This window comes from Erythranthe guttata, chromosome 2 (genome assembly GCF_056151865.1).
Source record: "Erythranthe guttata isolate IM_541 chromosome 2, IM_541, whole genome shotgun sequence".
NCBI classification, from domain to species: Eukaryota; Viridiplantae; Streptophyta; class Magnoliopsida; order Lamiales; family Phrymaceae; genus Erythranthe; species Erythranthe guttata.
This window is the reverse complement of record NC_142534.1, coordinates 13,411,867-13,678,958: the sequence shown is the minus strand read 5'-3', so window position 1 is coordinate 13,678,958 and position 267,092 is coordinate 13,411,867. Positions and strand designations below refer to the sequence as shown.

The following is a 267,092-nucleotide window of genomic DNA, read 5'->3' as shown; positions in this document are numbered from 1 at the left end:
TAAAGGAGGATGCTAATGCGATGCATGATACAAAATATGATATGATCTAAAAAGTATAAAAATAATATCAATTCCATTTGATTTAAGTACCGATGTAAACAAAATAAACGATAAAAAGAAAATATAAAATACATAAATTGTTATATGAAAAATAAGATACATTATATGACTCAAATGATACGACTATCTTGTCCAATACCTCGGATCGTTAACATCAACTTAATTATTAAAATAATATTTTATAGCACATGCATTGACATCGCCTATAACACTTTTTGCGAGTAACATGCAAATTTTTCATTGTTTAAATGCAATCAGTGGTACACATTACTGAAACATAATCACCTAAAAGCGTACAAAATAAATACAATTTGTACAGAATCACCTTGTTTTTAAAAAAACAAATTCAATGGAGTAGACATAAAATTGGCATAAAGTGCAAATAAACTAACATGGTAAAATAATTATACATGTAAAAAATACAAACAACAAATGTATGTTTGAATGACAATATACAATTTTTACGTACATTTATATACCCTCAAAATCTTCCTAATAGACAATATTGAAAGTAATATTAGTCGTCATTTCCGACTTGATGAATATCTTTATGCCACTGTATGAATTTTGGTTATAATATTTTGTATTTTTATAAAATATTGATATATAATTTAGACATTACTATATAAGGGTAAATTACGGCCACTCCTAAGGGTGGTTAAATTACGAAAAAAAAACCATCATATTTTGGTAATTAGTACAAACACTCGTTAACTATGAATTTTTTTACACGTTTATCCTTACGGTATTAAAGTTAGTGGAATCTTTTAGATTACTGAAATGATTTACGCGGCAGCAAATTTACGAATGTCGTTCACAATAGTCTTTTCTTTCTCTCTCTAAAAATCCTCAAATCCACCCAAACCCCAAATTCCCCAAAAGCCCCAAAATTCACAAAAACCCTCAACCTCTCTCACAAATCCTCCCAAATCCGAAAATCTCGCCAATTTGAAAGGTAATTAATCATGTAAAGTAGTTATATATATTAAATTTGTGGTTAATCATGTGAAAATCCCATGAAAATCGCGATTTGGGGCTGTTTTTAGTGTTGGGTTTTCGAATTTTCCACGCCCAAAATGGGCGTGGGAAAGCAGTTTCCACGCCTGGTTTAGGCGTGGAAACTGCTTTCCCACGCCCATTTTGGGCGTGGAAAATTACTTCGGGCGTCTGATCCAGACGCCGGTTCTGGACCGGTCGTCCGGTTCAATTTTTTTTTGCCCGGTATAACAGAAATGAATGAGTACATGTAAATAAGCATTAGTTAACAAAACTTGGTGTAGCATAGTTGGTCAGGCATTTCGTCTATTGAATAATAGTTCCGTGTTCGAGTCTTGCTAGCAACGCGTATTTATTCATTTTTTAAAATGACTGTAACCTAGTTGGTTAGGCAAGTTGAAGTTGATACTTGTACATAATGTAGCGTGTTCGAATCCTTAGCATCACCAATATGTATGGTTTTTTTTTTTTTTTAAACTGTCAGCACGCCGCCCAAACCGGGAGCGGAAAGCTGTATTTCGCGCCCAAACCGGGCGCGGGAAGTACTTTTCCGCGCCCAAACCGAGCGTGAATCGAGCTTTTTTGCGCCTAGTTTGGTCGTGAATCGTATTTTTCGGCGTCCAAATTGGTTGTGAGTCGCGTTTTCGCGATTTAAAGAACAAAAACGAACAAATTTTACCTCATTGAGTTCCGTATTTCGATCCTCATTCGATGCACTCATTTTTCTTTGTAAATCGCTACAATAACATGGGTTTTGGAACAATTTCTAATATAAAAGCTATTAAAAATAAAATTGTAGAGAGAGAAAGATAAGTAGAGAGTGGATTTTTTAAACTCACATTCGTAATTTTGTTATCGCGAATATCACCTCCCTTTAGATTATGTGTAATATTCTCTATTTTAAATCTGTTTTATCCCATTCGAGCTTCACGTTTTGAAACAAGATGATCATAAGATGTATTTCTTGGCTTGTAAACATCAGATTGTGGTGCACCAGAAACTGTTTTTTTGCACAAAACAAATACAAACTAGAGAACATTTCACGGAATTTAGAAGATTTTGTTGGATTTAACATCGTAATGAGGGACATGTAAAAAAATTTATAGTTAAATAGTCGTTGTAATTACATAAACAGAAGGAGGTTTTTTGATAATTTGATTTTACCCGGTGACAGTGTCCGTAATTTACCCTAATTTATAAGATACAACTCTAAATCATTCCTTAAAACCAACAAAAAAACATGCCACACAATTTAAAACCCTTTGTAATAAGCCAATTAATGTTGACATTCCTTTTGGTTTCTGAATAATTGCAAAACCCTTTTTTTCTAAAATTGTAAATCGTTTTGTAAAACCCTCCTCTTCGGCAAACTCTTCACCATTTTCGTTTTACAATCAGATTCTCAATCCAGGTACTCATCTCTGCTCTTTCGTTCATCACTCCCGCTGTGATTTATGTTTTGATTTTTGGGTTTTGAATTTTGGGTTTTTATTTTGACGCTATTGAACCAAGCTTGAAGATCTTATGCTGATTTGACCCAATTCTTTCAATTTAAGTTTTGGGTTTTTGTGTGCTGATTTTGTAAACTTGACTCATGTGATTTTGATTCTTGATTTCATTTTTATGTTTATATGGGAAGCAATAGAGCTCAAAATTGAGCATAGGGTGATTGATTAATGTACAAGGAAGTTGAGCCCAATGTATGTTGTTTGATATTTTAGCTAAGTGCTAGAGACTCGGATCGCTCGTTTTTACGTACGCCATTATGATATAGTAATTCATTGGCCCCCGTTCTCCATTCGGGTGTGCATAATTTTCATTTTTATTTTGGGAAAATGGTGTTTTGAATTTTGATAGAAGATAATTTATACTGTATGTCGAAGTCGTAGCAGCCGTGGCAGTCGATTCTTTTCCAAATGTGATGGGAGAAAAGTACTTTGGAGAGAAGAAATTTGAAAATTAAATTGTTGTAGAGAGAGAGAGAGCCACTTTTGTTTTTGTTTTTCTATTTTGTTCGAAAGATTTCGTTTTGGAAGAATAATGGAAAGAATTTGAGAAAAGGGCCAAACGAAGCCTATATTTACCAGATTATCACAGCAAGTCCCCTTGATGAATTAATGAGCAATTGACGGAAATTTTCGGTATTAATATGTTTTAGTCAGTCGTGTTTCATTTTGTATTAGAACATAATTTATGCATGTGTGTGTGTGTGTGTGTGCGCGCGCGCGCGCGCGCACTGTAATATTTCGATGTTTTGAGATGGCTGTGATAAAGCTATTACGGTCATTGATGTGTGTACGCAAGAACTATAGTTTGTCGACAATTAGTTCATATTGTAGATATTTATTGCTGTTGTTATTTGATTATTTTTTCGTAAGTTTACATCTATATAAAATATACAAATAAAAAAAGTTTTTTTTTTTTTTTTAATATGACGGGACAAAAGAATGTCGAACGAGGGCAAAGCAGAAGATATCAGTCCTTTACAAAGTGGCGATGGGCAGCAAGAAAGAAGCCAGGTGGCGGCTGCCCATTGGGGAGGTCCAATAGGAGAGCAGTATAGGAAAATGAAAGAGCATGCAGAAACTTACCCTTACGTTTGGGGTTCATATATACTTGTGTACGGTGGATTTGGCCTTTGGTTGACCTACAGATGGAGAAAGCTCCGTAAAACTGAAGACAGAGTTCGAGGTCTACAAGAAAGACTACGTAGACTCGTCGAGGCTGAGAAATCGACTAGCTCTGCTACAGTTACAGAGCAGTCACCAAACTCTGCGTCACTGACAGACAAGCTGCCTTCTTCGTCTGCTGATAAAGCCACGAAATAGTTAACGGTTATATACTAATGCTAAAGATTATTACGTCACTTCGGGAGATTTTGTTTTGCAGAGGCTGTTTGCTCGAATGCTTTTTTGTAGTTGGCAGAAGCTTTAAGTTTAATGAAAATGAATTGTGTTATCTCACGGTCGAAATATTTCGACTTCGTTTTTTTTTCTGCTCTAATTGTCTTTCGTACGGTACACGTTGAAGACTAGCTTACGCAATTAAGGTTTATTGTTGACAAGAGTATTTTGTAGATGATTTGTTTTCAAATAGTAAATACTTTTGCTGAGGAGTTCATTTCTAATATTTTTTACTACATATTTTTTTTATAGGAATTCAAATTATTATTTTTTCGATTAACTAAAATTACAGAATCGTCGAATGATTAATATTATTGACCTCATAATGCACCACTAACTTTTCTTTCAATCTTGCGGAAATTATACCAAGTGTAATAAACATTTGGCGATTGACATTCAAACGACAATCGGAAATACTTTTTAGAAATTTGTGATCGAGTTTTTCACAATTTTGAGCACAAAACTATTTTGAGGTCAATACATATTGTTTTCTAATTCCGAATATCAGCTCTCGAAACAATAACAAAACCTTATATTAGGAGATCAGATTTCCAGGGAAATCATACTTAAATGATAACAATAAATCGCCCAACGAGAAACTTGAGAGGTTTAGGATATAGCACAATCCGCGTGTATCTACAACTCGATAACATCGTCCTCGTTTCCTTTTGTAATGTTCAACTGATCAAGCTGAACGTACAATGCAGCTATTTGCCTGTGTATTTTTTCTCCTTTATCAGGTAGCCTTGAGACTGCAACCTGTATAAGAATCATATAATGCATGAGCATCATCAAATCCCGACGTAAATTTATTAGGTACAGCGAAAATACATTGCCTCATATTAGTTTACATCTGTGTTATTCTCACATCAGTCGTATATTCTTTTTTTTTTTTTCTTATTTGACAACATATGAATATGAATATTTCCCGATTGATATTCACGAGCTACGAAAAATTATACGAACTTTCCAGATTAGTGTAACTCACATGAATAGCACAAATCATATGTTGAAAGGAGCAAAAAAAATCCAAACTTCAAACAGTAACTCAGCGGCTTTCATGAATACTAATTCAGTAAGTTTGAAAAATTCATCAATCTGAAAATGCTTACCGTATTAAAGATGTCGGATAAGCGATTAATTCTCTCTCGGATTTCCTCTGCTGATGGTTCTTTAACATCGGGACTTGAATTCCTCTGAAATCTCTTTACATCCTTGGGGTTGTATGCGTATTGCGCCCTGTATAAAGAAATTAAATTATTATCACATGAACAATCAATCATTAACAAATTATGGTCAAGAATGACGAATATATTTTTTCTTTATCAACAACAATACCCATCAACATTACGCTCCACATATGGTCGTGTAGATGCATTCCCTACGAATGTACTCCCTTTTAACCTGTAGACGGAACGAGGGGAGTAAGTATTTCTTTTTCTTACAAAGATATAGACAGACAATACATATAAACGCAGTGTTTACATTTTTCCAGAAATCAGTAGCAGGAGACACAAATTCAAGATTATAATTTCGGTGAAGGAGATAAGGGCCACCTATCCAGTTATTTATGCATTGTTGCAGAAAGAAAAAACCCATAAAAAAAGAGGAAGCTGAGATACGTTTCACTAAGAAAGATCCGTTTCTTTTACTTTCTGTCGTGGGAGAACAAAGGGAATTGAACACATGCGACTAATACAAGACTCACTTTTCTTGTTCGTCCTCTATTTCAATAGTTTGTACAGGCGCTGCCTTCGAAAATAGCAGACTATGCTGGCTAACTCCGGCAATGTTGAGAGTTTGAAGGAACTCTACATGTGCTTTGAGCGACGGTTCCCTGCGGATAAAATGGTAACTATTAGAATCTCTAAGTTAGAGTTACAAAACGAAAGTGTAAGAATTCAATCTTTAACAATAATGCACTAGCAAATCAATTAATATATGTTGGAAATACGGAAGTAAAACATAATTATGCACGCCACGCTTGTTTAATGAATGAAATACGTTTGTAACAAACTCATACATTATATGCTGTTCATCATGCTCTTCAAGCAACTGTTGTTGAGTGAGAGAAATATCAAATCCTTGTTTGGGCAAATTGAAAAGATCCTTGAGGTCCTGAAAAGTTGAACACGAAAACACAACAATGGCCTCAATAAAGTGATAACAAGAATATACTTTATATCACCAGCCAAATATGAATGTCTTATTAATTTGGATTGGGGGTGGGCATTCACTACCCTCAGATAAAATATGATTGGAAATGGGTATTCGGGTGGTATTGTGATTACCCGGTTACATAGCTTCAGTTCGGTTATTGGAAAGCAACTTTCCTATCAAATAAGCTTTCAGGCAACCAACTACTTTAATTAAAAAAAAAAATCCTATTTTCTTCCTAAACCCCTAATATGTGCATCAGACTACAACTACAACAAGTTTCTCCCCTAAGCCCCTGACTGAAAAAGCGCATAAACATTTAATTTTAAAGAATACCTGTTGGCTGAAATAACGAATCTGTTCTTTATGTTCAGTTGCACTTCTGAATAATCCTCCTTTGAATACCTGGAACAAAGGTATAAAAAAAATTGCATATACAGCTAAAAGTAAGAACTCCCTTCAAAATAAATAAAAACCCGAATGCAAAAAAAAAATGTGCCAAAAGATGAAAATGTGTGATAATGAATGTTAGAATTTGCCAACCTGCTTTCTATAAATTTTCTCCTCCACGGTGCCACATGTCATCAGTCTGTAAACGACAACATCCTTCTTTTGTCCAATCCGGTATGCACGATCTACACTCTGACTGTCAGTGCTGCAAAAGTTGTAAACAAACTTAACAACGCAAAATAATTCAAAATAACTCTTGTGGTTGGAGCAAAGGCAACAAAATATCTTATCAATGACAAACATCGTATGGTGAAAAATCATGAGAAAAACAATACAAAAATACTACAGATGTAAGTTCAAGAGAATAATTATCCAAAAAGAAAACTGGAATGAAGAATAATTGGTTCCATGTTTTATTTGAAGAAATTAATATTTTCAATAAATGAATCACAAATAAAAATGTAAAAAAAATTAAGAAAACAAACCTCGGATTCCAAGCAGGGTCAACCACAATTACACGATCGGCGTTGGTTAGTGTAAGGCCCAATCCACCAACTTGGGAAGTCAAGAGAAAAATTGGCGCTCCACGGCCCTCTTGGAAATCCTTAAGAAAAATGAAATAAATGTATCAAAAATATTGTTTCTTTACATGATTTCTTTCATTTATATTAAATAAGAAGAAGAAATAAAACCTTGACGATTTTAGCTCTATCAGCAATTTTGGTAGTCCCATCTATACGCATGTACTTGTATTGATTGGCCATCAATGATTCCTGAGTAACAAGATATAGTTTGAATAATGAGTTTCCACTAAATCAAAAGAAAAGTCGTGATGCGTGTTCTGATGGCAAATGTGGGAGAAGAAAATACAAGAGAGTAAGAACTCAAGTGTTAAATGAAAATTATGATAAATCCTAGTTAAGTGAATAACCTGCATAAAAGGAAAGGCTTCATAAAATTCTCATTCTATCTAAGCATCAAATTTCTCTTGAACACCACAGTAACTTAAATATTAACCTGCTACTAGAAAGTGAACCTCAGATTTCCGCAGAATATATTAGGGTAGAAAATTGATTTTTCAAACCCTGTTTTGGATTAAATTGTGATTTTGACAAGATAGCTATAATATCATGTTATGTGTTTAACGATAAAAGATGTGTCTAGTTTCCACATATCAGCACCTGCTTTGATGAATTTCTTGCAGTAACATTATATCATTATGACGAGAAACGCAAACTGCAAATTATAGATGAGCTTGCTTTAATGAAGCACATAATGAACAGAATGTCAAACATCTAATACTAGACTAACCTGAATTATATTAAGCATCTTCCGAGTTTGTGAAAATATAAGCACGTTGTGTCCCTTTGGAACTAAATCAGCCTGTAACAAAAAGATTGACATATGGTGTGAATTTTACCATGCAAAAATAGAAATACATTACGCATAGTTGTTCAATGAAGGGCCTTACCAGTAAAGATAATATAAACGATAATTTGCAAGAGATATCATGATTATCAACAATGTCAAATCTCTCAGCAACATCTGCCAAATGCATTGCCAATTTTTCGGCGACACGTTGATCGTCCTGGTTCACACTTGAATCCAACCCTTCTAGAACATCTTCAGCAGCTCTTTTTGTCAATAGAAGTGGATGATCACATATTTTTTTCAAGATCTGTTAACAAAAGAAGAATCAGTCTTTCTAGATAACAGGTTGCGCATAGAGTGCCAAATGCTGAAAAGAGGGATTACGTTTTCGAGCACAATCTAATTAAATAGATTAATTGTTTGTCAACATTCACTAGATAGATAGCTTTAAGACGTTATTAATTGTTTGTCAACATTCCATCAGGATAAAATATAGGTGTATTCATTCATATCTGGACTGCATGAAGATATTAACTACCCTGTTCTTTCTTGAGCCAAGAAATTGTCAAATATAGACAGATACAACAGAAACGCAGATGAAACTTCAAGAAGATAAATAGCATGCTCTATTATGGAACACTCTTGTGGATAGCATGATGACAAAGACGACAGTCTAGAAATCAACGAATACAAATAGTTTGTTGGTTAAGACGGACTTGATAACATGGCAGATAAAGCACATATTAAATAGATAGTTAAACAACCATTTCATAAACTTATGTTATGTCAAAAAAACTTTCGACAGAGGTTAATGGATATAAACTAAAATCGCAAAGAAAATAATAGTTTATGCATATTACCGTAATTGCAGCAAGAGGCGAACCATCACAAGCTGAGATCACAATCTCACTGTTTAAAAAAGCTGCGTAAAGTTGACGCTGGATTCATGACGAAAAAAAATATACACTCTTTAAGTTAATTCTTCTAAAAAATAAAAAGGTTATGGTAATTGAAAATATGAGGGAATAGAATGTATTGAACATATACCTGGCATTGAGTTAATCGTAGCCATACAATAATCTCATTCTTCTTGGACAGTGAGGTACTATCCTGAAATACTTCGCTTTTCATTCGTCTCAAAAAATATGGTTGAATGCAGTCTCTCAGGTTCTATCAACATAAGAGTCAATTAGATATAGTTGACATGCCAAATAAAGGATATATTCAATCAAGTTGACAAGACATTTAACAGGTTAAAAACTAAAATTGTGAACAATCACCTTTGCAACAGATGAACCAATACGCTTTTCCCTATCAGAGGCATTTTTCTCGTTTCCTCTATTAATGAAGTGCTCATATTTTTCCTTAAACCTAAAATGAATAATAGGATAAAAGCATCAACTTATGCCACAGTAACTTGACAAATATATGGAATTTGAGCTTGGTGGATAGATTACTCTTTCTTGTCGCCTAGCAGCTCAGGACAACAGAAACTAAACAAGGCCCAAAGTTCCTACAGAGAGAGAGAGAAGCAGTGCCATTAATATTCAATTTTTCCACTGATTCTTGTATGCAAAAAATAAATACATAGGAAAATAAACATTGTAAATAAAAATACAAAGTGGCAAACCATTATTACCTTTAAATTGTTCTGGAGTGGAGTGCCACTGATAATGATGCGATGAGCACAAGGTATCTGAAGCAACGACTTTGCCCTTTGTGTACTTGGATTTTTTATAAGATGGCCCTAAAAATTTAATTAATTTTAAACCTTAAAAGTTAATAAAATCGAGCAAGTCAGTGCATGGAGGAGACATATTGCATAGAGAGAACTAAAGAAAAAATATAATTGTTAGTCTTGAATGTATAATTAAGAAATATAGATTTACTTCATCAAGAATCATATAATCCCATCTCATTTCATCTTCTCCATCATCGCAGTAACGATGATCTCCACACAAGGCTTTTGTATTGTTCCGCACAATATCGTATGTTGTTAGAAGAATACCTTTGTCCTGTGAGAAGAGAAAATATTCAGTACAAAAAAAGTGAGAAACGATGTTACAGGACGAAAAAAGGCAATCTAGAGTCATTGCACTAATCTTCACTCGAGTATTTGCACTGCAAAAATACAGCAATTGATGTGCAATGGGAATATACAGCAGAGACAAGGAAGTTAAGAAACCATGTCGAATAAAAAATGGGTCTACCTTTTGCATTTCTTGATCTTCCTGCATGAAGATATACTTAAACATAGGACCATACTTTTTTCCTAAAGTCATTTCACATAATAAGAGTGACGCAACAGCTACAGACTACGAGCTCGGTTTATGTTAAACGTCTACTAAGTGCAAGAGTTGATAAGTTATTAGATCTTATTTTAGAGATTAGATGTTGAAGTGTTGGATATGGAGTTGAAAACCTGTATTTAGATTTTATAAGTTTTTAAATAGTTATTTCTTATATTTTTCTTATATAAAGTATATTAAAATATTTTCATAAATATTGTAAACTCATCTAGCTTGAAATAAAAAATTTAGTATGTAATTTATAAACAAAAGTAAAAATGAAAATACCTGAAGTACATACTGCAGCTCATAGTGTCGTAATTTTGCGCAAGTTGAAAAATACCTGAAAATAGAAAGAAAACGTTAAGACTCTGATAAGCATCATATCATAAGTTCACATTTACAGAAATTCAGAGAGTAAAATCAATAGAATGACATACTCTCTCGTCTTATCGGAGAGCCCAACTGTTGACAGCTCATTTGTCCAATGGGTTAATAGTGTTTTTGGGGCAACAATCAACACCCTCCGAGTCAAATTGGAATGGAACAGTCCAGCTAAAAAGCTACAAATCTGAGAAGAAAAAAATCATAGAGGTCAATCGTATACAAGGTCATTATAGAAACTATTAAAACAATTAACAATAAAATTTATTTACTTTTTTTACCTGCATTGTCTTGCCAAGGCCCATATCATCACCCAAAATTCCACCTTTACCCATACAATGAAGAGACCAAAGCCACTTTAAGCCTTCGCGCTGATGTGGATACAACATTTTTGCCATTTTAGCAGATAACCTGTATATTCCCTTCAGACCACTCAACGTGAAATCCTCTACATCACCATCCACTATGCTGACATCATCAGCTTCGTCATCGTCAGACACTTCAATGAACTTCCCTTGCTTCCCGTCCACTCGTTCACTCAAAAATGCATAATTGTCAGAATTGCAATCTTTCTCTTGTCTTTTATAATTGTAAGCTTTAGATTCTTTTGCAGGCTCTGGCTTTACATGTGCCTTCATAAATTTATTATCTTTAAACCCTCGAGAGTTATCCATGGTTCTGTTGGCCTTACCAAAAAAACCATCATCCTTTACATCAGCATTGCGATTCTTTTTCTGTGGCAGTTCATTGGTAACCGCACCTCCAAATTTCGACTTTGTTGTCTCTGTTAAAGAATCGGACGAAAGCAGAAATGAAGTAGCGGAAGCAGCTTGATATTCAGGCGATCCCTCGTTTATGGTCACGTCATACAGTTTACTTCTTACTGGCTCCTGCAACTCGACTTTCTTGGGTAGCTTTTTCTTCTCAATGGACAGAATCTCAAACCTCGAGCTCAAATCATTCAGTATGTCTCTGATTTCATTTCCTTTACTCTCGCATGATTTGTTCGCTTGAAAAGGCGAATCGAAATCCGAAATGCCATCTGGTTTTGGCTCTTCCTCTCTTGTCAAATTCTTTCCTGCCTCAGCATCACTGTCTGCTATTTTGCAGAGGCGACGTCTGCCTTTAATTCTCACCTTTGTTTGCCTTTCTTCTCCTGCAATTGTTTCTACATTGACAAAGTCCATGAATATTAAATATATTAAAGATTCGTGCATCTTATAATGATAGATATGCGGGATAACAGGAAGAGTCAGCAAATACCTGGGAAACTAGAACCAAATTCAGTAATACTAGATACTGAAGATGTTTCCTTGGCAGTATTAACTTCTTCAGGTATTTTTCCACTCTCTTGCTCAATATGCTCATGTTCGAAACCAACTGATCAATTCATTGACATATTAAACCATCTTAGAAAAAGTAAGAATAGATAGTTCTGAAAACAATACAAGGGAAAGAGAGACGTAAGGACCGGAGTATGTCTGTTCAATAGAATAGAAAATTGCAGGTTCTATACCTGGGAGATTGGCATCATATTCAGATGAGTCATAAATAGTTGGATTTATCTCAGAATAATTGTCATCTTCTTTAGCAGTATTTCCTCTTTCATGCGGTTCAGAGGCTTTCAATACATTTGTCAGAAAAAAAATTATTAGTTTATCTTAAACAAATGTAAGGAACAGGATATGCCTGTTCAACTAAATTAGAAAATCGCAGATTCTATACCTGGAAAATTGATATTATATTCATATGAGCCAGAAGTAGTTGGATTTGTCTCAGACGAACTGCCGCCTTCTTTAGCAGTCTTTCCACTTTCATGTGGTTCAGCGGCTTTCAGTACATTTGTGAAAAACCAAAAAATTATTAGCTTATATTAAACAATAAATAAATAAATTATGTAGCAGATATCAGAGTAAGGGATTAAAGTAATTAAACACTGACACAGGAGGAATACAGAGAGTACAATTAAATGTATAAGAATATCATTTTCTCGAATATTGACAGAAGTTTCAGTAGTGAACCTCGATAAATACGCAATAATCCACAGAGCAGATACACACTGAATACCCTCAAGACTACAATTTCATGTATGTTTATGTTCGTAATTTTATCCTCAGAAAAAATGGCTTCTACAGATAACTATGGTCAACCCATATTTTGTAAGTAAGTCTACTTTGTAGAACAAGATTACTAATCTATAAAAAGGTGTGTAACAAAAGATAGAAATAAAAGTCACTACACTCAAGTTTCTTTACACGCAATTACGCAGGGCCAAAGAAAACTACAGAGAGGTCAGAATACATACCAAGAACGGAAGAAGGGGAATCAAAGTCGGAAAAGCCACCATACAAGCACGGAGATGATTCCTTAAGCTTTGACACAGGCTCTTCATCATTCACTTGCCATGCATCAATTTTAATACAAAAAAAGATATCTCATTTTCCTCAAACAAAAACGAAATTATTAATTTAAATATATACAAGGAAACAAAAATACCTTGAACAGGCGGAGAAGGAGTACCGAAGTCAAATCGGGGAACATCGTCAAATCTCTCATTGGGCTTTACCGTTGATTGGATTACATCATCGACTAAGGTTTCCAAAAATCAAACCACAAAAAATAAAAATAAAAATTAGGGCAAGGATAAACTCACGTGTATAACTACAGATATGCATATTTAAACATGTGAAATTATAAAAATTTACCTGGTTTTGGTTTGGGTTGATTAGGTTGAGAAGCAGAGAGGTCGACAAGATATCGGCTGTGAAGCTGATTGAGGCTCATCGCCGGCTTCCTATGGCCGTCCGCCATTGACGATCTTCTGGTATTGTCAGAGTGGATTTTGGACGAGGGTTTGTTCTTCACTTCCCGCTTTAGAGTGGAAATTTGAAATTTGGTAAATGAGAGAGAGAGAGAGAGAAGAAATCAGAGTTCTTATTGGGGTCTGTGTATTGAGGGGGTGTTTGGTTTCGAGGGTGAAGATAAACGGAGTTTTGGAAATAATTGGAATGGAAGAGGAAATAATTAAGATTTGTTGTTCCTCAAAATCTGAAAATAATTAAGATTTTAATTTTAATGACCGTTGGGAAAAAAGTTTAAGCTTTTTCAAAAACTTTCCCTAAAATAATTCAAACATTTTATTCAACTTCTACGGTAAAAAAAATATATATATCATTTTTCTCAACATTTTTGTTAGGGTAAATTACGGCCAAGGTCAAATTAAAAAAAAAAAATTCCTCATGTTTGGATAATTACAACCACCCCTCAATTATGAATCTTCTTACACGTTCATCATTGCGGTGTCAAATTCAGTTGAATCTTCTACATTACGTGGAATATTTTCCAATTTGTACTCGTTTTACCCCATTCGAGCTCTAAATTTTAAAACAAGATGATTATAAGATGTGTCTCTTGGTTTGTAAATATCAGATTGTGGTGCATCAGAAACTGCGTTTTTTACACAAAATGAGTACAAACTAGAGAACATTCCACGGAATTTAGAATATTATGTTGAATTTGACACTATAAGGGTGAACGTATAAGAAGACTTATTAGTTGAGAGATGTGATTGTAATTATCCAAACGAGGGGGGTTTCTTAATTTAACCTTACCTCGTGGATGGCCGTAATTTATCCTTAAAAGAAACTACATACACTTGAAGTGCATTGCCTAAACTCTGTCCCGGTGCAAATAGTCCGTAAACTGAAAAAATTTTGTGATAAAAAAATATTAATTAATTCGTCTCAATTCAATCCCACTAGTCCGTTAAGCAGATCTGACCCAATAAAAGCCCATAAATGGACACAAAGCTCGCATAAAGGGGCCGCCGACGAGAATCTTCCAACGAAGTACTTGCGAGCAACTCTTACGAACAAGTCAAGAGAGGGATAACCTCCTTAGTCAGCTACAATTAACCGAGACACTTGCTCGCCTGGGCGATGTGACATCATTTAATGCACGTCCCATTGGCTGACAGGTTCAGAGAATGTTTGCTACTTTCGGCAAGTGCGGCTATTCAAATATTCACCTAACACGACAAAGTAAATACAATTGAAAGATAATTTTGCATTCATATATTTTTTTGTCCAGAAGTGATTGGATAGGGTTTAACTGAATTGAGGAAGAAATTGATGTCCGAACATTTTCCTATAAATACCAGATATCATGGGCCATACGAGGTAAGAAACCTACAACTCAAGAACTTATAATTAAACGGGAGAATTTTGTTAAGAAAATTACTGACTTGGGCGTCGGAGTGCTAACGGCATGTTAAGTAAATAACAGGTTAAATATGTATATTAGTAATTTCTCGACCAACCCACTTCTAGTATTTCACCCGTGCGTTGCACGGAGGTGAGTTTCAAAATGAGAAAAATAAACTTATGTAAACGACTATCTCTTTATCACAATACCAATTCAAGTAAAACAAAATGGAAGGAAATAAAAAACATAAACTTTATCTCTTAATTTAGAGTTGTAACATATGAAATTAAGTTAAATATTACAAATAAGAAAACATGAGGCGCGCAAAGCACGATATTAAGATTAAGTAAATCATTTAAAACATATGGTATAACTCTATTTCTTGGATTGCAATCTACTACACTATGTGAGTCTTCTGCAAAATAACTAAGGTAACAACAAACACGGTAGCGGAGAAGTAACACAATAGATATTCAAATAACCAGCAAGTTTATCACTAATGGCGTTCAATTAGTGATGCACATTACTCAAACAACAATAAAACTTATAAATATTGCAAAAGAGATATGATGTATACGCCACTACCAGTACTGATACCAATATTGATACCAATACGGATACCAATACTAATACCAATATTGTTACCAATAGTGATATTAATTCAATTAATACTGGTACTCATACTAATACTGATACTGATATTAATACTAATACTAATACTAATACTAATACTAATACTCATACTAATACTAATACTAATACTAATACTAATACTAATACTAATACTAATACTAATACTAATACTAATACTAATACTAATACTAATACTAATACTAATACTAATATTAATACTAATGTTAATACTAATAGTGGTACTAATACTAATATTGGTTCTAATACTGGTACTAATATATACTAATACTAATACTAATAATAATACTGATACTAATGCTAATACTAATACTAATACTAATACTAATACTAATACTAATACTAATACTAATACTAATACTAATACTAATGCTAATACTAATACTAATACTAATACTAATATTAATATTGGTACTAATATTGATACTAATACAAATATTAATACTAATACTGGTAATAATAATAATACACATACACGTACCAATACTAATACTAATACTAATAATAAAACTAATACTAATACTAATATTGATATTGATAATAATACTAATACTAAGAATAAGAATAATATTGATAGTAATACTAATAATAATATTGATACTTACATTGATATTAATACTAATATTAATACTAATACTAATACTAATACTAATACTAATACTAATACTAATACTAATACTAATACTAATACTAATACTAATACTAAGACTGCTATTGATACTAATACTAATAATGATATTGATACTTATAGTGATACGAATAGTGATATTGATACCAATAGTAATACTCATACTAATTATTAAGACTAATACTGATACTAATAACAATAATAATTTTGATACTGATACTAATACTTATACTCATACTGATACTCATAGTAATATTATATTAATACTAATATTAATACTGATACTGATATTGACACTAATATTGATACTCATAGCAATATTAATATTAATACTAATACTTATACTAATACTAATACTAATATTGATATTGATACTGATACTAATATCGATACTCATACTGATACTCATAGTAATATTAATACTAATATTGATACTCATATTAATACTCATACTCATACTCACAATCATACTGATACTCATACTAATACTGATACTAATATTGATATTGATATTGATACTGATACTGATAATGATACTAATATCGATACTAATATCGATACTGATACTGATATTTACTTGATACTGATACTCATACTGATATTGATACTGATATTGATACAAATGATGATACTCATACTGATACTCATACTCATACTGATATTGATACAAATGTTGATACTGATACTGATGCTAATACTGATACTGATACGGATACGAATACTGAGACTGATACTGATACTGATACTGATACTGATATTGATACTGATAATGATACTGATATTGATATTGATATTGATATTGATATTGATATTGATACCGATACCGATACCAATACTGATGCCGATACTAATGCCGATACTGATAATGATACCGATACTGATAGAATGTAATAATAGAATGTAATTATAGATTAATTTAATAAATGATGATGATAGCATTTAAAAAATGATGTAGAAGAACAATAATAGCGAGAAAAAGATGTTATCATAATTTACAATAGTGTGTTTTTGTTGATGTTCAAAACTATACAATAGCACATAATCAACGCTATAGTTGGCAAACATACTATAGCGTTTGCAAAACGCTATAATAGGACTAGGACCTATTATAGCTCCGGCGGACATAGCGTTTGTAAAAGCGCTATGTTAGCCTATAATAGCGTTTCTGAAACGCTATGAATGACGATATGTGTTGTAGTGGACCCTACACCCGGTGATAAATACTGGGTGAGTCTTCTGCTGCCACATGTTCCTTTTTTTACTTTTCTAAAACCCCTAAAGGTAAACCCTAGCGAAAATCTATTATAAAATACAAAAAAAAAAGACACGTGGTAGCAGAAGACCCACCCGGTGTTTATCACCGGGTGTAGGGTCGAACAAATCCCTTAATACTAATTTAAACAAAATTTAAAATACACAATCATCAAAGCTTCAAGTGACGTCATCGCTTTATAAAGCGCGCGCGCACACCGTCGCTTTTGGTGCCATTGAATTGGGTCAGCCGACATTGAATAATCATTCTCAGATCTTCTTCGTCTACACTGCCACGTTGCTTCTCCATAATCTCTCTCGCCAGCGAGATTTCACTTCTCTCTCCTCCTTCAAAATATCTCCCCCAATTAAATCATTTCTCCTCTAAAATATCTCGAAGATTTCGACAATTCCTTCACAATACCCTTGGATCGAAATCGTGATTTTTTTTTTTTTTTAGGGATCTGTTCCAATACCTAATCGTGTGTTGAATTTCGACAATGGTGTCAATTGAGAGCGATAGTGCGAGAAATCGGAAGGTGCTGCTGGGAATCGGATTTTGGGTGCAGGGATTGAGGTGTTTTCCATGGATGGGTGTGAATTTCTTCCTGAAAGATGGGTTGAGAGTGGAACCTTCTACGCTTCAGATCCTTCTGAACTCGGCCAATTTGCCTATGGTTGCTAAACCCTTTTACGGCATTATCTCCGATTCCTTCTACATCTTTGGCCAGCATCGCGTTCCTTACATAGCCATTGGAGGTACAAAAAATTCCTTCTTTTTTTTTTTTTAATTAAAACATTGAATGTGTAATATTCTATACAGATTAAAAAATTAATTGAAATTAGTATGTGATGATTTGTTGCTCTGTAATACGAGAGAAGGGGAAGAAGATAATCGAAAGCTTAGGAAATGTGGAGTTTGGGATCTTGTGTGATTATCGAAAATGTTTAGTTTGATCTTTGAAGTGCGGTCTTGATGAAGTTTTTTCGGTCATTATCGGAATAGAATGTAGGGTTATTGACTGCGAACTCGTTCTTTGTAGGAATACTCGTTTATGGTGACTAGTCGAATGTAGTAATGCTTGTTATATATATTTATAGTAACATAATACGATGAGCTGCCAGTAAACGCTTAGGTTGCAATTAGATGGGAGGATTTAGATTTGGGGAAGGGATTTTACTAAACGAGATGGATTTGAAATCCACCACAATGACTCGGAAAAAAAAAACGACTAATGGGTTAGAGGTCCATTGCTAAGTAGATTCATCTAAACTAGTTCGATGGATTTGTAATTCTCCCTTCAAATCCTTCAAATCCACCATATTAACGATAAGTTATCTATTTATTTATGAATTTGGTGTCACGGGAGTTATTTGGAAAACATTCGAGTATCAAGAACTAAGTGAATATATATATATATATATATATATATATATATATATATATATATATTTTGCTGGTCGATTCATACATATATTTTTCTGCAGCATTTTTGCAAGCAATTTCCTGGATGGCTATTGCAATCTTTGCTACATCCGGCATGTCAATTACCTCAATCACGTTCTATCTCCTCCTCGGAAATCTCGGCGCTTCTATAGTTGAAGTCGCGAATGACGCAATGGTAGCAGAAACCGCAAAACAACCTAATTCATCCGGCGAGCTTCAGTCATTCGTTTTGATGGCCTCCTCGATCGGGGGCGTTTTCGGTAATCTTGTAGGGGGAATCGCCATAAACCAATACTCCCCTCGAATGATGTTCTTCGTCTACGCCATTCTTCTCTCTCTTCAACTCCTCACAACACTCTCAATCCGCGAGAGCTCTTTAAACCTTCCAAAAACGCCCTCCAACATAGGTTTAAAGAAGCAAATATCGGAACTAGTATGCGCACTAAAAAAACCCGAGATTATTTATTCCATACTATGGTTCGCTTTTTCCTATGCCGTAATCCCAACGCTAACCGGTACAATGTTTTTCTACCAAACCCAACATTTAAAAATTGAATCTTCACTCCTTGGAATTTCAAAAGTCTTTGGTCAAGGAGCTATGCTAGTGTGGGCCATGGTCTACGAACGGTACCTAAAGTCGATCTCTTCGAGGAAATTAATCGCGGCCGTTCAAATTGCAATGGTGGTTTTCATGGCGTCGGATTTTCTATTTGTGAATGGGGTTTACAAGAGTATTGGGATTTCGGATTCTTTCTACGTGGTGGTTATTTCGGGTTTGCTCGAGGTTCTTTATTTCTTTAAAGTTTTGCCCTTCAGTGTTTTGATGGCGAAGCATTGTCCAAGGGGGTGCGAGGGTTCGGTTATGGCTTTTGTTATGTCGGCTATTGCACTTGCTATGATTGTCAGTGGGTACTTTGGTGTTGCACTCGCGGCTTATTTGGGGGTGAACGGGGACGATTTTTCGGGTTTGTCGAGTGCTTTGTTAGTGCAGTCGGTCTGTACTCTGATTCCCGTTTTTTGGGTGAAATGTGTCGCGGAAGATGTGAAATCGGAGAAGAAGTCGAAGGAGAATTGAGTGCTGCCGTTTTCTCTTGCATTTATATTATTTTTTGCTGTAAAATAGATGATTTATGGGATATTTGTGGTGTTAGTATGTATTCATAATATATAATTCATTACAATATATTTATTATGTTTAGGGAGAAAATTTTGTATCGAAGTTTGTTGATGTAATTGTTAACTGAAAACAGAGGGATTTTACATATATGTATAGGATAATTTTCCTTAATTAAAAAAATAAAAGAAGCACTGATTTTTTTATATGCATTTAGTTTTTATTGTTAATGTATATATATATATATATATATATATATTAAAAATAATAAGTAACAACTAAAAAACTCACGATTCGGCCGTTGAACTAACAAACGGCTAAATGGAGCTCGAGTTCAAACTTTTGTTGATTCAGCTCATTTACTCCCCTAGCGAACACGTTATGATTTTGCTCGATTTTTTCAATTAAATTGACGAAATCAAAATTTCGAACAATAAAAATGTACTACAATTTCCTATCCCCCTTAGGTCTAGCTCACAAATGAGAATTAGCACAAAAATTGAAAATGCCAACAACTAAATCACTTGAATCCAAACAAGGAATAATGAATAATCATTATTTAAGAAGAAACCCTAACATCCAACGGCTCTCTACCGCCGGTGACATTGAACACCGTCTTAATCGTACGAGGAATCGAAGGATGAGAATACGTAAGAGAGTAGTCCCCAAGAAACACCTCATGCTCAAAAACTCCTTCCTTGTCCGTAAATCCAGTCACATTTACGGTCTTCCATTCTTTCACGAGCTTATCGAGCGCGTCGCCCGTCGGCAAATTCTTGAAGTTGATGTCGGTGAGGCACATCATCGAACACCCCTCGGGCAAAACATCGTAGTTTTTGTCCGACAGGCATTTGTTGCTACACGACGTCGGCTTCCACCCCGCCCACACTATGATCCCTTCCACGGCCGGATGTGAGAATACTTCTCTCATCACTTCTTCGAACTCGACATGCTGTTCACATTTATAATAATAATAATAAAAAAAAATCAATAAGAATTGCTATATATATTCTACACAGATACTTCAACTTGTTAACGTATCCGCCTGTCAGACACCTGTCGAACACTTGGCGGGTCCTTTTTGTAATTTTCAATAAATTAGAAACATGCTTCGATAACAATTCGATATAACATAATGAAATTTGCAAATAAAAGATGTGATCATTATTTACCTGAGTCGGCCCCCTTTTGAAATCCATTTCCGTGAGCCAAATCGACAAATTAGTGGCGCCAAGAACATCTAAGCTCGCCCGAATATGAGATACATTAGGTTTAAAAAAGAAATGCCCCTGCAATCCAATCCTCAACACCAAGTCCTCGTTACCCGGAAACGCCCTAATCTCCCTAATCTTCTCGACGTACTTTGACGGAATCACCTTCATATCCGTAGGGTGAGCAAGAATATTATACTCGTTCAAAAACAGGGGAGTCTGCGGATCCAACGCCCGCACGATCTGGTAAAACATGGCCGAAGCGTCCGGCCGGCCGATTTTATCCTCGTAGAACGAGTTGTGCATGTTCTCGTTCACCACGTCCCACCCGATGATGTCGCCCGAGTACCTCGAGACGACGGACCCCACGCGCCGGACCGCGGCCTTGAGGACGTCGCTCGGGGCCAGCGCCTTGACCCACTGTTGGTTCATGTTCGCGCTGGCCCACATGATCGTGTGGCCCCGTACCGCGATCCCGTTCTGCTTGAAGAACGAGACCATGGCGTCCGGGACGGTGTAGTTCTCCAGGCCTTGGTGAGCCTCCGTGTAGTACCACTTCATCTCGTTGTCGAAGGTGGCCGCGGTGAACCGCTTGACGAAGTAGTCCTGGTAGGCCTTGTTGTCTATGATGCTCGATGTCGTGCCGCCGCCAATGTGGAATCGGGGCCTCGTTTGATCGAGTGTCACTTTTGCTCCTTCGAGTTTTAGACCATCTTGGCTTGTGACGTGGATTCGTACTTTTTGTTTTCGGACCTGGAGTTATTAAACATGTCGAAAGACATTGTAAATGGTTATTAGTTATTTCTAAGCTACACCCAGTGAACGCTACACCAGGTGAATTTTTTTACCGTTGATCTACACATACTAATTCAGTACTACAGGTTTTCTTATTTATTTATTTATTTTTTTTTATTATTTTTTTTTTATTTAGGTCAAATTTGTGTAAATTAATTGGGTTAAATTTACAAGTTTGGACCAATAAAAAAATAATAAAACTATAGTTCGGCTTCATGGAACGCATAATATTTAAAGAAAAATAAAAACATATATTTATTTGTGTTAGCCTAATTACAAAATTTGGATTAACAATAAACAAATAATACTATTGGGACTTTTTTATTTTGCAAATTTTCGAATCAACAATGAGTCAATGACATACTTATAAGGGTTTAAATGGGTACCTATACCGGATAAGTTTAGATTTGATGAGATTGAATTAATTTTCTAGTGACTAATTAATTATTTATGATATGTAAGGTTAGATTTTCTATTAAATCTGTTAAATGCTGATATTACATATGATTTGTCGAAAAAATCTTTGATTTAATATCAGGGGAAAGATTCTACTAATTTAATCAAATAGTAGCATTTAATAGCGGACTTTGATTTTAGTAGCTAATTTGAAAAAAATGTGAATTTTGCCAACCGAACGTGGTACTAGCCCCTACTATTTAGTCGGTAGAACCTTAAAACAATAACCAAACGAGTCCTAATACTATTGAGCCTTTTTAGAGGCTCTCTTATATATTGTACGCAATAAATTTACCTTGTTGATGCTTTCGTACTGCTGGTCTCGCCATTCGGCTTTGGTGAACGCCTCAAGGGAGGCGTTGTCGATCCAAAGTTCGACCTCCGTGTTATTGCTCTGCATCGATCGATACGAGAAACAAAATTGAAGAGGAAATTAAAATTTCGTTACGAAAAAGAAAAAAAACAGGATAATATATATTTTGTAGGTTTAATTACCATGAAATAAAGTTGAGCATTCATATCTTCTTGCATTTGAAACCCTCCTTTAAGCATAGACCAGCACCCAAATTTTGCTATTACAGAACCAACAATTGTACTTGTCCCATCACCATGTTTTAAGTATGCTGATATTATTTCTTTTCCTTTATTCAGCTGAAACCATGCTGTAAAAATAAAAAAAATAAAAAAAAATTATTAATATATATATATATATATATATATAAATATAAATACAAATAAATATCTACGATCATTTTTTTTTTAAATACCTGAAAAGGTGTACAAGGATTCTTTCTCAACATATAAAATGTAAGAGAAACTATCATTAGGCATTTTCCTGTCATATGCAGCCATATAATTGTTGCCGGATTTCGATTTTCTTAATTCGATTTTTCCGTTTCCAAATTTGCTCCATTCGTTTAGGCCCAAATCGAATTCCGAGTTTCCGACGAGCCCGCCGTTGTACTGAGGAGTCCAAGGCTTTTCCAGGCACTGAAAAAAAAATGAAATAATTACTTTTGTCACAAATTAAATATAAGAAAAAATGAAATATTAAAACAAAATGTTTTTTCCTTACATCAATGCTGGCTGAGTAGTCATAGGATGAAGCCCAGGTTGCAATAACACAACCTAAATCATTACAAAAAAAAAATTAAAAGTTGAATTCATGATTATTATAATAATTATGATTAAGACATGATTAAGAACTAACATGTGAGAAGTAGAGAGAACAGAGTAACAAGCATCTGAAAGATTTTCATTCTTCCAATATGAAAAATAAATATCATTGTGATGAGAAATTAAATAGAAGAGATCATTAATTGGGAATTTATTAATTTTAAGTAAGCACAATTATTATTATTATTGGGAAACAATTGTCTTATGTAGCATGAAGTCAATTGACATATGCAAGAGGCGTGTCTAATGCAGAAATAGGAAAATTAAATTAATTACATCGGCATCTAAATTAATTTACATAAAAGGAAAACAAAAAAGCAACCAAATTTATTGATGCCAAGTGTGAATTATTCATCCCAATAATGTTTTAAAAATTTAATACAAAGAACAATTGGGATCAATGTTTTGAAACCCGGACCGAATCGGTTAAACTGCGAACCGGTCTGATTTGGTCGGTTGAACCGGAAAATCGAAACCCGATGGAAAATCAGGTTTTTTTCCTCCCCAAAATAGTGTTTTTTTTTACATTTAAAACGAAAATAACAACTTAAATGGCCAAAACGACGTTGTTTTGCTGTTCAGTTGAAAAAGACTAAATCGAAAAAAATAACTTTGAAATTTATTTTAGATTATAATTTCTATAATATTTGAAGTGATCGGGTGGTGATATGTGCGTGTCGATATATGTGTGTAAAAGAAAGGTACACTTGATTTACGTTTGAATTGGAGGGGAGTAAGAGTAATGAGTTAATTAATGCTTGTAAAAGAAAATATGTTTTATTTACTATAAAAAATAAATATAAATGATCATAAAATAAAAAAATAAAAAAATTTGGTTGAACCTGTCCAACTGTCCCAATAGCTTGTCCGGTTCATTATGCGGTCCCATTTATAAAACATTAGCTCGGATCGACCCAACCCGGATTATTGGGGCCTAAAAAAAGCCTTTTTATTATCATATATATTATACATGTAAAAAAAATTAAAAAAAATATATTATTATTTTTAATTTTGTAAAAATATTAATATAATTTGAATCTTCCTATTAAACATTTTTTATACAATTCAAATTATATAAAATATGCACATATTCAATATTATTTATAGACAAATTCTTTTTTCCTTCATTGTTTTTTCACTGCAATATATTTGTTATGATTAGGAAAGAAAACATTGTGCGAAACTTGATGTAGTTATTGCAAACGAGTACTTAGTTTAATGGTTTTTGTTAAATAAAATTTTCTTAAATCGACAAAAAAAATTGATTGATAAATACATTCACAATAGAGCATGATTAATTTAGGATTCACTCAAAAAATGAAACTTATCCATAGAAAGAATAAATACACAAGATAAGTGGTTCTTAATTAAATCATATGAAATAGACGTGTAACATAAATTTATGCCTCGTTTGGTTGACAAGATGAAATTAGCTAAAATAAAATTAAATAATTAAGGAGAATTCAATTATTTTATTGAACTCTGGGATGTCCAACAAAAAATTGCCTAAGAAACAAGATTAACCATGATAACATAATATTTGTAGGTCGATCCGACAAATTATTGAGATACCAAAAATCAAACAAAGTCCAATTATTTAGTTAATTACGATTAATCTCTCTAACTAAACGAGGCCTTAAGAGACAATTGGATGGAGCCTCCTACCTAACTTACATAATTATAATTTATAACTAACTTAATCAAAATTATTGTATTAAACAATTTGTGTTGTTCCTTTTTAAAGAAACTTTTTGGTAGTGCGCGCCCACAATTTCTTTTAGAGATGTTCATAAACAAAAAAGTTGCAAAATTAAGTAAATATTTTATCGACTTTATTTAAAATAATATAAGTTTTAATTGCAATATTTTATATTGTAATGACAAATAGAAAAAATATATAAATTACATAAGACTAGGGAGAAAAAAATGAAGGGGCCAAAATCCATATTTACAAACAAAAAAAAAATAACGAGGGATCAAATCACATATTTACAAAAGATTATTACAAGCTAATCAAAAAAAAAAAAAAAGAAGAAGAGATTTATGGTTAAAATTATAAAATTGGAAATGTGTGCTTCAAGTATGCTAGCTACTTGTTTAGTTACTTCTTATATATGATATGGCTACGATGCTATGTTGTACGACACGTATACGCGGACACTGCGATACGCGGATACGGACACAGTGATATGGATTTTTCAAAAAATTAGGATGGGGACACGTGGGGATACGCGTAAATATAAAAATATAGGGTTATATATATATAAATTAAAAAATACAGGGGTACATTTATAAATTGTAAAAATATATTATAATTTGCCAAATCGCATAAGAAAACCGCTCGCCCTTGTTGCTTGTGTTCTTGGTCGCCGTTGCCGCTAGAGTTTTGGACTTTAGGGTGGACTCTCGAAGAAGACAGAGGAAATGTGTATAACAAAGAAAAGAAAAGACGAATTTTTTATTAGGGTTTCTCTTACAATATAAGAGCCGTGCCCCTACTTTTTTAAAATTGCGGACACTGCCCGACACGATTGTCCTACTTTTAGCGAAATTACGACATGGGCCGACACGGGTGTCCGAGCCTTGTCCGCGTGTGTTCGAGTGTCCAACAGTCCAAGTGTCGAATACGGAGACTCTTCATATTCTAGAAGTGTTCGTGCAGCATAGCTACGAAGTGCATCAAGTTATTTTATTAGCCTAACCCTAAATTACATATATATCTACATAAAATCATATATAAAAATTAAAAACGTTGTGGGACATTAGGTTATTGGAGAATGATCTATCGCATCATGTTCTTCGATCTCAAATAATGATTAAAGTTCGATCGATTTCAAAAAAAAAATTAAATTAAACCTAGAATATCTTGTTATACTGACTTTTTCGATTTTGTATTATAAACGTGCTTTCATCCCCTTTAGTGTTGTCATTTCCTCTAGGCAAATGTTGCTATATATTGCAAAAATAACCTATGTGAAATCTCTAATTGTCAAAAACACCAGTGCCTTAAAAATATTAGCAAATACCCACCTATGAAAATTAGTCAAAGTTAATAAGGCCCCTGACAGCCTATTGTGTGTTGCACGCGCGGCTTGTGGTGTGTTTTTTCAGACGAAAAGATGCAAATACCCTTTATCAGAACTTCCAAAAACTACAGAATCACCCTAGAAATTTCATAAGCACCAAAATGAAGCTTTAAATTTTTTTAATTCGGTCCAAGGCATTTTGAGAAAAGCCCTCTTCTCGACTACACCTGAAGCCTACGAAAAGGGTCTTAAACTAAATAAAATACAACATAGTGGGGTATGTGCTAATATTTTTAACACAACTTTTTTAGCAATTAGAAATAACACATGAGAGGTTTGTGCCATTAGCTCAATACTAATATAATGCCACATATATATGGATAACTTCCACTAAGTTGCAACTTGGTTTTGTCACATCATTAGTTTATAAGCTATGATAACTTTCACTACGTTGCAATGATTATATTTCCTTTTTATTTGTTAAAAAAAAATCAAATATTTAAGTGCAAGCAAATACTTTATCTACGCATGAGCTAAAGTATTATTATATATATATATATATATATATATATATATATATATATATATATATATATATATATATATATATATATATATATATGTATATATATATATGTATTTATTACACACTACTCCAAAACTTATTAAATAAAAAATATATGTAGAAAAATATTAGGTTTAATAATTTGGCGACCATTGATGAATGCATGAAGCTACTACAAAAATATATAACATCAAAGAACAACCATATTAGAAGAAAACAATCCTTTATTAGATAGAGTTGGATGCCTCAAACAAAACAAGACTACAACTCAATGCCAAATTACAAGAAAACATATATATATATGATCTTAATATAATTTAAATAAACGTCATTAATAAGCTCGTAAAAAACCGACATTTTTTTCTTTTCGTTTTCAAAAGTGTTTAATAGACACATTGTACTCCACGGAAGCATCACCCGTCTTCGGATCGAACCAAACCGTGTGCGCTAATGCATACCCTCTCCCAAACCTAAAAAGCCCGCTCCCACCGACAATCGGCATTTCTCTTACATCATCAAACACATGGTTCCTCCCGAGCATGCTGATGGTGCTCCCGTTGTACTTCCCTTGCGTGAATTCAAACACGACCACCATCAACAAGGCCGTGTCCCTTTGAGCTGCCGACGAGTACATTCCTTGTGCCCGCCCGAGGATCCTGGAATCCCGGGCGGGTTTTTCGGTCAGCGCGTTGTCTATCATGAATGTCGCCCCGAATCCGAGCCCTTGCCCGATTATTTGAACCGATGTCGGATTTTTGCCGCTGACTATGTCTTGGAAGTAGAAGTGGAGGTTTGTGGTTTTCTCCATCAATCGAGTTGATATTATGGTTTCGAGTAAGTTTTCGGAGAAGTTGTCTTCATTGGAAGAGGTGATTGGGATTGAGAAGAGGATTAGGGTTAGGGTTAGGGTGTTGAAGATGATGAAGAGAGTGTAGGAAATTGAGGTCATTTTTTAGGGTGTGTGGTTTGATTTAATCTCAAGAATGTGTAGTGATTGACCAAGTGGCTTTATAATGAGGTAATGTGGTGTGCTTTTTAATTTTTGGGCCTTTTAAAAAAAAAAAAAAAAATTAGTTTTCATTTAATTTTAATTTAATTTTAGGGTTGTTTATAATGATGTGAGTTGTGCAGGAGATGAATTATTGCTTCACATCACAAGTGTTTATTATTCCCACATGTTGCATCTAAATAAGCTAAATTAAAGCTGCAAAGTTTGCTTCCATTTTAAGTATGCATAGCTTTTGTCACTTCTTTCCCACTCAACGTTTTAAAATGATAGGTAAAGCTAGATATGATAATATTCCACGATTCTGACGAGATCGAGCTCATCAAGTTAATTTTTTGAGCACAAGTTCGAGCAGAGTTTATCGATTTCGAACTCGAGTTCGAGCCTAAGCTTATTTGGTTTAATTTTATTAAAATTATTAATTTCTTAGCATTACAAATCATTTATATTAAGATGAAAAAAAATTACAAAATAAAGAATTAACTGTAATTATTTTTTTACACTTTTCATATGTATTCATTATATTTTATATTATTTATATTTAAAATTAAATATATGTTTGACCTGAATTCGTTTAATTTACTATAGGTTTAATAATTTAATAATTAAACCTATAGTACAATTCATCTGGTTGTTTAATTTTTATTTTTTTTAATAATTATTTAAACTGGGACGGGTTGCTTTTTTGTAATTTTCGAACTTAAAACAAACGGTGTTAATGTCAAATGTGTGAAAAATAAGGGCGAGGGTCACATTGATACAAATTTTCAAGGACATGGGACATATCGATGCAATTGAGAGTATAAGAGAGTGAAGTGATATCGAGCCAAAGTACAAGGAGACAAATCAATGCAATTGAGAGTAGAAGAGGGTAAAGGGATATCGAGCCAAAGTACAAGGGGCAATTTATCAATGCAATTGAGAGTATAGGGGTAAAGTGATATCGAACCAAAGTACAAGGGGACAAATCGATGCAATTGAGAGTAGAAGAGGGTAAAGTGATATCGAGCCAAAGTACTAGGGGCAGATCAATGCAATTGAGAGTAGAAGGGGGTAAAGTGATATAGAAACAAAGTACAAGGGGGCAAATCGATGCAATTGAGAGTAGAAAAGGGTAAAGTGATATCGAACCAAAGTACAAAGGAAGAAAGTGGAATTTACCCTAAATAAAACACCAGTTTTAAATAAAGGGCTAAATACACTTTACACCCCTAAAATATAGCCTACGTAACACTTACCCCCTTAAAATATTATTTGTAACACTTATCCCCTCAACATCAAATATTTTATATTTTAAATATAAAACATAATAAACATAACAATCTAATAATTATGGATCATAAAAATTGACAAGTAACTAAAATTAAATTATTGAAAAAAAATAAAATGAAAAGTAATATCTGTTGTATAACAATAAATGAGAATATATTTTAAGAAATTAATGAACTAAAATAAATTTAAATACTTAAGATTAGTTTTATTTATGTATTTATTTCTTAAAATTTATCGATATGAATATATTCGATTAATTGGTCAATAACAATTAGATGTTATTTATTAAATATGTACCCAACGCTACGAGATAATATATTTAAATTTTAAAACATTGCATTTTTCAACAGATATTTTTAATTGTATAATTTAATTATTATTTTAAATAAAAAAGAAAATTTTAAAGTGTTAGGATTTAAAAATACAAATTGAATTGAGATTAAGGAAGTAAGTGTTACAAATGATACTTTAGGGGTAAATATTACAGATGATATACATTAGGGATGTAAACTGTATTTAACTTTTAAATAAATAAATAAATGGAAAATTACAGTTTACACCCCTCAAGTTTGCACCAATTTCATATTTGGTCCCCAATATTCATAAAAAATACATTTGGTCCCTCATGTTACAATAATTTAACACTTTTGGTCATAATCCGTCAATTTACCGTTAATTCGTCAGTTAAGGAAGTGATGTGCACAAACTTGATTCGGTTAGTACTAGCTAACAATTGACAGCAGTGACTAAAAATGTTGAATTTTTGAAATATAAGAGACCAAATAAATTTTTCATTAACATTGAGGACCAAACGTGAAATCAGTTCAAACGTAAAGGATGAAAACTGTATTTTTCCAATAATAAAATAGTGCCTAAACTAAATCCCCAGCTCTCCCAATCAGGTTTTCATCCACCCTTAAATCCCTAATCCACTCCATCCTCAAATCTACTGCAAAATTTCTCAATCAATTTTCAGTCTAATTCATTATCTTTCTTCTTCTCCTTTTTCGGCCACCAATCCCGCCGCCACAGCTGCACCGCCACCGCCGGAAAAAAAACTGATTTTTGAAGGTATTTTTTTTTTTTGGCTGTTGTTGCAGTTGAGGAAAAGAGAATAAATGAAGAAAATTAAATTTTATGCGTTGTATTCTACTGCTGCTCAATTTTGTATTAGCTCTCATAAGCAATTTCTGGTGTTTAATTCTCATCCACAAATTTAATTTTTGTATTTGCTCTTGTTGATAAAATTCCCTTTTCATCTGACCAAAAAACAAAATAATAAAAAATAAAAATCATTCAGTCATGATCGCCTTCTTTGGTTTTGCTACCATGTATGCATAAGGTGGACCCGCTTTCTTGAATTGTTGGGACTGATCCAAATTTCATTTAGTCACTGATTTAAATTGCTGTTATGTAAGGAAGCATGTGTTTTATGCCGCGCTTTTTGCCTCTCGATATTGTCATCATGTTAACGTAGTCCTTTACGATGATGAGTTTGCACTGTTGGTATAAGTACGGACAATTTAACGGCTGAAAGAATGGTAGTTAAAATCGGTTCTCAAATCGCAGAATTTTACGAATTTAACTACCCTATAACTACAGTTAAACCTCTATAAATTAATACAGTCGGGACTGGCAAAATTCTATTAATTTAGCGAATTATTAAATTATCGAGCTAATAATTTAGTACGTTTTTACCGACTCGGGACCGTAAGAAATTATTATTTACAGGAGCTTATTAATTTATCGAATATTAATTTATCGAGGTTCTACTGTACCTTGGTTCGTTGGAAGAGATGCGTTCAGTACAAGCTAACCAAATTTGCAATCCATCAGGACATTTTTTTTTTTCTTCTTTCCGTTGGGCGATCTTGAAACTGATTCGCACTATTTTTGTCTTAAAGGTTCTGTATAACTGCTTGTTTCATCTTTTAATTTTTTGCTAGTCACGGAATGTCAAAATTTTCAATTTTCGGAAGTTCAACGTCCATTTTAAACTAGTTTTCGAAAATTCACTGACGTATATACTTTACTAAAATATGAAATTTCAGAAGTCCACTACCGATTTCAAGAAATCCCCGATTAGATTTTATTGACTAAGTAGTAAGACGTTCAGTTTAATTTTCGATTATTTCTTGAAATTGGTTTTGAAGTTGTTTAATTTAATGTATTTCTCGTTGATACACAGATGGACGGGACTATTGCCAATGAGCTCTATTCAGAAATCTTGCAGTCATCTAGTGTCGAGTTCGATAGAGGGTCAACTGCAGCACAAGCAAGTAACAATTTGAACGGTACGCAATTCAGTATTATTTATTTATATGTTTCAGCTTCAGACACTCGATTTTTTTTTTTTTTTTTTTTTTTTTTATTGTGTGTTTAATGTTTGTGCCATAACAGTCGAATTGTCTCGTATATATTTGTTAAAACTTAAAAGTTGTTCAAATTCTGCTAATGTATCAAGAAATATGTATTCTTCGATGATTCAGCTTTATGCCTGAAAATATTCTCAACGGTTCTGTCAACTTTCTTGTTTAAAATCATAAACTTGAATCCTTTTTTTTCTTGTTTAGTTTCAAAAAACGATGATGCGGGCGATTTGTGGTACGATGAAGAATCTTCAGAGAAAGATTCTACCGAGAAACTGAATGCAGCATCCGATATGGAGAGGGAGTGGCAAAAGAGGCGTAATCAGTTCCATACGGTATACTAATATATACATATATCGGAATATTCGTTTTTTAACCGCATCGAGCTAATGGTATCATCTGAAATTGAATGCATTTATTCCTTGTTTGTTTTCGTTTCCGATAATCTAGATCGGCTACCGTGACGGTGTCATTGCCGGAAAAGAGGCTGCCGCACAAGAGGGGTTCAATATCGGCTTTAAAGATTCCGTGCTAAATGGATACAACTGGGGTTTCGTCAGAGGTATTACAAGGTAAATAAATACCGAAAAATTTAATTAAACGCAAATTATGCTATTACTTACGGTGTTCTTGTAATTTACTAATATGTCCTTTTTATTTAGTGCTATAGCTTGCTTACCTGGCGGGCTAAAGGAGAAATTGGTCGAAACAGAGGAAATGAGAAATAAGTTTCAGAGCTTGCAACAATCTGTACAGTCTCTATCGACAATTGATGCTTTGAAGCTGTTTTATGAAGACGGAAAAAGGAAATCATCAAATGGTGAAAATAGTTCCGGTGTTCTCGAGAATTACCATGGACAACTTCAGTCACTTCTCGGAGAATCTCCTCTGCTCGACGGACATTCGGAAAGGAAATAGTCGTGTTCATTTTTCTTTTGCTTCATCAATTTATATTTAAAAAGTACCGAATAGACTTTGCATAGTTCGACTCAGTTCGAGTTCGGCAGAGATTTGATGTATTAGTACACAAATTGACATTTATGATATTTCATATTCTTAAAGAAATAGATAGATTCAGGACTGTTGTTAGAGAATATATATAACAAAGTGTATCCAAAGGTTCATTTGTTTGAATAATCAAGATTTTGGTTGTTTCAAGAAAATATAAATCTTGACATTATTATTGATTTTGGACCCTATTTACATTTGAAAAGAAAATGAAAAATAAAAAAAACTTATTTAATGCATCCTAGAAGCAGCAATTAGTAACACTAGAAAAATGGGAGAAGCTAGAAAAATAAATACATACGGGAGCGCTCGATTCGACCCGCCTTCATCCACTACTTCACTCTCTTTCATCGTATAACTCGTCTTGTTTTGTACCAACGCTTCGAAATAATTTTGATATTCGGTGCTGAGACGCTTACGATTCAAGCTCCTAACCTTCATCATTTCCATTGCCTGTCGAATATGAATGTTAATCAAGTGAAGAGTGACTGAAAAAACCATTTATTTAAGGGTAAATTACGAAAACCCCCCTAACTTAAGCGGAACTATGAAAACCCCCCCACTTATCCGTAATTACCAAAATTCCCGACGTTGGTTTCAGTCTTGCATCGACCATCTTACAGTGTGATATTTTACAGAATCTTTTTTATTCAAGGGAATATTTCGCAAAAGAATGCCAATTCTACCACTACAGACGTGGCATTTTTTAAGCTACTTTTTAAAAGATAAAAATTACCTTCATAGGGGTAATGGTACGACTAAAAAGTTGTGAAGGTGTTATTTAAGAAGAATAAATATTCCGAACTCCCCTCGAGGGTAATTTTTTCTTTAAAATGTAGCATAAAGTAATGCCACTGCAGAGGTAGAATTAACATTTTTTGCGAAATATTCCCTAGAATACGAAAGATTCCATGAAAAATCTTACCCCAAGGGGGTCGGTGTGAGACGAACACAAATATTGGGTGGATTTTGATAATACGGATAGATGAGAGTTTTTTTGCAATTTAGCCCAAGTTCAGGGGTTTATTCGTAATTCACCCTTTATTTAAAAATCATTCAAATTGGCCCTAAAATTAAATGATTAGTTACATTGAGTTTACCTGGAAGCCAAAGACAAATTGCCTAGCCTTCTTGCTCACTCTAGGATTCGGGTGGGATTGAAGCTTCTCATACATCACACGTGCTTCATCGGATCTATTACGCAATGAATTTTTGTATAAAATATCAAAAACTCGAGCCCGGAAAATCTAGAAAAACCAATTACATCAAGTTAAACGTATACCTATTTCTCGAGTCTTGACATATAGACCACTGAAGAGCAGCTAATCCATGAATTTCACTCTGCCAAAAAAAAAAAAAAAAACGTGTAGTAACTAACGATTAAAAATGTTTCCGAGGTAGGAGAAAATTGTTCGGTCCGTATATTTCGAACGCAAATTTTTAGTCGATTAACACATTTACCTGAAACGGCAACTTTTCCATGACCTCCTCGTAAAGCGGTAATGCTTTCTTGAGTTCACCGAGATCCATAAGCGCGTCGCCGTCGTTCAATGCCTAAGTACGATAGCACTATCACTAACAAGAGAGTTATAACGACACAACATGAATATTTCTTGTTTTATAACGAGTTCTAACATAAGTCGATAACACCATTTTTCTCAATTTCTCCGAAATTTTATTTATTCGAAATTCAAAATATACCTTTTCGCATTCGGATTTCAGTTTCGGATCAATATTTAGGCCATATTTCTTCTTGTAGTCAGCTAGTAACTGTTTTGTACGTGCTTCTTTGGCAGCCCTTTCTTCGGCTGTTTCAAGCGCCTGCCCGGGCCGTAAAGTTCTACCCCCACCATACTATTATACATCCCAAAAAAAATATAAAATATAAATAAATAAATTAGACTATATATATATAAATTATAAAAAAATCAAAAATAAAAAATCAAATACTTCTCAAGAAAACTTCAAATCCCAAATTTTGCTAGTTGGAACGGAATTTCCAATTTCTGCCGAATCCAATCTGAAATTTTCCGATTTTGGAACAATATTTTTCATTCTGAATCCCGAATATTTTTGATTCCGTTTTTTTTCTCATTTTTTTTTTTGCATCGGAATTGGAATATATATGAGATTCCGATTTCCGATTTGATTTTAGTTTCCGAATATAACTCCGAAAATTCCGATACTTTCCGGAAATTACTCTTATAATATCAATATTAATATGCATTTTATATTTTAGGTTAACAGAAAATCAAAATTTCTGAATCCCGCCGATTCCGATAAAAAAATTCCGATTTTCGGAACGATTTTTTTTTTAATTCAATTTCCAAAATCCCGATTTCCGTTTTTTCCGATATTTTTTGGGAACGGAATTCGAATTAGTTTTTCACTTCCGAAAAAATCGGGTTTCGCTCAAACAAAGAAAATACAGAATAACACCAAAAAAAAAAACATGTGATCAATCTTCCCAAATCCAACAATAAGGAAAACCGAGATTAATATATCTTACTGCTTTAGAAATGTCGTTTGGCCTCGGAAAAAGTCCCCAAGTGGAAACCTTTGGTTTATACAGTTGATCATCATCATCATCATTTTCTTGAAGTGAGGTTGGTTTTGGTTCGGCTAATGCGTCACCAAAATTGCTCGAATTCCCAACGAGTATTTCCACTTCGGGAATATCCCCTTGTGGATAAGGGTCCGAAAATGGAACCAAACCAGCAGGCAAACTTCTACCACTCTTCTTATCAGCAAAACCGAGCCCAACAAAATCGATATTCGAAATCGACAGTTTATCCTTCTTGCTACTACTCTTTATCGGTTTCTTAACCTCGGGAATATTCTCTTTTCCTTCTTTCAATCCTACAATTTAGTGCAAAATAAAAATAAAAATTTTATATCTCAAAATTGTTAATTGATTTTAGTGCAAACACGAAACGACACAACCCTATTCATAATGGACCATCAATTAGAGAACTCAAATACAAAATGTAAATTGTATGTGATATGCTATACTTAGCGGAATTTCCGATTTCGTCGATTCCGATCCATAATTTTCCGACTTTGAAACAGTGTCCAATATTTTTCATTCCGAAAATTCAGATTCCCGATTTTTCCAATTTGTTTTGGATAGGAATTGGAATGTGTATTAGATTCCAATTTCCAACCCGATTTTACTTTCTGAAATAATTTCGAAAATCCCGATTTTTTTTTTTCCGGACATGTACTCTTATAATATCAAAATTATTATGTATCTATATTTTTGTGTACAAAAAATCGGATTTTTCCGAATTACACCGATTCCGGTCCAAAAATTTTGATTTTGGAACAAGGATTTCATTCCAATTTCCGTAAATCCAATTTCCGATTTTTGGATAGGAATTGGAATACGTACGAGTTTCCAATTTCCAATCCGATTTTACTTTCCAAAATAATTTCGAAACTCCCAAATTTTTTATTTTTTTTTCCGGGCAGAAACTCTTATAAATATCAAAATTATTAATACGCCGATTCCGCTCCGAAAAATTCGATTTTGGTACAAGGACTTCATTCCAATTTCCAATTTTTTCAAATTTATTTGTAACGGAATTGGAATTAGTTTTTCACTTTCGAAAAAAAAAATGGGAAGTTTTCCCAAAGTGCTAATTACAGTCCGGTAATCCAATTTCTATCCATAGCCATAGGTATGCAAAACCAAAACCCCATTACCAAATTAATACATATCTTAAACTAATTATAAAAAATTATCAGACAAAACAAGAATCTAAATACCTGAAGCTAATTTTTCATCACCACTTTTGTTCTTCTTGTAATCATTTGCTTTCTCCAATGCAAGTTTAATCATATTCCCCTGCCCACCATCATCCTTACCAGATTCCACTTCTTCGCCATTCTTTTTAATTAATTCCATTTCAGCCCCTGAATTTTGCACAATCTTCGGAACAGACCCTTGAAGAATTCTGTTGTCCTTGTACTTTTTGGCCTTCTCCATTGCAAGTTTAAGAGCCAAAGGGACCTCTTTGTTGTCCTTAATTTCATCGTTCTTTGATGAATTTTTGTATGCTTTGGCTTTGGCGAATGCGAGTTTAACGGGATCTTGTTCCTGGGTTTTGGATTCTGGTGGGTTTTCTTGAGAAGATTCTTCTGTCTTGGAGGAAGAGATTCTTGATCTTGAGTTCTTGAAGGCGATGAAATTAGTGGGTTGTTGTACCTTGTTGTTGTTGTTCTTGATGGGTAAAAGTGAAGAGATGAATGTTGTTTGTGAAAATGAGGCCATTGAAATTTGAATGGAGATGAGAGTGTTTCTTCTTACAAGCACAGAACTAACACATTGAAAAAAATCAAAACCAAAAATAAAAAATAAAAAATAATAATGAATGGGAAAATTACAGTTTTCACCCCTCAAGTTTGCATTAATTCCATATTTGGTCTTTTGTGTTTAAAAAAAACACATTTGGTCCCTTCTGTTTGAATAATTTAACACTTTTTGTCACTTCCATCAATTTACCGTTAGTCCATCAGTTGAAGTAATGACGGGCACACACAGTGGCCGAATGTGAAGCTCACGCGGCCTTCTTTGCTTTGCAATGAATGGGCCACTTCAAAAGGTTGGAGATCGATTATAGACGAGGGGGATTGCCTACTTTTTATCAAGTCGGGATCTAACTTGGAATCGTCATTCGGAGAGTCTTTTCCCTAGCATCCTCGTTTATTTTTTTGCATCTTTTCCTTTGTCAAACGTTCTGATAATTTGCTGGCACATTCTATTGTCGCTCGTTTTTTTTTTTCTTGTGATGAAGGGGATTCTCTTCCTCTTGACTTGGCTTTTTATTCCTAAATAAAGTCTGTTTTTATCTAAAAAAAACCACTACTTAATTAAAATTCGCTCATCTTTTCATCAAATATAATGTTGACATGTTTACTACTTTCTTTAGCTTATTTGACTCAATTGATTCAATTTATTTCTATGTTTTGTTAAGACACTCAATTTTCACTACTAATTTCAAAAGTTCGCTGCTAATTGTCATATTTTATTGCAACCAATTTTCATGATTTCGTTGTCATTTTTCACCAAATTTTAGAAGTTGATTGCTTATTTCAATGCCAATTTTCGGAAGTTCAATGTCCATTTTCATATAGTTTTCAAAAATTCACATCTATATATACTTTGCTAAAATACTCAAATTTCATAAGTCCACTACCAATTTCAACGAATCCCCTATTAGGTATTATTGACTAAATAGTAAGGCCAGTAAAATGTTCAGTTTACAAGATTCATACGTGCAAAAACATTAGCTAAAGTCTACAAATAAATATTACTATTTAAATAAATTAGTAGCACCCCTCCTCCGAGATAAATTTTGTAGGGGTGACTAAAGGAGGAAAGAAAATACAATTTTATCCTCAAAAGTTACATAATAATTTTTTTATAGAAAATATTTTTATAAACAAATCATATATAAAGCTAGAATTTAATATATTATATACAACATCTAATATAAGGAACTTTATTTGGACAACTCGAGTAATAGATATGATTAATTACTAATAAAAGGAAATAATAAAGAAATTAAAATATATAATTTTTCTCGGAAAAATAAATATATAATGGGGTTGTAATACATGATTATTATTTGACAAAATAAAGTCTATAGTAATTATCTCTCTTGATTAAAATAAATTGCATAAAGCCCACGGCCCACGTGTATATATATTACCATAATAATTTAATTACCATACATGAACACCTACTTATCACATCTTGCGTGCAAATCAAGACTCCTTTTCCATATACAATCCTAATTAAGCAAATTAAGTCTCACAATAATTCAGATTTAATTATTTCAACGAATATAGATTTCTACACTATGGCTGCAACGAAGAAGAACACGTATGGAGACGGTGTTGATTGGATCAGAGGTTCGATTATCGGTAAAGGAGGATTCGGGTCCGTTTACGCGGCTACTCTCAAGAAGAATACGGAGAATAAATTACGTTTTCCACCCGTGATGGCCGTTAAATCGTCGGAGGTTTCGGTTTCGACTACGCTTCAAAAGGAGATGGAGATCATGTCAGATTTGAAGGGCTCTCCTTATTTGATCGAATGTTTCGGCCACGAGGCAACGATAAGCAGCGACGGTACTTTCTTGGCGTACAATCTCTTGTTGGAGTATTGTTCGGGCGGAACCCTAGGAGAGAGAATCAAGAAATCCGGCGACAAGGGTTTGCCTGAATCCGAGGTTAGGGTTTACGCGAGATGTATAGTTGGAGGTTTGTGTCATATGCATGGCGCCGGATACGTACACTGCGATATCAAGCCCGATAATATATTGCTTGTGCCGCAAGTTAATAATAGTGCTTCGTTTACGGCAAAGATATGCGACTTCGGATTGGCGAAGAGGGAGGTTAGGAATTTCAAGAAGAGGAGAATTACGAGAGGGCAAAATTGGCAGGGCACGCCGATGTACCTATCGCCGGAGGCTGTGAGGGATAATATACAGGAGGCGCCTTCCGATATTTGGGCGCTCGGTTGCGTTGTGCTGAAGATGCTGACGGGGAAGCCCGTGTGGGAAGGGGATACGGCTGGGGAAATAATTAACAAGATAGGGGCAGAAGAGGAATTCTTGCCTGATATTCCGGATTATTTATCGGACAAGGCGATGGATTTCATCAAGTGTTGTTTGTTGAGGAATCCTTCGTGTAGATTCACGGCTCAAATTTTGCTGGACCATCCGTTTCTTGACGGACTCACCGAAGATGGCGATTCGTGTGGACCCACGGCTCGAGTGATGATCGATCGTCCGTTTCTCGACGGCCTTAGCGAAGACGACGACGACGAAGACAGCGGCTCTGAAGATGATTCGTTTGGTGATTCTTATTGGTTTGCCAAAGCTATTGTTGATGATTCATCTTTGTATTCATATATGTAAATTAATAATTATGCAAAGAAAGATGAATTTTCATTATATTGTACTGTTGTTAAATATATATTAATGCTTATATTATTATAATTAGTTATTTTTTTACATTACATCTGCATGCTCTCTCTCTTTAATTTGTCTTCTTCATTGTTAATAATATTGTAATTAATTCTTTTAAGTTTTAACTCGAACTTCTGGTACTTAATGCAAGTCCCCTTGTAATTAACTTCTATTAATTTGCTTGCTCTGGGAAAATATCAATTAGTACTAAATAAATAAAAAAATAAAAAGAATCAAATATTTATAGTATTAGAAGTGCATAAAATGTTATTATAACTCAAAAAATAATATCAATCCTCAATAATAATAATAATAATAATAATAATAATAATAATAATAATAATAATAATAATAATAATAATAATAGTACAACAGCATCAATCCTGAAAAACTTCATGGCTGAACCAAAAAAAGAAGAAAAAAAAAATAATAATAAGTAGCAAATTGAAATCAAGAAAAAAAATCTAATTTCCAACAGTAGCAGTAGTAGCCCGATCCTCATCATCCCTCTTGCTACGTTGCCGTCGCGACATACCGACCATTCCGGCAATACTTGGAGTTGAATACGATGCACCGAACCCGATTCGCCCCGTGTCGCCGTCCTTTGTGCGCCGTGCGAGCTCATCCCCGATAGTGCAAAAGCTCGCCCCTCTCGATAATATCGATCCGCGCTTCCCATTCTCCTCTCCATCTCTTCCATTTCGGCTGCGAGCGACGCGCTCAAATCGTCCCCTGCTTGACCCGAAGCGGAACCGAGAATTTCCTTTGGACCCTTCGCCATTAAAGCCCGTGCACCGGCTAGGTAGCCCATTTCCGCTATCTTTTGAGCCTCCGTGATGCATTCCGCCGCTCGGAGCCGATTCCTCTGCCGGTCGACCTCCAAATCCTCCGTAATGTAAAATTTGTACTTTTGTTGTTTTTGTCCTAAAAATATTTGCATCAATAACAACAAAAGCATTAAGCTACTCAGGCCGATGCTCATGTCCGACTAGATTGAAGACCGCTCGAACTCGACTCGATTGCTAATATAATTAATCTCAGTTACAATTTTTATAGTTCGATAAAATTTATAACAAACTTGAACAATCATCCGTCCGTGTTAGCTCAATTATATTATTTTATAGTGATTTTTAAAGGTAATTTTAAAATAAGTTAATCATATTGAAAATTTTGCTAATTAAAATAACTCATGAACCTTTTCAGACATTATTGCATTATTGTTTATTTAGTTTGTAGTAGGGCTGGGACTTTGGGATCGGGATTCGGGATCCCGTCCCGTCCCGAGTAGAATTTTACTATTTGGGACTAAAACTTCGGGAATTCGGGATTACGGGATTCGGGATCGGGATTAGGATCAAATACGGGATTGGGATTCGGGAATTGGTTCAATCCCGATCGGGATATTTTAATCCCGAATTAGGAAAAAAGAAAAAAAAAACTAATAAACACACACACACACACACACACACACATATATATATATATATATATATATATATATATATATATATATATATATATATATATATATATATATATATATATATATCAAGGAGATGAGAAATACAATATAATATATCATTTCAACTTATTTTTAAATTTTTAAAATTTTATTTGTTCCAAGTTTTGTGGTAAAAATAAATAGTGCAAGAACAATAGTATGTATATAATATATTCAAGTTGGTTTAGTGTATAAATAATACTAATCGGAAAAAAAATATTTCTTAGTTTTTAAGCAAAATATGGGATTCCCGATCCCAATCCCGAATTCCCGAAATATTTAGGCACTACACCATAAAATGGATTTTCTAACACATATATCCGTTAGAAATATTTTTTACAACAGCGAAAAAGCATTAGAAATAGTGCGTGAGAAATTATGAGCCTTTCATTTCTAACGGATATATCCGTTAGAAAAATAAAGCATACCGTTAGTATAATAATATTTGCTAACGGATATATCCGTTAGCAATACTTTCGTAACGAATAGTTTTGTAACACTCTATCTAAAATAGTAACGGATATGCCCGTTAGACCCATAAAACAAACCGTTAGATCGAACAATATAGTTTGCTAACATATATATCCATTAGAAATACTACTGTAATCAATTAAAATAATTATATTGTGCATAAATTTAATATTTTTGTATAATTGAAATAAAATATAAAAGATTATAAAATCCATACATCAACATCCATAAGAATAAATTCTCTACCATTTTCCAACATTCATCAATATTAACCGAAATATAAAAAAAAATCCATATTTACCAATTACAATAATATTTGTAGGACTGATTCATATTAACTAAAGTATCAATTCTCAAACACATGAACTCAAACATATGCTAACCAATTCTCGAGCCAAATCACATAACCCCCTTGAACAAAGCCAGCCAAAGTATCATAACCTCCTTGAGGAGGATCCCACAATCGAGCATTGGGATCAATCACTTCTTCTATATATATTTTCTTTTCATCACTTCCAACAGTTTTGAAGTGACACGTCTTAGATGTACCATCTGTCACCACATGCCCCATTGCTATTTTTTTACCAAACTTATCACATAAATATACTCTAGGATTTTCAGCACGAGTATTTGTTGGAGGCACTTGTGTTACTCCAAGGGTGCCTATATTAGAATTTGATCCAAGCTCACTTGAAGATGTAGGTGTTCGACTTGTTTTTTCCATTTTTTCCAATTTTGAAAAAACGGAAAGAAGCAACCTTTCAAGACCATCGATTCTTGAGAGTACCTCATGTTTCCCTTCAGTTGCATCTTTAAGCGCTCTATCTTTCTGTTCAATCTTTGACTTTGCTACCGAAAGATGAGTAAGTTGTTTTTTAGATATGTAGGAACCTATTGCACGAACTCCTCCCTTTTTCTCTTTTCCAAATACTTCCGCTATCTCATCATTATCAATGTCTTCATATGCCTCTGTACATCCCTCTCCACCCAAGCTTCGACTTTTTCTTTTATTAGTTGCAGCCTTCACTTGGTCCTATCAAATTCAAATGTGAAATCGGTGAAAACTAAATGAAGATAACATAAGATGTTACAATCTATGGAATACTTCACTTACATATTTACTCTTAGCACGCTCAAGAACTGTTCCATCAACATGCTCATGTGCAGCCAACCATTTATCAGCACGAGAAATTTGTGCTGAAGGATTTTCTTGTAACTGAACAATAAAATTAGTAAGTTAGCTGAAAAAACAAGTAGCTGGAAATTTGTACTGAAGGATATTTGAAATAATACAAACCATTAAGTATTCCTTTTGTGCATAGCTGCGACGGCCAAGACAATGAGAAAACTCCAAGTTATCTCTGTTTTGCTTGTTTTGTTTATTTGTCTCTATCTTTTTTGGATCCATCTCATTTTCTACAAACTTCCTCCAAATAATTGGGTCAATACCTGTTGGCTCAGTTTGAGTAGGACCACCTTTCTTCAAAAGTGCCCTCATCGAATTTTTGTGTGTCCTAAATTTTTGGGACCACGTTTTCTCAGCTAACGGTCGAGCAACATGTGGTGGAACATCTGGTTCAAATTCACCCTGCAATAATTAGGTTTGATTAATAATATATGAGGAAACAACAAATAGAAATATACAAAAAGTACACAATCCAGATAATCACACAAGTCAACAACACCATACTTTCAACGAAAAGATAATCTGACCATGTGAAATTTTTAGAGGAAAAAAATGGCCCATACAGCTTACATTTTGTATAACACGACTGCATTTTACAAACACACTGGTCAAAATATCGAAAATCACTGAAAAGACAAATTATTTTAATGCCATAATTATATTCACTGGTAATGCTTCTATTAGTTTGATGACAAAGTTTACATATCTACATTATTATTTCAGCTCATCGAAGATCAGATCATACTTATATAAGATATCAATCACGCACAAATCATATTGAAAATTCAGACAAAAAATCTCATCGAAGATCACATCTTACTTATATAAGCTATCAATCACGCGTAAAACATATTGATAATTGAGACAAATCAGATTAAAAAAAAAAGACACATACACTTTATCTGTCGTGCATTGTTAATTTCCAAAAAAATAAGTAAAGCAGATGGAAATTTAAAATTTACCATCAAAGCATTCCAAACATCATCTTTGAAATTTCGTGGAACTTCTCTGAAATCTTTGTAACTAATTGGAATGTGAGCTCTCACAAAATCACCTGTACGGGAACTCCATTTCTTCGAGTGATCACCTACTACTCCCCCATCATATTCGATTGTAATCTTTTTTTTACTTTGCGGAGGAACTGAATGAGGTGGATTATAAGTATTATATTCAGGATTACCTGCACTAGATGACATGATTCTGAAAAATATAATGTTAGATAAAGACACAAAACAACACAGATGAGTGTGGATGAACTTTATCACAGAGAATTATAACGTCAAAGACAAGTTCTTATATTGTAAGAATATTCTTATCAATAGATCTACAATGCATAAAAAGTAAAACTAATAATAAAATAAAATATTCTGAACCCAAAAATAAGAATACTTTAATCCTCACAATAAAGTAACTAATTCTAAAATTGAATTTATGTAGAACCATGTTGTTTCAACAATTCTTCCAAATGAGGCTGGTTTTCAAGAGTAGATTGAAAGCTCGTTGGTGTCTCTAGCTCATCCACTTGACTTGTCAATCTTTTCGGTGAATACAATACAGCAGACCAACCTGGATTTCTAAGATCTTTTGAGTAGAATACCTGACTTGCCTCAGAAGCAAGAATAACAGGCTCATCTAACTCACTAGTACAACTCTTCAACTTACCCAAATTCACCATCACTAGATTGGAGTCTGGACAATGCTTACAGCCATTTGTTTTATCCTCAATCCTCACCCAGTCGCAGTAAAATACTACATCTTTGAAAATTGTATAATCTACCTCAATTATTTGCTTAATAACCCCATACCACATAGTCCAAGCATCCTTGAGCCTTTTATCGCCTTTTTTAGCCCTGAATGTAGTCCATGCCTTCATACAGACACCACTATCTTGCGTCACAACGACATCATCATGATACTTGGGTGAAAATATAAAACCATTGACACGGTACTTTTTGTATGTTATAACCTCATGCTTTGGCCCTTGAACTAAGCGCCACAACATTGCCTTTGTATCCGTCTCCTCAGACAATAACAACTGTGTTATTAAATAAATTTGAGTACAATATAATTATTGTTTAAATAAGATAATATATTAATATTATTACTAACAAAATACCTTTTCATATAACCAGGGGATGAAAGAGGTTTGAAGTTCTACTTCTGTTTTAATTATTCCTTTTCCTTTACCATAACAAGTAGAACTCAAAAAATCTTTATACTCGCTGCAATTCATATGTAAGTTGAGATATTATTAAGTATTTACAGCGCTAAGAACTCAACAAAACAAATATTATAAGAACACAAACCTGTAATATTCACTGAGTCCATCAACATTAAGCCGAAATAGTATCCACCGACGTATTTGTTGAAATTGTATAGGTTCCAACTTCATATTAACACCCTCAAGCAAAGGACCTTCATCAGAAAACTCTCCATTTTCTTCTAGAAAAGCTTCGCGACTATGTTTATGATTTCCATCGAGTGAATTTGGCATGTATTCCATGCAATACCTAACGGATTCTCCAACAATATAAGACTCCGCAATAGATCCTTCAACGTACCTCTTATTACTAGGTATGTCTTTGAACTCTTTCATTTGCCTATTTATATTAAAATAATAATAATAATATTAATTAGTTAATAAAATAAATTATATTACTTATTTAATAATAATAATAATAATAATAATAATAATTAGATCAGAATATTGGAATGTTTTAATTTACCGTTCAAAAGGGTACATCCAACGAGGTCCGACAGGTCCACAGATTAATGCTTCATCGGCGAGATGTACCATGAGGTGAATACTAATATCAAAAAAAGATGGTGGAAAGTACTTTTCCAGCACACACAATGCCTCCGCAATCATGTATTTGGCTCTTTGGATATCCTTTCGAATTAATACTTTTGAGCACAGCAGGTTAAAGAATAAACTTATTTGTTGAATTGCTCTACGCAAGTCTCGATATTTAGGGAAGGCATGCTGAAGCAATGTAGGTAACAAGTATTCCACAATAACATGATAATCATGTGACTTTAATGAATGCAGACCAGGAGGGTTAAGGGTCACAATATTACTCAAGTTAGATGAAAAGTTGGAAGGGAGTTTTAAGTCTTTCAAAATTTGGCAAAACTGTTGTTTCTCATCTTTATCCAGGAGAAATGGTGCTTTTGGTTTTATCATATTTCCCGTTTCATCGTCTGCTTGCATCCATTGACGACTGTGCATGCCAATATCTTTCATGTCAAGACGAGCATTTACAGTATCCTTAGATTTAAATTTATCATCTAAAATTGTGTATATTAAATGCTCAGCTACATTCTTCTCAATGTGCATCACATCAAGAACATGACGAACTTGATGAGAACTCCAATATTCCAAGTCAAAGAAGATAGATTTTTTATACCATGCTTCTTTACCTTCGCTTTCACCTCTTTCGTTTGAAATGACCGTCTTTCTTTTTCTTCCTGAAGCTTTTGGAATCTTGCCAGGTACATACCTTATATGACTTAACTTTTCCAAAAGAGCATTTCCGTTTAAACGTGGTGGAGGACATCTATACTCAGGTGACTTAAGCGACAAAAATCCACCCCTTCTGAACGGGTGATCCATATTAAGGAACATTCGATAATTTGTATACACTATCTTCCGACTATAATCTAAGTGGATGGATGGAGTATCGTCTCCACAAATAGGACACGCTTTGTAACCATGTGTTATGCACCCAGATAGATTTCCATAAGCAGGAAAATCATGAATTCCCCACATTAGCATCGCTTTTAAGGTGAAAGATTCCTTTTCATAACTGTCAAAAGCTAACACTCCTTTTTCCCACAACAGCTTCAACTCTTCTACTAGTGGTTGAAGGAAAACATCAATGTCTTGACCTGGTGCTTTTGGTCCTGGAATTAGTAACGACAACATTTGGAATTCTCGCTTCATGCACAATGAAGGAGGGAGATTATAAGGCACTGTGATCACAGGCCAACAACTGTAGCTTGAGGATTGGATGCCACGGGGATTGAATCCATCAGTTGCAATTCCAAGAAAAATATTCCGTCGCTCATTAGAAAATTCTGCCCATTTACTCTTAAACATTCCCCACTGGGGAGAATCAGATGGATGCCGCATGTATTCCCATGAAGAGGTTGATCTATCATGCCACGTCATCTCATGCGCTATCCATGGTATAGTGTAAAGTCTAATTAGTCTTGGAATTAATGGGAAATGTCTTAAAACTTTTAAAGGTTCTTTACGGACTCTACCCCCCCTTTTGGATCTCACAGTATATCTAGGTTCGCCACATTGAGGGCAATGCTCCTTATCTTCATTTGTTTTCCAGAATAGGACACAATTATTGACACATGCATGAATAAAGTTTGCATTCATCCCTAAATCTTTCATCATACTCTTCATACGTGGGTATGTATCTGGCAAGGTGTTGTCTTTTGGAAGCCATCTTTTCAGAATGATCAAAAGTGTTGTTACACTATTTCCTGACCAACCAAATTGCTTTTTAAGATTATGCAACTCCACAATCGCAGAAAGTGTTGTCTCTGATCCTTCACATGAAGAGTATAATTTCTCAGATGATAATCTTTTGTATTCATTATATTTTTCACTACTAAAATGTTGTTCTTCTGAAACTTTTTCCTGGCCAACACCACCGGTTTCTTCATATTCCCCATGCAACCCATGAATATTGTCCACCAAATTGCGCATCTCAAGCTCTCTAACCAATATTTGTTCTTCTCTAATGTTTTCTTGGTGAGCATCTTCAGCAATTGGATCAATAAAGGAATTCACAAATGGTTTTTCACCGTGCAAAGCCCATAACGTATATGATTTGTCTATGCCATTTCTGACGAGATGTTTTCTAACATTTATAGGAGTATGACGCATCCTATTTCGACATTTTACACATGGGCAAGGTATTGTGGCCAACTCAGTAACATTGGTTCTATCAGCAAATTCAAGAAAATCTTCAACCCCCTTTGTATAAACATGACCTCCTCTATCACTTTCGTTCATCCACTCTTTATTAATTAGACGAGACATGACCTTTGTACAAAAACAAAACGAGATTATCGAATGGATAGTCTAAGTATAGAACACTGACAAAACACTCATTTAAGTATTTTCGTTTACATTGAGCATATGTTAAGACCAATGTTTTATAGTTTCTTTTTCACGTGGAGTTGTCACTCTAAGACCAATGTTTATAGTTGTCTAGAGGATATCAAAAGTTGCAGCAGGATTTAGTGTATAGTAAAAATACTTTAGAAGAAATAGAAACATGTAATTTTGAATATACCTTTAAACTGCCACAAATTGTCGGAATTGTGAATTGTGAATTGTGCAGAAGAGTATATTGTAAAAGAAAGCTAGTCTGCAGGACATAAGTAAACCACCTGATACAAAAAACAACAAACAATTTAGAAAAGAAAAATAAACAACCTAATTGGCTAATAAAGTTACAGTAACATTTTTAGATATTCTTTAAATGATCCCTTACACGTACAATGACCACTTTACATCTTAAAAATCCTAGTTATCGTCACACATAAACACAGTCCAAGTCCAGCATAGCTAAAAACTCATGTTACGAGAAACAAAACGGGACCTTATATAATGGTAAATATCAAATTAAATGATATTAACTTAAAACAGGCACCAACCTCATATACTTATATTTCTTTACATTCTCATATAATGAGAATGTTAAAAAAAAATGATTATTACCTGAAGAATATGAAGAGAGATTTTCAAATTTTACATGCTTTGCACATATTTAAAAACTGCATGATACAATTATATATATAAAACTTTATTCACTGCATGATACAAGTATATATATATACTTAACTTAACTATTTTGTAATGTATAATTAACTTATCGAAAATCATAAGGTTGCACTTTGAAATTTTTGCTAGTGCATGCAATCTAAATTATCAATTCAAAACCAAGGCAGCATAGCAGAAGCACAAAACAGACATGAAAATTATTAATACATACTTTCAATCTAAAATAAATAAATAAATAAAGAGAGGCAATTGGTAAAAGCAAAAATTATACTAAAAATTGAAAAAAGGGGTCGAAGAATTGGCATACAGTAAGAATGGAATCAGGAGAATTAGAGAAGCCTTCTTCCGTCGATTGACCAATTTTTTCAGCTACCGCAGTAGTTCGAGCGAGAGATGAGTTTCAGCTAGGGCGGCGGTTCGAGAGAGAGAGAGGGGAGTTTTAGTAACGACGGCGATTCGAGAGAGAGAGAGATGAGAGTTTCAGCTACGGCGGCGATTCGAGAGAGAGGGGAGTTTCAGCTACAGCGACGATTCGAGAGAGAGAGGGGAGTTTCAGCTACGGCGGCGATGAGAGAGAGAGAATGGAGTTACAGCTACGGCGGCAATTCGAGAGAGAGGGGAGTTTCAGCTACGGCGGCGATCCGAGAGAGAGGGGAGTTTCAGCGAGGCCGGCGATTCGAGAGAGGGAGAGAGAGGGGAGTTTCTGGGGTTTCGGCGACAATTCGAGATAGGCGACATATTTTTTTGAGAAATTTTATTTTTTAGAAGAGGCAGATTGAAAAGGAAATAAGAGATTTTACGGAAAAACGAACAAGCAAAACAAAAAGTTATTTTAATTTATTTTACTTTTATTAATTAGAATATAATTTTATTTTAGAAAAAGTTGACTTTTTATTCTAATGGACAAAGGCCGTTAGCATAAATATTAAACTATTTAGAAACTTCAAAAAAATAACATATAATTAATTCTAACACATTAGCTATGATACTAACGAATATAATCCGTTAAAAAAATTCTAACAGCCATTAGCCATTAGAAATTGAAAATTTTGGCTGTTACAAAATCCCTTTTTTGGTGTAGTGAGGGATACCGATATTACCGGGATTTAATAGTATGGGACGGGATTGGGATTTAAAATTTCTATCCCGAATCCCGAAATCCCGATCCCGAAAATCCCGAATTCCCGAAATTCCGTCCCGAACTCACCCCTAGTTTGTAGATAGAAAATTCAAAATAGGGACAATATAAAATGGTGTAATTTCCAATAATATTATTTTGATTCAGCATGAGGATAATGTTATATCTTCAATCATTTTCTTAGCTTCTAAGAAAAATAAAAAATAAAATAAAAATCATTTCTTAGAACCAAGTAGCCTGAATGAGTTCTTCTACACTTCACGGGACAGTGTGACCTGCATTAGAAGAATTTAAACTCATAAAATTAATTTTAAGAGTTAATGGTAAAATTAGATAACTGAAAATATAAATACTAATAATTATTTACAATTATTCTTTTATAGAAATTCTTTGAAAGAAAAAAAGAATCAAATAATTTTTTCTGTCGAAACAAAAATCTTTTATTTCTCTATTCTGAAACACGGGTTTAAGAGGTACGGGACTTACTTCCACACTTTGTACCCTTTCGAAGCGGTTTCTTGCAATGTTTCGCCACATCAGCGACTTTAGCCGCGTTGTATATCTGCTCATTTTGCACAACATATTTATTGCAAAATTGGACAAAGTTAATCTTTTGAGCATATGCACAACATTGTTTACTAGGCATTTGAAATTTCTTCGTATGTCCCTCCATAGAAGAGTAACAATACGCAGCGAAATTGGCCGTGTCCCAACAAACCGAATCCTCCTCGGATTTCGAGGGTCCTTGACCGAAGACCGGGTCGATTTTCAAAGTGATAACTCCACTGAACAGAATAATTAGAAGCACAACATTGCGAGTACTAGGTATGCCCATCTTCTTTTTCGTGGCTTATTTTTTTTTTTTTAAATGTTAATTCATGTCGTTTTTCGAGGGATTGAGGTGGTAGTTATGTAGTGCAAGAAGGATGTTAAAAGATTTTGCAAGAAAATGTGAATTGGAAGGCGATATTAATGTAGAATTTATTGAAATTGGACTAAATTTGTTCATAGAAATGAAAATGGATAAGTACATAAACATGCAAAAGTTTTAAGAGGATTAGTTAAAGCCACATTTACAACTACTTTTAATTATAACAAGTATATCTTTTATTTTTATATATAGTTTATAACAAAAGTTCATTAGTTGATAAAATCTATTGACACAAGTACTTTTTGACAAAATTACTCATAGCACTTTAACAAAAAATTCAAACATTTGAAACCCTAATTAACCACAATTTTATCAATATTGGCAATTTGACTCTTGACTGTCGTTCATTCTTTTATTACTTTTTTTTGTTAGCTTTTATGTTGTGTTGACTAGTCAATTTTTTTCCCCGCATCATAATAGGTATCAATACAATATAGGGGAAATTGGCTAGACACCCCTTATTCTAGACTTATATAGGTGGAGATCCAATCTATTAGATGAATATTAGTGTAGGTCCTTGATCAATTAAATTAAATTAAATTATTAGTGTATAGACATAGATGCCCCCAATTAATATTTATTTGTAAATAGTTATTTTATAAATTAAGGGAACAAATCCCACAAATCTCTCATTCTCTCTCCTTTCTACACAGTCAAACATCTCTCCCATCCCATCACACCTACACACATCTCTCTCATCCCTTATCTCTCACACACGTATTTCACTCTCTCTCAAGGCAACTAATTTGAAAATTAATTCTTTATTACTTTATAAAAATATTTAATTTTTTTTACATAAGTATTTTATAGCAATCTTTCAATTATTAATTTTCTTGAGATCATATGTGTTGGATTTTAATTGTTATTTTGTATGTTCTCGACAATATTGCATTTTTTTGTTTGTATTTTCTAATTAGTTTTAATTGAACAAACAACAAAATAAAGAATTTGAACAACATAATAAATTTGCAACATAAAATAGAAAACTGCAAATTGCAACTTATAAGTGAAAATTAAATTATAAGATTATTATCACACATTGACATTGATTCCGCGCACGTCCGCATGCATTTAATGTTGCTTTTCTTTTCTTCGATCTTGTTGAACAATGACTTGATCCTTTTTTTTTTGCAGTGGATGTTGAATATGAAACAAAATGTGATAATGATTGTACGATATAAAACAACAAATGTAATAGTTGCTAACATTAACAACCACTAATTACAAACTGTAAATACAAACACTGAAGGCAAATTGTACACGAAAAATGATAAAGAATGAAGTGCAAACTGTACACTGTAAACTACCAAAGTTATTTAAAACGAAAAATATGTTTGCAATAAAAAATAAAAATACAAATTTCAATTTGAAATAGAAAAAATAAATTATAACAATATTACATGATGTGCAACAAAACTTTAAAAAGTGTAATATTTTCACAATAAATCATATTAATGCAAACAATAAATTAAACTTCAAAGAGAAAAATAAATGTAAATCATTAAACAATAATTTTTGACCACTGGCACTATCGAGGAACTTTTTCATGTCAGCGGCATTAACCAAAAATTGTCTTCATTCTTTTTTACCCAGGCATGTATGGGTTGAAACAATCTCACGATAGGATATAATGTACAATCTTGAACCTACAAAAAATAAATTGCAAACTTTAACCACGACTTACTAATTGCAAAGTTAAGGAAAATAACAAAAAAGAATTATGATTGCAAACAACAAACAACATACGCAAGTTCAAACAAGATTTGCAAAATAATCTGAAAAATGCAAATAGAAAATTGATTGCGAACATGTGTAAAAAGAGAAAAACTAATCTAAAGTCCAATTTATGAGAATTAGAGTACAATATAAACCTAATTGCTAGCAACATAATTCGCAACTCAAGAACGTCAACATACGACAAGCATTACATTACAAATTAGTTTCAAAGTGAAAATTAAAATTGCAAATAAATGTCTCTTGCAACAAACATGTTTCAAAGTGTAAACAAAGTAGCTTAATAAAAACTGCTTAAGTAAAATTTAAAAGAAATTAATAGCAATTATTAATTGGAGATGAAAACAACAGTTCATCTTACAAATGTAGACATGAACTGCAAACAATTAATACGAACTCCAATTAAGACCAAACATGAACTGCAAACAACCAATAACAACTTCAATTGCAATAGAGAATCGCAAAGTGCAAACTGCAATTTAAAAAAAAATATAACCAGACTACTAACTTCAACAAACCCTGCAATTTATATCTGATTTCTCGGGGATTCGAATTCATCATCCTCGTTCGCTGTCTCAAGAAAAAAAAAGGGTTTTTGAATGAGTATTGAAAAAATCGAACAATCATATGTACATGTAGTTAATAGGAGTATTGCTTACCGAGACTAAATTGTGTTTGAGCCATTGTAGAAATCACAAACAACAAATGAAGAAACAACAGACGATGTCTTCAAACAACAAACGATCTCCAAATAGCAAACGAGAAAAGAAAAAAAAAAACTGATTTCACAGCGTAGACAACAAACGAAATTTTGTGGATTGCAAACGGCAGACTCAATGCGATTTTTGGTTAGGTTTGGTATTGATGAAATCGATGTTTTGGAGCGGTGAAATTTGATGGAATCGATTCTTGGGAGTGGTTGAATTTGAGATTGAGATTTGAGAATACGTGAAATTTTGGAATGGGTTGATTAACTGCAAGGAGAAAATTATGGGATATTTATTTTGGAGATTTTTATTTCCATATATTGTTAGGGATATTTTTGACATATTAAAAATAATAAATTTACTAAAAATTGAGTTTTATTAGTTGGATTTATAGACATAAAATCTCTTATAGGAGGACCTATAGCAAATTGCCCCTACAATATAATAGTCGATGTTTAAAAAGAAAAGTTGACCGGTCAATACAACACTATAGAGGTCAACACAACATAATAGTTGATGTTAAAAAAATGATTGGTCAATACAACAGATTAGCGGTCAACACAGTATAATAGCGTGAACCAAAAAACTTCAACGACGGTCAACGAGTAAATTGATGAAGTTATAAGTAAATTTAGGGTTTCATAATTTAAATGGGACGGATGTGTAGAAAGGGTCATGGTATTATAGTCACTAGCATTTTTTCCCCGTGCGATGCAGGGGATATTATTTCAGAAGTGAAAAAAAATAATCAATTTAATACATAATAATAAAATATAGTATACTAACATAGTAAAATTTAATAATGCAGTATTATTCATATTTTATATCACATTAGTTTTTCTAAATCTGACATATTAAGATTTATAATCCAAATATATAGATTAATAACAAATCGAATTTATATCTTTATCTCTTAAGATTTGAGATATATTGATGAGAAATAGGAGATTGATAATGGTAGAAAATTATAATTGAAAAATTAGTAGACAAAAAATATTAAAAATAAATAATTACAAAAATACCATTAGATAAGATTCTTCGGGATTTAGTTTCAATTTTGATAATTGTTAAAAATTATAGTTAGAAATTAGCAGAGAAAAAAATATTGAAAATATTTAATTACAGAAATACCATTAGGTTTTTTAGGGTTGCCCAACGTTTCTTTCTTTTATATATAAGATTACTCATTAATAGACTTTTAGGTAAAAAAAATAATTTTTATCTGAACTTTACCCAAAGATAACTTTTTCTGCACATACTAACAAATATATTAGTTGATGGACTTAATGTGAGATTTTCCCAAATTTTAAATGAAGCAATTTGAATTAAATTAAATTTTGGCTCGTATTGCTTTGAGAAAAAAAGAAATGAGAAGGTTCTCATGACTAAAATTCTTTGAAATAATTTACGCGTTACATACATTAATACTATTAGGCCCCGTTTGGTTGACAAGATAAGATTAGTCAAGATAAGATTAAATAATCTAATGAAACCCCAATTATTTTATTGGAGCTTGAAACGTCCAACAAAAAAAACTCATTAGAAGGCAAGATAAGCCAATATAAGCCATGATTATATAATTTTGGCGGGTCGACCCGGCAATTTATTGAGGATACCAAACATCAAATTAAGTCCAACTATTTTAGTTAATCATGGCTTATCTTGGCAACCAAACGGGACCTTAATTTAGGGCTATTACCTATTTAATTAAACTAAACTGGATCCAAATTAATATTTCGTCGTCTAAGACCTTGTTTGGTTGTTATAAATCGAACTAGCCAAATAAATATTATGTATTTTTGTGAGAGACAAGTTTTATAGTTGCATTTTGACGAGTTCGATTACTAACTATGCAATAAACAAAAATTTATTTAAGAAAAAAATATTAACTACACTAATCAAACATCAACTAATTATAATATTTAATTAAATAATTTTAAGAATAAACTACGTTTGCCTTTATGAAATTAACTTTAATCATACTTTGACCCCTCGAATTTCAAAAAGTATAAAACCTTTCTTGCATTTTGATTATATCTAACATTCAACATCCTTTTAGGCCCCGTTTGGTTGGCAAGATAAGATTAGCCAATATAAGATTAAATAATCTAATGAGACCCAATTATTTTATTGGAGCTTGAAACGTCCAACAAAAAAAACTCATTAGAAGGCAAGCTAAGCCAAGATAAGGCAAGATAAGCCATGATTATATAATTTTTGCGGGTCGACCCGGCAATTTATTGAGGATACCAAACATCAAATTAAGTCCAACTATTTAGTTAATCATGGCTTATCTTGGCAACCAAACGGGGCCTTAATATATTCAAAACTCTACTACAAAATGTGTTATATATTTTAATATTTTATGTATATTCAGAAAATTAATAGTCGTATTGAAGTCTATATACTTGCCCACAAAATTTGTGGGGTTGAGGGAGTGATTATATATTCATATAAAAACTTAATTATGTCGGAATTTTGACGAAGAAAAAAACAATTATCTTCTTTATTTTTCCGTTGAAACATAACAATTGTATTAAATGCGATAAATACACAATTCTATTATTTATTTAATTTAATTCAATTTGTAGACGTAAAATAGGAACCGGTTGTGATTCATTATGCGGACAATGTTACACCCTCAACGAGTTACGTTCTTCGTACACTTCACTTCATGGGACAGTAATATCTGCATTAGAAGAAATCAATGTCATAAAATAATGTTTAGGAGTTAAAAGTAAAATATAACTAAAAAAATATATATAAATACGATTTTTTAAGAGATACGAGACTTACTTCCACACTTTGAACCACTTGGAAAAGGGTTTCGGCAATAGCGTGCCATACCAATGACTTTAGCCGCATCGTATATGTGCTCGTTTTCTCCAATGAATACGTTGCAGAATGACACAATGTCAGTCTTTTGAGCGTAGATGCAACATTTTTTACTAGGCATATTAAATTGCTTCGTAATTCCTTGCATAGACGAGGTACAATAAGCCGCGAAACTAGCCAGATCCCAACAAGTTGAATCACCCTCGGGTTTTTGGGGCGCTTGAGCGAAGACCGTGTCGATTTTCATAGTGGTAACCCCGCCGAGCAAAATAATTAGAAGCACAACATTGTGTGTACTAGGTAGGCCCATCTTCTTTGTGTCTTTTTTTTTTTTTTTTTTTTTTTTTTTTTAATTTAAGGTTTTATTTTATGTTAGTTTGTGTTTATTTTGGAGGGATTGGGGTGGTAGTTATGTAGTGCAATAGGGGATGCTGAAGGATTTTGCAGGGAAATATAAATTGGAAGATAATATTATTGTAGAATTTATTGAAATTGGACTGAATTTTTTTATGAGAAATGAAAGTGGATATACACCATAACATGCAAAACGTTTATAATTAATCAAGAAAATTATAATTAATTATAAATTACCGGTTGTTCAGGAGAATACGATGCTACACCCGGTGATTTTCACAGAGTAGCTTTTTTCTTGACAGGTGTCTTTTTTACTTTATTTTATAATTATATTTCTAAAACCCCATGAGAAGGTTGTTCATTGCTTTGAGAAAACAATGAGAAGGTTGTCATGACTAATTCTCGTCGAAATATCCATCTGTTCCACAATATTTATCACTTCTGAGAATTTCTTTTTATTTATATTATCTGTCACTTTAGAATTTCAATTCTGCATACTTACTAATTATCAATTTTACCCTTATTACTTCTCTCAAACACTCTCTGTTATTAATCAATTAATGTGGCAATGATATTGTGTACTCCATCCATGCCAAAAAAAACGACTATTGAAAAGGAACGGAGAGAGTGATATTTACGCGTCTCGTTTCTCACTACGAGTGTTAATATATGCAATTTGATTCAACTAAATTGGATGTCGAGTAATATTTCATTGAAGCCCTTGTTTTAAACATTTCTTACATTTAATTTTGATTTATCTAACATCCAACTTCCTCTCGTCATTAACTCACTAATTGTTTATACCTTTGTACTTTATTAAAACATAGATTTCAATATTGTACTCATAAATTTCCACACAACAAAAGGTACGTAAAGGAAATATTCGAACACGAATTTTCCAAACACACAAAAAAAGAAAAGATTATAACTTCAACCAAACAACCGAAACGAGTTGTTCACGGAAGTGAATCCACCATCGACCATCAAATTCTCTCCGCTAACGTACCTCGCCTCATCACTCGACAAGAATACGACGGCATTCGCGACATCCTCGACGGCCAACTCCACACCTTGCAACACCGCATTACTCGCATGGATACGACGGTACCGCGCGATCACATCCTCATCGCTAATTCCGCTGCCGCCGTGTCGAGCGATAAGAGGAGACAACGACATTTTCGTCGGAACACCATAAGGCGACACGCAGTTCACGCGCACCCCGTGACTTCCCAGCTCGGCCGCCACGCTCCTCGTGAGTCCCACCACCGCGTGCTTCGACCCGGTATACGCGTGGGACCCGACCCCCCCGACCACCCCCGACACACTGCAGATGGACACTATCACCCCCTTTTTGGCCGGGATCATCACGCGGGCCGCGTGCTTCATCCCGGCAAACACCCCCCTGACGTTCACGTCGAAGACTCCGTCGAACGACGAGAGATCTAACCCGCATATGTCGGTGCGTGCTCGGGGCGGGTCGGTTCGGCCCGCGTTGTTCACCATTATGTCGAGGGTTCCGAATTCTGCGACGGCGTGGTCCACTGCCCGTTTTACGTCGTCCTCGATCGTGACGTCGCAGTGGATGAACGAGGTGGACCCCACGTCGTCAAGGAGGGCCTCGCAGAGGTGTCGGCCGACGTCGTCTTGAATGTCGGCTACGCAAACTTTGGCGCCGTGTTTGACGAACGAGCGTACTATGCTCTCTCCGATGCCACTAGCGCCTCCCGTGACCAACGCAACTTTGCCTAGTAATCTGAAATCTCCCGTATATTGTTAAATTAGACAACAAAAACTTTTTTTTTTTTTTTTGTCTCATAAGAAGTGAGGCCTTGTTTTGTTGTTAAGATATGTTAATTAAATTAAGGAACTAAAATAAAAAATGAAAGTGCAGGTAAACATAAAATTTTGGTTGCAAAGAATATCACCTCTTGGAGAAAGAAGAATTTGTTGAGCTTGTTGATGCCATGATGCCAATGAAAAGGGTTACGCCCTTTCCAAATTATTCTATATGTATAAATAGTTCTATGTCTGTACAAAATATAGTATGGGCAAATTACGGTCAGCCCCTGAGGTATGGTCAAATTACGAAAAAATCCCTTTTGTTTGGGTAATTACAGCCACCCCTCCTCTTAAATATTTTTACATAAAATTTATGTAATTCGGTTATTTGCCTAACCAAATCGTATATTCAGTTTGGTAAACGGCATGAAATGTTGGCGTACCGAAACCTCGATTCGATTTTACCGATTTAACATCCCTGAATTTACATATGAAGGGATTTTTTCGTAAGATAATACATAGTTGAGGGGGACTGTAATTATATAGAAGTCAACCAAAATATTATGCATGCTAGAGTAGGAGAGTTCGGCCAATTTTTTAAGTTGATTAAAGAGACTGAGAAGGCTACATTGCATGCACATAAGTTGGGTAGGAATACCAAATTTTTTTATACCATTATCATTATGTATTGTAATTTTAACAATAAATATTTAAATTATTGAACGATAGGACAAGAAATTAAGCTTTTGTTTTAATTTATTTTAAAAGTAGTCCCACTAGGGGTTGGTCTAAATTCGTAGCTCTACCAGATTTCTAAAGTAGAGTAAGTTATACTCACTCCTATTAGGAAAGGGATGAGGAATGAATGAAATGGAATGACTAGGGGTGGAAATCGGAATTGAATTTCCGAATTCCTCCAATTCCAATTCGAAAATATTCGAATTTGTAATCATTTTTTTCATTTCAATTTCCGAAGTTTCGATTTTCGATTTTTCCAAATTTATTTGGAACGGAATTTGAATGATATATAAAATTACTGGAAATTTCGATTTCCGATCCTATTTTAGTTCCGAATATTTCTATGGTTTGTCGAAATATATAATATAATTTTATGATATATTTTGTAATTTCATAATATAACTTATGTTATTTTTTTTATTTTTTTTTGAGTAATAACTTATGTTATATTTCATATGAAAATTATAAAATACCAAGGGTCAAGTAAATTAAAACCTTATAAAATATTAATTGGTATAAAAAAGAAAAAAAAAATATTGTGAAAATTGTCATTCTATGTGAATTTGGAACAAGAGATTATAAACTAATGAATTTTTGCATTCCTACTTTTTTGGAACAGAAATCGGAACCCATTTTCTACTTTCGAAAAAAATTGAAAATTTTCCGAATAATGTTATTTCCGGTCAATTATCTGTCTGATTTCCACCAGCTAGGAACAACCTGTGGTCTATGAAGATGAATAAATATATTATATCATATTCTATGTTTCGTATCGACAAGGAATAAAAAAAGGAATAAAATTTCATTTATTACTTGATTTTCAAATTTAATTTATTTGTAACTCAAAATAAATGCTAGGAGTGGAATAAACATATTTTTATTATTGAGAAAATTATCATTTAAATAAAAAATTTAAGATAATAACAATTCATTTACTAATTTTGATTATTTCGTTCTTTTTATTAAACTAAGTAAAATAACTATTTTGTGTATGGGTCAAGAATTCATCAAGTCAAATTTTATTAAACTTGAGAATTTTCAGCAAAAAAAGAAAAAAACTACATTTTATAAAAATTCAATAGAGCATTCGTCAGCGATCTACAAAAAAATGTGGTGTAAAATATGAATACTGCTCATATAGTTGTTGGAAATTTGATCGTCACCATCGATCTTCAGCATTGACTTTTTTTTTTCCTAATTTTTTTTTTCTGCAATCTGATACGCGTAGAAATTGAAAACCTAAAATGAATTTATGCTTTTAGCTTAAAAACTTGTGTTTCTGATCTATAATATAGCCAAAAAAAATACAAATCGGGCTACTCAGGTTACTAAGGTCTTGTTTGATTGATAAGAGTTTAACCATAAATAATTAGATTTTATATGATGTTTGGTTAGTCAAATTAATAGTTTTTCCAGCCGACCCGCAATTGTTGGAAAATTGGTTATTTTATTAAAGAAGAAAATTGTAATTTCCCTCATTGATGTTGGTCTACTAATTACGAATTTTATTGGTGCAAATTTCGTATTTTTGATTCTATTTTGCTTGAATTTTTTTTGTGTTACGGCGCAACAAGTTAAACAAACCTGCCGGATAATACGATTATTTAAAGAGTATTTTATCATATTTTATATAAATTTAGTGGTGAATTAAGATAGTTTGGAGGTGGTATCACCACTCAACAAATATGATTAGACATTTGGCATTGTAAATTAATACCACTAAAAATATTAAATTACATTCATTAATTTTAAAAATACATTCGAGATAAATTATGCATGATTTATTCATTTATTGTGTTTAATTGGTGCAAAGTATTGGAATTAATTTTTCTCAAAAGTGCAAAGTGCCAAAAATTCTTTTTCAAGGGTGCAAAGCGGGATTACGCCAAAATAAAACATATATTTTCCCCTCATTGTCAATGCAAAATCCCCCAATAAAAAATAATGGCCAACATGATTTGAATTTCTCAAAAAAAAAATTAAAAAGCAATAATGGTCAACTAATAATATTACTAGCATTTCACATTTATTATTACAACCATTTACATAATAATCTCATTTCCTCCAAGCAAGATTTCCTCAATATAAAACTCTCAATATTAGTATATTACAATATATATTCACAAGATTGTAAATATATATCTATATATATAGAAACCCTTATAATATATTTCCTCAATCAAATCACTAATTCAAAGCATCATGTTAACTTAAACATAATCCCAATTCTTGTGCACTATATATAACCCTAAACCCTAAAACCATTTTCTCTATTCACAATCAATATAATCATGGCTTGCAGAAATTTCATCAATCCACCACTCATTTTCATTGCACTAACATTCATCTTGACCAACACCCTTGACCGGGTCAACGCAACGGACCCCGGTACGGGCCTGTGCAGGCAAACGACCCACAATGACCTCTGCCTCTCGATACTCAAAGCCGATCCGCGATCCGACCTAAAATTCAGCCCTAGCGGTGTGGCCACCATACTCAGGGACAGCGCCCTGTCCACGTCAGCAGATGCCGCCGCTAAAACTACCGACCTGTTAAAAAGCGCTAGTGACAAGCAGGAGATCGCGAGCCTGAAGAGTTGTTCCGGAGGGTACTCGAGCGCGATATCGAGTTTGAAATCGATCAAGTTTGACGTGATTGACCGTACGACTTATCCGTCAATGGTTGCGGCGGTTAACGCGGGCACCGTGGCGGGACGCGACTGCGAGGCTTCGTTTAAGAAAGGGGCGGGGGTTCCGTCGCCTTTGACGGCGGTTAATCGGAGGTTGGGTGACGTTTGTGATACTTTGTTGGAGATTATCAGTTATGCGGTTGGGGAAGCCCTAAATATTGAGTAGTAATTAATTAATATATTTATTTTGACATGTTAAAAGGAAATAGGGAAACGAATAAGTTGTACAATTTAGTTGATTATTATGTTTGAATAATGGAGTTTGGATTTACTTAATTACTATCTTTGGGTGCTCACAACATCTATAATTTATGACTACATGTTTGGCAAATTTGAAGTAAATTAAATTAAGTTGGGGACTGGTTTGGGTACTTAAGGTCGATTATCAGCATAAAAACCGACTCATTCGACAAACCAAATTTACTTGAAAAGGAGAACCATTATTGACCCAACCTTTGTCGATCGATCGGTTGATGATTGACAATCGAATATTTGGTTACGAAATGCGTCCGTTGAGGGATATGTCCGCACCACCTAATTCACTTAAAAAGTATACATATTATGCGTGTCTTTACACTATCATCAATTATTATTTGAGAATATTTAGTAGCAACTCGATAAAAAATACAATTATGAAATTGGTGGAATTTTTGTGAGTTTTTTCCTAAATGGCGGCTTACGCATAATGTAATTTGATGGAAGATTTATGCCAACTTGTTTTCTTTGTTGAATTTTTTTAAATGAAAATACTAACTATTGTGAAATTAATACCCACTTACAAAAATCACACACTTAATTTAGAAATTATTTAAAAAAAATAGAAATTAAAATAATATGTTAATGAAATTTTAATAATATAGTTAGTTGTTTGACTGATAATAAATAAAAGAAATGGCAAAAAAAAAGGTTAGTGGATATTACACCAAATATGGTAATATAGGGACTACTTTTTCTATTATCTGAAATGCATGGTCCGATTAGCAATTTAGGTGGAATATGGCGCTAAACTGAACGTTTTTAAGATAAATGGGCCTACTGATAAATAAAGAAAACTTTGGGCAATTAGACGAAACAAACAAGCCCGCGAAATGAGTCAATGATCGAAGCCCTCTCTCTCTCTAACTTTCTCCTCTGAAATTAACACACAAATTTATTTCTCTGGCTCGAAGCTGACGTAATCATCTTCGTCAATTGTGTCGGTAATACGGTATGCCGTAGATATAGTTTACTGATTATCTCCACTTTACTGGATGTCCCATTATATTTTTTATTCTTATTCATCAGCATTTTTGTTTATTTAGGAATTTCATTTTCACTGATGCAAATAATTGAAGCGTTAGTGTTTCAGGCTAATGGGGTTTATGAAACCCTAGTCATGATCAGTAGTAAAATCTATGTTAATTTGGTACTGTCGGTCTTTTAGAGAGGGATTATTGCAAGACATTTTATGGGGTTTTTTATGGAATAGCTCACCACCTGTTTGATAAAATGTTTGTGAGAGACTTCTTTGTGTTAAGTTTTTCGTACTTTTTCGTTACCATGTTTTGATTTCTGTGAATGCGTAATACCTTAGTATTGCTTTTAAATTACTGAAACGGATAAAAAATTATCCGTTTAGGATTGTCGGTATTGCAATCTAGACAGAAAGAACTAGCTAAAAAATATGTCTTAATTTGCAATTATGTGCCGTATATTGTGAATCGCGTAGCACTGGTCCACATTATATTGAATGAAGTCTCATTCTCGTCGATCCAAATTTGAACTCTTAACTGATATTAGCTGTTTAGTTACTTGTTTTCCGTCAAGCTTAATTCAGAGATGTTCGTTACGACTTGATTCAGAGATTTGCTGGATGTTGTTCTTGAATGGCTATAATTATATATAGATAAAGGTTCCGTATCTACAAATTAGTCTTGATTCTGTGTGCTCTTAATACGAAACAGAGATTTTTTTTTTATTTTTTTTAAATGAAAATTGGCGAGTTTCGGTTCAGGAGTTTGCTAAATTGAGAATTGCAAATTAAACAAATTTCCGATTTGCCTGTTTCCTCGAAGCACACATCTCTAACTCAATAGACTCTCGACAGTGATGAAATCAATTATAATCATATTCAAATGTAGTAACTTACCTCATTCTTCTTATCTTGAACTTTGTCCAATTAGCGCCATAATTAATATGAATCAACACTTTTACTCTGCAAAAGTCCGTGTCCATATTATTTATTTTTTTAATTTTTTTTTTCTTATATATACTCTAAAGAAGAACCTTTATTTCAGGTCCGAAAATGGGACAGGCACAGAGTAGTGAAGTTGTAGAGGATCAAACGAGCCAAGCAGCCACAACTCCCCCGCCAACCGAGACTTCTTCCGAAAAGCCTTCGCTCGATTCTTTAATAGCCGAAGCAGCTGCATACGGTGAAGATGACACCACTGAATTATCACCTGAAGCCAAGGCTCAAAAGGCACTAGATTGCCCCTGCATTGCTCACTTGCGGAGCGGTCCGTGTGGGTCCCAGTTCTCGGAAGCGTTCGTTTGCTTTCTCAAGAGCACCGCTGATGAAAAAGGGTCCGATTGCGTCAGCCCTTTTGTGGCTCTGCAGAATTGCATCAAGACGAAACCTGATGCCTTTTCGAGTGACGTTTTGGATGAAGACGAGGTCGAGAAAGTCGAGGAAGAGAAACCCAAATCGGACACGCAGTATAAGATTCGGCCTCCCCTTTGGTCGAACGAATCGAAATCTGCAAACAAGTGAAGATGAACGTCTCTTTCTTGATTTAGGGCTACTTTTTATTTGATCTGTTGAAATTGGTGAGTGAGGTTGGCTACTGAGCTAATATTAATAAGTTTTAGTTGAGATCAAATATGTTTTTTTTTTTTGCATGATTTATTTGAGTTCGAAAATTCAGGATATTGACAAGTCAATGGGTTCTTTGCAGTAAAAAGATTACTTGCAGTTCCACACTTTGGTGTAATTGAATTTGCTCTAGCTAATTATTTATCAACTGAGGCATTAATCCAATGGAGATGGGGGTGGGTAGGGGTGAGGAGGCAAAACCACCTCCAATGGAGGTGGGTAATGGGGGTGTGGGTATGGCTTGGGTATGGGTGGGGAGGAGGGGAGGGGGTGTTTAGCTTGAGCTGCCCCCTTCCAGCTCACTTGCTGGAAGGGGGCGTGTGCCCACTCTCCATTTACTTTTTTTTTTTTTTTTTTTTTTTGTTTTTTTTTTCTTTTTTCTTTGTTAACCGATTGTTTCTTTTTTTTTTTTTTTTTTTTTCTTCTTCTTTTTTTCTTTTCTTTTTTTGACATGTCAAATTTGTTGATTTTTATTTCTTTTTCTTTTGTATTTATTTTAGTATTATATCATTATTTTATTTTATTTCATTTATTTAGTTACATAATTTAATATCACATAATTTCAATAAAATCAACACTTTGTAAATAAATACTTTTATTTTTTTTCATTTCTTTCTTTTATTTTATTATTTTCTTTTAAATTATATTTTTATTCGTAATTTTATTATTATTTTATTTTGTTTCTTTATTTGGTTTTATTTTATTTTATTTTATTTTATTTTATCTTAATAAAACCAAACACTTAATTCGTAAATAAAAACTTAAGTAAAATTATTACACATTTCCATTGTGTCTTGCCCACACATGAGCTATTAAATCACGCTGAAGGTTACGATTTACTTCAACCGATCGCATTGTGTGACGACGCCTCATATAATCAATTATGGATATACCGCTTGTTCTTGGGTTTAAATCTAATTCCTCATTTCTATCATAACTGTTGGCACGAGCTCTGCGAGATGTGGCTGGGTTGTTGAATTAGTTGAAGATTATTTCTTTACTTATATTTGAATATTGTATTATTATAATTAAATTATTATTATTATTATTATTATTATTATTATTATTATAATAATTATTATTATTATTATTATTATTATTATTATTATTATTATTATTATTATTATTATTATTATTATGGTTGTTATTATTATTTTATTATTATTATAGTGGTGAGAGTGGGGATTGGAAAAAAAGTAATATAAGACCGAACGGTTGGAAACGACGTAGGTAGAGGGAGGGGGAGGGGGATGGGGAGGGGAGGGGGAGGGGAGGGGAAAACCCCCCCTCTCCATTGGAGATGCTCTAAGGCATCGTTTGGTTCTTAAGATATGATTTAAGATTATCCAATATAAAATTAAATAATCTTGTTATTAGATCATCGTTTCGTTCCTTCTCCTAAATTTGGCTAGTTTACCCGAATAAAATTTCCTTTTTTCCTCAAAAATAAAAATAAAAATATCTTACCAATCGAACGAGATTTTTGAATCCATCCATACGAACTTGATTCCATTTAATTAATATGAATTTGAATCCGCACATTGAAATCATCCAATCTCACATTTAAGCTTGTATTTGAATTAATAAATTTCGAAAAAGTGTAAATTACAAAAAATCTCTTCATTTTGAAAATTACATCCGACCCCCTATAGTTTGTAAATTTCTTATATCCATTCCCTTCAAAAGAGTGTTAATGCAACAGAAAATTCATGTAATTATAGAAACAATAAGGGTTTTTTCATAAATAACCCATTCGAAAAATCAATTCATCAAACACCTTGCCCGCATAATATTCAAATCCATTTACAGATGGATATAGATAGCTAAAATCCAAAACACCATGCAAAATTCATGCAATCACGTCCAGTCCAGTGTCCACCTTCAAACTCCGCCACGTCTAAACACACACTAACACACCGTTTTTTCACACGCACAGATTCATTATCTCCATTTTTTTTTGCAGAATTAAACAGCCGACGAACAAAAACCGAAAAGAAGGAATTGAATTTTGGTGATCGATCGGAATCGGGAATCAGAAAATCAGAAATTGAGATCGATCATGAACGCGGAGAGCTTGTTGACTTCAGCTTCGATAAACATAGGTTTCGCTCTTCTGATCCTCACCCTCTTCTCCATACTCAGAAACTCCCCTTCAAACGCCCCCATCTTCTACGCCCGCCGCCTCTCTCAGCACCGCCGCCTCTCCTTCCTCCGCCGCCGCTTTCTCCCCTCCGTCGAGTGGATCCGCCTCTCCCTCTCCGTCACCGACGACGAGATCCTCGACACCAGCGGTCTCGATGTATTGATCTTCATCCGCCTCTTCAAATTCGGGTCAGCCGAAATTCCCATTTACTTTTTATTATTATTTAGTTTGTTCGGAGTTTAATTAAATTATTTTCACAATTAATTGTATGTGGAATATGGGTTTTTGATTTCTATTGATTGGTTAATTTCATTCATTATATAAGGAATGAACTCCAATTGAAGAATTATTAATGGTGAAATTAAAATATTTAATTTTCAGGATAAATTTCTTCTTGGTTTGCTCTGTTACTGGATTATTACTACTGCTTCCACTTAACTATATCGCCGGTGAAGGCGGGCCGTATCGTCGTTCGCATTCGATGGATGCTTTCACAATATCCAACATTGCCAATGGCTCCCACTGGTAATTAAGGCTTGTTTGGAAAGGAAAAAAAATCGAGTATTATTTATTTCTTTTTCAAAACAATAGTCTAGTTTCAGCATTCTTGATTAACCTTAATACTAATTAACCCCACGGTTTACGTATCGGTTGTGATGTGTAGTAATTTTCACACTTATCGGAGTAATTGATTAATTGATGTTGAGCAGGCTTTGGGTGCACTTTGTGTGCTTGCATTTCGTGTCTTGTTACGGATTATACCTACTCTACAAGGTAGTCATCGTTGTTCTTATTATGTACTCACTCTCTCGTGTAATCTGCCGAATACGTCAAAAATGCTAAAGAGGCATAGATACTAATATATTATATATTAAAAAAAAAATGATGAATTTCTTATAGAATGTGAGAAATCTGAGGGGCTTAGAAATGGTGACTCGTGTTTTTTATTTGTCATTTGCAGGAATACAAAGATATTTTGGTGAAGAGAATTAATCAGCTGCATATTATGAGGCATCAGCCAAATCAATTCACCGTTTTAGTTCGAGAAATTCCGTTATGCGACGAACACAAGGCTCGTGATTGTGCTGTTGATCACTTCTTCTCGAAATATCATCCACACTCTTACAAGTCTTATCAAATACTATACGATGGAAAAGAGCTCGATAAATTATTGGTAACGTTTGCGAGTCTTTTATTTATTTTTTTATGTTTTTCATTTAATATAATATTCGTTTTTCAAATGGTGTATAGAACCAGGCGAAGTCTATTACAAGAAAAATCGAGGATTTGAGGCATCGTTCATTGACTAAACAAAACAGAGTTGCCCCTCATGCAGAAATCGAGCAACTGAAGGAAATACTTCAAGAACTTGGACGTAGAATAAGTAATACGCAGACCAAAGAACAGCTTCAATCAAAGGTAAAATTGTCGTTCATTATATTTATTAATTAATATTGAAAATATTAATTAGAGGTCATATTTTCGAGTACTTTTTAATATTTCATGTCTTGGTTTTTTGCAGGAATTGCCCGTTGCTTTCATCACATTCAAATCGAGATGGGGTGCTGCTTTAGCAGCACAATCTCAGCAAACATCGAACCCTCTGTTATGGATAACCGAAATAGCTCCAGAACCAAGAGATGTATTATGGAATAATTTATCAATTAAATATAAATACTTACCCCTTCACAAATTTGGTGTCTATGTGGCAGCTTCACTACTCACAATCTTCTTCGCCGTACCCGTAACAGCTGTCCAAGGAATCGCGAAGTTCGAACGGCTTACAAAATGGTTTCCTCCCGCAATGGCTGTGCAATTGATGTAAGTTGCATTTTATTAATTTATAGTTTTAATTAATTAATTGATTTATGGAAAAAAAAATTGTTTTTTTTTTTGTAGACCTGGATTGAGGTCGATTGTGACGGGGTATATTCCGAGTGTTATACTCAACAGTTTTGTGTACATCGTACCGTTTGCAATGATGGGAATGGCGAATTTAGGTGGTTATGTATCGAGGAGTCGAAAGGATATAAAAGCATGCAATTTGGTTTTCTATTTTCTCGTCGGAAATGTTTTTTTCCTAAGCCTTTTATCGGGATCTTTATTGGATCAAATCGGGGAATCTTTTAGCCATCCGAGAGATTTTCCTAGTCGACTCGCTAGTGCTGCTTCTGCTCAAGTAAGTTCACACTTTTTCTTATACTCATACTCATCTTTATAGAATTTTCTGAGTTCATAACATTTTTTTTTCATCTCATTTTCTCGTTTTATTGCAGGCGGATTTTTTCATGACGTACATTTTGACGAACGGGCTATCGGGATTTTCATTGGAGATTCTTCAGCCTGGATTGCTTTTATGGGATACGATAAAGTCACACACGTGGGACCGTGGGAAGAAAAAACGGCCTTATCTTTATTCCCTACCTTACTATCGAATTATTCCTTTCGTTGCTCTCTGCATTTTAATCGGCATGGTGTATGCAGTTGTCTCGCCTTTGCTTCTACCATTTCTAGTAGGCTATTTCTGCCTAGGCTATGTCGTCTTCGTAAACCAGGTCAACTCTAACATTCGGATATTACGTATTATTTTTTTTTCTTAATTTTAAATATTGTTTATTTCGATGATGTAGAACTTTGTTTGGGTCTTGCAGATTAGAGATGTGTATATAACGACATACGAAACGTGCGGTCAATATTGGCCTTATATTCATCACTACATTGTAGTTGCAATTGTGATCATGCAAGTTACGATGATTGGTCTTTTCGGATTGAAGTCGAAGCCTTCAGCTGCTTTTTCTACAATACCTCTCTTGGTTTTCACATTCCTCTTCAATGAGTACTGCAAGATTCGTTTCCTTCCTACATTTTACCAGTGCTCGGTTAAGGTAAAGTTATTTATTTAGATGGGCAAATTACGACCACCCCCTCAGGTACGGTCAAATTACGAAAAAAAAACTCCTTTTTTTTGGGTAATTACAACCACCCCCTGAATTATGTATTGTCTTACTCGTCCACCCTTAAGGTATTAAATTTACCTACTGAATGAGGGTTTTTTCCGTAAGACAATACATAGTTAATGGACGTAATTACTCAAACAAGAGGGTGTTTTCGTAATTTAACCATACCTCATTTAGATATAATTTGCCCTTATTTAGATATATTTTGGCTTTGTAATTTCACGAAGAAGCTACTTATTTAGATATATTTTGTTTTTAGTAATTATTGTCTAAATCTTTACAGGATAAAGAAACTAAGTAGTTTTCCAGAAACTAACTTCATTTTGAACTATTTTTTTTTCTAGTCATTGTGAAACTTAAGTGAGTTTATCTAATTAGCAGGATGCGAGGGAAAGAGACAATTTTGACGAAAAAACGGAATTAATGGAAGCTAATTTAGAGAACGCTATTGATGCCTATAGCCCACCTTGTTTGCGGGCTCCGGATATTGATGACGAGGAATCGAGTTCGTTGGAGCCATTAATATCTCCCACATGATAAATAAATATCTTTTCTCGTCTCGTTCTTGATTGGGTTTTTTTTTTTTCTTTTGATAACTAGTAATTTATTTAACATTGTTTTCTGCTTGTACATAATGTTTGTTGATGTCATTTTTTGGTGTTGAAGGTGAAATTTATAGTGTGATTGAGAAAATGTGTGTGTGTAATGTTATTCCCTTTAATCGTGTTATATACAGCGGGAAGCCGGTATAGGGCCAGGGGCGGATCCATCATTAGGTAAGGATGGACTCAACTCGACCCTCAATCGGAAAAAAATACATTGTATTACACCTATATAGTTATTAAGTCCACTCAATTTTTATTTAGTTCATTCAAAATTAAAATTAATGCCAAAAAAAAGAAGAATCCAGATTTTCTTTTGCGGGCGCTGCCCCCGAACCACTCGAAATAAGCCAATTATGTAACAAAAATCTAGTTTCGCATTCTTGGAACAATCATTAGTTCATTAGTTTTTTTACTTTATTCTTATTATATAAACGGCCTCCCTAATGGATAAAATTCTGGCTTCGCCACTAGTTATATCAAAGTCTTTCGGCAATTATGTTCTTATTCTGAAAATATATTCGCAAAAACAAATACAACGAACATTTTCACCGAATTCTTCATCAGTGACTTGAACTTTTTCGATTTTTCAATTATCACACATAGGATGCAAAGAAAAAAAAATTTAATTCTTACAAGAATTACACACCTGGAAAACCAATCTTCCAGTATAGAAAACCATGTACATAAAAATGTGATTTTATTTTCAATTTCCCAAACCCCAAACACCAAATCAAAACCCAAATAAATATTACACCAAAACATTCAGACAACATAAATAAATAAATAAATCAAATATTAGCTCCAAGCAAAGTCATGAGGAAGTCCTTGTAATCACCAGATGTATCTCCAATGACAGCATTATCCAAACTAGTTCTGTAGCAATTAAAATATTCTCCCCTGACTTTCATCATGTCGATTTCTGCTCGTGTTACGATAGCTCTCGTCAGCGAATTTTCATCCGTTCCTAGCCCGACTATCGCAGATTTTATAACCTGTAATTTCCCAAAAAACAAATAATAATTCATTAAATATTGGCTCTTTCGGTTTTCTAAAACATTTTTTTTTTAATTTACCTCAGCAAAGTGTTTCTCGGGGGAGTCTATGCACCAAATCACTACTTTCATAATCGACTCACGAGTTCCGTCTTTACAAGCCATAATATCCTGCAAATTTGATTTTCCAAGCAATGACAAAAAATTAAAACATTAAAAATGAAAAATAAAAAAATAAAAAAAAAAACGGATAATTAAAAAACCTTGTCTATGGATTTGCCGTAATTATCGTTGTAACACTGGAAAGTTTGTCTGAGTTGATACAGGTTTCTTGTACTCAATATCCATAAGAACTCGTCACTGTCTAATTTCTTCGCTTTAATGGCCTCGTGTAATTTAGTCGCCTCGATATTAGCTACATTACAATCCACCACTTCTTTATCGTATCTGTAAGAACTCACCAAACTAACCAAGATCTGTTTCATTACATTACACATATGTTACTACAATACTGTTCTTGTTTCCGCATATGATTATATATATATATATATATATATATATATATATATATATATATATGTTTACACACACACACACATATACACATATATACATGTATATATACCTTTTGAAAGGGTAGAGGGGCATGCTTTACGATATCTTCCTCAAGTGAAGATTCGAACAGAGAACAATACGCTTGCCTCACGGCAACAAGATGATGCGGCGAATTCGCACACGCTATCTCGACTATTACTTGTAATTTTCTTACGGTTTTCTTCTTCGATTTTAACGCCTCGTTAGCAAGCCTTGCATCTCTTTCAGCTGGATCGTATGCCCATAACATCACCGCTTTCTAAACACAAAAATCACAAAAAAACAAAAAAAAAAAAAAAAAAAAACTACTTTATGCCAAAATCATTAAAGATTTCTTTCTTTTTTTTTTTTTTTTGCAATTGAATAAAAATAAATAAATATACCTGGAAATCACCAGAGAGCTCAGAGAAGATGCAATCAATGAGGGATTTATTGTAGAGCTGTTGATAAGTATCTTTAATTTTTCGCCTCTGATTTGAATTTCTGCGACCTAGAATCCGAATTAGCGCCTTTTCGTCTGTGCCCAACCCTATAATCCAACAACACACATCTAAAAACATAATTAACTGCCCCCAATTCTTCATTACAAACAACAAATCAGCAAAAAATGTACAGAAATTCAATCAGAAAAAAAAAAATTGATCGTTGTGTGTGTGTAGAGAGAGAGAGAGATAGAGAGAGAAAGGAGAAGTGGGTGAGTACTGTACCCTGGAAGGATTTCTTCAGATTTTCACAGTCTTCCGCCGGAGATGGAACCACCGCCGGAATTCGAAGTGTCGCCATTTTTCTTCTTCCTCTTTTTTTTTTCGTCGTCGATTTCAAATGGTTGTGTTTGATCAGTTCTGTTGGTTTTTCACTTGTTTCCCTCGCTCCTCCCTTCGAAGGGTAGGATAGGGATAAAAAAATTACATTTTTTTGTTGGACGTTTATGCCCCTGTCTTAGTTTATTAATTACTTCTTCTAACCGATACTTTGCGTACGTTTTTTATTCTTGTGGAAATTACAAACATCGCCCTGTCGAATATAGCCTATGATTAATCATATGTAATATTATTATTTAAGAATAGAGATAATAAATTAATTACTATAATGTTAAAAATAAAAATAAAAATGTAGATTCTATTAGGTCTAACCCATTTTTTTTAAATCGTGTTCTCCTATAATATAACTCGTAAATTGTACGAAAAATGTAAACTACACTAGATAACGTATATTTAACAGGAGTTTGATCTAAAAAATATTAACATAAAAAATTGAATTTGAAGAATCATTAAATTATAAATATGTAAATTGACTCAATCATTAATCATTATACAATAAATCTTGATAAGCAGATAAAGTGGTTGGTCTGTCAAGAACACAATTTCCCCACACAACATTTGCCAGCTAATCTCTAATTATACTTCTGACAGATAAAGATCACAAGGTATGTTACCATGTGTTTCATGCATGTTTCCAATTATTTTTATTTTTTTATTATTTTTTGAGAAACAACTATCTTTTATTTTTTTTAGTCCACGTAAAACACCAAAAAATTTGAGGCGTACAATATTGGGTTTTTTTGCAAAAACTACTCATGTATAATATCGAATTGCCAAAAAATCCTCATATTAAAGAAATTAGCGAAACTCCCCCTATAAATTTTGTCGAAGTCAATAAGGTTCTTGGGAGCCGTCGACCGTGTTCTACACTCGCCATTTGTGCAAGTAGGGGGGTGTTTTTGACTTGAAAAGACACAAATACTCTTGAAATTAAAAAAATGCAAAGTTTCAGATTCACTCCAAAATTCTTATAAGCCCCAAAGTGAAGTTTTTAAGATTTTCAATTTCATCCTTTATAATATATACAAAAAACTGTGAAAACCCCCTATAAATTAAGTCAAAGTCAATAGGTTCCTACGAGCCGCTGATCCAGTGCTACACTCGCCATTTATGCAAGTATGAGTCTGTTTTTTGACTTGAAAAGACAAATACACCTAACATTAAAAAGTTAGAGGTACACCCTAAAAATTTTATAGGATCCAAAGTGAAGTTTTTAAAATTTTCAGTTACATCGTTCATATTTCCAGAAAACCCCTCTCTTCAAATCAACCCATCACCAAAACCGAGTTTACTCTAGCTTTCATATACACTTACACATTGTTTGATTGGTAGGATAGCATAATAATAATTAATTAATTAATTAATTAATTAATTAATTAGGTTTTTATATCATAAATTTAAAATTCAAGTCCTAAACTTCAAATAATACTATATAATTTTTATTTTAAAAAATAGAATCACACAGAGATATTTACAAAATCAGAGAATCCACACGTTCTCACACGTCGCAATAATTAAGAATAGGTTTAGCATAATTACAAACAAAACGTGCTTAGCATGTCTTAAAGCTGTCTGTCCGGATCGAGTTATGATCTTCAATGAAAAATCAAGAATCAAATATATTATATATTATTTTTTTTTAGTAGCGTACGTAGTAAGAAGTTCAATAAATATACATAAATTATAGCAAATTGATATTAAAAATACTATAATACCCTTGTTATTAAATTATTTTTCATCTAACTAATTAAGACTGATAAGGGGAACAATCGAGCAAAAATATAATTAATATTTTTATGAAACTCTAAGGCCTGGTTTGTTTCCCTATATTTGATTAGATCGGATTAGATTAGATTAGATTAATTCGTTAACTAATTAGAGGGTGTTTGGCTAAGCTTATAAGATGTTAAAAACAGCTTATAAGTTCTGCCAAAGTGTTTGGTAAATTTTCAGAAAAAGATCTTAATTTTTTTTTTTTTTAAATAAGTTGTTGGAGAGCAAATAAGATATTTTTAAATAAGTACCTCTACCCCACATTTTATTTAAGATCTTATAATGAATAAAAATAGGAAATAAGCTCATTATTCAAACACTCTAAAAATTAATCATAAAAATAAGATGTAACAACTTATCAGCTCTTAAAACAACTTATCAGACGTAAGAACTTATCAGCTGTTTAAAATAAGCTTAGCCAAACACCCTCTAAATAATTACTGCTCCAATATGTTTGATTCTTTAGATTACATCTTGTATTAAATTTATTAGATTATGTTACTATATGTGAATTGTCTATAAAGTCTTTTTTTTTTTAAATTGAGTTATTGTTTAAGGATAAAATTGTAAATTTTCATGTTAGTCACCCTACAAAATTAATCATGGGGTGTTAATCATGACGTAGTAACACTTAACTACGAGCATCAAAAAATGTAGCGGGTTTGGGTAATATTAAATCCTACCAACTAAATATTTTACTAACTCAACTATTATTTAGTCAATCTACCCTAACCGTAACAAGCAAACGAGACCTAAAATAACAAATACTTTGGGACAAAAAAATTCTCATAAAACAATAATATAGGACATATGGAGTAATTAAAAAAGAAAATCGCTTTGTCCCATAAATAGGTTTTACTTAGGGCTGAAAGTCGGAAGGATCGGATCGGAATTAGCCTTTTCGGAATATTTCCAAAAAAATTCGGAAGTACAAAATCAATTCCAATTCCAATTCCAAAATTTTCGGAATCTAAAAATTCATTCCAATTCCAAAAGGCCCGGAAATTTCGGAATTTCGGAAATTTTTCGGAAATGACATAAGTATTAAAATTTCGAAACTTCGCTGAAAATTTCATAATTTGCTAAAAATAAAAACATCCACGTCGATAAAAATAACTACTAAATTTCAATTCAAAATATAAACGACATCATAATATCCAATAAAACTTCTAGCAAAAATTAAATAAACTCTTTGGCTTTGCACAAGAAATAATAAACGTAAAACTAGGGTTTTACATAAAAATCGATTTTTTTCCAAAAAATACATCTTTGAGTAATATATATATATATATATATATATATATATATATATATATTACTCAAAGATGTATTTTTTGGAAAAAAATCGGAATTTTTTCGGAATTAATTTCGGAAATAATCGGATCGGAAATCGGAAATTCCAATTTTTTTTATATAATTCCAATTCCAATCCAAAAAAATCGGAAAAAATCGGAAATCGAAATTTCGGAAATCGGAATGAAAAAGGTTGTTCCAAAATCGGAACTTTTCGGATCGGAACCGGCGGAAATCGGAATTTCCGTTCCAACTTGCACCCCTAGTTTTACTAATTCATTTCCTTACCGGCCCTGTTTTTTTTTTTTTTTTTTTTTTTGTGTGTGTTTCTTTTCTAGTTAAACAAAAAATAATAAAGATTTTTTTTTGGATTTGAACAATTTGCAAATATTTCTTTGTTGGTATATGATTCAAATTCAAATCGGTTATATATGTTAGAAAATATTTTAATTTATTTTATGGTCTTCTATGGGGCACAAATTAAATAACATATATGAATTTTTAAATTGAACTTGTGACAAACTTGCTGTGTATTAATTATGTTGTTGTGTGGGCGTTGAATTGATAAAATTGGTTTGAAAAATACAGAAAATGATATAAATTAATAATGTAAGGTGTGTATTTTATTGTCAAGATAATATTAATGTAACATCATGCTTAGCTGTTATGGGTTTTGGACTTTGGATAATTATATTATATTATGTTTATTTATTATCCAAGTTCTACATATTTTTATTCAATCACATTTATCACACATTCACATTGGATGGACAGGTCTACCTAGCGTTCACATTTCGCTGTCCAATTCCAATTTAAAACACCTCACCCAATCTCCTATTTTATAAATTAATATATATATATATATATATATATATATATATATATATATATATATATATATATATATATATATATATATATATATATATATATATATATATATATATATATATATATAATATATATATGTACTCTCTAAAGTTACACATAATGTGCAAAATTATTACGATATATTCCCGTTTGTCCCATATTATTTATCTTTTTGAAAGAAAAAAAAAATTATCCTTAAATTATTTGTTACATTACAATTCTATTACAATTCTAATGAAGCATTAACTGCATTATTTTCACTTTTACTTTTTTTTTTGTCACTCTTAATTAAAGAAGTGAAAATAATTAATAATAAGGATATATTAGTAATTTTCTTTTTTTTTTTTTTTCCGCTATAAGCTATGCACATTTATTGATTCTCTTAATATGTTCGCAACGAAAAAAAATCGACATATAAAATGGGACGGGAGGGTATTAAAAAGACACTTATGAAGTGAATTATATAAATCGTGAATGCATCGAATTAAATTCTCAAAAAATTGATAATTACAGTCTAAGAGCAACTCCAATGAATAGACACTAAAATGACTATTGGACATTCAATTAATGCTTGACATTAGAAGATTAAAAGTCAAACTTTACATAAGTTGATTTATTCATTTTTTTCCTTTTTTTTTTTTAGAATTTTATCTCAATTTGTGGTTGAAACTTGAACAATCACCATCTATGATGAACTGGATTGAAACATAAATAATATACATTGTGCCCCATCACTTTATTATATTAAAAGAAGAATTAATATATATATATATAATCGGAAAAAAAATCATTACAGTTAAACCTCTATAAATTAATATAGTTGGGTCGAGAAAAATTCTATTAATTTAGCAAATTATTAAATTATCGAGTTATCAATTTAACACATTTTCACTAAGTCAGGACTGAAAAAAACTATTATTTAATCGATGTTATTAATTTATCGAGGTATCACTGTAGTTGGTTCAATAAATTCCAATTTAATATTTATTATGTGATAATTTAAATTGAATTGTCTTAGCTTGTCTTTTTTAACAGTTACATAGGCATAAATTGTGTTTCCCCCTTCATTTAATTAAATATTAAACAACACTAATATCATTAATAATATATTGTTTTCTACGTCTCTGCCTTGTTTGAACGAGTAACTGATGTAAAATGTAATAAATAAATGTATGACTCGAGTTTAAAATAATTAATAACCCAAATAAGGACTAGTATGCAATTACCCTATTTCCTCGGGGTATTTTTGTCTTTGCAGCCATTGAGAGATCCAACTAATAACTAAAATGACTAAAATAACCCCGCGCGGAGGATATAAAAAGGCGCCAATGCCAATCACATTCATCCTCCTTCAACGAAACAAAAATAAATATTCAGCAAAATTAATAATATATTCTCATCATCAATGGCAGCCTCAGACGACCATGGATCTCTCACCAGAGCTTTCTCAGGTTTGTTTTTTTCCCCAATTAAATCCTTTTTTTTTTCCTAATTTCCTTTTTCCTATAATTCAATGAATAATTAAAAAAAAAAAAAAAAGGAATTTTTGAAAAAAACTATTAATTTTGGCATTTTTGTTGTATTTATTTTCACCGTATATTCGTAAAAACCAAAAACCTCGCATGAAGAGTTTTAAAAATATTTTTCAAAGTATAGTCTTATTTATTTATAACAACCATTTGAAATATTATTAATTCTAATTAATAATAATTATTAACGTTAATAATTATTAAAAATTAAAAAAAAAATGAAGGTTTTGGAGTGGATGAGAAGGCATTCGTAACGATATTGGGGAAATGGCATCCGGAAGAGAGGCAGAGTTTCAGAAAAAAGAGCGGAGATTTCTTTGTTGAAGACGAACGTCAATTCGAAAGGTGGGACGATCGCCATATCTTGCAGCTGCGTAATGAGTTTTTACGTCTCAAGGTATATTTTTCATACTACTTGCTCTCTTATTTTTTTATTTTTTTATTTTTTTTAAAGAATATTATTTTAAACAAATTGGTTATATATGTCAGCATAATTGAGATTTAGATTTATTTTTGGGTTGGTTTTATTTTTATTTTTATTTTATTTATTTATTTATTATTTTTGGGTTGTTCAAATGTAACAATCATGAGTTTTGGACTTGGGTGCACGCTTAATATAAATAGTTTAGAGTAAGTAAAAGGTGTTTCTTGGAAATTTTTGTTTTAAAAAAACTTATGAATGCCACTCTTGCTTAGGGCCGATCATCGAAACAAGTTTTTTCTGATTTGCCAATTTCGATTCGAAAATTTATGATTTTAGAACTATATTTTGCATTCTAATTTTCAAAATAAAATGAAAATTTGTTGGAGTCGGATTATGTATAGGATTTCGAATTTTGATCAAATTTTGGTTTTCCAAAATATATTTTAAAATTTTAAAACAAAAAATAAAAATAAAAAATAAAATTCATTTTTTTTTGTCCCGAATTAACATTTATAACATCAATATTAATATGTATTTTATAATATATGTGAATAAAAAACAAAACCTAATTTCGAGTTTCGCCGATTCGTTCGAGTTTCTACGATTCTAATTACAAAAAATGATTTTGGAATTTTAATTCAGTTATTGACATTCCAACATTCGATTTTTTTGAATTATTTGGACCGGGATCTGAATTATTTTTTTAAGTTCAAAAAATTTTTTTTTTTCCTTCTAAAAATGCTAATTATGATCAGATACGTCTGATTTTTACACTTAGCCACACATTTTAGTTTACTTTCTATACTTTCTTACCTAATGTTTCACTATTAGCTATAAGGTTAAATTTATTAAAAATGAAAAGCGGGTTCGAAAATTAAAATTAATTACCGACTTCACAACGTTTTAAATCCATGAAATTATTAAATAATGAAAATCGTGGTTTCAGGACGCGATTGTGCTTTGGACTATGCATCCATGGGAGAGAGACGCAAGATTATTGAAAGAAGCGTTATACAAGGGACCTCAATATAACGTACTCATTGAAATCGCGTGCACAAGATCGTCTGAAGAGTTGTTGGGTGCACGCAGAGCTTATCACTCCCTCTTCGATCACTCGATCGAAGAAGACGTCGCTTCTCATATTCGTACTCCCGAGAAAAAGGTTAGCCACTTATCACCACTATTATCGACCCTTATTTATTTTTATTCAAACAACTAGACATATTAAAGCAAAATTGAATATAAGTTTGACATTATCAATCCTATGAAAACTCTGATTATCTACAGCAAGATGCTGGATGTTGAAACCGAATTTCTGATTTGGATTATTATATCTTGTTCTGAATTCCGAAAATTCTGATTTCAAAATTTTCTGAATTGGATTTGGAATACATATGAGATTCTAATTTTTTATCCGATTTTAATTTCGGAAATAATTTCAAAAAACTTCAACTTTGTTTTTCAAGAATTACATTTAAAATAATGCAATATTTCCGATTTTCGTCGATTCCGATCCCGATAATTTCAATTTTAGGACTAATCTCGAACCGATTCGTTCAATTCTCACCCTGTAGAGTGAATGCCGACGGCATGCTTTAGAATTTCAACACGAACCGCAATTAATCGAAGATATTATATCTTCATAATCAACAAAATTGTTGGTAGCATTTTTATATTTTCTTAATTAATAATGGCGTAATAATTTTTTTTTCTTTTTTTTTTATTTTGGGCAGCTTTTGGTTGCACTATTGAGTTCTTATAGGTATGAAGGGCCAAAAGTGAGTGATGAAATTGCAAAATTAGAGGCTGAGACAATATCAAATGTGACAAAGAAAGGGGATAATAGTGTTATTGAAGATGATGATATTGTAAGAATATTATCCACAAGAAGTAAGCTTCATCTTGTTGCACTTTACAAGCATTACAAGCAAATTACTGGCAACTACTTGGATGAGGTATTATATATAATCATTCACTTTTTTTTTTTTTTTAATTCAATTATGCTATTTTTTTTATTTAAATCATTACATATGTAGCACAAATGAATTTAATGAGTCCAAGAGTTATATTTTTCAACGAACAAATAAATCACGGTGAAAAACAGTTATCCGCAACTATCTTTCGACTTTGAAGATAGGGATATTTTGAAAGACTTCTATCGAGTGGTAAAGTTGTTATAGGACTGAGGTGGTGTTTGCTAAAAATATTAAAAATAAAACAGAAGTTGATGGTTCTGAGTTAAACTAATAATAAGTGTTTATTTTAAAAGGTTGGACTTGTTTACAAATTTCATGAAAACTAAACTTTAAACAACTTATTTTAAAAGAAGTTGCTCAAGGGGGGCATTTTTTTTTTTAATTTTTGCTGAAAACAACGATTTTAAGAGAAGTAGAAGCAAAAGCTATTGTGAATACTTCAATAGTGATTCTGAGACAAAAAAAGGTCGTAATCACTTTTCAAAGATTTTTACAAACACCACCTAAATATTAAATTTGGAGGAATTGTAAACTATTGCTACTCCAATTTTTATTTTATTTTTTGAAACACCACCTAAATATTAAAATTGGAGGGATTGTAAACTATTGCCCCTCCAATTTTTATTTTATTTTTTGAAATTTTCGTTACGCCTATTCACCATATAGTACAAATATCATAATAATCTCTAATAGAAAAAAAATAGCCCGTCAATTAAAATCTAGCTGGGTCTGCCCCGATCATCACTAAGTACACTCTTTGAGGGTTTATTTCATGCTATACTCGATAAAATACATCAAGTAATTAATATTCGTTGATCTGCACATAATCACACACACCCATGTGTTTGCCCCGTGCAGCATTTAAATGACTATGAATAACTATGAATAACATATCCTCATAAAATGCTTCTTTTATGTAAAAAATAAATGATTTTTTTATTTATTTTCTAATAATTCAATTTTATTTGTTTTGATATTTTGTGTAAAAGGATATCGCACTCGGTGGTAACTCGCATCTAAAAGCGACAACTCAGTGTTTATGCACACCTCCAACGTACTTTAGCCAGGTAAAATTTCATAAATTATTAGTTGTAAAAATATTTAAATGCTTTTTTTTTTTTTTGTAACATTAATTAATTCATTTGTTATAAATTTAATTTAATTTTTAGGTGTTGGACGCATCATTGAAATATGATGTGGATGAAATAACCAAAGAAGCCGTAACAAGAATCATAGTCACAAGAGCCGATGCGGACATGAAACAAATCAAAGAAGAATATAATAAAACATTTGGCGTCCATCTCTCCCACAAAATTGAAGATTTGGCCAATGGGAACTATAGAGATTTCTTGCTTACTTTAATTGCAAGAGGAGATTAATTAATTCCATTTCTTTGCATGTTTTTTTTTTTTTTTTTGTTTTTTGAATCTAAGTTTGGAATTTGGACCCCTAATAAGTATGTTTTTTATTTATTTTTTAATCCAATTTTCTTGATGATTTTTTAAGACTGTTCAAAATATTTTGTTTGAGGTGTTGAGTAGCATCTCTTTTGTTTGATGTTAATGTTTAATGCTATCAAATTATGATGATTTGTTTAATGTTTGATGTTTAAATTTGAATTTCTCTTCAACATTGGATTTCCCTTTCTCATTTTTTCTTCTTCTTATAATTACTAGGCTTCTAAATTATAGAACAACAAAGAGAGAGAGGAAGTGTTATGGTGAAAGTAATTCATGAGAATGAAGAAGAGGATGAAGGGTTTATCGATGGAGGTTCGGACTCAGGACAATCTCTAGTTTTTTTTTTTTGTGGCCCAAAGCGAGCAATAAATGTGGGCTTGTTTTATTTATTTTAGGGTAATTACAACCATCCCCTGAGGTATGGTTTATTTACGAAAAAACCCTTTTTGTTTGGATAATTACATCTACCCCTCAACTATAAATTTTTCTTATACCTCAACTCTTATGGTGTCAAATTCAACATAATCATCTAGATTTCGTGAAATGTGCTCTATTGTATACTCGTTATGTGTAAAAATACAGTTTCTGATGCACCACAATCTGATATATACAAGCGTAAAAACACATATTATGATCATCCTGCTTCAAAATGTGGAGTTCGAATAGGATAAAACGGGTACAAAAGTGATAATAATCCATATAATCTCGAAAATTCCACTAAATTTGAAACCGCAAGTGTAGACGTGTAGATTTATAGTTAAGGGGATGATTGTAATTATCCAAACATAAGGGATTTTTTTGTAATTTAACCATACCTCATGAGGTGATTGTAATTTACCCTTTATTTTATTGTTATAAAAAGATGGCCATGGGCTGGGTAGCGCAATCCCGCCCCGTCTCGTTTGCAAAATTAAGCGCACCATTTTACAATCCACATTTTTTTTTCTTTTTTCTTTGTTTTTTCCTTCTTATTTTTAGTGTAAAAATCAATCATAACCCTTGTTCCTTCCAGGAAAAAAAAAAGAGGACAATGTGTTCTTTTTTTTCCAATGCAAATAAATATATTCCTAGTGATTGTGAAGTGCAATTGAACTCCTAAGCATTTGAAATAAAAATGCAAATCAACAAAAGTTTTATAAACATACATATTAAAAAAACAAAATTTAAAGCAAGCATCGTTGTCTTGGAACAAGCCCCCAAGCACCGATGTTTGACAATACTTGAAACAAAATAAATAGAAACGTAAACTACTTTTTGCTATTAATCGTCAACAAGTACACTCCATCATCATGTAAGGGTATTATTATATGTAAATAAAAATTACGGGAGGTAAAAGGGGCGGGTAAGGGAAAATTTTACTACACATTCCATTCTTTAACGAGACGGGTATTATCCGGCAAAAATGGGGTCGGCCGGATACCCAATGGCAGGTGCGAGTCCACCCTTAGGCAAGGGTGGATTAAAGCCCACCTTCAATTTACAATTCCCCCCTATATTATACTATATATCTATTTAGCCTCCCAAATTTTATTAATTAGCCCACTCAAAATTTCAATTAGTGAAAAAGAAGTCCCATTTTTTTATTAATTATCCACTCAAAATCCAAATTAATGCAAAAAAAAACCCACCCAAATTCAAATTAATGAAAAAAAAACTAAAATTTGTTTTTTTTTATGTTTCTTCTTTTCCTATTTTCTGATTTTATCACAAAAAAATATTTAAAAAAAAATCAGAGACGCTGCCCCCAAATCCCGGAAAATTTAAACCCACACTGTACCAAATTCCTGGACTCGTCACTGCCCAATGAATTTGGAAATATTGTCATCTCTATAAATTGTATAGAATTATAAATCCTTGTAATTTTTAGAGATACAAAAATATGAATTAAATCATTGTGTTGTATTCTTTTTCCCGGTATAACTTATTCCATCGATAATGTTGCAAAATATAACACACTTGTTCTTCATCAAGAATATAATGACTCAGAAATTAAAAAGATCGATTTAATTCGACGAAAAGCTAAAACAAAAAATCAACAATTCTATTAGAGCAACTTCAGTGGAGGAACTAAATGAAGTATCAAACTAAAAAACTACCATTTTAATATTCCAAAATTAAAAAATATTCCCACTCCAATGAAGGCATTAAAGTGACAATTATTTTGATATTCAACCAACCCGAGATGCAAAATTACTCATTGGAAAATGAGGTATAAAAAATATTAACCACTTCATTGACCTATCACTATTTGACATGTGACATTTAAAAATATAATTAGTTATATATTTAAAATTTGATAATCTATTTGATATTTGTGGTTGAAGTGATTTTTTCTAGAAGTATCAAAGTTAAACCTCTATAAATTAATCGAGTCGGAACTAGCAAAATTCTATTAATTTAGCGAAATATTAAATTATAGAACTAATAATTTAGTAGGTTTTTACCCAACTGGGACCAGAAAAAACTATTATTTAACCAAAGTTATTAATTTATCGAGTATTAATTTATTGAGATTCTACTGTATTATATCAATTATCAAATGAATGATTACCGTATTAATTTATTAATTTAAACGTTTAAAATTAAAAACGGTAACATACTAGTTCCTGGGTGTAGCTCAACTGGTTCCGGAGGTGGTAAGTTGGTGCAAGGTCCTAGGATCGAATCCTGGCAGCCGCAGTGTGGGAATTTCAACTCCAATAAGGTTGGTTCCTTGTGGGCACCAGGTCCGGGTCCGCTACCTTAACGGGCCGTTGAGTTACCATGATTTACATTCCCTCATCAATCCTTGTCGGGCCAAGGGATGGGGGCCCTGGGGGCGAGGGATTTCGCCTTTTGGTGCAAGGTAACATACTAAGTAGGAGAGTAAAATATTACTGATATAATATTGAGTAAAGATGGAGAAATATGCATGATAAATTTTGAATATTGAAAGATACTTTAGCATAAATGAAATAGAAGAAAGATGTAACTTATTTATTGTTATAATAACTACTTTTATTTAATATTAGTAAATAATCAAATTTATTATAAAATTCCCCCAAAAAATAGGGCCCTATCATATTGGGAAACTCTCCCCGATACTTCTTTTGCAGGTTCGTTGAGCTTCGAATGGCAGGTACTAACTACTGGGTTCGTATCGCCACTAACCGTTCGTCTCCCTTGCTCATTTTCATCTCGCTGTTTCTGGTTTCTAAAAGAACAAGAAATTTCGATACGATTAAATTTGTCAATTTGAGGAAACTTTTTTTAAGGTATAGTTGAAAACTTTAGAATCGAGTTATCTTACAAGTAGTTGTTTGTGAAATTTTGTTTCTTGGTCGAATTTTAGAGATTGGTGGTTGTTGTTTTTATTGAATTGGTGTTCAGATTTTTTCAGAAAAAAAAAAAAACATCATGTTCTTAGTGAGTTGTCAAGATCTCTCTTTAAATTGTAGTTTACCCAATGATTAATACCTTACCATTTTTATAGAATTGAAATAAAATTCTAAATTGTCATACAAAATAGTTATCATAGAGAATTTGTAGAGCGATAATAGATGAATGAGAATTTGGTAACGATTGTAATTATAAAAAATGTAGTTGTACCCTTCACATGCTACACAAATGGATTGCAAATATACCCGAGTTTGTGTTTGGTGGGAAGGAGAGAGATAATCGGGTTAAGTTGTAGGGGTTTAGAAATAGGGAGCCCTCGATGCCTACACCCGGTGATAATAACCGGGTGTGCCTCCTCGTGACACCTGCAACGCAACTCAGACTCTGTCCCCGTGCCTAGAATTTTAATCAAATTAAACCATCCTTTCAGATTCTAATAAAATAAACTTTTTATTCAAATTACAAAATTTTATTTCTTACAGCTTATTTTTAACATATATAATTGAAAGTAGAGTAGATTCTGTTAAAAAAAACTTTTTATTCAAATTACAAAATTCTATTTTTTACAGATTATTTTTAACATGTATATATATTGAAAGTAGAAACTGAAAAAACTAATGTCCAAAACATTTATTTCGGTGGACTTCAAACATTTGTTTCGGTGTTCTCTTGAACAAATTTGCAGCTGGCTCTGATAAGGCTTCTCTCCTACCTTCTTCTTCTGTATGCTCTTCCTCTTCAAAGAAGTTTCAAATTTTTTGTTATATTTTTTCAATGCTTTCGGTGGCCGTATAGAAACTAGATATCCAATATTAGTCCAACATATCTATAAATAAATTCTTTCAATTAGATATATGATTTCACAAATAGTTTCACAAATGGTTTCAGAAAGGAAAAAGAACCAACCCATTTTTGTTGTAGAGAAACCAAGAGAGAGGGTTGGTGAAAGAAAATAGAAGGAAGAAAGGGTAAATTAAGGAGGTGGGGTTGGGGTCTTAATTCTATCGACTATGGGTTAGTAATTCAAATAATAAATATAATTAAATTTCAAATGAAAACCATAAAATATAAAAAAGATCAATTATATTATAAGCATGAGACACGTGTCCCGAGGAGGTACACCCGGTTGTTATCAGCGGATATCGCATCGAGGCTCCCTTAGAAATATAAATATAAGAGGAAAGACACTCGGTGATAATAGCCGAGTGTCGGGGGTCGAGGGAGCCCTAACTAGAGTGTAGCATTTTTATATCCATGATGGATGGAATGGACGATTAAGATCAAACAAATCCTATTTTGTATAATGATTCCCTCTAATGTTCCAAATAAAAGTCTAAAATGCATATAAACTAGAACTTCTTTAGAACGTCCATATAAATTTTCAATATTGTACGTATTAAAAGATGGTGTGCATCGAGTGTGTGCAGTAAGGAATTACTCAATTTTGATTTCACAATTATTTACATTTTATAAATGAAATGGTTTATACAATTGAAGATGATTAGTTTAATTTTTGAATAGCTATACAATCATGGGTAATTTGATTAATCATCGGTAGATTTAAAAAGAAAAGAAAAAAAGTATGATTAATCATTGGTTAAAATTTTAAAGGGTTTGACAGTAGCATCCCTGATATTTTCTTTAGGAGTCTTAGAGGTGTTCATTCGGTGAAATCGGTACGAATATAGTTTTTTACCAAATTAATTCGGTTCGGTACCAGTAAAGTAAAACTAAAAATATATTTTCTTATATTTAAAAAAAAATATTTGAACTAAAAATAAAAGTGATTATCAATAGAAGCTAATTTGTAAATATTGGAAAAAAAATATCAATCTACAAGTATTTTATAATTTGTTATAACATTATGATTTAAAATGAAAGAAAAAAAATAAGTATATATTAAATATTTTGGTATTCTTATGGTGCGGTATATCGAGCATCAATGAATAACGTAGACCGTACCAAATACCGGGATTAAATAAGGAGTATACTAACAAACATTAACTACAATAAATTGGAAATCAAGTAGAGAAATAAAATATTCAAAATCAATAGTTCCAATATCTTAAAACATAACTCAAATAAAAGTGATCCAAGGATCAATGCATAACAAATAAAGCACAAAGTCTCCAATTAACATGCATGTAATTAATAATAATTACTTATTTTCATAATTAATTAAGTAGATATATTTTTAATTACTATTCTTGGTTTAATTTCCCAGCAAAGTAAGGAGGAAGGCCTTATAATCTCCAGAAGTGTCTTTTGCAACTGCATGATCAAGAGTTACACTGTTCCTCTTATGATACACCTCTTTTATTTCCTTCAAATCTTTTTCGGCTCGAGTCACCACTACCCGAGTCAGCGACTCTTCGTCTGTGCCAGCTCGGTTCAGAGCTTGACGAATAACCTGCAAAATAACGAGTCGAACAATATGTCAATATTTCCAATTATATATAATTCAGGAAGCAATAAAAAAATATTTTGTCAATTAAATTATTTGTGAATTTTGTTATATTTTGGGAGAATATTTTCGTTCTTGAAAAATGAAATCGTATTTGTGTATATCTCGATAAGAAAATTGATTAAACCAATTTTCGTTCTTGAATAATAATTGATTAAACCATTTTTTGAAGTAAAAATGGGAAAAATACCGTTTCACGCCTCAAGTTTGCATTGATTTCATATTTAGCCCCCATGTTCAAAAAGACACATTTGGCCCCTCATGTTTAAAAAAATAAACACTTTTAGTCACTTTCCGTCAATTTTCCGTTAGTACTAACGGAATCAAGTGTGTGCCCGTCAGTGTCTTAACTGACGGACTGCCGGTAAATTGACGGAAATGACCAAATGTGTTAAATTATTGAAACATGAGGGACCAAATGTATTTTTCGTGAACACGGGGTCCAAATAGGAAATCAGTGCAAACTTGAGAAGTGAAAAACTATAAATTCCTCAAATAAAATCACTACCTTTGCATAATACTTTTTATGATCGTTGATGCATCGGATAGCGACGCGTAAGGCGGACACATAGTCGCAAGATTGCTCGTCTCTCAAATGCTGAAAGAAATCAACCAAAATGTAATCTTAGAAACATAAAGTTATAATTTACAATATTTCTAAAAATGGCCCAAATTTGGTGGGTAGAAATGCAATATTGAAAACTTTGAATTTCTATTACCTTAGTAATTGATGTGCCACGGTCATCTTTGTAGTGATTTAAAGTTGCAATAATTTGAGGTTTAGTCCTTGTAGTCAAAATTCTTATAATGTCTTCATGAGTAAATGCCTTTTCCTTACAAATAGCACCATGCAGAATATCAGCCTCAGAGTTTGCTAGCCTTGCATTAATCTCTTCACCTTGGTACCTAAATATGCTCACTAACCCAACCAGAAACTGCACAACAAATTAATTCATAAATGAATTAATTCACCAAAAAATAATATGTTTTTTTTTTTTTTTTGTAATAATTGATTTTAGGAAAATAAGTATTGATTAATTCAGAAACCGTGCGCATATGGCTTGTTGTACGTTGAGCCAAGTCTTCTTCTAGGGAATGCTTGTAGCGGATTTGGTAGGCGCGCTTTATAGCTAGAAGCTCGACGAACGAACTAGTGCACGAAATTTCGACTATTGCCCGATAGTCGATTGTTGGTGTTTTCTTGATTGCGGTGTGCAATATCACAGCGTCGCGGTCTTCTGGATCCAATGCCCAGCGGTAAACAGCTTTCTGTATTGACTCGAATAAGTACGTTATATACGAAGTCATGAAAAATAACGAAGATTTAAATGTAATTTGACTATGGATAATTCATATCGTATATATATAGCATGTTTTTTACAAAAAGTATACACGGTGTTTTGTATGTTTCTAGTTATAGAGTTATTTTTGCATTTTAAATATGATAAATTGTTAAAAAAAAAAATTATATATTTACATTAAATCATACAATTATTCGTAAAATTTGGACCTAATTAAAGAGTATAAACTTATTCCAAATCACTCATTATTAGGGAGTTAATAGCACATTACTCCCTGTATTGTTTCTAATTGTCGAAAAATCTCTTGTGTTTAAAAAATTAGTAAAACGCCCACATGTTGTGTTTTTTAAAAGCACACCGACCCTTATTTCGAAATTTATTGTTGACTTGTGTAAAATTACCTAAGTACCCTTACAGAAGATATATTAAACAATGAACAAAAACTAAATCAAAAAGAATTTTAGAGGGTAATTTTAACTTGATATACTCTTATAATTCGCGCGATAAACTATTAGGTTGTTTTTTGGCTTTGACTATTTTTCACAAGGGCCTTCTTGCTAATTTCGTTAACACACCGATTCTTTTAGCAATTAGAGATTTTATACACACACACACACACACACGGGGGCGAGTCCACCCTTGGGCAAGGGTGGACTCAATCCCTCCTTACTTTATATTTTTTACCATATATTATACCTATACATCTATTTAGCCCATCCAACTTTTCTTAATTAGCCAACCCAAAATTCAAACCTTTAGGAATTTCAGGTACTTTAAACTCAAATTAATGCAAGAAAAGCCCCAATTTTTATTAATTAGCCCATCCAAAATTCAAATTAATGCAAAAAAAAAAGCCCCAATTTTTATTAATTAGTCCACCCGAAATTCAAATTAATGCTAAAAAAACTCTAAATTTTTTTACTTTTCGTTTTTTTTCTTTTCCAATTATATGATTTTGTCACAAAAAAATCCTAAAAATATTTCGACCCTAAACAAATTCATGGACTCGCCACTATATATATGTACTAGTGTTTTTTTCCCCGTGCGATGCACGGGATATTATTTCGAAAGTGAAAAAAAAAATCAATTTAATAGATAATAAGAAAATTTAGCACACTAACATAGTAAAATTTAATAATGTGGTATTATTAAAATTTTATATAACATTAGTTTTTTTAAATCTTACATATTAAGAATTACAATCCAAATATATAGGTTAAGATTTTAAGAAATCGAATTTTTATCTTTATCTCTTAAGATTTGAGATATATTGATGAAAAATAGGAGATTGATAATTGTTCAAAATTAGTAGAAAAAAAAAAATATTAAAAATAAATAATTACAGAAGTACCATTAGGGTAGGATTCTTCACGGTTTAGTTTCAATGTTGATAATTGTTAAAAATGATAGTTAGAAATTAGTAGAGAAAAAAAAAATTAATTACTAAAATACCATTAGAGTTTTTTAGGGTTGCCCAGCGTTTCTAGCTTATATATATAAACATTTAATTACTAAAATACCATTAGGGTTTTTAAGGGTTGTCCAGCGTTTCTTTCTTTTATATATAAGATAAGATATGTATTTATTACCTCAAAATCGCCAGATAGCTCAGACTCAAGGCGTTTGATAAGATCTTCTTGATACAAGTCCTCGTAGGCTTGCCTTATCAGCTTTCTTTGAATTGCATTTCTCCTTCCAAGTATTCCAATTATACCCTTCTCATCCGTTCCCCATCCTACACAAATTATATAGCAAAAAATAATAATAATTGCATCTATCATATATATAACCGATAAATTAATATCGAAATGAAGCCAGATTTTTTTTTTATGGTATACTAAAATCTAAATTAAATGCACATTTGATTTGTGACAAGGGTTTTTGTAGCCGATCGATCGCATCGGTCACTAATCCATCATAAAAATGAGTAATTGTAACTAATTGTGATCGTTTTTTTTTTTTTTTTTCGGTTCGATTCCGTCAATAAAGATTAATTGCTCTATTTTTACGGAATGCGATTATCATTAATATAATAATTAATTAACAATTAACATATATAGGTAAGTTAATTAATTTACCTTGACAAGCCTTTCTTAGAGCTTCAGCATCTGCAGCTGCAGAATGGTGGTCGGGGAAAACAATGGTAGACATATTAATTACTATATTTTTTATTTTTATTTTTGTTCAGAAGAAAAATGTGTGTTTGTTTGTTGCAAACTTTGATGGTATTTTATAGTGCAAATCGATATCCACTGTAGTTATTGTTGTAAGTAACGTCAATAAATTTAGGTCAAATTTCAATAAATACAATATTTGATTTTCTGGTGAACATTAAATATTATTTATGAATGCGTTAGATTTTTGTTACCTGGTTTGAAATGTGAGGAAATTGTTGAGCTAAATTTGGTACCTAGATTATTTATGACGTGTTTGAGATTTTGTCAACTACTGACAAGGATTTTTAATCCTCAATTATTACATACAAGGTGACATAAATTGGAACAATCTAGGGTGTGTACAAGTTAGAGAATTGACTATAATTAAACCTCTATAAGTTAATGCGTTTCAGACTATTTAAAAAATTATTAATTTAGCGAAATATTAAATTATTGAATTAAATAATTTAATATGTTTTTGTCGAATTCTATTGTGGTAGGGTGCGCAATCTGGTACGCTTCCCCATTCTTGAATGAAACATTTATTGCAGGGTGGTGGCAGAATCGCTCTTCCTTGAGGCCCGACGTTGACACCTCACTTATGCCCCTATGTGGGTCCAGCTTAGGGGTGGTAAACGAGCCGAACTGGCTCGCGAACTCGACGAGCCGGCTCGACAAAGTCTCGAGCTCGAGCTTGGGTTTTTCGAACTCGAGCTCGAGCTCACGAGTTCGAGCTTCGGACGAGCTCGAGCCTAAATTTAGCTGTCTTTTTTTTTTTTTTAATATATACAAGTAATTGTACCCGTGCGATGCACGGGACAACAAATTGCATTGTTTTGATATTGTAAGAATATAAACAAACGTTTGATGTATCGTATGATTCAAATTATGTTATAATCATTCATTAATAATTCATCAGTGGAACATTACTAAGTATACTAAAAAAAAAAAAAATATTAACTTTACTGTTGAATAATTTTCCAAATGAATTGAATCAGCTAATACCAGTAGATTGAAAAATTGAACCAGGAACAAAATCATCACCTATTCTTTCATGTTGAGCTTAAAAGTAATTTGATTTAATAGTTTAGTTAACCTAATCAAAACTAAACTATCGACAACATATCAAAGTAAAAGGCCATCTATATATCTTGCATCGTAATTAAGTCCTTCTCCACTGCCTCGTTTTGGTCCTGTTTTGCCACTGGAATTAACAATTGAAAAATTAAGAAACAAAAATAATATAAACAATAAATTAAATATCGCATACAAACAATAAGTCTTGAAGGCCGACTTCTAATAGCTTGTGGCTCCGCCCATTTTTGCTTAGTTCTCTCCAACCATCCATTTCAATAACATCTAAAAAGGAAATAATTGTTATACACAAAATTTGGAATCTTTGGTATAAATTAATGAACACATAATTTAACAAAATGAAATTACCTATAAGCCATGATGGAAAAAGATTCAAACTAATAGGATGAAGAAGAAAATAAGACAAAAATTCTAAAATCGGGTTACCAAAAGAAGAAGCCTTAGGTAGGATGAAGAAATGAAATTCAAATGTTGCAGAAATTCTATAGAACGATATCAAAAAATCTGCTAGGGATGAAAACCATATTTATTTACCATTTTTTGTAAAAATCGAAAATCAGATTTATTATGAACTATGAAGAGAAAACAAATTGCAAAATAGCTAACCTTTTATGAAGCCACAACATTTGATAGAAACGGGGAGAGATAAAACTGGGGTGGAGAAGTTGAGAGGTGGAATCTTATATATAAAAGAAAGAAACGCTAGGGCAACCCTAAGAAACCCTAATGTTATATGTGTAATTTTTTTTCAATTTTTATCAATTTTTTCTCCTTAATATTATTTAAATATTATTTTCGAATTTTATCATGTTTGTTTCCCCTAAATATTATTTTTGATTTTTATCAGATTTTTGTCTCCTAAATATTATTTTTTATTTTTATCAAACTTTTTATCTCCTAAATATTATTATAAATAATATTTTTTAATTTTATCAAATTTATATCTCCTAAATATAATTTTAAATATAATTTTCAACTTTTAGCACATTTTTATCTCTTAAATATTATTTTTGAATTTTATCAAATTTATACCTCCTAAATAATATTTTAAATATTTTTTCGAGTTTTATCATGTTTCTATTAGTTTTTTATCTCCTAAATATTATTTTCGTTTTTTATCAGATTTTTGTCTCCTAAATATTATTTTCGATTTTTATCAAATTTCTATCTCCTAAATATTATTTTAAATAATATTTTTGATTTTAATCATATTTTATCTCCTAAATATTATTCTAATTATTATTTTCGTATTTTATCAACTTTTATCTCATTAACATTATTTTAAATATTATTTTCGATTTTTATCAAATTTTTATCTACTAAATATTATTTTTTGATTTTATATCAAAAAAAATTCTCCTAAATATTATTATCAATTTTTATCAAATTTTTATCTCCTTGATATTATTAATAATAAATCTGATTTTCGATTTTTACAGAAAAGGGTAAATAAATCTGATTTTCATCCCTAGCGGATTTTGTGACATCGTTTTACAGAATGTCTGCAACATTTGAATTTTATTTCTTCCCTACCTAAGGCTTCTTCTTTTGGTAACCCGACTTTATATTTTTTTTCTTATTTTCTTCTTCATCCTATTGACTGTGTGGTAATTAGTTTACATATTTTTCCATCATAGCTTATAGGTAATTTCATTTTGTTAAATTTTGTGTTTCATTAATTTATACCAAAGATTTCAAATCTTATGTATAACAATTATTTCATTTTAGATGTTATTAGACATGTTATTGAAAGGGATGATTTGAGAGAAGTAACCAAAATGGGCGGAACCACAAGCAATTGGAAGTCGACCCTGAAGACTTATTGTTTGTATGCGATATTTAATTTATTGTTATATTTATTTTTGTTTCTTAATTTTCCAATTGTTAATTCCAGTGGCAAAACAGGACCAAAACGAGGCAGTGGAGAAGGGCTTAGTTCCGATGCAAGATGTATAGATGGCCTTTTACGATGGTATGTTGTCGATAGTTTAGTTTTGATTATGTTAACTAAGTTATTAAATCTAATTACTTTTAAGCTCAACATGAAAGACATAGTTGATGATTTTTTTCCTGGTTCAAATTTTTAATCTACTGATATTAGCTGATTCAATTCATTTGGAAAATTATTCAATAGTAAAGTTATTTGCTTTTTTTCTTTTTGTGTGTGTAGTATACTTAGTAATATTCCACTGATGAATTATTAATGAATGACTGTAATATAATTTTGACCATTCGATACATCAAACGTTTGTTTATATTCTCACAACATCAAAACAATGCAATTTGTTGTCTCGTGCATCGCACGGGTACAATTACTAGTATAAATAAGAAGAGAAAACACAAACGTGTTAGAAGTTGAAAGTGTTGAAAGTCTTAAGGAAGTCGTCTTTGAGAATCATCATCTTTGGGAATATGATAATTAGTATTTTATCATCAAAAAATAATATTTAGTGATGAGATGTTTATGGCTGAAAATTAGGAGATAAAATAATATTTAAGAGATTTAATTGTTTGCGCATTAAAGATATTTATAGCTGAAAATAGGAGTCCTTGGGCTGGTTAAGGCATAAAAATTTGATCGAAATCGAAAACAATATTTAGGAGATAAAAATCTGATAAAAATCGATAAAAATATTTAAAATAATATTCAAGAGATAAAAATTTGATAAAAATCGAAATTAATATTTCAAATAATGTTAATGATGAGATAAAAGTTGATAAAATACGAAAATAATAATTAAAATAATATTTAGAAGAAAAAATCAAAAATATTATTCAAAATAATATTTAGGAGATAAAAATTTGTTCAAAATCGAAAATAATATTGAAAATAATATTTGGGAGATAAAAATTTGATAAAAATCGAAAATAATATTTAGGAGACAGAATTCTGATGAAAAGCGAAAATAACTATTTAGGAGATATTTTTTTATAAACTCGAAAAAAATATTTGAAATAATATTTAGGAGATATAAATTTGATAAAATTCGAAAATAATATTTAAAATAATATTTAGGAGATAAAAATTTGATAAAAATCAAAATATTATTTAAAATAATATTTAGGAGATAAAAATCTACTAAAAAACGAAAATAATATTTAAAATAATATTTAGGAGATATAAATTTGATAAAAAATTACAAATGTGGCATTAGGGTTTCTTAGGGTTGCCCTAGCGTTTCTTTCTTTTATATATAAGATATATATATATATATATATAATTCTTATTCTTATTATTATTATTATTTTTATTATTAACTAAATAGTAAATAGTATATAATAATAAATATTTCTAGTATTTAAATAGAAACAAATCTTTATTACTTAGATAATTCATAGTAATATAAAATATTATAATAATAATAATATAAGAAATAATAATAATAACTTGAGTTCATTATGTTTTTTATTATTATTTTTTATTTTTCTATAAATAATTTTTAATAAAAAAATAAATGATTTTATAAAAAAAAAATAATAAAAAAACCACTAAATGAGCCCGAGCTCGAGCTCGAGCCAAAAAAAAATTAACTCGATGAGCTCGAGCTCGAGCTCGGCAACATGGACTTGAGCTCGAGCCGGCTAAAACAACTGAGCTTGGTTCGTTCACACCCCTAGTCCAGCTTGACAAAATCGGCTATTTTGTTATCTCGTATGAGACTTTCTACTTCATCCTTGAGATGAGAGCACTCATCAGTCTCGTGCTCGTATTCGTTATGAAAAAGTCAGAACTTCCCCTAAGTGGGACTTCATGAGGGATTCTCACGAGCGGAATGGGGCCAACGCAAATCTGGCCGGCCTCTTCTCGATTGTATACAAGATGTTTGATAGTGGGGTTGTTAAGGGCTGGTAAGAGTTGTACCAGGGTCATCAGACCGTTTCTCCGACGTGAGGAGGTTGTACATCGACTTCTTTTCCCTTGTGATGTTCATTCGGCCGATGTGTGGTCACCATACCGAACACCTCCAATCTTCCGTTAATGCGCTTCTTCCCAATTGATGAACCTGGAAGACCTGCTCAGCTGTATGAAGTCAGCTGAAGGCTCCAAGGCTAGTGCGCAAAAAAATTCCCCATCTCGCAGTTCTTGCAACAAGGCCAACATTAAAACTTCGTCACTTGTTAGGGAAACTTTGGTGAACCGTTTGATGTAGCTTCGCAAGTTCTCTTTTTACCCTCTGCTAATACTGAATAGAGACAATGAGGTCATCTTGCATTTCTTCGAGCTTACAAATTGATTCATAAAGATTTTGCGAATTGGTCAAAGGACAATGAGGGGTTTCCCGACGTTAAAACTCCAACGATCAAGACAGAAGAGAGATTTTCTAAATGTATTATGTATTTTAGTAAAAAACATTACAGAGTTAAAGTTCGAGTGAACCTCCTATTTATAGATATTTTATGCCTTGAGTTGCAAGCTTCATTAAGGTTTTTTAACGTAATTACCCTTTTATTTTAGCCTGCCATGTTTATCTGACTTTTAGATTTTATGAGCCTCAGCTTGCCCAAAAACCCGACTCGAAGTCTCGATGCAGGCCTTACCTCGCGTCGCTATACAATGTAAAGGCAAAAAATCCTTCCACCCTTTTTAAGGTTTTACGCGTCTTTAACGGAGTTGAACTTTTAACTTTGGGGCGCCCTGCTTGAACCTTATAGCATGTTTATTGTATATATATAGACAAGGTCCATATGGCTAGTTGTAGTCCATATCAACCCTTGAAAGTTGAAACCATTAAAATCATGAAATCATCGAGTAATCCTTTCGAATATGTGACTACGAATTATTACTGTTTTCTACGAGTGTCTATACATGATTACAGGCTACTACGGTTTCCTACAGGTTTCTATAGATGACTACGGCTGAAAAAAATAATAATAAAAAGAAAAATTATAATTTTCAATATTATGTTGAAAATAAGGAAAAATAATACGAAAATGCAAAAAAAAAGAAAAAAAAAAAAAAAACATGTTCTTCAGAAAAAAAATGTTAGATGCAAAAATGAAAATGTTTAATGCAGAATAAAAAATGATAAATGCAGTTTGAATTACTTGGTGCAGATTTTATATTTTTGTGTGAGAGAGCATTTTTGGAATGAAATTTATAAAACATTCTCATATGTGTCTTATTATTTAGATTTAATAAAGTACTAATAACCAATAGGGTACTTAGCCTTACCAATAGGGTAATCGGTTTAGGGTTCGAGTCCCCCATTCCCCTACTTCCCCTTGTAATGGACTTGAATTACTCAGATAATAAAGTATATATTTTCAGGGGTCAAAGGTGAATTTGAAGAAACACGCGGGGGCATAACGTACTTTCCAGCATTGAAATCTAAGGTGAACCAATGACGGGGCAGAAACAGATCGGAACACTCCCAACCACCAACTCTCAGATACGCTGCCGCCACACGAGTGAAACCCTCAATTTCAGCCCTCAAACTTCACATGTATGTGGGCCCCACCACCACCACCACTTGCTCAATCCCCCCCCACTCACTCACTCTACACCACTCTCTCTCTCTCTCTCCTCTTTCTCTCTCTACCATCTCTCCAAATCTCACTTGTTTCAATTTCACAGACGCCAACAAAATCTTACTTTTTTTTAGGTTATCCGTTTGGAACTGTACAATTATCCTTGGCTTTTTCTCTGCTTTCATGATTGATGGTTCTGGTTTCGCGGCGTGTTTTTTTTTTTTAATTGGAGAAAAGCTTGAGCAGTAAGTAGTTCGGCGATGTTTGGGCTAGAATTGAAGCAGTACCGGTTGAATTTGCGTTTGCTTGGATTTGAACTCTCCATTTTTCACTGGTTTTCTAGCTATGTTTGATTGGAACGACGAAGAGGTTTGTAGCTTTTCTCCTCTCTTTTTTTTTCACAATTTGATTTTTGTTGTTCTACTATGTAATTTAAACTGTGTAAGATCTTGTTTTAGCAATTAGCTGTTAAGATGTTGGGAAATGAGCTTATTTAAGTGATTTTATAAGTTATCGAAATTTTTGATAATATAAGCTCATTTTTGTTCGAATGAGCCGGGAGAATTTTGAGTCACGGATACATAAATCTGTTAAATTGAAAGAGATATAGATATAGTAAATACTATTTAATTCTTCCTTCAAGCTGGAAGATAGATATCTTCTCGTTTCTTCATGACAAACATCGATTGTCTAGGTACATCAGACCGTAGAAGTAGAGCGTGTAAATCATAGACGTAGCAGAAGTAACAACCGGATTGTTCTAAAAAAAATAATAGTATAAGCACATCAAATATCGATGTGGATGGTGCACGGTATTAGTAGACAGACAATAGTGTCCAATCAGGATCGACTGACAGATGGACTACAATAGAAGCAATAGCCAAAGTGTAGGGATCGATATAAGATGCCACGACAGACAAAAAACAAGAAACTAGATAAGCGAATGGCAAACAAATAGGAGGCAAGTAGTTGACAGACGAAAAAGGAGACAGAGAAGACAGTATTTTACTTTTTGTAATAGGCAAGACAGAGAAAAGGAATATAAAGGAGGTGAACCCAAATAGAAAAGAAGTGTACAAAGCAAGATCGCTGTTCATTTGATAAAGATAGGGGTTGCGCAAAGAAGGTGACCGAGGGTAGACATGGCCACGAGCATGATCCGGAACCGATTAGTGGTCAAGCAACTTTCGAACTATTTATAATTTTACATAACATATGTCCTTATATGATGACATTGTTGTACTGTCTTATAAAGATCAACAAATTTACTACCAGCATAATTGACTTTTCGGATGAGTCGTGAAAATTCTCTTTTCTGAACTTTTCTTTTTGTTGCAACTGGTGTAGTTACAAGTTTAAAGACGCTGCAGTACTTCTTAACTGTCTGAAATTTATCTACATGTTTGTTGGTCACTTCTTATAGTAGGCTATTCTTAAAGAGATTTCGTGTGGCGTAAGTTTCATTGGTTCTGATAATAATTTCCATTCTTATTACCGGAATCCTGATACAGTTGTCTTGTTGCAGTCTCTGCCCCTTTTGCTTCATTGCTCTTGAACTCAAGTTCTTACAGCCCTTTATATTTTATATTTCAGCTAACCAACATCGTATGGGGTGAGGCTCGAGAAAGTGATGATCACATTGTTCCATATCCTGGTCAAATTGAGGAGAAGCCTGCAGTTTTATTTGGCGATCCCTCTAAGAAAGAAATAAATCAGCAAACTACAAACATTAGCTCTGTTGAACAGAAGAAACCTACCGTTAAATCTGAATATGCAGTTGAACTAGATAGCAGTCCCAAGTATGACACTTGTGAGCCTGTAACAGGAGTTGGTCCCCATTCTGAGACATCTTCATCAAATGCTGCAAAAGCTGATCCGGAGTCTATAGATGTTGCTGCGTCAAGCAACATAGCAAATAGTTCAAAAAATGTCTCTTTAAGAGGTGAAGCATTGCTTTCTTTTTTGTCTTAACCGTTTTTTCTTCTGCTGATGAATGGATGCCGTATATTGATCTGCTATGTTTTCTCGACAGATGAGACATCTCAATTCGCTAAGGAATCTGATATATTTGAAAACACCCCAGAAGATGGAGAACATAGTGATTTTGTTGATTATAGCTGGGCAAATATTGGAAGCTTTGACGATTTGGACAGGATTTTTAGGTAAATCGAAATCCTTTACTTAGTTATGTGTTCTTTTGTAAAGATCCAATTTTCATTGGCATGATTGTATGTTTTCTCCAAGTTCTTTTATTTCAGTTTTATATGATGGTGCTTAGTTCTACAATACAGAGGTGTATTTAATTTTCTGTACACGAGGAAATGGGTTGAGAATATTAACTATTAAGGTTTATTTTATTCTGAAGCGACTCAAGACCATCAGAAGAATCCCAATGGAAAAAGTAACCAAGTAGGAGCTTTCCTGACTTTGCAAAATGAATAAATAACCATTTATTTTCTAAAGGAATGCCCCTTTGTTCCTATTATGTAAAGATAATTCTACCGCTTATGATGTCCTAATTTCTATTAATGTTACTGTATTTCATGACTAATGTCCATCTGACTTAGTATCCTCACAAGTGATATTTTGCAGCAACAACGACCCGATATTTGGAGATTCCAGTGCTGGAAATGTTGACGAGCTATGGCCATCTTCGAAAGATGTAACTAGCAGCCCTCTTGGACCTGATCCTTTGTGTGGCGATTCTTTCGATTTGCAACTGGGAGCATTAAGAACCTCAATTGATGAATCTGAGATTAAGGATCAACACATGCTGGATCCCAGCCAATCATTTATTTCTGGCTATGAAAAGCTGAACGTGATTGCATCTCAAGCTCCAGAGGATGTACAGGCAAGCTTAGATACTAATGAATATTCTGGAGGTAAAAGTAACCTATTAGTGAAAGAAAAGGTACAAAGGACTAAATTTAATTGTATTGCTTAGTTGCTCTTTTCTATTTCTTTTGATTAGTAGGTTAGCTCATAAGATAATTATGGATTCACTTTAAACAACTCAGTGATGGAACTTATTGCCTCCCTTTAAGTATTACTAGACAATTTCTCCAGCCCATTTTGAGTAAAAATGGAAATCTAATATTTCACTAAGATTTTGTTATCTGTTTGGAGAAGCTGCTCTTCTTATCCTTGCCCCAACTCTGTAGTAAAAAAAAAGAAAAGACGACAAAATTAGAGAAATCTATCCCTGTTAAAACCTTGACTAATTCCATAGTCAGGTAGTCTTAAAGTTGCTTGATAGAACTATGAAACCATTGACTTGATGATATTTAATCACATGAAACATTTAGTGCTTGCTTAAAGTTGTGTATTACAAAATTCGTTGATGGACTTTCTGGTTTTCTCGTCCTTGAAAAACGTTGTCAAAAAGTTTTCATAAGGGTAAATTGTTTCTTTCAGTGTCAAATTGCTGGTATCTAAATTTAGGCGACACTAAAGACTTTGAAAATTGAATTGATGGTCTCTAGATATTTTCACTTTACGTAATTTAAATCCTTGGAAAGATTAAACGATGATGCTGAAGGATGAAAGGACTCGCATTTTATCATTTGCAAAGGAAAGCATGTGTGTATATCTTCAAAACAAGTTGTTAAATGTTTGGTATTTTCAATTGTTGCCGATTTCAATAGACACAGAAAAATACTTCAGTTGAACTATTATCCTCAAAACGAATGTTTGTTTCCCCCATTGAAAGCCAGCAATTTTATTTGCGGAAAAAGTGTTAAAGGTTATGGCCGTGATTTTTTCAGTTACTTTACAATATTTATCCCATGCTGGTAGTTTGGTGCTTAAAAATATCTCTGGTGTTTGCGAACTCGAAATCAACTGGTAAATTATAATGTTCTCTAGAAATTTCTATGGGGAGGAAGAAAAAGATGGTAGTCGCTCGATATTATGCCATATAATCATTCTTTCATTTCGGAGCATTTTCCTCTCTAATAAGTCGAACAGAAAACTGGCGGATAAGGTTTTACTGGGTTGATTATTTTCCTGTATCAAATGTTCAGAAAACAGTTGTTTATTCCCTTACGTGTCTCAATAAGCACACACGTTCTTGTCATTGATTAATTTTGTTTTGTTCTTCTTGCCTTCCGTTTTCCAGTTTAAAGACCAGAGGCAAAAGAGATTACTGAAGGGTCAGATGTTAGGCAAAAAGAGCCCCTCGCAACAAGTTAACAGCCACTGTACACCAAAAATTATCAACCCGTGTCCACCTTTGGTGCTGACTCAGCAAATGCCATATCGGAGGCCCGAGCCTTTTCAACAAAACCACCGTCTTTCTGGTGTACCTTTGGCTTCTCCTATGTACGGGAATATGGTGAATCACTATTCCGGCTACAAAGTTTCCTCTGCCAATGCAATTTCTTTGAAACATCCGGCAAATGCTCCAACAATGACGCCAAGAGAAAAAATCGAAAAGCTGAGGAGGAGGCAGCAAATGAGAGCGATACTTGCAATTCAGAAACAACAGCAGCAGTTTGGTAATCATGTGTCCGTTCCAGAATGTTCCGGAATGGAAGCGGTGGAAATGGAAATTGATGAAAATCGTAATAGTTTTCCTTCCGTTGAACCAAACACGCCTGTAGAGCAGTATGATTCCAATGCAAACGGCATGGCCTTTGATAATTGCTCTGTGGAGGAATCAGTAATTCATCGGCTTCAAGATACCATTTCCAAAGTCAGTACTATATCCTATTGAATATATAATTTTTTTTTTTGTTATTTTTTTCCGAAAAGCAAGGACAATAAACAATAACATTGACCATTTTTTTCAGTTGGACATTCGAATAAGACTTTGCATCCGCGATAGTTTGTTCCGACTAGCTCAAAGTGCTATGCAGAGGCAATATCGTAATAATGCAAGCAGTGCCCGAATAAGCGGCAGGGATGAAGTTGGCCGTGAGAGGTTAGTAACCTATGACAAGACTTGTCCCAAAGTGTCCTAATAATATATAACTGCATACTATATATGGTTGTTAAGTTTACGATTCACGTGCAGATCTTTGACTGTAGGATTGAAGAATAAATACACATCGTTGCCTGTTTTCTTATTTTCTTTGTCTGCTTACGATGCAGGTTTAATAGAATGGCTGATGTAGAGACAGATACGAACCCAATAGATCGGACGGTGGCGCATTTGCTCTTCCACAGGCCTATCGAACTTTCCGGAAGACCTGCTGAAGCACCTCAGTCACCCGTGTCTGCGGCCGAAACCTCTAAAATGAAGTAGAAACTATGGTTGTGAATGTTGAGTTAGTTCCTACTTGTGTTTATTCCCAGTTGTATAATTGTATGTGTGTGTGTCTTTTTAGTTTTGTATGTCGGTGTTGGAAAATTTGAAATGGTGAAGCTGCTAAAACTTCAACCGCATAAATAAATCCTAGCTTCGGTATTTGTCATTCCTATGATATGGTGTGCGTGTGTGTGTGAAAATATTTATCTCCTTGCACAAACTTTAGACATTCTTCACTTGTATCTTTTGTTGCACAGACACAAGGACGCAGAAACGATGAAACCTAGAAATACGAACGGACGCGGGAAAATGAAATATCCTGAGAAATAGGGTATTGAAATTGTTGGAACCGAAATCACTAAAGTTTATACTTTGTATTTGCTGAAAATTTAAAGTAAATAAGAATATGAACAAAGGCTACCTCTAGTATGGGTAGATGTACTTCTCTTATTATTTATTGATGATTAATCTGATTACAAGTAGTCTCTTTATGTAGAGAACTTACGTAATATCAAAAGACATTCTTAATGGCTTGAGTAATTCCGATCAGCTCACGGAAAAACTCGAACATGTCTCTTGGAAGAGCTTTGGTGAGTATATCAGCAACTTGTTCTTCAGTCTTGCAATACTTGAGTTGAATTTCTCTTTCGTCCACGGCTTCTCTTATGAAGTGATGCTTGATTGTAATGTGCTTAATTCGACTATGATAAATGGGGTTCTTTGCCATTGCAATAGCTGACTTGTTGTCAAATAAGAGAGTTGTAGCTCCTTTTTGCTTTAAACAAATGCCTTCCAAAATCCTCCTTAGCCATATTGCTTGACATGTTTCCAAATATGCCGAAATGTACTCGGCTTCGGCAGATGATTGTGCCACAGTTTGTTCATCTTTGATGCCAAAGCGAATATTCCCCAACCACGAGAAAAACCATAGCCCGATGTGCTTCTCATATCATCAATACATCCAGCCCAATCACTATCACAAAACCCAAGCAAGTTTGCTTCATCTTCCTCTACCTCTCGAAGTTGGACCTCTTTTGAATCTGCCACCTCGGTTTGAATCGTCGTTATTTCGATCACCAACAAGGTTATCTCGCGTTTGGATAGTGAACTTAGATTGAAAGGCACTTTCAATGGATTTTTCCGAACGCCTATTCAATATTTGTTCGAACGTCTTTATCGAACCCATAAGTTCTTTCAAATTTAGATTTGAAATATCTTTGGTCTATTATGCCATCGCGACAATGGGATCGTATTTTTCAGGCAAGCTTATTAGAACTTTTTATACAATTCTTCGATCGTCAACCTGTTCGCCAAGTGTCTTCATTTGATTTACAATATCCACAACTCTCGATGAGTAGTTGTTCAAACTCCCATCATTCTTCATTCTAAGATTTTCAAAATCTCTTCGCAAGGATTGGAGCCTCACAGCTCTTACCTTATGGTTGTCCCGATACTCCTTTTGAAGAATACCACAGGCCTCATTTGCCTATGAAGCGTTGATAATTCTGGAAAATATTTTTTCGGCTACTCCATATTGGATGAGATTTAGAGCATTCACGTCCTTCCTTTGATGCTCCTTCAATTGTTTCTTTTCCTCGTTTGTAAGGCATGTCTTTCAGATCATCAAATCCTTGGTTTACGTACTCCCATAAATCATGTGAGATGAATATTGTTTTCATCTTCACATACCAGAAATCATAACTTTCTCCATTAAAGAGAGGAAATGAAGGTTGTAAATTTTCGGTACTTGGTTGCTCGAACTCGCCATGGCTGGATTTTATTTGTTTTGCTGAATTATTTTGACATCCCCGTTGTATGAACAACTGGGCTCTGGTGCCACTTTGTTGGAATTGAAATCACAAAAATTTATATTTTGTATTTGCTGAAAATTTAAAGTGAATAAGAATATGAACACAGCTACCTCTAGTTTGGATAGATACTTTTCTTATTATTTCCTGATGATTAATCTAATTACAAGGAGTCTCTTTATATAAAGAATATTCTTTATTTTTTTGAGTAATCTTTATATAAAGAATTTACGTAATATCAAAAGACATTCTTGAGAAAACAAAGAAATGTTCAACGATAATAAATATCCAATTTTCCAAGATGGGGAAATATGCAATACACCCCTCAAATAGAAAATATTTTGAACTAAACCCAATTGACTTGGAAAGACTTTTCTCAACACCCAAATTTCATTCTTAATTAGTGAGACCCCCCTAGACTAGTGTGAGAAGACAAACCTACCCTCAACTACTATAACCCTAATTCCTAATTATTTGCTCACCTACCACTTTCATCTTCTTCTCCACCTCTCCACCTAAACTCTCAAAACACTCCTAAAATTTCAAGCTTCATCCACCGCCGCCGCGCCGCCACCGCCGCTCATCGTCCGCCGCCACCGCCGCTCATCGTCGGCGCCACCGCCACCGCCGCTCATCGTCGACGCCGCCGCCACCGCCGCCTCTCTCACGTCGCGCCGCCACCACCGCCATCGCCGTTGTCGTCGACTCCCCCTCCCTCTCTTTCATTAATTTTCTACCTTTATTTATTTATTTTTCGATTTCTCTCTCTTTCCCCCTCTCTCTCTCTATCTCTCTCTCTCTGTTTTTTTTTTGTTTTTTTCTACAGATCTGGAACATATTTATGTATCAGTAGCAGCAATATTCTTTTTGGGAATTGTGCATATGGGTCATTTCTACATAGTAAAGCTAATCATTGTTGTCCGAGGAACATAGCTTATGATGATTGTGCAACTGTTTAATTTTTGATAGATTTGGTATCATAAAATTTACTAAAGTATGCATCAGTTGCACCTGCCTATATTTCGTACTTCTGTTAGATTTTTTGTTTATAGAAGATGATGTGCCGGTTCAATACCTGGTTTCCACTTTTATGATAAATCAATGTTTCCTTGCTTGCGATGGTGATAATGAGGAAATTTTGGGATTTGCTAAGCTGTTCAATGATGAACTCACACTAGATAATATCAGCAGGTTCATTTTTTCGTATTCATAATTGTATCTCATTGTTTAATATTAAAATATACAACAATCATTACATGATATGGTTGTGTTTTTTGCAATTTAGGCCTCGTCTAGTGAATATGTGCAAGTACATGGGAATCAGCTCTATTGGAACAGACTCTTACTTGCGGTATATGCTACGGAAAAGGTTGCAAAGGTGTGTTGTTTCCCATTCCCTTCACTGTGGTAGCAGCAACATATAGTCATATTCAAATATGACTATAGTCATATTTATGTATTTAGTTAGATGAAATGAAGCGTACTCCCCCTCCATCTTGTTCGTTAATTTTCTCCCTTTATTTATGTACTTTCGATCAGATATGTACAGTAACAGCAACATGACTATAGTCATATTCAAATATGACTATAGTCATATTTATGTATTTAGTTAGATGAATTGAAGCGTACTCCCCCTCCATATTGTTCGTTAATTTTCTCCCTTTATTTATGTACTTTCGATTTCTCTCTCTCTCTTTTTTTTTCTCCAGAATTGAAAATATATTTTCAGATTTGTACAATTGCAGCAACATGACTATAGTCATATTCAAATATGACTATAGTCATATTCAAATATGACTATAGTCATATTTATGTATTTAGTTAGATGAATTGAAGCGTACTCCCCCTCCATCTTGTTCGTTAATTTTCTCCCCTTTTATATGTACTTTCGATTTCTCTCTCTTTTTTTTTTTTCCTCCAGATCTGAAAATATAATTTCAAATTTGTACAGTAGCAGCAACATGACTATAGTCATATTCAAATATGACTATAGTCATATTTATGTATTTTTTTCGAATATGACTGTAGTCATTTTGAATACGACTATTGTTGAATATGATTGTAGTCATATTCGAATATGTTCTATCTTCTCGTTTCAAGTTGACTTGAAAAAACAAGATTCAAATTGTGATTCTTTTGCGATTTTTTGTGTGGATGTTGATTGTATTGTTTCCCTAAACAATAGGGAATCTTAGTTGTTTTATATAATTTGGTAAACATGACTGTACAACACTATATAATCGGATTTTTGAAGCTAAAAATGTAAAAAAAGTGCAATATAAAGAAGTAATACGACTACAATTGACATAGTCACATATAGTCATATTCAACTATAGTCATATTCGGCATTGTAAACTGTCCAAAAAAATTCAATTTTTTGTTTAAAAAAAATAAAAAAAAATATTTTTATTAAAAAAATATTAAAAAAAATTAAAAAAATAAAAATAAAAATAAAAAATGACTAAATAAAATCCGAAAATAATAAATAATAAAAAATAAAAATAATAATTTTTTTAATTTGGTAGAAATTTTTAGGAATTTGGAAATATATTTTTAGGAATTAAATTATGATTATGGAAAGAGAGAAAAAAAGGAATAATTGGGTGAAATTATGCTAATTGATATAAGGGTAGAATTGGGAATACAATTTCTAGGGGTTTATCACAAAGAAAGATTTAAGGGGTGGACATATCACCATTTATTAACTATATGAGGGGTTTATTGCTAATGACCCCTTCCAAGATATAGAAAATATGGAATATGTAGTTCGTAGAAAATATAATTTCAAGGCGTTAATTTATCAGAAATATGGGAAAGTTATAGGTTAAAATATAGGGTATATTTATAGATTACGTATTTTTATTTATTTATAAGGTATAAATTATAATATATTTTCTTATATAATGTTTTCAAATAAATAGTAGTATTAGCAACTATTATAAGCAATTAATGATTGGCTGATTTGCCAAACAGCTCTAGACACTAATTTTGTTTCAAATCAGGAAAGATGGATTTTAGCAATTTGCTAAAAGTTCTTTGTTCTTCGTCTTGTCTTCATCCCGTTAAATCCATTTAACTTCGCTTCACTTCGTCAGATCCATCCAACCCCACTGCACTCCATCAAATCAGCTCCATTAATACTCTCCTCGCTGCCATCGTCGAAGCTCTAGACACCGGCACACACATAATCACACACCTACATACACATATGTGCAACCACAAACAAGCACACATATACGATTTTGGTTACTCCTATTTTTCTTCGTTGTAACCTAATAATTATGAAAACCAAAAATGAAAAATATGAACAATTGTTTGGTGATGGCAGATGGTAATGTTGGTGGTGATGTACGCATCAGAGATTTAAATTTTTTTTTCTTCGCTTTATTTTAACTAACTGTGTAACTAAGTTGTGCAAGTAAGTCTTCTAAGTTATCTAACTTCATAGTAAAATTAGATGATACACGTGTTCTTTTCTAAATTTTTGCTTATTAATGTAACTAAGCTCTATCAATAAGTTTTATAAGTTGTAAGTGTAAGATGTGTATGCGTTTAAATAATATTTTTTTCGGTCCCGACTCGAGGACAACGTGCTAAATAAATAATTCGCTAAATTTATAAGATAATACACATTTGAGAATTTTAAGAAGCCCTATATAATATATAAATTAATAATGCATGAAGAAAAAATCTTATATTACATAGTACAATACATATTTTATAGATCTATGAAAACTTGATAAAACATAATTTAATTGTCGTTTGTTTCTTCTTGAAGTTCACATCACCATCAATCTCATCCGTCACTTTTCTTAACATGGTTAAACCTTTTGGTATAGTTTTCTCATAACTCTTGCTTTAAGCGATCGTTGGAGAAACGGGCTCTATAATACATTAAACTAATGGTACATTGAATACTATATACCTAAATTTAAAAAAAAAATGTATTTATTGAAAATAATAATAAAAATAATTTCATAAATTAATGAATTATTAATTAATATATAAATTAATAATTATTAATTTATCGATAAGTTAATATTTCGCTAAATAAAGGAGGTTTAACTGTAAGTTGTTGATTATTAATATAACTAAGTTGTACAAATCAGCGTGTCGCCGTTATTGTTTGTTTCCCTAAGCGATTTCGTTAGAGAGAATCCAGACCAAGCGTCAGATCCAGTGCACAAGGATTTCTAACAAAATGGCAAAGTCCTCATGTTCTTATAGTTATAGAGAATATACTTGAGGGGCTTTCAACTAATTTTCTCCTTAAAGATAATGATTGCATTGTAGTAAAGAACTAAGGAAGCGGCAACAATTGTATGGGAATTATATAATAGGGAAATATGCTAAGATTCCCTTAAATGAAACATAATTTAAACTAAATGACAACCTTAAATTCAATCTTTTAATTAAATCTCTATTTTGAAATAATATATGATCCACATCCCTAATTTTTATTTTATCCCTAGTTTGCCCTTATACCCTAAATATAGTATCCCACGTTTATTCAACTAATCAGGTTTTTTTTTTTTCTCTCTCACCTCTCGCCGCTCCCTGTCCCTCTCGCCTCTTCTTCTCCCTCTCCCTCTCGCCTCTTTCTTTTCCCCTCCCTCCCCCTCTCGCTCTATCTATCTCTCTCTCGCTCACTCGATTATGGTGGCTATGATGGGTGGCGGTCGGAGAGAATTACAGATCTGCAAATTGCAGCGGTGATACATGGCTCATGACGGTTGAGAGCGGCAACGGTTGTCGTATATTAGAGCGGATGATTATGGTGGTTGATGGCCATTAGAGACGGTGGTGTGAGGTTAGTCTATGATGGGAGGTGGTTGCATCTAGGCCTCTTTGATGGTGCTAGGATTTTGGTTGGGGGCTAGGGTTTGGTGGATTGAAGTTGGCGGTTGCGGCTGCGAATTTGTTGACGGCTAGGGTTCGACGACAGCTGAGAGTTGTTTTACAGCTAGGGATTGGAGCCCAAACATGCATGCAGTTATTTAAGCGAGTGATTGGAACTAGACAGGATTACCTCGTCACTTGGTAATGTGCTAATGGTGATGTCTTGCTTCTTCCCAGTTCCCTTGTCAATAGCAGCAACTGAGAGGATTTCATTTGCGTCAATATTGAATTTGACCTCAATTTGTGGAACTCCACGAGGAGCAGGAGGGATTCCGTCGAGTTGGAAGCTGCCCACATATTTGTTGTCCCTAACAAACTCTCTTTCACCTTGAATAACATTGATCTCAACGCTAGTCTGACCATCAGCAGCGGTTGAGAACGCTTCTGATTTTGAAGTGGGCAGTGTGGTATTTCTGGGAATAATCTTAGTCATCACTCCACCAAGTCTTTCTAATCCCAAAGACAGTGGTGTCACATCTAGAAGGACGATATCACCACAGAAGACCGTAGTAAATTATAGTACACTGTAGTATGCTATTGCACAAGTATGCTATTGTAACCCGTAGTATGCTACAGTACACCGTAGTATACGATAGTCTACTATAGTATTAACAACAAATAAAATATTTAAAAATATATAAATTGAATTTAAAAAAATAAAAAATATTTTTTTTCGTAATCTTCAATATTATGAAGAAAAAAAATATTTTTTTAATTGTGTAAAATTGCTAAAATGGAGAAATAGAAAGAAAAGGAAAATTAAACGTGTTTTGTATAAAAGAAAATTAAAAATATTGGTTGGAAAAATAAAAATATATTTAATGCACGATGGCATTTTTGGAATAAATTCTATGAAGGATGTGTATCAAATGTTTAGTTAAGGTTGTCATTTAATTCTAATAAGGTTTGTCACTAGGGACCTATATCTTAAGGCCCCTATATAATAAGTATTATCTTAAATTTATCAAAAACTACATAAATGGCCTTTCAAATAGCAAATACTTTAATCAGGGAAAAAATTTAAATTCCGACAACTTTGATCCGATTTTTTCAAAGTTTGAAATAAATTGCCACTCCGATTTGAATTTTATCAAAATATAATTTCGAATAAAACTGAAATTGATTTTTCACTTCTAACAAAACGTTGCATCCGTCTTCAGGACGATCTAGTGACAGGCCAATGCCTGTCGACTATTAGCCAGGAATGTGCTGGTTCGTGAACATGGCTCCTTGGTGACCCCACCGGTGGTTGGAACGACGTGAGTCGGGCCCAAACACAGATAAGGGCTACTCGATGAGTTGGAGTGTACGTGACTCGTGTAGTTAAAATAGAATTTGTTAATGATAAAAATACAGTTTTTATCTCTCAAGTTTGCATCTATTTCACATTTGCTCCCCCATATTTACAGAAAATACATTTGATCCCTTATGTTTCAAAAATTCAATATATTTAGTCATTTCCGTCAATCTCCTGTTAAAACTGACGGAATCAAGCGTCTGCCTATCACTGTCTTAACTAATGGACTAACGGTAAATTGACGGAAATGACCAAAAGTGTTAAATTATTGGAACATGAGGAACCAGATGTGATTTTTGAGAATATGTGAGACCAAATATGAAATCGGTGCAAACTTGAGGAGTGAAATCGGTAATTTCCCCATTTGTTAATTCTCAAATACGTAATTCGCACCCATTTCGGGGGTATTGGGGTCATTTCAGGCGCAAGTAGCAATTGCACACTGACCCATGTTTTTAGTCCAGCACAGCATTTCTCTTCCATTCACGTTTTCAGAGCTGAGCCTTTTTTCTGCTTATTTTGGGCGGGAAAACTACTGAAGCCTCCTCTACACATTTCAATTTCTCCAGCAGGCCTCTCTCTCTCTCTCTCTCTCTAGATTTTGCAATCGGCTTTAACGGCGGAAGTTTTTTCGTAATTGGCGCAGAACCAGAAGTTGAGGATAAGCTGATCGAGATTCAACCGGCGATTGTCTTTTCATAAATCTCCAATCTACGAAAGGAAGGGGAAAAATGCCGAACATACGAGTCTGCGCGCTGTTCAGACCTCTGAATTCGAAGGAGAAGTCCGATCACGGTGATTCCGTCAGCATTTGGGGAATCGATTCTGAATCGTTTGTATTCAAGGTTGAACGATCACTCACTTTTTTTGTTTTGTTTAATCGTGTATGATAATGCCCTGGATTAAGTGTTTGCGAGCTCTGTATCTATATAATGCAGTCTACCGATATGTATATGTATTTACAGTTATATATGTATGTGCGCTATGAAAATATCCCTGGTTTAAATGAGAGAGTGGTATAGGGCCTCACTCTGAAATTAATCCATATATTGTCTGATATGTATCTATCTCTACCCTCACATTTTCTGGATTTGATTGTGGAATAACAAAATTATAGGAATTACAGTCATGAAGTCAAATGTTTAGTAGGTTTGTCAAAAACAAATGTAAAAAAATAAAAAAATACGATGCTCACAATACTGCGTAGAATTGATGTGAACGCATTTTCTATGACATTCATCTCGATATCGTATTCAAACTATGGAGAGGAACAATCAAGCGTCTACCTAAAAGTACAGTTCATGCTCGTAGATGATATATTTTAATACCTAAAAAGAAAAAGAAAAAAAGTATTCAAAGGAGATTTGGATGATTAGGGTGCTTAATATGTTTCGGATGATCTATGATAGGATGAAAAGGAAGAGGAAACTGAGTTCCGCTTCGATAGGGTGTTCTTTCAAGGATCGGAACAAGCTGACATATATGAATTTCTTGCTTTGCCTATTGTAAAAGGTAATTTCAAAATCCTCTAGAAGAGTTCTTTCTTGGTTTGGTTTTCGTTCTTATTCTAGAGTGTGGTCTAGATTTTGCTTCAGTATTACTCAATATAATTTATGCGGCACAGGCGCTGTTAATGGAGTGAATGGGGCAATCATTACGTATGGACAGGTATATTTCCTGTTTTGATCTCGTTAAATTTATGCGGCACAGGCACTCTTTTTTGTCATACGTTGAATCAGCATTTCGAATTGATGACTTCCTTTGTAAGATTCTTGGGTGAATTATTACATGGTATTATCGGTACTCAAGCAGAAACAAGACATGAATTACATCTCTTTGTTCGGCAGAAAAGTATATTTATGGTTTACTGGGTAAAAAGGTGGAAGATGTTTTAATTGTTGGGACACTTGTTATTAGTTTCAGAATTTACATTTCATGTTATCTTCTGGAATACTTTTTTTGCTGAGAGCTGCCTTACAAAACTTTGTGGTTCCCGCTTTTGTTCTCCATGAACAAACTACAGGTCCGTGTTGTGTGGTCAAGCCTAGATCAGAAGTAGGAGATTCAAATAGTCATTATATATTTACCGAACCGGGATAATTTGTGTTTGCCTTGTCAGTTAATATGGTTAAGTTTATATGCAGTCCCTTTTATGTTTTTCATTTATACTAGACTTGTCGATATCTTGATGCTATTTTACCCATTTTATAAATCTTTCTTTGTATATATCTTTTACCAGACAGGAGCAGGAAAGACTTACAGTATGGAGGTAATGTGTTAACAGTGCAGTATGAATCCAATATCTTTCGATTCGGTGCTTTACCTACTATCTTTCTTATTAACTTATATATTTATTTTAGGGACCAGGCATTACAAATTGCAATGACAAACAGAAAGGTATACTGCCAAGAGTGGTGGATGGGCTTTTCAATGCCATTAAACTTTCAGATGATAGGATCAAGTACAAAGTCAAACTATCAATGGTATAAAATCTTAAACAACTGCTCCTAGCACAGCATATCTTTAGGTCATATTACTCACGAAGTACTCATTTTTCCCTGTGATGCGTACTACAGGTAGAAATATACATGGAGAAAGTCAGGTTTGCATCACATGAGAAAGCTTCATCAACTTTCCATCTTCTATCGTGAAGTTGGATATTGCTATGTTGAGGAAATGAGTTCATTCTGAGTAACGGGTTTTTTCCGTTCATCAGGGACCTTTTTGATTTATCAAAGGACAATTTACAGATCAAGGAGAGCAAAGTGCAGGGAATCTTTGTGAGTGGTGTTACAGAGGTACTACTCTCTCCTGCCTATCCCCTCTCTTTTAGCATAAGATCAGCACAACTTTTTGTCCCGTTACTGGTGACACGACTTGGAGAATAGCAGTATGTGTTGTCACCCACTGGGTGTAGTCATAAGTCTAGCTTGATAAAAAATTTCTTATTAGCAGCTATTTTTTTCTTGACTGCTTGCACATTTTCCTGTCGGGGCAAAACCACTTAATGAGATGGATAGGTTTCTGAATGGAGTATGTGTGAATGGCATGAGTCTTGGAACTTTTGAGTCTCTTGAGTATGTTTTCAGTACTCAAAAGGGTAAAAGTTTTCATGTTTTTAATGCAAGTGGATCAAAATGAGCTAATAAGTAATGACATCGTATAATATTTACTATCAACAAGATTCATTTCAATCAAATTACGACAGCAATCCAAGTTTTAACTCGCTGTGAACCAGGTTGCGGTCATGAGTGTTGAGTGTATACTCTTAATCTTTTATGGATAAATTTGAGCTGCTTAAAATCTTGCTGGTGTGTTAAGGATTTTGGATAATCATATTGTTATATTTGGACAATCTCAATATTTTGTAGTTTTGAAAAAGCTCCATTTTCATGTTCCAGATTTCCATATCAGATTCTGCAGAGGCATTACAAAGTCTTTCTGTAAGATGAAATTCCCTCCATTCCCTACCATTCTTTGTCATTGTTTTCCCATTGCCGACACATTTAACCATTATGCAGAGAGGAATAGCAAACAGGGCTGTCGGAGAAACCCGTATCCTTCATCTTATATACATTAATTTACTCATATCCTGGATTTCATTCATCCGTCTATGAAGTAAGTTGGTATACTTGACATATATAGAAATGAATATGTCCAGCAGTAGAAGTCATTGCCTGTATATGTTCTTGATCCAGCAGGAACTAAAGAAGGAGAAAAGGTAATTTACTACCACAAATTAAATTATTATTGTAAATAGAATTAGTTTTACACGTACTCCCCTAAAACTATGACAGGTATGGAAAGTTGATACTTGTAGACTTAGCCGGATCTGAGAAAGCCGAGAGAACTGGAGCTGAAGGCCGAGTCCTTGAAGAAGCCAAAACTATCAATAAATCACTATCAGCACTTGGGAATGTGATAAACGCACTTAGTTCACAGGGGAAGCTGAATCATATACCCTATCGTGATTCTAAACTTACCCGTATACTGCAGGATGCTCTTGTTAGTTCCTTACATTAACCCCAACTTACTGTTTCATAGTTCAATGTAAAATGTCGATGAACTTAACTCTCTCTCTCTCTCTCTCTCTCTCTCTCTCTCTCTCTCTCTCTCTCTCTCTCTCTCTCTCTCTCTCTCTCTCTCTCTCTCTCTCTCTCTCTCTCTCAGGGAGGTAACTCTCAGACTGCTTTTCTTTGTTGCTGCTCGCCTAGTCCTGCAAATGCATCAGAAAGCCTGTCAACTCTTCGGTTTGGTGCGAGGTAGGCAAAATCTTCTCTATGCTTTTAACAGGCTATTGAACAAAAACAATTTCATATAAAAAAGGCAGCTTTGAATTTACCATTCAAAACTAGTAGCTGGCATCACTATAGAGCCGTTGATAGAAATCTCTGGCGACGAACAAAAACTGATGCTTATTGCTCTTTTTCGGTTTTCACCCATTAATTGTATAAACATGCTCCATTTTTTCCAATTATTTACTGAAATACGAAAACCAAAAATAAAACATTGTTGTTCCTTGAGCAGAGCAAAGCACATAAAGGCATTACCACATGTTAGTCTTAAAGAAGATGAAGACACCGGCAGTTCTGAACCCCAGCCTCCGACCAAAAACGATTCCTGTGAGAGAATATTGGAAAAGGTAGTCTTTGTGTTCCAAATCTTGATCCGAGAATTCGTCAACTAGAGATAGATATCTAAGCATTTTTTTTTGTCCTCGTTAATTTAGTTGGGCCAGAGAATGAAACCTGAAGATGTTGAACTACTCGAGCAACTATTCATTATGGAAGGGATTTTCTTCGACCCTAATTCAGTGGAAGAAGTTGAGCTAGCTTACCAAGATGTTACATCAACAACTATCTCGTCACTCCAAAAAGCTGTCCAAGACCTTAGTACGACAATTGACGAGGTGAGGCCTACAATTTTCATTGTTTTTCCGTAGACAAGACAAAAGATGAAAAAAAAAATCGAGTAATTTTACTTCATCATAATTGGTTTGATTCTCTCTCTAAGTGAAGCCCAACTTATAGTTCTGCAACTCCATAGGAATTCACATCCTAATTCATTCTTCATTGACAAATATTCGAGAGATCAAACTAGTTCTCATGGACTCTTTCTGCATGTTATTGTTTATGTTTATTTACATTTATATGTTTATTTACATTTATTATCACATAAACATAAACATCATCTTTTTTTAATTTTCAACAGCTTAAGAAGGAGAATCAGTTTCTTAAAGGCCTGATCAAAAGCTGCTGAAACGAAGATTTTCAAACGCCTATGGCTTCTACGAAATAGCATACAGCTCAAGTACTTGAGGATTAGCAGACTGATATATACCGAGTCAAATGAAATCTCTCATTTATGTTTTTGTTCGTTTTCTCACTTTCCCATGCTATACACGCTCGTGTGTATTGGATTAGCTTTTAAAAATGCATGCATCAATCATACGAGTAAATTTGAAGAGATCAATTTTTATATCTGAAATTCCTCGAAGATATTTTTCAAATCAATAAATTTTATCCTTCCACTTTTCATTCCGAAAAACACAAGTTTATATACTAATGAGTTGAGGTTTTAATGTGTTTTTGAACTAGATTACTCTTGGCCTTGTTCAGATAATACTATTTCACAATAAAATTTCAAACCCTCTTATATGATATATTCACTATGAATTGATTTAAATCTCAACGGTCGATCTGTGGTTTTTAGAATTCACAATATCGAAGTCATTTCAAATTCTTAACTAAGAATATTTTCTTCTCTAATTCAGATTATTTTTCATCCCATGGTCAAGGAAATAGTGTGCAATTCCCATCAAGAATTGTGTAATCACAACCTACACAAGAAGACACTTCTGCAAATTCAAAATGATTAACCGATACGAAACAAATCTATAGACGATGCAAAACATAAAGTTCTATCAATTTTTTTCTCCTTCTCGTTTCTTGAAAACCGCATTATGTTCTACCCAATTTCGAGTCCCGAAATATTTCCTGGTTGAGCTGTGAGTATAAGCTGGTATGGAATCACTGAATGCAGCGATAAGTGACGAGAGAATCAGTTAAACCACCGGAATAAATTACCATTACGACCTGCCCTTTCTCAAGCCCATAGTACCTTGCTATTGCGTCATTTTCAGACATCTTAGGAAGCTGCAAAACACACACATGAAAAGCATGTTCCTCATTAATGATTAATTCATACGTAAAAATTTCACTCATTATTTTGTAATTTATTCACATGTTCATTAAAGAAAAGCTGCCGATTTTGAAAAACAAAAGTGTATACCTGCTTGTCTTTGATGCTGTATTTCTTCAAAAGTTTTTCCTTCTCCATGGGAGTCAGAATCATAAACTTTGGCCCCAGTAAATGAGTTGTGATGTTGACCAACAAACCGGTAATCTGAAAACGGGCAATCGATCATATTAGTATTAAAAGATCAGAGTAATGCATTTTAATTGCATGATAATGCTAAAGATGAACGATGTTGTGCCGATATGTTTTAGCCGACTAAAGTTTTTAAAAAAATTAACAAACAGAGCGCCTCTTCGAGATTATTTTACCAATATGAAACCAACTTATTTACGAGTATATGATTTTCGCGTTCAAATGCGAAAACATACTGTCGATTGAGTAATTAAGCACAGTTAAGATATTACCTGAAAAGTCTCGACTTTGATTGGATATTCATCCAAAACCTTTTGAGCATGAGAATTCATCTTGCTTTGCAGGACTAAGATCACTCTGTCCAGCTGTTCTTTGTTCATTATCTGACTCAGTATACCAACCATATTTTTTTTCCTGATCTCAACCGTTTCACAAAATATTGCCAGAATCTGCCAAAAAAGAATTGAAACGAGAAAAGACGATCAACGAGAAGATAGTCGAGACTCAAGAGAGATTATTAAAGTGATTCTCACAAAGATTATCAGGAGGATAAATAAACAAGTCCTACTGAAGTATAAAAAGCCTTCCCTATGCATACTTCTCCGTTTGTCTAATTATTACAGTGTCTTAACACACTCGTATGCTTTACCAAAAGCTGTGTGCTTCGAACACAATGGCAACAACAAAGCCACCTTCGTGTGCATGGCACCCTAACAATCTTCTCCCAATACAACCTAACCGATAAAATATTGCATGCATATGAACATAGAGAAAAAAAGAGTGGAGGAGATGACTAAACTACACTTAGTTCAAACTTTTATATCTTTTACAATGATTACTCAAGCACTGAATTGCATACCATGATTCTTCAGCTGTATTCTTCTTAAGTGAAATAGTCTACGAGTTACTAGAACAAACAAAAGAAAGGCATAATAATCGGAATATCTATATATTATAGCACTGCCAGACTCGTATAGAGAATTCATCAGCTTTTGTTATCTTATTAGATTAGATTACTTAAAATACAGCTAACCGGTGTAAAACAACAAGACAGAAACAAAGGGCTTGTCGAACAATGTACCACATTTGTCGTAGCACAACTGTCACAATAGACTAAAAGAGCTGAGAATCTGTTTCATTGCCAATTAAACTCGAGAATGGAGATAAAATTGATAACAAATTCAAATCACGGCAGATAGCCATTTTTAAACCTCCTGAAATTCTGCGAAAGGAACGAGTTGGCTTTTCCCCTTCGATTGCAATAAAGGTACAAGGTAAAAGGTCTCAAAATGCGCAGATAAGCACTCAAGTTTGTCGAGTAGAAGTTATATTTCGTTGTCGTTTGGAGCACAATATCAACTATACGATGATATTTCATATGCCATGTCCTAATAATAGAAACTAATCTAACACCAAAGGCACTTCCAACAGAAGACATTAGACGTTCGAGCCTCTCTTTAAGAGACTTCGATCGGACCTCGTTGGCAAGAAACATAGATGTCGAGGATCGGAAGAAGAAAAAAGAAAATAATTACTGTTTGTTGATGAAGATACGTTTGTTCTTTATCTTTAATTCTGTTCTGCTTAATTTTCTAATTTTAGTTCCTTTTACACCTTTTCATTTTACCCTATCACCAATAAAATATGCATACAGCATATATATATATCTTGCCTATAGATAGATACATACATACACACAGGTAGTTTCGAAACCCTAGAAGCAAAGAGGGGAATATACATATACCTTTCGAGAAGGAGCAGAGACACGGCAGGCCACGAGGCGGAGGCGTTCGGGATCGGGCTTGTCGCCGAAAATGGAGCGGAATTCGGGGAGAGAGCGGCGGAGCTCCGCCTCCACGTCGGGCACCACGTAGCCTCTGTCCCGGAGCATTTCGACGAGAGTGCCACGCGCCATGTAGTAGCGGCGGCTTTCTACGCTGCCGGAGTCAACCATGCTAGCTATGCACTCTGCGCCGCCGTCGAACTCGCCGGTGTTGTCCTCCATCTCCATGTTGTTTCGATTCGATTTTCTTCTCTCTCTCTCTCTCTCTCTTTTGTGTGTGTGAGTGTGTGTTTTGATTGGAGAGGAAGGAATGTGAGAGGAGGTACTGGAGGTACGGAAAAATCAACGTGGAGATTGCATTTGCAGCAGAGTATCATTTTTTTTTGCAGAAAATAGTATTTGCCCGCTAATAAAAACAAAACTTTTATTTTCCCATTTTTATTCTTCTTTTTCAAATTTTGAAATTCATTTCTAAAATTAAACTTCTATTTAGGGGTGGTAAATGAGATGCGATCCTCGTGAGCTCGATGAGCCGGCTAGAAAGAAAACTCTAACTCGAGCTTGAGTTTTCCGAGATGGAGCTTATTATTCCGTGAGCTCGCGAGCCTTATTTTTTTTTATTGCTTTATTTTTTATGTTTATATATATATTATTTTTTATTTAAATAATGTCTAATAATATAAAAAGAATATATATATATATATATATATATATATATATTACAGTTTATTATTTATTTTTGAATTTGTTTTATTATAATCTAAATACTTTTTAATAATTAAAAACAATAAGCTTGGGCTCGAGCTCGAGCCAAAAAAAAAACTCGAAGAGCTCGAGCCTGCTAAAACAGGCAAGCTCGACTCGAGCTTGACTCGTTCATACCCCTGCATTTATTTGAGGAAACAAACAGTGTGTGTACAACTTACAAAATTTATCCACACAATCGCTATCTCCTGTACAATTCTCCAACTTTTTAGAAAATAAATTATGTTTGGTGTCTGAAAGGTGTCAACCGCATAGGTGACTAATAGTGGACGAAGATTCATTTTTGAAATTTATGTCAATTGGGTGCCCCTCGTGGTCCAATCCTTCGAGGAAAATGAGACCACTGCTTTATTTTTATCCTTCCCAAATACGAACGCGTTCGATTATAGAAAATATTTTTTCAACAGACGTTGCACCTTGGTAAAACTATGACTCTGTTGGGCATGTTTAGGAAGTTCCCAAACAGATTTGATTTTAGGGCATTAAATTGCAGAGCCCCCGTCTTCTGCTTAATAGTTAATAGGATGCATTGCTTTTGTGAACCAATATGGCGAGTATCGAGTATTCATTTTTAGAATTTTCCTTCCTTGGACCCATTTCTGCAGCAACAAAAACATGATGTTGTCGTCGTTCATATACAATTTTAGTTAACAACAACGCAATAGTAACTAAGTAGAAAAGCATTGTAATCTACATACATTACAAATACCAAATAATAAACATACTATTGAAACAACTTGCAAAATTGTAAAGTGCTATGTAAATGTGTTTATTTCTGCCAAAAAATGCAAACACTCAAACCCTAGAAATGAATATTGAATGGGTGAGAACAAACATGTCTCCAACAACATACTAAATTGTTGAAACACAATACTCCACTGTCAAAATTCCTCTAAATTGTGCGATTCGAAGAAAAAAAACAGAGATTATCAAACTCCAACAACGAAAGAACAATTTTTACATGTTAGGGTTTATTTAAGGTCACACTAATTTTCAACAATACAATTTGTTAAGAACAAGAAATCGAACCTTCAAAATATGGTATGCAACATCTCTGAACTGCAACATGAGTTTATCGAAACTTCTCTTCCTTCTCCTCTCTCTTCTTCCTTGGTCTTCTAGTTTTTTCTCGTGTTGGTTTCTCTTGCAGGAATTTAGAGCGTTATGACTTACAATGTTTTTGAATATCAAGTTTGTTGTCCGAACATGTTTTGAGGGAAAAAAATATTATTGAAAACGCGTTCGGTCAGAACACATTTTTATGAGCAGTAGCATTTTTTTTAAATGGAAAATAAGTTTAGTTGTAATAATAATATAAAGTGCCCGCATTCCAGATATTTTGCATGGGTCATGGAGTTAACTGTAAATGCAGTGTATAAAGTATAGTACTAGGGGAAATTGGCTAGACACCCCTTATTCCACACTTACATAGGTAGAGATCCAAGTTGTTAGATGAATATAGGTATAGGTCATTTGATCCAAAAAATTAATTTAAATTAATAGTATATAGACATAAACACCCTTAATTAATATTTATATGAAAATAATTAATTATGGCAAATGAGGAAACAAATCCCACATATCACTCATTTTCTTATCACACAACACGTGAAACACTCTCTCTCTCTCTCTCTCTCACACACGTAAATCACTCTCCCCTCTTTCTCTTTCTCAATATCTATTTGTTATTACCTATTTGTAGCAGACTTATAATTTTTATTTGCATTTTCTAATTATTTATGATTTGTCAAACAACAAAATAATTTGAACGCATATTTAACGTCAGAAAATCGTTGTAATATGTGTTTTTACTTGTTACATTTTTTGATAGGATTTCATACATTTATTTTCATAATTTTTCGACATTATTTTTTATTATCCAATTTTTTATCCACCAAATTTTTATCTTATGAAGTTGTAACAACAAATTACAACAACCAAGCGAGAAATACAAATGAAAGGATAAACAAACTGCAATTTGCGACAATAAAATAAATAGCATTTCAAATAGAATATGAAACCAACTAAGTTATGTTTAAAATGTTATTGTACAAATGCCTTTACACAACAATAATATAGAACTAATGATCCTACAATGTTCTCTACGAATTAAAGTCATCGTTTTTTCAGGGCTTTGTTTGTAGTCTGATGTGATCTTGTTTTTACCTTTCGGGAAGACATTGAGGAGTCATGTAATTTTTCGCCCATTTTTTTGACGTAATTGTTTGAGCATGCACAAAAAAAAAAAAAAATCAATAAGATTTTCGATTGCGAAGATAAACATGAAATAGCAAATTACAAACAATAACTGCAATTACAAACAATAACTTCAAAGTAACAAGAAATTACAAACAATGAATATCAAACACGAAATTGCAAACAAGAGACTTATAATTGCAAACAAAAAACTGCTAACAAGAATATGTTGGTTCAATTATAAACAAACAGCAAATTGCAAACCAAATGAACAACAATAAATAGCAGACCTCGAGAACAACAAAGTGGAGATCATCATAAGAATAACTAATAAACGTAAATATAAAGGTTCAATAATGCACAATGTAATGCAAATTTCATAAGATAAAAAATACAAACAACGATAACTGTCAACAAGCAACTGCAAAAAAAAAAAAAATGCAAACAACAATGTAAAAAGTACGGTTAATAAATGTACAAAATATGTAAATCGAAACCTTTGAAATGTGTGGATAATGAACGAGATTGATACTCATGTATCAGCAAAAAAAATCTTCAGATAAAAAAAGAAAAAAGAAAAAAGAAAAATCTATAACATTTGTCATTAAATTGTCATCAAAACATCTAAAAACAAATGAGAGAAATGCAAAAAAGGTAATTACATACCCAGACTTTTACTTTTCTGCATAATATCCATTACATTTGTTGCTTACCGAGACTCGTACGTGTATGAACCATTATTTGCGGGAGGAGTGAAAATCGCAAACACTAAACAAAGCTAGAACGAAAAAAGCTCCCAAAATAGCAAGCGGTGTCTCCAAAATAGTAAACGAAGAACGAGCAAGCAATTACCACATCACAAACAGCAAACGAAATTTGAAGATTTCAAAACAACCCGAAGGCCCATGCTATGCATACACGATGCAATTTTTGGCTAGGTTTTTTAATTTTTCAATTTTTGGCTTTTTTTAATTTTTGCCGATGAATTTTAATTTCAGGATTCTTGGGATTTTAGAGAGGGGTTGATACGGATCTTTTGGGATAAAAATCAAGTATTAAGTTGTCTGTTATTTTGGGATTTTATTCCATATATTGTAAGGGGTATTTTAGATACAATAAGTGCAATAAATTTAATTAAAATAGAGATTTATTAGTTGGATTTATAGACATAAAATATACTATAGGAGGACCTATAGCAAATTGCCCAACTAATACTATCTAGTATATGAAATTAGTCAAACGAGATTCACAAGCTAAAATCTCAAAATAATAATAACAAATTCATTTATAAAATTTAAAGCAAAAACTACTCCCTAGTTGATGAGGCAATCCTAATTCAAAACAAATTCTTCCTCCTCGTTTAAAATTAGTTTTCAACCATTCATTTCAATTACTTTAATCCAGATGAGTCTAATACAAATGAGTCTGACAATGTAAATGTATTAAAAGGTGCAAGTTAAGTAGTTAATCCTAGATCAAACTTTGATAACTATAATATACCAGATTAAAAGCTATGTATGTATACCACCTAGGGCTGGGACTGCGTTGGATCGGTCGATTACCAGCCTAAAAACCGACCCATCCATCAAACCATTTTTGCTCAAATTCTAAAACCATTGCCGACCCAACCTTTGTGGGTCGGTTGATGGTTGACAACGAATATTTGGTTCCGGAATGGGTCGGTTGATGGTTTATACCAGTCACCTGGTTCATTTAAAAAAAATTCAAATTTTGGAGTACAAATATAAAATATTCACATTCAGCGTGATGCCACGGTGCGATCATCATTTATCAGTTGAAAATAATAAATAACAATTTAACGAAATAATATAATTAGGAAATTCAAAATAATTTCAAACATGCACAAGAGATCTTTAGTGGAGTTTTGTGGCTTTTTGTTTAAGCTTGGGCATAAAGAAATCGGTGGAAGATTTAGGTCAATTTATTTTTTCCTTTGTTGATTGTTTTTAAAATTTAAAATACTAATTATTTTAATAATTTCAATAATCACTTAAGAAAACACGGCCTTTATTTTATAAAATTTTAATAATATAGTTGGATGACCGATAATTATCGGTCAACCAACTTTTAATAATATTAGAAACCACCAACCGACCCATTATAGATGAATTGGCTGAAATTTCCGACCCGATCCAATGGGTCGGTTAAAAATTGATTATCCACCTAAAAATATGGTCGGTAATGGGTCGGTTGGTGGACAAAAATCAACCCAGTCCCAGCCCTATTACCACCAATATATGATGAATATGTAAAAATGTATATCCAATATAATAGTTGAGCTTATTCAAGTTCATCTCATGATTTGAAATGTAATTAGATTTTAGGATTACAATGAAATATTATACTGTAATTGTCTCTTTTTCACTATAGTAGGAGATTAAAGAAAATAACAAGTTAGAAATACTTTGCAGTAGTAAATATGAGTACTCATTATATCTAATTATTTGTAATTCAAGTCTAATATTTATTTATTTTAACTCATTATAATTCTGTTAAATCATATAAATAGTAAAGCAAACAATCGAATCATAAATCGTAAGATTAACAAATTTAGCAGTGATTTTTTTCACATTCAAGATGTATTCCAAGAGTTGAATCCAAGAGGGAATAAATCAAACCATAAGATTTGAGTAATGATTTATTACATTAAGATTTACACAAGATTTGAATCGGAAATCATACGATTTTGACAGTATTTGGACAAACATCTATAATATGTGGGGCTTTAGTAGAACTATTCCCGTCTCGTAATTTATATTTGCAGTTACATGTGTGCGTGACGAGAAATAGTTCAGCAAAACGAATGCATATGAACCTTGTCAACGAACAAACATCACAATTATAGGGGCAAATCACAAACAAAACAACTTTCAACTCTTTTTTAGGAGAAGAAAAGAATAATAAAGCAGTAAACTAAAGACCCGATATCAATGCGCAATAGAAATTTTTTTCGAGTTACAGAAACTTCTTTTTTTCTACCGAGTAAAATGTCACGTGCTCGCTCCTCTTGATCATCATCAAGGGGTAAAGACCAAAACTACATATGACACTTGTGTTTAATCTCGTGTTTTAGTTCACTTTATCACTATCAAAACATGACCAAAAAAATATCATCCGAAAATGTATGTACTCTTTCCTCTGAACATCACTCGTTTCCAGCAAGCATCTACAAAAAGGAACGACCCTTTCCAATCCTTGCTTGAATTCGACGAGGTTTCCCATTCTGCTAATTTATAGATTCCACTGCCAGGAAATTAAAAAAAAAAAAAAAAAAAAAGGGATCAGTGTATCCAGATTATTTATAACCGACTATAACTTCAGAATTCTGTGATTTGCTAAAGAAATATCAAACTACAATTTATTCAAAATCGGCAATCGGCAGATAGATAGAGTGTATTTTAAGCTTCATACTCAAACAGACTGCCACTAGACCCAATCATGTTAAATGCTTTCCAAAATAATATGCAAGAGTCAACTTAACGAGCTACAGAGCCAAATATCCAATAGCTTACGTTATATCCTCTCTCAAGAGAAGGGCTTACAGCATCACGTATTTACGTAGATTTTTCCGGTCCATTTTAAAGCCAATTAATAAGATATGTTTATGAAGCACGATTTAAATGTAAAGCTATGGGTGTGTGCTCAACTACTCATTCATGCATTAAAAAACACAAACACAAGTGTGTGCAAGGACACAACACATCTCTCTGCTCATCAAATTTTTTAACGACTTTCTAGAAAATTCAGCATTTCCTATACAGATTCAAGCTTTGCGAACCCAAAATTCTTCTTGTGCCCGAGACTTCTAGTTTTGAGCAGCTTTTTTCTTTGGGGAAAAATGATTACAACAATACAATTTAGTTTCCCACTTCATACACAAAAAACAAAGATAATTTTTTTGCCCAGTCAGATATCATTAAAATGAATTTAACTTCGATGGTGCATCTGATTTGTACACCAGATAATATTTAATTTTTCATTAACTTTATTGAAAAAACACAAGTGTTTACCTTTATACAGTTTCAAAACTTCAAATAGATAAAAAAACTTACCAACATGTTTTTGAGACAAAGCTAGCTAAAACTGAGCTTCAAGAAGCGGATTTCCGTTTCACTACTACATCATCGGCGGAGTAATAATCAGCAATCAGCCGGTACATATATGAAGGGTTGTGACCACCTCTGTACAAACATCAGTGTTAATAAGAATTTGTAGCACTGAAAATTTTCACAAAATAAAGTCAGAAGTATTTGACTAGTCTACATAAAGACTCCATCAGATGATATTCATGATTCCCATGGTTAAAATAATTTTAAACTGAATCATTACCAGTCTTTCATTTATATTTCCATAAGAAAATATAGTTTGAAGTTTGAAGTTCTCAAACTATGTTCTTAGATTTTTGTTATGACGGACTTACGTGTCAGTTATAAATAGGCTAACAAGATTTGGCGGCACGTAGTCAAATGCGGGATTGACAACATGAAGAAGAGGTGAACCAGAGCCACTCGCAAAATCCAAACAGTCTGAGAATTCTCCAAAGTCCAGCAGCTCGGATGGAGACTTCAGTTCATTCAATAGGACTTCTGGGTTGTGAGGGTATTGTGGGCAGAGCTGTATAGTTGGAGAAATCAAATACTTAATGAAGAAAATGTAATTTATTTACAAATATTAAGCTGGGAATATAAGTAGAGGAAAGCTATGCTACATCAATGCATTCAATCCTGTCATGAATTGCTTTAGAAACTAGAGTGCTCACCCAGACTGAAAAGAACCAAATCGGTATCTTATATCCTTTAAAAACGTGCCGTGATACCATTTCATCAACTTATAGAGCTTCATTGACCTTTTGTTTTCAATAATTTTAAGCGCAAATATGTTCCACGGGAATTCTGATAGTCGCCATAGAGCTTTGGATAAATGGTTTTCATCTATTTAATAAGCTGGTATTCAATTTATTTCAAGTCGACCATGCAAGTTCAAGATACAAAAGTTGATGATTTACATTAATGTGATTGATGTGTCTATCGAGCACCGATACCTATGGTCCCAACCGCCCCTAACAGAATGTTCTACATATTAACTGATTAGAAGCAGATTGGACCAACTGAAACAATAGTCAAATAGGCTAACACAAAACACATAGGAAGGATTCCACATACATAACAACAGGAAACTCATTAAAGAGACACTCTTTAAAACTTCATGGAATAATGTACAAAGACAACATGACGGACTTCTCGGTAAAACAAGTACCAGATCTATTTTAGGGATATATTTGGGCAAAGAAGCTTTAATTTGATAGAGTACAAAAGCTTTAACATGACACATGCAGTAACACTATTTTGACAATCAAAAGGGATCTGATTATGAACAATGCCCATTCTTTGGTAGCAGAATGTCATATTTTGTCTACATTGATATGAGTGATTTTTCAATGAATGAATTTCTCACGAGTTCATTCACACATATGTACAGGTTGTTTTATAATTGAGATGAGAAGAGCGAAGAATTTAAGTGTTATTGATTTGGGCACCACATACTATTCCTAGATGTAAGCCAAATGACTGAAAAACATTTATTTTTCTTGTCTTCTTTTTCTCTCTCTCTCTCTCTCGTTATTTCTTATTTTTCTTCAGAAAAAGAATTTCACATGTATAAGTAGGTGATTTTGTAATTGGTGATGACATGAGAGAACAATAAAAGTAATATAGTCCCTTGGGCACATAAAAAAAAAAACTTACAGAGCCTTGCAATGAAATACCTTATGAACCCCAGCGAGTACAACAAAAGGAACGGCATGCCTTTGAGCTGCTAGGGCCACCATATTCAATCCCACAGGTGCTATAACCCCACCATTAGCCATGACAGCATGTGCTCCAACTATAACCTTTAAATGAAGAAATTTTTTAAAGGCAGAACAATAAGAACAGAAAAGTTTGATGCAATTATCACATACCATGTTGACTCGGGAAATCATGGCAAAAACTGCAGAATCAGTAATAACTGTAGTCTGCAATCCCCTTGCAGCCAGTTCTTTTGCAAGAGCATGCCCCTGATATCTGATAAAATAACAAATACATAAAGAAAATTGAGATCTGCAGAGGCACAACTTCATTTAATTCCATAAAGTTAAAGCTAACTCATTTTGCCATGGCGGACAACCGTTCAGACATTCAACCTTGGGGCACCTTCAGCAACAAACACACGGAATGACCTCTTTTTCTCCTTTGCAGCAAACAGAAACTCCATCACTGTCCTTGAACTGCCTAGAGTTAGGATCACCTCACTGAAACATAATAGAAACAGAAAGAAAGTTGCACTGTCAGTAATTCATACTAATAAACTAAACAGAAACACTGAAAACATAGACAGTTAGATACGTCTGGACTTGTGATTGGTTTGTTTGAAACATACAAACAATCACACCAACTCTGGTAAGGGATCGGTGGGCGTGGACTTGGCATTTCAGAGGTCCACTTTCAAGTTCAAATGGAGGAGAAAAACATGCTTAAAAAAGATGACAAGATAAATGTTAAAGTGAATCGGATCTTGTGACTAATACGGAATAGCAAGAGGTTTTGTGCCCCATAGGTTTCTCATATGATAATTTAGCAATTACTATCTAAAATATTATGAATTAAGTTATATGATACGATGCATTTTCTAATAATTATGAAATGGCAAGAGGTTTGGTACCATTGGTTTCTTGTTAGAAAATTTAGCAATAGCCAGTTGACATTTTACTTGTTAAGATGTGTAGGTTAAAGATTTTTATTATTGGTTTTAAGATCATAAATTCATACATGAAAGCATGCTTAGTCTAAACATAATAGATTTTGTGCCTTCTAACCATAAATCAATGCAAACCTAAGTCCACCGTGGACAAAAATCCGAACCTCAAACAGCTGCACCATATATCAACTCATATAATCTATTAACTCATCTTATCCAAAATTAGTTGAAGTTCAATTCACCTCGACAACAAAGTAAGAAGTCTTTTTCAGAAGTCTCGAGAACTTATTTTTTACGTATTAGTTATTACTGAAGTAAGACGCCAAAATCAAGCTGAGGTACCAAGGGCATTGTGGATCAATGTACGAAAAAATTACATGTAACAACTTATAATTCCAAATGTGCAGATTACTCCATGAAAACACAGTTGGAAGCTCACTAATTGCCCATGAGAGCACACTGAAAACTACCTTATCAGGATTGCCATCGGACATTATTTATGAGAACAAACTATTCTTACTATACACACAGACTGAACACGCAAAAAATCATCATAACAAATATTTAACTCAGCTGAATACACAAGCACATAAAACATTTAACATGCAAATAAAATAAGTTATTGAGCATACAGGGATGTGAAAAACATACTTTTGATGTATATGTTCCACTGCTTGTTCAGCTATCTGTTCGTGACAAGTAGAGATTTCTTGAACGAGTTCATTAACCGCCTCAATGACATTGTGCTTCAGTTTCCGAGTCACTGAATTTTTATCAGCAGCTGAAGGAAAATACAATAAAGATAGAACTTAGAAGACAGTATTATTCGAGGTATTACATAACTTGTGCCGTTTTTCCATTATCCAAACTTAGGCATGACATAAAATGCCTTGATGACTACTTGTTGTTCACATATATTTTGAAAAACAATAAAAAAAACATGTTCTATGTTGACAAGAAAGTACCGGTCACATATCTTACGGCTGATGTTAGAATATTATATGCAATGACAGCTGAAAAACATACATTTGCTTTTTCCTTCAGAATCACCACCAGAAGAAGAGGGGTGAGGAGCAGCTGCTGAGTGTGGAGCGTCTTCAAGGAGAGTCTGCAATGAAGGTGGCCTCAACGAACTTCTCGCAGCAGCAGCTACTGCAGTAGCTGATAAAACTGGATGATCATCTTGCTCGAAATCATCATCGTCACTTTCATCTGCCAAACTTATCCCACCAACAGCAGCAGTAGCCAGAGAAAGGTCTTCTTCACGTATAATATGAAGAACACGCCGTACAACATTGCCGACAGCCAACTCTGAAATCAAAGTCAAGCAACACCATCAGAGTATTAGAAACTGTGAGCATTTAGGTATTTAAGAGTGTTGTTTACAGCTTTTTTAAGTAATCAACATTCAAGAAGCAACAGTAAATCTGCAGGATTTTCTTTCAGTTGAAAGAAAATGAGCTTCTACAACAGGACTTTCTGTCAATGGAAATTAATTTTAAGATTCTTGAAGCATACTAATTATGAATTACAACACCCTCCAGATATTTGAAGGTTAAATACTTCATAATTATCGGCAATGAGTAATTCCTGAGGCACCAAGGGAGCTCATATTCTAACACTTATGTTAGTAAGCAACTAGGTATTGGAGAAAGGGTACCAAAAAAAATCACAATGATTCTGAATAGGTGTCGTGCCAAATAAACCAAGAACATTACCCAAGAGCTCCAACAAGGGAAACAATTTTGTATCTCAATCTTACAGTAGATCTTTGTGGGACTGATTTATATTTAGAAAAAAATACAAAAACGTCTTGGCCCCCCTCCTGAATCCGAAATATTTTAGCTGAGGATGATTACAACCAAACAATGACGGATTTGTTTCAGGACCCTTGTTGTTTCAATAATTTTAACATCATATCTTCTAGTTCCCATCCAACTTATCCTTTTCTAATCAAGACGAACTTTCAATATATTCTCAAAAGCATGATCAGTTAAATTAACTGGAAACGGATAAAAATTGCTTCTTCACAACTGTGGATTGTTTTGTTTATCAACTCTAACTATTAATGACCTCTCAGGAACATGAGTGCTACCAAAATTTCCAGCAAAACTTCCCATATAAACACAGAATGAGGTTATTATTAAGTAAAGGAAAAATAAATAATAAAAAATGTGAAGACATATCTAGTTAACATACCGACAGGATTAGCAGCAATGAGGTTCTCTCCGACAGCTCTAACGGCCTCAATGAGCGCCGCGGCCTGGTTGCTGTTCGGCAGCCTCTGCTGAGATATGAACGAACGAAGCAATTCCACCGTTTGTTTCGCTGTGGCCTTCGACCCCTCGATTTTACTGCAATTACACACACAACACACACGCAGATCAAACCATTGAAATTAAACAAAAACAAATTACTGCTATCAGTAGAATCATTGAAATTTTAGAATTTTTTTTCTCTCAACAAATTGTACCGTTTCTTGAGCTTGATTACGAAATCATTCACGAGGAAATGCACGTCCGGCATGATTTTATCGGGAGGGAATCGAAACGAGCGAAATTAGTTACAAGGATCGAGGTAGTTTTTTGTTGGATTAGGGAATTTTAGTATTAGGGTTTTAGAGTGGTATCGAATTGATTGAAAAAAATTGGGAGAAATGAAGCGTCAATATTACGTACGGATTTGAGGGGTTAGCGATGTGGGGCCCGTCGGGTTTGTAAAGAGGGTTGATGAATCTGTTTGGATCGTGTGAGGTTTGACGATTAACCGGGTCGGAAATCGGAACGGGTTACATATTTCGGATCCGGTTTATCTTTATTAAATTTAATTTTTCATAATTTTCAATTAGAAAAAAGGTCATCAAATAAATTTGATTAATGTTGAGGAAATTATATTTGTTGTCCCTCCTGTTTCACCCAATTCCATTTTGGTCCCCATTGTTCTAAAGTGAACAAAATATACCTTAAAAGTTCAATTTTATACACATTCAGTCATTTCCGTTACTTGTCTGTTCACATCTAACGGAAAAACACTATTTTGTGGCAAAAAATTGAATTTTTTGGGGAAAAAAAATCAGAAATTGAAATCTCATTTGTATTCCAATTCCGATCCAAAAAAGATCGGAATCGGATTTTTCCAAATTAAGAATAAAAAATATTTTTCTAAAATCAAAAAAAAAAAATCGGAACAAAATCGACGGAAAGATAAACTTCAATTCCAACTTCCATCCCTAGATAGAACTGAAGAACTTTTGAAGGATTTGAATTCAGCATTGAAAAATTATTTCAAATTATGTCTGAATCTAGCAATTCAAACCTTGTACAAAATTGGACGTTCCAAATAATCTCAAGTCAACTGCGGCAATTCGAACATAGTCCAAATTGAGAGCAGTGTACAAAGTTACAATAAAATGAACTAGTTCAAAGTTCAAACAATCTCCAAAAATATATTATTATTATTATTGATCCGAAAATATAAACAAAAAGTTAATATATATTTTTTATCCAAAATAATAAATGGCACGTGGTACGAGGCAAATTTATTTTTACAGAAAAGTTGAGAAACTTCACTAATAGAGGTAATTTGCTAAACATCCTTCAAATATAAGGATAATCGTATTTTAACATTTTGCTAAAAGTCAATCGGTTAACTTAGGTGGTGTTTGCAAACACTTATTTAAAATCATAAGTTAGTGATTATGAGTTAAGTTGATATTAAGTGCTTAATTTTAAAAGTTGGGGGTATTTGCAAAAAATCTGAAAAATTAACTAAAATAGAAAAAGCAGGTACATGGGTGCTTTTAAAATTATAGCTTAAAAGAACTTATTTTAAGAGAAGCAAAAGCAAAAGTTGGTTTTGCAAACACCTAAAAACAGATTATGTGAGAAAAAAAGCTCATAATCTATTTGTTAAAGCTTTTGCAAACACCACTTTAATTAGAGAGTTTAGATTGAAAATACTTTAAACTTCTCCACCTCAGTCATCTTCAAAACCACATTCACCCTAAAAAATAGTGTTTTTTTTCTAAATTCGGCCAACTATGTCACTGGAAAAGGTTGTTATCGTCGTCTTAGTCTTTCCTTTTCAGTCTAAGATATTATTTTCGGCCAAATTCTTCAACTAAACTGTCTATTTTTAATCTAAACTCTCCAACTAAGTATTCTATTTTTCAGCTTGTGTATTTTCAATCTTGTCCAACTAAGCTATTGATGGACTTGAAGCAAATGCAAAATATTCGAGAGGATCTTTAGCTTATACAAAATATTTTTAAACGAGTTTACTAACAAAAACGTACACTTATTTTTTATTTCCATAAAAAGTTCTTAGTACAAATTTTCATATGGTTAGTCTCTTAAACATGTTGTCACCACCTTACCATTCCCTCATCTTTTTTACAACTTATGCAACCGAACTTCAATTTTTCTTAAGCGAAACGAGAAAACTCAAAATAGGGCAATTGGCACTCGTGCACCATTTTTTCAACTCCAAAATCTTGAAATTACAGATGAGAAATATCAATATTATGAGTTGCGTCTGTAGGAAAAATGAAATCGACGATTGAGAAAGGAAAAAAAAAAGTAAAGTATGCTGGGAATTGATAAAAATGTTTTTTTTCCCGATAAAATCAATGCGGGGGGAGAGAGAGAGACTTTTGCCAACCAAATGCTAACTGAAGGGTGCAAAGTGCCAAATTTATAAGAGAGGGTGCCTACTAATTAAAGGGTGAAAAGTACTAAGTTTACAATTTAAGGGTGCAATGTGGCAAATAGATATATTTAGAAGGTGCAAAGTGCCAATTAGTCTGCAAAATAGTGTAGTTTTCTTTTTTGATGATCACAAAATTGAAAATACTAGCTGGGCCCCACCCTTTTTGGATGACCTTTTTGTTTATATTCATTCTAATTTCTATCATGCCCACACGCTCTCCCCCCCCCCCCCCCCCCCCCCCCCCCCCACGCCCCCACCCCCTCTCTTTCTCTCTCTTCATTTGAATTGAAACTTCCTCTTCTTCTCTCTCTCTCTCTCTCTCTCCTCTTTTATTTTATTTTATTTTATTTTTTTCCCGAAATTATACTGCAACTGTATACCTTTGTCGATTCCCCATTTCTTACTTCAAACAGCAACACTGAAGACTTCTCCTGCTCTCTCTCTCTCTCTAAATTTATTAGCATTTTTGGATCAGCTCCTATTTCAATTTGTTGACCTTGTGCTCGCTGTAGCTAGTCGCGTACGAATTTTTGAGGGGTTTTATTTAACCTCTTCTCTCTCCTGGGGGTTTTTCTTAATTTCAAAAACGGTTGCTTCGTCCAGGTAATTTTTCTCTCTCTATGTGTCTTCTGTAGATTTTCTACTGTTTTGCTTTTGATTTTTCTAGTTTAATTTTGGTTGATTTGTTTATTTTTTCATATCTTTGTGTGTTTGTATATATGCGTGTGAGGGTAAGATGGGTTTTTAGCTACATGATTTTGGTTTTTTTTTTTTTTTTTGGAATATTCTGGATCTTTGATTGTTGATCTTTAATTCGAAAATGTTTGGGCGATTATATTACTCCAGATTGTAAAGTAATTTTTTTTTAACGTGTATACGTTTTGCTGGAAGTTGAGATGTATTTCTAGTGAAATGAAGAAAATGTAATGTACTATCCAGCAATTTGTTGAGCTGACTAACCTAGGACTAATCTTGAACCCAATCCTTTTATATTTGTCGTCTCGATTCTTTTTCTTTCGTGAAATGTCTGTTAGGACGTGACATAAGCTTATGCGATGAATTCAATCTAAATAATTGAAGATTTAGGGTTTCCGGGTTTTGTTTGCTGGTGCACATTGAGATTACTGAACCGGCTAGTTATGAATCTGAATTCACTGTCCGCGTAATGGTAGTCGAGATGTCATTTTGGTTTTTCGCTCTTTTTAGAAAAGGAGAAGAAAGCATATACGATGGCTGATTGTTGCGTGAGAATGGCAGAGATAGAGGAGAGGAAGCGGTGGGTTGTGATGAAATATTTAGGGTTATGTTTAGTTGGATCTTGTTAAGATTAGGTTTAGTTCAATTGGTTTGGGTTTTCGGTTTTGATTTTATTGGAATTTGGTTTGGATTTAAGTTTAAATTTTTGAAAAGTAAATTAATTCTAGATTTCACTAATGATTTTCTTAATATACTAGTTTTTTTTAGATGAATTCCGATTAAATTAATAAAAAGTGACCAAATTCGATTCATTTCAAAATGATGATTCACTTGATATTTATAGTTAAAGGGAATGAGTTATTGGATTGCCACTTAAGATTCTCTCATGGTGTTGCTACTGCTATTTTTCACAATCTGTTAGGTTTCTTGATTACCTAGACATCGTAAGGAGATATTTTTAACGGGTTAACCACGAGCGCTTTCTATTTTTCATGTTTGCTTAATGCTAATGTCTATTTTAACCATCCCAAGTGTTATCTATGTTGTAGATTTTCGTTAATTTTTCTAACCTCTAAATTGTCATGTAGGTACTGACTGTGCATGCTGCCAATGGCAAGTGGAAACTCGTATATTGATGACTTGCGAAACAAGCCAGAGGTCATCGACCCACCTCAAAACAAAGACATGCTGGATGTTGGTGAACACGTCAGTGACACCGCTCAAAGTGCCCTTAAACCTAATGTGACTGTCACAAGTAGTGTACGCGACCTGCTGGACTGTCCCGTTTGCTTGAATTCAATGTACCCTCCCATTTATCAGGTACGAGTATATTTTGTACTAAGAAATAAGGATCCTTAATTGCTACTCAAATATGGAGCGGGATTCGTTGTAATCGCTCGTCATTTTCATGGCTTCTGTCATGGTTACCACTTTTTATAATAGTTATGTCTAATAGTAGACACTATCTTTGGAAGTAATATTTCTGATACGTGAATTGTTGGAAAAACAAAAGTACACGTACCCTGGTTTCGAACCAAAGTGGACCGAGATTACTTGAAATGATTTCCTTCTTGTGGTTTTGTATATATAGCACTTAGCTTTGTAATTTATGCTTTTTCCTTTCCTTGATTTCTAATATTTCATTAATCACTTTTCATTCACACTCGTTAACCGCAGTGCTCCAATGGCCACACACTTTGCTCTAGTTGCAAACCGAAGGTGCACAACCGTTGTCCAACTTGCAGGCAAGACCTCGGAAATATAAGATGCCTTGCACTAGAGAAAGTAGCCGCATCACTCGAGCTTCCATGTAAATATCAAAATTTCGGGTGCATTGGAATTTATCCATACTACAGCAAGCTCAAGCACGAATCTCAATGCGCTTTCAGACCCTACAATTGTCCCTATGCGGGGTCCGAGTGCTCGGCTGTGGGAGATATCCCGTTTCTCGTCAACCACTTGAAAGACGATCACAAAGTCGACATGCACAACGGCACCACTTTCAACCACCGCTACGTCAAATCCAATCCGCACGAGGTCGAGAACGCCACATGGATGCTTACGGTAATGAAAAATTGCATAAATTAAATTTATGCAATTTGAATTTGAATTTGAATTTATATACATAGAGGTGCTCTTAGGAACCAAACTACGGCTTCTAGTAATCATGGCAGTGTGGAAGCGAGCTGGACTCCATCATATGCAATAAATTAAAAACGATATTAGAATGATTAATTTATTAATTAATTACTGGTCAACGTAATGTCTTTCAGGTTTTCAGTTGTTTCGGGCAGTACTTCTGTCTGCACTTCGAAGCGTTTCAGCTAGGAATGGCACCGGTATACATAGCGTTCTTGAGGTTCATGGGTGACGATAGCGAGGCGAAGAACTATAGCTACAGCCTCGAGGTTGGAGGAAACGGGAGGAAGATGACGTGGCAGGGAGTTCCGAGAAGCATAAGGGATAGCCATAGAAAGGTCCGTGATAGTTTCGATGGTCTCATCATTCAACGCAATATGGCCCTCTTCTTCTCCGGTGGTGACAGGAAAGAGCTCAAGTTTAGGGTTACTGGTAGAATTTGGAAGGAACAGTAGTAAGTATATATATATATATATATTCTCTTCCTATTGATCATGCTATTTGAAGTTTAGTAGGCAAATTGAATTCTATTTGCTTCTCTATGCATCGAATATTATGGTATTATCCACTAAGGTTTAGCATATGTGCTAGGTTAGTTCCATAATCTCTACGACATTTTTGCGTCAAAATATGTCGATTATATGAAGGAAAAAAAACATGTGTCGGTATTGATAGGCGTGGATAGATAAGCTTGTTACAAGCTGTTAAGATTGCATTGATCTATTATGAGTATCTAAGTATTTGATTATGTCTTTTCATTTCTGAGTGTAATCTTGAAGGAAATGGTACTTTGTGAACTCGCTCGTCCGGGAAATTTGTAACGTTGCGAAAAGGGATTTTTAGGTCAAATTTTGTGATACAGCTAGTGAAGTTGCTATAGATATATTGTTCATTTACATGAATCGAAATGGATGTGCGTGTTTTTGGGTGAACGAATGAGGATGATATAACACAACTTCAAATTCCAGTTAACGAACAAGGAGAGCTCAATTACCACCAACAACTCGAAGAATGGTTGGAAACGAAGATCTTAACCCACGAATAAGTGATTGTATCGGGCCTATCGGTGGTAAATGCATATGAAAAGTATAGACATTGCTAATTTGGTTTAGAAAGTCGAAATGGTACTTCTGCGATTTTATCATAATCAATGGCATGCACAAGATACAATATAGACATTGCTAATTTACGCCTTGAACCGCAGCTAGTTTGTGGAGACTTGTGTACGCGGTACGATTGTATTCGTTTTGTGCTTTTTTCATAGCTTGATTTGCTTTCCCTAAAGCTTCCCATCGCTTCTCAAAAACAAATTCGCGTTTATTAAATTTTTCATAAAAAAAATTCTCGAGCACAATTTATGAAGTTTATTCATCATTAAAAAAAACAATTTGACTGCTACGGTACGAAAAATGTTCACTAAAAGACAAACAACTACCAATTTATATTTTCAAATATTACTTCTAAAATAAAATTTTCCATTACCTTCACACATGATTTAACTCGATACAAGATCTAACTTATAGTGGTATAGTATATGTTTAAAAATATGACTAGCATCATTGGCACTATTTTTCAATAATTACTATAAGTTGCTAAATTCTTAGTCTTGGGTTACTACAAAAAGAAGAGAATTTGATTCTTGTCCCCCACTACAATTTACTCATGGCCAAACCAATACCACAATCTATTTTTTAGGGTGAATATCACTTAACCCCATATTGTTACAAGTTTTTGCAGATTACTCCCATATACTTTTAATATTAGCACTAACTCCCTCGTGGTTGATTAGGGTAGCTTCTGTTAGTTTTTCCGTCAAACTTAACCGTCAGTATTAAACGTCGAGACAATTTTTTTGCAGATGACCTCCTTCAAGTTTGACTCACGAGGTTAAGTTTGACGGAAAAACTAACGAAAGTTACCCATAAACAAAACAAGAGTGTTATGTGCTGATAGTATGAGCACATTGAGTAATCTGTAAAAGCTTGTAACCACATGGGGTCAAGTGCTATTTACCTATTTAGTGTGCAATAATTTATATGGAATAAAACACTCAAATCATTGTTTACATACTTTTAGCCGTGTATACATTTAATATACACACTTTTATCATGAGCCGTGAATAGTTTATATATACAAATCAAATGATTTAAAATTCAAATCCGATTCGTGAATTTACATTCTTACCCTTTCAATTCACCCTAGAAAACGGAAATCACAATACAAAACAAAGTGCAGTCTTTTTCACACCGAGAAGCCTGAAACCCTCATATCTCTCAATACAGTATAACAAATGTCATCTCCACCACCGCCACCACCTACAATGGAGTCTCTGATACTGCAGCTCCACGACATCGCCGCCGTAAAATTCGGCAACTTCAAGCTGAAATCCGGCATCTCCTCCCCAATCTACATCGACCTCCGCCTCATCGTCTCCTACCCTTCCCTGCTCCGCCAAATCTCCCAGACGCTCATCGCCGCCGTGCCTTCCGCCACCCCCTACGACGTCGTCTGCGGCGTCCCCTACACCGCCCTCCCCATCGCCACCTGCATCTCTATGTCCTCCGGTATCCCCATGCTCATGCGCCGCAAGGAAGTTAAGGACTACGGCACCGCCAAGGCTATTGAGGGGGCGTTTGAGCAGAATCAAGTCTGCCTCATTGTCGAGGATCTGGTCACCAGCGGGGCTTCCGTGCTTGAGACGGCCGCGCCGCTCCGTGCCGCCGGACTGAAAGTCACCGACGCCGTTGTCATGATTGACAGGTGAATTGACGTGATTAAGCGGTTATTTCTATTTTTAATAAAAATGGTGAAGTATGAAGTTCTTTCTGTTTTAAATGCTTAAGCGGTTCTGTGGAGCTGTTCTTCTCTCTCTTCTTCTTTCTGTTTTTAGTGAAAAATGGTGAAATATCAGCTTCTTTATATTTGTAATAAAAACAGTGAAATATGATGTTTCAAAAATTGCTATTTGTGTGCTTTTCTGTGACAAGGTAGACTTTTTTTTTTGTTTATGCATGTTGTGTGCTGTATGATCTTAGTACGTTTTTTTTATTGTTGTCTGAGGGTGAACTCTGTCTTAAAGAGATTCGTGAGTCATTTGGTTTGCTAGTGAAGACTTGAGCATTTGACTTTATGACAACATGCAAACATCCAACAATCACACATGACTTGGTCTACATTAAAGTTTCCTGTTACAAATGTACTTTTTGCTACTTAAGTTGCCTTGCTATATAGTTCAATGCCTTTCAGTATTTATGCAATTGTTTTATACCTATTGAAGGGCAAAGGTACATCCATTCAGTTATTTACTGCCCCTTTGTTTTATCATTAACCAATTGCTATCACTGGAGAGTCCAGAATTTTTTTCCAGGGTGGGCTTGATTTTTCGGGGGCAGTGCCTCCGGAGGGCATCTATGTGCATTAAATATGACAAAATCAGAAAATAGGCAAAGAAAAAAAAAAGATTGGAATTCTTTTAGGAGGTTTTTTTTTTTTTTTTTTTTCATTAATTTTGATTTTGGGTGGGCTAATTAATAAAATTGAGGTGGGCTAAATACAATTATAGATATAATTTAATGGTATAATTTTTAATTCAGGGTGGGGTTGAGTCCACCCTGGCAAAGGGGTGGACTCGCCCCTGATTGCTATAGTATGCATGAGATTTTTCTGCCTGTTGTTAGTATGCATGAGATTTTTCTTCCTGATAAGTGCTTGTTTTGTTGCTTATATTTTGAAAAGGGAGCAAGGAGGGAGAGAAAATTTGTCAGAAAATGGGATCAAACTTCATGCAATGGTGAAGCTGAGTGAAATGGTGAGGATTTTGAAGGAAAAGGGGAGAGTATCTGAAGAGACCGAGAAGATGGTGATGAAGTTCTTGGAGGACAATCGCAAGGTGTCAGTTCCATTGCCCGCTGCAGCTGAGAAGAAGCCCATAGTTAGACTTCCATATGGAGAGAGGGCAAAGCTAGCAAAGAATCCAGCTGGAAAGAAGTTATTTGAAATTATGGTGCAAAAAGAATCTAATTTGTGCTTGGCTGCTGATGTTTCTACTGCTGCGGAGTTGCTCGACATTGCTGAAAAAGTAAGGAATAGGAAAATGAATCTTTCTTTTAGCCTTAATTTATGTTCTTCTCCACGTCACTTGTATGCATGAATCTGTAATTCTGTATGTTTAACATCTGATTCAAGTACACTAATATATTAGATTCAGGATGATTATTGTTGGACCTGTAGAAAAGCTTATGTGCAGAATTTTTGCCTAGTTCAAATTTTCCGTATTCTTGAACTTCTAGGGAAAACAATATGAGTTTCCTCATCAAATGCAAATCAAATTTTGAAGTAAACATACAATTCTTTGTAAAAGATCATAAGGGATTTGAATAATCAACGTCTGTTATAAATGTTCCACCATTAGTACATCTAATTTTGTGTTCAAGGGTGACATAACTGTATTTTCCTAAATATTGGAACTTCCGTAGAAAATTCCTCTGATGGCTACGGTTCTAATTTTAATTAGCTAGCACATAGTTTCCTGGGAATGGTCTCTCTCACCTCTTCATTGGGTAATTTTGCAGGTTGGACCCGAGATCTGCATGTTAAAAACCCACGTTGATATACTGCCTGATTTCACACCTGATTTTGGATCTAAACTTCGACTGGTATATTCCCTATTCTCTGAATATTACTGCTGAGTTTGTCAGAATTATTTCCCTTCTATGACCATTCTATGCCTAAAAGCTACTTCTACATAGTTTCATTGAAGATTTAAGTGTGTTTTTCCTAATGATATAGCTGTTCAATTGAAATAATAAGCTTTAGCACCAACTAATTGTGCTTAACCTTCTGAAGATTGCAGAGAAGCATAATTTCGTAATTTTTGAGGATCGTAAGTTTGCTGACATTGGTAACACAGTCACCATGCAGTATGCAGGGTAGGGAATTTTTTAATTGCTTCACATTTATCAAGATTCTTCCGAAGCTTCCCTTGAAAGTTTTCTTCTGGTCTGTTATTTGTGCAGAGGTATCTTCCGTATATTGGAGTGGGCAGATATAGTAAACGCTCATATAATCTCAGGTCCTGGAATTGTGGACGGCTTAAAATTGAAGGTGCGATTTCGCTCCACTTTGGACCATTAGATACTGTTAGCATATTTCATTCCTAACCTGAAGTTTTACATTGTGATAGGGTTTGCCACGTGGCAGAGGTCTGTTGCTGCTTGCTGAAATGAGTTCCTCCGGGAACCTTGCCACGGGTGCGTACACAGCTGCTGCATTGAAAATTGCCGAAGAACATCCAGATTTTGTTATTGGATTCATATCTGTCAATCCAGCATCTTGGCCTACTGGACCAGGAAATCCATCTCTTATTCATGCAACCCCCGGTGTTCAAATGGTTAAAGGTGGAGATGCTCTGGGCCAGCAATACAACACTCCCTCTTCTGTAAGTGGCATTTGCGTTATTATATACTCCATTCTGGACATAATAAGCATAATAAAAAAAATTAAAAAAAAAGATGTACGAAATATGCTAGTTGCATTACGAAATAAATTTATTTTGTGAGGTGATTCATGTTTTAAATTGTAATCTAAAGTGCTTTTGATTGATTGATTACATGCGATGCATTTTATTGCGCAGTATACTTAATAAAAAGTCGAAATCGCAGTTATAGTGTAGGATTTGAAGATATCTCGAGGCCTAATAAGCAGTATACATTATGACAGCTTTTTGTGATTCGATTATGCAATCGCAACTTACTTTTGACATTTAAAGAGTTCTAAAAATGGTGCCTAGCTTTCCTGATCTTTTCTCTCTTAATTTACTTCGAAGTTTCTGTTTCCTTCGATCTCTCCATAAGCTGACAGATTTCACAACCCTTCAAGAAACCTTAATCCAGCCTTTTAAAACCCTTCCACAATTTCTTGACTCAGTCAACCGCTTTTTCTCTACTTGACTCGGTCGAGTAGTTTGTCTACTTCATGATTAGAATAGCAAGATTTTGTTAGTTAATAACAACTTCATATTCCCTCCTTTTGGAAGAGAGCGAATTCCGGTGCTACAGTATTGATTTTACATAGCTTACACGAAATAAATGTATGTGTTACAGGTAATTTCAGATAGAGGAAGTGACATCATCATCGTTGGTCGTGGCATTATAAAGGCATCGAACCCTGCAGAGGCAGCTAGGGAGTATCGGCTTCAAGGATGGGACGCGTACCTCGTCAACTGCAACTAATAATTCTAGTTTTCTTCCGAGTTTAAGTTTCATGGTGAGTTGACTTTTTTTTCTTCTCCGAATAGAAAGCAAGCCTTTGAAGTGGTTGACTTTTAACAATTTTCTTGAATATGCATAAGTTGATTTGCCTCATCAGTAGTATCTATCTATATCTATATGTGCTCATTATTTAAGTGGGTAAACTGCATATTTAAAAAAAAAGAGTTTGTTTGTTCCGTTCGAACTGGCCGTTTAACCCATTGATATTATTATTTTTTTTTGGTTAAAACTTTCTGCAACAATTACCAATATATTTTATTGATAAAACAAAACCGAACCGGCACATAATTTTCAAGTGATGAATCGATTACAGTTGATTATAAAGTGGGTAGGCGTGAATAATTTGTAGAAGCAACGTTTGGAGACGCAATTCTGGTGGTGGATGAATTAGGTGTGAGTATCCATCCATATGGTGTTTTCTTGCACACTACCAATACTTGAACAACGACACGACCTAAACGGTAGTAGGATATTCCACATGGTGGTTTTTGTTGGATTCTGCGTTTAAGGTTACTGCAAATCAATTAAGAAAGTTATTAAATAGCCTTGATTTTAGAAGAAAAAACTCTTATTCGACAAAACTACTCATTTGTGTTTTTCAACTTTTCATTATTTAGTTTACTCAAAAAAAAAAAAAAACTTTTCATTATTTAGTTATTAATCTTGTTATTTATGTTGACTTAAAACCGTAAAGTTGAAGAGAAAAAATAAAATCGTCCTGCATTGAAACTCTAAAGTGCAGTTTATATGAGAAAATGATTAAATAGATACTTAGAAAAAAGGAGGAAGTATTTTACGCAAAATGAGTTTTTTAGTCCTGAATGTTTACTAACTAGAAGTTTTAGTCCATTGCATTTTAAAATTTGAATTTTAGGGCATTTAACTAGAAGTTTTAGTCCATTGCATTTTAAACTTTGAAGTTTAGGGCATTTAAGTTATAAAAGTTGAGAATTTTGGTCATATGACCTGCTATAACAAGTAATTCAATGTTTGGTTGAACGCGTTGACATTTAATTTATAAAACTAAATAGATTAAAGGGCAAATTACGGTCACCCTTGAGGTATGGCCAAATTATGGAAAAATCCTTCTTGTTTGGGTAATTACAGTCACCCCTCCTTTTAAATATTTTTACATAAAATTTATGTAAGTCGGTTATTTACCGAGCCAAATCGTATATTTAGTTCGGTATACGGTATGAAATGTTGGCGCACCGAAATTTCGGTTCGAGTTTACCAAATTAACATTCCTAAAGTTACCCCTGGAGGGGTCTTTTCGTAAGATAATATATAGTTGATGGGTGACTATAATTACCCAAACGAGGGGTTTTCTTGTAAGTTGACCATAACTCAGGGGTGACCGTAACTTGCCATCAATTAAAAATAAATTAGATAATGTGGCCGATGAGTTGGACGGTTTTTTAGATAAATAAAATATACCATCAACTATTGGTAATATTCGCTAAAAATATATTTCAAATTCACGACTTAGAAAAATAATTTAAAATAGAAAGTTGGAAAATTTGATTTAATATTGTAAAACAAAATCACTTTAAGAAAAAAAAATGCTTAAAATATTTTTATTAATTGAAAAAAAATATTACTTCAATTCTAACACCAAGTGAAGCTTTTATTGCACCCATATTAACCCACTACCGACCTAAAAAACAAAAAAAAAATTAAAAAAATCATCACACGCGTACCACGCGACTAAAGCGCGTGTTCGACTCGAAATATCCAAACACTACATTCAGGCCAACCACCAAAACGCCTTCTTCCCCAACTCTCTTCTGAAGAATTATTTTATTACAATAATAAAATAATAAATAAACTGTATAATCATCCACCAACATTTGACTTCTTTCCTCGTCGTATATATAAATACACAAAACAAATTTCTTGAAGAAATCCCCAAATCCCAAATCCGAATATTCAATTATTTAATTTTCTAATAATTGCAAGTACCCAAAAATTATTCACCTGCAAAAGAAAAAAAAGAATTGATTTATTTGATGGGGTTGCATATTTAAATCCATGCAACTACTTCTGTTGAACGTGTGTGCAAGTTTCCCATTTTGATTTAATCCAACCTTCATTAACAACCCATCTTCTTGATCATTGGTATTTTTTTTAATTTTTTTTTCTGATTATTTAATTCCTTTTTTTATTTTCCCCAATTTCGAGGTGAATGTTTCAAAGATTGAATCTTTTTGGATTTCTGATGAGACCCTTTTTGGATTAATGCAGAGAAATAAGAAAATAAAAATGGCTTCTTTAAAATCATAGCGCTTGTTTTTTTTCTTGATTTCTTTGTCCGAATTATTTCTGAGGCTGAGATGTCTTTTGACCAAGGGAATGGAGAAACTGAGAATACTTCAGGTTAGGTTTAATGTTTTTTTTTTTTTTTTTGTTATGTCGGAATTCTGCACTTGTTGATGACTTACTTCTAGAATTGTATTAATTTTATTTATTTTTTTTAATTTTGTATTGATGTTCTGAATTTGTTGTTTATATTAACTGTTAGTCTGTTACTCTGTGAGCATTTTGTCGAAGTAAATGATCTTGTTCTTCGAGCATGAAATGTTTTCGTCTCCGAATTTCTGAATTTGTGTTGTGAAGTTAGTTTGTTTCTTTTCCGTTTCGTCGACAAGATCGAATTTTGGAATTAATCGACTGAAAAAAACAGGTTCTCTCCTTGACCTCCTACGACTGGAAACCTCCTCGGACTGGGGTGACGACGAAAGCCCAAACGAGAAACGGGACTCTTCTTCCAGTAAGTGGACTTAATATTTTTCTAGATTTCTTCCCACTGTTGAATAGTTAATGTAATGAATTTGTTTGTGCAATGTATGAAGACTAATAATATATATTTTCTCTTTTCTTGTTATCGCTTACGTGTGGGTGTATGTGCCTTCTTAGAATGTATTCCTTGTAAATATGTAATTGATAGAAGCTGTTTCGTATTTTCGTGTGTTCCGTTGAAATCCACTCTCTATCTCTAGCATTTTCTGATTTTTCGTACGAGACAGCAAAACTATTTCCGATATCCTTTTTCCTGATTTTTTTTTTATTATTGATTTTTTTTTTTGTCAATTAGGCCCGAAAAAGAGGCTGAAGAGTCTGTTATCCGAAGCGGGGAATGGATTTTGTGCTGATTGTGGATCTCCAGATCCAAAATGGGTGTAAGTCTCGTTTTATCGCTTTAATAGTTTCATTGAAAATTCAGTTAAAATTCGTTAAAACGGTGTTTAATAGTTTCATTTACAGATAGGATGTTTCCAATTCTTTATTAATCTCGGTTCTATTGAATTTCAGTCAATCTTCTCTTTCATCATCACTTGACTAATTTATTTGTCTCATGAGTTCTTTTGATGATATATATATGTACACGAATATTTGAACTTACGTTTCATTTGGTGAACAGATCTTTGAGCATTGGAGCATTCATTTGCATAAAGTGCTCGGGCGTACATAGAAGCCTTGGAGTGCATATAACAAAGGTGTCGAAACTCGGGCTTTTTTTTATTTTTCTGGTCAATTTATAGTTCGGGTCAAGTTCGTCGTTGTTCAATATAGAATTAGATCTACCTTGTCAATTATAAATTTAATTCCGAATAAATGATGATTTATTTTTTTAGTATATTTGCCAGCTAATATAGCTATCAACAAGTAGTTTATCGACATCCTTGCCGTTTTCCATCATTTTGAATTATATACCGTGCTCAACTCTTATTAAAGATTCTGTTAATGTACTTAAAATTTTCTGTTTTTTATGTTGAGATTTCAGGTTTTATCCATGAATCTTGATGAATGGACCGACGAGCAAGTTGATGCCTTAATCGAAATGGGAGGAAATAATGCCGTAAACTTGAAATTCGAGGCTCAGATCCCAGAAAATTATTCTAAACCGAAACCAGATTCTTCTACAGACGAGCGAGCCGATTTCATAAGGTAGTAGAAACACTTACCCCACGATTTTTCTCGCACTTTAGTAAATTTATATATATATATATGCATTATGTGTGTGTGTGTGTGTATATATATATATATATATTTTTTTTTCTGAAATAGATACTTTATTTTTTTTTTGATTATTTGGACGATCAGGAAAAAATACGAGCATCAACAGTTTATGAACAACGATTTACAGTTCTATTGCCCGTTTCCATCACCTTCAACCTCCCATTATAGTAATCCGAGCTGTTACTCTCAATCTTTACCCGAAAAGAAAAACACTAAAAAACAATCTGGTGGGACCCGCATACATGGTATCGGCCACGTTTTTCGTAACAGCTGGAGAAGATCCGAAAGATCCGAAAGCAAGCCTAGGAAAACTAACTCTATGGTAATTCCCCCAAAAATTAAAAAAAACAAAAAAAATTCACTATATTCTCTCGTTGAAAAGAAAGTATATTCTTACGTTTTTATTATTATTTTGTATAGGAAGGTATGGTTGAATTTGTAGGATTGATTAATGTGAATATAGTGAGAGGCACGAACCTAGCTGTACGAGATATGGTTAGTAGCGATCCGTATGTCATCCTCTCACTCGGAAATCAAGTAAGTATTCCCGTTTTACCCCTTTTACCGTTTTTTTTTTTCTAAATTCTAAGTGTAGTTGATTGATGAAGTCGTCTGTCTAAGGAGTATTGTATTCTGCCTTTGACAACAAAAGACTTGCGTGTAATTTTTTTTTAATTGCAGTCAACAAAGACACGGGTTATAAAGAACAACCTCAACCCCGTTTGGAACGAAAGGCTAATGTTGTCAATACCCGAAAGTGTTCCTCCTCTAAAATTGGTAAGCCCTTTTATGCAATAAAATATAGAACACTTTTACCAATTGTTTCTTGGTACACAGTGGCGGAGCCAGCATAGAGCCCAAGAGGGGGCCATGACCCCCATCTGCTTCTTAAAAACCTAGTATTTTATATAGCAATTTTCTATTTCTTTTAGTAGTGTTGCCTTGTCCACCCCCAACCCCCAACTCCACACCCACCCCCCGGGGGGTCATGGCCCCCCAAATGCTTCTCAAAAACCTAGTATTTTATATAGAAATTTTGCAACTTTTTTAAGTAGCTTGTCCACCTCACCCCACCCCCGGGGGGTCATGGCCCCCCGATTTCTTCTAAAAAACTTAGTATTTTATATAAAAGTTTGCTACTTTTTCTTATCAGTGTTGCCTTGTCCCCCTCCCCATCCCCCGGGGGGGCATGGCCCCCGACTGCTTCTCGAAAACCTAGTATTTTCATACAAAAATCATTTTTTTTTTGTGTAAAATTGTCGTGCTAAGAATTCTTTATTAATTGGTTTGGCAGTTTGTGTACGACAAGGACACATTCTCAACGGACGATTTCATGGGGGATGCGGAGATAGATATTCAACCACTTCTCTCCGCCGCAAAAGCATCGGAGTGCTCTTCGATTAGTGAGCCGATCCGATTCGGAAATTTTAAAACGGACAAAGAAAGCAACGTGCTCGTAAAAGACGGTACTATCACCTTAGAAGACGGTAGAGTCAAACAAGAAATAGCTATTAAATTACAGAATGTCGAACGAGGTGTGTTGGAAATCGAGCTCGAATGCGTGCTTCTCACACAATAATAGCATATGCAAAAAATGAGTCGAGAGGAAAATTATCCGCAAGTCTTTTTTTTTCCGGTCGATTGGCCAATAACTGTATACAGTTGTAGAAGACTTATTTATATAGCATGACAAATTTGACCTTACCTCAGGGGGGGTTGGCCGTAATTTGCTCAAAATAATATGTACAGTTTCTTTTATTGGGTTTTATATTTTGAGCCCTTTTTCGTTTTTACGTAGTCCGGTAGATTAGTTGGGTGAAGAATTTTCGGTTTTTCACCCGAGAAAGTTTTTGTGTTTGGTGTTGTTGAGAATTGTAAAGAAGAGTGCTATATATATATGGTTTTGTAGCATCATTTGTTTGTATTAATGTCTAGTGAACAAGTTATCTTCTATAAACTCTCTTATCATTCAATAAACTCTTAAGTGTGGGATGTTGTGTTAAAAAAACCAAAAACAAAAACAAAGAACTCTTATTAGTAAAATTTCCGAACCGGTGGTTTATGGATCGGTGACCGTTAAATGGCCATTCGGAGCCTTGACTCGATATGGTTCAAAATCGATCTTCATGGTCCGATTATCCGGCAGTTACCCACCGAATTACGGAGTTTTACCAAAAAAGAAAATATTTTAAGTTAGTAATTTATGGATCTTTACCTGCATATTAATTAGTCTCATCTTTTTTTTTCTTTCTTTTGATTAATCGATAAAAAATGCACAGCGTGAACAAGATATCACAATCATTTTCTTAATTTTTATTTTTTTTATCGTTTTTTCGTAAATATAAGCCACAAGTTTTTCGCTTATTAATCGGTTGCTTCGGATGAAGAAAGATCAAGAGACGAATACTATGTGGTTGTTTGTTGGCCTTTACGGAATGCTAGAAGTAGTATTTTTCGTGTAAGCTTGGTCAGAATCGAAAGATTTTTCGGCAAGAAGTTTTACTCACAGAAAAAAATTGTTTTGATATCTTACTGGAAATTTAATTTGAAAACAAGTGTATAAAATACTAAATATATTTCTCCATATTTTCAGGGCCCCCAAACATAAGTAATTCAAGAAATCATATCTGAACTGAATCAACGGCTAACAGCCAACTGCATTACATAATGTACAATAATTAATTAATTAATTAATTAATATGGTTATTGATAATGTTTTTGAGTAACATTGAATAAACAACCACCCCATCCTCCTCCCTTCAATACTCTGCTTACAATAATATATATAGCACTTGCTTAAAGAAGAAAATCCAATAATTCAAAACAACCAATAATTAATTGTCTGAAAAATAAAAAAATAAAAAGTGGGGGAAAATAACATGATATCCAAGATTTCAATTTTCAAATATATACCACATAAATTTCAACCAACACTCCACCAATAATATATAACCATTTTCAAAATTATTTTGAATCAACACAGTTTGCTTAAAGAAGAAAACCCAATAACTAAAACAAGGGCAAATGACGAACACCTCCCTGAGATAAGATTAAATTACGAAAAAACCCTCATGTTTGGGTGATTACAACCACCCCTCAACTATGTATCGTCTTACACATCCAACCATATGGTGCCAAATTTATCTACTGAATGGTGGTTGAAGGGGTTGTTGTAAATTGTAATTACCCAAACATGATAGGTTTTTTCGTAATTTGACCTTACCTCAGGGAGGGAGTGGCCGTAATTCGCCCAAACAACTAATAATAGTTAACATGATACTGAAGAATCAAGATTTCAAATATGCACCACATAAATTTCAACCAAAACTCGAGCAATAGTAACCATTTTTCCCTCATCAGGCAATTCAAAGGATCAAACTCGTGCTGCACCCCGAAAAAAAAACATATCGTTCGTTCATCCACACACCAATATGGATGTGTGTGTATTGCGTGCAAATGGACGGTGATGATATCACTAGTGTACCTCGAAACTCGGTGAACAAAAAAAAAGTATCAATTTGCAAGAAAACTAATCACATTCTATCGAGCATTCTTAATAAAAGATAAAAACAGAGGGATCCTCATTCCTCAGTTTAAGTCAAGAACAATTATTAAATCAATACAATATAGTTATATATAGTTATCATCAAATCGAACAACAAAGCTGCCAAAAAAAAAAAATCTTGCAGCCGATTAACCATAGTCGAGCGTACCTACGCACTACGGCTACCCAACTATAACCAGTGAGCTTTACAACACCAGCCAACAACAAACAAACGAGGCGAACAACCGATATTCACCTACAATTTACAACACTACCACAACCAATATATAATATAATACACAGCCGATTTCCTCGGCATCCCCTTTTTTTCATAATATAACCATATAATTATAAATAAAAAAAAAAATATTAAAATCGACTCACATTGTTCGGGCGTTTCACAAGCAGCAAAGCGGGCATCGAGCGAGCCCGTTTTCGTTACACTCGGTACACCTCTTTGGCAGCTCTTCGTCTTCATCAAACACCTTTCGACTGCCGTTGCAGTTCGTGCACGGTATAAACCTCATATCATCGCAAGCTTCGCAGGGCTTCGTCGGTCGTGAAGGCATTCCCTTTATTAGTCTTTTTAACTCACCGGCTTCGAGCAATTGCTTCACCACATCGGCCCCGCCGATGTACTTGCCCTTGACGAACACCTGCGGCAGAGTGACGCTGTTTTCGCCCAACACTTTCTGCAATTCCTTTTTGTACGCTGTGTCCATCGATACGTCTCTCTCGTCTAGGTTTACGCAGAGCCCCCGGAAGATCATTCGTATGCTGTGGCAATCGTGGAATGTTCTTCTTATTCCTCGGAGGCTGGTGTAGTAAATTACGACTCTGTCCTCTGTTCCGGGTAATCGGAAGGGATAATCCGGCACCGGAGAAGGGAGACTTTTGGGGATGGAATTGAAAGAATCGGACGGCGGTGGCGGCAGTAGTTTGGTTGGTTTGGGGGGAGGGAGTGAGGGCGGAGGTTGTAAAATTTGGGGGTTTGAGGGGTATTTTGGGGATTCGAAAATTGAGCACAATTTACTGACCTTGCCCTTCAACGAGTTGCCGGCGGAGACCATTGACCCGAAGGGGGAGCTGTATAGGCTCTTGATTGAGCCTCCGCGGTGGAACGCAGGGGTATTATAGAGATTGTACATGGGCTTGTTGATGACTTCGGCCGCCGCCGCCGCCGTGGACGACGACGAGGAGTTGAAAGTCACCGATCGACCGAAAAACGACGGCGTACTGATTTTGCCGCCGGAGGTTTTCGATTTATCCGGATATTCCGTTACTTGATTCTTACAATCAGCCATGGAAATCAACAGATGGAGTTCCGGCGGGGTTTAATTTTGGAGATCCAAATCGGCGGTGGAGATGTTTATTCGTTACCTGAGAAATGGAGAGGAGTGGGGTTGAAGTAATTCTAGAGAGAGAATTTTGCAGAAGTAATTCTAGAGAGAGAAAGAGATAGAGAGAGAGAGAGAATTTTTTTATTTTTTTTTTGGTTTTTGAAAAGTTAGAAAGAAATGGAGAAGAAGGTGACGTCGCTTTCGAGTATGCCGACGATTGAGAAACACGCGCGCGTCGAAGACAAGGCACGCGGTGTTTTTCTGTTTTGGGATGTGGACTTTTTTTTTTGTTTCTGTTATTTAATTTTTTTCTGTTGGCTTATTTATTTAATGTTTTAGAAGATTTTGTTTTATTTTTCAGCATGTGGAATTAATTAATTAAATGTATTTGTTTTCATATATAGATGAGAAAATCTTTACTTTTAATACTTGGTGGGTGTCACAAATTTGGTACCATATTTGAAAAATGTAACAGTCAATGGCTAGTGGAAAACAGAATTAATTGAAATTGTCGAAAACTAGGAGTGAATAAATGGTTTTGGATCGAATCGAATTCAACCCCAATTGAATTTTGGGGAAACTACAGATAAATCCCTAATCCAAAACTTGAAACACAGATCAGTCCCTAGGTAGTTTGCCCTAGCATTTCAGTCCCTACTCACACGCCTAACATGCAGATCAGTCCCTAATGTGAATTTTATATATTTTATTATATTTTCTTCTCACTCTCACCCTTTTCTCTCTCCTGCTTTTCTCTCTCTTCATCTTCTCTTTCTTTCTTCTCTCTCTTCATTTCTATCTGCTTTCTTTCTTCTCTATTTCTTCTCCATTTCTCTCCTCTGGTTTCCCCTTTTTTCCGGCGAAAAAATCACTGTAAAACCCACCCACCCCACAATGGCTACAAATGATGTATCTAACGATGTACCCAGTGTGATTCTTGGAAGTTGTCGATACAAAAATCAACTTCACATTATTTCCATAAAAAGTAATTCGACATTAATGGAGATATATGGTGCTATTATCAACAAATGGAATCATATCCATCCAGATGCACTGATCCTCCAATACTTGGCTCCTCGGGAAAGATTGTATGTGACATTGGGCACTGATGAAGATGTGGAGAATATGGTTGCATTGCATCTGATAATGAAGATGAGTGTGGTCGACATTGTCGTGACCTGCAAAGATGAAGCTAATTCGCGTGGAAAGAGGGTTCGCACCGATGGCTGGTAGGTCTCCATCTTTTTCTGTACTGCTGAAATGCATTTCTTTATGGTTGTTAATTATTGTGTGATACATAGTATAAAATATGGCACATAATAGTATCATGCTAATATAAATATGGTATGGACGTATGATACTTACAGTACGTAACCTTGATCTGAGTAGTATGGGTGATAGGTAAATTTGGTACTGCTGGTGGGAAAACATAGTATCATATAATGAGGAAGATAGTACGTTACCTTCATCTGAATAGTATGGGTGATAGGTAAATTTGGTACTGTTAATGGGAAAACATAGTATCATATAATGGGGAAGATAGTACGTAACCTTCATCTGAATAGTATGGGTGATATGTAAACTTGGTACTATTTGTGGGAAAACTTAGTATTATATAATGGATAAGATAGTATGGAACCAGTGCATTGTTATGATATTTTCATGTACATTGTTATTTGGATTCCACTCTATTGTAATCCATTTTTAAAATTTTTTTGAAACCAAAAGCGGCGATCAATCGATGGAAATCGAGGGTAATCCGCTTGGAAATTCAATTGATGCATGGAGACATTGCATCCGTGGGGAGAATCAGTTTTTTGAAGATCCTGATGATTTTAGGCATATGCTGAAAAACTATTCTATTGCTAATAATCGATCATTTAAGTACATGAAAAATGATCAACAAAAGATCATAGCAGTATGCATTCACGAAAACTGCAAATGGAGGGTTTATGCATCATTGTACAAGTCAGATAAGTTATTTAGCATTCGCAAGTGCAATCTTGAGCACACTTGTGGTGATGCTACTCTTCGTACAAGGGGTCATCCTAAAGCCGATGCTACATGGATTGCCCAAATTATGAAACGAAAATTGAGAACGCAGCCAGCTTACACACCATGTGGTATGTTAGAAGATATCCGAGACGATTATGGTCTGGAGCTTCAGTACTACACAGCATGGAGGGGTAAAGAAAAAGCAATGCGTGATATCCATGGTGATGAGACGACATGTTATGATAAACTGAGACGCTATTGTCGTGCATTAAAAATGCATAACCCTGGTAGCATGGCAGAGTATGAGATTGAACCTGCTACTCAAAAGTTTATTCGAATATTTATTAGTTTTGGGAGTTCTATTTCCGGCTTTTATCGGTGTAGGCCGATGATATGTTTGGATGGGACTCACATTAAAAATAAGTACAAAGGATGCTTGCTTTCTGCTGTGTGCAAGGATCCAAATGATTCCTTGTATACATTGGCATACGCAGTTGTTGATGCTGAGAATGATAAAAACTGGGAGTGGTTTTGCATTAAACTGAAACAAATTCTAGATCTTCACAATGACAATAGATCTTTTACCATTTTCTCTGATCGTCATTCGGGGCTTCTTAAAGCCGTCCCGTTGGTATTTCCTAGTAGCCACCATGCATATTGTTTGCGACACTTGGTGGATAACTTTAGAACTCAGGTATTTTGTCACCTCATGTCATACTTTTGTATAACATGTTTCATACTTTTGTATAACATGTTTCATACATTTGTGTAACATGTGTCATACTTTTGTATAACACATTTCATACATTTGTATAGCATGTTTCATACATTTGTATAGCATGTTTCATACATTTGTATAACATGTTTCAAAATAATATAGGTCCTGAGGAAGTACCCATTGCACAACAAGTCATACTGGGCGAGTGTTTTACATAATGCTGCATATGCTCCTACTCGGCAGGAGTTCGATGCAACTATTTCTCGTATAGTGCAATCTATGCCTCTCGCGGCATCATTTATTTCGAATTCTGATCCAAATCATTGGGCGAATGCCTATTTTTCTGGAGAAAGATGGGGAATCGTGAACAATAATCAGGCAGAAAATTGGAATGGTTGGGTTAAAGATGCCCGATCTTTGCCTGTTCCATCCATGATTGATCACATACGGATCAAAGTAATGGAGATGCTAGTTAAACGACAAGGAAAAAGTTTGGCAATGACTGGCATATTGTGCAAGAAAATTCTAAAGAGATTAACAATCAATCATATGGCCTCTCGTTCCTTAAAATATTGTAGATCAAGTAGTACCGCTTTTGAGGTATATGATGAGGACAAGTCGTATAAGGTTGACTTGCAGTACAAGACTTGTTCTTGTAAAGCATGGCAATTAGAGAAACTTCCATGCAAACATGCATGTGCATGTTTGGAGTCAAAAGGATACTCAGTATATGAGTTTGTTGATCCATGCTTTCATATTGATACGTACAAACAGGTATATCAATTCACGATTAACCCAATTCCCTCGTTTGATGAGGACTTTGACTTGTACGATGCGTGTAATGCTCCGCCCGATGTCTTTGTTAATGCACCTGATTCGAGAACTCGACCAGGACGTAGAAAGACAAAAAGAATTCCTTCACAAGTGCAAACTCGTAAACTGAAGTGTACTCGGTGTGGGAAGCCTGGACACAATCGTCGTACTTGCACACAACCAATCTGACTAGCAATTTTTTTTAATGTAAATATTGTCTGCATTTGTGTTACTTAAACTAACTAGTCTTGTTTCTAATGTAAATTTTATGTTTTTCATCAGGGAGGACAAGATGGAGGAGAGCTTACATGATTGCCCATTATGTTATTCAAGTGATTGAAGTGAATGAAAACTGGCTGTTTGTACTTTATTATTATGTGATTTGCACTATGTTGTTTTGAACTTTGTACTATGTTTCAATTTGCACTATGTTTTTGCTATTTGTAGTTTGTACTATGTATTAGGTACTCTGTTCATTGATGGTTTATCATTTTCAGTCTAATGGTACTATTTTTATTTACACATGGTATTGGATATGAGATAGGATGGTATGCCTATTGTTGGTTGATGGTTTATCATTTTCAGTCTAATAGTACTATTTTTATTTACACATGGTATTAGATATGCGATATGATGGTATGCTTGTTGCTGCTTGATGGTTTATCATTTTCAGTATAAAGGTACTGATTTGATTTACGCATGGTATTATCTATGAGATAGGATGGTATGACTTACTCAATTTATGACCGTTACAATATAGCCGTTGCTTATAATATAGCCGTTGCTTATTGTCAGAACTAGTCAAGTCATAATATGACCATAAATGACACATAGGCTCATTTGTTTCTAATTCATGGCTTCTTCTAGTAGCACCACTCAAATGAGTGGGTTAAAATACAAAAAAGGGAAATGCAAGCGTCTTGATTGTGGGAAGAAAACAATAATCATGGTTTCAGAAACTATTTCGAATCCCGGAAGGTTATTTTACTGTTGCCCACACCATGGCTACTCCCATTGGTGTGAACCATTTGAAGTTGGGCAAACTTTTTCCAACTCAAATCGTGAAGAAAATGAAGCTACAAGTGCGTCGATGAACCAAGTCCATCAAGAAAGTGAAGTGAAGAATTGCAATTCTGAAGGTGGAGTAGTTCATAGTTTGATAGTGTTGAATCTAGTAATATTTGCAGTCTACATGCTATGTAAAACCTATGTACTGTTGTTTAATTAGTTCAGCATTTATAGTACGCTTTGTTAACCAATTAAGTATAATGTATTAGCTGATAAAGTACAAGTGAGTCGTGAGTATAGTACCATGTGTTCACTGATAAAGTATATGTTTGCCATTCATATAGTATTTTTACAGTCTATATATTATTGTCGGGCCAATGCATCCATATGATCGCATTTTAAGACACAACTCGTCAGTTTTAGACTATTAAGAATGAATGGAGACAATGTGGGAGTAGATCAACATCGACTATGGTAAGAATTGAGGAAAGTATTAGTTTTACACTTGAGCATTGTAGACTTGTATGAATATATTGTATAGTATATGAGTATCATGTATGAAATTCAACATATTTATGGGATCTTGTATTCCAAACGCAACACTAATGCTCACCTACCTTAAAATAATCATCTAAAACATAATTTATGCATCTCCCGTACTTATTGATCATTAAAACGTCGATGAAATTGGTACAATTCAATTCATCAAAAAATATAGTACGCTTTGTTCACCAATTAAGTATAATGTATAAGCTGGTAAAGTACAAGTGAGTCGTGACTATAGTACGATTTGTTCACTGATAAAGTATATGTTTGCCATTCATATAGTATTTTTACAGTCTATATATTATTGTCGGGCCAATGCGTCCATATGATCGCATTTTAAGACACAACTCTTCAGTTTTAGACTATTAAGAATGAATGGAGACAATGTGGGAGTAGATCAACATCGACTATGGTAAGAATTGAGGAAAGTATTAGTTTTACACTTGAGCATTGTAGACTTGTATGAATATATTGTATAGTATATGAGTATCATGTATGAAATTCAACATATTTATGGGATCTTGTATTCCAAACGCAACACTAATGCTCACCTACCTTAAAATAATCATTTAAAACATAATTTATGCATCTCCCGTACTTATTGATCATTAAAACGTCGATGAAATTGGTACAATTCAATTCATCAAAAAATATAGTACGCTTTGTTAACCAATTAAGTATAATGTATAAGCTGGTAAAGTACAAGTGAGTCGTGACTATAGTACGATTTGTTCACTGATAAAGTATATGTTTGCCATTCATATAGTATTTTTACACTCTATATATTATTGTCGGGCCAATGCATCCATATGATCGCATTTTAAGACACAACTCTTCAGTTTAAGACTATTAAGAATGAATGGAGACAATGTATGACTATATTGTATAGTATATGTGTATCATGTATGAAATTCAACATATTTATGGGATCTTGTATTCCAAACGCAACAATAATGCTCACCTACCTTAAAATAATCATCTAAAACAATAATGGAGACAATGTGGGAGTCAATCAACATCGATTATGGTAAGTTTTTTGTGAATACACATGTGAAGTACGCTTTGTTCATCAAATAAGTACAAGTCTATTGTTGACAAGGTATCTTCGAATGGACTAGACAGTATTTGTTGCTCATTTTTATGGTACGCTTATATTCTTTATACAAACTAATTAATCGCAAAATAAAGTACCATGTGTTCAAAAGGCAAGTACATTTCATCGAAACATATAGTACAATGTATACAATGAAAAAGTACGAGTAGAGCTAATCAATAGTATTATTAGCTCTACAACAAAAGGACAGATTGTTTATGGCATAAAAACACATTCACCTGTTCATTAATTAATTACAAAAAAGACAAGAACCCCAAAACACTTCCACTCCCAGTTTTTTCACAATAACGCCAGATCTATTTCATATTTAGCTTCCACTTCTACTCCCCGATGCCTCAGAAAGATAGCTGCTAGTTTTGGGCGAAGTATTTTGATATCGCAAGTTTTTGCCTTAAACCAAATATCTTCACTGTTTATAGCATGACAATATGCCCACATGCAGACAAACAAGCCGCAATCAAGGTTCCCATCCTGCTGCCTGCATCCATGAACCCATTTAGCTTCCGATTGTATCTGCAACCCAGACCTTCTTTCAACCACCTTGCTGTAAAACGAGGCCTACGAAAATAAAATATTATATTAGTCTACAACAATTCGCAAGAATAAAGAATAACTAATTACAAGAATATGGGCTTACGACATAATCCGCAATTCCTGGGAAATTCGGAGAATAGTCTATGGAGTTCCAATGGTAAATACATTTATCTATTGGGTTCAGAACAAGCAGGAACCAGTGTTCACTGGAATTGATAGGTATCATGACAAATGTTTTACTGAAGATATTTGCTGTGTTTAGCTTGTCAAAAGCCATCGTTCCAAAAATAGTAAAATCATTGAGAAGACGATCAAACTTGGCATCGCTCATTCGTTCTACGTCCATCCGAGGTCGCGACATTAACTCTTGCTACGAAACATAATAGAGAATATTAGATAACATTGTAATGTATGCAAAATTATTTGTTAAACCACTATATACCTGGGCAGGGGAGTCAAGGTAATCAATCTCATGTCCATGCTGGGTCATGATAGATTCGGAACATAATAGATTCAAGTACAAATCTATGTGTTCTGCACTCAGCATTTCATCAAATAAAAGTTCGCACATATGCCTTCCCGTCAACTGATGTGGGCCTCTCTCCACAATAATTTCACTACAGTAAGACATAACCACGTACTATTGGATAAGTAAACTTGTACTATGTACAAAGTTACTACATACTATAACATGCAGTAAACATGTACTATTGGATAAGTAAACTTATACTATGTACAAAGTTACTACATACTATAACATGCAGTCAACATGTACCATTGGATAAGTAAACTTATACTATGTACAAAGTTACTACATACTATAACATGCAGTCAACATGTACTATGCATTCACTTGACATATACCATTAAAGACATTAACATGTACTATCAAGGTGGTTGTGCTCTTACCCTAAATCAACACTTTCCAAGAACTGATCCAACAATATCCTATCTTCTTCGGATATTTGGTCACGACGTACGTAGTCATTTCTTCCCCGGTAATAATCGGCATTCTATATAACGAATAAATCACACCAATTATGACAAAAAATAATAATAATGTAATACTAATATTAGATAAAAATACCTTGATCCCAGGGACTGAAACCGAAACCTTGGACACAGGAACTTGTTTACGACCACGTCCTCGTCCTCGTCCTCGCACGCGTGGAACTTTGGCCTTTGACTTTGGCCTTTGACTTTGACTTTCGTCTCCTTGATTTCTCTCTCTTTCTTCACTTTCGTCTCCTTGATTTCTCTCTCTTTCTTCACTTCGTTCTCCTTCACCTTCCATCCCCTTTCCTCCTTCATTTTCTCCTTCCTTTTCCCTTTCCTCTATCTCTGCCTCTATCTCTATCTCTTTCTCTGTCTCCGTCTCTCTCTCTTTTTCTGTCTCTGTCTCTTTCTCTTTCTCCTTCTCTTTCTCCTGCTCTTTCTCTATCTCTATCTCCTTCTCTTTCTCTATCTCCTTTTCTTTCTTTCTCTTACTCTGCATTTTTTTTTCTTTATTTTTTTCTTCTGTTACATTCCCCCTCTTCCTTTTTAAGTTATTCATCATCTGCTGCAACTAAAAAAAACAATAGTACGAAACATGTTATACCATAGTATTATATTAGTTGACATATAGTATGTTCCAATGGGAATGGAAGTATGAATTTTAGGGTTTATTGTATTAATGACTTACAGATGTTGCTTCCACGTCTCCAATCTCATCTTCACTACTCTCAGAACTTATTTCCACAAATCTGTCAGCACTAATTCCAACAACTGGACCAGAAATTACTTCCAAAACCGGAGAAAGCAACGCTTTCTCTTTCGGGTACACAGAAAATGGTATAACCTAATAAACGTAAAAAATTTGTTAGCAAATACCTAATACATTATATATTTTGTAACTCAAAGTGTTACCTGCACTTGTTTTATCTGATCAAAAAGCAACCTAGCTGCTTCTTCATCGATTGGGATTTTGCTGTCTTGCCACCGGAAGAACCGGGGAAATTTGTAAACACTGGTGCTAACCCCTAGTGACGTGATCCTTTCATGCACCCATGCCTGCGTATTTTGGAATCAATATTAATTGGTATATTCAATATAACATAATATATATTCACTATTAGATATCACTTACCAATAAGCCGATAGTGCATCCATCAAAATACTTCAACCCCCCCTTCAGATACCCCTCCATATTCTCAACAAGAATATCATACACCAACTTTCCCCATGCAAAAGACCCTAAAACCTCCAAATCTTCTACATGCGGATAAACCCACCTTTCTAACGTTTTGTTCCCCTTTGGCAGTAGAATAGTATTTAACAGATAAATAGTGTACAATCTGCTGAAATCTTCAACAGATTGTTGATCGGTCATAACTGCATAGGCCTCCAGTTTATAACCAATATATGGCCTCGTCACTAAAGATAACTTACCATCAAAAATACGTGTGATGAAATCAGTGTCTCTACCATCCATATTCACATCCACCGGTACGCCTTCGTACTGCAGCCCTAATACGATAGATAATTGCTGCGGAGTGAATTCCAAGCGTATAGTATTTCCCCCAAACCAGAAGGCCCGATCTTCTGGATTGTACGCTTGCATGAGAGACACAACCCTATGGAAGCTGTGGTTTATTTTAGGCATGTCCATGTAGTGATAGAAGGGATTTTTCTTCAGTACTTCATGATGTTGTTTCTTCATCACTTTTTTCACACCTTCCATAGTTAGGTGAAAAGCGATCGGTGAGCACCTGCAGCCTATTGATAGCTTGCTGCAATCTTCTTTTACAACAATTCCTGCAATTACATACACATAAAACAAATACAATTATAACAAATACAACGTACTATAAAGTTCCACATGTCAATACCATCCGAAATCACTAGTAATACCATTCAAAGGCACTGGTAATACTATTATGGCATATGACTTATACTACAGGACCATCAAACATTATACTTCTAGTACCACAAGTCAATACCATCCGAAGTCACAAGTAATACCATTCAAAGGCACTAGTAATACTATTATGGCATATGACTTATACTACAGGACCATCAACATTATACTTCTAGTACCACATGTCAATACCATCCGAAGTCACTAGTAATACCATTCAAAGTCACTGGTAATACTATTGTGGCATATGACACATGCTACAGAACCATCAAAGATTATACCATCTAAATGCACTATTAATACCATTACTGCGCATGACACATACTATAGAACCAGTACGAAAAATACAATAAGCCTCTTTCCCATATCCTATATGAAACCCTTGTTAGGACTCAAAATGCTTTGGGGACATGCTAATGTCACCGAAGAATAATACCCATGAGAAAACTGTTACAAAATCATGAAATTCGACAACAAATAAATGATCTTTGCAAACCCAAACAACAGAACAACAAATATTGGAACCGATTTAATGATTAGGGCAAACACCGAATAAAGTCGAGGCATAATACCCATGAGTGGATATGTTCAAAATCATGCAATTCTATAACAAATAAAACTTTTTGCCCTGCTTAAGCAACACCCAAATGGGTCTGTTTCCAAGAAAATGAAAAAAAAATAAAAAATCAAACCTTGTTGTTTACCCTGCTTCACCATTGTTTATAAATGGGTTTGTTTATACTATTTTTCTGCGGTTTGTTGATTCTTCGTGTTTCGTAATTTCTTCCTTCTTTGTTGTTTCTCTGTTGCGTTTCTTCTTCGTTTCTTCTTCGTTTCTTCTTCGTTTCTTCTTCGTTTCTTCTTCGTTTCTTCTTCGTTTCTTCTTGGTCTGAAAATGGGTATTACTGAACGGTGGTTTTTTCTGCGCCTTTTTAGCTTCTTTTTTGTTGTTTGATTTTTGAAATGTAACGGGCAAAGAGCGTGTAATACAAACGGCGCGTGGGAAGTTGAAAAGAAGTTATGTAAAATTAGTATAAAGTAAAGGGTATTTTCGTATTTGCACATTTTATTAGGGACTGATCTGCATGTTAGGCGCGTGAGTAGGGACTGAAATGCTAGGGGAAACTACCTAGGGACTGATCTGTGTTTCAAGTTTTGGTTTAGGGATTTTTCTGTAGTTTCCCCTTGAATTTTTGAAGTTTGAACAATCATATTCAAATAATCGATTCAATTTGGATTGATGTGGATCTAACATGTTTTTTTTTGTGATTAGAGTTGGGCATGGGTGGTCGGTCGGTTTTCTCGGTGAACCAATATACTTTCGATTCACTTTTCTTGGTTGATAAAACGATTCATATAGTCGGGCCCGTAATTTTAGTCGGGCATATATAAATGGGTCGATCAGTGATTTTTAGTACTCTCAAAAGTCGGTTGATCGATAATTGTCCGACTCGAGCTATGTCCACCCTAGTTATAATAATTAGCGGGAGAATTTCACTTTTGGTCCCTCATGTTTGACTCGACTCCACTTTTGCTTCCCTTGTTCTTTATTTTTCATAATGAAATAGGATTATAGTTAATTTAATTAGGTTAATTACCTTCTTTGTTCAAGAGGATTTTTAAGATCTTTCTTTCCATATATTTTCGATGGATAATATCAAATTTTCAATGAGGTGATCTCATCAATTTGCAAACGATTGCAGTTGTATCAATACGGTGCATGAATTATGGCGTCATGTAGAAAACAATTAGAGAAATAGGTGCAAGAAACACGAATTATTGTCCAATAATTGTTCGAACTAAGGTGGTAAACGAGTTGAGCCGACTCGAAAAAATGTTGAACTCGAACTCGAGCTTTTTTCAGTTGTTCTGGGTTCCACGTGCCGGCTCGCGAGACTTATTATTATTTTTTAATTTATCTTTTTTATTTTTCTATATTATTTTTCTATATTATTTTTTAATGTTTAATTATATAAAATATTATAGAAATAATATAAAAAGAGTATATATATATATATATATATATATATATATATATATATATATATATATATATATATATATATATATATATAATTTCTTGTTTATTTTGTAATTGTTTTTGTTATAATTTAAATTTTTTTTAATAATAATAATTATACAAAAAACTCAAAATAAACTTGGACTCGAGCTCGAGAGCTAGAAAAAAAAAATGAAAATTAGCAAGAACTCACCCATCTAGGAAATGTAGTTAAGGAAAATCTCCATTCAATAAGTAATTAGAGAAAACGTCTTTAGCTAATACTCTAGCTAATAATTAAACATAAAATTCCATTATTACCCCTTTTGTTATAACCTTAATCATTTATCATTTATCTCAAATATCTCTCTCTCTCTCTCTATTCTCAGTCTTCTGTCGCTCTGCCTCCAATCCGCCGCCGCCCGAGGAGTAAGCAATCCTCCTCCGTTGCTTCCCCTCGTTCTGTTCCAATCTGACGCCGCTCGATTCGCCGATGAGGCCAGGAGGTGTAGCCAGTGGCGGCAGAAGGTCGGGGAAGTGGAAATTTTGGCTTGGGCAGCGGCAGTGAGTAGTGGTGGTGGCGGGGAGGTGGTTGATGTTGGAGGGGACATGGCGAGGCGGACGGCGTTAATGGCTGGGATGGTGATGGTGTGGTCTGGCAATAATGTGGTGACAATGTAGAGCAGATCTAGGATTTTTTGGTAGATTGACGGAGAACGACGCGAGTATAAAAATTCACGCAGACTGGACCCTTAATCAACTACGTTTTCTGGTAGTCGATTAAGTTAATCTAATGTTTTGGTAGTCGATTAAGTTAATCGTCTGTTTTGGTAGTCGACTAAGGTTACTCGATTTCATTTTTTTAATTCATTTATTGTGTATTGATTCCCATTTGTATAAATCAATTACAATTTATGTATATTATTTCTTTGTAAAAAATGTTGACTTTCGTGTTTATGTAATTGTGTTTTTTTATTTATAGTAGTCAGTTCCTTAATCGACTGTGCTTCAGCACAATCGATTAAGGTATGATAGAAAAAAAAGTTTAAAAAACGAAAAAACAAAATTAATTTAAAAAAAGAAAGAAAAAGAAAAAAAAAAGGAAAATGGTTGATGAGGTAGCCGCATAGCAGGTGATAGTATTGATGTGGTGGCAAGATATAAGCGGAAAAAACAACTTGCTGAATTTAGGAGTGGGCTTTTTATTAACTATTTAATATTCATAAATCAATAATTAGTTAATTATTAATTACTCACTCTTTTCCATTTTAATTATCGTTTTAGGCTAATTAATACATATTAAGAAAACTGATAAACGTGCATGAATTCTAGAAAAATTGTAATAAAATTACTAATAAACCACTTTCACAAATGTTTTACCATTAATTCTCTTAAGAAAGTAAGGGCATAATTGAGAAAAACACAATAAATACTTCAATGGAATTCTAAATTGACAATTATTTTAAAAATAAAAAAATTATACACAAAGATAAATAAAATGGGAAGGAAGGAGTAATTACTAAATACTAAATGATTATTAATCAATCATTTATTAACAAAAACATTAACCATTAATTAATTAATAATTACTAAACAATTATTAACTAAGTAATCATTAAATAAATAGTACAATTAGGGGTAAAAAAAAAAAGAAAAAAAAAACACTTTCAATTCTCGAACAACGTTACCCGATAAACTCGATACGACTAAGAGCCCGTTTGGCTAATTAAGCTTATTTAAAATATCTTATAAGTTCCTACATCTGATAAGATGTTTTAGGAGTTGATAAACTGTTAGATCTTATTTTAAAAATTATTTTTTAAGGTGTTTGGATATGTAGCTTATAAGTTACTTTTTGTTTTTATAAGTTGTTCAGGTGTTTGGAAATAAAAAGGTCTGTTTATTGCTATAATGACAAAAAAATACATGACGCCAGTATAATTGTAAAACTTATTTGACTCAAATACTTTTGTTCCTAAAATATTATTATAATATTTACAAATTATTTTTTCAAATAATAATAATAATATAAAATTATATAATAATATAAAATAAAAGTTGTAAAAGAAATATAAATTTTTTTTTTGTAGATGAAAGAAATATAATTTATTATGGAGATAATAAGAATATTCGTGTATTTTTATATACATATAAAATATAAATAGAGAATAATTTTTTTTACAATTATTATGATAGTTACGATAATTATATTTAACTAATTATTAATCTTGATTACAAGAATACGTTGTTTTGATAAAATATAAATATTATTAGTATTCATGTAATATAATAAAGTATCTGAGGGTAATTTTGTATTTTAAGTGTTTAAGTAAGGGATTTGCTTTTTACGGTTTGAAAATTGCTATTTACCGTTCAAAGATTCCCTCTCTTTATCTCTCTAAAAAAAACGTTCTCAAGGCGATTTCATCACAAATCATTCTTATTGGTGTGATATACGTGTTGGGTATCGGGCACGTGTACGCAGCGGAAAACAAAAAATTTTATGCGATTTAAACGACTTTAAAACACATAAACACATGCCCGATAATTGAAAACAATTAATTGCGTACCTTTGCGCTTCCAGCGAATTAAAAACAACAAACATTGCGTACCTTTGCGCTTCCAGCGAAATTAAAACAACAACATGCTTAATTACTTAATCGAAATTAAATCAATTAGCATGCTCGCGTTTAAATCAAATAATCATGCTCGCAATAATAAAACCAATTTCATGTTGACACATAAAATCATACAAGTTTTTTATTAAAACGAACATGCATATATTAATTTAAACTTAACCGAATCGAATGACAATAGATTCGAAACATTACCTCTTGAAGCGTGAGGTAGGCGCACTAAGCAAAGCTAGATTGCCACGGAAACCAATCCGTGCAATCCGGGGCAGCAATGGTGATGATCCGAGCTACGGCGGCGCGTGTGATTCACGTGTTGTCCTTGAAGCATCAATCGAACGAAGACTCGAGAGGATGGCCAGCTGCTCTTCCCACTCCTATTGATCCAACCTGTTTGCTGATCTGAAATTACAGCCTTGCTCCGACTTCAATATCTCCATTCTTATTTACTGGATGGACAATTCCTTCTAGAATAATGTAGATTTATGAGTCGTGAAGCTTCTGTCAAAATTTTACGTCCATCCGATCACCGGTTAATTTATGGAGAATTTTCTCGCTGGACAGCGCAGTAAATCCGAGAGCAGTTTTTCAGACTTGCCTTCTCGCATCTTCGATTCTTCGATCTTCCTCCTCTTGGATTTCACCTCGTATACTTCGATCTACTAAACACGTGGCACTATACACGTAATAGTTAGAAAAACGAAAGAACAGAAACAAGGAAAGAAATACCAAAAGGATCGGCCAAGGGATGGCCGATTCCGGCGATTTTCCGGCGACGGCGCGGTGGCCGTGGGGAGATGGCCGAGCGAGAGAGAGAGAGAGAGAGAGCGGCTAGGGTTATGAACGTGTGTTGTCTTAGTTGTGTGTGTGCAAGACCTATAAATCAAGTATTTATATGTCTTGCATAAAACCCTAACGGGCTTAAGTTGGACCGGACCCAACAGCTTAAGTTCGTTAGTTCTTTTACTTGCTCATCTCTCTCAATTCGATGATCAGAAAATTGTAACGATTACATTTTCGGAATCATTATAATATCCTCGTCATTACGAGTGCCAACTCTCGATTTCCAACTTTCCAAAAGTGGAAACCCTAATTCAGTACACTTTCTAAATTTGGAAACTTCCCGATTTAGAAGGTTCACTAATACGTTCGCCTATTCTTTTCCTTTTCTTATTCTCACTCATAATTCCAAATTACGAATGTTGGACCCAATCATATTGACTTCCAATCATGCAAAGATAAACATATTTTACCTTTGACCGTTTATTCAAAGATCTCATGTGCACGAGCAGTGTGACCCTCGATGGTTCAGGTGAAAGCTAGCCGTGGGCCCACAACCCTTTGTGGTCAAAAATCGTCCCCTTAGAGTTACGATTAAGATGAAACTCGTTTCACCTTAATCACCCAACGAATCAAGATTGGCGTCTAGCAACTACGCGTCATGATTCCCTAGATACAAATGAAGTGCCTGCAAGAACCTTCAGATATAGTTAACGTACAGTACGGTCCCTTCGATTCATATATCCCGATTGAACTAGAGGCATTGGTTCGTCGAGACCTCTTTATATGTTCAATGACGGTGCGATCGTTCTAAGTATTGTAATCGTCACGTGCATGACTTAGAGAATCGAATTCTCTAATCATCACTTAGTCAGCTCTGGCCAGAGACTTAGAATGATTACAAACTATCAGAATACACAGGACATCCAAGACTATTCTCGCGATCGAATCCCCGACTACAATGCACAAACCTCCCACTAGATTTCGGACTGCACGAACACTGGCCCTTGGGATGGTCCTCGGTGGAACTCAGAGACAGGTCACGATACAGCTGGTCCTCTAGTGAAGTCACGGTGATGTCTAGGTCATAAGGACTAATGGTGTACAACTATACCATAGATATCTCTACTCGATTATTGGGAACCACTTAGAGATTTCTAGGGTGAGGGAGTTCAGTGAACTCGTCAACTTACGAGCACCCACTTATGCATGCCGATATCACAATACCGTTTACTGATGAGATGCAGTACACATACACTAAGTGCTAGTCTTCTAATGGGAAAGGCTGATATCCTCATTGGTGGCGTAACCCTTCGACTAGGAACATGTTTAACAGTTATAATACTTAAGTAAATATCTCACGATCCTAACGATCAATTACTAGTACTTGTAATAACTGTAAGGACTATATCTATGCTTGTGACAAAGGGACAAAGATATAGAATGCCAAGGTGTTTTATCATTAATACGAATAAAGGTTCGTTTATTACCATAATAAATACGAGAGACCACAACCACATGTTGGCTTGTTGGTCACCTACTCTAACAATACGAACATAAATGAGTTCATCGGATGAAGATCTGGATATAACGAGGTAAAAATTCCGTCTTTTCGATCGAAAAAAATGGGCTAAACATTTAAAAGCCCATCTCGGGCGCCCGACAATGCAGTGCACGCCCATGTTGGGCGTGCAGTTGGCTCTTACACGCCCATTACGGGCGTTTGTAGGCCAACTGCACGCCCAACATGGGCGTGCACTGCACCGTTGGGCGCCCGAGTTGGGCTTTTGGCTTTAAAACTTTTTTTTTTTTTTTAATCAATTTTTTACGTTTTTTTCAGGACGATACGTCTATAATTGAAGTTGATCATACCGATTATTTTACCACTACTCAGTTGTTTGACTCGAAGGATGAGGTAGTGGTTTGGGCGAGGTTCGTTGCAAGAGGTCTTTTTGTGAAAATAGTAAAAAAAAGTTGTCCTAAAAAAAAGATTTTTTCTGACTTGTGACCTATACGGGGAGAAAAGAGAATGTCCATCAACTAACCCAGACGCACGCCCGAGAAGGACCGGTAGCAAAAAAAGAAACTGTGGTTTTCAAATTGTCGGAGAACTACGGTGGGATGATAGATGGGAGGTCAGAGTAGTATACGGGAAGCATAATCATTTTCCGATATACATGTCCGGGCATGGGATGAGTGCATTGTCTCAAGAGGAGGCGAAGATTATTAGTGATCTGTCACAAAGTCATGTGCCGCCCAAGAAGATTTTGGCTAACTTGAGACAAAATGGTTTGGGTCTCGATGCTTATTCGAAACAAGTATACAATGAGAAGGCGAAATTGAAAAGACTATCTAGGGGCGACCGTACAGTGATGCAACATTTGATTGGGTTACTTGAGGAGCATAACTATTACAAGTGGTTCCGTACTGATGAAACAACACATGCAGTTATTGATTTGATGTGGGCTCACCCTCAATCTGTCGAATTGTTAAGTAAGTTTCCGTACTTTATACTACTTGACAGTACTTACAAAACCAATCAGTACAAATTGCGTTTGTTGGAGATTGTTGGTGTTACTCCTGTCGGGAAAATTTTTACTGTTGCAGTCGCATTTTTGCGCCATGAAAATGAAGACCATTACACATGGGTTTTGCAAAAGCTGAAGAGACTTTTCTCCCCTCAGACTCTACCTAGTGCCATCGTGACTGATCGAGAGTTAGGGCTCATAAAGGGGCTAGAGAATGTATTTCCGACCGTACCTCATCTTTTATGTCTTTGGCACATTAACATGAATGTGGGGCGTCGTGCTTCAAGATGTCTCGGCAATAGTAGGCGTCGTGGCACGACTTTTGTACTTGGTACGTGGCAAACTTTGGTAAAATCAGTGTCTGAAGAAGATTTCGCCAGGAATTACACAACTTTGATGGACGATTACGCGAATTATTCAGAGTTGATTGAGTATCTCCAAGGCACTTGGCTCGTATACAAAGAGAAATTTGTAAAAGCATGGACGGATCTAATTTTTCATTTGGGTAATACATCGACAAGCAGGTATTTATTTATAAGTGGTTAAATATATATACTTAACTTACTGTCATGTTGTTTATTGAAACATATCATATTCTAAACATATTAGGGTGGAGAGAAACCATAGAGCATTGAAGAGATGGTTGGATTCGTCCACGGATGGCTTTGACACATTTTGGGCACAATATCACTCACAGATGAAAGATCAATTTAACGAGATACTAGCCGAATTTGCAAAGTCAAAGAGGATTCGGGCCCAGACGATCAACGTGCCCGTATTTAAAATATTGTCCAGTGGAATTGTAACACATAACGCTCTGTTCATGTTGGACGATGAGAAGGATGAAGACATAGACGGTTGCGTCTGTTATATGAGGAAATGTCTTGGCCTCCCGTGCAGACATGAAATTCGTGCAAAGGTGAATGCACGACGTGGTGTGTTTTACGCAGAGGATGTCCACATTTTTTGGAGGACATTTATTTCGGGCTTCCGGGATTCCCTAGATGAAAGTGTTGGTTCTGTTCCCGACCACAGGTCACAGGCTATTGGCAGGCTAGAAGGGTTAATGAATGAGTTGCGTGAGCGGTCAGAAATTGAGATCACGGATGTGACAGATGTTATTTTTGAACGAATGCATCCCGGGGCTATGGAAATGAATGAGCCAGCAGTACTAGACCGCCCGAGAGGTAGACCGCGGAAGAACTCTACACAGAGGGATCAGTCAGGGTATGAGTTTCCATTATTTCCGGGAGAAGGTGAAGATTCTGGACGAGGACGAGGACGATCACGAGGCAACAGAGGGCGTGGTTCATCTTCTGAGAGATCTAGTCGTGGCCGTGGTCGTTCATCGACCGTGAGTGGACCCGCAATGGGTCAAATTCCCCGACCCCCTTGGATGCGACAACTTCATTTCTACCTTGTTCCGGGGGTTGTGACGTGAACGGACGTTCAAGGGGATGGTAATTGTGGTTATCGAAGCGTCGCGTGTGCAGTGAAGAACCACGAGGATGATTGGATGGATGTTAGATTGGATGTTTATAACTGTATTAGAGGACACGAAGAGTTGTTCAAGGATTATTTCGGTGGTGGTAATTTAGTGTATCGGGTGTTGGCGAGTGTCGCGTATTGGGACAACGCCCCAGCACCATATGAGAAGTGGATGACTATCACGGATGTGGGCGTGGTTGTGGCAACATATTACAACGCGTTGGTCTTGTCGGCTAGCAGTTTGGGCAATCAGACTTATTTACCACTTTGGGCTTCCGAAGGTGTTTCACAGTTATCTTACGAGATGACTATACTATTTCTTGAATCAGGAAGCCACTTTGTGTATGTGAAGATGAATGACAATTGTCCGCTTCCTCCGTTTGATAGACAGTGGGCGAGGTATAGCAATAATAGTGTTGCATATCTACCAGAGGCGTTGCGGAGTCGACGTGAAGCGTGGGATATTCTAAATAGTGTTTGATTTAAATTTGTTTTTTTATTGGAAATAATGTATTACTATTGACATTGTATGTTATTATTATTATGTTATGATGTTATAATGAATGTTAGTATGTTATTATTCTTATTATATTATGTTCTAATAATAATAATAATAATAATAATAATAATAATAATAATAATAATAATAATAATAATAATAATAATAATAATAATAATAATAATAATAATAATAATAATAATAATAATAATAATAATAATAATAATAATAATAATAATAATAATAATAATAATAAATAATAATAATAATAATAATAATAATAATAATAATAATAATAATAATAATAATAATAATAATAATAATAATAAATAATAATAATAATAATAATAATAATAATAATAATAATAATAATAATAATAATAATAATAATAATAATAATAATAATAATAATAATAATAATAATAAATAATAATAATAATAATAAATAATAATAATAATAATAATAATAATAATAATAATAATAATAATAATAATAATAATAATAATAATAATAATAATAATAATAATAATAATAATAATAATAATAATAATAATAATAATAATAATAATAATAATAATAATAATAATAATAATAATAATAATAATAATAATAATAATAATAATAATAATAATAATAATAATAATAATAATAATAATAATAATAATAATAATAATAATAATAATAATAAATAATAATAATAATAATAATAATAATAATACTAATAATAATAATAATAATAATAATAATAATAATAATAATAATAATAATAATAATAATAATAATAATAATAATAATAATAATAATAATAATAATAATAATAATAATAATAATAATAATAATAATAATAATAATAATAATAATAATCAGGTTCTGAATAACATATTTTATTAAACATAAATTTTGCCTAAAAACGAAAATCAGGTTCTGAACACCTAAGTATCCCTCGTCCTACGCCTGCGGTGAGAATGTCGCCCCTGAGAAGGTCCTGGATCCCAATCGTTAGCATCAACATGGTCCAACTGTAGATACTCAGCGAAACTCCACATCTGATCGCCAGGCTCGTAGTTAATCTTGTAAGATGCTATTTTTCGCTCCCTCTTAGCACCTTTTAGCGGACGAATTAGACATCCTGTAAACATAAAAATTATTTTAATTGCATTTAATTAACTAAATTATATTAAATTTACTAACTTATTTTAATCCAGAAAAAAAAAATTATTTTAAATCAGAAAAAAAAAAAAAATTATATCGAACGCCCGGTTTGGACGTTTCCCGGCCGAACCGACGCCTGGACCGGGCGCCGGTTCACCCGGGAAACGCCCAAACCGGGCGTCCAGCAACTATTTACACGCCCATGTCGGGCGCCGGCGTCCGTTCAGGCTGTCGGCGCCCGACATAGGCGTTCAAAACCGGTTTGCGAAAATTAAAAAAGCCATACAAATCGATTTGTAGGGCTTTAAACATGAAATTGGTTGCAAAATCGAGTTACCCAATGCATATAACACAAGTAGGAGTCGAAATTACCTGAAAAAATCCAAGTCCAAGCAATGAAATTAGTTGAATTCGATTTTTTTCGAATTTTTTTTTTTTTTTTTCTGAAAATTTTCGAATGGGGGGTTTTTGGAGAAATTTGAGAGTTTTAGAGGTTTTAGAGAGATAAAGTGTTTTTTGTTTTGAACGGTAAATAGCAGTTTTTAAACCGTAAAGAGCATTTTCTTTTAGTAAAGAAACAAATAAGATCTTAAAGAAAAAATGTGGGGTAGATGTATTTTTTTAAAAACATCTTATAAGCTCCCTAAGCTTATTTTGGAAAAAATAAGATCTTTTGCAATTTTTTTACCAAACACCTTTTAACAACTTATAAGCTCCTAAACATCTTATAAGATGTTTTTAGGAGCTTATAAGCTTAGCCAAACAGGCTCTAATAGGAACTCCCCTGTAAACAAACTTCAACTTATTTTGGTGAAATGTTTAAATTGTCCTAATAATTGAGATTTGAATAAGAAAATAAGGATTTGAATAATAAATGTCAAATGCATTTACCACACAAATGTTTTAAAATTGCAGAATCAGTTTATTTTCAGAAAAATAAAAACAAAGAAAGGCGTATATAATAAAAGAAAGAGGTACACGGTAGGGGTAAAGCAGTAAATTGGCACAAGAATTACTGCACTGTAGTACATTTCAATTAACCCAATTTCCAACAAAACCTTAAAACCCTAAAAACAGTCGATCCCCAAAACCTCCTCTTTCCCGCTTACAGTCCCACCATTGTTATCGAATAATGTACGGTGGTGATCCTCAGCACCAGCACCACCAGCAGCACCACCGCCCTCCGCCGGGAATGCAGTTGCCTCCTCCGGGAATGCAGTTGCCGCCGCCGCCACAGCCGCAGCATCCGAATGCTCACCAATTCCACCACCAACAACAGCCGCACGATTTCTCGCGGGGCCCCCATCCTCCGCCCGGCCCACCACCGCCTCAGATAATGCGGCAGCCATCTGCTTCCTCCACTAACCTGAACCCTCCCCAACTAGATTTTCACCAGCAGCAACAACAGCAGCAGCATCCACCTGCTCAGCCCCCTTTTCCCGTTCAGCCGCCTTATGATGGTCAGAAATGCGATTTTTTTTCTTCTTCATATCCATGTTTATCTGTTTTTGCCTCTTTTAGATTGCATATTACAGATTTTCTCCTTATGAACTGCTATATGTTTTGTTTGGAAGAGCAAATACTTAACTGTGAGAGCATAGTACATTAGCAAATGGCATTTCAATTTTAAGTTTCGTAATTGAAAAAAAAAAAGAAAAAGAGATCATTATGTCTGTATACTGTATATTTAGGGCTCTGTTGTAGGATATGACACCCAACATTTTAACTAGAATTTCACTGCCTTTCTTTATTCTGTGGTGATAGAGACACTTTATAGGGATGGGCGATCATGTAAAGGTAGAAGTACGATTCACATTTCAATTTATACAAATAGCTTGGTATAATTATGCTTTATATGTGCTGCATAGTTGGGCACTATTATATAATAATGATTGTAACTCCTAAACATTTAGGCACTGTCCAAGAACTTCAAGGAACTGCGCGGATTGCATTCTTCGCGTTCTTCATCTTTCTACATGACCAAGAATTTGGATTTAACAAGTGTTAACTCATGTTCTGGCGTCTCATTTATATCTTAAATTAAGTATTGGTGTGTAAAGAAATTGTGAATTACTTTCTGAAAAGCTTACTAAAGAAATTATACTTGGTCATACAACTTCTAACTTCTAAGAAGAAATATTGACACGTTACTTTTTGCATAAATAAGAATAGAAATGTGATATTCGAACTCTTGACTTGAATTACGCCATTTAAATTGGAGTGAGAATCAGAGTTGATAAATTCCTAATATTCTTTTGAGTTATAGTTCAAACAAGGATTCTAAGATTATACTACTTCTACTGTACCAGATCATAGTTCTGCTAGATTATGCCGTAGGAATTTAGTTTGAATAAGATAAATGCACAAGTCTGGTTCCTTTATATTCTTAACTAAAATAATAATGCCAGACCTGCTTTACTCGGTAGAGAAACTATAAAGACGGAATATTGTATTCATGGCAATGCCTCTTGTATCAGGGATATTTTTTTGGCTTGATTATTGTGGCTGTAGACCTTACTCTGGTTTTTTTGGCTTGATTATTGTGGCTGTAGACCTTACTCTGGTTCTAAACATGTTGCAGCTCATGCTGACAGTTTTGCTGCAAAAAGAATGAGAAAAATTGGTCAAAGACGGGCAGTTGACTATACAAGTACTGTTGTGAGATATATGCAGGTGAGTTTGCTTTGGATGTCGTTATGTATGCATATCCTTGTAAAATGTTGATACGGGTGTTTTATCGTCAGTAACAACATCACCTTTACCGTGTCTACTTAAATATGTGAATGAATTAATTTGTAGATTTTCTTTATATATTTATTTTTTACCTTCAGCACAACATCTAGCTTCTTTTCTTTGATTAACTAAAAGCATTATATGCTTAACTTTATTGATCCTTTATCTGTAGAAATCTAGTATGCTCTGGTCATTGTTATCTCATCCTTTAGTGAGATAATCTAGGACGTAAGTATTAAGTACTAGTTTTGACCTTTGTTTGCTCAGAAATATTATTACCTCCAGTTAGATAGCTGTATGGAGTTATGACCCTTGTTTGCATCAAGATATATTTGTTATGCGCTGGAATGAAGCTCTTGAATATCTTTGAGTGTCATCTCTGTTCAATTGGATGGATGTGCCGATAACTGATGTGGGGATTAAGAATAAAATCACGTGGAGAATAAAAATACAATAGTTGATATGGGCATAGTTGGCTTTAGCATCATGTGTTGTGTGTTTCAAGACTACGTTGTCACATCAAAATAAATTACCATAGAGAGACTCGTCTGAAAACTGCCTTGTTGGGCTATGATTATTCATTATTCATGCAGTTTCAGTTTCTAGTTTCAGTTGGACCAGTCATTGCTCTTTAATTGTGTACTTGAATTTTGACAACAAATTTGTTAAGAGAAGCTCATTTGTTTTATTCTTTGGCAGATTCGAATGTTTCAGCGAGATTCAAGGGATAGGACAGTTTTGCAGCTTAACCCTGCAGCAGCAATTGATGTTTGTTATTCTCCTCATCTACTTTTTTGTAATTATTTCAAATATGGACATCATGTTTCAACTAAAAACTTTGCAAAGGATAGGACTAGTTGTAAGATTATGTTTCAACTAAATTCTTTTCTTGGATTGAACATGAAATAATCATCTTTACTGTTTCTTCCACCTAGCTTAAACGTGTTGCTGAAGATACATCATTTTCGTTCATGTTTGTCATTGATGCAGATGTTGCCTAGTGTTGCCCACGTAGATAACCCATCCACAAGTTATGCAGCAAAGTTTGTACATACATCATTGAACAAAAACCGATGTTCAATCAACTGTGTTTTGGTGAGTTGAGGAAAACTAACCTTCATTCGGCACTACTAGGCACTAGCTTTGACATTCTACATCTTTTATGGTTTTCTCTCTGTGTTGTTTGCAAATTTACGAACCATAACATCTTTAGTTGTATACATACTGGGGGTAACACTGGTGAAATTATCCTACAAGGTGGTTTATTTTGGTTAGGTTTCTTTGGTTCTTTGGCAAACTTGTGTTGAAAAAATTATTTCCGTGACAGTTACTGCAAAGTCTTCACTTTTGTCTTGCAAGTATAGTTACTTTAATTCCTTAGTCTGCTAGCTTCCTGATGTTATATGTCTTAATTCTTTCTATAGGAAGAGTTGTCAGATTATGTGTTCATCATACTTCTCAATGGTGGAAACATATGCTAGAAGAGTCAATGAGAAATCTAGGTTTACATGTGTTCCTTTAAACTTAGAAGTAAAAGTTGACACGACCTGTAACTGTAAAGAACAAAGATTTCGTACGTGACTGAGTTAAAAGAGGCAGTCACTTATGAGTTTAAGGTTAAGATGACCTTGATGTTCTGTCTTAGCATGGATTTGTAGTTATGTACAAAAGAGGGTATATCAAAGAGGAAATGAAGAGTTCTAGTAATATATATGTTTTGATCATCTTCCAGGTGAAATTCCTTAATTTCATGTGATAGTGTGACTCACATCTTAAGTGTCATGGCATTCTTTCATGTCTAGGTCCGTGTGGTCAAGGCCACAAAGTTGTTCTTTTGGTCCATTTTTTGTCAAGTTAAAAGTGATTATTTGAAATGCAGTATATCATTCTGCTGTTCTATACTAACACAAAAGATTGTCGACATGGAAGAAATGCCGGGAATAAAAGCTCAAGTTATTTGCTAATCATCAGATAGTATCTGCTATCATGATTTAACTATGACTTACATGTTGGTGCATATGATAGTTACCAATTTTTCTAAAAATGTAATCCTGAACTTTACGCTTGTATATGTTTAGTAGTGCTTTTGTTCTATTGTAAGGACCAAACTTCCTATACATGGATCCTATATCTGTTGGATATAAGGCTAACCACATTCTGGTTTCGTATCTGCATCCAAATAATTGACAGTGGACTCCTAGTGGGAGACGTCTTATTACTGGATCTCAAAGTGGGGAATTCACTCTGTGGAATGGGCAGTCCTTTAATTTTGAAATGATATTGCAGGTATTCCAATTAATAAATTAGCTTCTTGTTGTTTAGAACTATGAGAATCCATATGAATATTTCATAATCTGCAGGCTCATGAGCAAGCTGTCAGATCTATGATATGGAGTTATAACGAGAACTGGATGGTTACTGGAGATGATGGTGGCGCCATAAAGTAAAACTATTTTTTACAAGTTCATATCAAGGTTATCTCAATTAATTTGGTTCTCAAATTGATGCTACCTGGTTGCAGGTACTGGCAGAATAACATGAATAATGTCAAAGCTAATAAGTCAGCACATAAAGAATCAGTTCGTGGCTTAAGGTATAATATCATGCTTCAAACTGGCTATCTAATATCCCCGTTTCTCTATTTGTATTTAGGACATGTGTTTCATTTTCTCATTGTAGATTGTTTTTCTATATTATCTTGCAATTCTTCCATGTTTTGATTAATTCCTTCATCATTAGGCTGGAAAGAACTGCGACTGTTCTCATTTTCAACAAAAATACCATAACTCTTTTCTTAATAAACTACTTTTTTCTTTCTCTGAGAGTCGTAGTCTTTTTTTAATTTTTTTTTTTTTAAAACTTGTGATGACTGATAACTGTCTATTTTTGTCTGTAACCTTGTTACCAGCTTCTGTAGGACAGATTTGAAGTTCTGTTCCTGTTCTGATGACACTACTGTCAAAGTCTGGGACTTTGCTAGGTGCCAAGAGGAGCGCTCATTATCTGGTAATGTCCTTGATTTATTGATTCATTTAAGGATTATTTGTGGGTCTAATTAGATTGAATCTCTCCTGTTGAAATTGTTCTTGATGCCTAACTTCTCAACAAGAAAAGAAAGCATGATGGTACATCAAGAATTTGCACTGGAATAACGTAGATGGCCAAGCTTAGTAAAATTAGTAAAATAGTTATCGCCATTCTCCAAATAGAATCCACAAAGCCTTTACAGTTTGTTTCACTCGCTATGCAAGTACCAAGCTCTATGTGCTGATTCTTTGAGCTGCCTAGACTTGTAACTTCTTTCGAATTAAAAAGCTAACATTCTATCTTCTCTGAGATCTCAAAACTAAATTAAATAAGTGCACAGTTATATAAATTCTCAAACTATGAAACAATGCAATGTATCTATCTTACTGCACATTGTTTTCCTGCAATCACACTTAAAAAGTCAAATGAACTATTTTAAAGTAAGAAATTGACCTTTACTACACATAAGTGAGCAGAGTTTCTCGAGTAGGATTCTGTTCTTCTCTGAAATTTCATTAACTTGCTGGCATGACAGTAATATCAGTAGTTTATGAGTTGTCTATTAGTGATCAGTGGCCCTTGTGATACTGTATATTTTGTTCGTAATCTCTTACATTAAGACGAATAAGTTGTCCACTACCAGTTTTATGATGATAATTGGTGCATAATATAACCTAAGAATTTCTTGTGTGTCCTTTAACTCAGGCAGGCCATGGTTGGGATGTAAAGTGTGTTGACTGGCATCCTACTAAGTCATTATTGGTTTCCGGTGCGTGCTTTATTAGTTTTGGTATATTGAAAATTTCAAAAGTCACGCGATTTTCTGTTATTTATTATTTTCAATGTGCTTTTCATAGGTGGAAAAGACAACCTTGTCAAACTCTGGGATGCTAAGTCCGGGAAAGAACTCTGTTCATTGTAAGTAACCCCCATTGGTACTCCTTTAGTTTATTAAATAATGATTTTAAATTATCCTTCAACTGAATCTAATTGCATAGTAATTGTGGTTTTGTAGTCATGGCCACAAGAGTACAGTTCTTGGTGTGAAATGGAATCAGAATGGTAACTGGGTTTTAACAGCTTCAAAGGATCAGATTATCAAGGTAGGCTTATTGGCTCAGGCTTACTAATCTTTTCTCTCTCCCTTACAATGATGAGGGGGTGTAGTCTGTAAGGAAAAATAAATTGTAATCAATTGATTCACATTCATTTATTTCTCCTTGATATTATATGATTCTCTTTCTTTACAGCTTTATGACATACGGGCGATGAAGGAGCTTCAATCTTTCCGTGGGCATCGGAAGGATGTTACGTGTATGAAATTTCTTATATTTCATCATAGACCTTTTACTTTACCTGGATGCATGCAATCTATTTACTCCCTTCATTTGTGTTAAAATCTGCTAGAAGTGATTGGTCAACTACTCAACTTAATCCATTTAACATTGATGCATAGTCATTTAAATAGTTTTCTTAGCTCTTTCAGTGCCAGGATACAATTCATCCGAATTAGAGTAAATGTAAACAGGTTCCATATATTATGCTTATGACATTTGACATAGTTGAGTCATAGGTCTGAGATCTTGTTTGGGAGAAAACATCCCTGAAGCTAATAAAAAACCTGCAGCTATGTAGAATGCTAGTGATTTATTTATGCTTTTTTCATAGAAGGCCATTGCTCTTCATTAAGTTATTCTGTTTAACATACTAGAATTCAGGTGATCTGTGCTTCTCGTTCTTTGAAACAACTCTGCCTCTTATTTTACATTCTTACTTTTATACCTGTGTCTTTTCTTGCAGTCTCTAGTGTGTTTGGACCTACTTTGATCTTTGTACTTCTGCCTTTTCTGTGGCCTCCTTATATTTATGATGCTTATGTTGCCTTCATGTTTTTGCTTCCATAGCATTGGCTTGGCACCCATTTCACGAGGAATACTTTGTTAGTGGGAGTTTTGACGGATCAATTTACCATTGGCTAGTTGGGTAAATTCTTTACCTTATTGCTTGAAATACATATTAGTTTCATTTTGTATATATTTGTCCCTTTATTTATGTAGGCTTTTTTTTTTTTTTTGAGAATGTCTTCTTTGGTAAGTGCTGAAGTAATATTGATCAAGTTTTGAGGTTCGTATCCACTGCTTATGTTGGACTTCTTAAATCTCTTTTGGTCCATTTCAAAGCACAGGGAACTGGTTCACACTGATAAGAAAATTTGGAAATACCTATTTTGTATTATTACATGGATATAATTACCAGAATTTCTCCCAGCTGTTGCAGAATATAGAGACTTACCCCTTACATAGTTGAAACTTAATCATGGATACAAGACATTTTCACCTTTTATACTGTAAGCTATATCTCTCATCATATATATTCCCTACGCCCAAGCTCTTTTCAATAAATAGTTCAATGATATGAGGTTGAGAAGGAAATAGGCATATCGTGATCTTATTTTGCTTGTTCCTTTCTGGCTTTTGGCCCGATTCTTTACTTTCCTTTTTATCTTTTTGGGCTAGAGGATAAAAATTAATTATAATTTAGTTCCTGGTTTAGAAGGATTAGTTCTTCAGGCAGTAGTTTCTAAGAAATACTCACATGTTGTTCATTCAGTGTGCGAGTTGGTAACTGATATTTGGAAATTATTGCTCTTGACCATCATCTAATTTTTTGTGGCAGGCATGATACTCCCCAGGTTGAGATACAGAACGCACACGACAATAGTGTTTGGGACCTTGCATGGCACCCTATAGGATACCTTCTCTGCAGGTACTAATTTATCTAATCAACTATTTGATTTTCAACATCTCGTGTGGTAACTGTACTTGTACTGGCTGCATATATCTATGGAGGCTCTCTAAATCCCTACATAGAACAACTAAGTTTTAAATTTGATTTCTGTTCATGTACGTATTGTCACGTAAGGGAGTTTGTTTCCCTTGTGGGTTCCTTTTTAGCTTCCTGTTGTTACTCTATTGTGTGTAACTTACTACAGTGACTATTTGACGAAAGTTACTCTCGATATAAATGTTTAAACATTGTTGTTTTTTTAGCAATCAAGCTATCTGTACTTTAAATTTGAGCAACAATAGTCTCGGGAAAATATTGGATACTGTCACAACCAAGTAGTAGTTTTTGTCGTACCTGCTATAAAAACTATGATCAAGGAAAAAAGATGGATAGTTACTAATTGAAAATTGCTTCTGTGCAGTGGTGGCAATGATCACGCAACAAAGTTTTGGTGCAGAAATAGGCCTGGAGACCCCGTCCGTGATAAATTGAACACAGGACAAAATCAAGGTTTTACTAATATTCTCTTCTTATTTTACTGCATCAGTTATTTACTATCAAATACGTAAAGCGACAATGATTGTAAAAATATGTTTAGCAGTTGATTTGTTTTCTATGCCTCATATTTTCTTAACTATTTGTTTAGCAGGTTATGGTGAGCAGAACCCTGCTATGGGAGGCCGTGGGCAGGTACCATACCCTATGGCTGAGCCACCCATAAACCCTGGACCATTCGGAGCTAATTTGGCTCGGAATGAAGGTACAATCCCAGGTATTGGAGCTGCAATGCCGCTAGCTATTCAATCTCTCGATCAAGGAGATCAGAAACTACCCACACCAGGTTCAAATCCAATGCCTTTAGGACCTCCTCCTCTGCCGCCTGGTCCACACCCATCCCTTCTTATGAACAAACAACAACAGCAGCAGCTCTATCAACAAAACGCTCCACCACAACTCCAACATCACCAGCAAATGTCCTCTCTGCCTTTGCCGCCACCAAATATGCCGCCTCACATGCAGCAACCTCCACATTACTTATCTCGCCCTCCCCCTCAGCTACAACAGCACAATACTTCTCCCAACGTGCCCTCGTCAATGCCTGGCGGCCCTATGGTAAGAGAAATAAAAAATCTCTAGTTCGACTATGTAATCATTTTGATCAAACTGCCTTTTGATGGACTTGCATAAATATATATATATATATTTTTTTTGAATTAATATTTGCACCTATTTGTGGTGTTATTTATAGGGTGGTATGAATCAAATGGTTCCACAAGGCCACTATATGGGGATGAATCAGATGCCTTCTGGATCGGTGCCACCTGGCAATATGCCTTCACTTGGTAACCAAATGTATCAACCTGGGGGTGTCTTTAACAGGCCCCCACAAGCAGGGCAGATGCCTATGATGCCTGGAATGAATCCTTATCAGGTACGAAAAAAATTTAGTCTAGAAATTTTTTTTTGGGTAAATAATCGTGATTTTGGGCGTTGATTAATCTTGTTGGAGTTTCTCTTTTTTGGGGAATTTTGTTAATTCAATTCGAGGCTAATGCGGTAGCATATACTTTGTTGATGCAGCCTGGAAATCCGAATGGTCCTGGTATGCAGTCGAATTATAATATTCCATCTGGGATTCCTCCACCTCTGCCGCCAGGGCCACCACCGCACGGTCAATCTCATCAGTAGACACAATTTGTATATTTTCCGAACTTTTTTAGTTAGAAACAAAGCGGACATATATATCTCTGTTGTGTTGTGTTGTAAATTGTACCTTTGATGAAATTTTGCTGATATAGCAAAGATGCAGGCTTATTTTTACGCAGTTTTTTTTCAATTTTTTTTAATAGACTCTTTTAGGTGCTGTATTTGTGGCTATGTTACCATTTTCTGGTTTGTTTAAGATACTTTTATCTGATTTTAGTATTTCATATTATATTTTAGTGCATCTAATCCATTTCTCTCGAAAAATAAAATAAAATATAATATAATAAAATATAATTTATACTTTACAAAGTCAATTGCACGGTTGCACCATACTTTTCTGTTACCATTTCAAGTCACCAAAAAAGGAAAATGTAAGTTTTGAATACTTTAATTTAATATAAATATATATAATGTTAATAATTAATATTTATTTATTTAAATATCAATAAAAAAAGTGATATATATTTGTTGTAAAATGTGATCATATTTGATAGACAAAATAGATGGAAAAGCGTCGTCTACCAAGGGACTTGATTAGAGTCAAACTCGGATAATTGTGGTTAAAATCTAAAAATAAAAATAATAGAAATATCACATTAGTAATATAATATAAATCTTATTGTCTTTTTTTTTTTTTTTTTTTTTTTTTATTTAACGAACGAACACGCAACCAACTATATATGTGTATTGGGTAAAACTACACTCTTGTATAATAGATTCTAGTACGTGTAACGTGAAACAGTGGACGTTAAAACAATACCCAAAACCATCAAATGCTTATATAAGACAATATTAAATAAATAATAAGGGACGAGGGGAGGAATAAAAAATATTAAAAAGTAGGATAAAAAATAAGTTAAAGTTTGGAGCATGTCAATGATTGAGATTGTGTTGAGATTTGGTCGGCATCTTACAACTCTACTTCTTCGGTTCTTCCCCCTTTATCAACAATTAATTCATTTCTCAATATATATATATATATAATATATATATATATATATATATATATAATCAATAAAACAATATGTAGTTGATAGAGGGAACGATCAAATTAGTGTGATTCATTCCATGTACCTAAATATTTAACATTAACTGGAAATAAAAAAAAATTAAAAAAAAAGGGATTTATTCTATTTTACATTTGATAAATTTAATCACCCAATCGTAATAATTAATAAATATGTATACAACGCGCGAAAGACACACAACCACGCATTTACGCATAATTATATCGAATGTATTTCACTCGACGCAGCATTCACAAGACTAAAATTAAAGTACTGAAGCGTTGCCGCGTAAATTGATTTATTTTTGTATATTTATAAAAGATCACAAAACGGCGGTGGCCGCGTATGAAAACGGAAAATATTCGATTACGAAGAATTTCCCTCTCTAAATATATCCACAATCAGAAGAAGATCATAACAATTTTTTTTCTACTAGCTCTAAACAAAATCACTAAGTACCTCAAACAAAAAAATAATTAATTATCAAAAATTAATTAAAGTGGATTATAAAATCTTGTGATTGGCTAATCAAATAATCAAGTGCATATATTCCTCCTCAACAAATGAGGTCTTAATTTATTGACATCAGATTGTTGAACTGGTTTAAGGAAGAACTCTTCAGCACCTTGTTCCATGCAGCTGTTTATTCTTGATGCTACATTTTCTGATGACATAATCACCACTGGAATATCTTTCAATAATCTTGATTCCTGTAATTATATATAAAAAAAATTAATATTCTTTTCTTGATTAAATAATTATTTAAAAAAAAATTGAAAAAAAAAATTATTTTTAGGGTTAGTTTTAATTACGTACCTTGATCTTTCGCAGAAGATCGTAACCGGTAACTGCGGGCATGCTGTAATCCGTGATGATCAAATTTATCTCCACTTTCTGCATGCCAAAATTGATCAATGTTATTAAAAAAAAATTAACAATTTTTTTTTTAAATAATAAAAGTATTTTTTTTATGTGATATATAGAAAAAGAATCATATATTATATACCAGAGTGTTATTTGATTTTTCATCACCAACCAATCCAAGAAACTCTAGTGCTTTCACTCCAGATTCGACTACGGTAACTGCATACGATATATATAACAATCGAAATCAGCATAAAACAAACATAAAATCATAACAAAAAAAAAATTGAAATATTATTTTGACTAATAAAAATACCATTAATTAAAAATTAAATAAATAATAAAAAAAATATTAAATATACCTTGATAAGAAGAAGTTTTGAGGAGCCTCTCAATCAACTTTCTATCAATGATGCTGTCATCAACTGCCAGCACATGAAATTGAGTTTCTGCAGCTATTATTCCACTCATTATTTCTATTTCCTTTTGTTAAAAAAAAACTATATGAAATTTGAGTTTCTAGAGAGAGAAAATGATGAGAGAGAGAGAGAGAGGTGAGTAGAGAATGGGAGAGAAATGGTTTGAAGAATGGGAGATATAAAAGAGAATGGATTATTGAAATGTGGGAAAAGAGAGATATTCAAAAAAGATATCAACAGATATTATTTCAGAATCTTTGGGATTTTCTTTGATATTTGAATTGCTTCAGAAGCAATGAACTTTCTTTCTTTTATTTTCATGGATTTTTCAAATTTTATTAAATTATTATTTGTTGGGATCTTGTATTTAAATAAATAAATAAAATAGATCCTATGGCTCAATATAATATTATTTATTTTGCAGCCCCTTGACCTTACATTATTATAGGTAACATGCAAACGTATCTCTCTCTCTCTCTCTCTCTCTCTCTCTCTCTCTCTCTCTCTCTCTCTCTCTCTCATGTATGTGCACACTAATTTTGACTCTTTTTCATAAAATCTTTTTTTTTCTATTTTTAGTAGTTGATATTGGAAATATTCAAAAGATATATAATTGCAATTTGCAATAGCTAGCAAGGTTTACAAATAAGTGGTTTTGAAGATTTGGTAAGATACTGGATACACCATATACTTTTACACCATAATTCACACACACACACACACATATATATATATATATATATATATATATATATATATATATATATATATATATATATATATATATATATATATATATGAGTCAAATGGGAATTTTTGTTACACCGGATTATTAACATTGGATGCTTGTTAATTTTAGATCTGCATATAATCACAGACATACTCATGCAGATGTGTGCTTAGTGGGTGGTCATTTATCGTGATTTACAGCTAACAATCACTCGATGTAGCATGTAACTTAGGTAGTTGACACTTTACAATATAATACACATTAATGGTAAAATTTGATTAAACCATAGTAAGTTTGCACAATTGAATAAAGAAAGCCGCGTCGCCGAATACATTTTAAATATCCAATTGTAATAAATTAAAGATGGATAATTATTATGCATGCTTCACAAACTAGGTAAAAGAAACAACAAAAAGAAAATTAGATACCATTTGACATATACCTAAAATTAACCCGTGGGTTTAATTTTGAAAATTTTCAAAATTTTCCCCAACATTTTTCAAATTTCTATTAATTTATATAAAACATAAAAAAAAAAAAAAAAAAAAATTGTGTGCAATAGTATTAAGTATTAACATCCCCTTAAGAATTTATTAATGCGTTCGGCACCCCAAACTTTAAATCATGGCTCCGCTAATATTTTAGGGCATATACTTCACAATGATATTCAATCTGCATAAAAGAATCATAGGATTTTCGCAAGAAAAATATGAAAGGCTGTAGTAATATTCAATCTGATATATTTCTCCTCTTTAATTAATTAGTGGACATCTATCTGTATTAAGATAAGTTAAATAACAAGAGTCAACTCCATATTATATTGTTTCATTGTTATTATTTTTTTTACAAGTTCTTGCTTGTATCTGTGTGATTAATTATGTGTAAATCAAAGATGTAAAATAATCATATGAAATATATCGAATGTGATTAAATTGTTTTGTTTTGATTGGGAAAATAGTACTCGTGTCTCTATTTTTAGATAATAATCGAAATTACTTTTAAAAAAAAATGAAATTACTTTAATTTCCTTGATGATGTCAATCTCATGGCCATGTAATTAAATGGAACAATAATTAAAATATTCCACAATAATAAAAGGTGTTAGAAAAATCATTACAAGAGAATTAAGTTCTCTTTCTCGCTCTATACATGTACAATTTATGATAAAACGCAATAGTTTGAAGATATTTAAGGGTAAATTACAAACAGCTCCCTGCGGTAATTTCTGTTTATGAGAAAACCCATTAAATTTTCATAATTACATCCAACCCCTTGAAATTTATAGATTTCTTACATTAACACCTTTTTGTAGGAGTTGGATGTCAAAAATTTACAAACTACAGGGGGCTGAATGTAATTTTTCAAAATAAAGCAGTTTTTCTGTATTTATACTTTACGTCAGGGAGGTGATTGGAATTTACCCTTAAAGCATATTGTCATCATAATTCATATGGAAAGAGTTATATTTTTTCTTCTCTTGTTGGGAACAATTTACATATCTATGAATAATAGATTATAGGTGCACTTTTATCGACTCTCAAGTGCGAAAAGGTATATCGTACGTATATACACATATTCACGTGTATACATGTGTGATTATATTTAAATATATGTTAATATGCAATATTTTTCATTTGGTGTAGCATGACAAAAAAACGTGGGATCAAAGTGTTAGAAGTCAGAACAGCAAAAAATCGATATAATACACGAGAAGCACAAAACGGACTCCTCCGTTCTACAAAAGCATATTCGTATAGCTGCTATCTATGAAATAAAAAATCAGAAGAAATTCTGAATGCAGCAAACACTAAATAAACCTTTTGTTTGACATCCTTGATCGCTACGATATAAATAAATACGCCAAAAAAGTCGAGAGCGAGTCATAACTTCCGAACAAGGCGTTCTATTCTAGCCCTTCAAGAATATCTATTGTGCGACCTGACAAACAAATATACCCTACATCGATAACTTCATAGACGAATAAATACAAGTTCCATCCAACAAAAAGTCGTTTGACAGACTAGAACTAATTATGGAGACATATAAGCATAAATATATGATTCTCAAACGCTTGTCGTTTTTTGACTTTTTTTTTTCATCTAGAACAAAAGAAAAAAGTCTTTCGAAAAGATGGTCCTTTCATATTATCGAACTTAAATAAATTTAGTATTTATCGGCCTCATCACAAGAACATGTGCATTCACCACAAATATAAGAATCAATCAAGAGTCAAAAAAAAAAAAAAAAGCACAAGAGAAATCATAGATACCAAGTGTAAGCTGCGCGTACCTTTTCTGTCCTGGAACTAGTTCGTACGAAGCTAAGGTGAGCCAAGTAATTGCTCTCTGCAAAATCATGTAATGTGTGAAATGACCGTTGTGTCCCGTCAGGAGTATTTGTAGCGAACTCTTCCTTCAACAGCCTTCTGCATTCATTGCCGTCCTGAAGAGGTGGTACGATATTAGTTGACATAAATTAAACAGATCGTGCCGCAAATATATATCATCTATTCTTCCGTAGATAAAGCTGAAAAGGTAGGAAGAACTTCAACAAGCACTTGTTTGATTCGTGTTCTTGCCTTGGAAATTGACCAGATTTCATAAACTTATAAGTTGGTACATGTTACTTGTGTTAACCCCCGATAGATGACCATAGAAACAAAATAGAAAGGAGCACGCTACCTGTAAAAAATTCAGCATTTGCTCTTCAATTGTACCATTCATGGCTAATGTTTCTACATGAATTGGGCGTGTAGCACCCATTCGATGAGCACGACTGATAACCTGCTCCTCCATGCTAACAATTTTTTACAAAAAAAAAGATTAAAAATTAAAAAAAATCTATCAGGCTTGTAGGTCAACTTATTCATGAGAAAACAATGATATATTATCAAAGTACTTGTCTAGAAAAAAAAAATTCACCCATTACCTTCTATCCCATATGGGTTCCATCAGATAGACATGATTCACAAAGCTTAAATCGAGACCTAATGCTGCACTTCCATCCATCAAGAGAACCATACAATTTGCATCATGCTGGAAAGTTGCCAGTGATTTCATCTGAATTCCATAAGAGTTGTTAGCAACTGAGCATATCGAAAGCATGAAGCCATCAAAACAACAAAATAATGATTAAGTACCTTATTGCTGGAGTGCATTGGACTATACATTCCAGCAAACTGGATGCCTGCAATACTTAACTGGGAAAAAATTGAAGAAAAATTAACTCATTAACTGAAGAGATTACGAAGAGAATCATGTTTATGTTTGACCCAATATTTACAATTTACCTGTTGTTCAATGATATGGATGTGTTCAAGAAACTGTGAGAAAACAATGACTTTCTCCAACGGAATCTGGCTCCACCCGTTTTTTAACTTACTACAAGCATCTTGATCTAGTGATATATTGAAATAGCTCCTGTTAGAAGAGAAATTAAGTTCACTAGACACGTCCTCTCTCTTCTCATCAGGGTATCCAGTCCTCCTATTAGTTTCTTGCAATTCTTTTAACCGGCGAACTAAATATGTAACTTTGCTGCTAGATGTTGACTGCCAATCAGGATTCCAGTCATCCTGCATCAAACAGAAGCATCGTTTTAAAACGTTACAACCTGGAAATTGAGGACATAACTAGATACACAAATGAAAATGATCATCTTAGCCACCAATAGGTTACTAAACCAAAGATGACCAGGGCATATGATAAAAATATAAGCCAAATATCATTAGTGCGTTAAACTTCACGGTTCAGGGGCAATTTAGTCTTCTCTCCATTAATCAAAACAAGGGGCCAGCTTAATCTAGCCACAGGCCTTTCTATTTCCAAATGCCTTTGACAGCACTGGAATTCTCAGAGCAACCATGAAATAATAAATCTTTAAATCTGTGAACTAAAAGTAACGTGTTGCTTCAATATGTTTATCAGAAATATTTCCTAGAAACAAGCAATTTGTTTTCTGAATCAATCAAGAAAGGAGAGAAAATGAAAGAAAAGATTGCTTAGAGTGACAGAGAGAAAGTTGGTATACGTGTCAATTGATGTGGTCAGCTGAAGAGAAGACCCACATCGTGGATAATTCATTTCTCCATCTATTATACCGAAAACTACATATCACAGGCTTATTTCTTGCCAATGAAATGAAACAGGAGTTGCATTGGCCTATTACATGAATAGCAGGTCTATTTCTAAAACGATAAAGATAAGAAATATAGGCAATGGCAAATCATAAACAATAAAATATACCAACTTGAACATACCTGCTTATATGAAGGCTGTAACTCAATAAGATCCTTTGGAACAGGCCACTTAGGATTGGGATTCTCTGGACGGGCTAATTCTTCCGGACTCTGCATTTCATACGAGTTACCGCAGCCAGGGAATGTGCACCTTTCACTGTCTAGAGCAACACAATCAAGGCACATAAGGTGCTTACAAGGTGTAATGACAGGTAACCGACACCATTCTTTGCACCTGGTGGTATGAATACAAGCAAAACCATTATGCTTTTTAAGTTAAATGAGATCATCAAGACCAGAAAGATAAACAAGCTAACCTTACCTCATGCAATCGCCACCATACGAAATACTATACTTTATCCAGCCATACTCCTGAGACATAGGATCCAGACCATTCTCTACTAAGATATCCATAGTTTCTTGAATATCTTGGCCGGCATCGGTTACTCTAACATGTCCAGCCACGCAGCAGGATAACCTAACATTTTTTATTGTGTTAGCCCGAAATTTCCACTGTTTTGGGTTCAATAAACTTTCAACATGAGACGAATCATTCCAGTCAGCCATTAAAATATTACGCCGAACTGTTTCTACCAACTCGTTATAACTTTTTGCATGTTCTTCAGAGAAATCCACAAATGTTACTCTTTTTATGCAAGGTGGGATCGCTTTCAGATCTGTTTTCCTTGCACTAATCATGCATCTGTTAAGTAACTGCAGCAAACGTGACCTTCCCTCTTCCATCTCTGACTCAAATGGCCTTAGGATACCTGTTTCCCATGACTTCTGATGCTGTCCATAAGTCTCCTCTTTGAGAAACTTCAGCATTGGTTGGAGATAAGATAGCTGACTGTTAGGAGTGTTGGGAGTTGGAGTACCTGTCAACAACCAGCGGTTAGTGGCAGTCAGCGACACCGCCATTTGCAATTTGTTTGTCAAACTGAGACTTGAGCCAAGAGTGTGCCCCTCGTCCAACACGAGTCTAAGCCAGTGAACTTGCATTAGCACACTTCTTTTACGGGGACCCCACTCAGCACTCAGGCGATTGAAAGTGGTTATCACAACATCATAATCCCAGGCCAAATTGTGAGCAGAAGGTTTTTTCTTTTGATCACCCCATACATAGACTCTCAACTGGCCTGGACTAACATGCCTTTCAATCTGAGTTTTCCAGTGATCGACAAGATTTGAGGGGACAACAATCAAAGTTGCACTTGACAGATAGAACCTGAGTGAGTCTAATGGCTCGCAGAGAGCAATCCGTAGGGAATCCAAATCAAACGCCAGGTTCACAAGACTTCTGGGATAATACCACTTCATGGGACCTTTTTCTACTCTTTTTACAAGGCCAAATGCTTCAAATATTTTGTGATAATCACGAGCAACTCTAGTATCAAATAGTGAGGTTCCTACAACAGGGCTCACCAAACCAGTAGTTTCCATTTCTGCAAGCTTATCAGGAGAAAGTTTAGCTAGCCAAGTCAAAGCTTTCTTTGTCTCAGAATTTATCAATGTATAGTGTTCCTTTAGAACACTAATGAAAAATGATATATTTTCCTCCTGGCCCCCGGAGAATCCCTTGGTATGAAATCCTGGTAGGTATGTGATAGGCTCCTTAATATCCCAGGATTCTTCAGGAACATTACAACTCTGGTATGAAGAGTCGCTGTTCATACTGCAAAACCATGCCATGGAAGTATTTGCTGCATATCCATCTGCAACCTTCCGCCACTTGCCACAAGCCTCACACTGGACCCAAGTTTCGTTATATTCAATTTCATCTGCGGCTGTCTCCTTATCCCTCTTCCTAGTGACAGGTCTCCCACGGCGGGGACCACCCTTTTTGCCCGAATATGCATCCAGAAGATTTCTCTGTGCACTGCTTGAGCTCCTGCTGCACTGCAAGGTGATGGCTGCGGGTGTTGAGCGTGTACCCAATTTAATTCGTTTATTCGAACATGAATCACTGGATTCCTGCATTTGCGCAATCGGACCAAGAGATCTGGGAGAATTTGTTGCTTTGCCGCTACAGTACTTCTTTGGGGTGAGTTCATCTAGAGATAACTGTCCCCTCCGAGTTTTCTGACCCATAATATTGTTGATAGTTGACATATTACCTCTAGTTATAGTGTCAGCACTGACTTCATAATAACCACCCCTCTGGTTTCCATCATGCGTACACCAGATCACTTGTACTGCATCTGGGGTTTCTGCCAAGGTTCCTTGTCTCTTCAGAATAAGTGAAAGGGTAGTAATAGTCTTACCTAACCCAGGTTCATCGCAGAACATTCCCCCACGAAAATCCCTAACCGTCGGCACTACACCGGCTACAATTTCACCAGAAACCACATTGATATTAAAATCAAACCCATCTTGGGTCCTGAAATCCATATAGAGAGGATGTTGTAATACTTTAGAATCACTCTCACGCTGTAACATCCACTCAACTGCAGCCTTCTGATGAGGATACAGTTTAAGTTTCATACATGGCATGATGGATGCTGCCAAGTTCCTTAAATGATGGCAGGTCAAAGAAACCTTAACAAGGTCTATTGGGCTAAGTGTAGTTAAAATATTAATCAAAATATCATCTGACAGCACCCAGATGCCGGTATCACAGGATGTGTCAGCTGGTTGTATTATTGTACCATCAAAGTCAACCTTCATTGTCACAGAGGGTAAACTCTGAAAAATTTCCTGGAGTTCAAAGAGCTTTTTTTTCTTAGGATTGTCAGATGCACCACAATGTCGCTTACAGCCAAGGACATGACAGTCTGTTACATTCCAACTGCTATAATCATCAGGATCCAATTTGACGGACTTGAGCATCAAGCTTCTAGATTCCCAATCACAGCTGCCAGCAACATTTATTAACTACATTAGAATCGGCAGCGAGATAAAAACCTCTAACCCAAGGTAACATTTGGGGTTTTGGTGTATATATGAAATGCATTAAAACCAAGATTCAGAGAAATAGCAACTCAGAGTCATCTTACAAATCAATATCAATTATGCTGTGGAAGACTGCCATCAAAGTCACTATGGGAGATTCATCAAGTAGAGACAAAAATATAAGTATTTGAATCTGTAACTTAGTGATACAACACGATTTGGCTCGTCATGCTATTCAATTGCAAAATCAACCCAACAACAAGTCCTAGTCCACTTGAGAGGAGAACAAAAAAGAGTAGTAAAGGTATGATTTCTGGTACAACTTATATTTATTTCTCCTGTTTTTGAAATGAAAGCAGGCATACGTGAAAAATAGAAAGGTGGTTGTAGCTGATTTTCAAGAACATACTAATATGTGAATATCACCAATACGGATCCTATTTGGAATTTCTATTATTCAGACTACTAATGAATATTATCTTCTTTTATAAATCCACTGATGACACGAGATAAATTTTAGAGGTCACCACATCCGTTTAGTGTCTTACATAAAACATTGAAACATAGGTCTTAATCTCTTTAATCAACAAGAGCAATCAGAATTCTGGTTATTCATCGTCTTGCTACCACAGATTTTATAATGTGCAGTACGGTCAGTCCACTACTTATAATTATATTATCGACGTGAGTGTTTTTCAGTTTTCACGACCCACCTTCCTATCCAATGCTCGACGGTAGACCATGAGTACTATCTAACTTCTCCAGTTTCCCTACAAGGTTTCTACTTTTCGTACAGGCTAAAAAATCTATGAAATTCCCCATCACTTGTCATTATGCAGGTAAGCAATACTATCCTTAGGAAGAATACAAGAGCCATTACGACTCTCTTACTATCATTATCCGTATTAAATACTTAAAAGTAGATCCAACTGAAGCAATCAGCTTATAATCAATTAAATTTTTTGTTTCAAGAATGCAAGAACTTGCGACTGCGGAATCCAATGTACCATCATTGCTAACATAAACAACGACGAGTCAGAGTCTACATCGGCCAACATATAAAAAAAAAACAAAAAAAAAAAAAAAAACCTCAATTTCACCGCAGAAACTAAAAATAAATAAGCGAACGAATCACTAAAAAAAAGCGCACCTCAAGTGTTTCATAAGCGAGGCAGCAATGGCGCTCGACCGCGGGAACTGCCATCCAGACCACAAATCAATCGGCAAGTAAACATCCACTAAAACCACAGCTCTAATTTCCCTACTCCCACCCTCTGATTCACCCTCGCGTGGAGACACACCAACGACACGCGCCGCAATCCGCATGCATTTATGGGCTACGAGGGCGTGCAATTGGTGCACAACGCTAATCGATCCGTGGACCATTCCAAGTTTACTCCACCGCTTCTTCACAGAAGGCGTCGCTTTGGAATCTGGAGCCTGCGCTCCACAAATTGGGGATAAGCGGATTTCATTATCGGCGACGAAGTAAACGTTCGGCGACTCACCGGCGATGCGGCAAATCGAATTTAGGGGAATTGAGGCATCGCCGGGAACTGCGAGCACCGCACGGAAGTAACCGCAGAGCTTGAAATCGGCGGCCGGAGGTACGACGTCGTTCTCCATCTCCCCGCAATTTTTTGGAAGAGATTTTTCTGCTTCGGATTCTGTGGGTTTCTTTCTGATGAATCGGAGAAAGAGAAAAAAAAAAAGAAAAAAAAAAAAGAACGTTTTATATGTAAGGTATGTACCAGGGGTATAAATGTCTAAAACCGAGATAGGCAGTGAAATTACAAAGTTGCCCACGGATAAATTGTTTGAGGAGAGAAAAATACACAATGGTAAAACGCGCAGAATAATATGGTAATAAATTAGTGTAGGTTTAATATTAATTATTAACATCACTTTGGGCTGTTGGGCTTATTTTTTAATTTATTTATTATTAAACTTCAACTAGTAATTGTACCCTGCGATGCACGGGACAACAAATTGCATTCTTTTCAAATCATCCCTTTCAATAACATGTCCAATAACATATAAAATGAAATTATTGTTATACATAAAATTTGAAATCTTTGGTATAAATTAATGAAACACATAATTTAACAAAATGAAATTACCTATAAGCTATGATGGAAAAAGATGTAAACTAATTACCACACAGTCAATAGGATGAAGAAGAAGATAAGAAACAAAATCTAAAGTCGGGTTACCAAAAAAAAGAAGCCTTAGGTAGGGAAGAAATAAAATTCAAATGTTGCAGACATTCTGTAAAACGATGTCATAAAATCCGCTAGGTATGAAAATCAGATTTATTTACCATTTTCTGTAAAAATCGAAAATCAGATTATTATAAATAATATCTAGGAGATAAAAATTTGATGAAAATCGATAATAATATTTAAAATAATATTTAGGAGATAAAAAATTGATAAAAGATCAAAAAATAATATTTAGGAGATAAAGATCTGATAAAAATCGAAAATAAACTTTAAAATGATAGTTAGGAGATAAAAAATTGATAAAAATCGAAAATAATATTTAAAATAATGTTAATGAGATAAAAGTTGATAAATACACAAAATAATAATTAGAATAATATTTATGAGATAAAATATGATTAAAATCAAAATTATTATTTAAAATAATATTTAGGAGATAAAAATTTGATAAAAATCGAAAATAATATTTAGGAGACAAAAATCAGATAAAAATTGAAAATAATGTTTGGGAGATAAAAAACTAATAAAAACATGATAAAACTCGAAAAAAAAGTTATAAAAATCGAAAATAATATTTAGGAGACAAAAATCAGATAAAAATTGAAAATAATGTTTGGGAGATAAAAAACTAATAAAAACATGATAAAACTCGAAAAAAAAGTTATAAAATTCGAAAATAATATGTAGGAGATAAAAATCTGCTAAAAGTTGAAAATTATATTTAGGAGATATAAATTTGATAAAATTAAAAAAATATTATTTATTATAATATTTAGGAGAAAGAAATTTGATAAAAATAAAAAAATAATATTTAGGGGACAAAAATCTGATAAAAACAAACAATAATATTTAAAATAATATTTAGGGGATACAAATATGAAAAAATTCGAAAATAATATTTAAAATAATATCAAGGAGATAAAAGTTTGATAAAAATTGAAAAACAAAATTACAAATATGACATTAGGGTTTCTTAGGGTTGCCCTAGCGTTTCTTTCTTTTATATATAAGATTTGTAAATTTTTATTAACGTAAATTTAATTTCAATTTCTTTGGACTTTGTTGGTTGGTACATTTGGGATGCAAACGATCAATTTTTTCTCAGTTTAATACCAGGATAATAGAAAATACGTAATAATATTAATATATTTAATGGAAATCAATGCTAGATAAATGTATAAATAAATATTTTTTCTTTGTTTAAACCACGCACACACAACCCTCATACCCTTCTTTTTCGGCAAAAAAATTTTCTTTTTCACAAACCTTCCCAAAAAACTTCAAAATCCAAAGTAATCAAAATATCACAAAACTTATAAAATGGAGTTACAAGACAATTAAATGGTAGTTTACATGAAATGAAAATTCACTGAAGATGTATCAATATCCTTTTGCGCTTGGAAGTCGATTTTCATAAACAAAAAAAAAAATCAAAACTCGTCGCCCATTTTTGACATGTGCAGGTCGAATTTTTATCTTTTCGACATTACCATGTCTAAACTTGCACAAAAGTCGAAATGTTAGTGTCAAAAATTCAAATGAAAAATAATGTACAAATATATTTAAAAATATTAAAAGGATTCAGATATGTAATTTAAAAACAATTAATATAAAATTTCAAAATTATGTCATATAGAATTTAAAAATTATTTTAAAAAATCTACTTAATTTAATCTTTATATATAAAAGAAAGGTTTGCCTCGAAATCCTAAAAACAGTTTTTTTTTTAAATTTTTGTGAAATATTTGTTTCCTTTATTTTCTCCTTTTTATAACATATTTAAAATTATTTGTTTTTTTTTTCCTTCTTTATAGAACACGTTTCGGGTTTTTTTAATTGTTTTTTTTTTTCTTCTTTTTTTTTTTCTTCCTTTTCTTTCCCTTTCCCACTAAACACGGTCAAATTTTTTTCACATTTTTTATGTTAAAATATTTTATTTTTCTTTTTTTCTTCTTCTTTTTTTTTTCTCTTGCAACACTAAATTTTCTCTCATTTTTTATAGGGCAACAGGATCAACTTTGAATTTTTTCTCACATTTTTTTTCTTTTTAATCATTTTCTTTTTCTTTTTTTTCTTTTTTTTCCCTTCCAGCACTAACTTTTTTCTCATTTTCTATAACACACGTATGTGCATTAAATTTTATCGTTAAAATAGATATATAGATTATGATTGCAATTAGTGAAATTTTCACATTTTCGGTGTCCCATTGTTTTGCTATTGTACATTTCATATGTGTTTAATAATTTCTAATTTTACTTATCTTATATTTTTTTTCAATATCCGTTTGTGCAACGCACGAGCCAAAATACTAATTAAAAGATAAATGAGAGATTGGTGTAAGGGTTTTTATTAAAGGTAAAAGGGTAATAAGAGTTTTATCAAAAAAATATGCTTGGAAAACCTTCAACCACTTCAATGTTGGGCAAGTGAGATACACTTTCCGTTAACTTTAACGGATTAATAGATGGCCGCTACAATTGGACAATCCCGGAGGTTAAGTGACCAAAATCGATATCAAAGGAGGGTGAAGATTCAAATGATGAAACCCACATGAGAAGTTAATTACCACTAGGGACGTTCATCCGATCGATAAACGAACCGAACCAGACCAAAAATTCGGTACGTACCGAATATCGAACCGAACCGAAAATTGGGTACGTGCTGAATATCAAAGTTAATAATTACATAAGTTGCCAATAAAGCCCTAGCACGAATAATAAAATATGTACTACTTATTACATACATTATATATGTGTATATATATAATTATAAAAAAAACTTAATAATAAACACCATGCTTAGATCAATAAACACACATTTCTTCTACATCACTACAATGGAGGAGTACCACCTCCATCAACTTCAACCCTCTTATAAACAAACCTCTTGGCAACACAAACATACACACACAAATTGACAACACTCATTCCCGCCAAAACCCAATAAAAATACTCGAGCCCGGCCCGATTGATATTATCCCCGAGCCACTCACCCCCGCCGCCGCTAACGCCGCTAATCCATTGCACAACACTTATCAAACCACTACTCAAAAAACTCCCCACGCCCGTCACCGTAATGTACGCCGCCGCCCCGACGCTCCTCATCCCCACCGGCATCTGCTCGTAGAACAACTCCTGCAACCCCACCACCGTGAACACGTCAGAAAGCCCGCATAGCACGTACTGCGGGACCAACCACCACACCGCCATCGGAACAATCGACCTTGGCCGGTCCAAAAGCCCGTTCTCTACGGCAACGGAAACCCTTCTCGACTCCACCAATGCTGCGACCGCCATCGTCAGGATCGAGAAGGCTAGCCCTGTCCCGATCCGCTGGAGGACGGTTATCCCGGACTGGCGGCCCGTGAGGGCCCGTGATAAGGGAATGAGGGCCCGTTCGTAGAGGAGGACGGAGATGAGGATTGTGAGGCCCGTGATTACTTGAAAGGATGCGGGTGGGATTTGGAATTTCGGGGTGATGGTTCGGTTCAACGTGGAGCCTTGTTTGGTGAAGTACGTACCGAGTTGGGCTATGACCACCGCGAACATTAGGCAGCTCAGCCAGATGGGGACGAGTTGGAGGACTAGCTTTGCTTCTTCGACTTGGTTTACGGAGCAAAGCCTCCACGGGTTTCTTTTCTCGTTGCTTGTTGCGTCTTTTTCGTCTATCATCATTGCTTTGTCTAGGAACCTAAGTAACAAAGCGTAAGGATTAGGGGCGTAAATTGAAAGGATCGTCGAAATTACCATTTTCGAATAAAAAATGATTCTTTTTCGAAAATAAGAAACTAATTCCACCTTTCAAGATTGAAAGAAAATCGAAAAGCAGAATTTCGTAAATTTGAAATATATATGAAAAGGATTGTTTAGAAAAAGAAAAAAAGAAATAGTTTGGATCGAAGTCGTCAGAATTCAAAAATTCCGTTTCTTTATTCTCATATATTATAAATAAAATATTATGATGTTACAATTGTGATTTGGTATTTTTTTATTAAAAAAAATCAGAGATTGATACCTAAATTTTTAATTATGATAAAAGTTAAAAAAAAAATGGTAAAATCGAAAAGTTGAATTTCTTGGAATTAAAACATAAAATATTGTTCCAAAATTAAAAAAAATCAGATGGAAATAAGCTTATTTATTACATTTATTTTATCCCCCCCTCCCCCCCAAATCGATCCTAGTATAAAGGACTCATGACATATGGTATATTGTTATGTTCATATATACTAGTTTTATTATTAGATTATTTTATTTTTTATTTTCTAAAAGTCATAGTATTTGAAAATAAATAATATCTAATTAAATATGAATTATCAATAATATAGTTACAAAATTTTGCCTCCAAGATTAATTAAACAAAACTTTAATATTCGACTTATAATATAAAAATAGAGCATGTAAATTACTAAATCTTAATGATAGGTTTCAAAGAAGAAAATTCCACTCTTAAGTCAACGTGATTCGACAAGCAACACACACCTAATTCGTCAACGTTCAATATATATTATATACATATAAATACCCTTCTCGTAGGTTGACTTTTGTAGAGTAAAATCATTTACAAGAAATTTTTGAAATGATATCTATATCTCGAATCCTAGAACTTGTCAACTCAAAATATTAATCAAATGGCTTAATCTCAATCTGCACCCTTAAAATGCAGTAGTTTGACACTTTACACCTTTAAAAAAAAACTAATAGTATTTTGGACTCTCGAAACACAATAAAACATTTATAGTATATCCTCAATTAAATATTTAAAACATAATGAGAGTAATTTCAGTTTTTATTGGGTTTGTTTTTATCAATTTACAGGGTGCAAAATAACATATTAAAATTGTTATTTTCTTATATCTCCAACATAAATTCAAGCGTAAAAATAATATAAAAAAAAACATAATTAATTAGTGAATCTTTTTTTTATAATTTCTTTTAAAAAAAATTCACTAAATTTATTCAATTGATGGACCTTTTATTGTAATTAATCAAAATATTTGGAAGAAAAAATAATTTTTAAATAACTTGATAACGAATTAAAATAGCTGAAGCATTTTGTTCTTCTTCTTCTTGTTTTTTTTTTTTTGAATAAAAAGTTAAATATATTGATGATTTTTCTTTTATAATTTTTGCAATTTGTAGTTTCAAAAGGATTGTAAATGTATAAACGAATGATTTGACACGTGATTTATAAGCTTTAAAAATTCAACGGGGATGTATTCTACTTTCTACATGATTTATTATGTTTCTAATGTGCTAATTAAGTGCTATTAATATTTTTTAGGGTACAAAGTGCAAAAACCGATGTTTCAATGGTGCAAAGTAGAATTAAACCTTAAGCAAATAGATAGATTGGCTCAATAATTTAGTGGTTTTTTTAGATGAATATTTTAGTGCTCAAACTATCTTATAATTTGACGTTTATAACAAATTATCTTATAATTATATAGTTTTGGTATAAGTTGGAATTCACATACCAAATAACCTAAGAAAAAAGTAAATAATTAATAACAAAAATAATATTATTGTTGGAATTGAAAACACAAATTATCACCCAATAAAAAGGGGTAAATTACGAAAACCCCCTTTAACTTAGATTAAATTACAAAAACCACTTCTACCTATTCGTAATTACCAAAAAACCCTGATACTTGTTTTCGTGTTACACTAAAACCTTACCGTGTGACTTTTTACGGATTTTTTTTATTCCAGGGAATAGATCTACACAATTTTAGATATTTTCTTTTAATTCTCACCTATTTAACAGAAGGAATAATAGATTGTACACATTTTCTATTAAAGAACTCGATCAACGCTTAATCAAAGAGGGATTTTGATTATTACACATAGATGGAGGTGTTTTTCGTTATTTAGCTTAACTTCAGAGGGGTTTTTGTAATTTACCCAAAAAGATGAAGTGGAGAAAACATACCTGAACTGGCTAGTACGAGACAAAGCTCGAACCCCTGCGCCACCGCCAACCAAACCCTCATCTTCACTGCATACGCCACGCGCCTCCCTCTCAGACAACCGCCGCTTCCTGAAGGCGGCGACCACCACCTGCGCCACCCTCGTGAACGGGCTCCCCACCGGAGCCTGGCGGCGGTATCCCCAACTCCCGATCAGAAACACCACGAGGGCGGCGGCGACGGCGGCCGCCAGCATCCCGAAGCCTACGCTCCAGCCGACATAGTCCTCTACGTAGATGACCACGAGAACCGCCGCCGTGGCGCCGCACACGATCCCGACGTACCACCAGTTGAAGAAGGAGCTCTTGGCCAACTTCTCGCTGGGGATGCTCTCGTCGAATTGGTCGGCGGCGAACGTCTGAACGCAGGGCTTGTGGCCACCTTCGCCGATGGAGAGAATGTATAGAGCTACGAAGAAAACTGTATGGCGGAGTTGGAGAGGAACCGCAGACACTGCTACCGTCAGCAAAATTAGGCCCTGTAATTAATTAATTAATTAATTAATCCAAATTAAATAAATATTTCGACAAATTACTGCCACCCCTAAGTTATGGTCAAATTATGAAAAACCCCCTATTGTTTGAGTAATTACAGCAATCACCTTAATTATGTATTATCTTACGAAAATACCCCTTCAGATGTAAATTTCGGTACGCCAACATTTCATTCCGTTTACTGAACTGAATATACGACTTGGTTCGGTAAATAACCCGAATTACATAAATTTTGTGTAAAACTATTTAAAAATGAGGGATGGCTGTAATTACCCAAACAAGAGGGGTTTTTTTTTTTTTTTTGTAATTTGGACATACCTCAAGGGTGGCCGTAATTTTCCCTAAATATTTAGAAACAATAATTAAGTATTTCAGAAGTAAAAAAAAAAAATGTTTAATATAGTACAGTTAAACCTTTATAAATTAATGCAGACGAAACTAATAAAATGCTATTCATTTAATGAAATATTAAATCATCAAACTAATATTTTAGTATTTTTTTTTTACCGAATCAGAACCAGAAGGAATTATTATTTAAACCAAATTATTAATTTATCGAACATTAATTTATTGACGTTCTACTGTATAAAGAAATCTCCTACTCGTTTGAAACATAAATTTGAACTTGTCTTATAATTTTTGAAAAATATCACGCCATGATATTAATTTCTTTCCAAAAGTTTTTGCAATAGTTTTATTAAAAGAAATATTTATATCTTTTATTGCAAATATTTCTATTATTGAAGGTAATAATAGCTAGACAATAGTGTAAGGGACAGTGGGTTGTCATTTCTTGAACATAATAGTAAAATAAAACGTGGTTCAAATGATTTCATCCTTTTTAAAATTTAATTTAAAATAAGAGAAATATTATTTTTTTGTATTTATTTTATTGATTAATTCATAGACAAAATTTAGTGTGAGGGTCAGTTGTATCATTAGATCCTTCACCATAATAGTGAATGTGGTTCCCATCTTGCAATTTTAAAATTAAAAATTAAGAATAATTAGAAGGATTAATTTATTACTGTTCCATTGATTTTTAACCCATTAATATTATTTAAAAAACATGCAAATTTGAAAGTGCAATGAATCATATTGTAAGAAACATAATAATCTAATAATTATTGGATTATGTAAAATTGAAATGTAAATGAGAATCAAATTATTGGAAAGATAAACAATATATTGTATTATAATGCATGAAATATATATTTTAATAAATTAATGAACTAAAATATATTAAAAAAAAAAACTTAAGACTGTACTTAGTATGTATTGATTTCTTAAAATTTATTGAATATATTCTATTAATTGACCCAACAATAATTAGATGTTATTTATTAAATATGTCACCAAAGCAGAGTGATATTTTAAATTTTAAAATATTGCATCTTTTAATAGTATAATTTAATTATTCTTTAAATAGCTAAATATTATAAATTTAAATGTTATATAGATATACTTTAGGGGTGTAAGATGTAATTTTATATCGATACCATTTGAGAAAGTGGACGGCTAAAACAAATACCGTTTATTTCTCACTTCAATACCACCAATATAAAAAATAGAAAATAAATAGGTAATGACATTAATACCCTTAATAAAATCAATACTACATAAATTTTATGAGTGGTATTGATTTTTATTAAGGGTAATAATGTCATTACATATTTATTATCTATTTTTTCTTTTTTTTTCGTTACTGGTATTGAAGTGAGACAGAAACGGTATTTGATTTATCTCCTCCCTTTAAAAAATAAATGAATTGTTGAAAATAATTTCCTCGAAACAAGGAGTCAACCATTCATTGAATCTAGTGAGAGAAAAATAAAATCTTGTTTTAAATTTTAATTAAAATGGCGGACAAAAAAGGGATAAAGAAAAGAAAAAAAAAAAAAAAAAAAGAAGTCAATTTTAATAAATAAAATAATAAAGTAGAGAGAGGAAACATACAATGAGGTAAACGACGGAAGAGAAGAGGATAGTCTTGTATCTGCCGACGTATGAGTCGGCGAGGAAGCCGCCGACCACCGGGAAGATGGCGGAGACGCCTTGCCACGTGTTAACATTCTTGGCGGCGGTGGCGGTGGGCTGGCCGAGCACTTTGGTCAGGTACATGAACAGGTTTCCGGCCACTCCATAGTACGCAAATCTCTCCGCCACCTCCACAACTGATCATCAGTTCATTAATTCACACGCATAATTAAATCAAGAAAATACATATCATATTTTAATTACTAAATTATTTATTAAATAAATAAATTAAATTAAATTAATAAGATTTAATTTGGACTTACATATGATGAAAATGGCAGATTTCCAACCACCCCTTGAGGGTTTCTCCAATGTGGAATTTTGAGCCATGGTATTTTGTTGATGAGAAAACAAATAGGGTCTAGTGTGGCTCTTTTTATAGTAGAAGCAATTTAATTTATGGTTTATTGCATTAGATGTAAATGTATTAATTTTAATTGCCAAAAAAAAAATATATGTTATTTTTATTAATAGAATCCCATCTTGTAATTCAATTGTGTAAGCAAACTAAAAAGAGTACATCATAGAGGAATTTTTGCCCATACAGGGCTGAAAGTTGAATGAATCAGATTACAAATCAACTTTTTGAAGAAAAAAATATATTTTTTCGAAAATCAAATTATACTTCTGATTCCGATTCCAAAAGTTTTGGAATTCGAAAACCTATTCTGATTCTGAAAATTTCGGGTAAGTCCAAAAAAACAAATCACTCTTGTAACAATTTTCGGATATTTAATTGGAATTTATCGAAATTTAATTGGAATTTTTGGATTTCTAAAAAATCACAAATAAATTGTCTTTGTTTAGCGAGTTAAATAAAAACTAATCTAATCCCACTTATTAAAATATACAATACGCAATATAATTTTATAAATATAATATTTTTCTGAAAACATCGAAATTGTCTGAATTATTTTTAGATATTAAAACTGGATTCAAATAATTATATATAGTTCCAATTCCAATTCAAAAGAAATCAGAAAAGTCGGAAATCGAAATATCTGATTTCAGAACAAAAATATTTGTTTCAAAGTCGAAAATTTTAAGTCAGAATATACATAATTCAGAAATTCCGTTATGACTTGCACCCTTAGCTGATACATATTAATATCAATGGAATTTTTCGCACAATTTAAAACTTTTCATTTTTACAATTTAGTCCTTCGAATTTGTATCAACATGTTCTTCCCCCCCTATGGCACATGACCATTGAGAAGTTGGGAAGGTCACAAAGCACTTAGAAATGGTAGTGAAAAAAAATTGGGAGACAAACACTAACTAGTATAATTTGATTGAGGTGATGAGTTTGAAAATTTTGTGAGATTCTCAAAATGGGATTTTTCTTTTCTTTTTCCTAATTGATTTAACACCAATATGTCAGGAAAACAGCAAAAGAGAATGAAATTGTTGTACCCTTTCTCATAATAATGGTGGGATGTCATATCTTATATTATTTTATTTTATTTTTTTTTCATACATTTTTTTAGTACTTTGAACCCTATTTACCACATATCTTTGGCAATTTAGAGTCAAATTATAAAATCTTTACATGTTTGAAAATTTATTGTGATGTTATTGAATAGTGGGATTTGATTTTTTATGATTTTTTTAATTTATTTATTTATTTATATACTCAACTTTACACAAGTATTAAGAAACTCAATAAATGGGGCTCGTGTCCGCATGCGTATAATTCAATTGGTTTCGCAGTATTAGGACAAGGCCTTAGGATCGAGTAATGACAGTCGCAGTGTGAAAATTTCAACTGTATAATGAGGGTTGGTTCTTTGTGTGCCCAAGTCCGCTACCCGAACGGGTCGTTGAGTCACCATAATTTGCATTCTTCCTTAAAAAACATGTCGGACCAGGGGATGGGAGCCATGGGGACGAAATATTTCGCTCGCTTTTTGGTGCAATAAATGTAGCTTTTTTTTAGTGAAATTGCATAAAATGAGTAAAATAGCCTTTATCATTTAACAATTTGGAAGAGATAAATAATATTTAAAGTGGAATTAATAATGTTAAAAACATGAAAAATGCATTCAAGAAAATTTAAAGTGACGGATGAATATGGAACGCAAATATTTTTTAAAAGTGACAGCTGTTACAAAAGTTATGGGAGTGTATGTTTTAAGTTGGGAGGCTGCTTGTATCTCAATTTATGAAGATTCTTAAGTATAATCAATTTGGACATAAAATTGTATTTCCAATTGGGTGTAGATTATTAAGATGCTATATTGGATCACAAACACATAGGTGTGTGTGATTATATATAAATCAACGGTTGATAATTATTCGCTGTATTTCATCGAATGTAGCATCAAATAAACCAATAGGTGTACCAATATTGTTTGCTTCATTATATGTGTCTAGACAAGATGAAATCCTTGCAACAATTGTGAGATGATAAAGGACTACAATAAGCATCTTATATTACCCTTTTTTTTTTTTTTTCTTTTTCCCCTTTTTCATTATTCTTGAAATCCTCTAAATAGATGGAAAATCTTTATTTTCCATTCTTTTAGTAATTCGTTTCACCTTTTTCGGCAAAATATATCCAGATAGATAAAAACGATTTTATTTAACTTTTACCTTTAAAAAAGTTCAGACGATATACGTGATTGCTGGGGAAACAGATTTAAAATCTTGAAATAGATAAATATTTGATTAAAAAACTCAGTATTTAACTTATAATAATTGATCCAAAACATTTCAATCACATCAAATTCAAGAATAAGTATAAACGTTTCCGGCAACTAATTTAGATTATGTTAATTAATATAATTATGACCCAAATGCAAGAATAAATATAAAAAAATCCAACAAATATTTAAAATACGTCAAATAATATTATTCGGACAACTTCAATTGTTGAACTATTAATATATTTTAAATATCATTTAATATTATAACTAATATACAAAAAATAAAAATATATTTAGGGCCCTAAATTTTTCAAAAATTCGGCGACTATTCCTTGTTTGCTTACGGTCAGAACCGGCCATGTGAGTTTTCAAACCAGCCCTTACTATATATTTTCGATTCTCTGTATTAATTCATATTATTTCAACTCGTATTGACGAACAATAATATATATCAAGCATATAATTTTTTAATATTTATTTTATAAATGTAGTTATAACTTATAAGCACCTTGGCGTAATGTTGATATTTGATTAGTTAATTAATATTTCCAAAAGAGGATCCACTGACCGACAGATGCCGGTAACAAGGTAAAGATTAAGGTGGTGTTTGTAAAAGCTTATTTAAAGCGAACGTTATGAATTGTGAGTTGAGTTGATTTTAAAGTGCTTATTTTTTAAAGTTTGGGGTGTTTGTAAATTTATTGAAAACTAAACTTAAATAAAAAAATCATGGGTCATGGGTACTTAACAAATTATGACTTAAATTGCTTATTTTAAGATAAGTAAAAATAAAAGTTCATTTAGCAAACAACTAAAATTAGATTATGAATAAGAAAAAGCTCATAATCTATTCGTGTAAAAGTTTTTGCAAATACCACCTAAGACAACATTCGACTATGTAGATTCAACCATTACCATTATATAAATGTGCACTAATTACTTAAGTGGCTCATAGAATTACCATAGTATAACATTTTTTTTCGAAAAAATATTCCTTGGTGAAAAATGAAAATAAAAACAATACACAATCCGAACACACCTCGATAAAAAATGTATAAAACCCTTGATTGAAAAAACATTTACAAATTCCAATTAGCGTTTTCTGATTTGAAAAAAGGAACAAGGTTTTTACTTCGTGAAGAAAAAAAACGGTTGATTTTGGAAAATCGAAGTCTCCGGGACCTATTGTTAAGAATAATGAATTAGTATTTTCATTAATAGCATATAACCAATGTTTTAATCGAAATTTGATTTATATTCGATAATATTTCCAAAATATAAAGTTTCAACCTCTGATTTCGAGAATAGGATTAGGCGAATAATTGTATCTACATCGATCCAAACTACCCCATATCAATTTCACTCAATTAATAATGGTCCTCACTTCCCTTTTCTTTTTTTTTTCTTTTGTTCTTGGTCGAATAAATAAATGCATGAAATATTTTGTGCACAATTCTTGTTACAATATGAATCAAATATTCTTGTGTTTACTTTATTCATATACACTAATTCATTTATACCAATTCAACACCAATAATAAATTAATTACTTTAAATTAATATTCCTCAATTACTCTTGGAAATTTGATCTCTCCGATGATATTTTTGTCTTTACAATTACAATAAATAGAAAGGATTCCTCCTTTTAATAGATATAAATATAGATATAAATATAGATATAGAATAGATATAAATATAGGGCTATTGGAATTCCACCTAACTAATAAAATTCCGATGTGCGATTGGAAGATTTGATTACGATCGACATACTAGTTATATAGTATCATAAATTAAAGGACTTGCACGAAATTGACATATATCTAAATTAATGCTATTATTCAATAAAATCAATAGTCGCCCTACGACATGCGATTAATTTTATAGGTACTTACTGAAAATTATAAAAAAATATTTTATTCCTAAATTATACAAACATCATAAGTGAACAAAATACATCTCAAAAGTTTAATTTCAAACACATTTGGTCATCTCTGTCACATGTGCGTGAGATGCCAAGGAAAAACACTATTTTGGGGCTCAAATTGAAAGTTAATATTGTTTTGGGGCTAAAAATAATTAAAAAATTTAAAGTACTAATTATAATTAAAAAAATTAATATTAAGTATAAATAAAAAATTATACTTGAATAATATTTAATCTTCACAAACAAAAATGTAAAAATTATATATTAAAAATATAAATACATTAGAAGAAAAAAAAGTTGAATAATATTTTAATTTTAATAAACAAATGCAAAAAAATATAGTAGATATAAATACATTAGAAAAAAAATAAGTAATATTTCAATTTTAACAAAAAAAAATGCAAATATAAATAAATCAAAAAAAAAATTAGAAGGGAATTTTTTGCCCATCTGTCATCTTTGTTTTGACTCTGTCGACTCTGACCGGTCCGGTGATAAGTGGAGTATGGTGGCGGAATCCGTCGAATTTGAATTCGACGGCGACGGCGGTTTGGAGGGGAGATGTAGGAGGCGATGATAAGGCAGTGGATAGTACTATTTTTATATATATTTTTTTTTATTATAATTAGTACTTTAAAACTTTCATTGCTTTTTAGTCACAAAACGATATTAAATTTCAATTTTAGACATAAAATAGTGTTTTCCGTTAGCATCTAATGCTCATGAGGACCAAATGTGTTTGCAATTGAACTTTTGACGTGTACGTTATTCACTTTGAAACAATGGGGACCAAAAGTGGAATCAGATGAAACATAAGGGACGAAAAGTATAATTCGCATAAATATATATATATATAATTTGTCTTCACATACTAAAGTGTATTTTGAAAAATATAGAACCATGAATTTAATTTGGTGGTGTGGAATATAATTGTACTGAAAACATAATTAAATTAATGATACGACTTATCATGCAAAAGTGCTTGTGGGATTCGACTGTCGCCACCATAGCCATGCATGCATCCTTAGATTCTATTCCAATCAACAACAACAACAAACTTCTTTTCTTTTGATTTTTCGTTTAAGAAAAGTTAGACAATTATTTCTAATTAAAAATTGGTTTTTTTCCAATTATAGTATAAATAATCTTAAATTGTATTAATTAATAAGAGATAGATTATAAATGTAAATGAGTCGAACTCGAGCACGCTCCAACCTAAATGTCTAAGACTCACGAGTTGGCTAGTGAGTTTTTGGAAACCTAAGCAAGTTTATTTTTTTAAAACTGAAGTATTATTAATAGTATTTTTACTATATATATGCACGCATTATAAAAGACAAACATGAAATTTTCCATTAATCTTCCGATATTTATTATATTTATAACAGTTATTTGAGAGGTATATTTCGATATGCAACTTTTGGCGGTGCGCGTGTCGCTTTGCATTTAAGCTCACATTGGTTGCCAATTGTACTCTAGTTATTCACCTTCCACTATTTTATTTTAAGTGTTCTCGTCAAAATTCAAAACTCTATTTCTAATGTGAGTTAATGCATTTTCATCTCCCGTTTTCTACAAATAATCTTATATTTTAAGGGGTTTTTGTGAATAAGTTATCAACCAAGTATGTTTATTATTCTAGGTTTATGGGCTATATATTTTTCACCAATAAGCCCATCCTTTTAATATTTATTATAAATAAAGGAAACATTCATGTATATGTCAATATTACCCTCGACCATTTATATCCAATTCTTAATTGTAACCCCAATTTAATCGACTTTGTCCACAAAAATCCAATTTTGACCACAAAATTTCAATTCTGACTTTTTTTTGGAGCATATTTTAATATGCTCCAATTTCATCCTTAACTTAATTTAATCTCAAATTGACCCCAAATTTCAAAAATTATTCAATTTTGACCCAAAAAATTTTTTTTTCAAAAAATTTTTTTTATCAAATTTGTTTTTTTTGCCGCCGGATTCCAGCGTTGACTTTTCAAAAATAATTTTTTTTTTGTTTTTTTTTGTTTTTGCTTTTTTCTTTTCTTTTCTTTCGGATTTTTTCGCCGGTTTCCGGCGGTCTTTAGCGTTGACTTTTTTTAGTGTTTTTTTTTGTTTGTTTGGTTTTTTTTTTTTTTTTACGTCCGCCGCTAAACGTTGACCGTAATTGTGCTGTCACTGATAGTAAATTAACGTAATTATACTGTCAATGACAGTTAATTAACATAATTGTACTGCCATTGACAATACATTTATGTAATTGTGTTGCCGTTGACAGTCAATTAATGTATTATTATTATTTATTTTTTTTGTTGTTTTTTTTTGTTTGATTTGTTGACAAGTCAACGTAATTATATTACTGTCGTTGATAGTAAAATAACTGTAAACACAATAATATTATTGTCAACAACATCAATATTATTATTTTTTTGGGTTTTTTGTTTTGTTTGAGTTATTCACGGAGTAACATAATAATATTACTGTCTATTATTGTAATATTACTGTAAACACAATAATATTACTGTGGTTGTCGGTAATATTACTGTTGTTATAGTAATATTGTTGTCAACCACATCAATATTATTATTTTGTTTGGATTTTTTGTTTGTTTGAATTATTCACGGAGTAACGTAATAATATTACTGTCTATTATTGTAATATTACAGTGGTTGACGGTAATATTACTGTTGTTATAGTAATATTACTGTCACTCACAGTAATATTAATTCTTTTGGTTTTTTATTATGTTTACATTTGTTGAACGGTCAACATACTAATATTACTCTATTACACAATAATAATGAGTTTTGTTGTGTTATTATTACTGTGCTAGAGTTTAATATAGCAATATTACTGTGTTAAACTGTAGTTTAGTTAATTTTACTGTGTTTAACAGTAAGATAGTTAGTATTACTGTCAATCACAACAATATTGTTGTTTAAACGAAAAAAAAAAAGTTACAGAAATAAAGAAAAGAAGAAAAAAAAATCGAAAAAGTCAACGCCGGAAACCGGCGAAAAAATCCGGAAGAAAAAAAAAATTGAAAAGTCAACGCCGGAATCAGGCGGGAAAAAAAAAGTTTTTGAAAAAAAAAATGAAAAAAAAAAATTGGGTCAAAATTGAATAATTTGTAAAATTTAGGGTCAAATTGAGGTTAAATAAAGTTAAGGATGAAATTGGAGCATATTAAAGTATGAGAGGTTATTTTAATCATTTACAAAAATCTGGACCATGTGTGGACTTATTGGTAAAGAAGTTTTTTATCTGGATCTCTTTATGAATAAGTACCCATTGATGGGCTTATTTGTAAAGACTCCATATTTTAACTCAGTCTGTGTGGCGCTTATAAATTATTTTTATATTTTTTAAGTTGTTGAATATATTGTTTGCCATTACAATGTTTTTATTTTATTTTATTGTTATGATGACAAAAATGACATGCATGCAACCATTTAGCCAAAAATAATTCTTGATATATTTGTTTCCTAAACTAATCTTACAAATTAATTATTACAAACTAGCTTCCAATAACAAGTTTATTATGTAACTATCAAATAAAATTGAATTTGAATATTTTTTTTTATTCATGTAATATTTTTCATATATTTTTTCAAAATTTGATTGTAACAACTAATTTTAAGATAACAATTTTGATTTTCAACTTTGTTAATAAAATTTTTCGGTTCAATAAGTACATTTTGCATGTGATTTGTAAGCTATTGCACGAGAGTGAGAATTACCCAGTGCACCTACATAAGGTTAGTATCTCATACCGTCACGTCGAGTTATTTTTTAGATCAACTCACAAAATTTCAATAATACTCATCTATTGAATAAGTGATTCGCTACATGTATCATAAAACACGCGTTATAGTGCCTTAGTCTCGACAAAAGTACTCCGACGTTTAAGTCAGCTTTGGATTTTAAAAAATAGAGAGAATCTCGAGAATGCGTAATAAATAAATATTACCCATAATGGCGATTACGTTATTTATAGTCACGATTAATTTAATTATGGGCTGATTTTCCACAATGAAATTAAACTTCGTAAGTTGGGCCTGATTTTGGAATTGGGCCGTAGTTATAATTATTTGGCATAGATGAGTCAATGGTTGTTTCCAACATAGAAATCCGTTTTAGGGTTATTTCTATGCTACATTCGTTGAATATTACATCGGCTGATTTTTTATTGTTTATATACAAACACCAATATGAGTATGTGTGTGTTTGTGTGTATATGAATGGTAAAGATCTACCCAATACAGTATAAAATAGACCTTTGTTTTAGTAAATGATTTATATGCGTAGAAATATGAAAACACGTTTACAACCAAAAAAGAGATAAATATATGATTATTTTTTTTCCCCAAACATTGGCAATATTTGCTCTTTATCCGAAACATGTTTTGGATTTTTTTTGGGTGGAAACATGTTTTTATTTTCCCTATCATTCTTCGAAACATTCTCAATTTTTTATATGTTTACGAAAACGACGTGAAACGTTTCAGACGAGTGCCTTGACGTTTTGATTTTTGAACAACGACGTTAAACGTGAAAACGCGTCTGCACAGAAGAATCTGTGGGTCCTAGATTGACGTAATTTGGTAAGGATTTTGTAATAAAGAGAGGGAAAAGATGACGGTTAAAGATATAAATTAAATTAGATTAGATAAGGTTGATTATTGAATTAGACATATGAAAATTAGCTGCGACTTACGTCCAAATTTAACTATATTATATTCAGCAATAACTGAATTTGCAACCGAAATTAAAGTTTACTTTCTATGTTATTTAGATTCGTAGAGTAAATGTTCGGAAAAAAATATAAATGAAGAGTTAGGTGATTTTTGCAAAAAAAATAAAAATAAAATAATATATGTATAATGTATATATAATAGATTATGCCTTTTCTTTATGTTCTCATAATGTATTTATGCTGAGTTTGCAGATAATTTGTTTTTAATAATAACTTGGAAAATACAGCAACAAGTTTTTTTAAATCCTGAAAGCACTTTTTTATTCAATTAAATGATAAATTGAACAATTGCACCTTATTATTATTATTATTATTATTATTATTATTATTATTATTATTATTATTATTATTATTTTTTATCAAATATGCTTTATTTAGGAAATTTAAGATATTTCATAATAGCTGAAAATTAAAATTTGTTTACGAACACCGCAATTTTAAAAATAGCCTTATAAAGTCAAATTTTAGGATAGGGGTGAAACTTTCCCAACTGGCGCAAAAATCGATCCACCTTCGCGGAAAGTTAACTGCTATACCTAATTATTTATATCAAATGGATTTCAATCGTAGATCTGATTACATAACCCTTCAAATGGATATGTGCGATAATGCGCAGATCTACATATGAAATTCACCTAATGCAAAATAATCAGATGCAACATATAATTACCTCAATTTGTAGGGACGGATTCAAAATTACAAATGTTTGACCTAAATTTAATATAAATCTAGTTACATTCAACAGTAATCGAATTTGAAATACATATTAAAAATTTATTTTAATATATTTTCTAAATAAAATATATATAATTTATGGATAATAAATTTTAGAAAGATGAAACAACAAGGGCAATAAAGTAAATAGAGTGTAATCCCACGCCTACAATGTGTATGCACTTGGTACTATTTGTTCCGTTGCCATTTGTTTTTTGTTTTTTTCTTTTCAAAATCTGATGCAAAAAAGAAAATCGAATTGAAAATAGAAATTGAAATTGAAAATGGAAAATTGAAAAATTGACCATGCAGAAGAAGAAGAGCAAAAGAGTCGAAGAACACAAGTCTCACTAAAACCCCCCTTTTCACTCTCTAAACCAAACAAAAACCTCAAACTAATTTCTTGTAGAAAAAAAAGGGTTAATTTTCTTCATCTGGGCTTACTTGTAAGGGAAATGCTCTGAATTTTCAGCAGCATTTCTGCTGGGTTTCTCTTACATTTCGTCGTTGCGAACGGAGGTGGGTTTTTTATTTTTGTACGGGGTTTCGCATATGAAAGTACATGTCGATTTTATTGTGATTTTTATGTTTGTTGGTAGTTTGATTTTTTTGTTTTCCTCTGTAGTTTAATTCAGGGTTTTTTTTTTATTTAGCTTTATTTTTGTTTTTGTTTTTCAGTGTGTGTTTGGTTTTTTTTCATGTAGGTTGAGAATTAGGGGTTTTATTGTGGGATGTTCTCGAAATGAAAATGTGTTTGCGTTTTATTTAATTCTCTCCTTCATAGTTTGTCGTTTTGGCTGAGCATCGTAATTTTGTTTTGTTTATTTTTTTTAATTTTAATTTTAATTTTAATTTCAAATTATATTATTCAGCCATAAGCAAAATCACATGAATTATTTGGTTTTGATAGTCTTTTACTACTAGCACTGTTATTTACATGAGTATCTTTTCGTTGTTTTTTTTTTTTTATTCTTTTCGTTGAATTATTTGTTATTCTCAATGTTGAGGTTGTGTCTTTTCATGCCATTCTAATTGTGTTTCTTGAATATTGGGATAATGTGAAAATAAGAAGTGTCGTTTATAACTCGACATGGTTATGGAGTACAGAATAGTGTCCAGGTTCGCATATAAGGTTATTAGGGTTCTATTCATTTTTACTCGTTTCTTGTTGCAGCAAAATTACGCGATCTGATACTTGTAATTTCGTAGATCCATAATCTTATATATGGATCCTTTCATGTTGTTGTATATTTGTACTGTAGTTTGAACTCATGATATATTTCTCTTTTACTCTCCAGGTGTAAAAGGAAATGGAGGAATCTTCATTACTCGCAACTTTTGAGGCGAAAATAGAAGGGATAAAATTTGGTTTGGCAACTCGTCAAGAAATTGTGAGTACATGTGTCAATTCATTTTAAGCATCGAACAATTTGGTTACGTACCGAAAAGGGGGGGAAATGGACTTAGATGGCACAAATCTGGAACATAATCTTTTCTTCGGCTGTGATGATAGATTTTTCCATCCCTATTATTTATGAATATTAAGTTTGAGATATGAAAAAAACGATCTAGCTTCAAGCGAGGATATAATTTATTACAGATTATCTGTCGAGTAACTGATTCTTTTCCGTATCTCTTGACTAGTGTAAAGCATCAATCAGCGACTGCCCTATCAGTCACGCTAGCCAACTGTCGAATCCTTTTCTTGGCCTGCCTCTCGAAACTGGCAAATGCGAGTCCTGTGGTACCGGTGAGCCCGGGCAATGTGAAGGTATTTATTTCTCAATTTGTTGTACTAGAAAGTCAAATGATAATGAAACGATGTGTACGTTATTATTATATGATAATATATACTTCACTTACTTGAGCACACTTGCAATTTCAGGGCATTTCGGATACATTGAATTACCAACTCCAATATACCATCCTGACCATGTTGACGAGCTGAAAAGAATGTTGACTTTGTTGTGCTTGAAGTGCTTGAAGTTTAAAAATAGGAAGGTATTACATACCATGGCATACTTCTATTTACTGTTGTCATTGAATTGTTTCTAAGGAAGGTTTTCTTAACAATCAATGTAGTCGTCAATTCCATTTCTATTCCATGCCCTTTAATTCGATACTTATTTTGTATAGAATGACTTAATGCTTTTAAGTGTTGAAGTTAGTGATTACTTCTTCTAGATCATGAAATGGAAACTATTAAGTTTGCAAATTAGGAACTGTCCTTTTATCACGACCAAGTATAGAGTTCATGGACGCCTAAGTATTATTGTACTTCTAGAATGTGGTTATGTTTTTGTTTTCGTTGGTGTACTGATACCACTGAGACATGACTAGTAACCATCCTTTATATTCTTATCACGTTACTCATGTTCACTTCATTCAATTTCAGGTGAAGAATGTTGGTGTTATTGAAAGAGTACTATCGACATGCTGTGAGGTAATTCTATTGTATTTATATTTTAATTCATATTTACGTAGAATATCATGCATATAAGCGTAACTCTGCCGGGCTTTGTGCCAGCAGTATTTTGTTTAACATCGCCCTGGAATTTAATATTTTCTTTACCGACCCCAGTTCGTGATTATATCTAGCTTATGGTGTCAAATCAAATGAAAATTCTGATAAATTGAAACATGCTACTGTAAATGTAAAGAAGAGAAGGTAGGTAAAGTTGGGCATTCATGAAGTTTTCCGATTTCCATGTATATAACATTGCCATAAATTTTCTGATGATCTATAGTATATTGATCTATTTTGGTAATCCAGGCCAAATATATCCCTATATGGATATGTAAGTGTGATATATATTTCCGTTTAATTAGTCTTTCTAGCCTTTATGCCTCTTGAAAATATGGCAACATATTATTGCCACTGAATCCAATCCATGTTTGTTAAGTTTGTATATATGGCAGTCCACAGTTAAGATAATCCTGGTTGTTAAGAAGACAGTGCTTGAGACTTATGTTCATCTTGAAACCATTTTTATTTTTATTTTTATTTTTTTCTGAACTTAGAATATTAATGGTCGATTAGAGTCACCTCCTTCAATAATTCGTGATTATGAAAATAATTTAAACGAGTGAGCAAATGACAGTCTTGTGTTTTGTATACATTCTCAGATTCTTTCTTCATTGAAGTCTGTCTTTTTTTTTTTTTTTTTTTTTTTTTTTTCTTGTCTTGCTTGGTGGTCCTTTTGTTTCTTTCCTAGGTGAAGAATGCGTGTTCAATATTGAGTTGTTAGAATACTTCATAAGACTCATTGTTGGAAATCAGTGGTTCAGCTAACTAAACTATAGATGGGCACTTGAGGTCTAGTCGATTACTTCTTCAAAACATTCTGGCATTTTTTATTGACTCAAAAGAAAACTAGTTTTAATTTCTCTGTGAAGGATTCTGTGCCCCATCTTAGTTAAGCTTATCTCTGGGTAATCTTTTTAATGTTTAGATATTTAATATTGTCAACTATGTGCTGTCTCGTTTCCACCTGCAATCGTTAGAGTGTTCTGTGTTGAGTATTATATGTCCTTGAATATGGTTTTTCATATGCTGGAGATTCATGAGAATGTATGTTTCTGTTGGTTCCAAGTTTCTAAGTCGCGTTAGTAAAATAATGTTGCTCTATTTGGACCATATAGTGCTAATATTCAATCCTCTCTCTTGCTAGTTTTGTTGAAACTAGGCAGTTTTAGTTTGAGTCTTGAATATTTTTAAGACCGTCAGTTTCTTACTAAAGTTGAAGCCATAGTATATGGGGCTGCTACTTGACGTATCTTAAGTTTAAATCTGTATCAAGCGATGTGCGCACCATTTTGGAACAAATCAATGAAACTTTTTGGTGAAAATTCTGGTTGTGCCTCAAGTGTTCACTTATCTGCAGGAGACATCACAAATGTCAATCAACCAAGCCAAGACTACTGATGGAGCTTACTTTTTGGAGTTAAAAGTGCCAACAAGATTAAGACATGAAGATGGATTATGGCATTTCTTGGAAAAATATGGATTTCGCTATGGAGATGGGTATTCTCGCCCGTTACTACCTTCTGAGGTATTGCTTTGCACAAATATCTCTTAATTGATTCTTAAATCTGTTATATCTGCAAAAAAATGTTTTTGATAGAGTCTTTTAATGTCTCTTCTTTGCCTTGATTCCATCCCTGGAACACCTAGACAGAATTGAGGTGCACCTGAGGTTTAGTTTGCCATATGTGCTGATGAATAGATCTATAAATCTTTTATGGAGTATTGTATTTGAGGTTGCTCTTCTTTAGAAGTCAGACGTCGTAGTCGTATAATTGGTTCTTATTTTATTTCTAGTGTTCAACCATTTTTGTATGTTGATTTAATCTTCCTTTTGTCATTCTCATTATGGTTTTGCATTTATTAGTACATGTAGCATGAGTTGACTAGTAGCCCTTTCTCCTTGTGCATTTACTTATCTTTGGTTTTGGTACTACATCAGGACAAAGAAACAAATCTGGAATATAATACAGCTTGATCTGTTTTGTTCCTTCTAATGAAGTTTTGGAACTCTAGATGTCAGCATGTCTTTGTTTCCTTTTTTACATAAAAACATTTGAGCAGCAGTGTTGCACATATCTAATTTGGTTTTCTTGACATCTTAAGGTGATGGCAATATTAAGAAAACTTCCTCAGGACACCAGGAAAAAGCTTTCTGCGAAAGGTTACTTTCCACAAGATGGATACATCCTCCAGCACTTACCAGTTCCTCCTAACTGTTTATCCGTTCCTGATGTTTCTGATGGAATCAGTACAATGTCTACGGTTAGTCATTTTCATCAAATGTGACCCCTCCTTGAACCTTTTTGTTTCTGCTGAATATGTTGGCTGATTATCATCATCTTGTTGATGTCCAGGATTATTCTATATCGTTGCTTAAAAAAGTGTTGAGACAAGTCGAAATCATAAAAAATTCAAGGTCTGGGATGCCAAATTTCGAATCTCAAGAGATCGAAGCCAATGAATTACAAGCAGCTGTGGCACTGTATCTTCAATTTAGGGGCACTGGAAAGGTATTTCTTGTTTTTGTATGTTTTAATTGTTTTCCGTGGAAGATACAAGAGATTATTCTTTTCTATTGTAGTCTTGGATACATATTTGTTGTGTTTATCAGACTTTTAACATATTTAGGATTCTTTGATCTAGCTTAACTGACGTGGTTACAGCGTGGATAGTATACTGGTCGTTTACCTGATTGCAATTGATGATATTAGCTTTGTTGGGCTTTCTGCATGCTGACTAAGTTTTTATCTCGTTAGAAGTGATTAGTGTACCTTTCCTTTGTGATGAAAAACAATCCAGCATTATGCCTAATGTTCGGTTCTTTTATGATGTCATTGGTGATTTATTGGTTCATATAATTGTCATTCACTCTGATATTTTGCTTAAATCATGTTTCGTTTTAACTCCGAGTTCCCTTTTCAGGCATCACGTGACGTAGATTCTCGCTTTGGAGTCAACAAAGAAATAAATGTATCATCTACTAAAGCCTGGCTTGAGAAGATGAAGACTCTGTTTATTAGAAAGGGTTCGGGGTTTTCCTCTCGCAGTGTGATCACTGGTGATCCTTTTAAAGGAGTGTCTGAGATTGGTTTGCCGTTTGAAATAGCACAAAAGATTACTTTCGAGGAGCGGGTAAACCAGCACAACATACTTTTTTTACAAAAGCTGGTGGATGAGAAGTTGTGCTTGACATACAGGGATGGTCTGTCCCAATATTCACTGAGGGAAGGGTCGAAAGGACATACATCTCTGAGGCCTGGTCAGGTTGTCCATAGGAGGATAATGGATGGGGATACTGTGTTCATCAATCGGCCACCAACTACACACAAACATTCCCTACAGGCCTTATCCGTGTATGTACATGACGATCATACAGTTAAAATCAACCCCCTTATCTGTGGTCCACTTAGTGCTGATTTTGATGGAGATTGCATCCATCTCTTCTACCCGCAGTCTCTTGAAGCGAAAGCAGAGGTACTCGAGCTGTTTTCAGTGGAGAAACAGCTGCTTAGTTCCCACACTGGGGCTTTCAACTTGCAGCTGGCCAATGACTCGCTGCTGTCGCTTAAAGTTCTTTTTAGAAAGTATTTCTTGAGCAGAGCAGCAGCACAACAGTTAGCTATGTTTGCGCCCAATGTGCTATCCAGACCTTCAGTATCGAAGTCTGCCAGTGGCCCTCTTTGGACTGCACCACAGATTTTGGAGTTGACATTACCGCCTTCCTTTGATAGTTCTGGCGAGAGACACGTGATATCCAAAAGTGAGGTTCTAAGTGTAGATTTCAGTTGGGATGGGATGACGCCCATTGTCAATGACATAGTCACCTCCCTTTTCTTCTTGAAGGGCCCGGAAGAGGTTATAAGGTTCTTCAACTCGATACAGCCTTTATTGATGGAAAATCTGTACACGGAGGGCTTCAGTGTCAGTTTAAGAGAATTTTTCCTACCCTTGGATGTTTTGGAGAGCATCCAAGAAAACCTTCAGAAGATTTCTCCACTGCTGTTTCATCTGCGTGCCTCATATAGTGAGTCGATCGCTTTGCAGATAGACAACTACCTTCGCAATGTGAAGATTCCAGTTACAAACTTCGTGAAGTCCTCCGCAGTTGGCCGCCTCATAGATTCTAAAAGTGAATCTGCTCTCAGCAAGGTGGTTCAGCAGATTGGTTTCTTGGGGATTCAGTTGTCAGACAAGGGGAAGTTCTACACCGAGACTTTGGTCCAGGACATGTCATCACTGTTCCAAAAGAAGTATCCTTCTTGTGATGGCTATCCGGCTGAAGAATTCAGCTTGGTCAGTAGACCTCTCTTCCGTGGATTGAACCCATATCAGGAGATGGTTCATTCAATTGCGAGCAGAGAAGTCATTGTTCGCTCGACCCGAGGATTAACTGAGCCCGGGACACTATTCAAGAATTTGATGGCCATCCTTCGCGATGTGGTGATATGTCATGACGGGACCGTGAGAAACATGTGCAGCAATTCGATTATTCAGTTCGAGTATGGAGTGAACACTGCCAATATTGCGAGCGAGTTTTGTGCTGGTGATCCTGTCGGAGTCTTGGCGGCAACTGCCATGTCGAATCCTGCTTACAAGGCTGTGCTGGATTCTTCTTCAAGCAGTAACTCGTCCTGGGAGATGATGAAGGTAATTAACATATTAAGTTGATGTAACGTAGTGTGTTAATTGTAAAGTCTTTTGAGAAATATTCCCACTAATATGCCATTTTTCTTGAACTCAGGAAATACTGTTGTGTGGAGTCAGCTTCAAGAATGATATAACTGACCGCCGGGTGATTCTGTACCTCAGTCATTGTGACTGCGGCAGAAAGCATTGCCAGGAAAGTGCTGCACTGGTGGTAAAGAACCAGTTGAAGAAAGTCAGCCTCAAGGATACGGCAATGGAGTTCCTGATAGAGTATGTCCCTCATTTAAATTTTTCTAGAGCAACGGCACTATTAATATTTCAATAGTATATATGCGTAAGTATTTTTATTATAATAATTCCTGAGATCATTTGAAAATTTTCTTTATTTCTGTAACTTTTCTGTAAGTTATATCCTCCATAACTAAAGGAGCACGGTAATAGGTGATTTACATAAAAAAAAAGAATATTTGAATTGAGTATGTAAACTGTTGGCTGGTGGCAGCGTAACAGATTCCTAAGGGTCTTAATTGCACAGAGAATATGTAACAGATTTTTTCCGTGTTTAAATTGTGTTGTACTTACATTGATGCCATATTCATTGTTCTTCATATACTTTCGCAGATATAGATCTCAAAGTGTGCACGAGAGTCATGAGACCAGTCATGGTCTTGTTGGCCATATTCATCTGAACAAGGTGTTTGCCTTATTCTTGAAAACACTTTTTTTTTAATGCTGCATTAATGTTAATTTGGGGCTGATATTTTTCATTCTCATGACTGGTTTTTGAAACAGACACAGCTTGTACAATCAAATATTAGCATGGATGATGTACTTGAAAAATGTCGCGAAACAATCATTCTGCAACACAAAAAGAAAAAAGTTGGAAACCTGTTCAAGAAAGTTGAACTATCTGTCAGGTTTGTTTTGGTTTTGGACATGCAGTCTTAAATTTGAGCAATCGTCTTGGTTAAATCATTGTTTAGTACATTTATCGCGATTTGACACGTGAACTGAATGAAAAGGAACCACTTAAGAAATGTTGTAAGGTATGTTAGCACTAAAGATGCATCATTCCTGTCACATATTTCCTGAAAAAGGGTTTACAATGGTCACAAATTTTTTCTTTTCACATAATTATGGAAAGCTGTAAGTTGAATGTAGATGATTATTATTTCTATTTAGGGCAGCAATTACTAGATTTAGAATATCGAGTTACTAGCAAATATATTGATTTGGTTAAGACACATAATTTATGGTGCAAGTTCTTGTTAATTCCAAACTAGTCTTTTCAATTGGTTAAAACATCATTGGTTACATTCTTATGCAATATCCTTCTTTGCAGTGACTGTTGTTCTTTCTGCCAATCTTCCAAAAGCAAATTGACTGATGTTCCATGCATCCAGTTCTTTTGGCAAGGGGCACCTGATAATCTTTTAGAGAGAGCTTCCTATTTTCTTGCTGATACAGTTTGCCCGGTGTTGTTACAGACAATCATAAAAGGTGCTCATATATTTTCTTACTTATACTGTAACTTGAGGATGCATTTTGCCCTTTCCTTTTGGTATTCTTAGGAATGACAATATATAACCTAGTACGTGGGGGATGTTTTATTTTTTGGTGTTGATTTTTTTCTTTCTAGAAGTTTCTGCCTTGCTCTCTAATGTTGGGATTGAGTGGGTGATAAAGGGTACCGCAGTTTGATTCTCTGCTGTTAGAAATTATCTGTAATCATTTGAATTGGTGACAATTGTACAGGTGATCCTAGGATTTCAACTGCAAATGTGGTATGGCTAAGTCCAGACACGCCAACCTGGATCAGGAGCCCATCTAAGAGCCCAATCGGTGAATTGGCTTTAGATATTGTCCTTGAGAAAGAAGCTGTCAGGAAGAGTGGAGATGCTTGGAGGGTTGTGATGGATTCTTGCCTTCCAGTGATGCATTTGATTGACACCCAGCGTTCAATCCCATATGGCATAAAACAAGTACAAGAATTACTTGGTATTTCTTGTGCGTTCGAGCAGGCTGTTCAGGTATCATCTATTTACAATATCCTAGTGTATATAATATGAGTGAATTCCAAGCTTGGAATGAAATGTACAAACACGGATATATTTCCACTCCTAATGTTGTATTATTAATTTGTGTAGTTTAAAATTGACATACATGACACGCATACAAACCTATATTTGCTGTAAATTCTTTTCAACTTAAGATTGCATTTGTAGACCGACCATACTGAATGCTGTACTTGACAAAACAAAATAGATCAGGAAATAAATTCCACTCTGGTTGTAAGGGGAAAGACCATACTTGTTTCGAACATGTTCAAAATGTTACCTTCTTAGAAACTTGGCTTCATTACTGAATACACGTGATAGTAATTATTCTTATTAGTCATGTTAACTAATTAATTAGTTATGTTTTTCAATTGTGAGAAAAGGCTGACTGTTTTTATTTTTATTTTTTTTCTGTTATGTAGCGTTTGTCTACATCAGTGACAATGGTAACAAAAGGTGTGCTCAAAGATCATCTCCTTTTGCTGGGTAATAGCATGACATGTGCTGGCACTCTGATTGGTTTTAATTCTGGTGGCATTAAGGCTTTGTCTAGATTACTTGGTGTTCAAGTACCGTTCATGAATGCAACATTGTTTGTAAGTAGTCTTGTTCATTCTATTATCTCTTAACATGTATTCCATGTCATACCATTTTTGCTTTAATTGTCTGCTTACTAAGCTTTTTGCTTCCCTATTTTTTCAGACCCCTAGAAAATGCTTTGAAAAAGCTGCTGAAAAGTGCTACGTTGATAATTTGTCAAGCATAGTGGCTTCTTGTGCTTGGGGCAAACATGTATCAGTGGGTACTGGATCTCCCTTTGAGATTCTCTGGGACACAAGAAAGGTATGTGTTGCTGCAATTTTCTTTCGACCTGTTCTTCTGACAAATATGCCTGGAGACTCATGTTTCAATTTTCTTTTCTTAGGCTGAGTTGAGTCCAGATAAAGAAATTGATGTCTACGACTTCCTTCATATGGTGAATAGCTCCAAGCTGGAGGACGCGGGTACTAGTTGCCTGGGTGCGGATATCGAGGATCTGGGCCAGGAAGATTATATGGACTTGGACCTGTCTCCAGTGCGCGAACCTGGTTCAGAAAAGCCCACGTTTGAATGTGAAGTTGAATTTGGGCTCAATGGAGATGGATTTTCGAAGGAGGTAAAAATATTTCCTGAAAGTTAAGATTGCATCTTATGGCATCTTAAGTTTCATGATAGCAATATGAATTATGAACTGAAGTGGATCAGTATGAGAATATTGCTTAAATCCGTTTATCATTTGTAGCATGGTAGTAAAGCTGATTCATCAGATCTTTGTTGTTTTTCCATGCACGGAATATTCCGTAATTTCTTTTTTATGCATTCTTTTGTAATTGGCTGAATTTATGTGCACATTGCATACTGAGTTCATTTTGCTGCTAGAAGTATCAACAAATGAGTTTCAATTCCATTATTTTAGTTCCAGTAAATCATCTTTTTGTTCAGCTTGAAAGACAGTGGGAAAGATGAGTGACATTCATCGGTTTGATATTCTGAGTCACTATATATTTTATGGTTGAGTTCGTGTTAGTTCTTTGTGATTAAACTTTAATAATACTGCTGTGAACAGGGTGGCAAGGAATCTGAAGATAGCTGGTCTTCTTGGGGCAAAAAGGTTGACACTGAGGATGATTGGACAAAGAAGGCCGAGCTAACCACTTGGGGTAAGAAAGTCGATCGTGAGGCAGATGACTGGAGTTTAAAGGGTCAAAAAAGTAAAACTGATGAAGAAAATAGCTCAAATTGGGGGAAAAAGGTGGAGTCCGATGCAGGAGGTTGGGGAAGAAAACCAGAGCAGAGTACTGGGGGTAGTACTGGTCAAACCAGATCGATAGATAATGATTGGACAAAAGCTGGTCAACAAAGCACTTTTGATGAAGATGCTCAAACTGGCTCAGCTTGGGGGAAGAAGAAGGAATCTGATGCAGGAGGTTGGGGCAAGAATGTGGAATCGGATGCAGGAGGTTGGGGCAAGAAGGTGGAATCAGATGCAGGAGGTTGGGGCAAGAAGGTGGAATCTGATGCAGGAGGTTGGGGCAAGCAGGTGGACTCTGATGCAGGAGGTTGGGGAAAAAAACCAGAGCAGAGTCCTAGGGGTAATACGGCAAGATCGGTGGATAATGTAAATAGCCCAGCTTGGGGCAAAAAGGTCACTTCTGAGGGAAATGAATGGACAAAAGCTGGAGAGAAAAGCACTTCTCCTGAAGCAGCTCAAAATAGTTCAGCCTGGGGCAAGAAGGCAGGTTCCGATGGCGGAGATTGGGCCAAAAAAGATGAGCAGAGCACGTGGGGAAATGTCAAGAAGGCAGGTTTCGATAGCGGAGATTGGGCCAAAAAAGATGAGCAGAGCACGTGGGGAAATGTCAAGAAGGCAGGTTCCGATGGCGGAGATTGGGCCAAAAAAGATGAGCCGAGCACGTGGGGAAATGCCAAGAAGGCAGGTTCCGATGGCGGAGATTGGGCCAAAAAAGATGAGCAGAGCACGTGGGGAAATGTCAAGAAGGCAGGTTCCGATGGCGGAGATTGGGCCAAAAAAGATGAGCAGAGCACGTGGGGAAATGTCAAGAAGGCAGGTTCCGATGGCGGAGATTGGGCCAAAAAAGATGAGCAGAGCACGTGGGGAAATGTCAAGAAGGCAGGTTCTGATGGCGGAGATTGGGCCAAAAAAGACGAGCAGAGCACGTGGGGAAATGTTAAGGCATCTCAGATTCAGAACAAGTCGACTTGGGGCAGAGATGCTGCTCCGACCGAAAATGTTTCGTCTCCAAAATCTCAAGAAGATGGTTTGTGGTCATCAGCTCAGAAAGGTGAGCAGAGCACGTGGGGACATGTTAAGACATCTCAAACTCAGAACAAATCGACTTGGGGCGGAGATACTGCTCCGATCGAGAATGTTCCGTCTCCAAAATCTCAAGAAGATGGCTTGTGGTCATCAGCTTCGGCAGCTCAAAAAGAACAGGATGGTTCGAAGGATAACAACCCCTGGCAAACTAAAGTGGCTGAGCAAGCAAACTCAGAGCCTCTTAGTACTTGGGGCTCTTCGAGTGATTGGGTGAAGCCCGATTCTCAGACACCCACAGGTGATAATACAAAGAATGAATCTCCGTGGAGTTCGAGTCAGAAACTGTTGAATGACTCCACAGATTCTCAGGGTTGGGGTTCTTCAAAAGTGGATACAGCCAACGATAATGATGAGCAGCCTCAGTGGGGCCGAGGGCGTGGTAGAGGTAGGGGTAGGGGGTGGGGCCGGGGGGTTGGTCGTGGCAGAGAAGGTTCACAAGGTAGGGGCCCCACGAATGATAGAGACTGGAAAAACAAGAGAAGTGGCGGCCCTGTTGATGATCCAAACGCACCTGGAATTTTCACTGCGTCGAGGCAGAGGTTGGATTCATTCACCGCCGAAGAACAAGAAGTTCTTTTGGAAACCGAAACTATTATGAAGAACATCAGACGAGTAATGCATCAGACGGGGTAAGTTAATTTTTATTTTTTATTTTTTTCGGTTTCTAAACTTCTTGTTGGTATATTATTTATATTATTTCAGATTCAGAATTAGACTCAACAAAATGCTAATATATCTACAACGACTCTCGTATTGGGAGTTGTGATTCTGTTTTCAACTGTAGTGTTGTCTCCTGAAAATCTTTTTTCAGTTTAGAAGTGATTTTTCTGATTCTAAAACCGAATACGCAAATTCCACGAGGCTTGTTCTTTCATCTTCCTTTTTGGAGGGAACGATAAAGAAGAAGAAACGGAGAACACTTTTTGATGCTTACTAAATTGTATGCTAGAATGTGGGTTTAGCTTTTAGTCAGATGAATGAACTGTTTTGTTTGTGTGTGAAGGTACAATGATGGTGATCCTCTATCTGCGGATGATCAGAAGTACATTGTCGATAACGTCTTGAATCATCATCCTGAAAAATCACTGAAGATTGGAGCTGGACTGGATCACATAATGGTACGGCTAGTTAATTTACAACGAAAAAGTTCTGTCGAGATAAAATATTTTGGTTGTTTTTTCAGCCTCTATTTATGCTTAACTTTATATTTTTCTGCTATACAAGTACTTTCTGGTCAAATGTTTTATTCGGTCATCATTATTTTCAAATATTGAGATGTTTTGGATGACAACCAAACTTCCGTTTCAGTCTTCCGTAATAACAAACTTGAATTTCAGTCTCGGTTTTCGAATCCTAGTTTTCACGACGTGGCACTAATATATATATAAACGGATTTTCTTAGTCTTGACGAAATTATTTCAAGCTTAACTTGAGGTGGCCAGAAAGCAATTTACCCGTTTTCCCTTTTTTCAACATCTAATATTTCTTGGGACTTTATCGATCTATGTACCTATTTATTTATCTTGTATTGAATCTAATTTGGGACTCGTTTGACAGGTCAACAAGCACAGTGAGTTCCAAATGAGCCGATGCTTGTATGCTGTTACTATCGACGGTAGCAAAGCAGATTTCTCGTACAGGAAGTGTCTAGACAATTTCATAAGGGGAAAATATCCAGACGTAGCCGAATCTTTTATCGCAAAGTACTTCAAGAAGCCGCAACCTCGTACCGGATGGAACAACAACAGTAAGGATCGCCCCCCTCGAAGTGAAGCTGGAACTCCAAATTGGAATCGCGATTCTACCCCTGCTCCTCCGGAAGATTCCGGAACACCCGGCTGGAATAATACCGATCGTACCCCTGGACAAGATAACGTTAGTACTCCTGATTGGAACAAGAGTAGTCAGTTTTCTGCTACAGACGAACCCGAAAATCTAGCTGATCCGTGAGGAGGTGAAATTTATTGTGGAGTTGGTCTTTCGTTTCTTTTTGCTAGCACTTGAATGTACAGTTCTATGAGCTACTAACGAGTTATTGGGGAAAAAAAAAATTCGGACGACGAGTAGAGAATTTAGCTGAGTTTGTGTTAATTTTTCTGCTGGAAGTTGTAGTTATTTAATCTCATGCCTGAGCTAATTAATGATTGTCTGTTGCTACAGTTTCACTGGGATTATTTCTATGAAATAATTCATTTTGTCAATCTGCAGTAAAGAAGTAGTTGTGAACATGATGCTGCTGTTTAACATTCTCTTCACATATTTTCAGAATCTTCAGTTAAGATATATTAATTAATATTGCAGGCCAACTTATTATTTTGGTAATTGCAGTGATCCCTGATTTATATTTTGGCTCGTAACATAATCGAACAATTTTTCTCGTGAGGTGAGGTCAAATTACTAAAAATCCCCTCTTGTTTGGGTAATTACAACCACCCCTCAACTGTGAATTTTCTTACATGTCTATTCTTATGATGTCAAATTCAAAATATTCTTCTAGATTATGTGTAGATTATGTGTGATGTTCTCTAGTTTGTACTCGTTTTGTGTATAAATGCAGTTTCTGATGCACTACAATCTGATATTTACAAGCCAAGAAACACATTTCATGATTATCTTATTTCAAACATAGAGCTCAACTGGGGTAAAACGGGTACAAACTGAAGAATATTCCACATAATTTAGAAGATTTCACTAAATTTGACACCGCAAGGGTAGATACGTAAGAAAATTCATAGTTGATGGGTGGTTGTAATTACCCTAACATGATGGATTTTTTCGTAATTTGACCTTACCTCAGGGGGTGGCCGTACTTACCCTAACTAATAACTAAAATCTCTCTATATAAAAAATTTATTATCATATTTAATTTAATCTAATCTGAAATAAATTTCAATCATACTCGTACCAAGGTTTTTTTTTTGTTTGGGAAAATATTCATAGTATCATACCAATTGAAAATTAAAAGTCTCTAATAATTGTGTTTTGTTAATTAGTGGCCCTAAACTCGTGAAGTAAGTTCTGCCTAAACTCCATTCTTAGAGGCTGAGGTCTTTTTGAAAATAAGACAAAATTGAGGGGCCAATGTACAATATCCTAAACAAGAGGGATTTCAAAAGCAAAATACAGTTCACCTCTCGATCTTCTTCGAGACCATGAGTTTTATAGTTTGACATCTGCAAACGTGTCACACAGCAACACTCCACTGATCCCCACTCCATTACCTGGTACTCTCTCTCTCTCTCTCTCTCTCTCACACACACACACAGTGCGTGTTTTCTTGATCTCTTACTGATTGCTGTAGTGTGTAATAATTTCATAGAAAACGAGGTACATTTTCTGGAAATAGAATGCTAAATCTATCCAGTAGTTAATTATATTCCTTAATTATGTGTGGAAGCTATTTAATTTCCCAATTATTGGATGTTAAATTAATGTAATATCACATACATACATACACTGTAAGCTTAGTGAAAGAAAAAAGGATTTAAAGAGTTCTTGGATTTATCAATTATTAATTAATTATGGCAAGAACAATTAATTCAAATTAAGGGATTGTAATGAGATACAAAATCTGTATACATCTGCATTTAATGCTTGGATAATGTTAGTGTATGGGAAGAGATCAATATTTATGATGTATTTTTATGTTTGATGGGCAATAAAACAAAGGATTTGTTCGGTTTTAATTTCGAAACTCCGATCGATTTTGTTAGTGTCTACGAGCACTGAATTTCGTGGTGGCGAAATTATCCTTATCCGTATGTAATAAGCAAATCTGGCTTCTGGATATAATCCCTTTTGCTTGGCTTTGCTTATCTTCTTGATTAATGTGTCGTTTCGTCGAATAGAAATTCATTTACATATTCAACTTTAAATGCTTATGGTATTGTGTTCGGTTATGATTCATCCCTTTTCGGTTATTTATATATATACACCTTCAGATGAATTCGTTGGTCGGTCAACTTGTTTTACCTCCGAGTAACGGTCACAAAGTATGGGAAGATCCGTCGATCTTTAAGTGGAGAAAGAGAGATGCTCATGTTCCGCTTCACTGCCACGAATCTGTCGAAGGTATAGCTGCTTTTCGCATTTTTCGTATTTTTCGTATTTTTCTAATTAATAATTTACGCAAATACTCGGCTTTAGAAGAGAGAGAGAGAGAGAGAGAGAGAGAGAGAGAGAGAGAGAGAGAGAGAGAGAGAGAGAGAGAGAGAGAGAGAGAAACTCTAGTCCATTTTTCGATCTTTTTGGTTCAAATAATCGATTTTTTTTTTTTAAAATTAGGATCTCTGAGGTATTGGTACGAGCGTAATAAAGTGAATCTCTTGGCGTCGAAGGAAGCTGTTTGGGATGATAACGCGGTCGCCAAAGCGCTCGAATGTGCTGAATTTTGGGTTAAGGATTTGCCCTTCGTTAAGTCTTTGTCCGGTAATTGGAGATTCTTTCTTGCCACTAGCCCTAGTGATGCCCCTTCGGAATTTTACGACAGTTCATTTCAAGATTCTTCATGGGCTACTATACCAGGTAAAATTCCGTCTTAACGTAAGACTAACTGCCTTAACAGTGATGTCATTGTTTCTTCGGAATTTCTTCGGAACTTATGAATTCATATTTCATGAAATGTAAAAGGGTATAACCGATTTGAGTTGAAAATCTAAGTTTGAATAACTTGTATGCTCTGTTCTCTTACGTTATTTTTTTTTTTCGTATTGAACCAGTTCCGTCAAATTGGCAGATGCATGGATTCGACAAGCCGATATATACGAATATTGTATACCCGTTTCCGCTAAATCCACCGAAAGTTCCGGAAGATAATCCCACCGGCTGCTACAGGACTTACTTTCACCTTCCCAAAGAATGGGAAGGTAATCTTTCGGCGAATTGTTTCATTTTTTTTATTAGCCTTTAATTGCTTACAATTATCATCTCTTACTCAGTACACTCAAAAAAAAAAAAAGAAAATCCCGATAAATTTTCAGTTTGTATGTTTTTTGCGGGAAATTTGGAATAGTTGTAAAAAAAGAAGAAAAAAAATTCCCGGTAAATTTTCGTTAACATCTGCAAACTCTGTGTACTGTAATAATACAGTTGAGATTTTTAGTACACTAGCAATATAGGATAATATTTTATGGTGTCCGATTGTCGATCATACCGTTAAATGCCGTTTTGCAGGTCGGAGGATATTCCTACATTTTGAAGCAGTCGATTCCGCCTTCTTTGCATGGGTAAACGGACACCCCACCGGATATAGGTTTGTCATGCATCTTGTAAACCACTTTTAACATTTTTCGTATAATTCATTTAATAATTACGCGGTTCCATTCTATATTTGCACATTAATCACAAAAATCAATAAACTCTTTTTTTTTTTTTTTTTTTTTTATTTTATTTTTTATTTATTTCAGTCAGGATAGCAGATTACCAGCCGAATTCGAGATAACGGAATTTTGTCATCCATTTGGATCAGACAAGAGCAATTGCCTTGCTGTTCAAGTTATGAGATGGTCCGACGGGTCCTACCTCGAAGATCAAGATCACTGGTGGTTATCCGGCATTCATCGAGATGTTCTTCTTCTTTCTAAACCTAAGGTAAATATTTACTCTCTTCGTAACGTGTTTTCTCTCCGTTCATTGTTTAAAGAAAAAATTCATTATATCGATTTATGCAACAAAAAAAATCCAAGTACGAAAAATATCGTGTGCAGGTCTTTATCGCGGATTACTTCTTCACATCGAACTTGTCAGAAGATTTTTCTTCTGCAGATATACAGGTACCATAAACATAACCGTGTATTGTATTTTTCCCTCCGTATTATTTATTAGGGTAAATTACAACCACCCCTGAGGTATGGTCAAATTATGAAAAACCCCCTCCTGTTTGGGTAATTACAACCACCCCTCAACTATAAATCTTCTTACATGTCCCCCCTTGCGGTTTCAAATTTAGTGGAATCTTCGATATTATATGGAATATTATCACTTTTGTACCAGTTTTATCCCATTCGAACTCCACATTTTGAAGCAAGATGATCATAATATGTGTTCTTTGGCTTGTATATATCAGATTGTGGTGCATCAGAAACTGTATTTTTACACAAAACGAGTACAAACTAGAGCACATTCCAATGATTATGTTGAATTTGACACCATAAGGGTGGAGGTGTAAGAAAAAATCATAGTTGAGGGGGTAGATGTAATTATCCAAACAAGAGGGTTTTTTTCGTAAATTGACCATACCTCAGGGGTGGTTGTAATTTACCCTATTTATTATTATTATTATGATTACCACCTCGAATATTATTATAATGGACGATGGTCGATCGAATGTCGTGTACAGGTTGAGGTGAAAATCGACCACTCGGCATTGAACATTGACAACAACTCGGTAATAACGGGGAGTTGGTTCAAAGCAGCTGAAGATAAGTTTATAGCAAACTTCACCATTCAAGCTCAAATTTTCGACACCGATGGAAAAACGAGCCTCGCTCTTCTAGAACTTACTAATTCCGTTGATTATATTCTCGGGTTTATTGGATATCAGCTTAAAGGGAAACTTCTCATGCCTAAGCTGTGGTCTGCCGAACAAGTAATTTTCTTTTTTGTTTTCATTTTTATTTTTATTATCATTAATTCTTTTTTAACACTAACTATTTTTTCGGTGCTTGCTATTTACATACTTAGATTTCTAATATTTAATCTGTATTTTCCGGTAAATCTCTCTACACTTGTTTCTTGGATTTCTTACACTTTTTTTTTTTTTTTTTTTAATTTATGACAGCCGAATCTTTACACACTTGTCTTGACCCTAAAAGATTCTTCGGGGAATATAGTTGATGTCGAATCATGCCAAGTTGGCATACGGCAAATAACAAAAGCCACAAAACAACTACTCGTGAACGGTCAACCCGTTATGATAAGAGGGGTCAACAGACACGAACACCACCCTCGTATCGGGAAAACTAACTTGGAATCCTGCATGGTTCAGGTGCTGACTCATCACTTCTTTTTTCTTCTCACTGTCATAAATATTTAGTACCACTTCTCTTACACGTCGTCATTTGTTTTTTATTTTTTAAAATAGGATTTGGTTTTGATGAAGCAAAACAACATAAACGCTGTAAGAAACAGCCACTACCCACAGCACCAAAGATGGTACGAACTGTGCGATCTCTTCGGCATGTACATGATCGACGAAGCCAATATCGAAACTCACGGTTTTCATCTCTCGTCAAACGTGAGGCATCCCACTAGCGAAACAATGTGGGCCCCGTCAATGTTGGATCGAGTTATTGGAATGGTCGAACGAGACAAAAATCACGCCTCCATTATTTCGTGGTCCTTGGGAAACGAATCGAGCTATGGGCCTAATCATTGGGCACTTGCAGGTATCTTTTATTAACTATAAATAACAAAAGCATATTATTCATTTTTTTAAATACTTAATAAAAAATAAAATAAAAAATAAATTAAAGGTTGGGTAAGAGGAAAGGATTCGACTAGGTTCTTACACTACGAAGGAGGTGGGGCCAGAACATCTTCGACAGATATTGTGTGTCCAATGTATATGCGTGTTTGGGATATAGTTAAGATAGCTGAAGATCCATCGGAATTACGTCCGTTGATATTGTGCGAGTAAGTTATTTAATTTTTTTCAATTTTTTCGTCATTTAAATACCAGTTTTTTGTATGATATAATGCTAATCGAGTTGCGTTAAAAATTTTAGGTATTCACATTCGATGGGAAATAGCAACGGAAATATTCACGAATATTGGGAAGCGATTGACAGCACGTTTGGTCTACAGGGAGGTTTCATCTGGGATTGGGTCGATCAGGTTCGAATCTAGTAAATTTCGAATTTTAAATTAGGGAAAATTACGATAACCCCCCTCAGGTAAGAACTATTTACGAAACCCCCCTCATTTTTCCATAATTACATCCACCTCCTCGCAATTTGTAGATTTCTTACACTTAACACCCTTTTCTAGGGGGGTGGATGTAAGAAATTTACAAACTACAGGGTGCTGGATGTGATTTCTCAAAAATAAGGGATTTTTTTCGTAATTACACTTTACTTCAGTGAGGTGGTTGTTATTTACCCTTTAAATTATACTTTCATATAGACTTCATTTAACAATTTGTGTGTAGATTAAATGACATAATACGACGAAATATCAGATGCACTTTAAATGAAAAAAATACCATCTTTTACGTGTTGTTATCCGTGCCAATTTGATTTTAAATTTTATTACCATGCATATTGATTCTTTCTATATTACCTCTCGTAAATTTTTTTTGCATGTTAGTACGAGAAATAATATTGCTGCATTTACGTACAGGGATTATTGAAGGAGAGTGCAGACGGTACTAAACATTGGGCATACGGAGGAGATTTTGGGGATTTCCCAAATGATCTCAACTTTTGCCTCAATGGTCTTATATGGCCTGATCGAACTCCTCATCCCGCTCTACATGGTAAAAATAATTTATTTTACTTAATTTTTATTTTTAATTTTAAAAAATAAATTTTTATCCAATTTTCGTGACTCATTTTACTCAATTTTTTTGTAATTTTCAGAGGTGAAGTATGTATACCAGCCCATCAAAGTTTCGCTCAAAGAAGGAATAATTAAGGTGGTATCTTTGTATATATATGTGTGTGTGTGTGTGTGTGTGTGTGTGTGTGTGTGTGTGTGTGTGTGTGTGTGTGTGTGTGTGTGTGTGTGTGTGTGTATTCTAATTTATTTGACAAAAAAAATAAAAATAATCCTAATATTGGAAGGTGAAGTGTACTTTTTAGATTACAAACACGCACTTCTTCGACACGACAGAAGCATTATCGTTCGACTGGATAATCCATGGTGACGGTATCGATCTTGGTTCTGGACTACTCAGCCTGCCAGCAATTGTTCCCCAGAAAAGTTACGACGTAAAATGGGATGCTGGTCCATGGTATGACTTATGGTGCACCTCAGATGCAGCAGAGATATTTTTGACGATTACTGCAAAGCTTTTGGGCTCGACTCGTTGGGCTGAAAAGGGGCATATAGTTTCGTCCACACAAGTTTCGCTGCCCATAAAAAACGAAGCCGTTCCTCATGTAGGTGTTTGTTTGTTTTCTCTTGAAGTATTTTCGTGTTTCCTTAGTATTTACAAACATTTGACAAATGTTACGGTTTAATTTTGAAGGTTATTAAAGGTGGGGATGCAGCTTTGCTTACGGAAATTCTTGATGATTCTATACACGTTAAGAATACGAATATGTGGGAAATCAAGTTTAGCAAAAAAACCGGAGGTATCGAGAGCTGGAAGGTAAGTGATGACATCACATGTTTTGCTCAATTTCGTAACTAGTCCCTCCGTTTATTTTTTTAAGTATCGTTTTAAGGTAGATGCACGCGGATTAAGAATCCTAATAAATAGCATTCATTTTGATGGAAAATTCCAAAATTACCCTTTACAAATATTAAGAAGCTATTAATTGGTGGGATCTCTCAATATAAATACTCGTTAATGATGAAGGGCAAAATTGGTAAAAAAATATTAATTGGCAAAATTGGTGTCTTGAATTCTACGTTTGGTGTCGGAAAACGATAGGTGGATGGGGTTTTAGTGATGAACAAAGGTATATTACCATGCTTTTGGAGAGCACCGACGGATAACGACAAAGGGGGCGAGGCCGAAAGCTACCTCTCGAAATGGAAAGCCGCAAATTTAAACAATTTGAATTTCACAACAAGTAGCTGCACGGTCCAAAACGTGTCGGACAATCTCGTCAAAATATCGGTGGCCTATCTTGGCACGCCAGGTGGCGCAGAGACAAAATCACCTCTATTCAACGTCGACTTAACTTACTCGATTTACAATTCCGGAGATGTAATAGTGGAATGCCACGTAAAACCCAATTCGGAGTTGCCACCTCTGCCCCGAGTCGGGATCGAGTTCCACCTGGACAAATCGATGGATCAGATTACGTGGTACGGGCGGGGCCCTTTCGAGTGCTATCCGGACCGTAAAGCCGCCGCGCACGTCGGTGTGTACGAGCAGGATGCGGGCAGCATGCACGTGCCTTATATAGTGCCCGGTGAGTGTTCGGGCCGGGCCGATGTTAGATGGGCCACGTTTAGAGACAAGGGCGGTTTTGGAATTTACGCTTCGGCTTACGGTGGGTCCCCACCGATGCAGATGAGCGCGAGTTACCACGGTACGGCGGAGCTCGAGAGGGCCACGCACAACGAGGAGCTAGTCAAGGGAGACAACATTGAGGTACACTCCCTTTTCATTTATTTATTTATTTTATTATTATTATTACAAGGTATCCGAGTTTAAGTTGGTTGTGGTTTTGTCGTTACATAGGTGCATTTCGACCACAAACACATGGGTGTAGGCGGAGACGATAGCTGGTCTCCTTGTGTGCACGATAAGTATCTTGTGCCTGCGGTACCGTATACCTTCACCGTCAGATTATCTCCGCTTACTGCATCCACATTATCTGGTCATTCCATTTACAAATCACAGCTCGACGAGAATTAATAAAAAAAAGAATATACGGCTTGATTGCAATGAAATGCCCGTCTTTTTTTTTTCTTTTTCGGATGTATGGTTCTTGGTTTTTATCTTTCCACGTCTTCTGTTTCCGCGTTCCACGAACCAGCTTAATTATCGATCCTTTGTAATAAAATGAAATACGAGTTGTAATTGTTTACTTGTGTGCTTTTTTAGGTTCATGGAGGATGAAGTTAATCCAATGGCATTCTTCCATTGTTTTTGGTTGTTTATTTCATTATTACTATGGTGAATTTGATAGCTTTTGGTGCAAATATAACAACCATGTGTATTATATTTATGGGAGTACCAGTGAAGAATTATGGACCGAAATGATGATAGGTGGAACTAGGGTCGGGCATGGATCGGTTTTATCGGTCAATCGACCTACTTTCGACCCGCTTCTTTCGACCAATAATTGTGTTGTCAGGTCAGTAATTATAGCCGACACATTAATAAATGGGTCGGTCAGTGGTTTTCAGTTTAGTCAAAAGCCGGTTGGTGGGATAATATCGGCAATCGACTTTTTTAATAATTTTTTTATTATAAATATTTAACTTTAATTCTTATATTCCCGAAAACTTAAAACACAAATTTATAAACCTCTCCGTACTATTTCTATTTTATAATTCTTATTTCATATTCTTCATTATATATTTACTTATGTTATAAAAATCTTAACCTTAAAATTAAGAGTTTTTTTATTAAACTTCTATAAATAATATAATAAATTAAATGTTTCTTAAATCGTAATTTGTAAAATTTGATCGGTTCATTGATATTTAAGATTTATTTTAACATTTGAATCGACTTAGGTATGAATAAATTGAATCGTAAAATTTGAATCGTAAATCATAAAATTTTAACGCAATTATGGCTGAAGAGGAGTCGAAGCATGCTGAGTTAGTGGCGGATTTTGGATATTGCAAGAGAGATCCACTTTGGGATCAAATTTGCAATTTGATTGGAGGTGGTGGGAAGATGGAGTAATATAGGGATGATTCTGCAATTTTCAGAATTGTTTCAGCCAGGGAGGTAATGACCAAAATTGCAGAATAAGGACCATAATTAAAAATGATATATAATATAAGGACTAAAACTGTAATTATCCCACGTTTATTATAAATAATATAATGAATTAAAGTTTTCTTAAAAAAATCATAATACCGAACTTAAAATCTTATGATTTACGATTCAAATCTTACGTTTCTACTAGATGATCGAATCAAGATGGATGCGCGAGAACTAGAGGAACGAGTCAAGAGACGGGAGAGAGAAAGAGTTGCTCGTGAAAACATGAAGAAAACCTTGGAGTTCAACGATCATAACCGAGATTTTGTATTTATAGGCCTGCAAGAATAAATAAATAAATCGGTAAGTAAACATAATATATTTTAGCGCACGCCGATTTACACGTCGTATCAATTTTAATAACACTATTTTAATTACTTGATTTCAACATTTTTCTAATTTAATTATGCCAAACTTCAAAACACGAAAATTGTAGTCCTTTTGAGTTACCTTTCTGAACCAACTTGAAAAATCTAACCTAAATTTCGGATGACCAAATTATGTATTAACGAGGTATGCTTTAAATTTAGAAGATTCCACTAAATTTAACACCGCAGGGGTGGAGGTGTAAGAAGATTCATAGTTGAGGGGTAGATGTAATTATCCAAACAAGATGGGTTTTTTCGTAATTTGACCGGCTCAACCAGGGTCAACACGGGTTTTTAATTTTTAATTATTTTATTAATTTAATACTTAAAAAAATACTATTTTTCTGTGTTTTAATGTATTTACATATTAAACCTATTTTAAACAAATTTTCTGGGTCGCGGTCGAACCGGTCGGTCCGGTCCGGTTCAGACAAGAATGAAGAAAAGAATAAATATTAATATAATAATCCTTAAACATGTCCTGCTTCTTCGGAAGAGAGTTTAAAAAAGGAAAAAGAGTTTAGAAAAGGAAACAGAGATTACAAAAGGAAAATTACATAGATTTGAAACTCTGTTTGGTAACCAATCAGAGTTTATAAAAGGAAAATAATACTTATAAAAACCTAGATCAAAAAACCTGTGCGTACATTATTACTTTTTCGTCACCTTTTCTATTAAAATAATTTCTTTTTTCTTGAATTTCTGTTGTTACGATGAAGAAGATGCCGCCGGTTCCAAGATGTAGTAATAAACCATGTTCGAAAAGATCAAAGCTCCAACGAATTTCTGCCATAATCAAGAACAATTCCAAGTTCAAATTTTCGACTACTTCTACGTTACGACAAACACCGTGTGATGATATTCGTAATAATACGGCGGCCGATGTCAGACGAGTATCAAAAGAAGAAGAAGATCCGGTAATGATTATCCCGGCAAAGCCGACGAGGGCGCCGGAAATAATAATATCGACCGCCGCAGCGGAAGATGACGTGGAGGATAAGGCGGCTTCTGCGAGGGCTTTGATGCTGAAAACTCGATTCGCCGATACGATATTCAAAGCGAAACACCACTTGCTCGGGAAGTCCGACGGCGGCGTCGTGCTGCAAAAGCAGATGGAAGAGAAGAAACTTCAAGAAGAAAGAATCAGGATTGCGGATTTGAACAAGAGGCGGGAGAGAGAGAGAGTCGCTCGTGATAATATCAAGAAAACCGTTGAGTTCAACGATCAGAACCGAGATGTCATGAACCAGCTGGCGACGTGGGGTTGTGGGCAGCGATGGGGCGGCGTTGGCCCTTTGAAGACGCTTGGATTGTTTATCAAGCCCGACGATTTTGATTACATCGAACGTCATCCAGATCGAGTCGATGCTGTACTACCTATGTTTGATATTGATACCGAACAAGGAGAGATTATATCATAGCCATAGCCTTTTTTTCCGATTAATTTCGCTTTTCGTGTAGGAAAATTTTACAAGATGTATATATATGCATATCGATTTTATCGATCTTTTGTTACATGTATCTATCATTTTTTACCATTTTTTACAGCATGCAGTATAATTGAAATCATGTTATATGCTTCTGTCTTTAATTTGTTTTAGGGAATTTATCTGTCGAGATAATAATGTTCAATGAATTGACATCCTAATTAGATCAGAAAAATTAAACGAAAGCTTAATTATCAAAATATTTTTATTTGTATTTTTTGTAGCGGAGGAATTTGATGGATGGTCGAACTCGATTGAACCGCAACCTGTACAAATCGAAAATAAAAAATTAAAAAATCTTATGATTCACGGTTTGACTCTTCTTCAACTGTAATCGCGTGTGACTCGTTTACAAAAATTTGTAATACCGAGCTTCAAATCTTATGATTCATGGTTCAAATCTTACGATTCAATTTAATTTATTCATACCTAAGTTGATTCAAATGTAAAATAAATCTTAAATATCTACAAATCCATCAAATTTTAAGATTTACTATTTAAGAAAACTTTAATTTATTATATTATTTGTAATAAACTTGGGACAATTACAATTTTGATCCCTATATTATAGACCATTTTTAATTAGGGACGGCTACCGTTTCTTTCTCACTTCAATACCACCAACATAAAAAATAGAAAATAAATAGGTAATATTTTTACCAATTTAATTGCATCCACCCCCAAGGTATGGTCAAATTACGAAAACCCCCCTCCTGTTTGGGTAATTACAACCACCCCTTAACTATAAATCTTCTTACACGTCCACCCTTGCGATTTCAAATTTAGTCGAATCTTCGAGATTATATGACATATTGTCACTTTTCTACCCGTTTTATCCCATTCGAATTCTACATTTTGAAGCAAGATGATCATAATAAGTGTGTTTTTTTCTTGTATATATATCAAATTGTGATACATTAGAAACTGCAGTATAACATAAAACTAGTACAAACTAAAGCACATTCCATAAAATCTAATTTATCCCCTTCAAATAACTCTAATTTCTCAAAAAGTAATATTTTGTTTCAAGCCGATCGGTATTTTTCTTCCTTTTTATATAAAAAGAAAAATATGAATATAAAAACCAACGTTAAGAATGTTATGAACTCGGTTAGGTTTATTAATAGGGCAAATGACATATAGGCCAATGACAAGGGCATTTTATTAAAAAAAGGATAACCATTTTTTTTTGTTTTTCAAATATTTCCAATTTATTCAAACTTATTTGCAAATAAGGAAATTCCTTTTATATATACCAAAATTACCACCAATTCATTGAAACTCAATTCAATGATTTACACCCTAATTTAGCCCAATTTCACCAATTATCTAATTTTAACCCTAATTTTAAGTTTGACCCCCATTTTGACCCGCCACCACCGGAGATGGGTTATCTGGCGTTGACTTTGTTTTTTTTGAAAACTTTTTTTTCTCAATTTTTTTCCGGTTGGTCAACCGCCGGGTCTCCAGCGCTGACTTTTTTTTTTTCTTAAAAAAAATATTTTAATTAATATTATTGTCGAGGCTGCTTAATTACTGTCTCCAACAGTTATTTAACTGTCGAATACATCAATTTAACTGTTAATTGACTTTTTCTTTTTCTTAAAAAAAATATTTTAATTAATATTTCTGTCTTGGCTGCTAAATTACTGTCTCCAGCAGTTATTTACCAGTCGGAGATAGTAATTTATCAGTAAATTGACTTTTTTTTCTTAAAAAAAATATTTTAATTAATATTATTGTCTTGGCTGCTAAATTACTGTCTCTAGCACTAAATTACTACTCCAGCAGTTATTAAACTGTTAGAGACAATAATTTAACTGTTAATTGACTTTTTTTTTTTTTTTTTTTTTTTTTTTTTTTTTTTTCTGAAAATTAGTTTTTTTTTTTAATTAATTTTACTGTCTTGGCTGCTAAATTACTATCTCCAACAGTAATTTAACTGTCTGAGACAGTAATATTACTGTATTAATTAATTTTGTCGTCTTGGCCGATATTTTTGCTGTCTTCGACTCTAATATTACTGTCTCCGACCATAATATTACTGTCTCATGCAATAATATTACTGTTTGAGAGAGTAATATTAGTAATATTACTGTTCGAGAAAATAATATTCATAATATTACTGTCCTAAACAGTAATATTACTGTCTGAGACAATAATTTAGTAGCCAAGACAATAATATTAATTAAAATATTTTTTTTAAGAAAAAACAAAATTTCAAAAAAAATAATAAAAAGAAAAATAATGTCAACGCCGGAGACCGGGGGTCAACGACGGTTGACCGGCTAGAAAAAAATTTCAGAAAAAGAAGAAGAAAGAAAGTCAACACCGGAGAACCACCCAGTCAACGCTGGAATCTGGCCGAAAAAAAAATTCAGAAAAAATGATTTTCTGAAGAAAACAAAATTCTTTTCAAGAAATTATTAAAATGGGGTTAATGTGATATATTTATTTAAATATGGGGTCAATGTGTAATATTAAGGAAGTTAGAGTATAATGGATGAAATTGATAAAAAATATATTTTGGATGGTATTTTAGACTAAAGACAATGAGAATGAGTTTATTTGAAAGACTGTATTTTTTGTGGACAGTAATTTTTTTGGGGTTTTTTGTTTTTTTATTTTCTTCCTGATTTTTCCACCGGTCTCCGTCGTTGACTTTTTTTTTCTTCCTGATTTTTCCGCCACCGGTTTCCGGCGTTGACTTTTTTGATTCTTTTTCCTTTAATATTATTAAGTTACTTCGTGAATAACTCAAACAACCCAAAAAAATAATAATATTACTGTGATGGACGGTAATATTACTATAACAACAGTAATATTACCGTCAACCACAGTAATATTATTGTGTTTACAGTAATATTACAATAATAGACAGTAGTATTATCATGTTACTCCGTGAATAACTCAAACAAAATAAAAAAACCCAAAAAATATTAATATGGATGTGGTTGACAGTAATATTACCGTCAACCACAGTAATATTATTGTGTTTACAATAATATTACAATAATAGACAATAATATTATTACGTTACTCTGTGAATAACTCAAAAAAACAAAAAAAAAAAAAAAAAAAAAACAAAAAACCCCAAAAAAAATAATAATATTGATGTGGTTGACAATAATATTATTGTGTTTACAGTTATTTTACTGTCAACGACAGTAATATAATTACGTTGACTTGTCAACAAATCAAACAAAATTATAATAATAATAATAATAATAATAATAATAATAATAATAATAATAATAATAATAATAATAATAATAATAATAATAATAATAATAATAATAATAATAATAATAATAATAATAATAATAATAATAATAATAATAATAATAATAATAATAATAATAATAATAATAATAATAATAAAAATATTGTCATTGAATTTAATTGTACTGTCAACGGCAGTACAATTACATAAATATATTATTGTCAACGGCAGTACAATTACGTTAATTACAGTCAGTGACAATATAATTACGCTAATTTACTGTTAGTGACAGTATAATTACCGTTAATGACAGCGTAATTACGGTCAACGTTCAGCGGCGGGCGTAAAAAAAAACACTAAAAGAAGTCAACGCCAGAGACTGGAGGTCAAAGCCGGAATTTGGCGGCGGAAAAAACAGACTGGAAAAAAAAAAAAAAAAAAAAGGAAAAGTCAGCGCCGGAAACCGGCAGCAAAAAAAAAGTTTTTGGAAAAAAAAGTCAAAATTGGATTTTTTTTCCGTCAAAATTGGTTAAATTGGGTTAGAATTAAGAATTGAGTGTAAAGGGTGTGGGGTAATTTTGTCATATCCATGAACTTTTCCTTCATTTATAATAAATATTAAAGGGATGAGCTTATTGGTGAAAGAGATATAACCCCTAAACCTAGAATAATAAAAATTATTGGTTAGGGACTTATGCACAAAAACCCTTATATTCAAACTTATAGACAATATATATACACAAACCATAGTTTATTTATTTCCGGTATTTGTAGAGAAATTTTAGTCTTTCATTCTCCGAGCATGAAGTCCGAACATATTGTTGCATCGAGGAACCAAGAAGAATCGAACTCTAAATTTGGAGAAAATGAACATGAATCGAAATCCAAATTTGAAGAAAACAAAAATGGATCAAATTCCAAATTTGAAGAAAACGAAGATGGATCGAAATCCAAATTTGAAGAAAACGAAGATGGGTCAAACTCCAAATTTGAAGAAAGTTTTATTCTAAATTGTGCCTCATGCAACTACCAAATACACGAAAGTCAGACTGTTTATATGTACAAGTAAGTCGTTCGTAATACATGCATCGAAAAACTATATAATAATAGCATAATAATTTATATCATATGTTAATATATGTTGTACTGTAATAAATTTTTTTTAGCGATCAATGTTTTAGTTTTCTTAAATGGTAAATCTTCAAATTTGATCGATTTGTGGATATTTAAGATTTATTTTACATTTGAATCGACTTAGGTATGAATGAATTGAATCGTAAGATTTGAATCGTGAATCATAATATTTTAAGCTCGGTATTGCGAATTTTTGTAAACGAGTCACAAGCGATTACAGCTGAAGAAGAGTCGAAGCATGCTGCGTTGGTGGCGGATATTTCAGATATTGGAAGAGAGATCCACTTTGGGGTCAAATTTGCAATTTCGGTGTAGCGGCTGGGAAGATGGAGTAAGTATATGGGTAATTATGCAATTTTCAGAACTGTTTAAGCCAAAGCGGTGGATTTCCAGAAAGTTCAAATTGACCCCCACTTGGGGGCATTAACGGTTTAAGGACCAGAATTAAAATATGATATATAATATTTGGACCGAAACTGTAATTATCCCAAGTTTATTATAAATATAATTAATTAAATGTTCTTAAATCGTATATGGTAAAATTTGATCGGTTTATTGATATTAAAGATTTATTTTAACATTTGAATCGACTTAGGTATGAATAAATTGAATCATAAAATTTGAATCGTAAATCATAAGATTTTAAGCTTCGTATTACATTCAAACAAAAGGAAAATGAAATTACATTCTATCTAGTAATGGATTATTTTTAATAAAAAAAAATGAAAAGGAAATTACATTCTATTTCGTAAAAAAATATTTTTATTTTTAATTTGGCTAGAAAGTAAAAAATGAAATAACTTAAATTAATATATTAAAAAATATGGTAAATGAAATTACATTCTATCTTAAATAAAATATTTGTTTTATTTTTTATTTGGCTTAAAAGTGCAAAATATAACAATTGTAATTAGTTAAGCTTCGAGTTTAATAATGAAATCCATACGTGTTATTAAGTACTACATAATTTATATTATGATGATTATTTTTTAGTAAATAAAATCCTTTTATATATAGTATAATAAAATATAGATAGATTGTTAATTAATTAAATTTTGCGATTTCTTCTTGTGAGAGGTTAATATTCATTCGAGATAATAGAACGATTGGAAGAACCGATCACATGGTCTATATATGCAAGAGAATGTTTAATCGTTTTTATAGGTTTGCAAGAATAAGTAAATAAATCGGTAAGTAAACATAATATATTTAGCACACGTCGATTTACATGTCGTATCAATTTTAATAACACTATTTTAATTACTTGATTTCAACATTTTTCTAATTTTATTTTGCCAAAGTTCAAAACACGAAAATTGAAGTCCTTTTGAGTTACCTTTCTGAACCAACTTGAAAAATCTAACCTAAATTTCGGATGACCAAATTATGTATTAACGAGGTATGCTTTAAATTTAGAAGATTCCACTAAATTTAACACCGCAGGGGTGGAGGTGTAAGAAGATTCATAGTTGAGGGGTAGATGTAATTATCCAAACAAGATGGGTTTTTTCGTAATTTGACCGGCTCAACCAGGGTCAACACGGGTTTTTAATTTTTAATTATTTTATTAATTTAATACTTAAAAAAATACTATTTTTCTGTGTTTTAATGTATTTACATATTAAACCTATTTTAAACAAATTTTCTGGGTCGCGGTCGAACCGGTCGGTCCGGTCCGGTTCAGACAAGAATGAAGAAAAGAATAAATATTAATATAATAATCCTTAAACATGTCCTGCTTCTTCGGAAGAGAGTTTAAAAAAGGAAAAAGAGTTTAGAAAAGGAAACAGAGATTACAAAAGGAAAATTACATAGATTTGAAACTCTGTTTGGTAACCAAAGGAAAATAATACTTATAAAAACCTAGATCAAAAAACCTGTGCGTACATTATTACTTTTTCGTCACCTTTTCTATTAAAATAATTTCTTTTTTCTTGAATTTCTGTTGTTACGATGAAGAAGATGCCGCCGGTTCCAAGATGTAGTAATAAACCATGTTCGAAAAGATCAAAGCTCCAACGAATTTCTGCCATAATCAAGAACAATTCCAAGTTCAAATTTTCGACTACTTCTACGTTACGACAAACACCGTGTGATGATATTCGTAATAATACGGCGGCCGATGTCAGACGAGTATCAAAAGAAGAAGAAGATCCGGTAATGATTATCCCGGCAAAGCCGACGAGGGCGCCGGAAATAATAATATCGACCGCCGCAGCGGAAGATGACGTGGAGGATAAGGCGGCTTCTGCGAGGGCTTTGATGCTGAAAACTCGATTCGCCGATACGATATTCAAAGCGAAACACCACTTGCTCGGGAAGTCCGACGGCGGCGTCGTGCTGCAAAAGCAGATGGAAGAGAAGAAACTTCAAGAAGAAAGAATCAGGATTGCGGATTTGAACAAGAGGCGGGAGAGAGAGAGAGTCGCTCGTGATAATATCAAGAAAACCGTTGAGTTCAACGATCAGAACCGAGATGTCATGAACCAGCTGGCGACGTGGGGTTGTGGGCAGCGATGGGGCGGCGTTGGCCCTTTGAAGACGCTTGGATTGTTTATCAAGCCCGACGATTTTGATTACATCGAACGTCATCCAGATCGAGTCGATGCTGTACTACCTATGTTTGATATTGATACCGAACAAGGAGAGATTATATCATAGCCATAGCCTTTTTTTCCGATTAATTTCGCTTTTCGTGTAGGAAAATTTTACAAGATGTATATATATGCATATCGATTTTATCGATCTTTTGTTACATGTATCTATCAATTTTTACCATTTTTTACAGCATGCAGTATAATTGAAATCATGTTATATGCTTCTGTCTTTAATTTGTTTTAGGGAATTTATCTGTCGAGATAATAATTTTCAATGAATTGACATCCTAATTAGATCGATCAGAAAAATTAAACGAAAGCTTAATTATCAAAATATTTTTATTTGTATTTTTTGAGGCGGAGCAACTGTAATCGCTTGTGACTCGTTTACGAAAATTCGCAATACCGTCATTCATGATTCATACCTAAGTCGATTCAAATCTTATGATATATTCACGGTTCAAATCTTACGATTCAATTCATTCATACCTAAGTCGATTCAAATCTTATGATATATTCACGGTTCAAATCTTACGATTCAATTCATTCATACCTAAGTCGATTCAAATCAATCAAATTTTAAGATTTACGATTTAAGAAAACTTTAATTTATTGTATTATTTAAAATAAACTTGGGATAATTACAATTTTGGCCCCTATATTATCTACCATTTTTAATTTTGGTCCTTAAACCGGAAATGCCCCTAGGTGGGGGTTAATTAGTAATTTCTAGAAATCCACCTCCCTTGCTGAAACAGTTCTAAAAATTGCAGAATCATCCCGGTACTTACTCCATCTTCGTAGTTGCTCCACCCAAATTGCAAATTTGACCCCAAAGTGGATATCTCTTTCAATCTTCGAAATATCCGCCTCCAACGCAACATGCTTTGACTCCTCCTCGGCTATAATCGTGTGTGACTCATTTACGAAAATGTGCAATACCGAGCTAAAAATCTTATGGTTTACGATTTAAATCTTAAGATTCAATTCATTCATATCTAAGTCGATTCAAATATTAAAATAAATCTTAAATATCAACAAATAGATCAAATTTTAAGATTTATGATTTAAGAAAACTTTAATTTATTATATTATTTATAATAAACTTGGGATAATTACAATTTTGGTTCCTATATTATAGACCATTTTTTATTTTGGGCCTTAAACTGGAAATGCCCCCAAGTGGGGGTCAATTTGTAATTTTTAGAAATCCAACCTCCAGCTGAAACAGTTCTGAAAATTGCAGAATCACCCTTATACTTACTCCATTTTCCTAGCCGCTCTACCCAAATTGCAAATTTGACCCCAAAGTGGATCTATCATGCAATATATGAAATATCCACAACCAAGGCAGCATGCTTGAACTCCTCCTGAGCTATAATCGTGTGCGACTCATTTACAAAAATTCGCAATACCAAGCTTAAAATCTTATGATTTACGATTCAAATATTACGATTCAATTCATTCATACCTATGTTGCATGCTTCGACTCTTCTTGAGTTGTAATCGTGTTGACTCATTTACGAAAATTCGCAATATCGAGCTAAAAATCTTATGTTTACGATTCAAATCTTACGATTCAATTCATTCATACCTATGTCGATTCAAATGTTCAAATAAATCTTAAATACCAACAGATCGATCAAACTTTACGATTTATGATTTAAGAAAACTTTAATTTATTATATTATTTATAATAAACTTGGGATAAATCAGTATCATCCATCGCAACAATGAGTCCCGCAATGATCATCTATGAACATTCTATCCTTTACATACGATAGAATACTAGCTTGTATAACATCAGAGCTCTATATCGTTAATAAATATAATTTTTGATCCTTTACCTTTTTACATATCAATATTATCTCTTATTTCATAGCCCGTCTCACAATATACAATGCTCTGTTTTAATGTGATCCTTATACTCAGTCTTCTAATATTGATCAGGATATGGGGGCAACTTTGACGTAGCATATCATCAACCTCTTCAAACTCACGCCAGCATAAACAAAACATATTTTGCAAATATATAAACAGGGCACCGGCACCGTGCATTGCGCGGTGCTCCTCACCTATTATGTATATATATATATATATATATATATATATATATATATATATATATATATATATATATATATATATATATATATATATATATATATATATATATATATATATGTGGGGCTATTTGATAAAACCCCTCCATTGAATTTTAACTTCTTGATAAATCTATTTTTTGAATTGATATTTGCAATAAACCCAAACAAGCCAAAATACCTTACATGCTCCACTGAATTTATTCCAATAAATTAAAAAACATTAAAAAAATTGTAGATTTATGAAATCCCACCCCTAACTAATTATCTCGATATCCTCTCCAAAAATATTGTTCCCAAAAATCATGCTCCCAAAATCCGCTCGACATAAATCTTATCTCCGATCTGTTAACACCAACACCGCCCAATAATGGAGTATGTTCTTTAGTCGACTGCAAGATGGTTCAAAAATCATCGGCGAAAAATAAGTAATTACTGTCTGGGTTGTTTTTATTTAAATCGATTAGTTGAAGATCACAAGTAATTTACATGTCTTTCTTCATTTCTTTTCATTTCTTCTGCCTATGCTTCTCGGTATGGATAAATCATTCCGAGACGAAGAAAATCGAAGACACAGCCTGACATTATGAAAACTACTTTGTATAAACATTTATATGAAAACCACTATGTATAAAACAACTATATAAACATGAATACTACTTTGTATAAATATTTATATAAACATGAAAACCCCTATATATAAGCCTTTAACAAACTCATGAATATATCAATTATGAATCCCAAAAAAACATGCAACGGTTCTTTCTTACACTTGTATAAACATCAACATTAACAGTCGAGTATACATAATTTTACACGTGTATAAACATCAAAAAAACATGTGCGTCCTACAAATTATTTCCCACGTAATCAATACCAAATCTCATACGTTGCTCACTGAAAATTGCTCGAGCAGCCGAAAACCACTATGTATATTGTTACGCCGCCGCTTCTCTGATCATACAAACAAATTATTATTTACGTGAATTAGAATTCCCAGTGATTATTATTTATGTGAATTAGAATTCCCACTCCACCGTAACGGAAATCTGTAATAAATAAACGGTAATCGTGGAATTAGTTAAGAACGTGTTATTTAAGTGTATAACGGTAATAATTAAGTGTTTTTAATTAAAAAAAACTATTTTGAATTTATCTTAAATATGAAAAATAAAGTTGAGCCTAATGTAATGACCCTCGTGTAATGAGGAAATTTGTCAAATTTTCCCATATATATAATTCTTTTTGGGGCCCCTTTGAGAGTGGGGCCCAAAGGCATTGCTTGTGCGGCATAGCCTCATGGGCGGGCCCGCATGCCCATGCCATCAGGGGCATTTTTGAGAATTTGGGGCCATAGGCGAAATTTAAAGAATAATTTAAATGGGACCCCATTTGAAAAAAAAATAATTGTTTATAAGGGTGTTCGAAATTGAATATACTAAAAGAATATAAATAACATTTCATAAAAGTGATGAACTAAAAGGCTACGGGGTTCAGGGGCAGCGCCCCCAATTTTTTTTTGAAATGTATGTATATAAATAACTTAAAATATAGAAAAATTTCAACATTAACCGAATTATCTGCAGGTTCACTTACAGCGATATATAATCTTTATAGCAAATAAACTTTCTAAATAGGGATTATTTGACAAACCCCCCTCATATGCATTGTACTATTTCCGTAACAGAATACTGTAATCACATAGTGGTTTTTGTTAAGTTTATAATGGATTTCAATGTGTCAAAAATAATTTTTTTTTTTAATTTAACTTTGAAAAACAGAAGTATAAAAAATAAAAAACCAAAATTGAAAAAATGAAAAATAAACTTTTTGAAAAACAAAATCAAAATTTTCTTATGAAGAAATCGGAAATAAGAAAAGAAATAAAAATGACATTTTAAAATTGATTTGGGAGCATTATTTTGGGCATAAATCTGAAGCCTGATTTGGGTATATAATTTTTGGAGAAGATTTGGGTTGGGTGTAGATTATGGGTATAATTTTTTTTTTTTTAATTTGAATAGTTATACTAATTACTAATTAGTGGGGGCATATATGGTTTTTCAGGCCCATTAGATTTTATGTCAAATATCAATTACAAATAAATGATTTATCAAGAAGTAAAATTTCAATGGGGGTGTTTTCTCGTATAGCCCCTTATAAATATTTTATAAAAAGAAACTTGAATAAACTCATGAATATTGATTTAAATTTTAGGAATAAAAATAAGTAATTAAGACATTATAAATTTAATATTTAGGGGTTCTAAGGTTAAGAAAATTATAAAAATATCTACTGATCATTAATTTTAAATTTATTTTCATAATTGATGTTCCAAATATTATATATAATAAATTTTAAAAAATAAGTACGAATATATAAAGTGTATATAAAAATATTTGGTAAAAATTTTGGAGCCCTAGGCGACCGGCTACTTCGCCTCCCCTCAGAACCGACCCTACATACCATACATGTAGCGGTCGCCGAGTATCAATATTGCCCACTCGAACCAAGCATCGTTCCTTACTTTCCCGGACAAAGCATCCACGCAATGCATGTCCATCACTCAACCACAGTTTAGTCGATGTGTGATTGATTGTTTGATGGCATCATTGCTTGACTTGTTCCGCCCTTGTATCTGGCCACACGCGAGTCATATCCGATGTCACCGACTAAGAGACTGACAAATCCGAACTTCAGTGAAATTCACAGAATTCAATTCAACGTGGATAAAACATAATTCATGGATCAAAATCCATATTCATGTATGCTTAAGCATTTCATTGACTTGTGCCCATATGTGGAATTACCAAAAAGACCAAACAAAAGATATTTCATACAATTAAATCCGACCTTATTATCAAATTAATATCAGATATTATTAATTTAACCCAACTCCGCCAAATTTAATTTGCTCATAAATTTTGCCGATCAATCCCTCCGGCGCACAGCAAGCTATTTCACTGTACTCATGGCTTTTGCATGGATTTCGTCGAAAACTTTCACCAATTTACCCTCGTCAACAACATCATCGGCAATTCACAGTTTGTATCCATGGAAACTGCGCAAATTCAATCATCATCCGTCGAGAAGAGGTGCGAATTGCAGCAGCTGCAAGTGCGGATTATCTTCAACGGGTGACCTGAAATTTGTGCTTCATGATGCCCTTGATTTAGTTGGCCTCAGTACCACCCACGCAAGGGTAATTACTTTTTTAATTTTCCGTTGATGAGAATTTTTATTTGCTTCTACTATGTATGTAATTTGTATGAACTCTTTTGATTTGAATCAATTTAGGGTTTCAATGGGTCGTGAAAGGAAATGAACTGAAATTTCTTGGGATTAGTGACACAGAAAATGTAATTCAGGGATTCCCAAGAATTTTTGGCATTGCCTTTTTTTTTTGGTCATTTTAGATTTTAATTTAATCAAATGTTCATTCAATATGAATTGTTTAGAATCCAAGAATCAAACTGAGTGCTGACTGAATTAGCATCATAGAAAGAGAATCGAAGTTTACGATAGCTAGTTTAGTTTAGATAGTTGATTGCTTTATGATTCAATTTTATGTGGAAGAAGGCTACAGTTAGTGCTTAAACTCAATATAGTTTAATCTCCCGAGACTCACTTATTGTACAATATTTTACGAAACAAATCAGTGTTAATTTACATTGTACTGCTGTAAACAAATGTTGATAATTATGCTATGTTAGATTTTATCATTCAGGATAAAAGGACTAACAAAATAAAACAAGTTTTGTTGACGGGCTCGGGTTTTTTTTGATTGATTAGTTTGGAATTTTGCTATCAAAACTCTTCTATTATGACGAAGATGCTTTATAATGTGGTCGTGGTCTTGTCTAGGCATACTTCTCTTAGCCCGAAAGCACGACTGATACAACCACGTAGTGAAATCTGAAAGCTGTTCTTTATAGAAATAACCCATATTATCTTTGTTTACGATATATTTTGCATTTTGGTTGATAATAAGACATGATGGCAGCTGACGACTAAAGATTGCGGAATTTTTATGGTTCTATTTTTTAAGTAACTGCACTATGGTATCTCAATTATGTAATATAGAGGAACATTTTGAATAAAAAATAGTGCTGTTTGTTACTAAGTCTTCTTTCTTAAGACTTACTAGTGTCAAAGAAGATTAATTTCGATGAAGCCCAACTATAATTGTGAAATCTTTTCCCTGGACTGTTTTTAACCCCCCGTTTCCGTGTTCAGCAATTCAATTTCCACAATTTGGCGTAATAGAATATTTGGATATGCCAAGGTATCTACTATCTAATCTATGATCATCTCTTGAGGTAAAAGCAAGTTTGTATGCATGGGACAGTGTGAATTGGCTGCGATTACTCTGACAGAGGACTGGTATATTCTTTTGGTGGACTAAATGGAGTTTACACATTTCATTTGTTAGTCGAACTTGTTAAGTGTGACATGGATGCATAATCTATCAATTCTCAGTGGTCGCATTTTTTTTTCCTTTTTCCAATTATCGCAACATTCTTCTGATTTCGTAAATTATATTTTTCATGTTTCTTGTTAATTAATAATGATATCCCGTTCTATCTGTGTTGAACAGGCTGCAAGAGTTGGTTTCTGCTCACAGATTGAAAAACTATCTGAGATTGAGAGAGAAACGAGCATAACTGTGAATAAAGGGGTCGATTTAGGCAGAGCAGCTCTTCATATAGCAGCTGAGGATGACTCCCTTATCTCGCACTCGTCTGTTCCGCTTCCAGTGGATGATTTCATCGAAAGATTGAACTGTCTTTCCATGGGCTATTGCTCTCATTACGGCTCTTCATTTAGATCCACGCCGGAGAATTTTCTCGACTGTTTAGAAAGATACCTATATGTTAATAAAGTAAGTTAAGCTTCTATTTACATATATATATATATATATATATATATATATATATATATATATATATGTAATCACAGTTGCCTCGAGATTATTTTATGTCTCACAGAAAATAAGCATGTATTTCAAGAAATTTGCTTTCTCTCAACTGACTTAAATAGCATTTATGTATGTCGTGCTACTATTGAGAAGTAAACGGATTTATCCTTATCAGGGTTTTCGGAGAACAAATGCCAGAAACCAAATAGAGCAGCGTGCCCTGTATCTCAATTCAGTACGTATCTATCTCTTCGACTTCCTAGACTAATGTTTCTTGCTGTTAATTCATGCAATGTCTCATTACTCCTGAAAAGTACATTTTATTGCACAGGTCCTGACACATCGCTCGGGTTCTGTTTCGATGCTCTCCCTTATATACTCAGAGATTCTAAAGATGCTTCGCATGTGGGATGTCCTAAATTTCGATGTGGAAATCTTCTTTCCTGACGGCTCTCACAGTTCTCCTAGAGGATATTATCGGAAACAAACGAGCAAGGATTCTGATAATTCACATATTATGACATCACAATCTTTATTGGTGGAGGTAATTAATTATTGTCATCTGCATATATTGAAATGAGTAGTTTTGTTGATAATTATTCTCGTGTGCAGATATTGAAAGATTTAAAGAATGCTTTTTGGCCATTTCAACTTGATAATTCCATAAGTCCGTTTGCAAGGGCAGCACAAGCTGCTCAGTGTTTCACTGGATCCAATGATAGTGAAGAAAGGTATATTGTGGAAACCTTTTAAGACGAGGTTTACTTACCACATACGCTTACATAATTAAGGATGTTCTTCTTTTTATTTTTTCTTCCATGCGCTATTGTCTTTATCCATATATTTTGTGTCCATTGCAGTGCCTTGGGGCTTGCATCTGCCAAGGCTGCTCGGCATAGGATGCAACGAGGTGTTTGGACTAGTGTTCGTTTTGGAGATATGCGTCGTGCACTATCAGGTATTGATAATATTGATTTCTTATACAAATTTGGGCAGGTTCTAAATTCTAATTGAATTGATGGATTTGGAGCTAAAGATTTCAATCCATACTAATAGTTGAACCGTAGATCTATATACGTTTGGATCGTTCAATCTTTACAACAATCTATACTAATAATTGAACCATATAGATCTAAAGAATTATGTGTTCATATCAAACGTCATTTTTATTGACCGGCAGGAGTCCCAATAAGAAAAGACGGCTTATAAAGGTAGAAAGAAATATAACTACATATTATCGACAATTTTAGAAAAGTCGGCTTATAAACATCATATAATGAATAAATCGACAATTTTAGAAATCTCCGACGATGTTTGGTATGAATACAGAAGAAAGTCTCAAGTTTTTTAAAGATTATCTAATAATATCTAACACTGTCACATTACAATTATAAAAGTGATGTAAAAAATAAATACGAGACATATGGGGAATAAATATAATATTCGAACCCAAAGGAAGTCTATATGTATTTAGCCCAACTACTGAGGATTTTTTTATAATTATACCTACTTAAATTGTGCTGCAACTAAACTATGGGCAGGTGGTGCATATTTAATATAATAGCGAAAAGAGTATGAGTTACGAGACTTAAAATATTTTGTCCGACTGTTGACTCAATATATATAGTGAGGTCTGCTGCTCGTTAAACAATTGTAATTGGTTTCTATCTTACTGGTCACCTTAATCAATTTTTTTGATGCTGCTGTTCTTTCATTCTCATGTTAGCATCGGTTTTTTTAACAGCATGCGAACGCCTCATCTTACTCGAAACTGATCCGAAGGAACTAAGAGACTATGGTGTTCTTTTGTACCATTGTGGATTTTACGAGGAATCACTTCAGTACCTTAAGTTTTACCAGGTTACGAAGGTACTTACTACATATTCTCAATGATGTGTTTTTCTCAAATAAAAATAATAATAATTACTCACTGATATATTCGTGTAATAAGCAGCAATCTGGTGCAACTAACGACTTGGAGGAAGATGCCGTTAATAAACTAATAATTCGGCTGAACCTTATTTTGATGGAAGAAGGTTGGTCTAGGCAAGCGGACATCAAAAAAGGTACGCTTTTCAAAAATTCCGAACCATGGTAGTTTTGGCGGGAAAAAATGTTGTGAAGAAACTGTAAAACGTAACTACTATAACTGATTACTTGGAGACTCGGTACCGTAAATAAATATACTTGTAAATACGACAAGACTACTACTAAACCTTAAACTACTTTTCGTTGGTGCATCTTCAGTTACCAAATAATATGTTATATAAGTGAAAATATGCTTCATATATTCATAAAAATAATGAAAATTACGTTTACACTAGAATTTGTTAGCACAACTTTTGATATATCTTCGTTTTGTAATGGTTGTTAATAGTCCCTTAATTATTTTTATTTTTTAAAATGATTAACTTGGTCTGTGTACTTGAAACTTTAATTGAAATTATGTTTGTGAACGAATACTAAACTATATCACTAATTTCACTAAACTTTGATTTGTTGCGTAACTTCTTGATTTTATTTATTTATTTTACATAATCACATTTAGAAATTCATCACATTCCAAAAATACAATACACAAAGAAAGAAAAAAAACTGATGAAAGTTTAGTTGATTACTATATATATATATATATATATATATATATATATATATATATATATATATATATGTGTTAGACTAGAAAATCAGAATCCATTCACAAAAGAAAAGACATAATAACCGTCTCTTTTGAAAAATATTTTTGTTCAATATTATATGTCATTTTAGATTTCAAATACTGTATTTGTATTAGATGTTTTTTTTCTCCTTCAGCTTCATGTTTAGCCTTATTAATTCAACCCGTAAGTATTAGCTATCTTCTATCATATCGTTAAATGATCAAGGTTATTTTAGGCTTTTTAATGTGTTTTTCCTATAATCAAGACACATTTATTGACATTTTTAATACTCATGCAAAACTGAAAAAACGACAATTAATTAGAAACAGAAAGAGTACTTAACATAAGATTGACTAAAATCAAGAAAATATCAACAAACATATTCTGAATAAATTGCCATGCCACCAATACCTACAATTAGTGTCCCTCTTCGAACTTAGCCATCGATTGGTCAAACTCGAGTCGTAGGGCTTCTCTGTTTTGATCGAGCTTACATCTGTTTGAGAACATTGCAATTCAGATCATTTTCGAAATTAAACATATTGCAATTAAAATGAAAGACCTTAGCTCATCCAACTCCGTCTGAAGATATTGAAACTCGTTTTTGAGCTATTTAACCCTGTCCTGGTTTTCCTCCGGAATCGATAACCCCTTTTACGTACTCAAATTCTTCTTCTCTTCCACCAAAAAATCGCTTTCATTATTCTATTTTATTCTTGGTCCATTTTTTTCAGACAGAAAACCGAAAGATCAATGCGAGGAAGACGACTAAATACCCAACTACACATACATAATTTTTGAAATAATATTTCGTGGTGTGTGATTAGAGAATTGGTGTTGCGCATTTAGCCTCACAAGTGGATCGATTTAGAACTCGAGATGTTGTGTAAATACAGAATGCGCCGAGCCAACTTTTACATACATAGAAACCAAAACCGAAACCGAAACCGAACACTTAAAGATTACTAAAAACAAAAGTGGGTGAAAATAAAAATACAATAAAAGAAAATGTTGTAAAATAATAATCCCAGAGAGTTTCTTACTTTCCGGGACAAAAAGAATGGGGTAGCCTTTACATTTGCCTTTGCAAAATTAAATTTGCTCTTCTATAATTTTTTTTTTAAATAAAAAAATTTGTGTAACCTATCTTCTTACCTATAAATACAATAAGTTTGAAACATGTATATATATACCTATCTAACTTGTCTTTAGTGCACGTGAGATATACGTATTAAATATATATACCAATCGCCGGTTTCAGCAAACTTTCACGAGTCTTGCGTGAAAATCTTGTATATGAAATCACGAAAACGCTTTGAGTACTGTTTGGGGTCGACAGCAGAAATCGAACTAGGGTCGTATTGGAAGGACTTGTACGCATGCTCGAGTTTCTTGCTGATGTCATAGTCTTGGAGAATGTCTATAATGCCGAATACTAGGATGACATCATAGTACTCCCCCGTTGGTTCACCCACGAGCTGAGCCTCCCCGTTGTTTTTTCTCACCGTTAGTTCGGCTCGTGCTGGAATGTTCGAACCTAGTGTAGCTGTTTGGGCTCCTTCGATATTTTGATCTGCATTCCCTATACACAATGTGATGCAAAAGTTTCAAATTAAATAGGGCTGAAAGTCGGATGGATCAGATGGGAAACAATTATTCGGAAGAATTCAAAAAAAGATAATCGAAAATCAAATTTCACTTTTTTTATTCCAATTCCAAAATTTCCGGAATTCGAAAATCTATTCCCGTTCCGGAAATTTCGGAAAATCGAAAATTTTGGAAATTCCAAAAAAAATCAGAAGTGGAACAATTTTCGGAAATTTAATTGGAAATATTAAAAAAAATTCAGTTAAATAAAACTAATCTAGTCTCACTTATCAAAAATACAATTCTCAATGTATTGTTAGAAATGTAGTATAAAATAATTATTTAATAAAATATTTTGGAAAAATTGGAATTATTTTCGGATATCAAAATTGGGTTGGAAATCGGAATTTCCAAAAAATATATATAATTGAAATCCAAAAAAAGTAAAATCGGAAATATCGGAAATGGGAATTAAAATATTTGTTCCAAAGTCAGATCGGAATCGGTGGAATTTCGAAATTTATGTTCCAACTTGCACCATTAAACACAAGAAAGTATACTTCCGACGAAAAGAATAAATAGAAAAAAGGTTAATGCATATTACCAACGGGAGTTCGATCTGCGGAAATATTGAGTGGCTGTCCAGAATGAGACATATCTCGGAAGTGAATTCCGACAAGAAGACTATAATCCATTATCCTCTCCTGCTCGAGAAAGTCGCAATCTTTGTCCACTTGACTGCACATTCGAAATTTTATTTTTTTCTTACAACTTGTTAACCGCAGTTTATAATTTAAAACAACGTAATCCAATTAATTTCGTTTCAAATATAGTATAGTTTTGAGTTCCGATTTACCTGCAGAATTCTTGGAACCAAGACTTGTGCAATCGGAAGATGAAATTCAAATCGAGATCTTTCAAAGTGGTCGTTGGCTCGATTTCCGACTCGGGTTTTTCAGTTAATCGGCCGTGCGAAGAACCCTTCAAGTCGAAACGTCTGTGGATTGCATACTCCGTGCAGAACAGATTTCCCATGATCACAAAACGAACCTGCTTACGATGAATTGGAAGAAAAAAAAAATAATTTAATTAGAAGCTTTTTAAAAATAACCGAACCCGACAAAACGAAAACGTACCTTCTTTTGTGCAGGACCCGTCATCTTCACACAATGAAGGCCGAAGAATTTGGTCACGAGGGTATTTTCGGAAGCCCGCACGTGATTGTAGTAAGCCGAAAGCATTCTTATAAGCACCTGCTATGAAATCATGGAATTTTAAATATGCTGTTATACAATAAATATATATATATAACTCCGATATTATAAATTAAAATCGGAACTCACTTTTGCTTCGGATTTCTTCATTGTTTTAATCATATATCTATCGTCGTTCGTCAAATAAAAGAAGCTTCCACTTTTTCCAGGCGACGAAAGCTCTCTGAGGGCATCGTTTCCGCATATGGATATCATGTAATCTGCCGGATCCACCTTAAATAATTTCCTAAGTGCCCTGAAAAAATACGAAAAAAAAAAATCGTATCAACGAATACACGCACAGAACACACGCATCAACACGTACATCAATAGATACATGTTACACAATTATATATATGTATTCGTTTTTATTGGATTGAAGAAAAGTGACAGTACCTCACCTGAAAACTAATGGGCAGTAATCCTTCCATCTGAACTCGCACGATTGATGAGGTGGCGTATGTTTCGATCCTAGCCTCGGAAATCTTGTCCATACTTTATCCCTTGGATCAAAAGCCGACGACTTTAGATCGAGCGACGTAGTTGGAGCAGGTCTTCCAACTGCATGCCTGTTTAAACAATTTCATATCAATTAAATACGAAACGATCGATAATCGGGTTTTTTTTTTTTTTTCAAGAATTAAAATATGTCTTCGAATTCTATATAAAGAAAGACATTAATAATAAGAGACCTTATTCCGAGCTGCAAATTGAGCATGAGCTCGTAATTTTTATGCCCTTTCGAGATCGTGAGCCCCTGCTTTTTCGTAGGCTTTATCAGTATATGATTCCTCGCAGTACCACCAACCCCTCTCGATTTCTCCGATTCATCGGCCCTCGCGGAACCCTCTTCCCATTTTACCCCCGCCCCCATCTCCAAGCTCCCGCTACCGCAGTCGAAGCTCAAATCGGATTCCGAGCCCAAACTACACCCCTCCGACCCACCCCTCCTCATCATTTCTCCACCGCACTCTTCCTCGTCGGAAGCCCAGTCGACGCTCATATCCGAAGGGAAAACCGAAATCTCCTCGCACTTGCTCACCCTGCAATCGCTCAACCCCACCGAGTACACCTCCTGCGGGTCCCACTCGAAGACGCCCGACTGCGGATCGGACGGGTAGTACGTCCCGCTCTGGTCGTCTTGATCTTTGCTCCATATCCCGACGTAGAAACTCCCGTCGACCCAACGGTAGGTCCCGTTGCCCCTCGGCAGGCCGTTCTCCCACGTGCCGTCGTAGCGGTTGCCGTTCGCCCATATCATCGTCCCGTTTCCGTTCATGCCGCCTCTCCTCCAATGCCCGATGTACTGGTTCCCGTTCTTCCATTTGTACCGGCCCTTCCCGTCGGGCAAGTTCCGGCGGAAATGGCCCTCGTAGTGGTCCCCACTCGGGTAATTCTGGGACCCTTTGCCGTGCTTCACATTGCAGATGAAGCTGCCGCGGTAGAAATCGTCGGCGGCGGCGGCGGTGTAGATACCCTCGCCGTCGAGGTGGCCGTTCTTGAAACGGCCCTCGTAGGTGGCGCCGCCGGGCCAGATGAACTTGCCATTGCCGGTGATCCTGCCGTTGCGCCAGTCGCCGATGTACATGTGGCCGTCGGCCCAGAGGTACTTGCCGTGGCCGTGGGCGGCGGAGGCGGCGGCCCATTGGCCGGTGTAGATGTCGCCGTTGGGGAAGGCGGTCTCGACGTCGGAGAGATCGACGGGGAGGATGTCGTCGTCGTCGACGTGGGCGACTGACATGGCGGTGAAAATGCTGTTAGCCCTACGCTTTGCGGCTTTTCTTGATTTCTTCAGCTTCGCCTCCCACGCCTTTACAATGCCGTTCAATCCGTTGCTCATTCTATTCTTACACCAACTACAATTTCTCTCTCCTCAAATCCTCATTTCTATTTCTTTTAATTCAGCCAAGATCGAATTTTTTTTCTGTGAAAGATGTCTGCTCCAACACAGGATCAAAACCCATTTCTCCGACAACCAGACACAATTTTTTTTTTTATAAAAAAATAAATAAAAATTGAATCTTTGGTCCTAAGAGAGATCTAAGACAAAAAGGGTTTGTTTCTGTGTAATTTGTTTTTCGAAATGGGGTAGATATTAAAAAAAAAAAAAAAATTATTTAGAAGACAAAAATCAAGAAGAAGAAGAAGAAACCTTGTAGATATGAAGTATGTCGGAAAAGGAAGGCATTTGTGTCCTAGTTTGATGTTTCCCAAGAAAGGGAGACCAAAGATATTTGAAAAAACAGTTGATATTTGATTGACATGGAAAACCAAGAGACAAGGATCAACCTTTTTTCTCTTCTTGCTGGAATTTTTTTAATCTATTTTTTAATAATAAGAAAGATTATGTTTTTTTTCTTTTTCATTTTCTTTTACTAAATAAAGATAATCCATTTTAATTTTTTTTTAATTTTTATATTTTTGGGGGAAACCACAAAGATTCAGGAAAACACATTGTTCTTAGTCTCCGGATTTGGCTCCTAAATATTCTTACACACCTAACAAATGGAAAGATGAGGAAGAAGGGTAGTGGGAAATAATATGCTTCTCATTTTCTTTTTTTTTTTTTAAATGGATTTTTTATTATGTTTATTTAATTGTTAAAAAATCATAAAAAAAATAATCCTATAATTCTATTTCTTTAGCAAATAAACCTAGTCCTAATATTTTTTTAAGAACGACACCCAATGAAGGTGAGAGATAGGACTGAAGTCATAATCTATCTATAGATCAAAAATCAATGAATATATAAAGAGTTTCATGTATTATGCTATTGTCCGAAAAATAATTAAAAATAGCAACTGCAAAAGAAATAAAACCTATCAAAATTGAATAATATACGGGCAATACATGCGGTCCAATCTAATGATAACACAAATCGATGAGAGTGGTCACATAAAGCCGACAAAATCGAGAGAGTCCGTTCACCTCACAACAATAGCCGAAGCAGGCCACTTACAATTCCACAAAAGATGGGCATAATAGGTATAATGGTTGCAAAAAAATGTGGCACCATGCGACAAACATACAACTTCAATAGACCTCAACAGACTATGACCATCGCATCTTTGTTCAACGTACAATACATAAGAACGTGCCTAATATAAAAAAAAAAAAAAAAAAAACCTACTAAAATCAGACACCATCGAAAATGAAAAAGTGTGAAAATCATGGCACCTATGTAGAAGAGTGACGATGAAAAGATGGATCCAATATGGGCCATTCGAATCATATGCTTAAGAGTATGGGGAGGCTCCGCATCAGTGAAAGGTACAAAGCCAAATCAGTCTGATACCCAAGTTGGCTAATGCGCCAGCAAATTAATTGTTCTCCCGATAGAATGTTACAAATAGCCGTAAGCGAACTTTGAATACTCCAATAACCTCTATTCGAATGTGAAACAAGCATGACCGTTACCTCCACATCGGTCTCGTCCAAACTTTATATAGTTGTCTTTAAATGATGAATCTCAACCCCGAAACAAGCAATTAGTTGCAATGCTTACCACTTAAAGTTAACGTATTTTACTATTTTGTCCTTATTGGTATTTATAAAATGATGAATAGGTAAATACACATTGGATTACGTTTCAAATGTTGAGAAGATTGATAATCTAAATAGGATTACAATTTTTTTTTTTTTTTTTGAGTAAATAGGATTACAATTTTTAAGATCATATAGATATCATATTTTATGATTGGAATTTATGATTACGTTATCCTTATATATGGAATAATATTATTTGAGGATAAAGGTTATAGTAACTTTGTTTAAAGTATTGTTTAGTTTTTGGACTAGTTCTAAGGACTATTTTTTTAATATAAGAGAGCTAAATGGTAATTGAATTTAGTGGACCACAAAGAAAAAGTGTAATTATTTAATAATAAAAGTTGTACATGTACTAAATATTATTTATAAATTTAGATTAGAATTATATCATGGCTTTGAAACCTAAATTCCAATCATTTCACTAACTTAATTATTTGATCTATCAAATCCATCATCAATTCTCAAACCAAGCCTCCAAGTCAAACAAACCATTTTATATTTCCTCCTTGCATGCAAATTGAATTAAATAGGAAAAATGAATAGATTAAAAAATATTGGAGATACAATAATCTTATAATCATAAATCAAAACAAAAGAAAAAAAAAACAATAATTTCATATTATATTATCGTGAATACTATAATTAAACTTAATCTAATCAATTATTTCAATGTTATGAATTACCTAACTATTGAGGTTTCGAATTCAATTTGACTTTACCTATTTGTGCAGGCACGACTAACACACCAAGAATTATCCATACATATAGTATATATTATCTACTCGGCAACATATTTGTTCCGACAATTAACAAAAGCTATATGCGAGGTTAGGAAAAAGTGGCTAAAACTCCTTCAAAAATATTGTGTATAGCTTACAGTATGTCCGAATATTTCGAATTTGTTACAGTTCCCTCCGCAATTTAGTTGGAGAGTTTATACTGCAAAATAGACAGTCTATATTGAAAATAGACCTCAGTTGGCCGGAGAATTATGACTGAAAATACACATCAATGAAAATAACATTTTTCTAATGATGTTGTGGCGGAAATTAGGCGCGGTCGGCGGCTTGGGATTGGTAGGGAGAGGCGGAAGAGAAGAAGAAATGCCATTTTTGGATGAGATGTGGTTTTGAGTACAGATGAGTTGGAGGATAATAAGGCATTTTCAGACTAACATGATTGTTTTGATTTGAAAATGTATTAGTGTTGAGAAGTGTTTAGCGAATTGCCCATTCATTGAAGTACCAACTTGAATATTTACTTCCAACTGCATTATTTATTTTTATTTTTTCAATGCAAATCGCATGAGAGATGTAAACCACATTAGATAATAATGTGCGTGAGGAGTTCGATATAAAAAACATTAGCAATATAATTCGAATCAGATACCGACCTCGCATAATGATTAAAATTGAGTTTTGATTAACATGAGAAAGGGAGAATTACACTTTTGGTCCCTCATGTTCGATCCGATTTCACTTTTGGTCTCCCTTGTTCTAAAGAGAACAAAGTTCACCTCCAAGGTTCACTTTAAAACAAGGGGGACAAAAGTGAAATCGGGCCAAACATGAGGGACCAAAAGTGTAATTCTCCCCATGAAAACTTAAGAATGTAATATCTTAATCCATATACATGGAATTATATATATATATATATACAGCAGTTGCATGATTTTGTTCTAAATTCAATTAATCATTAAATAGTAATTGCCATTGATACTTGGTGTTTCTTTTTTTTTTTTTTTTTTTTTTTAATTGATGACTGTTACTAATTAGTAGTTAATATTGATCACATTACATAATTGCACATGGATTGTATACATGTCAACATTATATAAAAATATTTTAGTACTCCCATCGAATAGAAGAAATCGTACATAACAATCCATACTATTATATATAATTAACTAGTAATTCACTCGTGCGTTGCACGGAGATTAATTCTAAGTACAATTTTTTAATGACTAAAACACGCCCGTGAGATAAATCAAACACCTTTTAAAATAAAAAAAGACATTAATGTGATGCATAAGGGTAATATAAAAAATGAAAAATATGTTTTAGATAAAATAATCGAACGAAAACTTTGAATAGTTGATCTATAATATGATATGATCTAATTTTTTTAAAAAACAATAACAATTCCATTTGATTTAAGTAACGATATAAAAAAATACAATCCATACTGTTATATATAATTAACTAGTAATTCACTCGTGCGTTGCACGGAGATTAATTCTAAGTACAATTTTTTAATGACTAAAACACGCCCGTGAGATAAATCAAACACCTTTTAAAATAAAAAAAGACATTAATGTGATGCATAAGGGTAATATTAAAAATGAAAAATATGTTTTAGATAAAATAATCGAACGAAAACTTTGAATAGTTGATCTATAATATGATATGATCTAATTTTTTTAAAAAACAATAACAATTCCATTTGATTTAAGTAACGATATAAAAAAATAATAAAAGAAAATATAAATGCAAAAATTGTGATATAAAAAATAGGATATATTATCTGACCCAAATGGTACTACTACCTCATCCAATACACTTGGATCCTTAACAGAATCTTAATTATTAAAGTAGTGTTTCACAGTATATACTAATACTAATACTAATGATAATGCTAATAATCATGCTAATACTACTAATACTAATAATAATACTAATACTAAAATTAATACTGATACTAATACTAACATTAATACTAACAATAATATTAAAGCATTACTAACACTAATACTATTACCAATAATGATACTAACACATTACTAACACTACTACCAATACTAATACACATACTAATAATGATACTAATACTTATACTGAATACTAATACCAAATACCAATATCAATACTAATACTAATATTAATACTAATGTTAACAATAACACTAACACTAATACTAATACTAATACTAATACTAATACTAATACTAATACTAATACTAATACTAATACTAATACTAATACTAATACTAATACTAATACTAATAATAATAATAATAATTATTATACTAATGCAAATACTGATACATATACTCATATTAACACATATACTAATGATATAAATACTAATTGTAATGATACTCATACCGCCACTCATGCAATGCACATGCATTAAAACTAACCTCACCATACATGCAATGCACATGCATTAAATCGTAAAAATGATAGAATAATCTCAAATCGTGATTAAGGGATAAGAGTTTTATACTTGAAGTGTACATGATAATTAAGTAAATTACATGTTGATAAGAAAATAATCAATTAATATACATCGATCGTTAAACTTTTAGCCAAACCAAAAATGATAACCAAATCCGACATTTCGAATGAATAAAGAAATTTGATAAGTGTCGATATTAGATTATTAGTTAATCATTAACAAATACAAATATGGAACAAATAAACACAATAATATATTTAAATAATAATTGACGAAAAATATAATATTTTTTGAAATCATGTCCAAAACTTTACGATAATTGATTATTCATAACCGAAAATTTTATATAATGATAGAGTTGGAAACTTATACAAAATTGCATGTTTACGATGCATCTTGCATCGCCAAAAGAGAAATTTAAATACGACATAAAAGGTTTAATTTACAATGCTTGATATAAGTATAAACATTTGAAATTACCAAAATCCGACCTATGTGAAAAACACACTACAAAGCTCAATATAATGCATAAATATTTTGAATCACAGTTTGTCTACCACACTTTTCAATTGAATAATCTTCTTGTCAGGATATAGCATTGTCGATGTAAACCAACTCATTGTCGAGTTATTAATGATTAGCTTTGTGGTATATTACACACCTTCTCGCAATTCTGAAAAACAAAAGAAGAAATGGAAAAAGAATAACAAAGATTAACAATAAAAAATGAACATCAACAATAATAAAAATAATATAACAATGAAGAAAAAATATCAATAATAACATAAGAATAAAAATAATAACTAATCACAATAAATAACAATAAAAATAATAACGGAATATTATGATATTTACAAACCACAATAGTAGGGATGGCAATGGGGCAGGTTTTGCGATCTCCATCCCCGTCCCGCTTTGGAAATTCCCATCCCTGTCAAAAATCATCACGGGTATTAAAAGAATCCACATACACTCCCCATAAAATCCCCACGGGTATCGGGGCGGGTAAAAATCCCCATCCATTTTTTTTTTCCTTTTTTTTTCAATAAATAAATATGCAATCTACTTTTAATTTAAAGGCTTATTTCAATAAATAAACTAATATTTAATTATAATACTAATATTTAATTATATAATCGAAACCTAAAAATCCTCATTTATAGTTAATATTTAATATATTACTATTATTTAATTGTTTATATTTAATATAATAATTAATAAATATATATTATATATATAAATAATGTTGGGCGGGTACGGGGACGGGTACGTGGCGGGTATAGGTAAACCCATCCCCGTATACCCGGTAAAAAAAAAAATTCAATCCCCATACTCGCCCCATTTCTTTTCGGGGCGGGGCGGGGTGGGAATCCATCGGGGCGGGTCAAATTGCCATCCCTACACAATACGTATTTTACGAAAAATAAGAAAGACATAATGAAATGGAAACAAATTTAGAAGAATGAAAAAAAATAACAACAAATAATGAAAATTAATATCAAGAAAAAAGAAATAACATCGAACTCCAATTAATGTTCTTAGGATGAACAAATAAAAATTCGATTGAGAAAAAAATAGGGGAATAAATCATGAAAACAAAGCAAACAAAAAAACCGATGGGATATAAAAATATGAGTGAAAATAATGGAGTATTTATAGAGTTTTTTAGATGTGGTGTAAAAAGATCTATTCAGGTTTATACATGTTCGACAATTAAATTATAAATTGATATTAACAATTTAACATAATTAGGGAATTAATAGCTCAAATTTATGGACTGATTGATGATTGATTGTAGTA

General features: G+C 33.7%; 37 protein-coding genes and 1 long non-coding RNA gene across 50 annotated transcripts; 20 read left to right on the top strand and 18 right to left on the bottom strand.

Moving 5' to 3' along the window:
- The first annotated feature begins 2,360 nt into the window (after positions 1–2,360).
- Positions 2,361–4,180, top strand: LOC105957035 (uncharacterized). Its single transcript, XM_012980947.2, has 2 exons — positions 2,361–2,467; positions 3,503–4,180. The coding sequence occupies exon 2, from the start codon at positions 3,504–3,506 to the stop codon at positions 3,882–3,884; it is 381 nt and encodes a 126-aa protein (XP_012836401.2). The 5' UTR covers positions 2,361–2,467; position 3,503; the 3' UTR covers positions 3,885–4,180.
- Positions 4,181–4,354: 174 nt separating this feature from the next.
- On the bottom strand, positions 4,355–13,652 carry CHR24 (chromatin remodeling 24). The gene is made up of 26 exons (XM_012980944.2): positions 13,315–13,652; positions 13,106–13,198; positions 12,915–13,007; positions 12,335–12,439; positions 12,126–12,230; positions 11,873–11,989; positions 10,891–11,777; positions 10,666–10,796; positions 10,514–10,568; positions 9,827–9,952; positions 9,577–9,684; positions 9,395–9,450; positions 9,218–9,308; positions 8,985–9,107; positions 8,798–8,875; positions 8,038–8,244; positions 7,878–7,949; positions 7,259–7,339; positions 7,052–7,170; positions 6,660–6,771; positions 6,453–6,521; positions 5,983–6,077; positions 5,668–5,796; positions 5,298–5,363; positions 5,072–5,198; positions 4,355–4,718 (listed from the first exon to the last, which is right to left on the bottom strand). The coding sequence occupies exons 1-26, from the start codon at positions 13,418–13,420 to the stop codon at positions 4,596–4,598; spliced, it is 3,474 nt and encodes a 1,157-aa protein (XP_012836398.2). The 5' UTR covers positions 13,421–13,652; the 3' UTR covers positions 4,355–4,595.
- A 3,913-nt stretch (positions 13,653–17,565) lies between these two features.
- Positions 17,566–20,109, top strand: LOC105957036 (Major facilitator superfamily protein). Its single transcript, XM_012980948.2, has 2 exons — positions 17,566–18,101; positions 18,831–20,109. Exons 1-2 carry the CDS (start codon positions 17,843–17,845, stop codon positions 19,862–19,864), a joined length of 1,293 nt encoding a protein of 430 aa, XP_012836402.2. The 5' UTR covers positions 17,566–17,842; the 3' UTR covers positions 19,865–20,109.
- Positions 20,110–20,288: 179 nt separating this feature from the next.
- LOC105956999 (endo-1,4-beta-xylanase 5) lies at positions 20,289–23,714 on the bottom strand. The gene is made up of 7 exons (XM_012980910.2): positions 23,576–23,714; positions 23,441–23,493; positions 23,133–23,355; positions 22,861–23,027; positions 22,661–22,759; positions 21,076–21,867; positions 20,289–20,855 (listed from the first exon to the last, which is right to left on the bottom strand). The coding sequence occupies exons 1-7, from the start codon at positions 23,649–23,651 to the stop codon at positions 20,463–20,465; spliced, it is 1,803 nt and encodes a 600-aa protein (XP_012836364.2). The 5' UTR covers positions 23,652–23,714; the 3' UTR covers positions 20,289–20,462.
- Positions 23,715–27,338: 3,624 nt separating this feature from the next.
- LOC105957015 (dirigent protein 22) lies at positions 27,339–28,124 on the bottom strand. Its single transcript, XM_012980926.2, has one exon. It carries the CDS (start codon positions 28,079–28,081, stop codon positions 27,506–27,508), a length of 576 nt encoding a protein of 191 aa, XP_012836380.1. The 5' UTR covers positions 28,082–28,124; the 3' UTR covers positions 27,339–27,505.
- Positions 28,125–30,270: 2,146 nt separating this feature from the next.
- Positions 30,271–33,051, top strand: LOC105957038 (uncharacterized). Its single transcript, XM_012980951.2, has 5 exons — positions 30,271–30,481; positions 31,599–31,704; positions 31,984–32,114; positions 32,230–32,351; positions 32,442–33,051. Exons 2-5 carry the CDS (start codon positions 31,599–31,601, stop codon positions 32,695–32,697), a joined length of 615 nt encoding a protein of 204 aa, XP_012836405.1. The 5' UTR covers positions 30,271–30,481; the 3' UTR covers positions 32,698–33,051.
- On the bottom strand, positions 32,861–37,108 carry LOC105957037 (cytochrome C oxidase subunit). Its single transcript, XM_012980950.2, has 7 exons — positions 36,556–37,108; positions 35,297–35,646; positions 34,489–34,641; positions 34,249–34,341; positions 34,070–34,128; positions 33,888–33,981; positions 32,861–33,240 (listed from the first exon to the last, which is right to left on the bottom strand). Exons 1-7 carry the CDS (start codon positions 37,058–37,060, stop codon positions 33,019–33,021), a joined length of 1,476 nt encoding a protein of 491 aa, XP_012836404.2. The 5' UTR covers positions 37,061–37,108; the 3' UTR covers positions 32,861–33,018.
- Positions 37,109–38,540: 1,432 nt separating this feature from the next.
- On the top strand, positions 38,541–39,747 carry LOC105957000 (mitogen-activated protein kinase kinase kinase 20). Its single transcript, XM_012980911.2, has one exon. It carries the CDS (start codon positions 38,652–38,654, stop codon positions 39,711–39,713), a length of 1,062 nt encoding a protein of 353 aa, XP_012836365.2. The 5' UTR covers positions 38,541–38,651; the 3' UTR covers positions 39,714–39,747.
- Positions 39,748–41,964: 2,217 nt separating this feature from the next.
- On the bottom strand, positions 41,965–49,807 carry LOC105955039 (uncharacterized). 4 transcript variants are annotated; one of them, XR_016029133.1, is made up of 9 exons: positions 49,036–49,807; positions 48,238–48,334; positions 45,649–47,984; positions 45,229–45,522; positions 45,039–45,144; positions 43,885–44,957; positions 43,034–43,324; positions 42,851–42,952; positions 41,965–42,769 (listed from the first exon to the last, which is right to left on the bottom strand). XR_016029133.1 is itself a non-coding variant. In XM_088811845.1 (8 exons), the coding sequence occupies exons 3-8, from the start codon at positions 47,979–47,981 to the stop codon at positions 42,104–42,106; spliced, it is 3,924 nt and encodes a 1,307-aa protein (XP_088667971.1). In that variant the 5' UTR covers positions 47,982–47,984; positions 48,238–48,334; positions 49,036–49,807; the 3' UTR covers positions 41,965–42,103. The 4 variants fall into 4 exon arrangements, 2 of the variants coding, with proteins under 2 accessions (XP_088667971.1, XP_088667974.1); XR_016029134.1 differs by having other exon boundaries at positions 45,229–45,432; XM_088811845.1 differs by lacking the exon at positions 45,039–45,144 and having other exon boundaries at positions 43,885–44,122.
- A 7,432-nt stretch (positions 49,808–57,239) lies between these two features.
- Positions 57,240–58,441, bottom strand: LOC105957017 ((+)-borneol dehydrogenase 2). The gene is made up of 2 exons (XM_012980928.2): positions 58,353–58,441; positions 57,240–58,180 (listed from the first exon to the last, which is right to left on the bottom strand). Exons 1-2 carry the CDS (start codon positions 58,391–58,393, stop codon positions 57,358–57,360), a joined length of 864 nt encoding a protein of 287 aa, XP_012836382.2. The 5' UTR covers positions 58,394–58,441; the 3' UTR covers positions 57,240–57,357.
- A 2,794-nt stretch (positions 58,442–61,235) lies between these two features.
- On the top strand, positions 61,236–61,799 carry LOC105957001 (uncharacterized). The gene has a single exon (XM_012980912.2). The coding sequence runs from the start codon at positions 61,236–61,238 to the stop codon at positions 61,797–61,799; it is 564 nt and encodes a 187-aa protein (XP_012836366.2).
- An 890-nt stretch (positions 61,800–62,689) lies between these two features.
- MIA40 (Cox19-like CHCH family protein) lies at positions 62,690–64,592 on the top strand. The gene is made up of 2 exons (XM_012980929.2): positions 62,690–62,840; positions 63,910–64,592. Exon 2 carries the CDS (start codon positions 63,918–63,920, stop codon positions 64,383–64,385), a length of 468 nt encoding a protein of 155 aa, XP_012836383.2. The 5' UTR covers positions 62,690–62,840; positions 63,910–63,917; the 3' UTR covers positions 64,386–64,592.
- A 1,666-nt stretch (positions 64,593–66,258) lies between these two features.
- On the top strand, positions 66,259–70,316 carry LOC105957003 (Early-responsive to dehydration stress protein (ERD4)). Its single transcript, XM_088811836.1, has 10 exons — positions 66,259–66,818; positions 67,012–67,155; positions 67,341–67,404; positions 67,592–67,804; positions 67,882–68,049; positions 68,153–68,451; positions 68,530–68,809; positions 68,907–69,185; positions 69,282–69,515; positions 69,969–70,316. The coding sequence occupies exons 1-10, from the start codon at positions 66,547–66,549 to the stop codon at positions 70,122–70,124; spliced, it is 2,109 nt and encodes a 702-aa protein (XP_088667962.1). The 5' UTR covers positions 66,259–66,546; the 3' UTR covers positions 70,125–70,316.
- A 440-nt stretch (positions 70,317–70,756) lies between these two features.
- ANNAT3 (annexin 3) lies at positions 70,757–91,030 on the bottom strand. 2 transcript variants are annotated; one of them, XM_088811820.1, is made up of 7 exons: positions 91,022–91,030; positions 72,486–72,571; positions 72,162–72,328; positions 71,810–72,037; positions 71,448–71,660; positions 71,266–71,355; positions 70,757–71,184 (listed from the first exon to the last, which is right to left on the bottom strand). In XM_088811820.1, the coding sequence occupies exons 2-7, from the start codon at positions 72,559–72,561 to the stop codon at positions 70,981–70,983; spliced, it is 978 nt and encodes a 325-aa protein (XP_088667946.1). In that variant the 5' UTR covers positions 72,562–72,571; positions 91,022–91,030; the 3' UTR covers positions 70,757–70,980. The 2 variants fall into 2 exon arrangements, with proteins under 2 accessions (XP_088667946.1, XP_088667948.1); XM_088811822.1 differs by having other exon boundaries at positions 72,162–72,307.
- On the top strand, positions 77,841–82,062 carry ANNAT4 (annexin 4). Its single transcript, XM_012980952.2, has 6 exons — positions 77,841–77,986; positions 78,289–78,461; positions 79,435–79,650; positions 80,222–80,443; positions 81,454–81,531; positions 81,634–82,062. The coding sequence occupies exons 1-6, from the start codon at positions 77,941–77,943 to the stop codon at positions 81,841–81,843; spliced, it is 945 nt and encodes a 314-aa protein (XP_012836406.1). The 5' UTR covers positions 77,841–77,940; the 3' UTR covers positions 81,844–82,062.
- On the bottom strand, positions 87,317–91,304 carry ANNAT8 (annexin 8). Its single transcript, XM_012980932.2, has 6 exons — positions 91,146–91,304; positions 90,657–90,802; positions 88,814–89,035; positions 88,486–88,701; positions 88,275–88,364; positions 87,317–87,712 (listed from the first exon to the last, which is right to left on the bottom strand). Exons 1-6 carry the CDS (start codon positions 91,216–91,218, stop codon positions 87,515–87,517), a joined length of 945 nt encoding a protein of 314 aa, XP_012836386.2. The 5' UTR covers positions 91,219–91,304; the 3' UTR covers positions 87,317–87,514.
- Positions 91,305–97,604: 6,300 nt separating this feature from the next.
- On the top strand, positions 97,605–103,207 carry LOC105957040 (agglutinin-like protein). 2 transcript variants are annotated; one of them, XM_012980954.2, is made up of 7 exons: positions 97,605–98,156; positions 99,381–99,729; positions 99,820–99,949; positions 100,380–100,638; positions 101,905–102,480; positions 102,578–102,708; positions 102,879–103,207. In XM_012980954.2, exons 1-7 carry the CDS (start codon positions 98,133–98,135, stop codon positions 103,030–103,032), a joined length of 1,623 nt encoding a protein of 540 aa, XP_012836408.2. In that variant the 5' UTR covers positions 97,605–98,132; the 3' UTR covers positions 103,033–103,207. The 2 variants fall into 2 exon arrangements, with proteins under 2 accessions (XP_012836408.2, XP_012836407.2); XM_012980953.2 differs by having other exon boundaries at positions 100,380–100,698.
- A 4,727-nt stretch (positions 103,208–107,934) lies between these two features.
- On the bottom strand, positions 107,935–110,175 carry LOC105957004 (stromal 70 kDa heat shock-related protein, chloroplastic-like). The gene is made up of 2 exons (XM_012980914.2): positions 109,873–110,175; positions 107,935–108,009 (listed from the first exon to the last, which is right to left on the bottom strand). Exons 1-2 carry the CDS (start codon positions 110,173–110,175, stop codon positions 107,935–107,937), a joined length of 378 nt encoding a protein of 125 aa, XP_012836368.2.
- A 1,256-nt stretch (positions 110,176–111,431) lies between these two features.
- On the top strand, positions 111,432–116,571 carry LOC105957041 (ATP binding microtubule motor family protein). The gene is made up of 16 exons (XM_012980955.2): positions 111,432–111,611; positions 111,692–111,884; positions 112,449–112,551; positions 112,664–112,707; positions 113,279–113,308; positions 113,400–113,522; positions 113,616–113,641; positions 113,756–113,837; positions 114,441–114,482; positions 114,561–114,594; positions 114,685–114,760; positions 114,837–115,044; positions 115,210–115,301; positions 115,567–115,681; positions 115,769–115,948; positions 116,251–116,571. Exons 2-16 carry the CDS (start codon positions 111,771–111,773, stop codon positions 116,296–116,298), a joined length of 1,317 nt encoding a protein of 438 aa, XP_012836409.2. The 5' UTR covers positions 111,432–111,611; positions 111,692–111,770; the 3' UTR covers positions 116,299–116,571.
- Positions 116,572–116,744: 173 nt separating this feature from the next.
- RPB5E (RNA polymerase II fifth largest subunit, E) lies at positions 116,745–119,576 on the bottom strand. The gene is made up of 4 exons (XM_012980956.2): positions 119,174–119,576; positions 117,702–117,878; positions 117,331–117,444; positions 116,745–117,194 (listed from the first exon to the last, which is right to left on the bottom strand). The coding sequence occupies exons 1-4, from the start codon at positions 119,438–119,440 to the stop codon at positions 117,069–117,071; spliced, it is 684 nt and encodes a 227-aa protein (XP_012836410.2). The 5' UTR covers positions 119,441–119,576; the 3' UTR covers positions 116,745–117,068.
- A 5,545-nt stretch (positions 119,577–125,121) lies between these two features.
- On the bottom strand, positions 125,122–131,657 carry LOC105957043 (NagB/RpiA/CoA transferase-like superfamily protein). The gene is made up of 10 exons (XM_012980957.2): positions 131,403–131,657; positions 131,129–131,283; positions 129,956–130,240; positions 129,581–129,710; positions 128,376–128,483; positions 128,154–128,256; positions 127,959–128,084; positions 126,615–126,808; positions 126,247–126,375; positions 125,122–125,437 (listed from the first exon to the last, which is right to left on the bottom strand). Exons 1-9 carry the CDS (start codon positions 131,453–131,455, stop codon positions 126,285–126,287), a joined length of 1,245 nt encoding a protein of 414 aa, XP_012836411.2. The 5' UTR covers positions 131,456–131,657; the 3' UTR covers positions 125,122–125,437; positions 126,247–126,284.
- A 2,442-nt stretch (positions 131,658–134,099) lies between these two features.
- LOC105957044 (E3 ubiquitin-protein ligase DIS1) lies at positions 134,100–136,963 on the top strand. Its single transcript, XM_012980958.2, has 4 exons — positions 134,100–134,239; positions 135,421–135,652; positions 136,010–136,396; positions 136,606–136,963. Exons 2-4 carry the CDS (start codon positions 135,434–135,436, stop codon positions 136,924–136,926), a joined length of 927 nt encoding a protein of 308 aa, XP_012836412.1. The 5' UTR covers positions 134,100–134,239; positions 135,421–135,433; the 3' UTR covers positions 136,927–136,963.
- A 1,620-nt stretch (positions 136,964–138,583) lies between these two features.
- On the top strand, positions 138,584–142,924 carry LOC105957045 (uridine 5'-monophosphate synthase / UMP synthase (PYRE-F) (UMPS)). Its single transcript, XM_012980960.2, has 7 exons — positions 138,584–139,231; positions 140,207–140,549; positions 141,043–141,126; positions 141,317–141,399; positions 141,487–141,574; positions 141,654–141,908; positions 142,573–142,924. Exons 1-7 carry the CDS (start codon positions 138,762–138,764, stop codon positions 142,699–142,701), a joined length of 1,452 nt encoding a protein of 483 aa, XP_012836414.2. The 5' UTR covers positions 138,584–138,761; the 3' UTR covers positions 142,702–142,924.
- Positions 140,008–142,578, bottom strand: LOC148772392 (uncharacterized). The gene is made up of 2 exons (XR_016029101.1): positions 142,224–142,578; positions 140,008–141,941 (listed from the first exon to the last, which is right to left on the bottom strand). It is a non-coding gene; the product is annotated as an uncharacterized LOC148772392 (long non-coding RNA).
- Positions 142,925–144,448: 1,524 nt separating the features above from the next.
- On the top strand, positions 144,449–148,674 carry LOC105957047 (putative ADP-ribosylation factor GTPase-activating protein AGD11). Its single transcript, XM_012980962.2, has 10 exons — positions 144,449–144,858; positions 144,985–145,116; positions 145,424–145,510; positions 145,835–145,919; positions 146,162–146,237; positions 146,525–146,688; positions 146,845–147,082; positions 147,181–147,297; positions 147,442–147,537; positions 148,055–148,674. The coding sequence occupies exons 2-10, from the start codon at positions 145,074–145,076 to the stop codon at positions 148,337–148,339; spliced, it is 1,191 nt and encodes a 396-aa protein (XP_012836416.1). The 5' UTR covers positions 144,449–144,858; positions 144,985–145,073; the 3' UTR covers positions 148,340–148,674.
- Positions 148,675–150,277: 1,603 nt separating this feature from the next.
- Positions 150,278–151,808, bottom strand: LOC105957048 (uncharacterized). Its single transcript, XM_012980963.2, has one exon. It carries the CDS (start codon positions 151,606–151,608, stop codon positions 150,703–150,705), a length of 906 nt encoding a protein of 301 aa, XP_012836417.1. The 5' UTR covers positions 151,609–151,808; the 3' UTR covers positions 150,278–150,702.
- A 382-nt stretch (positions 151,809–152,190) lies between these two features.
- Positions 152,191–155,672, top strand: LOC148772390 (uncharacterized). The gene is made up of 2 exons (XM_088811772.1): positions 152,191–152,873; positions 155,453–155,672. The coding sequence occupies exons 1-2, from the start codon at positions 152,539–152,541 to the stop codon at positions 155,508–155,510; spliced, it is 393 nt and encodes a 130-aa protein (XP_088667898.1). The 5' UTR covers positions 152,191–152,538; the 3' UTR covers positions 155,511–155,672.
- LOC148772391 (uncharacterized) lies at positions 153,474–155,441 on the top strand. Its single transcript, XM_088811777.1, has 2 exons — positions 153,474–154,333; positions 154,520–155,441. Exons 1-2 carry the CDS (start codon positions 153,488–153,490, stop codon positions 155,357–155,359), a joined length of 1,686 nt encoding a protein of 561 aa, XP_088667903.1. The 5' UTR covers positions 153,474–153,487; the 3' UTR covers positions 155,360–155,441.
- A 1,364-nt stretch (positions 155,673–157,036) lies between the features above and the next one.
- LOC105957006 (uncharacterized) lies at positions 157,037–162,116 on the bottom strand. Of its 2 annotated transcripts, XM_088811765.1 has the most exons (7): positions 160,501–162,116; positions 160,281–160,424; positions 159,460–160,212; positions 159,282–159,385; positions 158,815–158,989; positions 158,476–158,742; positions 157,037–158,396 (listed from the first exon to the last, which is right to left on the bottom strand). In XM_088811765.1, exons 3-7 carry the CDS (start codon positions 159,928–159,930, stop codon positions 158,118–158,120), a joined length of 1,296 nt encoding a protein of 431 aa, XP_088667891.1. In that variant the 5' UTR covers positions 159,931–160,212; positions 160,281–160,424; positions 160,501–162,116; the 3' UTR covers positions 157,037–158,117. The 2 variants fall into 2 exon arrangements, with proteins under 2 accessions (XP_088667891.1, XP_088667886.1); XM_088811760.1 differs by having other exon boundaries at positions 159,460–162,116.
- Positions 162,117–170,727: 8,611 nt separating this feature from the next.
- LOC148772389 (uncharacterized) lies at positions 170,728–171,180 on the top strand. The gene has a single exon (XM_088815027.1). It carries the CDS (start codon positions 170,728–170,730, stop codon positions 171,178–171,180), a length of 453 nt encoding a protein of 150 aa, XP_088671153.1.
- A 2,104-nt stretch (positions 171,181–173,284) lies between these two features.
- On the top strand, positions 173,285–182,851 carry FY (Transducin/WD40 repeat-like superfamily protein). 2 transcript variants are annotated; one of them, XM_012980964.2, is made up of 18 exons: positions 173,285–173,811; positions 174,933–175,024; positions 175,784–175,852; positions 176,075–176,179; positions 177,275–177,370; positions 177,445–177,527; positions 177,606–177,677; positions 177,993–178,090; positions 178,821–178,880; positions 178,969–179,029; positions 179,127–179,214; positions 179,362–179,425; positions 180,016–180,094; positions 180,788–180,877; positions 181,320–181,408; positions 181,545–182,011; positions 182,148–182,330; positions 182,480–182,851. In XM_012980964.2, exons 1-18 carry the CDS (start codon positions 173,484–173,486, stop codon positions 182,585–182,587), a joined length of 2,232 nt encoding a protein of 743 aa, XP_012836418.2. In that variant the 5' UTR covers positions 173,285–173,483; the 3' UTR covers positions 182,588–182,851. The 2 variants fall into 2 exon arrangements, with proteins under 2 accessions (XP_012836418.2, XP_012836419.2); XM_012980965.2 differs by having other exon boundaries at positions 173,328–173,811; positions 181,548–182,011.
- A 1,026-nt stretch (positions 182,852–183,877) lies between these two features.
- LOC105957024 (two-component response regulator ORR9) lies at positions 183,878–185,061 on the bottom strand. Its single transcript, XM_012980934.2, has 4 exons — positions 184,839–185,061; positions 184,619–184,695; positions 184,429–184,506; positions 183,878–184,322 (listed from the first exon to the last, which is right to left on the bottom strand). Exons 1-4 carry the CDS (start codon positions 184,945–184,947, stop codon positions 184,149–184,151), a joined length of 438 nt encoding a protein of 145 aa, XP_012836388.2. The 5' UTR covers positions 184,948–185,061; the 3' UTR covers positions 183,878–184,148.
- A 2,190-nt stretch (positions 185,062–187,251) lies between these two features.
- LOC105957051 (SNF2 domain-containing protein / helicase domain-containing protein / F-box family protein) lies at positions 187,252–194,482 on the bottom strand. Its single transcript, XM_012980966.2, has 9 exons — positions 193,905–194,482; positions 190,185–192,716; positions 189,884–190,097; positions 188,915–189,199; positions 188,765–188,824; positions 188,554–188,684; positions 188,307–188,421; positions 187,915–188,067; positions 187,252–187,563 (listed from the first exon to the last, which is right to left on the bottom strand). Exons 1-9 carry the CDS (start codon positions 194,378–194,380, stop codon positions 187,552–187,554), a joined length of 3,978 nt encoding a protein of 1,325 aa, XP_012836420.2. The 5' UTR covers positions 194,381–194,482; the 3' UTR covers positions 187,252–187,551.
- Positions 194,483–197,755: 3,273 nt separating this feature from the next.
- Positions 197,756–203,867, bottom strand: LOC105957052 (Major facilitator superfamily protein). The gene is made up of 4 exons (XM_012980967.2): positions 203,739–203,867; positions 203,395–203,612; positions 200,908–201,422; positions 197,756–198,666 (listed from the first exon to the last, which is right to left on the bottom strand). Exons 1-4 carry the CDS (start codon positions 203,803–203,805, stop codon positions 197,808–197,810), a joined length of 1,659 nt encoding a protein of 552 aa, XP_012836421.1. The 5' UTR covers positions 203,806–203,867; the 3' UTR covers positions 197,756–197,807.
- A 9,821-nt stretch (positions 203,868–213,688) lies between these two features.
- On the top strand, positions 213,689–227,825 carry NRPD1B (nuclear RNA polymerase D1B). 3 transcript variants are annotated; one of them, XM_088811733.1, is made up of 21 exons: positions 213,689–214,034; positions 214,814–214,906; positions 215,160–215,286; positions 215,401–215,516; positions 215,911–215,958; positions 217,400–217,567; positions 218,146–218,304; positions 218,397–218,552; positions 218,965–220,689; positions 220,784–220,959; positions 221,311–221,383; positions 221,482–221,606; positions 222,032–222,189; positions 222,445–222,719; positions 223,169–223,342; positions 223,449–223,589; positions 223,672–223,902; positions 224,353–225,355; positions 225,422–226,253; positions 226,628–226,742; positions 227,182–227,825. In XM_088811733.1, exons 2-21 carry the CDS (start codon positions 214,826–214,828, stop codon positions 227,572–227,574), a joined length of 6,276 nt encoding a protein of 2,091 aa, XP_088667859.1. In that variant the 5' UTR covers positions 213,689–214,034; positions 214,814–214,825; the 3' UTR covers positions 227,575–227,825. The 3 variants fall into 3 exon arrangements, with proteins under 3 accessions (XP_088667859.1, XP_012836426.2, XP_088667855.1); XM_012980972.2 differs by having other exon boundaries at positions 224,353–226,253; XM_088811729.1 differs by having other exon boundaries at positions 213,896–214,034; positions 215,160–215,516; positions 224,353–226,253.
- Positions 227,826–228,614: 789 nt separating this feature from the next.
- Positions 228,615–236,383, top strand: LOC105957055 (glycoside hydrolase family 2 protein). 3 transcript variants are annotated; one of them, XM_088811720.1, is made up of 18 exons: positions 228,615–228,848; positions 229,566–229,695; positions 229,909–230,148; positions 230,343–230,489; positions 230,797–230,875; positions 231,030–231,213; positions 231,330–231,395; positions 231,962–232,210; positions 232,403–232,609; positions 232,706–233,009; positions 233,097–233,256; positions 233,349–233,457; positions 233,962–234,097; positions 234,201–234,256; positions 234,423–234,722; positions 234,812–234,934; positions 235,220–235,888; positions 235,979–236,383. In XM_088811720.1, the coding sequence occupies exons 2-18, from the start codon at positions 229,566–229,568 to the stop codon at positions 236,153–236,155; spliced, it is 3,336 nt and encodes a 1,111-aa protein (XP_088667846.1). In that variant the 5' UTR covers positions 228,615–228,848; the 3' UTR covers positions 236,156–236,383. The 3 variants fall into 3 exon arrangements, with proteins under 3 accessions (XP_088667846.1, XP_088667847.1, XP_088667850.1); XM_088811721.1 differs by having other exon boundaries at positions 228,771–228,848; positions 230,360–230,489; XM_088811724.1 differs by lacking the exon at positions 228,615–228,848 and adding an exon at positions 228,882–228,951.
- Positions 236,384–251,016: 14,633 nt separating this feature from the next.
- LOC105970646 (uncharacterized) lies at positions 251,017–255,393 on the top strand. The gene is made up of 8 exons (XM_088811716.1): positions 251,017–251,351; positions 252,747–253,031; positions 253,243–253,302; positions 253,399–253,611; positions 253,680–253,798; positions 253,928–254,025; positions 254,812–254,936; positions 255,022–255,393. The coding sequence occupies exons 1-8, from the start codon at positions 251,121–251,123 to the stop codon at positions 255,163–255,165; spliced, it is 1,275 nt and encodes a 424-aa protein (XP_088667842.1). The 5' UTR covers positions 251,017–251,120; the 3' UTR covers positions 255,166–255,393.
- A 1,312-nt stretch (positions 255,394–256,705) lies between these two features.
- LOC105957057 (phosphatidylinositol 4-phosphate 5-kinase 6) lies at positions 256,706–261,020 on the bottom strand. 2 transcript variants are annotated; one of them, XM_012980976.2, is made up of 7 exons: positions 259,260–261,020; positions 258,969–259,136; positions 258,658–258,823; positions 258,451–258,567; positions 258,171–258,364; positions 257,919–258,052; positions 256,706–257,309 (listed from the first exon to the last, which is right to left on the bottom strand). In XM_012980976.2, the coding sequence occupies exons 1-7, from the start codon at positions 260,405–260,407 to the stop codon at positions 256,996–256,998; spliced, it is 2,241 nt and encodes a 746-aa protein (XP_012836430.2). In that variant the 5' UTR covers positions 260,408–261,020; the 3' UTR covers positions 256,706–256,995. The 2 variants fall into 2 exon arrangements, with proteins under 2 accessions (XP_012836430.2, XP_088667834.1); XM_088811708.1 differs by having other exon boundaries at positions 256,706–257,300; positions 259,260–260,954.
- Between the last annotated feature and the right edge of the window lie 6,072 nt (positions 261,021–267,092).

What these genes read in the sequence shown, in the direction of transcription:
- LOC105970646 (XM_088811716.1), top strand. Translation starts at nt 251,121, where the DNA reads ATGGCTTTTGCATGGATTTCGTCGAAAACTTTCACCAATTTACCCTCG. An exon ending in CACAATCTTTATTGGTGGAG is followed by an intron (nt 253,612 to 253,679) that starts GTAATTAATTAT and finishes TCTCGTGTGCAG; the next exon opens with ATATTGAAAGATTTAAAGAA. An exon ending in TCCAATGATAGTGAAGAAAG is followed by an intron (nt 253,799 to 253,927) that starts GTATATTGTGGA and finishes TGTCCATTGCAG; the next exon opens with TGCCTTGGGGCTTGCATCTG.
- LOC105957047 (XM_012980962.2), top strand. Translation starts at nt 145,074, where the DNA reads ATGTCTTTTGACCAAGGGAATGGAGAAACTGAGAATACTTCAG. An exon ending in GAAACGGGACTCTTCTTCCA is followed by an intron (nt 145,511 to 145,834) that starts GTAAGTGGACTT and finishes TTTGTCAATTAG; the next exon opens with GCCCGAAAAAGAGGCTGAAG. An exon ending in TCCTCTCACTCGGAAATCAA is followed by an intron (nt 147,298 to 147,441) that starts GTAAGTATTCCC and finishes TTTTAATTGCAG; the next exon opens with TCAACAAAGACACGGGTTAT.
- LOC105957052 (XM_012980967.2), bottom strand. Translation starts at nt 203,805, where the DNA reads ATGGCTCAAAATTCCACATTGGAGAAACCCTCAAGGGGTGGTTGGAAA. An exon ending in CTTCCGTCGTTTACCTCATT is followed by an intron (nt 201,423 to 203,394) that starts GTATGTTTCCTC and finishes AATTAATTACAG; the next exon opens with GGCCTAATTTTGCTGACGGT. An exon ending in TCTCGTACTAGCCAGTTCAG is followed by an intron (nt 198,667 to 200,907) that starts GTATGTTTTCTC and finishes TTTGTTACTTAG; the next exon opens with GTTCCTAGACAAAGCAATGA.
- ANNAT8 (XM_012980932.2), bottom strand. Translation starts at nt 91,218, where the DNA reads ATGTCTACCATTGTTTTCCCCGACCACCATTCTGCAGCTGCAGATGCT. An exon ending in AGCTATCTGGCGATTTTGAG is followed by an intron (nt 89,036 to 90,656) that starts GTAATAAATACA and finishes GAGTCAATACAG; the next exon opens with AAAGCTGTTTACCGCTGGGC. An exon ending in GTGGCACATCAATTACTAAG is followed by an intron (nt 88,365 to 88,485) that starts GTAATAGAAATT and finishes GATTTCTTTCAG; the next exon opens with CATTTGAGAGACGAGCAATC.
- LOC105955039 (XM_088811845.1), bottom strand. Translation starts at nt 47,981, where the DNA reads ATGTCTCGTCTAATTAATAAAGAGTGGATGAACGAAAGTGATAGAGGA. An exon ending in CACAAAAGGAATACTTAATG is followed by an intron (nt 42,953 to 43,033) that starts GTTTGTATTATT and finishes TTTATTGTTCAG; the next exon opens with TTACAAGAAAATCCTTCAGC. An exon ending in AGCGTGCTAAGAGTAAATAT is followed by an intron (nt 42,770 to 42,850) that starts GTAAGTGAAGTA and finishes TGAATTTGATAG; the next exon opens with GACCAAGTGAAGGCTGCAAC.
- LOC105957040 (XM_012980953.2), top strand. Translation starts at nt 98,133, where the DNA reads ATGTTTGATTGGAACGACGAAGAG. An exon ending in AAAAAATGTCTCTTTAAGAG is followed by an intron (nt 99,730 to 99,819) that starts GTGAAGCATTGC and finishes TTTTCTCGACAG; the next exon opens with ATGAGACATCTCAATTCGCT. An exon ending in ACCTATTAGTGAAAGAAAAG is followed by an intron (nt 100,699 to 101,904) that starts GTACAAAGGACT and finishes TCCGTTTTCCAG; the next exon opens with TTTAAAGACCAGAGGCAAAA.
- LOC105957017 (XM_012980928.2), bottom strand. Translation starts at nt 58,393, where the DNA reads ATGGCATCAACAAGCTCAACAAATTCTTCTTTCTCCAAGAG. An exon ending in AATTCTTCTTTCTCCAAGAG is followed by an intron (nt 58,181 to 58,352) that starts GTGATATTCTTT and finishes GGGAGATTTCAG; the next exon opens with ATTACTAGGCAAAGTTGCGT.
- LOC148772389 (XM_088815027.1), top strand. Translation starts at nt 170,728, where the DNA reads ATGGATGTTAGATTGGATGTTTATAACTGTATTAGAGGACACGAAGAG.
- LOC105957036 (XM_012980948.2), top strand. Translation starts at nt 17,843, where the DNA reads ATGGTGTCAATTGAGAGCGATAGTGCGAGAAATCGGAAGGTGCTGCTG. An exon ending in TCCTTACATAGCCATTGGAG is followed by an intron (nt 18,102 to 18,830) that starts GTACAAAAAATT and finishes ATTTTTCTGCAG; the next exon opens with CATTTTTGCAAGCAATTTCC.
- LOC105957045 (XM_012980960.2), top strand. Translation starts at nt 138,762, where the DNA reads ATGTCATCTCCACCACCGCCACCACCTACAATGGAGTCTCTGATACTG. An exon ending in TGCTCGACATTGCTGAAAAA is followed by an intron (nt 140,550 to 141,042) that starts GTAAGGAATAGG and finishes GTAATTTTGCAG; the next exon opens with GTTGGACCCGAGATCTGCAT. An exon ending in AATACAACACTCCCTCTTCT is followed by an intron (nt 141,909 to 142,572) that starts GTAAGTGGCATT and finishes TATGTGTTACAG; the next exon opens with GTAATTTCAGATAGAGGAAG.
- LOC105957006 (XM_088811760.1), bottom strand. Translation starts at nt 159,930, where the DNA reads ATGATGAATAACTTAAAAAGGAAGAGGGGGAATGTAACAGAAGAAAAA. An exon ending in TTGGAAAGTGTTGATTTAGG is followed by an intron (nt 158,990 to 159,281) that starts GTAAGAGCACAA and finishes GTCTTACTGTAG; the next exon opens with TGAAATTATTGTGGAGAGAG. An exon ending in CAGGAATTGCGGATTATGTC is followed by an intron (nt 158,397 to 158,475) that starts GTAAGCCCATAT and finishes TTATTTTCGTAG; the next exon opens with GCCTCGTTTTACAGCAAGGT.
- LOC105957038 (XM_012980951.2), top strand. Translation starts at nt 31,599, where the DNA reads ATGGACGGGACTATTGCCAATGAGCTCTATTCAGAAATCTTGCAGTCA. An exon ending in GGCGTAATCAGTTCCATACG is followed by an intron (nt 32,115 to 32,229) that starts GTATACTAATAT and finishes CCGATAATCTAG; the next exon opens with ATCGGCTACCGTGACGGTGT. An exon ending in TTCGTCAGAGGTATTACAAG is followed by an intron (nt 32,352 to 32,441) that starts GTAAATAAATAC and finishes CTTTTTATTTAG; the next exon opens with TGCTATAGCTTGCTTACCTG.
- LOC105957044 (XM_012980958.2), top strand. Translation starts at nt 135,434, where the DNA reads ATGCTGCCAATGGCAAGTGGAAACTCGTATATTGATGACTTGCGAAAC. An exon ending in TGTACCCTCCCATTTATCAG is followed by an intron (nt 135,653 to 136,009) that starts GTACGAGTATAT and finishes CGTTAACCGCAG; the next exon opens with TGCTCCAATGGCCACACACT. An exon ending in ACGCCACATGGATGCTTACG is followed by an intron (nt 136,397 to 136,605) that starts GTAATGAAAAAT and finishes AATGTCTTTCAG; the next exon opens with GTTTTCAGTTGTTTCGGGCA.
- LOC105957003 (XM_088811836.1), top strand. Translation starts at nt 66,547, where the DNA reads ATGAACGCGGAGAGCTTGTTGACTTCAGCTTCGATAAACATAGGTTTC. An exon ending in ATTGCCAATGGCTCCCACTG is followed by an intron (nt 67,156 to 67,340) that starts GTAATTAAGGCT and finishes GATGTTGAGCAG; the next exon opens with GCTTTGGGTGCACTTTGTGT. An exon ending in AAGAGCTCGATAAATTATTG is followed by an intron (nt 67,805 to 67,881) that starts GTAACGTTTGCG and finishes AATGGTGTATAG; the next exon opens with AACCAGGCGAAGTCTATTAC.
- ANNAT4 (XM_012980952.2), top strand. Translation starts at nt 77,941, where the DNA reads ATGGCAGCCTCAGACGACCATGGATCTCTCACCAGAGCTTTCTCAG. An exon ending in TTCGTACTCCCGAGAAAAAG is followed by an intron (nt 79,651 to 80,221) that starts GTTAGCCACTTA and finishes TATTTTGGGCAG; the next exon opens with CTTTTGGTTGCACTATTGAG. An exon ending in CTCCAACGTACTTTAGCCAG is followed by an intron (nt 81,532 to 81,633) that starts GTAAAATTTCAT and finishes TTTAATTTTTAG; the next exon opens with GTGTTGGACGCATCATTGAA.
- LOC105957004 (XM_012980914.2), bottom strand. Translation starts at nt 110,175, where the DNA reads ATGACTAAGATTATTCCCAGAAATACCACACTGCCCACTTCAAAATCA. An exon ending in GCACATTACCAAGTGACGAG is followed by an intron (nt 108,010 to 109,872) that starts GTAATCCTGTCT and finishes GCCGGTGTCTAG; the next exon opens with AGCTTCGACGATGGCAGCGA.
- LOC105957041 (XM_012980955.2), top strand. Translation starts at nt 111,771, where the DNA reads ATGCCGAACATACGAGTCTGCGCGCTGTTCAGACCTCTGAATTCGAAG. An exon ending in ACAAAGTCAAACTATCAATG is followed by an intron (nt 113,523 to 113,615) that starts GTATAAAATCTT and finishes TGCGTACTACAG; the next exon opens with GTAGAAATATACATGGAGAA. An exon ending in GTGAGAGAATATTGGAAAAG is followed by an intron (nt 115,682 to 115,768) that starts GTAGTCTTTGTG and finishes TCGTTAATTTAG; the next exon opens with TTGGGCCAGAGAATGAAACC.
- LOC105956999 (XM_012980910.2), bottom strand. Translation starts at nt 23,651, where the DNA reads ATGATATTTATTTTTCATATTGGAAGAATGAAAATCTTTCAGATGCTT. An exon ending in ACTACTCAGCCAGCATTGAT is followed by an intron (nt 23,356 to 23,440) that starts GTAAGGAAAAAA and finishes TTTTTTTTTCAG; the next exon opens with TGCCTGGAAAAGCCTTGGAC. An exon ending in ATCCTTGTACACCTTTTCAG is followed by an intron (nt 23,028 to 23,132) that starts GTATTTAAAAAA and finishes TTATTTTTACAG; the next exon opens with CATGGTTTCAGCTGAATAAA.
- FY (XM_012980964.2), top strand. Translation starts at nt 173,484, where the DNA reads ATGTACGGTGGTGATCCTCAGCACCAGCACCACCAGCAGCACCACCGC. An exon ending in GGGAAAGAACTCTGTTCATT is followed by an intron (nt 179,030 to 179,126) that starts GTAAGTAACCCC and finishes GTGGTTTTGTAG; the next exon opens with TCATGGCCACAAGAGTACAG. An exon ending in GCATCGGAAGGATGTTACGT is followed by an intron (nt 179,426 to 180,015) that starts GTATGAAATTTC and finishes TTGCTTCCATAG; the next exon opens with CATTGGCTTGGCACCCATTT.
- LOC105957051 (XM_012980966.2), bottom strand. Translation starts at nt 194,380, where the DNA reads ATGGAGAACGACGTCGTACCTCCGGCCGCCGATTTCAAGCTCTGCGGT. An exon ending in TCCATATCATTGAACAACAG is followed by an intron (nt 188,825 to 188,914) that starts GTAAATTGTAAA and finishes ATTTTTTCCCAG; the next exon opens with TTAAGTATTGCAGGCATCCA. An exon ending in GAACCCATATGGGATAGAAG is followed by an intron (nt 188,422 to 188,553) that starts GTAATGGGTGAA and finishes AAAAATTGTTAG; the next exon opens with CATGGAGGAGCAGGTTATCA.
- LOC148772391 (XM_088811777.1), top strand. Translation starts at nt 153,488, where the DNA reads ATGCTGAAAAACTATTCTATTGCTAATAATCGATCATTTAAGTACATG. An exon ending in TGGATAACTTTAGAACTCAG is followed by an intron (nt 154,334 to 154,519) that starts GTATTTTGTCAC and finishes AAAATAATATAG; the next exon opens with GTCCTGAGGAAGTACCCATT.
- MIA40 (XM_012980929.2), top strand. Translation starts at nt 63,918, where the DNA reads ATGGGACAGGCACAGAGTAGTGAAGTTGTAGAGGATCAAACGAGCCAA.
- LOC105957024 (XM_012980934.2), bottom strand. Translation starts at nt 184,947, where the DNA reads ATGAGTGGAATAATAGCTGCAGAAACTCAATTTCATGTGCTGGCAGTT. An exon ending in CAAAACTTCTTCTTATCAAG is followed by an intron (nt 184,696 to 184,838) that starts GTATATTTAATA and finishes TATCGTATGCAG; the next exon opens with TTACCGTAGTCGAATCTGGA. An exon ending in AAAAATCAAATAACACTCTG is followed by an intron (nt 184,507 to 184,618) that starts GTATATAATATA and finishes TTTGGCATGCAG; the next exon opens with AAAGTGGAGATAAATTTGAT.
- LOC105957000 (XM_012980911.2), top strand. Translation starts at nt 38,652, where the DNA reads ATGGCTGCAACGAAGAAGAACACGTATGGAGACGGTGTTGATTGGATC.
- RPB5E (XM_012980956.2), bottom strand. Translation starts at nt 119,440, where the DNA reads ATGGAGATGGAGGACAACACCGGCGAGTTCGACGGCGGCGCAGAGTGC. An exon ending in TCAAAGTCGAGACTTTTCAG is followed by an intron (nt 117,445 to 117,701) that starts GTAATATCTTAA and finishes GCCCGTTTTCAG; the next exon opens with ATTACCGGTTTGTTGGTCAA. An exon ending in ACAGCATCAAAGACAAGCAG is followed by an intron (nt 117,195 to 117,330) that starts GTATACACTTTT and finishes TGTGTTTTGCAG; the next exon opens with CTTCCTAAGATGTCTGAAAA.
- CHR24 (XM_012980944.2), bottom strand. Translation starts at nt 13,420, where the DNA reads ATGGCGGACGGCCATAGGAAGCCGGCGATGAGCCTCAATCAGCTTCAC. An exon ending in CGCCTCTTGCTGCAATTACG is followed by an intron (nt 8,245 to 8,797) that starts GTAATATGCATA and finishes TTTTGTTAACAG; the next exon opens with ATCTTGAAAAAAATATGTGA. An exon ending in AGAAAATTTATAGAAAGCAG is followed by an intron (nt 6,522 to 6,659) that starts GTTGGCAAATTC and finishes CCTTTGTTCCAG; the next exon opens with GTATTCAAAGGAGGATTATT.
- LOC105957055 (XM_088811720.1), top strand. Translation starts at nt 229,566, where the DNA reads ATGAATTCGTTGGTCGGTCAACTTGTTTTACCTCCGAGTAACGGTCAC. An exon ending in TCCTCATCCCGCTCTACATG is followed by an intron (nt 234,098 to 234,200) that starts GTAAAAATAATT and finishes TGTAATTTTCAG; the next exon opens with AGGTGAAGTATGTATACCAG. An exon ending in TCAAAGAAGGAATAATTAAG is followed by an intron (nt 234,257 to 234,422) that starts GTGGTATCTTTG and finishes TGTACTTTTTAG; the next exon opens with ATTACAAACACGCACTTCTT.
- NRPD1B (XM_088811729.1), top strand. Translation starts at nt 214,826, where the DNA reads ATGGAGGAATCTTCATTACTCGCAACTTTTGAGGCGAAAATAGAAGGG. An exon ending in TCATGAATGCAACATTGTTT is followed by an intron (nt 223,343 to 223,448) that starts GTAAGTAGTCTT and finishes CTATTTTTTCAG; the next exon opens with ACCCCTAGAAAATGCTTTGA. An exon ending in CGAGTAATGCATCAGACGGG is followed by an intron (nt 226,254 to 226,627) that starts GTAAGTTAATTT and finishes TTGTGTGTGAAG; the next exon opens with GTACAATGATGGTGATCCTC.
- LOC105957057 (XM_012980976.2), bottom strand. Translation starts at nt 260,407, where the DNA reads ATGAGCAACGGATTGAACGGCATTGTAAAGGCGTGGGAGGCGAAGCTG. An exon ending in CGGGTCCTGCACAAAAGAAG is followed by an intron (nt 258,365 to 258,450) that starts GTACGTTTTCGT and finishes CATCGTAAGCAG; the next exon opens with GTTCGTTTTGTGATCATGGG. An exon ending in TGGTTCCAAGAATTCTGCAG is followed by an intron (nt 258,053 to 258,170) that starts GTAAATCGGAAC and finishes TCGAATGTGCAG; the next exon opens with TCAAGTGGACAAAGATTGCG.
- LOC105957015 (XM_012980926.2), bottom strand. Translation starts at nt 28,081, where the DNA reads ATGACCTCAATTTCCTACACTCTCTTCATCATCTTCAACACCCTAACC.
- LOC105957048 (XM_012980963.2), bottom strand. Translation starts at nt 151,608, where the DNA reads ATGGCTGATTGTAAGAATCAAGTAACGGAATATCCGGATAAATCGAAA.
- LOC105957001 (XM_012980912.2), top strand. Translation starts at nt 61,236, where the DNA reads ATGGCTTGCAGAAATTTCATCAATCCACCACTCATTTTCATTGCACTA.
- LOC105957037 (XM_012980950.2), bottom strand. Translation starts at nt 37,060, where the DNA reads ATGGCCTCATTTTCACAAACAACATTCATCTCTTCACTTTTACCCATC. An exon ending in TGGAAAAGTTGCCGTTTCAG is followed by an intron (nt 34,129 to 34,248) that starts GTAAATGTGTTA and finishes TTTTTTTGGCAG; the next exon opens with AGTGAAATTCATGGATTAGC. An exon ending in AATTTGTCTTTGGCTTCCAG is followed by an intron (nt 33,241 to 33,887) that starts GTAAACTCAATG and finishes CATATTCGACAG; the next exon opens with GCAATGGAAATGATGAAGGT.
- LOC148772390 (XM_088811772.1), top strand. Translation starts at nt 152,539, where the DNA reads ATGGCTACAAATGATGTATCTAACGATGTACCCAGTGTGATTCTTGGA. An exon ending in AGGGTTCGCACCGATGGCTG is followed by an intron (nt 152,874 to 155,452) that starts GTAGGTCTCCAT and finishes GTTTTTCATCAG; the next exon opens with GGAGGACAAGATGGAGGAGA.
- LOC105957035 (XM_012980947.2), top strand. Translation starts at nt 3,504, where the DNA reads ATGTCGAACGAGGGCAAAGCAGAAGATATCAGTCCTTTACAAAGTGGC.
- ANNAT3 (XM_088811820.1), bottom strand. Translation starts at nt 72,561, where the DNA reads ATGGCGACACTTCGAATTCCGGCGGTGGTTCCATCTCCGGCGGAAGAC. An exon ending in CCCCTCTACCCTTTCAAAAG is followed by an intron (nt 71,661 to 71,809) that starts GTATATATACAT and finishes GTAATGAAACAG; the next exon opens with ATCTTGGTTAGTTTGGTGAG. An exon ending in CCGAGAAACACTTTGCTGAG is followed by an intron (nt 71,185 to 71,265) that starts GTAAATTAAAAA and finishes GGGAAATTACAG; the next exon opens with GTTATAAAATCTGCGATAGT.
- LOC105957043 (XM_012980957.2), bottom strand. Translation starts at nt 131,455, where the DNA reads ATGCCGGACGTGCATTTCCTCGTGAATGATTTCGTAATCAAGCTCAAG. An exon ending in TACTCGCTGGGGTTCATAAG is followed by an intron (nt 126,809 to 127,958) that starts GTATTTCATTGC and finishes CCAACTATACAG; the next exon opens with CTCTGCCCACAATACCCTCA. An exon ending in AGCCTATTTATAACTGACAC is followed by an intron (nt 126,376 to 126,614) that starts GTAAGTCCGTCA and finishes ATGTTTGTACAG; the next exon opens with AGGTGGTCACAACCCTTCAT.